This window comes from Clarias gariepinus, chromosome 4, assembly GCF_024256425.1.
Source record: "Clarias gariepinus isolate MV-2021 ecotype Netherlands chromosome 4, CGAR_prim_01v2, whole genome shotgun sequence".
Lineage (NCBI taxonomy): Eukaryota > Metazoa > Chordata > Actinopteri > Siluriformes > Clariidae > Clarias > Clarias gariepinus.
Window position 1 is genome coordinate 27320873 of NC_071103.1, and position 288358 is coordinate 27609230.

The window sequence follows — 288358 nt, forward strand, 5'->3', positions numbered from 1 at the left end:
GTTGAGGATGTCTGTGAGGACATCTGTAAACTAATCAGCACTTTCTCTAAACACCCAGCATGGTATGTTTTCAGGACTAGCAGTGTTCCATGAGTTAACGCTGGACAGATTCTTCTACGGCAGACGGACAAAGTATTTTGGCATGTTGTCCTGTACTTCAAAACCAAGTATAGAAATAAATGAGACATCTTTATCAAAGACAAAGTCAGAAGGAGAAGGCTATTCTGTAAAAAGAAAAAAGGAAAAAAGAAAAAAGAAAAACCACTGGTAAAACAAAACAAGAAAACAAGGTTGTAATTTGTGTGTGGGGGGGAAGTACTGGTACAATAGCAGGTATCTGTAATAATGCGTACCAAATGTGCAAAAGGAAACAGAACAAAAATGGAACTGCTGTTTATCCTTAGCCTGAGGCATTAGAATGTGCACAGTTTGTACTGCACATTAGTAAAAACTAGCTCTTGAGTTTTCCAAGACCAAATAGCAGACTGTTCATGATTGGCGAGTAAATCACCTGATTGGAACATCAATAAACATTTTACTTTTTAAAGAAATGTAAAGACTAAAGACAAAAACAGATAGAGATTCGGAATTTCTTCATTACATGCCTGGCAGAGCCTTATCATATGCAGGTAAATAAGGACTATAGTGTAGCTGATGCCAGATATATGCATTGCTGCCCTGATGCCTATTAATTAGATTTATTTTATCATGTTTTTAACGAAACTGCTTACAGCAGGAACGGGCAACCTCTGTAAGGGGAAAACTATGCCAGCAATCTCAGCAACAGGGTGGGGCTTGTATCTGCTGCCTTAAGGTTCCATATGAACATAACAAGTAGTGTGTGTATTTTCTTAAATTATCTAAGCATATGCTTTAAATCATTTTAAGGTGCGTACCAGGGGTAAACACTTGATAATTTCATACTGAATAAGCTCACAAGATACTTTATTATTTTATTCAAAATACTGAGTGGCTCCAAAACAATGCACACAAAGAGCTATACAAAAAAAATTAAGACCTAATGGAGTAATCAGCTTTAAGTCAAAATCACGACTTAGATGAGCACTGTTTTGAATAGCTCCAGAAAAATAATAAAGTAGGGAATATCTTGGCGTCTTATTTTCAGTGCAAGCATTTATTTCTTTTACTAGGCTTAGGAGAGGATTCTGCAGGAGGGAAAGGAACCACCTTCCACACCAAAACTTAATTGATAAGGAGGTGAACAAAAAATGGACTAAATACACTGAACCAACCATCTGTAAAAAGGAGGTAAATAAATCTGAGGGAACTCAAAAGCAATCTCTTCAGAATCTCACTCACATGGTCTTCTACCATTTCCTTATTAAATAGAAAAATCTAACATTATTCATTTGAAGGTGCCTGGCAGGCATACTGTGATATACACTCTCCAGCCATATTTTTTGGCACACCTGTACACTTGCTCAGTAATTCAATTACTCAATCACCAATCATGTGGCAGCAGCAGCACAATGCATAAAATCATGCAAATACAGGTCAAGAGCTTCAGTTGATAATTACATCAAACAACAAACTAATGTAAAACTGATCTTGTAATTTTGAAAGTGACATGGTTGTTGATGTTGGCAATCTCAAGAGTTTCCATACAATGGTGCAGGAAAAAAAACACTCAGTGTACAGCAGTTCTGCCTGTGGAAACGCCTTGAAGAGATTGGTCATGTAAAAATGGCCTGCCTTGTTTAAACTGATAGAAAGGCTAGAGAAAATTAAGCAGTTATGCTTTACAGCTGTGGTGTACAGGAAGGCATCTGACAACACGTAACACTTTAAAGCACTGCTCTCATCAACAAAGTGAATTCAGCCCAGGTTTTTGTCGTTGTTATTATAATTATTATATTATAATTTTTTTTTTTAGCACTATTCTGTTGTACATGGAATTCCCATGAAATTTCTAAAAATACACATAATAGGCTGATTGGAAAACTGCATGAATTAGCAAGTATACAGATGTTTCTAAAAGAGGCTGTTCAGTACAGTATGTGCCGTTCGACCTAATCAATGGAGGCATTTTTCCACTGATGGATTAAATAAAACATATCAAATGTAGACAGTAATTGGTAATGCTAAAAGACAAAAAGCATCCTCCAGAGCAATGACTCTGGCATTTGATTTACAATAACCTCCTATTCCTCACACTAACTCCCACCACCCTTAATTACTCTATGATCAAAAACCATACAGTGCTGAAATAATCATTGCAGTTTGAAATAACATCTAATGTTGGTATTAAACCCAACAGTTTATCTAAAACAAAAATTATGTTTCTAAATGTTTAGATACAGTAAAGTTCATACAAATCTACAGGGCTTTAAAAATTACTTTTCTGGTTTTCATTACAGAAAGTCACACTAGCCAAGGCTGGAATCAGCTCTAACAGCCAGCAAAGCATGATGTAGTTACACAACTGAAAACTTTATATTTAATTGGTATTCTAATGTAGTATATTCTGAGATTATGTAAAACGCAATTAGATATTTTACCACAAATTAGAGTTACTACATAAAACTCATTAATCTTTGCTCACTGAAGACTAATAAATCTAACATTATTTACTCTCACCATTTTTCTGCTCCATGGTATTTTGAAATTCACTATATGTCCAAAACTCTTTGAACACCTGACCATCACACCTACAATTGCTATCAGAAGTTTACCTAAACTCATCATGAATATGAAATCCATGGGAATATTGGGCTTTCAGTGATTTCTTTAAACTAGTCTTTTTCCCGAGCAGAATGATTCTGTTTGTTGTAATGATCTATTGAGCAACCTAAAAATGTTCAATTTGTTTGGACTTTTCTGATGTCAACACAGCATCAAAACATAGATTTACCCACATAGATAAATAAATCAATAAAACTGAAAGTCCTAAAAAGACCTCTTAACTTCCTATCATGAATGACTACAGCTGGTGGCTTTTCTGTTCCAACTTATAAGGTTTTTTTTATGACAGGACTGCTTGATTGCCCAAGACACAGTACAGTATATCAAAGTCCAAACAAGTTACTCAAAGGTCATGCCACTTTACCCAGGTCTGAAAAAAGACTCAAACTATCAACCTTACCCTTTACTTAACCCTAATCAACCAAATGTTAAACATTGTGGTAATAGCATCCCGCTTTGGTGCATTGCAAAGTGAGTAAAATAACGTAGAAGAAAGACCACCTCAGAATTCTTCAGCACACCCTAAATTCTGCAACAAGATGGCTGAAATCTAGACAAAACTCAATGTTCCACCAACACAGGTACCCCCATACATATATCAAAGTTCGGTATGAAATAGATAAAGCCGGGTAATATTAAGCTTTCGGAGCATCAACCCTTTCTAAAATTCAATTTAAAAAGGCAGAAAACCAACACATTTTATTAAACCTTGAATAAATTCTGCTAAGCAAAGTGATCAAATATACAACCAAAAACAACATTTACATTTACTTTTAGGCATTTGGCAGACGCTCTTATCCACTGCGACTTACAAAAAGTGCTTTAAAGTTTACATCATTGGATACATACTTACACTGGGTTAACTAGGTTAATAACTAAGTGCCATTAGACCAACACAACTGGGAAGCGTTTTGAATTTGATGCGAGCAGCTACAGGAAGCCAGTGCAGGGAGCGGAGGAGTGTTGTGTTGTGAGTGTTGTGGTGTGGGACAACTTCGAAAGGTTAAAAACGAGACGTGCTGCTGCTGCCTGGATCAGTTGCAGAGGACGAATCGTGGGCAGAGGCAGGCCTGCCAGGAGTGAGTTGCAGTAGTCCAGTCTTGAAATAACAAGGGACTGAACAAGCACCTGAGTAGCCTGTGGAGAAAGAAATGGGCGAATTCTTCTGATATTGTAAAGAAGGAATCTACAAGAGCGAATAAGGTTAGCGTGATTAACCATGTATGGTTTATAATCATGTTGTCTGTTGAGTCTGGTTCCTGTCAAGGTTTCATCCTACTACCAATCTCTTGGAGTTTTTCCTTGCCACTGTCGTCATTGTCCTCGGCTTGCTCATTAGGGACAATCTTATCATTTTAAAGGTATGGTGTCGTGTTGGCTTGATAATATAGCCTCCACGAAACCAAAGTTTCCAAATATCTTCCCAGCTGACCACTCAACTTACAATGTCTTCTTATATACTTTAGCATCTTTTCTGCTCCTGTGCCACTGCATCTACCCTGTATTCCTCTAGCTTAATTTTTTGCCACCTCTGTAACTATGAGATCACACAGTATCTCTCCTTCCCCAATGGATGACTAAATGCTAGATGGCTCATCCCATTCAAAGCTAGTCCGGTCCTTCTGGATTTTGTTCACTACTTACTAATTTTCAACAGCGCTGTGAGTGGCTCAGCTCTAGCTTTACCAGCTTTACCTCCTTTTACCTCCTTTTATATGGCAGTGTATATATATATATATATATATATATATATATATAGACTATAAGTAAACACAGTTGATTAAGTAATATGTTTGTACTCAATTAATATATGTATACATACAGAGAGGGAATGACAGGCGTTTACAATAATATTCTAAATGTTTTAAATGTTTTAAATTGCACTTTGCTCAGTTATGGTGGTTCCCGGAGACAGAAAGAAAAATAACACATTCCACCATAGTATTGCACATGACTGGAGATATTGCACATCACTATAAAGTTTAAAATGTTTCGTCATAATCTTGCGCATAGCTACAATGGTGTGTTTGATGTGTGTATAGAATGAAATGATAACACCACTTTTATATTTTTTATCTAGCTGACTGTGGTTGATTCTTTAAGGCCAAGTTCACTATCAGAACTTACAATAAGTGGTCTTCACTGCTCGTCACAAAAGTAAACCTGTAATTCTGTTTGCTTTTCTACATGAAAAAGCTGATTGACTTGTTTCTCAGGAGCCTGGGCATCCAACTTCCTGTTCAAATCCAGCATGTTATGTCATTCATATAGAACCTGAGTCATTGTTGCATTGTGTCATTTACATGTTTTGCACCAATTAGGATGACCTTAAAGGTTGCTACAACTAACATTGAGAAGATCCACTGCAATCTCCATTTTAAGCTGCTGCCAGTCAGTGCTGATGCTCTTGAGAAGAAAGCACATGTGCAAGTAACCAGTGACCATGGTTTTGATGTTGTCTGGTATGTAAATGTTGTCTAACACATAGCCAGTGAGCTGTTGTTACCCTCTCCCGTATGCACTGACAAGAGTTAACATGTTGGTCTGACTTCTTCCTTTTGGCAATTTCCCAAACTGTTGCATGCACCCTGGAATGCTTAGGGAAACTAGGCAACCTTTTGGCAGTTGATGTTGATGTAGCCCTTTGCAATTAGTTAGGTAGTTAGAGTTCCTGCCATCACAGATAAAGAAGTTGTCCCATCAGTGTTCATCACTGCTATGTTTTTGAATTGCATAATGTTATAGGATAGTGTTATTTGGTATATTAATCACTAAAGCTTTTTGCCACTTTAATGGTATGCTTTTCTTGGTCTAGCTCTTGAATGAGCATCTATAGCAGCTCAAATACCCCTGGGTGCTTTTTTTATTGCATGGTATGCCATTTAGCCTTTAGTGTAATGTTGCCCTTTCCTTTATGAACTCTTTAAAGCCAGTTTCAGTTATGCTACAATAACATGAAGATAATAGCAGTATTTACATTGGCAATTTTTTGTTTAGCTAGCATGGATGATAATGTAATTTGTTAGCTTACATTTTAAGAATGTTTTTTTAACCATCTAAACAAACAAAGTTAATGTAAAGAAAATTTAAATTAACTTTTAATAATTTATTAACTTTTATAACTCTTAGGCTACTTTCACATTACAAGCCACATTGCTGAATTCTGGTTAGATCATGTTCGCAGATCATGACAGTTCACATACATAAAAAAAATGGCATGTATACACACAACACCGTGATTTCACACAACCACTAATTCATTTTGCTCTAGAGGATGGCAAGCATTAGTCGGCTCTATTTGTTAGTCTGGAATAAGGAAGAAAGACAGACGTCTTGCTTTTTTAGCAGCTGCCAGTACTGACTGACGGCAGCAAGCGCCCATATGCAGACAACGTCAGATGAATTTTAATCTGCCTGTTCTTATTCAAGTCACATGACCGCATATCCAGTATGTATCCAATCTAGGACCACATACAAAAGTGACTCAGATCTGATCTGAAAAATGTCAGATTTGCATAGACAGTTCTTAAAAATCTAATCTTGTTATATTAAGGTAGAAAAGTGTAATTGAGTCACTTTAGGCTGATAACATGAGCATATATTTCCTATTAGGGCTGGAAGCTCATTCAGATTGGTCACTGTTCCAATTATGGACTTGGGCATCAAAGAATCCTACTCAATGAGGTCAAAGTTATTTCTTTGAATCAGCAAACCCTGGAAGCCAACTCGCACACCTAAAGTACCACTTCAGCATCTAAACAGGTTAGAAATAAGAGCCCTTATGATTTCTTCGATAATTCTGGGTGAATGGGTATCGTACTAATTAACTGTTAAATACCCTATTACATCATATACTGTATGCTGTGTGTGCATCTTCTAATGAGATACCTCCATGATAATTCTTCAATCTCTTCATGGTTTAAGTGAATGTACCCCGTCTTTTTGGGGAGTCATTTTAGAACTCTCTGCTTACTAGCTTGAATTGGGTTTCCTTATTTTCCTGCTAGCTTTCTTACTCGTCACCCAGTGGCAGAGCTAGTGTATTGTTTGTATTGTTTGGCACTCACACACAAAAAAAGCTTATCATACAATTCCATATGTACAGTAGAGTTTAATTGCATGAAATTCTACATCGTAAAAATTGTATGCCAATGCTGTTAGATGTACTTGATGCAGTGTAATCTGAGGACTGTTTCACATCAATGGATGCTTTTCAAAGACAAGTAAGTTAAGGCTTGGGTGTTGTCAAGAGGCAGTGCTACAGGTGTTTTAAAAATGTATGACTCCAAATACCACAGAGATGTCATATTGTTGCCTCTGGTACATAGCATTATCTAATGGTAAATTCAGTGAGAGTGCAGCAACTCAAATTTAATCAAGTTGAGACAAGTTTGCTTGTAAAAAACTAAGCTACGATTCAGTGAAGATGCAAGTGAGGGGATAAAATATGCAGCAGTTTTGGGGCTGCAACTGGAAAATCATGGTCACTCTTAGACCATCAGCAGTATCACAGAAAATTTAGAAGAGCTTGACCAGATGATCGAAGAGAACTTGAGGTAGTGTAAGAGCAGTTTAATTTTAGTATATATATATATATATATATATATACAAGACAGATAACTTACCAAGCCCTAACAATAAAGAAGTACGGTAATCATAATGGTGTAATAAAGGCAGATAAATGACGAAATCTAAGATCTTAGTCTTTAAAGATCAGAATGTTTCATATTTACAGAAGGCTTTTTTACAAATGTGGCAAACTGGCAAGACAAACAGCATAAGGGTGATTTATCTGGATTTACCACTAATTTGTCTTTTAAATTATTATCACTGAGAGCGTTTCACCTACTGGCACTGTCCAATGATACAGCTTCAACCTACAGCATACATCTAGGAGATTGGCGTCTGTCCCAAGAAGTCATGTCACCAATCCGGAAAGTACAGGTAGACCTCTGCATTGTGTCCTATACAAACTCTCAAAATGTTTCGGTTAGAGCATGAACTGGTAACAACAAAAAAGTAAGAATTACCATATGCATCTTAGGAATTTTTTTATTTAGGAAATTTAGGTTATTCAGGAATTTATGTTAGGGCCTAGGGTTTACAATGGTTAAACTGGCTGTTCATTACAGAAATAGAATCACATGGATAATAGTCTAAGATCCATTTCGAGCATGCTTTCAAAAAATTACACAAATATTTATAAATCTGCATAAAATATTTACAGTAGTTGATTTGGCTTTTTACACGTGTGGTATGGTCCACTCTCTTTGGTCATAGCAGATGTCTTTAGGGTTGTGGGAGTGCTGGCAAGGTTGAGCGCAGGTCAGAGGAAAGGATATAGTAGGTTGGTGGTTAACAATCTACACCAGAGGTAAATATCACTACAGTAATTAGTGTTCTGTGTTGCAGTGAGACTCAAAGGAGATAAAAGGAGGCAGAGAGAAACAGAGAAAGAAAAAAATCCACCAAAAAGAATACTTCCTTAGTCCCACTCTTATTTTCTCTAAATTTTAAAGAGTGTAATGCTGGTGCAGATCTGTGATGAACCGAGGTGAAAATAGTATGCTAAGTATATCAAATCCTAGCATGAGAAAGCATATTAAAGTGTGCTTGTAGACAAACTAATGATTAGTATACTTGAAGTTTGCTAGTCTGGAGCAATTAATTTTGTACTTGTCAAGAACTAACCTGAGGTGACCGGAAGACGTAGCTTTAGCAGTTAGCCCTGTGTAGCGTAAATGTTAAACCCAAATGCGGAGTGACACGAATAGGCAGGATAATTACGCTGTTTAGTTTAAGGACTCTCATGATTGGGGAGTAAGGGAAAGACACAATCTAACCCGCGTCCAATAAACACACACTTAGTAAGAAAACAAAACCAAGAAAGTGAGTACTCACTGATTGATGAACGCAACCGAGGCGACATCGGGCAAACTCAATGACTAAGCGTTGTGCTGTGGTTTGTTTACTCCTCTTATACCTTCTCGTTCGCGACCGCATTACTTCCGGGTCCTAGTGCCGGTCGTGTCTTGAGTGTGCATGACAGTACCCCCCTGTCCAGGACCGGCTCCTGACGGTCCTGGGGTGGAGGATACCCGACAACGGTAGTCTCGAATGAGTTTGGGGTCGAGAATGAACCGGGCCGGAATCCAAGACTGTTCCTCGTGAATCGAGGATCCGACGCACGGTGTAGGCAGAACCACCGTCGATGATGTGGGTAGGAGGAGCAGGGGGGGTGGGTGGAACCATTGGAGAGGTGATAAAGGGTTTGAGTTGGGATGTGTGGAATATGGGATGAATCTGGAGTGCCGCAGGCAGCTGGAGCCAGTAGGTGACGGGGCTTATCCTTAGAGTGATGCAGTATGGTCCGATGAAGCGGGTTGAAAGTTTCCTGGATTCCGTGTGCAGATGTAGGTTCTTTGTGGATAACCATACCTTCTCACCTACTTTGTACAAGCGTCCCAGGGGGTGTCGACGGCGGTGTTGAGTGATGTATTGGTTGTTGCCCCTTTGGATCGCGAGGTTGGCTTGGTTTCAGAGCCGTCGACACCTACGGATTAACTGTTGGGCCAATGGTACGTCAACCTCTGGTTCATGATGGGCAAACATCAGGGGTTGGAAACCATAGCATACCTCAAATGGGCTTAGGTTGGTGGCAGATGAGACGTGCAGGTTGTGAGAAAGTTCTGCCCATATGAGGTAGCGGGCCCAGGAGCGCTGGCGATCAGCAACAAAACACCTTAGGTAGCGCTCCAGTTGTTGGTTGGTTCGTTCCGCCTGACCATTAGTCTGGGGATGGTATCCAGATGACAGACTACTAGTGAAATTGATCAGACGGCAGAAGGCCTTCCAGAACCAGGCGGTGAACTGTGGCCCCCTGTCTGAGACGATGTCTTTGGGAAACCCATGCAGGCGGACTACGTGTTCCAGTGTTAGTTCTGCGGTGGTTTTGGCTGATGGGAATCCGGTGAGGGCCACCAGGTGCACTGCCTTGGAGAACCGGTCAACAATGGTGAGTATGGTGTTTTTCACTTCGGAAACCGTCAGGCCCGTGATGAAATCCAGGGCGATGTGCGTCCAGGGCCGTCGAGGAACAGGAAGTGGTTGGAGCTCTCCAGGAGATGGTTGATTTATGTCCTTGGCCCTGGCACACACTGGGCACGCCTGAACGAACTCTGTGACATCCCTTCTCATGGAGGGCCACCAGAACGCCCGTCTGATGAATGATAGGGTTCTCCGGGTCCCTTGGTGTCCGGCGACCGGTGAGGAGTGACCCCATTGAAGGACGTCCGATCTTACGTTCTGGGGTACGTAGAGTCGTCCAGGCAGCACGCCTGCCAGTCCGGCCTCTGCAGCCTGTGCCTGGCGGACCCTTGTCTCCAAGTTCCACTGAAGGGGTGCAATGATCCGGGAGGAGGGAATGACTGGCATGGGATGCGCCTGGGGGAGATCTTCTTCGTACTGCCTTGATAGTGCGTCAGCCTTGGTATTCTTTGACCTTGGGCGGTACGACAGATGGAAGTCATATTGCTCGAAAAAGTGGCCCCACCGTACTGGATTGAGCTGCTTTAAGTTCCTGATGGTGATGAGGTTTTGGTGGTCGGTCCAGACGATGAACGGCTCACTGGCGCCCTGGAGCCAGTGACGCTATTCCTCCAAGGCCCACTTTATGCCCAGCAGTTCGCGGTCCCCTACCCCGTATCGCTGCTAAGTGGGATATTGGCGTCTGGGTGGAGAAGGATAGAAGCGGTGGTGAAACGATGACACAGTTCTTGAAAAGAGGAGATGGTGGTGGGTGTGAGTCAAAACGGGTGAGGCGAGGGCCTGGTTAATGCAGTTAATGGTGCTGCAACTGTACTGTAGCCCCGGATAAAGCGACGATAGAAATTCGCAAACCCAAGAAACCGTTAAAGCTGTTTGAGGGTCCTGGGTAGGGGCCAGTCACGCACAGCTTCGAGCTTCTGTGGGTCCATGGCCACACCCTGGGGCGAGATGACAAAACCCAGGAACGTGGTTGAGTGCTTGTGGAAGGCACATTTTTCCAGCTTACAGTACAGTTGGTGAGCGAGCAATCTCTTGAGAACAGCCCGAACGTGTTGGATGTGTTCCTTGATGTTATGGGAGTAAATGAGGATGTCGTCTAGGTAGTCGAACACCCATCGGCCCAGCATGTCTCTGAGGACATCATTGATAAACTGTTGGAAGGCCGAGGGTGCGTTGCAGAGTCCGAAGGGTATGACCAGGCTCTCGTAGTGTCCAGTGGGTGTGATGAACGTTGTCTTCCACTCATCGCCCTCTCTTCTTTTGCAGAATACTTCAGCCAGGTCTTGATATTCTGATGGAATGGCGTCGGTGTCGACGTCGGGGACCTCGGACTCCTTGGAACACGTCCCAGCCAGTGCTCGGGGGCAAAGTTCGGTGCAGGTCGGCCCCCACTGGAGGATCCGGTTTTGTGCCCACGAGATGAGAGGGTCATGCTGTAGCAACCAGGGATAGCCGAGTATTACGGGAGGCGATGCGATGGATGTGAGGAAAAACTGTAGCTGTTCCTGATGTTGGTCGATAGTGAAGGTGAGAAGTTGGGTCTGGTGAGTGATGGGGCTAGACGAAAGGGGCCGACCATCGACGGATGTGATGTGAAGAGGCTGGAATAATGCCTCAATCTTCACCCCCATTTCTTTGGCATAGGTGGAGTCAATGAAGTTACCCGCTGCACCAGTAGGCACACAAACCCTTTTAAAACCGGCGTCCTCAGGGAGGCGCGTCCTAGTTGCATGGGTTCCCCGGCTCCGGTGTTAACCACGGCAGGAGGTGGAGATCCGACAGGTTCAGTGATTGCAAGAGTGAAGGTGATCGGTGGTCGAGGTGACGTGTGGGCATAGGTAGGAGCAGGCGGCAGGGTCCTCGGGGCTGGCTTTGGACGAAAGAGGAGACTCTGGTCGATGCGGAGGGTGAGCTGGATTAGCCCCTCCAGTGTGGCGGGGAGCTTTCTTCCGGCTAGTTCGTCCTTGATGCGTGAAGCCAGTCCCTCGTAGTAGGATGTCCAGAGCGCGGCGTCTCCCCAGGACGTTTGTACCGCGAGGGTGCGGAATTCGGCGGTGTAGCAGCTCATGGACGATCCTCCCTGCCGCAGGTGGTAAAGCTTGGTGTCGGTCTCCACCTCGCCCGCAGGATGTTCAAAAGTGAGTCTAAGCTGGCGGGTGAACTCATTGAAGGAATGGGCGGTGTCGGTGTCTGATCGAAGGACTGCCGTGGCCCACTCAGCTGCCTGCCCGGACAGCAACGATACGAGAAGAGCAATGCGAAGCCGATCGGTGGAGTACTTGGTCGAACTCGCTGCAGCCGCCGCAAAGGGGGGCCGGCTCGCCGTGTCATCAACAGCCGTGCGGAGATCCGCGTTCTCCTGCTGGAGCTCCGCCACCTCGCGGCGCAAGGCCGCGACGTCTTAGACGCTCCGACGCAGAGTATCAAGCTTTTTGGTTAGCTGATTGATGAGCGCGGCATGCTGATCCACCACATCGCATAGGCGCGCATACTCCGCTGTGTGCACCGCTGAGGGCTCAGTCATTCTGTCAAGAACTAACCTGAGGTGACCAGAAGACGTAGCTTTAGCGGTTAGCCCTGTTTAGCGTAAATGGTAAACCCAAACGTGGAGTGACACGAATAGGCAGGATAATCACGCTGTTTAAATTAAGGACTCTCACGATTGGGGAGTAACACACTTAGTAAGAAAGCAAAACCAAGAAAGTGAGTACTCACGGATTGATGAACGCAACCGAGGCGACATCGGGCAAACTCAATGACTGAGCGTTGTGCTGTGGTTTGTTTACTCCTCTTATACTTCCTGGTTCGCGACTGCATTAGTTCCAGTTCCTAGTGCCGGTCGCGTCTTGAGTGTGCATGACAGTACTAAGTGTACTTAAGTTATAATTACAGTTTACAAAGCACAATTTTTTGTGTACTAAGTGCACTTATATGTGCTGAAGCAGAACAACTTTAGGTATACTTAATACACTTCAAGCAAGTGGTTATGTGCGTATTAATGTAAACAGGGAAGCCTTTCTTACTCTGTTTGAGCGTGTTCACCCGGGACTGGGTGCAATGGGTATCCGACCTGCTAAAGCTCCTATCCAGACCTGGTTGCTGCTAGATGATTTTCAAACAACAGCATGCTGGAATACCACAACCTGAAGAGATGTTTCAACATATTGTTCATCACAGCTCGCCATAATCAAATGGTGGGACATGTTAGACAGGAAAAAACACAATGTGATAACTACAATGTGATAATGCGAATTTGCCACCCCAAAACCTCCAGTAAATAATCGAGGTCTCCTTCAAAAGGATTGGCACAGACCTTGTCAGGCCATTAGATCAGACTTCACAAAACTACACACCGCAATACCTGGAAGAAATGCCTCTACACAACATCTCAGGTTGCAGTGTTGCACAGATCATGATCCCTGACTCTGTCTGAGTACTTCAGTCATGTCATGCACAAAAAAAAAAAAATTTTAGGGATTACATTGATTTGTACCGGCATCTACAATCCATAACTTATTTGAACTGTTAGATGGGTGCAAGCTCCACAGCATCTTTAAATGTCATTAGATAATAATAATTAGATAGGAGAGGAGACCTTCTAACTCACTTACTCATCGTCTATACCGCTTTATCCTGTATACAGAGTTGTGGAAGGCCTGGAGCCTATTCTAGGAGACTTATAGCATGAGCTATCTCATGGCACACATACACACGCTCAATCAAACCTGGCCAATCATGGTGGTGTAACAAGGGACACTCTGCAGTGGAATATTTCACCAGAAAATAAAGTACTTGTTTTACTACCCACATCAAGCTCTAAATTACTTCCAGTGGCAAGGGTCCTTTGAGGTCATCTGGCAAGTTGAGAAAGTTCAAACCGCCAACTCCAAATCCCATCTCCTTAAAACCACAATAAAACGCAGTGTCTGTGTGTGTCTCTGTGTGTCCTAAAAGAGACTGAATTAAATTAACATGGAGGAATTTTTACCATTTAAATTGACAAGAACTCATTGGGTCCATGAACAGTCTTATTGGATTAATAGTCTGACTCGCATCCTGAACATTTTCCTACAAAGGAAGACAAATGATCAACAATATAATTTACATTCAACACATTATTTATTGCTAAGCAAGTAGAGAGAACAGTGCAGAATGTTTCTCACTCACTTTCACTCTATACCGCTTTATTCTTTATTCAGGGTCGCGGGGACCTGGAGCCTTTCTCAGGAGGCTTAGAGCACAAGGCAGGGTACACCCTGGACAGTGTGCCAATCTATCGCAGGGCACACACACAGACTCATTTACACACTACTTTCAATGTGGGAGGAAACCGGAGTACCCAGAGGAAACCCACCAAGCACGAGGAGAACATGCAAACTCCATGCACACAGAAATGGTTATCAAGCCTGGCCAGGAATCAAACCCAGACCCTGGAGATGCAAGGCAACAGTGCTACACCACCATGCTGCCGCAGAATGTTTCAACTGTGAAAAAAGACAGGGATGATCTGCTAAAAGCTGAACATAACTTGTTCTCTATTACTAAAGAGAAAGCTAAACTAAAACTGCCTTAATGAAGTGTGTGTTCCTGTCCTCTAGCCAACAATGTCTGGCATGTCATGTTCTATAAAAGCTCCAAAGCACTATCTGAAAGCTATTTTGCAACATCTGTGAAAAGGGATGGCTGGTAGAAGATATCAGAAAGTGGTAAAAGATGGAACAGAACAACTATCACTGGTTCTTCTGTTTCTAATCACACAGTCATTAGTGAAGGCTGTGCATCAAACAAGGCTTCATACATTTTTGCTAGACCCAAAACTCCTCTGTACTTTGCCACATCACCTTATAAACAAATCCCAAAAAAGGAAGTAGAATGAGGTAGCACAATAAGGCGTTGTACACTGGGACCTCATTGCTGCGGAGTTGGTGAAGGGATAAAGAGTACAGCATGACTGAAAGATGCTGTTGAGCAAGAGCAAACAAAGCATGCACTACAAAATGAAACAGGGACCAGCTGTATTTAGTGACCTGTCAAACATGGTTTTCAAAGATGAAATAGTGCTTTAAGAGCTGGAACCACTTTGGTGCTAGTGGATAAACCGCTGCAGTTCCACAAAGAAATGCAACTATGCCCAGGAATATGGATCACGAAAGAGAGATATTGGGGATGTTTAGAGATGCAGTCTGAGATGGAAGCTGTAAAGGAAAAGTGGAGAAACTAAATACAAACTGCTTTAAAAATGAGACCCTCAAATGAATTGCTGGCCTGAATTCCTTACTGTTGCAGACCAACTCTGGACACTCTCATATAACATCTGCTTCCCTTTTCTTTCTCCTCAAAGCAAGCTCATCCTCATCATTCTCGCTTTCTCCACCCCAACCTTGGCCAGTGCCCTGACATTTTTAATCCTGCATCCTCTCGGAGAACATGTACTAACTGAATCTCCGTGGCTCAGATCTTTCTTACATTAACAGCTGCACACATTCAACACAGCCTTCCTTCTGGAAGCATGGTTATTCTTTAAATAAGTTCTCCAAAGACAAGACATAACCCCATGCCCTGAATGTTTATGAACACAGTCTGTGGTCTGATCTGAATAATATCTCTCAGTGGTTGATGCAAATGCTCAGACTATGCAAAAGGGTTATTCAAGTCAAACCAGGACTTAAAATTTCTAATGAATGAAGGTCTAAAACAGACCTTACAGAAGACTTTAAGCACAGTACAGCATACACTCTTAGCCACATTAAAATATTTGAACGATGCATTGTTTTAAAGAAGGGCATACGTCTGTGAATGACACCTGGCCGAGGTGGCTTGGAGAGCACTGCAGTAAACTTTTCCGATTTTTAAACATCAGTATCCCAGCACAAAATTAAAAGTTAAAGAAACTTTTTTGTATGCCAGAAAAGTAAGCAGTACATTATATTAGCAACCATATTTCAGGCCAAAAAAAAAAAGAAAGATACATGCCAAAATGAACCAAATACTGATTTTATTTCATCAATTAATGTGTCCTAAGCTTTATAGTTTATTTGTTGTTGTTCCTTTCTCATTCTTCCTTTTTTTTAAAGACATCCTTGCTCTACAGAATTTATTTTCATATGCATAAGACATGTATGTATGTATGTATGTATGTATGTATGTATGCGGGAGTGTAAAATGACAGGCCATCAAGACATTTTATTTATCTTTTCTTTTTTTATCTGTATAGATTATAATGAACATTTTTTACATGCAACTTAAACTTCAACTTCAACGAATTGCACAATTGAAAGTATTACACAATGGTCTCCTAAACTAAAATGATACATTATTATCATCTTCATCTTCCGTACCACTTTATCCTTTGTGATCCTTTGAGTTGTGGGAGCCTTGAGCGTATCCCAGGAGACTTTCACTGTTCCATTTCCAGATACTTGATACCTGATACTTCTTGTTTTCCTATTCCTGTTTTATATTCTTACAGGTGATAAGTCGTTCATGAACAATTTGTTCTTTTTAAACGAATCTTTAACGTAACTCAGGAGAACGAGTGGTCTCGGAGAGTGATTCATTTATATTCTAACTGGCGCGCATGCGCAAAACATCACAAAACCTCCGTAGGTTATGTACAGGAAACAGAATTGAGCGATACTTTCCCAATGACTCTTCTACTCTGAGTCGTTCGTTCTTTTGTCACGTGACTCTCATTGATGCTATACAATGTAGCACACAGGAAACAGAATTGAATGGTTCTCATTGTCACGTGATTCCCATAGACGCTATGCAATAGATTCAAAAGAACGAATAACTCAGACTGGAAGATATGAGAGGTGAGCTACTTATTCTGTTTTCATAATATATCCTTAGCTGCAATATACTGTAATATTTTAATTACTGGAACTATAGCCAAAATTTGTGTATGTAGACGTATTAGTGGTCTTTTTATTAAAAATGCAACATTTTATTTTTGATCAAAAGGACAAAATGAATTAAATGACTCAAAAAGATTCGGTCATTTTGATGAATGAGATTCAAAGAACCGAGGAAGCATGAGTTTTGTGTGCGGAAGCTTTTGCATTTGTTACGTCTAGTTATATTTGCTCCATCTTATTACCTGATGAATTTTCTAAACATTACTGTAACCTTATGTGTATACTGACATATGCAATTGAATGATGCACTAATGGATGTTATATGGCGTATCATCAACTGCCAAAGTGAAACTAAAACTGGTAAAAGAGGAGGGTGATGATGGTGTAAACTAAACAGTTGGTACTTAAAAAAAAAAAAAATCTTATGATCTTTAAAAATGGTTTTCTGTGAAATAAAACTCAACATTTTTTTCCTTGTTCCAATTTGCTGCTAGTAACTTACTACAAAAACATAACTGTGACACAAGTTTACCACAGTATATGTTTAAATAACTCTCAACCAACAACGTTTTGATAAACTGCATATTTACCACTAACCACTAACTTTACCACTAACGCAACTAACTGCAAGGTGATTTTTCTATTGTGACAAAACTTTATGAAGTTCTGGTATTTAAAAACATTACAAAGAATCCATGTATAACTAAACATATACAGTAGCTGAAGAATTCTGACAATATTTTGAAATCTGTTTTTATTACCCTTATAATATTATCTAACGAATTTTGAATGATTTATTTGAAAATCAGGAAAGCTCTCAAGCTGTTCTCTTGTTAAATAGGATGGTTTAGTGGAGTTGCCCGAGATATTACGGTAATTTTAATTAAAATGAATAATCCATCCAACTGTAGTGCAGGTGCTGTTTCCTCTCTTTGAAATTTATTTGTGTAACAACATACTGCGAGCAAATCTAAGGTAGTGTTTAGCTTTTAAACAGGCTTAATAAGTGCCAAGGGAAATGTCTGTTGGGACTCACCCATTCTTCCTGTGCAGGCTTGCCTCAACACAAACCCCAAACAGCTATCATCATTTAGATATGGTTTCCAAACATTTCAGCACCAGAGCAGAGCAACACCATCATAATAGAATAAAGGCCTTACTGTATCAGACTTCTGACAACTATGAACTGCTAAAGCAGATATATTACAGATGATTTTTCAGGCCAGTTGTATGTAAACAGACAAGCAAAACGTAACTGCAAAGTTATATTAAGTGACAGTTGTCTTTGACATAACCTTCATTACTTTATAAGGTAACTACAATAAACTTTACTTATTATTTTAAATATAAAATTCTTTAAATTCTGTTAAAATTGTGCATTTTATGTTATGCGCCTCCAGAGTTTTGGTTTGATTCCCGCCTCGGGTCTGTGTGCGTGGAGTTTGCATGTTCTCCCCATGCTTTGTGGGAGTTTGCATGTTCTCCCCATGCTTTGTGGGAGTTTGCATGTTCTCCCCATGCTTTGTGGGAGTTTGCATGTTCTCCCCATGCTTTGTGGGCTTTCAGGTGCTCCTTTTTCCTCCCACAGTCCAAAGATATGCCGATTATTTGACGTCCACAAAATTGCCCATTATGTCTCCTTGTTTATGGATTGGCACCCGGACTTGTTTCCTGTGATAGAGTCATGAGATAGTCTCGAGGCCCCGCACAACCCTGTATACAGTAAGTCCCCAACATACGAACAAGCTGTTAGAATGGAACTTTGTTAGTTCTTTCTTCCAACAAACATTGTCTAGGTTCTAGCATACTAACACAAATGGCTATACACAGTATAAAACCATGTATAGTTCCATGATCTAGTCCTTGTTCTTTACAATCGAGCTGATGATTGAATGATTCATGTTAAAAGAATGCGCAATGTCTGGGATCTTTTCACCTCGCTTCTTTCTCTCAATTATGCTCACTTTTGTCTCCATTATTATTTCTTGGCACTTCTTAGCAATACCAACTTCATCGCTGTTGCTTTTATGAAGTCAGATGATGATAAAGTCATGTAAGATCTTTTTACACCTTTACGTGTATACACAATGAACTAAGAAACGTTTATGTGGAAAGTAAATATAATTTTTACAAGCTTGCATAGGTGTATAATGTGGCATGTGACTGTGTTCAGATTTAACATTCAAATACATTTTCAAAAGTGAATATCACGCACTTATCATTAAAGAAGTGCTTCTGAATAAAACAAATACAACTGTTTCTGTACAGTTTTCATTTTCTTACAGATTTTCATCTGACTGCTGAAGCCATGGTCAGCAAAAAGCTTATAGATGACACCACTGTATTGCTAGTGGCTTCTTTCTCTGTCACGCATTACTTTGACTTCTGAGTCAAAGCTCGGGACGGAAATTACGGATTAGGCGCAGAGCGCCTAGGCCAATTTTTGTGTCCAAATGAGCCAAACAAGCATGGAGTACCTCAACTTAAATCTGCTTTATTTAGGTGTGCTAGTGCAACTTTCACAAGTTTGTCTTCACAATGTACGATTTTAGTTGGACTAACATATTCATGGTTGAACATATTTACATATTCATGTTGTATAAATATTCTGAGTGACATCAGGACAAAAGGAAACCAAAAAAACAAAACCTAATAAAGAAGGTTGCCAAGAGATTAATGGTAACATTAGAGCATCTGCAGGAATATCTGGCAAGTATTGGTCATCCAAGTCCCCCTCAAGGTAGAACTTTCACAACATTATTTATTTTTCTTTTTTTGCTGGAAAAACAAGATGTATAATCCAAAGAACACCCCACCCACAGTGAAGATGGTGGTGGCAGCATCATGCTTTGCAGCCACTTATCTTCAGCTGGAACTGGGACTCTAGTCAAGATAGATGGATAGCTCCAACTACAAATCTATTTTAACACAAGACTACAATGAAGACCTCTATTATACAGCTGAAGCTGTAGAGAAAATATTTTTTCCTTTTAAACAGCAACCCAAAGCACATATGCAACTCGACAAAGGAATGAAGAAGTAGACAATCAACATTTTGCAATAGCCCAGTCAGAATACAGATTTAAAGCCTATCTAAAACCTGTGTAATGACTGGAACTTAAGCTGTGCACAGGAGCTTCCATCACAATTCGAAGATCTAATTTTACGCAGAGGAGTTGAAAAGTTTTTTAAAGCAGGTTTTTTTTGTGTTTTTTTTTTTTTTTAAGTTTCTACATTTTTAAAAAAGCATTAATGCTATATTAAAGCAAAATATGATTTAAGAAAGTATTATGCCGCCATTTTTTTCACAAAACATTTCCATGTCTTTTATTTGAATTTTTCTATATTAAAGGGGGAAATCATTGGTTACCTTTTTTTACATCACAAAAGTAACGGTGGTGTGTAGACTTTTTATATCCACTGTATTTTAAAAGAATTACTTATGCATACTGACCAACTGTAGAATACTCACATGTACTGTAAAAAGAGCTTTCCACAGGCATTGTCTCCTTCACTGCCCCTCTTAGTCTTAACTACAGAGTTTCCCAAAAGCCACACAGAACTCTAAATATGTATTTTTGCTGTTCTAATTAGAGACTGCAGCTTTCTGTTGGGCATCAGAGCTCAACAGCAGGAAGAGCTAAATATAAGAAACAAAACAAATGAAAATTATATTATAAAGCATAGGAGAAGCAAAAACAAAATAAAATCAGTGCTTTGCCATTTGTAGCTTATGTATTTATGGTTGAAACAAGACTTTTTGTTAAAAACTAAAACATATTTCATTCTTTATGCTGTTGTTATATAATCCCTAAGTACTACATCCTAAACAAATTTCTAATTTAGTATCATCATACACATCATCATAAATATATGGAAATAGACAACCTCATTGTCATAGAAGGTCTATTATCTATTTTTTTAAAACAATAACTAGATGATATGTCTATTAACTACATTCTATCATGTAAGTTATAAATCTAAAATGTTTCCGATTAAATTTCTGCACCGAACTAAGATCAAGGTATTTGCAAATGTGAGACAAATGCAAACTCAGTATTGCAGCCAGTCACAACATTTAAAATCTCACACACTACCTACATTAAATGTAGTAAAGTCCAAATAGATCAGAAGATTGTAAAATTGACTGAGAAATTTTTGTCAATCCTCAAATGAATAGTATCTTGATGTGCCTCACAATGCTTTGATGCTTTGTTGTACTTCAATCAAAACAACTTTCTGAATAACTTTTTAAGTTTCACAATATGCCTTGTTACACATGATAGAAACTAATAATCACTCACTCACTTATTTTCTATACCGCTTATCCTGTACAGGATTAAGGGAAGCCTGGAGCCAAAGGACAAAAGGCTTGAGTGCTACAGCCAGGGCGCAGTGCCAATCCATCACAGGGCACACACAAGCACACACACTCATACACTCACTCACAGAGCAGTGGACATTGGTAGTAATAGTATTAGTAGTAGTTTTTAGGCAGCACTGTGGCATTGCACTTCCAGGGTCAACCAATCATTGGTTATGATGTATTTTTATCGAGGCAACCTCTGGTTCTAAAAAAATTGAGCGGACGTGGAAGTGCCAAAATGTGCAGTTCCTTGAATGTCCACTGGGGTCTTTTTGATAAAGGGAGATGTGGAGTTTATGAATGATGGAGTTCAATTAAATGCATTATCAGATAAATTTATGTTAGCCACCGTAGCATTTTAGCTAAGTTAAAGCTAAACTAACTAGAATGAAGGTGGTACTGTAACTGAGTTAGGTAGGCAGATTCCAAATGATACCCAGGCTCAGTTCAATCATGTCCGTGACCAGGATAAGGTAGTTACTGAAAGACTAATGACTAAATTGTGCATGACTAAATTTTTTGCATAAATTACACGATACTCCACCTTGTTGAATAAGCAAGCAAACATTAAAAAAGTTAATTGAACAAATTGAATAATTTTATCTCCCTCCAGGAAATAAACATAATTGATTATCAGAAAGAAGTTGTTTGTTTATAAATATGAATTGTGATGACTTGTGTCTTGTCTCTGGGGGAGTTGATAAATAATGCCCATGCCTCCAGCCTCGGTTAAACATGCACAGCTGTTTAGAGTTTAGAGAACCTCTGTGCCACTGTGAGTATATTAGTGGTTGTTTTCTGCATGTATCAATATGTGTAACAGCTGAGCTGTGTCATAGTAAACATAGACTTAAATCAATATTCTTAAGGGACACCAAGCTTCTGCTGTGCCCATACGCCTGGGCTTGTTCTGATTCCATCTCTTTGGGGGTTGTGGATGTGAGTCAGCAGACAGGGGAAGAAGCAAGCTCTTCACATCATTCCCTCTGTGCCTTTAAATGATTCATCTTTTCACCCAGATTTTTGAATGTTGACTTGTTTAACACAACTGCTGCCAGCTTTCAGTGACTACTCGAACAGAGCCTAAGTATTCAGTACAGAGTTTACACAAGCGTTAACAATGTGAGTGAAATGAAGGTAGGTGGGGGAAAAATGTCAGTATATTGGGCTAATGTAAGCTAAGAAAACACATCTGCCTGAGGGATAAGTGCAAGAAATAGCATGGATTTGATGCAGTGTTAAAACTACAACGGATCAGCAGCAACATACAATCTCCTCCAAAAATATTGTAGGGACAAGGCCAGTTCTTTTACTTTTGCAACATACGAAAAACATCACTTCAGCTTTCATTCACAACTTAGACCATGGCATCATTTGTTGTTTGAATCCACTTCTTTTTCAAGTGATCAAACGTTTTGGAACATGTGACTGGTGCTTATTGTTGCCCAGGTATAGACAGATTTTATAAATGCAAAAAATTGGTACCTTAATCAATGCCTAGGCGAAACAGGAGTGTTTAAATCACAAAAACACACCAGACTTTGGAATCAAGTGTACTTGGCTCCATGTCTCTATCTGTACCCTTAAATTCTCTCCCCCCTGGTTTTGCAGACATATTCCCCAGCCATCAGGGAAAGGGCTGGGGACCATGTTGTCCTAGGAATGTAAGGAGGAGAAACATCCTATGCTGTACACCAGCCACAAGCTCAAAGAGCAAGAAAGCAATTACAGCACAATCAAGGGCGTCTGGCTGATAGGTGGGCGGTGCTTACCCTCTGATACTATTTATTTACCCTCTGTGGACAGATTTGGCAGGATGGATGACTCTACGGCCTAAGTCATGTAATGAAGGTGCATTTATTCATAAAGGGTGATGGGTGGAGCGAGGAGAAAAGGGGATGAGAGGCCTTGAGAGAGAAAGATCTGAGCAGATCTGAGATCTGTGTGTTTACAGTATGTGCATATGTGTGCATATACAGATATAAGAGCTATAAAGTTGCTGAAAAGTAATGAAAACAAAAACGAAAAACAAAGAACCCACTTTTGAGTCAAAGGTTTATATTCTTCTTTGGAGCTCAAAGCTAAATGTCTTCAGTGCATAGCAAAAACCAAAATTGACCTTGCCATTCTAAGACCTTTCCAGGTGATTGTAAAAGGAGTTACATAAATGCCGAGGCTTCTGGATGCACTTTTAACCTTTTATTCTTCAAACTAGCTGACATCAGCTGTTGTCCAAATACCAGGTTTCTTTAATTAATTCCAGGCTTGTCATATGTGATTAATTATAAAAATCTGGCTAAAGAAAGGAAGATAAAATACCATCACACTAGAGTCTAAGTAGAGATGATACTGTATGTTACTGAAATATAATATGTACTTATTGTTACATTTACATTTGTGCATCAATATGCTTTTCAAATGTTTTACGATTTCACTAAAATTCAGTACGTCACATTTGACTGTCATATAATTAATAATGGGAGGATGCTGCTGAATTCTAGAACATTCCTTGTCTGAAAGTCAGTGTCTTAGACACAAATAGTTAACTTACTGTCTTAAGGTATTTTTATTTGAACTGCATTACACATAGTGAGTTTAAACAACTCAGTTTTATTTCCTATTTTATGTTACTGCAGTGTGGTTTATTGTTTTTAAATTGCTTAGGTTATTTATTCATTCATGCTGTCATAACTAAAAAATGCATTCTACAGGCAAACACACTTACGCACTACTGGAAATTTTAAAACACCAGCCATAGGGTGAACATGCCAATTTCATGAACACAAACAATGAGGAGGTAAGATAAGAGGTAAGACCTGGAGTTTTTAGGTGTCAGTGCTAACCAATCAGCTGGGCCACTATTTTTAAAATACATAGTAAAATTACATATATCAAATAATAATAATAATAATAACAACAACAACAACAACACCATTACAGAACTGTAGACTTCTTCTGGTTAGTTAAAAAAATATATATATCTTCAACACCCCAAATTGTTTTCAGATTTGCATATGAACCAGAGATGCATTTACACAAGAACATGTAATTGCTCAACAGTTTCTTTCCTCTTTTATCCAAATTCATTATAATAATCCAAATATTATTCGGCACTGGCTGAGAATCAAATCACGGGCACTTTCCTAAAAGGCAATAAAGCTAACCACTGTATAACATGTATCACTGTGGTATGTGACATACCAGAAAATCTGATTACAGTCAGATATGCAAACTCAATTGTGTGGTTAAAGAAGCAATCTGTACTTTGTGCTGCAGATACATTTACATTTAGGCATTTGGCAGACGCTCTTATCCAGAGCGACTTACAAAAAGTTAAAGTTTAGGCAAATCTCTGATAACCAGTGGTTGAAATAAGAGCTCCTACTTTGCCCCATTATTTGCTACAATCAGCCTACCCACTAAAGAGCTTGAGTCCCAATGGACCAGTGTTCCATATTTTATTTTAGTGGGGTAAATGAAGAATGGGAAAATACATAAAAACAAAAAAACACACAGGCCCAAACCCCAACCACTGGATGCAGTGCTTGTCCCAAGCCTGGATAAAATAGGAGGGTTGCGTCAGGAAGGGTATCCAGCATAAAACCTGGGCCAAGCTCGTACATGTGGACCAGATGTTCCGCTGTGGCGACCCCTTACTGGGAACAGCCAAAAGACCAACAACACAGGCTCTAAGTTGGAGCTGTGTCAATATTTTTAAATACTGATTTACAGGGCTGTCCACCACCTCCATGGTTTATTCATTCCCCTCACCTTTCGACATAGTACCAGTAAGAACTTAAAACTACTTTCTACGCTAAAACCGCTCACACCTATTAATTACACTAACTAGTGAGGCCAAATAACTAATTAAACAAACAAAAAAAATCACGTTCTCTTAATAACAAATGGTAACTGTTATATAAAAGCAAGATTACAATCAAAGGGAGTGCTTTTGTACTGAATATCAGTTTGGCTGTGGAGAAGTTTAAACCAGGGTTAGGTTAAAAAAAATAAATCCCAAGCTTTAAACATCTTACAGACCACTTTTCATTACATCACCTAACAATTAAAAGAGTATGGCACCACAGCAGGACAAGGACCCTAAACATACAGCAAAGGCTACAATGGAATGGTTCAGACCAAAGCATATTCATGTGTTAGAATATGCCAGTCATGTTCCAGATCAAATCCAACTAAGAATCTGTGAGAAGACTTGAAAATTGCTGTTCACAGACGTTCTCTGTCTGTCCGTATTTTTTAATTATGTGCCACATTGTGTTGATCTATCGCAAAAAATCCCAATAAAAAACATTTATGTTTTGGTCGTTGTATGACAAAATGTGGAAAAGTTCAAGGGATATGAATACTTTTGCAAGGCACTCTATGTTAAACATACTGTACTGTCGAATTCTAAGACATTATGCTATCATAAATATTAGCATGAGTTGTGTACTTATGTGTACAGTAAACCAGTAATACTCATTAATGCTGCAAAATAGTACATAAATGTGCAATTTGAGACACAACCTCAGTTTGCGGAGAAGAGATAGATAAACAGGGACATTTATTTTTGTATTTTTTGTTTAATTTCTTTGCTTAATGCAGTGTGTCAATGTGTCATAGTTGAAGTGATTAAATTAGCATGTGTACTATTGAGGTAGTTATGGCTTTAGTCAACGGCTAAAAATTTAATAAGCTCTAGTTAGGGAACTCATATTACAGTAATACCATAATATTAATACAATATTAATATTTTGCAGCAATTTTCCCATTTTAGTGAAGGCTAATATCACACTTTCCTTTCATTAATTATTTTATGGCCCTTTTCTTCTTCTTACATATCTGACTGCAGAACACTCTCAGAAACGCTTGGAAATAATTATCTTAGCCATAATAGCATAACCAATAGCCATACATGCACTTTGCTCATAGGAACTAGAAGCTTGGTACGGCTTGTTTTTTTAATTAGCTTAACTATGCTTCATTAAATAAAAGGGTTCTCAAGTAAAAGGGGAAATTATTTTTTGTTGCATACGCATCATCCTCGTCACTGACGTCAAGTGTGAGAGACGATCCCTCTCCAAGGGACGGCATTTTTAAATAAACAATCAACCTGTCCATCTGTCAAGCCAAATTACCTACACTGAAGTTTTTTTTTTATACCACCACTTAGCAACCATTAGTTAGCATGTTTTGCACAAAGATGTGATTCAGCAACCAGCAGTTATGAGAAGAGAAAGAGCAATTTACATATTCTTTTGATGAACTCTCCCAAATCTTATGTTGTTAAGGTAATGGTACATTTGTAATAATTACTTACTTTAGAGTAGGAAATCTACACCCAAATCTGACTAGTATAAATTTATGTGCTCAATAGTGGTAGGTATGTAGTACATAATTTCTTGCCTTTTCTCAGTACAATATATTTTGTTGGCTTGGGAATCGAATAAAAGAATAGAAATAGAAATTAAAGAGCACATGAATGAGTTTTAGGTAAATGTGTCTTAAGCTAAATTTTGCCATTTAGTCATTGTGGACCAACATTTCAGCATTCAGGAGAGAGAATAATCTAACTGCACAAAAATAAATTGTACATCACTTAAACACCAATTCAAATCATATAGCACTGTCTCCTTGCACCTTCAGGTTCTGGGTTCGACTTCCGTCTTGGGTTTGTGTGCATGGAGTTTGCATGTTGTGCTTCTTCTTGTGCTAGGTGGGTTTTCTCTGGGTATTCCAGGCGGCTACTCACCGTACAAAGACCTGCAGATTAGGCTAATTTGTGTTCCCAAATTGGCCATAGTGTATAAATGAGTGTGTGTGTGTGTGCATGGATTGGCACCCTGTGCAGGGTGTACCCCGACTCATGCCCTAAGTCTCCTCCGATAGGCTCCATGCCCTCGACTCTGCATACAGAATAAAGCGGTATATACGATGAGTAAGTGTTTCATATAGAGCTTTTAACAGTAGACACTTTCACGGCCCACTTTACAGAAAGCTGAATGTAGATTTAGAAGTCAGAAGTAACCAACACAAGAAAACAAGAAACTTTGGGAGGAACGTGACTCAGAAGGGAACTTGTCCTGTTCTGAGTCAGTGTACAGTTGGAATTTCGATTGCTACAGTTTACAGATGCCACCTCACATATTTCCAGGTTTGTGGTCGAAAATTTTTCTTTTTCTGCTGGACCACTGTTGTGTAAGTTCTTGCTGGTATGGCATGTTGATAAAAGGCCTTCGGTACACTTCCTGCGCCTTTTAGAATACGTATCAGATGTTTTCAAATAATGAGGATTGCATGTACAAAAAAAGCCCCAAATCAAAGTCAGGAAATCTAACAAAAAGATGGAAATGTTTTTGATTATTATTCTCTTGCAACCACAGAGATGTAAGGCTCCATTGTGGAAGATCTCTGAAAGGAGGCTCCACCCAGAGGACGTGGTGAGGACTGAGACACTTCAGAGAAGGGAAGCTCCAAACTAAATTGAGATGTGCCAGGAGCCCCAGCAGCTCCTGTGAATCCATCCTATTCCAAATATACTACAAACTCTAAAACAGCACTTCTGTAGACTGCTTTCAGCAAAACATGGAAAATCAACCTTAAATATGACCATTTTTTAAAATAAAGTTTATGAATCAAGCACATCTTTAGACAACAGCTAAGAAAAAAGGCTGTTATTGTTTATTTAACATGGGTGAGAATTAGGGATTTTTCAGTGATGTACACATTTGATGCTTCCACCATGTAGAGCATTGTGTTGTGTATCAACTACAAGGGTGAGTAAAAAATGATCTGCACTCCGGTTACTTTAAAACTTCTGTAGTTCACAGTCTTATCAGCAGTTTCCTTTAAAGCCTACTGTCTCCCCAGTCACTTTTGTGCTGGTGTGAATGTGTTACATTTGTACATACTACGATGTGAGCAAAAATGGATGTCCCACTTGTGATTTGTACTAAAGTATGGCAGTGTGCAGTGAGAAGTTTTTTTGTAGTCTGAGGATGTAGCTGGTGCCAAAACAACTCACAGAAGAGCATGAACAGAAGCAGTTGGATATTTGCAAACAAAATTTGGACCGATACTCTAAGGAATGTGAAAGTTTCTTAAAGAGAATTATTACTGGTGATGAGACATAGACTCATTACTACAAGACTGAGAGTATGAAATCATCGACCAAAAAAAAGTTGAAAAATTCAACCATCTGGAACTTTGATGCTTACAGTTTTATGAGATTTTCAAGACGAGTATTGGAACATTATCAGGTAAAATGTTCAACAATCAACAGGGCTTGTTACAGTGAGATGCTTATTGAAAAGCTAAACTTTTGCCTAAAGCCTAAACTTTGGATAAAACACAGAGGACTGCTATCCAAGGGCGTTGTGACCATGCATGGCGATGCACAATTCTGCCCACACTGTCGACACTCTTTGTTCTGAAGTGTTAAAGCATTCTGCCTGTAGTCCTCATCTTTCTCCATTGGAATTTTTCCCAATTTGGTCCCCTGAAAGCGCTATGAGAACAAAAGATTTCCTTTTGGTGGAGAAGTGAAGACAGCGGTGCATTTGTGGTTTGCAGCTCAGTCTAAAAAATTTTTAATAAGGGACTATGAAAGCTTGTTGACAGATACACAAAGTGTATTGAAAAGCAATGAGATTATTTCAAACAATTACGTTTGTCTTTTCTAAAATTTAAATTAAAAATTTCAATTATACAACCAGAAAGCAGATAATTTTTTACTCACCCTCATATTTCCTTATTATGTAGATGATATATTTATATAATATTTCCTTATTATATAGTGAGGTTTACCAGAATGTTAATGGACATAACACCATCTAACAATAAATGAATTTACAGTTATTATTTTGGTTTATTTAACAAAATTTCCATTATCCAGGAGCCTTCCTGCTAATTTCTCTAGCATTTAATTAACATGGAGTAGCAAAAAAAAAAAAAAAAATCACCACAGTGAAACTAATCAGGGAATGCTTTGTTTGGTAATGTTGCTGAATGTGCCATTTTGAGATGCTAAACAAATTGATAGTGCTGTATTCCCTCTCAAGCATAGCACACCTCTCCTACCTCATCCGGGGGAGGGCCTTGCTTTGCATTGTGGTCAAAGCCTGCTTTCACTCCAACCAAAATGACAGGTACCATTTTATTTTTGCATTCTCCCCATAATTTGCGGTCAGACGCCTCTCTGGTGCTTTGATGAGGTTGCTAGATACTTGGTGATTAGTGGCATTGTCTCAGTATTTAACCTTTTCTGTACTTGTTTCTGATGGTTTGTCTGTTTTTTTTGTGTGTTCGATGTCTAAGCCACAACCTCCCACTGAAGCAAACCAATAGCAGTACATGATGTGCAGGATCATACAAAAAAAGAACCACAGACATGATGCTACAGATGATAGGACACAAGATGGTCCTGTATATAATAACAGCCTTGAGTTGAGATAAAAATTTCCATCAGATCTTCGATGAGATTGAAAAATGGTACACTCTAAAAACTCAGAGGACCTTTTACCACTACTTGATTTAATACATGGATGCAAGTTAAACATTCTAATTAATTGATTTAGGTGAACTTTCTAAGTTGCAAACCTGATTTTTATAAGTTGTGATCAAATAATAATGCTGGTAATTATATTAACTTAATTTTGCATGTAATTTAAACTCGAATTTAATTGTTAATGAGTTGAAAACAAAATTTAAGTTGTCTTAACTTTAAAAAGTTGGCATAAGTAAATTTTTTTATGTTATATCCTACCCCCTATGCCTGGACGTGTTCCAGTGGTAAGATTGTGTGTTAACAGACTTATAGGCTAACCAAACTCAATATAAACAAAATTTCATGGTAAGTAACACTTAAATTTACATCTAATAGTTCTACTAAAGTAATAAATTTGCAATGGTTTCATTGAGATATCTGCTCAGCAAGAGAGCTGTTTGGAAAAACATTATTCAAGTTTTGCTAATTTGACCATTTGACTGACTGTAAGCTACATAATGTTAACTAATTTCAGTCACAGCCACAGTTTTTAAAATTCTTTTGTTCATTCACATAGATGGCTGTGTGCTTCCACACAAATTGTGTGGTAGCAAAAAAGTAAAAGCAGAGTGTTTCTTTTATTTTAGTTTGCTTGTATTTTAGCTACTTCTGTAATACAATTCAAAGTTAATATTTGTCTGGGTTTTGTGGTATTTTTCATAACATTAAAGGGTATGTAAAATGTCGGCATTGTGATTCTGACAGTATCACTGAGGTGTTTGTGTCCACCTGAAATTAATATTTTGCATCAATAGTTATTCAATAGACATTATCAACCTAATGAGAAGAGTGTTTTGTAAGTTTGTCAATATTGTTTTAAAAAATGGTCTGTGAGTGCAAACTGTAAATTTATCTCTCTCATTGGAAATGACTGGTGTCATTCAGAGCTTAGTCTCTTGGAATGTTCTATGACATGCTACTTGGCTTTTGACTGTTATATTTATAGAGATTTGCCTAACTTTTTTGTGATAGCATAATTTATTATGCTTAGTTATTCTTAATAAGGACCAGTTGAATTTTGAGTTTTTTATTTGCATTTTGTGCAAGATTTATATATAATTTGTTCACATACTCAACTGCAGTTGAAAATAAAAGCTAATTGCACAAAAATAATGGTTAAACTAATGTCTTTTTTTTTAATCTACTACATTAACAAAAACCAAAAAACCCTACATAAAAAGAAATCTGAAAAAAAAAAAATTATTTGAAGTCACTTAATTTTTTAAATGGTTGCTATTTAAAATTTTGTATAAATTATTATAGTAATTAAACAACATATAAAATTGCTTTAAAACAATATGGTAAAGCCATTTGGAGCAACATAATTTATACGAGTTATCAACTTAAAAACTTGCCTTTTGTCTAACAGTTAATAAGTAAGGGGTAATTAAAATAATCTTTGACTGAAGAGGAAAAGCTAATTCCCCCAACGCAAAGAAGCTTGTTGGTTCAAAATAATTTCAAATGAAGTTGTCATAACTCAAAAAGACTAATGCAAAACGTTACGTTAATTTTTTTTGTTAAGTCTAAACATTTCTTTTTAGAGTGTATGCTGGTTGGATAACTGACATGACATGGCCCTTTGAGGGTGGGCCAGAAGCAACACCTGTCCACCACATGCAGATCCAAACCTGTACATACTAACCTAGATCTAATGTATTTGAATTAATACCAGTGTTATATAGTGGGGAAGTTTCTGGTAGAGTGCAACCTAGTTTAAGAATTAAATTAAATGGACTAGAGCTAGAAACTAATACTGTGATATAAAATAAATCAATATGCCCATTAATAGAATAAAGAAAATACAACATGATTAGTGTCTTTAATTTGTTCAGAAACCAAAAATCCAATGTGACAAAGAATTTAAACAGAGGTAATCACAATGTAACAGCAAAAAGGAAAACATTAAGCTTCCAAATAAAATACAAAGGGCACACATTTTATCTATATTTTAGTGTTCATGAATATGGTTCTACACTGTTGAACATTGAAGTTCTTGGGTTTAAGTCAAAGTTCATCCATCCCAATGAGTTAGTTGCCTGCTAGGCAATGGTAGCAACATCTGTGATGAGTTTCCAGATTCTAAAAAAAGGCAAAGCATAAAAGAAAGATTTACATTGCTGAATTTGGGAGAAGAAAAGAGGAAAAGAAGGAAAAATGTGTTGATACAAGCAAAAATATAAAAAAAGAAATCAACATTTAAGCAGTTGACAGCAGAACATCAAGAACCAGCAGTGAACACAATAAAATATACTAGGGAGTACAGCCCGTAAGAGATACAAACAATGAAATGAAAATCCTTCTCACACTTAATTTCTACTTAGTCTTCATCAACTGAGATGGGTGGATTACACGAGTTCTTCCCCTATCTTCGCTTTTATGATGGAACTACAAAATAACAATTAAACTGGATTAAAATAGTCTAAGGAAGATGTGAGCAGTTGTCTCATTCCGCTGCATCCAGAAACCGCCCCTCACCAACTTTTGCTGGAGTCAATGAGGGACCGAACCTGAGCCAGAGAACAGTCCACCCCTACACAAGGGCTTTAGGCCAATGATTGCAATGATAAAAACGCAAACCCAGTGCCCATGGAATGAAACAGAATCAGAAAAGTTACATTTCTGGCCCTCATCAACATGGGAAATGCCGTCATCCCAGGGCCACATCATATTTCCTTATCTGCAGATGACTCTTTTACTATTGCATACCATTGGATCTTGTAGTAGTGCCACAAGGCAAAGTGGGCATCGTGATGCACCTGGCTAATTCACTGCTTCTCAGCAGTCATCTTGGAGTACAGTGGAAGAACATGGAGAACATCAATCCATCCCTGTTCCGCTCTGTAGTGTAGTACATGTAAGATATGCAAGCCCAAATCAGCCGCATGCTCCCTATAATGCACAAACAGGGAGAAAGCCCAAGCCTAGCAGCACAAAGCCTATGACCGGTCAGCACAACCCCGGGAGTTCCAGCCAGATGACAGAGTGCTCCTGTTAGTGTCCAGAGCCAACTATAAGTTTCTGGCCTGATGGCATTGTCTCTACACTGTCGTCAAACAAGTTTGGCCATTAACTACAGACTCCAACAGTCAGGTAAGAGAAAAAGTGCTGAGCTGTATCATATTAATCTCATAAAAAAGCAGGACAGAACCACTGCTACTTGTTTCAGCTCTTGCATCTCTCCTCCATTAAAACCCGACCGGGTATGACCATCCATCAGTGTCCTTGTAGATCCACAGAGGCCTGCCATCGAAAAGAGGTGGCCAAAATGCTCCACAATGGCATCATAGAGCTCACTAGCAATTGGTTCAGCCCGATCGTTGTACTGGCCAAGACCAGCAGGACCATAAAGCTCCGTAATAACTTAAGACGGCTAAGCCAGATCTTGGAGCTTGATGCCAATCCATTACCATAAATAGATGACTGGCCACTGAGTGGCTAGGCAAGTCCTGCGTCATCTCAATACTGAGGTGAAGGAAAAGAAGGCCTTTAGCATTGATCATGTCCATTGGCAGTAAAATCCACGCCTTTAGCCTGCAAAAGGCTCTGCCTCATCTAAACAATTCATGCAAATTATGCTCTGCCGTTACTGGATCTTTGACTACTTGGACGATGTGGTCTTCCAGTAATGTGACTTGCAAGATCACCTCCATTAACTTCGTTTGATGCTTGAGGAGCTCCAAAATGCAGGTCTGATTGCGAATGCAAGAGTGTGCCACTCAGGACGAGGTACAGTACCTGGGGAACTGTGTTGGCCACACGGCTGATAAAGCTAATGGGGAAAAAGTTTATAGGAATCTGCACCTACTCACAACCCATGACCAAAAAACAGGCAGAAACAAAGATGGCATACCAACAGCTGAAAACCCACCCTACCAGCTCCATATCCTCCATAACCGCAACTGCAACCGCCCTTTACTGGTGCACACAGATGTCGCACTTAGGCCTGTACACAAGTATAAAGTTCATGCCAGCTTAATTAAGGTATGGTGCCATCAAATGAGATGCCCTTGCCATCAAAAGCCTCTAAAGTAAAGGGCAACCCTTGCATCACCCGTCCCTCTCACTGCAGGACTATTCGTTTTTCCTGCATAGGGCCAGAGCACAGCATGGCAACTTGGATGGCCTCACCTCTCATTGTCCTGAACAAGCTCGAAGGTCAAGGTCTTCTCTCCCATTTTTTTCTCTCTCCATAGAGTCAGACTGTCCCATTCCACAGGGCACACCACTTAGAAAGGGCCACTGCTGAACCTTGATCACTTCTTGGCTTCCTTGCCTTTAGCCACTGAAAGCGGTGCTCATTGGCCTACCACTGCCATTACCAAAAGCCAAGCATTTGCACCTTCTTTGCCAACTTTCATGTTCCCTACTTTTGACCACCTTTTTTTATTTAATAAAAGAGCAATTCCTTCACCTGACCTTTGTCTCCCATGTCTCCTGTTTAAGGTCAAGCCACATCACTCATTAGGTTTTTGAAAACAAATGTAAAAAAACCCATAACTGACACTAATTTTTTTTTTTTTATAATAAAAAAAAAAGAGTTTTACAACTTTACTTATATTTATACCTCACCTAGTAGTTGATCATTCTTTTGACAGCCTCAAAACACTTCCATTTGTCTGGGATATAGAAGGGTTCAAAAATGTGAGCAAAAGGTGTATCATATCCACAAACCCTGGCGATAGGTGCCTCCAGGTTAAGAAAACATTCCTCCTGCAAGTAGAACCATAACATAATTAAGTTACAAGTACATAGATAAAATGCATTTGCTTGGGGGAAGAATCATGCTACATGTCCTGCACACCTTTAATCCAAGTTGAGAACAATGCCACAATTTCTTAATGCAAAAGAAATATCATGAAGAAAAATAATTTTATGCTATCATGTTTTCCCTTTTCCATTTTTCACAGTTTACTTGCAGGAAGTTTAAAAACTTCATCCATTCTTCTGTCACTGTCTTATATTCCATCTCACATTGGGGAAGGATTCAGTGAGCACTCCTCTTTGGGGAAGTCAGTCAAACAGAAATCTAAACACTTCCTTTAATCAAAGTCACTTACTACTGCTATCCCATGCAGTGCACAAAGCTCATGTAAAATAATGTCTTTATTCTCTTTAGGTGTCTGATTTCCCTTTACAGAGGCAGAAATAATTGGTAAGATGAAAGATGAGCAGAACATGGCATACTGTAATGCAAATTCTTTTTGAATACTTATAGTTTTTCCCCAATTTACTCTCTTCATTAGAGTTACCACACTGGTATCGCAAGTTAATCCTTGGATACTCATGAAGCCATTCAATGAATATTTTTAAATGGCTTCTTATTATAATGAATTAAATGTGCTTTTTTAAAAACAATGACAGAGGGGAAAAATAATTTTTAGAAATATTCTCTTTTGATTAATAATGTTATAATAAAATCTTTTTTAAAAAAAAGTGCTCAGTTCCTTTATTTGAAACTGTAAAAGTAGCATTTACATTTTCTAGTCTTCATGTGAAAATTTCGCCCCCTGGATTTGGGTAGTCTGGCCTCCCTCATGCTCAATCTGTTTGGACGTGAACTGTCTAAACTGCCATCTTCAGGTCTCTCCAAAAATATTCTATTGGTTTTAAGTCTAAGGTTTTATTAATGCCAATCAAAGGCCATTTAGACCTGTACCTCTCGTGATTTGGGTCATTGTCCCTGGCAAAAGGTAACCCTTCACCCCAGTTTTCAGCAGGTTCTCTTCAAGCCCATTTTTGTACTTGGCTATGCTTAATCATCATTGCATTGTGACCACTCCTTATGTCCCTGCTGCTGCTAAGTGCCTCCATAACATGCTGCTGCTGCTACCGCCATAGGGATAGTATTAGCCAGGTGATAAGCAGTACCTGGCTTTAACAGAAGTGGAAAATTTACCAAAAAGCGCAAATACTGTCTCTGATACTCTGATGACTATGTAGATTGCTTTTGCTTTGTCCTCAGAGTCCTTTAAGTGGCCGTCATAAGCTTTTAACTCAGGAGTGGTTTCCATCTTACCACAATACCATATAGACCTGATTGATGGAGTAATTCTGAAAAGCCTATTGTTCAGACAAGTTCTGCCATCTTTTATTAAAACCTCTGAAGCTTTGTTAGCATAACCATTAGTTTCTGACCAACCTCTTCCAGCTCAGTTAATGAATTTAGCTCAATACTTAAAATTAGGGTATAATACTGTAACAGAAAAGGTACAGTATTATACCCTTGCTAGATGTATGTCTTGAGATCATTTGAACAGTTCCTTAGATGTCATGGATTAGGTTTTGTTTTAGCATTTACAAATGTGCTTAATTTATGTTAAATCAACTGAATTTGCCACAGATGACAATAATTAAAATCTTGTACATTTCAGAGTGTTTTAGGCAAGGGTCATCTAAATGAGATATTTAACTACATGTTTAATACATTAAAACTGAAGGGCCTGAATACTTTCTGAAACCACTGTAGCTGACCACTGCTCAATCATATTTATTGATTCTTACATGATCTATTTATTTATTCATTCAGTACCCGCTTTATCCTGGTCTGGGCAATGGCTCCAAAGCCAATCCTGGAATTCTGCGCATGAATTGGTAACAGAACCTAGATGGGATGCCAGTCTATCACAAGACACCATCAACACCCTTATTCATATCCAAGGAGAGCATGTGTATTCCATCCAGTGACTCATGGTTCAACCAAGGACCCTATAGTCATTAGGTGGCAACAATATCCACTGCACGACCACAAAAAAAGAATGTCTCTCGGACTGCATGGGGCAGGTCTTTAGGTTTGAATGGATGTCTGCCATTCCAACCCAATCAGCCTGACATAATGATCTCCAGCCTTGTGCTCATCAACATTCTCACCTGAGTTAACAAGACGATTACTGAAATGATCTCAGCAAGTCCTTTAATAACAGCAATGAAATGCAGTGGAAAGGTTTTTTTTGGGATTAAGTTCATTTTCATGGCAAAGAAGGACTATGCAATTCATCTGATCACTCTTCATAACATTCTGGAGTATATGCAAATTGCTATTATAAAAACTTAAGCAGGAACTTTTCCAATATTTATGTAATTCTCAAAACTTTTGGCCACGACTGTACATTCTGAAAAAAGGTGCAGAACACAACTATGCACCCATTGGGAAAGATTCCTTTTATTTACCAATGATGGGGGCTATTGACTGCCATGTAGTGTGGAAGTAGTGTCATTAGTTTCATGAGTTTTCTTCTCTTCTTGTACACTCAATGCTCAATATTGTGTACCTAACTGCAAGTTGTTTGATGAGTACAGGGGATTTTATCTAACATTTTAGTACTTCTTTTAATGATTTATGTTATCCATTTTGTGACTTCTTTTTTTTCTATTAGACCCAACAATGTCAGCCAAAAGGCCCTTTTGTAAAAATAGGGGACATATCACAGATTTAAACATTCTGGGAACTCAAACTGCTATCATTGGCCAAAAATAAAAGAATAAATAAATAAATAAATAAATAAACAAACCAATAATATTATTTTATTTCTGTTGGTCTTTCAGCTGCTCCTGGCAAGGGGTTGCCCCAGCGGACCATCTGGTCTGCACATACAAGCTTGGCAAAGTTTTTACGCCAGATGACCTTCCTGATGCAACCCTCCCATTTTATTCAGGCTTGGTACCGGCACTGCATCCAGTGGCTGCAGTTTGGGCATTATTAGTTATTTAATATTACTATTCATAACAATAAACTAATAATAATAATAGGCGGGGCCTAGCACCTTGCGCTATTGACTCCCATGCACATTTTGCACACATTACACACTATATAGGGCTAATGTCAGTTCGGGCCTTAAATATTTTTTTTGTGTATGTGTATGTGTATGTGTGTGTGTGTGTGTGTGTGTGTGTGTGTGTGTGTATGCGTGTGATGTATGTGTGTTTCTGCATCTGCATGTGAGAAAGAGGTGTGTGTGTGTGTGTGTGTGTGTGTGTGTGTGTGTGTGTGTGTGTGTGTGTGTAAATGTTAACATTTATGATGTGTACTTGTGTAGAATAGGCCACAAATGCTGGGGGGAAAAATCCATCACACAACAATGTTACTTAATGTGATGTCACTCAATATAATTTCACACAAAGTTATTAACCACTTTTCGGCATAAGTTTAAGGCATCGTCACAGCTCACCTGTTTGCGATATCAGGGATTTTTGTTTGGTGTCGATCTTATAAATCCCCTAGAAGAAGTATAACAAAATCGATCGCATGTATTTTGCGAATGACCCAAAACTGACTGCATGTCATGTTGAGCCCATAGCATGCAGTGCGAAAGTTGTTCAGATCAATGAACTTTAACCGTGTACCTGGTTTCACATGCATAGGTGCAAGTGTATATGTGCAATTGTGTATGCAGCGAAATCTTGTCTGAGGGCCCCTGAGGGGACCCAGGCATGGCAGACTCTCAGGCATCCTAACGGCAGCAGATTCCAACCTGTCTGCCAATTTTCATGCGTTTTTGAGCATGTTAAGAGCCCCAAAAAGCCCACACTGGTGGGGGGAGGAATTCTTAGGAAAAACAGGAGGGTCCTGTGCACCCTATAGTTCTTGGGCCATAATAATAATAATGATGATGATGATGATGGACACCATGTGTCACCTCAAAGTGCATTGTATTTGTTATCAAGGTTGTTATAAAAGTTCTCACAATACCTTTAAGCATTTAAAATAACAATATAACCTGAATGACATAATTAGCATTAAAGAATTACTAATAACACCATAATTGTTAATTATATTTAGCCTTTTTTACCTATCTCCATCCTAACGCTGGTGTATCATTCTGACCATGCACCAACAGACTAAACCTCCAATGCAACTGAAAAGTATGGCGTTTAATCAGTGATGTGCTGTTTTGTCAGGGGGTGCTTGACAAGGCAATTCATCTATTACCTTACCGTATTACTGTATGATAGACATGAAAAAGAGATTCTGTTCAGTCTCTCGCACAACAAGTACAGGCTTAAAAGACCACAAGTACATAAATGTACACGAATCAAGCTAAGTGTTGTTTAAATTTGTCAAGTGAATATTGAAATAGCATTGAAAAAAACAATTCAATGTCTTCCTAGGAACCTCATATCACCATTCTCCATCTCTCACCTGGGGGCCTGCATTTCCAAAATACCAGGCCAGTAGCTAGAGGGCTTGTATGAGGCAGATGTAATTTTATGTCATTTAGCCTCAAAGCAGATGAGTCCACCTGCCAAGCCAGTATATGTCTGGAGAACAGCTTCTCGTCACCACTTTCAATGACTAGAGCACTATTTCTATAATAAAAAAAAAATCTTTAAATACACTTACTGGAAAGGCACAAGAAGTGTACAGCCTGGTCACAGGCCACCGCATCTGGACAGTGAACTTCAGCAGAGCTGCAGTTTTACTAAAATCAGTGTTTATTTATGAGAAGTGCATGATTACATGCAATATACTTTAAATGTCAGAGTAAAAATAAAACGACAGCTCCTAGACTGACTCCGGAAAGAGTTTTTCTTTGGGACATTACTTAAAAAAATATTTTACTGCTCAAACACTGCACTCATAAATTTGGTCCATTTTTACCAAACTACTACTACTACTAAAAAAGAATGAATAAAAAAAAAATTAAAAACCTTATGTCAGCAAACGGCCACAGATTAAAGATTATTTAAAGTGTAGAATGATTGAAAATGCTAGTGTCCCTAACCATACATGCCAGAAAAGAGTATTGAAAACTGTCTCCTAGTGGAAGCCAAAGTCAGATGAGGATAGCCACATTCTGGCATCTGGTATTTTCTCGTTCTTGAATTAGATATAGCATTTAGTGACTCCATTCTTGTTGAGTGCAAAACACATTTAATCAGACAGAGTTTGCACTATTTCAGTTGACTTGGAGCTGCAGAATAAATTTTGAAACAAAGACGACTAGTGGTGAGAAACGCATGCACATATCATAAAACCTATAATCATAACTCATCTCAGATGTGCATGCATTTGATCATACCAAATTCAGTGACAGCCAGGAAAGACTGGATGACAACCATGAATAGCGTGGTGACTACTGGAGAGACAGCAACCGGAGCAGAGTGGGCTGGCAACCCGTTCTGTGTCCCCCAAAAGGAAGACACCCAACCAAGCTACTACGAATTCCTTAGAAAGATACCCGCAGGGGTGCCCGAAAGTGGGGATGATAAGCACCCCAGTTTGATGGTCACAATGGTAACAGAGACAGGCAGCGGGCAAATAACAATGAGAAAGCAGTGTACATGTGGTAAAGTCTGCAAGAACATCCATGGCTTAAAAATCCACCAAGCACCAAGTTTGTTGGGAGCAGGAGCAACACAACGCAAAGGTGTTTATTCTGGTGAGACGTAGAAGGAGCCTGGCCCGGAGTCCCCGTAACCTTCAAGTGCTGTCGACTAATCCCTTAAACATCAAGTCAAACCGGAGGCAAATTAAATGGCCTGCAGCCACAATGACGGCACTGTGGAAGCAGTTTAATGATGTTGACCGAATGCTGGAGGCAACAACCAAGAGGCTGACCGGAAACTTCAAGTTATGACTACAGTCATTGTCAGCATTGCAGATGAATGGTTTGGTGAGGAGGAGAAGCAAAGCTCTGGGACTTCTTATACGAAAAATCAGCAGAGAAGATACACGATATCAGGAAGGAAAAGAAAGCTCTAAAGTCCCAGTATAAGGGGGCAGGAGAGGAGGAACGCAGTGGCCTTGCCCAGTTGATGTGCGTCCTCCGGAAGAAGATTAGGGTTCTTAACTGGGCAGAGTGGCACAGAAGGCGCCGGCGCAAGAGGTTATGAAAACAAGCAAGTTTTATTGCTAACCCTTTCAAGTTCACTAAAGAGCTGCTGGGGCAGAAGTGCAGCGAGAAACTTGCCTCCTCTCAAGAAATTAACCATCACCTCACACAGATGTACAGTGACTCCTGTAGAGAGCATCAGTTGGGAGGGTGCAACACTCTCACAGATCCACCAGAACTTGAGGTGCAGTTTGACACATCAAAATTCTGCGGGTCTTCCAGAGGAAGGGGAAGATCCCAGTTCAATGCCGAGTGGCAGAAGGGGTGTGGATTCCAAAGAACTCCACCCACTTAGACCAGTTCCACATCATCTCCTAGCTGTGTGTGGAGGCAAAGATCTTCTTTAGTACCATTTCCAAAAGGCTGTGCACCTACCTTACAAAGAACAATTACATTGACACATTAGTGCAGAACGGCGGCATTTCAGGTATGCCTGGCTGTGTGGAGCATACCGGTGTGGTGACACAGTTAATTCAGGAGGCCAGAGAGAACAAAGGCAACCTTTCAGTGTTATGGCTTGGTCTAAAAAAATGCATTCGGCTCCATACCACATAAGTTAGTCCGCTCACTCTGATAAAGCATCATGTTCCAAACAGGTGCAGAGACCTCATAGCTGACTACTATAACACTCAGGATGAGTGTCTCTGCTGGAACAGGTACATCAGCTTGGCATAAGGTGGAGATAGTGCAACCTGTGATGATACCCATCTCTGTGACACTGTTCTCCCTGGCCATGAATATGCTGACCAAGTCTGCTGAACCAGAGTGCAGAGGACACCGAATGAATTCTGGACAATGGCAGCCATCCATCCGGGCGTTCATGGATGACTTAGCAGTCATGACAGAATCAGCGCCAGGCTGCCGATGGATTCTGAAGGGACTCCATAAGCTAATGGGATGGGCCCGGATGTATTTTAAACCTTCCAAATCAAGATCTATGGTGCTAAAGAAAGGCAAGGTCGATAACATGTTCCGGTTTTACATCACAGGTAAAGCCATACCATCTCAGAGAAGCCAGTCAAGAGCTTGGGCAAGGTTTCTGACAGCTCTTTAAGAGATTCATTATCTATCCAGTTAACTTGTGCTGAGTTAGATCGCTGGCTGAAATCTGTGGATAAGTCTGGTCTACCAGCATGGCATCCTTCCCAGAACCCTGTGGCCCCTTATCTATGCTGTCCCAATCTCTATTGTTAAGATCTTAGAGAGGAAAGTCAGCAACCACCTCCGGAGATGGCTTGGATTAACAGAGAGCCTCACCGCATGAAATTCCTTATTTAGGCAGTGTATGATGTGCTTCCAAGCCCATCTAACCTACACACATGGGGCATAGCAGAAACACCAGCATGCCTATTGTGTTCCAAGAGAGGCACCCTAGAGCACATCCTCAGCTGCTGCAGTACGGCCCTTGAAGGATAATGGTGAAGATATGACCAAGTTCTTAAGAAGATCGCTAAAGTTATCAGCATGGGACTGGTGTGGGCAAAGCAGTTTTATCCCTCCAAGAAAACAATCGCCATTGTTAGAGCCGAGGAGTAGGTACCCTCAGACAAAAGAACTCCGGCAGGGATCCTGACCTCAGCTAGAGATTGCCAGCTTTTGGTGGACCTTAAACAACAGCTAAAGTTCCCCAGCCACACTGCTGTAACCACCCTTTAACCAGACATGGTACAAAGCAAGTTGTGCTATTGGAGCTTACAGTCCCATGGAAAGGCAGCTTGGATAAAGCCTTTGAGAGTAAGCTCTCCAAGTACGCAGTAGTGGTCAGTGACTGTCAGCAGGCTGGGTGGAGAGCGAGGTGCTTTCAGTGGAGTTTGGATGCAGAGGTTTTGCGGCCCGTTCCTTAGCCCGAGCCCTAAGCAGTTTAGGCATCAGAGGAGAGCTATTCACAGTACCACTGAAGCGGAGAGGGCCTTAAGATGGCTGTGGCTTGGAGATGTAGGACTGTTTTTAAATCTGACACGTGTGCTATTAATATTTCTATTTGCACCTGCATTTAATATTTTCCAACAGATTAACCACAAAAATAAAAAATAAAAATATGAAGAAATATTATATATTTTCTATGAAAGTAAACCCCCGGTCTGGCATGACTTTTTGGCAATCCTGATGCACACCTTTTGTTTTAATTATAATGTTAAAAGCTTCCAATCTTTAATTACTAAATATGCCAATCTTGTAATCAATACAATCTACAAATTTAAAACAAAATATGGAGGAAGAAAGGAGAACACATACACATTAAAAAAAATATATACAAAACCATGATCTTAATCACACTTAGAATTAAAGTCAAGGATCATCAACAACTAAAAACATTGAAGACTGCTCACAGAGAAGCTTGTGATTTTTGAAAACACCATTGTGTGTTAATTGCTTCAAGGTGCAGGACCCAAACCATAAATGAGCTGTTGTGTTAGCGTAGAGTCATTGACTCAGTACTTAGTATCATGGATCTCCAACCAAATAATTGAGTACTTTTAAATATTTAATCAGATGATGTCCTTTCATGCAGTTTTAGATAACCCGCTTCTGGCAGTGGTAGATGCTTTATTAAAGCTTCCAGCCAAAAATCCCAACAAAGGAAAATAAACGGGCAACACTAAATTTAATCCTAAATTTGACTGCTGTTTGTACAGAGCACTATTTAATCTATCTAATGCAGACCTTACGACTCCATAACTGCTAGATCTTAATTATGTTCTAAAACACACAAAAAAGAAGTGATCTCTATTAAAGAGATAGTATCCTTCTTGGGAAGGCATTACATTATTTTCAGAATTTAACTCAGTGCTAGCACTGTAAGTAATAAACTACCATCTTATTTAGGTTACACATCTGCCCTGTAAAACACACACATGCAGAGTGTGAGTAGTACTCAGTACTCACTTTGATGAGCCACCCATCACCACAACTCAGCACAGAGAGCTCTTACTGTTTAAGGGTTAATTCCTATTGATTCAAATTACAAGTTACTGACATCAATCGAAGACCACTCGGTCAGGCAACTGGGCTCTTGTAAAACGTGGTAGGTCTTCTCTGATGTCAGTGTGCAGTTTAGTAGCAGCTGGCTATGGCAAGAGCATGAAAAAATACTGCATGTGGTTCAAGTTTAATGTTTAACCCAAAGCTGGTGGAGTCATTCTGGGAAGTGAAGATATCCTGGCAAAAGATTTTAGATAGGCTATTTATGTAATTCAATAATATGAACATCTGAAGAAAGTCAGAGCATCAGTAGTAGATCCTATACTAGATGCCTGAGATGGTCACAACTTTTTGATGTTTGCATTCTTCTGATAGCATACTGTAGCTGCAGCCTCAGGGCCAATACCACCAAATGTGAAAGAGTTTCCACAAGGTGAATGCTTGTATGGGCCCTTTTGACCTCTCTAGAACCATTCCTATTACACACCTTTACTATTAACAAATTCCTATGAAGAAAGCATGTAGTGTGTGCTAAACAACAACGACAAACTTCGTTGAACAAGAAACAGATGAGTGACAAGAAGAGCCAGAATAGAAGTGTTTTAAGGGAACTGTCAGAAGACACTTTTCACCATCCTCCTCTGACTACCCTAAAAGCCCATTCAGACGATCACATGAGCTGAGCCTTTTCTTCTTCCTCATACACATATGCACACACCTCATAATGCCAAACAATGACACATGACACAGCTCTAGTTAGAACAGGATGCTTTCATCCCCTCGTGCAATTCCAACTGCCTTCATGAGCAAAAGAGAGAAACAATAATCCAACAATTCCACCGAGGTGTCCAGGAATGGCTAGATCGACCTAAAATTCCCTTTGTTCCAGCCATGAATCCAGAAATAACAGGACACAGCACTCCTCTCCCATTCTTAGGGAGTCACTGTAAGACTTGCTGGAGGGAGTGGTAAGGGAATGTCAGTCTCATGAAAGACCAGAAAGCCTATTCCATTCTCTTTCACTTTGGTGCAGAGAGGACTTTAGGACATAGTTTAAGGGTATAGCATTAATCCGACTAGAGTATGAAAAATTTATACTGGCAAGTTACTTGCTGTAATAACTGAGAGTAGTCTTGCACATCATTTTTTTTTATAATTCAGCAGACAGTCTTGTACAATTTGTTAGTAAATGTAGCCAAAACCAACCTACTTTTCTAACAAAAAAAAAAAAAAAAAGGAGCTCATGTGACTGACTAGCAGAGTAGTTCACTGGCAGTTTAGCTCATAATGCTTTAATAACTTTTCAAAATAGAACTCCATCAGTCCAGTGTAGGTGTCCTGAAAAAGCAAATTGTGCTCAAGGATTCAAAAGCTGTTTTTCTATTGACAGCACAAAGGAATCAGACTTAAACCTTTAAGATTTTAAATCCTATGGCCTGAAAAAGAGTTTCATAACTCTTTAGACACTCCACAGCTCATTGGCACAGATTCTGAGGCTGAGACTAGGTTGTTTGCATGTGGTGCTCAGGCAGCCAAATCATAATCTCGAGTGCCTCAGACAGGCAGATTATAATTCCAGGGTATCACTTTATTTTTTCATTATTGTCTGGGACACATGACTCGATGGACTGCTGAGTAAACAATTCCTTGCCTTTAGTAGCTCGTGGTCCTGGCTCATCACACACACTGATTCACATTTACCAGTCTGAACATTTTCTACAAGAGGTGGCTAACTTAGTAGCCTGTAGCCCTCCTTAGGGCCAACTGTGCATCTACAGCATGCTGTTGTTCCGTGGGAGTTGGGTTTGTTATATTTTTTCTATGCACTGTTCATTTAACACGAATCTATAACAAAATTGAGCTGTTGTACTAGGTACGTCATTGACTGATTCCTCTGTTGTGAATAGGTCTATGAATTTTTTAATTTTTTTTGGAAACATTACATAAAATTACATTTTAAATGAATAAAAAAAATAGGTTCAAACATTGCACAAACAAAATGTAGTGACGAAGTATATTACATTGTCTTATACCAGCAAAAATATAACAAAAACAATGCTTTCATTTTCAGTGAGAGCGAATGATCAACAAAACACCGACAATAAGCCCTATATTCAAAAGAAATAATGAAGAAAATCATATAAAATCAGTTTAACCTTATAGGTACTACAAGTACTATTAGGAGACAAGGATTGTGTTAGGCATCTTCATCCTCCTTATTATAAAATGGTCTTCAAGTCTAAAGAAGGCAATAGTCCTACCCATGCTTCTGATGTTGTACTGTTGTTTTTTTTATAATTCAGCAGACAGTCTTGTACAATTTGTTAGTAAATGTAGCCAAAAAAACCCTTTTTTCTAAAAAAAAAAAAAAAAAAAAAAGCTCATGTGAGCATTTTTAAATCCTCATCTATTTTACCCTCTACCATTGAAAAGACAGTTCTGCAACATATCCAATTACAAACTGTTAGAATGTGCAACAGACATCTCAACACTGTTGATCACCCTGGGATACACATCACATCACATTGCACAGACAGATTAATCTATAATAATGCACATGCCACTTTATTTACTTACTGGACTGATATATGATTAACAGCACTGAGACGCTTTGATTGCACTTTGTCTCATCATGGTACTGCACTGTCATTGAAGCACAATTACTCTCCTGTTAATATCACAACTCTTGCTGTACAGACACTTTATTATACTAAATTTCCATGCTTATACAGCTATGGCGCCTTTACTTAATTCAATTTTTTTACTGTTATTTTTAAATTTAATTTTTTTTACATTAGAAATATTTATACTCACTCATTTTGCCTCTCTGTATAATCACATTAAATTTCCTATCCTGTACGGTTCCGGTTCCTGTTCCACTTTATTGACTCATTTCAACCTAATTGTCCTGCGGGACTGCGCACCTTACTTTTTGTATATTCTCACAGACCTTTGGTTGAAAACTCAATTTGGGTAAGCAAATTATATAAAGTACAAGATTTTAAAGCAATCACCAATTAATGATTGATAGCAGTATTTAAAAAGATGTATAGGAGTAAATACTGTCTAAAAGTCAATATGATATTAAAAAAAAAAAAAAAAAAAAACTTTGCCCAGTGTCTCATTCGTTGTGTTTCACTTTCTTTTCTGGTCCTCAGCAAGTAACGCCATATGACAGACATCTTTTAATTCATTACTGCTGCTGCATTTAAATTGTTAAGCATTGTTCCTTTTTGTGAAACATTATGAATAAACACCTCCAAAATACACATGATTTTATTACTTCTGGATTTTTCATCAGCTTTTAGTATTACCCAACAACATATTTTTGTTGGTGCTTTAGAAATTTTGATGAAAACTTTTAGCAGAAAATATGGATTACATATTCAATTATAAGAGCTGTGCTTCTCTTCTACTCCGTGGATTTCCAGATATTGCTGATGACACACTGACCATCAGAATAGGGTAATTTGTTAGATTGTGTGCTTAGAAATTCTTCCATCTCGAAACATTCAAGTCAATCCTCATTGATTTCTGAAGGAAATATCATTCCGCCTCTTTTAACCTCATCTCGTGTAATAATGGGCGCAATACAAGCTCCTATTAAAGCCAATAAAATTATTTAAGGTACTAAAAGATAATATATGACCTTTGTGGGTGCATAGGAAACATGAAGGTATGAACATGTCTTTATCCACAGTAGACTAATAAACAATTGAGTCTAATATTAAGCTCACAGCCTCCAGTGACAAAAAAAATAGCACTGGGCAAACAATCTAACGTATAAATTCTGCCCAAGCTTGGTTAGCTAATAAATTCATGACTCAAATTTGTGATGATCTTTGTAATTGTTGTTAAACCCAGAAAGGTTGTGTATTTAATATATCTGTGACACATCATCCAGGCGATCTTTATTTTTCTGCCTCATTCTTTACAATTATTTATATAAGACAACTTCCTCTGGCTAATTCATCGCCTGCCACCATATACAGTCCTAAACTGAGGGAGTACAGACATACTGTTGCACACACATAAGCGCAACCTTAATAAGGCCTTAGAAACGTCAAGCACCATAAGCTTATATAATATACTATTACTAAACTAAATCAGTAAATTCAAAAAAATTACTATTGTCTCTCAACTGCCTAAAAAACAAATCTCATGAAAGAATGAGATTATGGTAGACTTTAAGACTGCACATTGATGAGACTAATGTAAGTGGGACAAATATTAGAAGAATATATTATGGAACAAATATTTGAAGAATATATTATGGAACAAATATTAGAAGAATATGTTCAGAAAGAGGAAAGCTAATTTATAAATCCATTAACCTCCTTACAACCAAACAGTAATGTGTACTGTACCTTCCTAATTCCCTTTATTGTTATCAAACCTCATTAGACTTAAATTTATCAGTGATTTTAAACAAGAGAAAATTTGGCAGTGAAGTAATACCTTATGAGGATGTTACAATGAAGAGTGAAAATGTGGCACTCATATGAGGACAGTGAGGTTTCAGGAGGTTAAAACACTGACCAAGAACCATACTGTATATAGAAGGTAGGGAAAAAAAAGAATAAAAGACTTTGCAAGCTAAACTTATGTTAAGGAATTTAAAAGTTACACATGAGGGAATGGCAGGACTAAGGGGCTTGCAGGTCACATAAATAAAATCTGTGACCCAAAATCATCTTTATTACACAAAAGGATATGCGACAGCAATAAGAAATTTAATTGATTATTCCAATTAAATTATCATGGGCAAGTGGATCATCAAGGCTGTGGTCGCCATCATCGCTCAAAGCAATCACAGCCTTGACGAGAGACTTGCACATGATCATTTACCAGCATATTTTAATGTTCTTCTGTCCTGAGTAGAGAATAACGCAGACAAGATTAATGCATGCCTTAAGCATTAGCTACTTGACTTGCTTTTGTGAAATAATGATGATTTCTAGGTAATTAAATCTAAGCAATCTGATCTAATAGAATTTTCAAAGATGTTTTTTAGCTTCCCAAGGTCTCCGTCTAACTCGTAAGAAATTTAACCTGTCTGTAGTTTTTTTTTTCTTTTCCTTTTACCTGCACTGTTGTGGTGATCTCTGCAGCGAAGCCTCCAGTCACTGGAGCCTCATGACTGATCAGCAGCCGCCCCGTCTTCACCACAGACTATGAGAGAACAAATATAAAAACACAAGACATCAATGAATGATTACACCAATTAATGAATAGGAATAATTAATCAATTAAAAAATCATATTAAAATCAGATCTCAATTTTATTTAAAATGCTTGAATAAAATGAGGCAAAACATGGAACAAACTAAGTCATTTACTTCTGATATCTTGTGGCGTTTTGATTTAATTATATAATGGGTTTCTGATTAAAATTCACTGAATCCTTGGATTGCGAGTAACACAGTTTGCGAGTGTTCTGCAAGACGAGCAAAGATTTTTAATAAATTATGACTTGGAAAACAAACAAGTCTTGGTTTACGAGTACCGAGTATCCGTATCACACATGTGCTTCTTGTTTTGACGCTGAGTGTCACGTGATCACAACTGAGCCAACGGTTTTTCTCTCTCTTGCGCTGCAGAATTGTGCAGGATAATTGGTTTTATTTTTACTTTATATTATTTTTATGTATTTATTTTTTTTGGGGCTGTGGAACAAATAATTTGAGTTTCCATTATTTCTTATGGAAAAATTTTATTACGTTTATGAGTGTTTTGAAATACGAGCCTACTTCTGCAACAAAATATGCTCATAATCCAAGGTTACACTGTATGATCAAAAGACTGCCAACTGCTGAATCCTAATTTCTATTAAATCACAACAAGATTCTGTTAAAATTCACATGCCTCCAGGACTTGATCATATGAACAGCACTTGCTGTTCAAGCTTTAATTTTAATTTTCTACAAACAAAACCCTTCACACGTTGTATCATCCATGTGCTAAGCTTTCTCACTTGATCTAGATGCAGTAAGGACTCACACGCAAACAGTAACAAGCGTAGGTCTAAAGGTTTCTATGACAACCTAAGGCCCTGTGGAGGTTACCCACAATGCCTTATAATGACCATATGCCTCAGTGTTTAAATACAGATTACAAATTCACTCAAACACACTGTACTACTCTTAGGCTGTTAAAAAATAAACATGCAGCCGCAGCTCTGAGCCCTTGACAAAGCAGCCAGAGGATTAGTCAGAGCCGGAGATGTAAAAGGGTCACCCTGCCACCAGTGAAACACAGCATCTGTCAGTTTACACGCAGGAAAACAGGAGGTCAGGCACACCTGTGTAAGCAGGTGCTGACTTCCCAGAAAGCCTTAATTGTCAAAGCAGGTATGGTTTTAGGTGGTATTTTATATTCCATTAATTAAAATCAGAACGCAGTCTTTTCATTAGAAGGCTGCTGTGTGACTCAGACTGCAGACAATCAGTCTGCATACAAACAGGGGTGGGGAAAAACCTAGGAGACACACCTCAAATCTATTTGATAAGAACCTAAGAAACTTCTCCATGATGTGTCCACTATGGTTAATGATGTGATGTGACTTTAAAGTGAGGCCTGCATGCTGGTATAGTCTGATGAACACAGTGATCAAGCAGGGCAGACATTTCATCTCAAACGGCTGAAGCCCCACATTACTGCAGAAGGGAAAGGCCCCACCCGCAACATACCACAAAGCACATAGGATGGTGCTTCACAGGACAGTTGAATAATAACCCAAAGCAATTCAAGAGCTGTTTAGAGAAAAGAAATAAAACTGTTCTTCAATGGGTCAGTTAAAATAAACATCATTGTCGCAAAAGAAATTTAGTTTGCAGCCAGGCATTAAATTCATTATTGACTAAACTTGCAATCCAGTAATAATAAAAATAATAGCAATAATGGTAATACACAAGGGTATAAAAGAAAAAAGAAACAATTCTATGTACAATACACAACTAAATCCTACTGCATTGTTAGATTTAAGCTCAACCACTACAGAAATAAAAGAAAGGCTAAGATGTCTGATTTTTGGTTCTGGAATCCTGTAGCAACAGTCTAAAGGCCAGAGGTCGAAATCCTTGTGTAGTGGGTGATCAGGACAATTAATGATCTTCAAAGCATTCTTAATAACTAAAATAGATGTGCAGAAGCTGAACATGCTCCATTCCAATCACTTTAATGGCCACCTTGACAGGGTTAGCCAGCCTGCTCTTATTAACCAGGCTGAGACAGCTAAACCAAACCACCATTCAATAAGTAAAAACAGATTCAATAAAAGACTGATGAATCAAAGTGATGCAAGCTTTGCACACCTTAAAAGAACTCATCTTTCTTAGAAGGAACAAACACTCCTGGACCTTTTTACAGATTAGATCAGTGTTTCACTCAAAACAGAGCTTGTTAACAATAACATTGCCTGAGTATTTGTTCTTTTTGTACGATTACCTAATCAATATCTGTGTCATAACTGTTTGTCTGAGTAGTGTGTCTGAGTAGTGTGTGCGTGTGTGTGTGTGTGTTCGTGCAATGTGTTCCTCTAAAATCAACAAGCATTTCTTAGGATTTTATTACATTTTATGAATTATTAAACGAATTAAATTTTCACACCATGACCTAATGTAATCCAACACCAGCCCATGGTCACCCACTGACTAACACACTGACCTATCAATCAACAGAAATCTAATATCCAGCCAATATGATTTCCATTTATATTAAAATTTAATAAAAGTTTTTCATCAAGTTAATATGACTGCATAGTGTTTAATGCAGAAGAAAAGTTAATAAACAAGAGCCTGGCATGGTTTATAGCAGACAATGTGATGCAGTAGCAGGTATAGAAGCAAAACAGAAGTGGATCTAGCAGCCTTTTATGTGCCTTAGAATATCTTAATTCTAAAATTCTCACTTACTCACATTCTATACCGAGCTTTATCCTGTATTTAGGGTCGCGAGGACCTGGAACCTATCCCAAAAGACTGAGGACACAAGGCGGGGTACCCAATCCATTGCCGGGCACACACACTTACATTCTCATTCACACACTACAGGCAATTTTTTGGGAACGCCAATTAGCCTAACCTGCATATCTTTGGACTGTGAGAGGAAACTGGACTATCTGAAGGAACTTAGCAAGCACAGGGAGAACATGCAAACTCCATGCACACAGAGACGGGAATCGAACCTGGACCGTGGAGGTGTAAGACGACAGTGCTAACCACTACACCACCGCCTTTTAATACTCCCTGAATATTAAACCCAAGGCCAAAAAACCCACAAACTGAATTCTGCTGCAGTAACGGCATCTCAAGGGAGGTAACTCAGCATTTTGTGATGTTCATGGTTTTACTTGAAAAGTTTTTGCAACCAAGTATTAAAAATAAACTTAAAGTGTATCCCCAAACAATCCACACAATATTTTGATCCAACTCCTTGAATTTCAAAGCCCTATTTCAAAACCATCTTAATTGCTCCCATTTCAAGTTAACGTTAAAGGAATACAGATGCAGAAATATAAAAAATGTATATCACTGTCCAAGTGCACCTGACCTGAATATAAACACACACACACTGTATATACAGTGGTAAATATGTGAAGACAGATAATCACTGCCAGGTTTAGCTGCATGCTGCATTTAAATACCCTCACTGCTCTGATCTCTCGTGTGTGAATTGGACTACAGAATGATGAAGTCAATGAGGATAATAAGCGCGGACATGCCATGTGTCTGCAGTGCTGTTGCTGAGAGAACACACTGAGCAGCTGCGGTATGCAGTGGTTTCTCACGAAGGCTGGTTGTGAGCAGATGTTAAGAGCTGCAGCACTGATCTGGGGCCAATCTTTACCAATGCAACTTTTCCACTGCAGCAGTAAACCCTCTTTGTATCGCTTAAATTTAATTAGCCGTCCTATGTAAACAGGGTTTGGCATTTGCGGTACTAAGTTCTTTGGATGAATTACAGACATGGTGAGAAAATGTAAGGGCTGGAAAATTGGAGTAGACCATATACTCGCAAACTCCTAGTTAAAGCAGCTAGCTACATGGTATGGCGTGTCCATCATCATCACCACCACCACCACCACCACTGACATCTTACTAAGATTAAATCATTAATTCATATTTGTAGCCCCTTTATTTTTAGCGGTCAGTGTCAGTAAATCTACACTCTATCCTACAAATATTGGCAACAAGCCAAATAAATTACCTTGATTTTTAACAATGAGCTTCTGCATCTTGAAAATCCCGAGGCCAAATGAAAAAAGATGTTCTGGTCAGATGAGACCAAAAATGAAATTATTTTAACACCACCAAGCAATAGGTCTGGTGAAAAGTTCTTACAGTAAAGCATGGAGGTAGGTAGGTGTGTGTGTGTGTGTGTGTGTGTGTGTGTGTGTGTGTGTGTGTGTGTATGTATATATATATATATATATATATATATATATATATATATATATATATATATATATATATATATATAAATGAAATCAAACAACTTGTCAGAATAGAAGGAAAGTAGTAGCTCAGGGGTAGCTCAGTGGTTAAGGCATTGGACTACGGTTCGGTAGATCCCAGGTTCAAACCCCAGAACCACCATGTTGCCACTGTTGGGCCACTCAAGGCCCTTAACCCTGAACTGCTCAGATGTGTAATGAGATAAAAAAAAAAAAAAATGTAAGTCGCTCTGGATAAGAGCATCTGCCAAATGCCCAAATGTAAAGTGGAAGAATAGGAGGAAAGTAAGATACCACCAAATTCCTGAGAAAAACCTACAGCTCTCTGCCAGAAAGTTGTCAGTGCGAAGAGGGTTTACCTTCCGACAAATTTATAAAAAATTGAGAAAGCACATGTACATAAGTATTCACAGCCTTTGCCATGAAGCATTTTGAAGGATTTTGAGCTCAGACGCACCCTGTTTTTCCTGATCATTCTTGAGATATTTCTGCAGCTTTATTGGGGTCCACTTGTGGTAAATTCAGTTGATTGGACATGATTTGGAAAGGCACACACCTGTCTATACTGTATAAGGTCCCCTTTATCAGGCCTATATGGTAGAGTGGCCGTAGAGTCTTATCAGACCTGAGAATTACGTTCTCATGGTCTGAGAGTCCTTCAGGTGCCTTTTATTAAGAAGTGGCTTCCGTCTAGCCACTCTACCATATAGGCCTGATTGGTGGATTGCTGCAGAGATGGTTGTCCTTCTGGAAAGTTCTACCGTCTTCACAGAGGACCTCTGGAGCTCTGACAGAGTGACCATCGGGTTTCTCGGTCACCTTCCTGACTAAGGCCCTTCTCCCCCGATCACTCTGTGTGCTTTCTCAAATGTTTATTTTTAAGTAATTTGCTAAAATCTCAAGTAAACATTTTTCATGTTGCCATTATGGGGTGTTGTGTGTAGAATACTGAGGAACAAAATGTATTTAATCCATTTTAGAATAAGGCTGTGACATATACTGTAACAAAATGTGAAAAAAGTGATGCGCTGTGAATACTTCCCGGATGCACTGTATATACATTTATAAACATACAGTATATAAAATAGATTTTTTCCTTATTTAAGGATAGTGGTTACATGAGGTCACAGAGTTGTTTGATTCCTTTTTAAAAACCTAATAACTAAAATCAGCAAAACAACCCCAATAAATTTTTTTTTACTAATCCTTGAATGCTTGGCCACATTATAAACACACCGGATGACACACACAGGTTTAAATGGTCCTTAAAGAGAAGTTTCAACACCCAGGGTTAGGGTTACACAAACATTGTAATTGTAATTAGTGTCTGTGTCCGGGAGTTTCTCGGCTCATGAGTTGATGCATTGACTAGACAGGGTACTGCCAAGTCAGTGCATAATAAGGTAGTAACTTCATGAAGCAGGAAAAGGAAATAAAAAGATCTCTCAACACTTGAAAACGCCAGTCAGTATTGTTCTAACTCTGATAAAGAGGTTAGAGTTGCCAGAAGAAAGCCATCAACGCCCACACCACAAAAAGGGCCGCTTGCAGGACGCCAAACAGCACCTAGACAAGTCTCACAGCTTCTGGAGCAGAATCATTTGGAGTGACGAGACCACAACTGAACTTATTCTTGGAGTGGAGTCAACAAGGCCTACAGTGAAAAAGTACGCCATCCCTGCTGTAAACCATGGTGGTGGTGGTGGATCGCTTATGTTTTGGAGCTGTGTGAGCTCCAGTGGCACAGGGAAGTTAGTCAAAATTAATGGCAAGATAAATGCAGAACGTTATTAGAAAATACTGGGGGAAAATTTTCATCCTACAGCACCAAAGCCGTGCATGGGACGCTCTTGGACGTGGAAATGACAACGATCCAGAGGACAAGGCCAACCTGACTCTGCAATGTCTACAGCAGAATAAGTTGAAGGTTTTGGTGTGGCCATCACAGTCTCCTGACCTCAATATCATTAAGTCACGTTAAGAAGATCTTAAATATGCAGACAACCAAAGAATTTACAGGAACTGGGCAGCTATGGCTCTGATTAGCTGTAGAGCCGCTACAGTCCCTCCCCTCTGAGACAGCTTGGAGGCCTAAATGTTAATGTTTTATACCTTCACTGGTACACGCTTATGGTTGATGGCCACATGCACATGGGGTGCTGAATTCTGACAACTGACTTGTAGGACCCTGTACAGATAAGGGTCCAGGAGAAAAAACCCTGCATTCCACATTCAGTGCAGACATGTATAGGAAAAAACTGACGTAATTGGCAAAGAACAAATATGTAGCAAAACAACTGCCTCTTTCATGTGGTTAATGGCTAAGTAACATTCTCCAATATCTCTCTTTAATAAATTAATATATTTTATATGTTATTGTTATTTTATATATTATTAATATGTTTTCTGTGCGTTTTATTTCGTTTTTTTCTGGACATTTGTTTTCCCACTGTCTGTAATCTCTTAAGTATTTTCTACACATGATTTAATATGGCTCACTCAAGGTAAACAGATGTTTTAGTGAAAAGCAAAGCAAAAATTCCTTTAGAAATTTTATGCAGGCAGCCACTGGTGCAAAGCAATGTCTTCATTGTGATAATGACCTGCACAGATGGAGAAAGTCTAGGTTCTGGAAGCTGGGCCAATCGGTCCCCCACATTGTGCTCTACTATAAAGATGCTCAGCCAAATCCACAGACACATGGAAGATAGGAACACAAAGCACGCGTCAGGTTCCATCATCTGCAATCTGATATCACCTCCTACCACACTTCACTCCCCTTTTCACACACTACTGTGCTAATGTCAAAATAAACCTCTTGAGGTTTAAGAGCTGCCAGGGTTTTGGGAGTGATCCTCAAGACTCAGATGATACATAGTTTTATATTGACATAGCTAAACTGATGACTGGGTGTGTTAGTTAGATTAAGAGGCTATACACTAATTAAAGTACGACATCTCAATGAGAAGGGAAGGAGTGTTTAGGGCACACAAAGTTTTAATGGTGACTAAATGTTAGATCAAACTACAAACAGGATGCTATTAGTTATTATAAGATGATGATGGCATACTAAGCTAACCAAGTGCCAACAAAGAAACAAATAAGTCATTCAGGAATGAAAGAGTTGACACAAAGCTAAATTATTTTCTGTTATTTCTGAGCCATATACTAATTCAATCAATGGGGTAATAAGTAATTGAAAAGATGACTAAAATGCAAAAACCGCCATATTATTCGATGAACCTTTTAACTTTTTCATCAAGAAATGGAAATCAGTTCAACTAAGGACACATCTGGGTGATATTTTTTGGCACTTCTTGCTGCACTTGAATGATATTTTCTTGAGTTTTAAAGCATTTGGCTGAATGTATGCAGTTAAGATTCTTCTGCAGAATGAAGAATTCTTCCAGCTGTTGCAGACAGCAGTGCAATCATAAATAAAGGTAAAGTGAGACAGTTTCAGTGGCAGCTATCTTTGTCCATGCCACCCTGATGATGAGGTGGTAAGCTTCGGATAATGATCAGTTCCTTGTTTTCTCCACACTTTCTTCTTTCCAGCTCTGTGGTACTGGTTTGTCTTCATCTCATCGGTCCATGTGACTTCATAGCAAACTGTAACCTGACCTTGATCTGTGCTTGAGGTTCACCAGAGGCTTCTATCTTGTGGTGAACCATCTTAAGTTATGCTGGTATATTCTTTCTCTTTATAGCCCCGACACATACATGCCTATATTCTGAATATGGTTCTTGCTCCATCTTGCTCTGTTGTTTCTAACACATTGAATGTTTAGGCTACATCTGTATATGCCCTATTCTTATCTAGATCTGCTTTACTTGCCTTGATACATGTGCAGTATGATCCTTATTTTTAGAGACATCTTGGGACACTCAATTGAGATAACCAACGGATCAATTATTAATAAAAAACCTTCACCCCCCCAAATTCTCACCTTAAGAAATATACAATTAACTTTTACTAAATCGAATCTTCATCCATTTTGCCTGTGTGCATAACTGTTCGACTGTGAGCAGTTTTATGGCCCATCTTGACAGACAGCTTGAATTCAATATGTTGTAAGGTCTCCTGGATCGTCTATGCTTAAAGGAACCCAAGCACATTCCATAGAATCCTTTAGACATAAAAAAGGACTGTAATTACAATATTGTGGGACAAGATTAACCCTTAGTAGTCATCAACACTTGACAATCAGGTCAAGATCAAGTTTAAAGAATTAGTTTGCTTTCTATACTACCGCCCTGATGTAGAAAACTGAGTTTAAAAAAATACACCGGATCATGAATTGCATAGTTGGACTTTACACAAGGAATGCTTCGGTCCATCTACCAAACACTTTGCTGCTATTTGTGTCACTAAATGCTACTTAATCTTTTCATCACTGCAATGTTTTACCCTGAAATGTTTAAAAAAAAAAAAAAAAAAAAAAAAAAACAACAACTTAATTTTCATCTAAATCTGGGCAATGTTAGTTTACGTTGGACAGAACCACAAAACCTTTAGCAATGACTCTGTTATACGTGCGTGTGTGTCTGCGTGTGCTTTGAGACATAGGATAGCAATTGCTCTATTAAAGCTTACTTATAAACTAGCTGTAGGATCACATTGCAACCTATTCACACAACTGTCAAATCTATCGCTAAGTTTGTTGAATTATGCCTCATCTTCAATAAGTCTGCCAGAATCAGATAGCTCACAGCCTGAGTTAAACCAGGGAGGGATATATAAATTCTTGAAACTGATGAAAGTTTTATCTCTTTAGAGATCATTTGTCTGAGGCATGTATCCTCCACATGCTGACTGAAATTACACTCAAACTGTATGTTGATTGATCACAGCCACCGCTTCAGACATTTACTTTATAGAAACATATGCTGAGCAGGACTTGTCTTTCCACTGCTCAACACTTTATATTTGCATCTGGTTTGTGCACATGGTCTTATGAAGCGTGCAACGTTTACTGCAAGGGCACCATTAGCAGCCAGCGCTGTAAGTCAATAGCTTATTTACTTCTGGCCTCTATACACCACTGCTGTCCAAGTGATTAACTTCAGTGATGGTCTGGCCCAAGTGATGCTGGATGATGAATACCTTAAGGAAGTTTTTTTCTTCTATTTGACTCTGGCTCACACATTTTTTTCTGTCTCTTTGCTCACATACAAACAATTCTAGTTGCCTGTGGTTTTATTAAGAGAATAGCATAAGTACCCGTCATTAATGGGAAGAGTATATAGGAAATAGTTAATAGGTTAAAGTGAAAAAAAATGTTAATCAGCTTTAATATAATCAGTGATATTATTTCAAGTTACAATATGATATAGAATGTAAATTTAAAGACAACTATTTTTGTGAGACTTGTTTCGGGTTTTCCAATTTATTAAATAAAGATATCATTGAAAGACTGAGTTCTGACCAATGTACAGACCAATAACCAATCTTTTAATTATGTACATGCTAGCAGCAGAGAGTTCAAAACATATGAATTATGGGCAGGACTTGTATACACATACATACGTTAGATGTTTTGGAGATAAAGTCAGAGAGGCCAGATTGAGGTGGTTTGGACATGTTCAGAGGAGAGATTGTGAATATATTGGTAGAAGGATGTGGAGGTTGGAACTGCCAGGCAGGAGGTCTAGAGGAAGACCAAAGAGGAGATTTATGGATGCAGTGAGAGAGGACATGAAGTTAGTTGGTGTGCGAGAAGAGGATGCAGAGGATAGGGTAAGATGGAGGCAAATGATTCGCTGTGGCGACCCCTGAAAGGGAACAGCCGAAAGACAAAGAAGAAGAAGAAGAAGACTTGTATACACATACATACACATATAATTCACAAATAAAATTGTTATATAGGTGTGTGTGTGTGTGTGTGTATATATAAAATATATTAAATATATTTTTTAAAAAATAACCCTGGTGGTGAGGAAGGCGAAGAGGACAAAGGCAGAGCAGAGGACAAAGGCAGAGCAGAGGACAAAGGTGGTGGAAGCTGAGAAAGGAAAAATGTTGTGTAGTCTTCAGGGAGGAGTTGAGACAGGCTATGGGTGGTCAGGAGGTGCTTTCAGATGACTGGACAACTACAGCCAATGTGATCAGAAAGACAGGTAGGAGGGTACTTGCTGTATCATCAGGTAAGGTAAAAGTGGACAAGGAGACTTGGTGGTGGAACAAGGAGGTCCAGGAGTGTATACAGGGAAAGAGGCTAGGGAAGGTAGAGGTGGCAAAGGCCAAACAAAGAGCATATGAGGCCTTGTATGCTAGATTGGATAGTAAGGAGGGTGAGGTGGGTCTGTACAGGTTGGCATGGCAGAGAGATAGAGATGGGAAGGATGTGCCGCAGGTTAGAGTGATTAAAGATAGAGATGGAAATGTACTGACAGATGCCAGGAGGGTAATGAAAAGATGAAACGAAAGAGAACAAAGAGTAGAAGAGGTGACTGTTGTGGAGCAGGAAAGAGCAAATAGTAGTAAAAGTAAGGTGAAAAGGGAGTTGTAGAGAATGAAGAGTGGAAAGGCTGTTGGTCCTGATGACATACCTGTGGAGGTATGAAAGTGCTTAGGAGAGGTGGCAGTAGAGTTTCTATATAGTTTGTTAAACAAGATCTTGAAGAGTGAGAGGATTCCAGGAGAATGGAGGAGAAGTGTATTGGTGCTGATTTTTAAGAACAAGGGAGATGTGCAGAGCTGTGGCAATTACAGAGGCATAAAGCTAATGAGCCATACAATGATGCTATAAATTGTAAAAAAAAAAATAATAATAATAATACAATGTGATTTACGGATTTTCCTTTTTAGATTCTGTCTCTCACAGTGGAAATGCACCTATGCTGAAAATTGTAGACCCCTCCATGATTTCCAAGTAAAAAAACTTGCAAAATCACAGGGTGATCAAATACTTATTGACCTCACGTATGCATGTATGTATGTATAAAGCATGCCTAAAGCTTAACACAACAAACCTTGTTTACCACTTTAGATTAATTGTGGTAAAAATTAATATTTGATCATCAAAGTGATTTACAAAGGCAGCAGCTAAATCTCATTAGTCGACCCTCACTTAAACAGTGAGCAATGGCTAAAACCTTTATCACAAATATAATAACGAAGAGAAAGAATGAGCGGTTCCCAGCTCTGGATAAGGCAGTCTGGGTTTAGCTTATGTGTCCATGCATGTGGGCTGACTGTGAGAAAGAAATAGACTGTCTCTTAAAAATGCAAAGAATATAAAGAAATGCCTGCCCTCGCTGCTTACTAATGAGTCCCCATGATTGGCTTGACAAATATAAAGTGACTGACATCTGTGTTTATTTAAAAATGTTTGGTGCAGAGTTTCGATTTGTTACATTTATGATACTTTCTCATTTCTTAATTATATTTGGCACTGCTGTTTAAAATTGTTTATTTACCTTTTATAGTTGTAAAAACTATCATTAAAAATGTCAGATCCTAATAACCCCAAAACACATGATCAGCGATTTGTATCAGTATAAGACGATTCTGATTCACACTGATCAGCCCCCCCGCCTCCCTCCCTGGCACTTTTATACAGTGCCTGAAATAGCATACAGCATACCTGAAATAAAGGACTTTTTTAATGCAAAATGCATTAACGTTGACATGCCTGCCCTTCTTCAGCAATAAAACACTGCTCCCACTGGTGTACTTAGTCACCTACTATGCAGATGTCTCAGTGTGTCCTATTTAGGAATGTTTCAACAACAAACCAGACTGGCTCAAAATGATTTAAGAAATATATTGAGTGTGAGGGAGGAACAGGTCAGCTAGAGTTAGCTTAAGAAATAGTGGGAGGAAAGGGAACGGCGCACAGCAGAAGGTCATAGGAAATAGTCGGCAGGGTTAATGAGGGGTTAATGTCCTCTTTGCCCTGCTCCACTGTGCCAGAGGCAATGGTGGCTTCCCTTTACTGCTGACTGGGATACAGGGCTGTGATTAGACCAGGCCGCTTGCACAAGGGGAATGTCATGTTTACAGCCATTCCCACACACACCCAACATAATGAGAGTCACTCTCTGCCTACGCTTGCCACAGTACTATGCCAGGAGAGGTGGCAGACGCTCACGGGCTCAGTTCGTACGTGTACATACAAAAACACACACATGTACTTTAACTCGAAAACCACAGCCTGAACAGCCTCAGGTCAGAACAAGGACAATGCTTTGTTCATGGCCTAAGACAAAACATACCTGAACTGCTTATAGTGTTTCTGGTAAAGTTTCAAATGGAGCTCTGATGACTTAAGAAGGTTTGTAATAAGCCTCAAGTTAGGGCTGTGTAGTGCATTAACTCCATCATCCAGATCTTGACCAGAGCTGCAGGGCCTCATTCACAGCACCATTCATCAAAACCATGACAGTAAGCGAATGCTGAAAAATCCTGCCGTCTGAGCCGCATTGGCCACAGAACATTGTCCGTGAGTGGGCTGTGTGTCTTTAATTGAAGAGCCACCGCATGGTCATAACTCACACGGCACTATATGATCTCCATGACAAATACAGTCCTGGTGCAGCCCAAAGTACTAATGCAGCCTTTTCAAGTGGGATGGCTGGCTTAGCGCCGAGAGTGAAAGGATGAGAAGGAAAAAAAATCAAAGCAAAGAATACATAAGCTTGCTCTCACTACCATGCATACATACACAAACACACATTTTCAATTCTGGGCCAAGAGTTAGACCTAGATGCAAAGAAGCCTGCTTAAGAGAGTTGTTTTCTGTCAGAAACTATTCCAAACATCCCATAGCGTCCCACTGATGTCAGTTCAAGGCAATTAAAGTCTGACATGCCCCACCTTTAGCAACAACACCACATCGCAACCCACCATTTTAAAGACAAGAGAAGCAATGGAAGCCTTTAAACATACACTATAAAGCATTTCCTTGTCCATGGAAGGAGCAGCAATGGGCAGTTTCCGTGCTTGCTTTTTTAACTATAGAGTTAGGCCACAATGGTATTCAGATACTATTTCAAGATGTAGTCAGTGATTTTTATGTCTGAACACTTTTTGTAATATTTAGCAAAGTTCTTTTTTTTATATTCTGGAAGCTTAAAGAAAGTTTCTTCTCTGAGGAAACATTCTGGTCTCTCTGGTGCCTCGGGTTGTATCGATCGCAGATTTAAAAAATAACAATAACATAACATGGACAGGAAGGTGCATTCACTAATATTTTGTCATTTCATCCACATCCTACACTGATGTTTAGGCATTCTAGGTAGGGCAGTTGCATAACTTCGAACGGAAGGCAAAGCAGCCAGCTTCACTACAAAATAGTTTAGCACTGAAAATGCCAACATGCACATATGGAATTAACATATACGCTAAAGGTTACTTATGCTAGTCAACTATTTTATTTGTTAGTTGACGTTGTAATGAGCTGCCGGCATGACATCATTATCCAATCCCATCCAGCTGGTCAAAGATAATGCATGCCAGGTTAAAACAGTACAGAATCCTTATTGTGAATGCTACTGAGGCTAAGTTAAATATGGTGGCAGATCCCCTATTCATCATTAAACTGTAAGAAGCTTCTGATCTGTTCAGTCTGCCCTGCATTTAACAATTTGTGTTTTCAGTTGAGCCGCCAGCTTACTCACACAGCAAATTTTATGAATTGCACATCCTTAAATAGTGTAATATTTTTAAGTGTCTTTATACTGCACAGTATTAAACGCATTTATTTATATTTACATTTAGTAGCCTAAATGTAGGCTAAATGTAGGCTATTATTTAGTAGCCTAAATGTAAAGGACTGAAACAAAAAATATAGCTCATATAGTATGGCTGTTAATTAAATTGAGTTTTAAACACATTGACTTCATAGGAAACATGGACAGGTTGACTGTTATTGAATTGCTGATTTAAAATTACTTTGTAACAGTGAATGTGCATTTAACAGGTTATAAGAACATCAACCTAATACTAGCTACCACCAGTGAACTTGGCACAATTACCTACTGCTTCAGATATTGCTTTAGCCAGCTGTATTAGGCTGATTTTCTGTGGCGTCCATCACGATCAGTATCCAGACAGAAGAAAAAAAGAGTGAGGTTTTTTATCTCAAATGAGGGTTTTTTTCTGAAATTTTCTCCAAGTGACTTACGGCATTCTGGGAAAAATCAGCTAACAAGTGGATCTGCGTTGTTTTTCTTAGTGCAAAAAAGGGCAGTATAAGGGAAGTATAGAACACACAAAAAGTCTGAGAAGTCCGCTCCTTGCTTCGCACGCTCCTCAGATGCTACCTCCAGAGGGTTTGGATGGTTGCCATTAAGGTTACTTTTAGCTCTGGGTTCTGATGTATGACCCGAAGCATGGTTCAGTCAACCCATGATTACACCAGTGCACGTCCAAGACAGCAGGAGGAACACCGGACACACTTTATTTACCATAGCTAAAATGGAGCCTGTCTTCAACTGTCGCCTCTCCAAAACGACACAAACATCCCCCCATGCATAAAAGCACATACAGCTTGGGGTTAAACTTGCAATGAATCACTAATAGATCACGTCACCGCAAAAATAATAGACTCCAGGCTTTGCAGAGGGACCCAGCTATCTGCCTCAACGGTGACCTCGATGATCTCAATCTGTCCAGAGCATTGTCCAAAACTCCAACCGCCACGAGTGGAAAAAAACAGCAAAAGAAGCAGTTAATTTACTTAATGGTCACACAATAGTGTCCAGATTATGAATGTCACTCTCAGACATGTGCGCATACACACGAACAAATTTGATATGAAGACTTTCTAATGACATTGATTTATGTTGTTCTGGTCTTACTGGCTCTGGTAACAGCTCATGGCTTAAAAAAAAAGAATGGCTCCCAAGACACGGCTTGATCGGTGAGCGTGTGTGTGCATTTTAAATGTGCACATTTTGGAGTAACTAAAACCAATAAATCTCATAATTGAGTAGCACGCGATAGGTGGGCACAAAAGTCAGTGAAGTCCTGAAAATAAGGAAATCTGCAAAAATAAGTAACCACTTCTCTCTTTTATGAGTCTGTGTGAACCATCTGCTTACTTCCAACTGGTGACACGGAGACACAGAGAAAAATTTTAGAAATCTCACGAGTGCTAAACAGAGGAATGCAAGTGCTGGCTAAAAACTGCGGGAGTGAATGGAAAAGCAGATCTAAAGAGAGGAATGAAGGAGGAGGGGAAAAAGTGCGGGAGAAAGCTCAAAGCATGTGAGATTTGAGAGTAAGTGCACAGAAGCCTGAAGTGACGGATGAGGAACAAAATATGAAGGAAAAGGATGAGAATTAAAACTATTAATAATTATTACTATTTAAAAAATAAACAAATTGATATCAAGCGCTTCAAAAAAAACAACTCGGTACTTCACAAAGCAATAAAAACAGTTTAAAATATAAAAGAAATTAAAATGATTAAAAAAAAGAAAAAATATATATAGAGAGAGAGCCCTTAAATAAGCAAATGCCTATTAATTAAATGCAGTTCTGGAGATGAGAAACAAAGCTAACTACTCAGCAATAGACACTACTGTTTTTTTTATATAAGTGCTTTTAATCGTTTTAATCGATTAAAACTTTTAATCTAGTCATTGTCTGTGATTAATTACAATTATTAAATACTCAAATTTACTTGTATTAAAAACATGCAATGTTGAAATAAAGAATGCATGACAAACTGGTTAGAGGAAACAAACTACGCAATTTCATAATATCCTAAACATTACGATTTAACAATGTTTAAATTAAAATCTTTCAAATGGGACCGGCACTAAAAGCACCCACAGCATGGCTCAAACCTGGATTCTCAGACGCAAAAATCAACAAACTTGAGCTTTAGTCACCTGGGCCACCACTTCCGCATCATACTTTTAATGTATTCTAGTAAAAATAATTTCCCATGAACGTAGCACAAGCACACAACTTTGGTTTTATTCAAAATTCCATGTATAATTTATAACTAATTTATAATTATTTTGTTCAGCAAACCTGATGTTTCCTCAGGTATCATATTATCCGTGTTAAATGTGCCATTACAACACACAGCTGGGTAACCGCACTGAGATTACAGGAAGCCATAGGGTCTAACTTGGTCATATAATTAATTTGTAGTTTATAAAAGATAAAAAAAAAAAGAAAAAAAAAAAAAAAAGGGAAAACATTTAAAAGTAATAACATTTGTCAATATTAATAACCCTAATACTTACGTACCTGCATACATACACACACACACAGACATGTCTTTATACACACAGTGCCTTGCTTAAGTATTCGTACCCCTTGAACTTTTCCACATTTTGTCACGCTAAACACACAAATGTGAATGCAAATTTTACTTGGGATTTTATGTGATAGACCAACAAATTGGCGCACAACTGTGAAGCGAATTTTTTTTTTTAAACCGGAACTTTTAAAAAAAATTCTGAAAAGTTGTGTGACACAATTATATGCTTTAAGAACTGATGTTCACTGATGTGATTTCTTATTTTGCTTCATTAGAGGACCGTGGGAGTGTAAATGGTATAAATTAGTATTACGAGCGCAATTTGTTAAGCCAGAAAAGACCACATGGTGATTGTCATATTGTCACAAAAGGAGGGGGTTCATCATCATCAGCAGTAAGAAGAGTATAAGGTACAGAGAGTACCGAGTACAGGATTTATTCCTGACGGTATTTTTAACCAGATGTCTTCAGATGCGCGCTTAATATATTAAAAAATAGTTGTGTATATATCTATCTTGTACTGCACCAGGATAAATTCCGAAACAAGAACATATTGTCATTAAACAAAAGGACCAGTGAACTATATTTAAAATATTTGTGTACAAACTGTCAAGTTTCCTGACAAAGGCGACCAGGTGGTATAGTCTTCCAGCATTAGTTTATGTGGTACAGAACATTGCTTGTTTGGGAGCTTGTGATTGACCTACTGTAAAGTCACACTGTCTGCTTCTTTTAATGTAGCAAGGAACCTTTTGGAACAGAAAAAAAGAAGCCCACAAGCCTCCTAGGCTTCATTAAGCAGATCTTACTTGGGATATAGAATTTTGTGTGAACCACATTTAACAACATATTAAAAATAAAGAAAAACACATTTATTGTAGTATTTTTAGGCAATGTTTCAGGTTACTTCCCAGACAAGAAGGGAGCTTATGCCTTGATTAACCACAAAAAAAACATAAGTAATTTTCCATTGAGATAACCACCAAAGCAATGCCACAATATGAAAAATGACAGAGTTACAACATTCTGACTAACAGGCATGTACTGTTCAGTGCACAGTCCACATTAATAAACTGATTATATGCATGAGTTTCATTAATAAAGCATGGGAAGAAAATTATTTTAAACCCCTATCCTTTTATTTTTTACATTTTCTTCTGATGTTTCCAACAACTACACAAAGCTACTCATCAAATATTATAAAGACTCATGTCTCTGTTGTACAGTCGTGGCCAAAAGTTTTGAGAATTACATAAATATTATGGGAATTTAGAAAAGTTGCTGCTTAAGTTTTTATAATAACAATTTGCATATACTCCAGAACGTTATAAAGAGTGATCAGATGAATTGCATAGTCCTTCTTTGCCATAAAAATTAACTTAATCCCAAAAAAAACTTTCCACTGCATTTCATTGCTGTCATTAAAGGACCTGCTGAGATCATTTCAGTAATCATCTTGTTAACTCAGGTGAGAATGTTGACGAACACAAGGCTGGAGATCATTATGTCAGGTTGATTGGTTTAGAATGGCAGACTTGACATGTTAAAAGGAGGGTGATGAAATCATTGTTCTTCCATTGTTAACCATGGTGACCTGCAAAGAAACGTGTGCAACCATCATTGCATTGCATAAACATGGCTTCACAGGCAAGGATATTGTGGCTACTAAGATTACACCTAAATCAACATATGGGATCATCAAGAACTTCAAGGAAAGAGGTTTATTTCTTGTTAAGAAGGCTTCAGGGCTTCCAAGAAAGTCCAGCAAGCGCCAGGATCGTCTCCTAAAGAGGATTCAACTGCATGATCGGAGTGCCACCAGTGCAGAGCTTGTTTAGGAATGGCAGCAAACAGGTGTGAGCGCACTGCACGCACAGTGAGGCGAAGACTTTTGGAAGATGGCCTGGTGTCAAGAAGGGCAGCAAAGAAGCCATTTCTCTCCAAAAAAACATCAGGGACAGATTGATCTTCTGCAGAAAGAATGGTAAATGGACTGCTGAGAACTGGGGCAAAGTCATATTCTCCGATGAAGCCTCTTTTCGATTGTTTGTTTCATCTGGAAAAAGGCTTGTGTCCTGTGTCACGTGTCATGCCAACAGTAAAGCATCCTGAGACCATTCATGTGTGGGGTTGCTTCTCATCCAAGGGAGTGGGCTCACTCACAATTTTGCCCAAAAACACAGCCATGAATAAAGAATGGTACCAAAACATCCTCCAACAGCCACTTCTTCCAACATTTCAACAACAGTTTGGTGAAGAACAATGCATTTTCCAGCACGATGGAGCACAGTGCCATAAGGCAAAAGTGTTAACTAAGTGGCTCGGGGACCAAAATATTGAAATTTTGGTTCCATGGGCTGGAAATTCCCAATATCTTAATCCCATTGAGAACTTGTGGTCAATCCTCAAGAGGCGGATTCCCAAACCCACTAATTCTGACAAACTCCAAGAAGTGATTGTAAAAGAATGAGTTCCTATCAGTCAGGATTTGGCCCAAAATGCCCAAAATGCCTTCATTACTTGGTAAAATGAAGTGACGAGTAAAACCGTTTTATTGTATAATTTTAGAAAGATTATACACTTATGTGAAAAGAATTCAGCATATAAATTTTAATGATCACCTATGGAAATTGCTGCCCTTTTTTTCCTCCTAAAGAGTCAACTTAGCATCATTATTACCATGCTGCACTTCGAAGTAGATTAAAATCGTAACACTGAATATATTAAATGGTCTACTTTGTCGCTACCAAAAGTTGATTGAGAGCATGCCCAGTCGAATTGCAGAGGTCCTGAAAAAGAAGGGCCAACACTGCAAATACTGACTCTTTGCATAAATGTCATATAATTGTCGATAAAAGCCTTTGAAACGTATGAAGTGCTTGTAATTATATTTCAGTACATTACAGAAACAACTGAAACATAGATCTAAAAGCAGTTTAGCAGAAAACTTTGTGAAAACTAATATTTGTGTCATTCTTAAAACTTTTGGCCACGACTGTAGATGCAGACTTAACCCTAGTACAATCCTAACTCTGCCGTCTTTTCTACATCTGTTTTAAATGAACATGACAGATAATTATGATAAAGCCTAACATTACAGTTGGAAGACAAAAAAAATCTGAGATTATCTGGATTTCCACACTACCCATATATTGGTTAACTGTTATAATTATCAAATATAAAGGGCAGCTTTGCTGCAAATGTCTACATCCATGATCTAACATCTTTTATAGATATTTTTATAGATTATATAGATAGAGATTTTAGACATTGCAAACAATTCATTATTTGAACTGCAAGATAGCAGACAAATCCAATACTAATTCATCAAAAAAAAAAAAAACTTTATTAGCTGTTATAGGAAAATCAGAGTTATAGGAAAATCAGAACTTGAGGCTTCCTCATAGTTGCTACAGAGTGTTTATGGAGGCAGGCATTCGACCACGCAACAAATCCTGATTCATATAAATAACTGCTCCACACCATACCACTGCCCAGTGCCAAAAATCAACAAAAATAGCATAAGCTTCTATTTAACTATAGTTAGACATACGAGAGTGATAAAAATGGTCTTGCTGTGAAGTTTGAATAGGTTAAAAAAAAAACATGATATAAAACGTGCCATTTATTAATGTCACAAGCATCACCAAATCAGTTCGAACAGAAAGCCATTATTTTGTAGATCAGGAAATCAGTCTGGATATTCCTAATACCTAATCACCATTTGAGCATTTCCTCATGTCGAACAATTCAACAGAATACAACAGGAGTCGGCATAAAAGACCTGCATGGGTGGGCTATAAATAAGGATAAATGGAAAATCCTGAAGCTCCTTAAGTTAAAGCCAGATTTGTTTGCTTTGTTTAGGGTAAAATATATGTATCTAGAATCAGACCAATAAAATGCTTAAATAATCCAAATCGAAAACAGAAAGACAGGCTAATGAATATTAACTGGTAAACAACTTACCAAAAACATCAAAGCTTGTGTTCTACTATGACTTAGTAATTAAAGTAACATTTTTCTCTGTTGATCTGTTTTAGTAGATCAACGCTGATAATCACATGAATATTCGAACAATATCAGATTAGATGTGGTGTATTTTTACATTCAGTGCTGGTGGCTCTTGAGCAGTAAGAGAAAGTGATGTTAAAAAAGACAAATTTATATAAACAAAAGACACAACCTGGTTTAAAGCTGTTTCAATATATTTCTGCATGACCTTCCCTAGACCTGCACTGAATGTGAAATGTGTACTATATGCAGCCGAAAACACTTCGAATAAGAAATATGATCTTTTCTGTCAAGTCTGACGCTGGGAAAACAAACACAGACTGACACACACCAGGGGAGCCGGGGAGCCTGAGCCATCCTCAGGACCTATGAAAATTACGCTGCAGCCTTTTATATAATATGAGTTTATTTGTTTTATAAACTCCTAAAAACAAGATAATATACTCATATGTTATGGATGGCATGCCTTTATTACTTGGTAAAATAAAGTGACGAGTAAAACTGTTTTATTGTATAATTTTAGAAAGATTATACACTTATGTGAAAAGAATTCAGCATATAAATTTTAATGATCACCTATGGAAATTGCTGCCCTTTTTCCCTCCTAAAGAGTCAACTTAGCATCATTATTACCATGCTGCACTTCGAAGTAGATTAAAATCGAAACACTGAATATATTAAATGGTCTACTTTGTCGCTAATCATTAGTTTTTCCGTGATCTTTTTTGGTTTGCCGATAAGTGTACTGCAGATATAAAGATATTACATAAGCAAACAGTTATTACACCAAAAAAATATGCTGTTGCAGTGTGGTGTGGCAAAAGTCTACTGCATAATAGGGAAACCTTGGCGAATAATCAGTTTCCATTCTGTCCAGCCAGAGCTCAGCTTATATAAAGCTTAAGGCACATCTAATATCAAGGGAAAGGATAGAAAGACGCTTCCCTTAAAATTATATAACAGATGGTTTTGTGTGAATTGTCACTACCCACGTGAAAAAAGACTTTTATTTAATTTGGGTTTTTACTCACTCCCCCATGCAGGAACTCCAAGCCTGTCATTAACGCATAACCCTGCCTTTTAATACAGTTTCATATTACTGCCACCTGGCTTCCTGTCAAATAAACAGGTCTGAACTCAGACCTCCTTCAAATAAGATGTGCATCATAGTGCATGGACATTTAGTAAATGAGGCAGAGAAGTTGATAAGGCAAGCTTTGTGTAAACGGTGCAAGGAAGGCTAAGTGGTTCTGGCACTTGATCATCTGTCTCTATTCCTAGAATCACAACTCCGGGGGACATAAACACACATACACATACCATTCATCCCTACTCAGTATTCCACTCTTCTCCTCAATGCATCCATCATATTTGAAGTGTAGAAGCCACAAATGACACATACCAGAGCATGTTCCAAAGTGGGGTTTTAAATGATGTGTCTCTTCATTATCTAACAAACCCACCCAAACGATTTGCATTAATACACACAACAATCAGCTTGAGTTTTCTCCACTTACCCTCTAAAAATTATAGAACCTCAGAAGTATATATATATATAATAAAATAATTTAAAAACTATTTATTGGTTAATTTAATAGAAAACAGTAATGGGCGTGGAGGGGGTTGCTCAACAAAAAGGATGATTTAAGACCATCAATAAGAAAAAATAAAGTGCAGCAATTTTAAAATCACCCTATGCACTGAGGTTTCTGCAACAATTCAGCAACACTTCACAATTTATTGCAAACTTTTTAACAATCAACGAAGAAGCACAACTTTCTTCATCTTGATCAGGTTAGCCAGGCAAAGAGAATACTGGTAGAGCTACTTTACTGTTATGCCTTACAAAAAATAGAGCAGGCTAAGGATGGAAACCAGACTCGTACTGTAGCGAGACCAGAGCTCTTCCAAGTATTTTTGCCAGCTGGCTTTTATACTGTACCTCAAGCATTACTCCCCCCAGCCCCCCACCCCCACACACACACAAAACTAATGGACAAATGGTTACAATGCATCAAAAAAACTGGATTGAAGATTCCACTTGAAAGATATTTACTATCATATACAGTGGAACCTAAGATTATTAGCATAATTCGTTCCGGAAGCGGGCTCATATTCCAAAACACTCGTAAATCAAAGCAATCTTTTCCAGAAGAAATAATGGAAATTCAAATTATTTATTCCACAGCCCAAAAAAATAAAAATATAAAAATAATGAATACAAAATATAAAGTAAAAATAAAACAAATAAATTCAGACAGATAATTCTGGCGCTGTGTGTGTGTGTCTGTGTGTGAATCTAAAGTAAGAGGAGAGGAGGTGTAAACCAAGGCTTGCTCATTTTTCAAGTCAAAATTTATTTAAAAAAATCTCGCTCGCAAACCGCGTTACTCGCAATCCGAGATTTTACTGTATTATATACATACACACATTCATTCACCTTCTATACAAATTATACTGTGTCGCAGGGGCCAGAAGTCTATCCCAGGAGACACAAGGCGGGATTCATCCTGGACAGGGTGCCACTCTATAGCAGGATACACACGCGCACAGACGCAGACACGCAGACACACAAGGTATTTGGGATAAGATTGTCATATGTCAATGGCAAAAAGTCTAATCCGCAGGTCTTTGGAATGTTTGAGGATACCGGAGTACCCGGAGGTACCCCCAAACAAGGACAAGGAGAACAAGCAAACTCCGGGCACACAGACCCATGGTGGGACTCTAACCCTTAAGCCATTAGGCGAGGCCACAGAGCTAACCACTATGCTACCATGCCACCTATTATGACCACTTATTATCTCAGGTGGCATGAATAACATTGATTATCCCGTTACAACAGCAACTCAAAGTCTTTGAAGAGCTCCACAATAGTATAGAAGGTATAGAAGACCTCCACAACAGTAACCTAGTCTTTGGACAATTGAGTCTTAACCAATTGAGGAACCACTACCCCAAAAACCTATGGATGGCTCTGTGCATCAGCTACCTGGGGATGAGATGGCCTCAGGATGCACTATGGGAGAAGCCAAACTGCAAGAGGTAGTGTGATGCTTTAGGTAATGCTCTGTTGCGTACCTTGAATTCCCTGATGGCAGTGACCTCTATCAGCAGAAAAATGCACCCTGGCATTGCAAAAATGGTTCAAGAATCATTTAATGACAACCCATTTAAGGCCTCAACATTCTCTGGAACTCTGCAGTTTAGCATCTGTGGGATGTGTTGAAAAAAATCAAGTCCACTCCATGAAGGCACCACCTTGCAACTTACAGGACTTAAGGATTTAATACTGATGATGTGGTGGTAGACACGGCAGTACACCTAATGACCTAGATCAGTGTCAGAGTCCCAGTGGCATCCATGGCTCAATGGGTCAGGTTGACATTATATAGTGTGTGTAAAAATGTGTGCAATTTAAATTTTTACTAAGGGGCTCAAAGTGTGCCAAGAAAATAACCCCCACACCCTTACACCATCAGCATGAACAATTTATTTAAAGCAGAATAGAGCCATGCATTCTTGAGGTTTCTGCCAATTTCAGACCCCATCATCCAAGCATGCAGCAGAACTCTAATCTTCTGTTGTTCACCTTCACAGACACACACACACACTTTCTCTCTGCTCTTCACAGAAACACTGCTCTGTTGTCGATTCTTTTTAAAGATAAAGTGCAGGTTAATTTGTTTTATTTTTACTTAATATTTTGTGTTAATTATTTTGGGCTGTGGAACGAATAATTTAAGTTTCCATTAATTCCTATGGGAAAATTCTATTTGGTTTGCACCAGCAAACTGCTTCTCACTATTTAGCTAAATGGTAAACACTCTTAGGAATACATTTTTTATTTGCATGTTGTTTAAGACTACACAAACCTATGCAGACATTTATAGACCAAAGGCAAAACAACACCAAGCCAACCACAAAAGACCTCACATCTCCATACTCCATCCTCACATCTCCATACTGCATCCAGAGAAGACAATGTACATTGAAGGAGGTTAACACTTGGTCATATAGGGATATTTCAACAAGATAATAACAACAATTAAACATCCAAATAAGCATGATGGTTGTGGAAACACAAAATCAAGGTTTTGCAATGACAGTCCCTAGATTTGAATTCTAAAAACTTGTGGTCTGAATTGAAGAGAGCAGTCCACATGTGCAAAGCTAAGAATAAAAACAAGCTGGAAATGCTCTGCAGGGAAAGAAGTCCAAATATCCCACTACAACTTTTGTCTAACATTACAGGAAGATGAACAATCCTGTTACTATTTACAATGATGGGAATAAAAAAAAATCCTTCCTGCAGAGCTATAAAATAAAAACTACAATTAAACTGCTATGGGAAATAAATAAATTTATTCATTCATTCATTTATTGATCCCGGCAATTGCTCTGATCCAGTTGGATTCAGAACCAATGTTAATAACACTGGTTCCAAGGCAAGAACATTTATCCAGATGGTGGGGCCTGCACCCTGCACACTTAAATTAGCACCCAAGGGCAATTTAGCATAAGCAAATCTGCACGGTTTTAAACAATGGGAAACTCAGACAACCCAAATGAAACCCATGCAATACTGTGAGCACTACCATGTTGTCTGCAGTCAACAGTGAATAAAATAAATCAGAAAGTAACATTATAAAAGGAAAAACATATTTCAATGTCATGCCACACTCTTCTGCTGGTCTGGCAGGAAAAAAATGGCCATTTTGTTTATCCCTTAAATGAATGACTATTATATTTACAGAGCAGTTCCAGACACCAAAAAAGGAAAAACTTTTTTCTCAACTTTACTGCAATTTCAGCTGATTTCTTTAGTCAATACATGACGCGTATAACAAAGTTGTTAAATACCAGTCCTGTAAATCACCCAGAACATGTTCCAGTGCAGTTATGCCTTAATGAGTGGGATGCTGTTACATGGATGTAACCCACACCTCCATACATGCAGAGGACACCAAACAGAACGTATAACCAGCCTCTGACTCATTCAGAGCTTGCAGTCACTTGGATGCTATTCTGCACTAACATCTGCAACTAGTTCTTAATGCTGCAACTAATGATCTCTAGCCAGGTCTTCAGATTTTTTTTTTTTACCGTCTACACGGAATTCCAAGCTGGTCAGCTAGCATATTCACACGTGACTCGGATTTTAAAGTTCATATTTCTAACAAAAAAATTAATAAAACATTTTAAAAAGGAATCGCAACCGCTCCATTTGGAAACCCCCATATGTGAAGAAACATCTTTAAGCCCAAAATGACCATAACCCAGCTCGGTTTATTGAGAGACCACTGTTTCTATCTGAAAGTCACAATCCTTCATGCCATACTGTTTAAATATAAGGGCTTCAGTTTTAAGAGAGTCAGCACTTCATGCAAGAGACATTATGTTTGTTCTCCAGCGCCCCTCCTACCCCAAAACCACTACCTTAACACACATCTGGCTACTAATTGCATGTGTTAGCTAAGAATAAACAGTTCTGTTACTAACCAATTAATTCATTCTCCAAACAGATTTTAAATTAATTAGATTCTAACTTATTGCCCTTAGTTACTCATAACAAAACATCTGTATAATATAATTAGATGAAAAAACATAGTTACACTTTTTATTCCCTAATCTTTATTTTGTATTATGATCATACGGGCAAAAAAATTAAAACAAAAATACAAAATGAGAAAAATTACAACATTATAAAAAGTTCTATTATTTAGGGGAGAGCTTTGTATAGAGTACAATGAAATCCACTTGTTTTCCTTATTGTCTGTCAGAAAATCTCAAATTTAATCACATTATTTTGCCTAAATCAAGTATGACTGTCCCGTTGAACTGAACTTTTTTAGCGCCACTACGTTCATAAAATTAATAGGGTTTGAAGGCCCCATTACTCTTATAAAAGTAGTGGCATTAAAAAGTCTTCAAATGTTCATGGTAAAACGGACAACATTAAAATATGAACAGTATTTAACAGACATTTTCCATAGTGCTTGAATTGGAACAAAACAATGAGTGAAAGATTTGAGACAACCTCACCCTTCCAGAACTATAAAATGCCAAACACCGTTGGACGTGGCTGAAATTGTGTTATGCTCCTGCATATATAAACAGATATGCAGACCAGGAATTTTTTTTTGCTGTGCAAGAGCACATTATCTGTGTATAATGCAAAAATTATACGAAACAATACTACTAGACAAATATCGTCTTGCTTAGCAGCATCCAAGAAGCAGTAAGCTTTACTTTTAAGCCTAAAACAAACTTCCCTCTTACATTTTCTTTATCTTATTACGACTGAATCTTTACTATAAAAATGTCAAGGTTATATTCAATCTGGAGGCTTTTACTCTTGTGGGTGAGATCACATGGTCAGAAGTAGCATTGAACTAAAGCTCACTTATGATACAGTATGACTGTGTGTGTCCATCCATATGAAATCACCTACCTTACATACTGTCTCTATGTCCCATGGCAAAATTGTCTGCAAGTCAATGACCTCACAAGACACACCAAGCTTGTCCTGTGCCATGTTAGCAACTTCTTTCATTACATGAACCTGTAAAACAAAAATCGTATCGTATCATTTAAGGTTTTAGGTTACCATCAAGTGTGTGCTACCTTTCTTCTCAAGGATTGTGATACCTTTCGGTCATGGCCAGTGTTAACTTTATTAATTTACATAAATCCATCTGATGTAGGTGTTAATGTTATGAGTAAGAATACATATATACATACATACATTATATATATATATATATATATATATATATATATATATATATATATATATATATATATATATACACAAACACACATACATACATTATATATTTGCATTACATTATAACTATTTGCCCCCTTCCTGATTTCTTATTCTTTTGCATGTTTGTCACACTTAAATGTTTCTGCTCATCAAAAACCGTTAACTATTAGTCAAAGATAACATAATTGAACACAAAATGCAGTTTTTAAATGAAGGTTTACGTTATTAAGGGAGAAAAAAAACTCCCTGAGTGAAAAAGTGATTGCCCCCCTTGTTAAAAAATAACTTAACTGTGGTTTATCACACCTGAGTTCAATTTCTGTAGTCACCCCCAGGCCTGATTACTGCTACACAGTAAATAGGAGCTACCTGACAGAGAAGTAGACCAAAAGCACCTCAAAAGCTAGACATCATGCCAAGATCCAAAGAAATTCAGGAACAAATGAGAACAAAATTTTGTAATTTGTATTTGAGATCTATCAGTCTGGTAAAGGTTATTAAGCCATTTCGAAAGCTTTGGGACTCCAGCGAACCACAGTGAGAGCCATTATCCACAAATGGCAAAAACATGGAACAGTGGTGAACCTTCCCAGGAGTGGCTGGCCGACCCAAACTACCCCAAGAGCGCAGAGAGACAACTCATCCGAGAGACCACAAAAGACCCCAGGACAACATCTAAAGAACTGCAGGCCTCACTTGCCTAAATTAAGGTCAGTGTTCACGACTTCACCATAAGAAAGAGACTGGAGATTTCCAAGGCGCAAACCACTTTTAAGCAAATAGAACATTAAGGCTCGTCTCAATTTAGCTAAAAAACATCTCAATGATTGCCAAGACTTTTGGGAAAATACCTTGTGGACCGACGAAAAGTAAAAGTAACACAGCATTTCAGAAAAAGAACATCATACCAACAGTAAAATATGGTGGTGGTAGTGTGATGGTCTGGGGTTGTTTTGCTGCTTCAGAACCTGGAAGGCTTGCTGTAATAGATGGAACCATGAATTCTACTGTCTACCAAAAAATCCTGAAGGAGAGTGTCCGGCCATCTATTCGTCAACTCAAGCTGAAGCGATCTTGGGTGCTGCAGCAGGACAATGACCCAAAACACACCAGCAAATCCACCTCTGAATGGCTGAAGAAAAACAAAATGAAGACTTTGGAGTGGCCTAGTCAAAGTCCTGACCTGAATCCTATTTAGATGTTGTGGCATGACCTTAAAAAGGCGGTTCATGCTAGAAAAACCCTCAAATAAAGCTGAATTACAACAATTCTGCAAAGATGAGTGGGCCAAAATTCCTCCAGAGCGCTGTAAAAGACTCGTTGCAAGTTATCGCAAACGCTTGATTGCAGTTATTGCTGCTAAGGGTGGCCCAACCAGTTATTAGGTTCAGGGGGCAATTACTTTTTCACACAGGGCCATATAGGTTTGGATTTTTTTTCTCTCCAAATAATAAAAAACATCATTTAAAAACTGCATTTTGTGTTTACTTGTGTTATCTTTGACTAATAGTTAAATGTGTTTGATGATCAGAAACATTTTGTGTGACAAACATGCAAAAGAATAAGAAATCAGGAAGGGGGCAAATAGTTTTTCACACCACTGTATATTTGATACTTAAATCGTATCAGTGTCACATATACATATATATATATATATATATATATACATACACACACATACACACACCCAACAAAAGTAACACACTGATACGATTTAAGTGCATTAGTTGGGGATTATACAGAGAATCTGTTTTTCTAACATCTCAAAGCTAACTACACTAAAACAACAAATATTTGTAACTATAGGAACGAGCAATTGGACCACAACAAACCCTGATTTCCAGAGTGTCAGATGATGCTTGTTTAACACACCCTTTTCATTTTTTTAGATAAACTTACTGAACCATGTAATGAACCATGCAGGAATGTAAGTGGCATTAAAAAATTAGTAGAACTTACCAATCAATTCAGTTTTATTTATGTAATGCTTTAACGGTCATTGCTGTAATGTAGCTTTACAGAAAAAGACAAGTCTCAGTGTTTAAGTTTGGGCTGATAACTTATTTAGCCAAGACTTTTGTGAATATATTTGTATTAGATACATATATGAACATTAAGTTTTGTGGTGAACTGGTATGTTTAAATGCTGTCTTTCATTTTCATTGATAGCTCAAATTGTTGACGGTGTAGTGACTGGTTGCTTTACTTCCCAGGGAGCCCTCATGTCCATGTTTCCTTCTGGCCCTCCCTTTAATGCTACCTGCCAGAGCACCTGCTTGCACTCTGCACAAAATATACATTGACTTCATACATTATGTGACTGGTAGCATACCCAACTGTCCACTGATACAGGCAGTTTTTTCTCTCTGGTGGGCTGTGACTGCACGAAAGCGGACTCTATATGCATTTGAACACCTTTCCCATTATAATTAACTTTCAACCTCATAGCACACAGATTTAACAGGGACTGATTTATGGTCATACTATCTGATATTTCCTTTTTTTTTATTCTTTAAAGATGCTTTATAGCAATGACCATTGTTAAAAGTGCTTGACAAATAAAATTGTCTAAAATAAAATTTAGGAATTATAACCTTTTCAATACAAGAAATATATCAAACAGAAACATTCATTATCAAAGCTGCTGCAGTGTGTTCACACAGAAATGGAAGGTCAGTGCACCTTGTAAACCAGCTAAGCTTTTACGGTAGAAATTGTTTTAATCCATGGTTCTGCTTTTTGTTTGCAAATGTCAACTCACTGGATAAATTAGAGCCTATTCAGACCACTGCTCCTCACCACATGTGTCAGCTGTGGCCATTTCCATTAATGTGAACACTTTCCCTTTATGTGACCTACCTGTGTTCCCCAGGCAACCATGGTGAGGTCACTTCCCTCCTGCACAATATCAGCCTGAGAGAGGGGGAGGTAGTATGCGTCGGTCGGTACTTGCTCCACTGCATAAAGAAAAACAAGAAAACCTTAGCATACAAAAAGAAAAGCCATCTCCACTTACATTCCCCAATATTTGAATCGCCTTGATAAAAAAAAAAGTATGTTTTTACTGAAATAAAGTAAAAAAAATTAAATAAATCATTTTAAGATTTCTATTTCTCTTAATGACAGCACAATTTGGAGTGGTCATGCACTGGCCTCACAAAGTCTAGTTGTCCTAACATTTTATAACAGACTGTCTGGAGTTTTCAGTCACTGGGAGACTTGGGGATTCCTCGATCCTGTTAATCAACATTGTGGCAATGTCTGAATTCACGGATAGCAGGAAATAAAACTGAATTTCCTGAAAGAATGAATAAACAAATTAGCTATTAAGTCTTTGGAAACTAATGAAAGCCTTCAGCTTTGTACAAGCTTCAGGTAACACAAAAATCCAACAAAATATTTTATTGCACTGATTTTTGTTTCCTTTTGTTTCCTCTCCAAAGTTTTCTACCTTATAATAAGAAAATGACGCCTAAAATAAGCCACAACTTTTTTTTCAATCCTATTTTAAACGAGGTCTTTAAAAGCCACACTAAGCTAGAATTCACTCAGCGAAATACAAATCCGCAGCAATCAAGTAACATTTCAATAACAGTGGTCGCTGGCTACTGTAGGCCTATGACCTCTAGTCTCCATGTTCTGCCAACAATATGGTTGACAGCCACACTTTCCCTGTTATGGAGCAGGCAATACTGTGCCAAAAGCGAGTTCCAGCATTTCCAGTGACGCATGACAACAGATAGCTTCAGACGCCTTCGAAAGGGGATTAGTCTTTGGTTGCTGTTATATTAAATCAACTTATGAGCCGACAAACCTGGCTTGATGAGTCTGTTTCTCACCCCCAGATGTTTAAATTATGTTGTGTGACATTCAAAGCAACAAACCGAAGTGAGGTCACAAAGATAAGAAGGTTTGGTGTTGTGTACAGAAATGTCAGCTGTTCAAACACTTCTATTAAATAAAAATAAAGAAATAAATTATAATAAAATATGTATTAAAAAACAAACTGGTTAATTATTTAATTGATGTGTACACAGACATTGTTTCAAGACTAAATATATGGCTAAGCACCAGTTTCTAGAAATGTAAGCCCATGCACAGAGTGTGGCAGTTCCATCCATTTGTGTGTAAACCATGTTATTTATTTAATCCGTATTGCCACAACAGCCCGAGAGACAGTGAAGTAGGAAAACAGATCAAATGAGCCAATAAGTTGAAATGACGCCTTAACAAAAAGAATGGAAAACGCTCTGTAATTACATATCATTTAACTGTGAGGATAATTCAACATCAGAGATCAAGAACAAAACCCTTAATGACCCATGATAGCTGTGATTAAGAAAATTGATGGTAGAAAGGTAATGTTGTAGTGTACAGTCGGCTCTGCGCATGACGAGGAGAAGGTCTGCTTTTTGAAGTGTGATTCACTCACACAAAAGAAACAGTGTCTTGCGACCTGAAAAGTCTAACTGGCTAAATGCCCGTTAGTAAAAACAGATCAAAAGGTACACTTTCACTCTCTTGAAATTTTACACGCTGCAGTTATTACATCTCTACAGCACTGCAAGCAAACATATTAGATCATTTATTCGGGAATTACATTTTATGAAATTGAAATGTGTTAATTGGCCGTTTTTGGTCTCTGACCACAAGATGGCAACATAAACACTTAACCCTAAATTCAGGATAGTATTTCTAATTACAATTCATTAATAGCTTTGCACAGGTTTATTCACATGCATTTATGTAGTTTGTCTGTAGAGTTCTCCTTAGTCATGTACAGTTTCATGCATTTATGTGCTGTTTTATGTAGCAACATTGTTTCGTTTCACCATGTACCATAACAGCTGTACATGTATGAAATGACAAACATTTGCATTAAGTTTGTGTGTGCAATGTGAGTTCAAATTTAAAACATTTTATTTTCAATTATAATTTTAAGATGCCATTGCATTTGTCCTCATTTATTTTCAGTGTTATAAATGCATTTTTCCACTTGCTGACAGCTTAAACTCACTTATAGCCATGCTGTGGCATTCTTCCAAGATTTTTGTCGTCATGTTTTTTTTTTTCCTCCCGCTATAACGCTTAACATGCAAACTTCATGCACACAGACCCAAGGCAGGAATTGATCCCTCAAGGCGGGAGGTGCAAGGCCATTGTGCTAACATATATTTTTTTTGTTTAATTATATTTTAAGTTTAAGAAAATCCACTGTAAAACAATTTTTTTAATTTGATAAAAGGCATGATGATTCCAAATTCAAAAAGTAACCGTGATACTAATATTGACCAAAACAGGCATAATTATAATTTTTGCCATCCTTATGCCAGTGGTAAGTGATGTCCAACATTCCCAGGAGTCTGTTTTCATTGACAGGAGGGTTGTGATTAATTTTTAAAAATCAAAATTCAGCTAATTTTTTAATTTTATAGTTCACCTTAAACCCAACATGCTTTGTTGGTTATTTTTTTTTTAAAAACTGAACATTATTTCATTACTCCCAAAATTTTATATTGTAGTTAACCGAGTACTTGGTTGCAAACAGTTGGAAAGCCCCTGCCCTTAGTCATCAGCAGCTCAAGTAAAGTGTTGTATTTCTACACACATGGGATTCGGTTTGTTGTTCTTCAATAGCTAGGATGGCAAGCACATACGTCCTCATCTGAATTACACGTTATATATTTTTTATCCTTGACAAACATATGGCCAGCCTAGATCAGGAAACAAAGAAAGGAGGAGGCAGATCCATTACAGGAGAACAGCCCGAGCTGTTCTTCAGCTAGTAAATCATAAAGATGAATTCACAGAGGGACTTTTTTAAAAACATAATAATAAGCTTTGGATTGTATGGTACAAAGAGCTACTGATAACTAGGAATTTATGAGCCTTCCAAGGAAGACGTGTTCACTGGGCAGGAGACATGTTATTTCTAAAAATAGAGCCAAAGTGTAATGACGCATGACCGACAACGATTACGGAAATGAGATAGGGTATAGTGATTCCTGTGTCGCCTTTGCACAAAAAATAAAAAATAAAAACATTATTTGGTATTACCATGCATTAGTAACTGTTAGAGTAGAGTATATTGGACAGTATTAGGTTTACACACACACCATGTATATATATGGCTGGGCGATAAGACGATAACGATATGTATCGCAATAGACATGAGATCGATATCAATAAAAAATGTGTTCGTTAAAACGTTTGATAATTTTTATTCTTTGTTGGAAGAAAACAGGGGTCGCGAAGCTAGTTTGCACTAGGCACTAGGACCCTGAAGTAGTACGGTCGCGATTCAGGAAGTATAAAAGGAGACAAAATGGCGCTGATGGGAAAGACAAACGAGTCGATGCATGTCCATTCTTTTATTTACTGCGTTGTCAGGCGATATTACAAACTTTGACGTTGGAATCTGTACTTAAATCAAACCAAAAACTACTAAAAGAAAAACGGTTCAGGCTCTATAATCCAGCTCATCTCACATTTCCACGTTCACGCACATTGGACTGCATTACCCACAAAGCACTGCCTGCACTGGACTACACTCCCGTAAACAGCTGCCGTAAAATCATCCTCTCTCCTGCAATAGCGGGTATAATTGTGTAAACTCTTGTTCTCGGCATGAGAGAGTTCTTACAATGACTCGCGTGGTTATCATGCCTGTTCAGTGTTTGGATTTACCGTCCACGCTACATGGGCTAACTGCTAGTCCGCTTCCGATTGCCAGTGACAGTTGCATTAACAAAGGCACCTAGCAACGGGGGGAGTGATACACTAACGTAAATCATGTAACAGTATCACGTATCACCACTGCTGGATTCCTCTTCAAAAACAGAAAATGCACTTATTTTATTACACTTCATTTAGAATTTCTTACATTTTCTTTCATTTTGCACTGTAAATGTTAAGAGATAATTGTTAAGTGTTCATTGTGATTTTAGACTTATGTTTATATTTTAATAAGGGGACTATGATCAGAGGAAGGTTAAGTTTAAAATGAAAATGTTTAAATGTAATATATTTTTCTCCTGGTCCTTATTTTAAATAGATCATAAAAATATAAATAATTATCGATATTGACCGATATGAAACACTGATATCGTGATACAGTTTTTAGCCATATCGCCCAGCCCTATGTGTGCATAAAACATATTTTATTTTGTGTGTGTGCGTATCGTTGTGTGTACAGTGCGCGTGTAAAGCAAAAGCTAGTCTCATTAGAAAAGTTAAAAATCCATTTTCTCTCTTTATCAGCCTGCTTTTCGTCCACATCATTGGACACTGTGCCACACACACCTCCTACTTTCACAGACACACACACACACTCTTTCTCTCTCTCTGCTCTACACAGAAACACCGCTGTCGCAATTCTTTTCAAAGGTAAAGTGCAGGTTAATATACACACATACACACATATACACACACACATACACACACTTAAAGGATTATTAGGAACACCATACTAATACGGTGTTTAATCCGCTTTCGCCTTCAGAACTGCCTTAATTCTACATGGCATTGATTCAACAAGGTGCTGAAAGCATTCTTTAGAAATGTTGGCCCATATTGATAGGATAGTATCTTGCAGTTGATGGAGATTTGTGGGATGCACATTCAGGGCACAAAGCTCCCGTTCCACCACATCCCAAAGATGCTCTATTGGGTTGAGATCTGGTGACTGTGGGGGCCATTTTAGTACAGTGAACTCATTGTCATGTTCAAGAAACCAATTTGAAACGATTCGAGCTTTGTGACATGGTGCATTATCCTGCTGGAAGTAGCCATCAGAGGATAGGTACATGGTTGTCATCAAGGGATGGGCATGGTCAGAAACTGCTCAGGTAGCCCGTGGCATTTAAACGATTCCCAACTGGCACTAAGGGGCCTGCACCAGCCTGCACAGTGGTAACAAGGCATGATGGATCCATGTTCTCATTCTGTTTACGCAATTCTGACTTTACCATTTGTAGCCTCATTTTCCTATTTGTAGTGGAGATGAGTGGTACCCGGTGGGGTCTTCTGCTGTTGTGGCCCATCCGCCTCAAGGTTGTGCATGTTGTGGCTTCGCAAATGCTTTTTTGCATACCTCGGTTGTAACGAGTGGTTATTTCAGTCAAAGTTGCTCTTCTATCAGCTTGAATCATTCAGCCCATTCTCCTCTGACCTCTAGCATCAACAAGGCATTTTCGCCCACACATTTTCGCCCCTTTTCACACCATTCTTTGTAAACCCTAGAAATGGTTGTGCGTGAAAATCCCAGTACCTGGGTTAGCGGTAATGTCCGCAATGAACATTCCTCATACATTGAGGAATGTTCATTGCGTTACAGTTGTGCAAAAAGCAATTATGTGCAGTATGGAGTGCATGAAGTGGCTTAGTGACTATAAAGTGAGTGTGAAAGTGGCAGTGTAGTGTCTATGAAGACCTATTGGTCAGTGTTCAGCAGTCGGATGGCCTGATGATAGAAGCTGTCCCTCAGCCTGCTGGTTCGGGACCAGGTGCTTCCATACCTCCTGCCTGACGGGAGCAGTTTAAATAGGTGGTTACTGGGGTGACTGGAGTCTTTGATGATCCTCCTCACTTTCCTCAGGCACCACTTCCTATAGATGTCCTGGAGGGAGCGCCGTTGATGATGGGGGAATGTGCACCTCTACACCTCCGCAAGTCCACCATCAACTCTTTGGTCTTTCCGACATTGAGGGAGAGATGATTCCCCTGGCACCAATGTGTCAGGGCACTGACCTCCTCCCTGTATGCCGTCTCAACCGTTGATGAGACCCACCGCTGTTGTGTCGTCCGGAAACTTCACACCGATGTTGGAGCTGCTAGTGACCGTGCAGTCGTATGTGTAGAGCGAGTACAGTAGAGGGCTCAGTACACACCCTTGTGGAGCACCAGTGTTCATTGTGATGGAGGATGAGGTGATACTGCCCAGTCCGACCATCTGGCGTCTGTCGGACAGGAAGTTGAGAATCCAGCTGCAAAGAGCTGCTCAATCCTAGATCTTGTAGTTTCCTGTCCAGCTTTGAGGGAACGATGAATGCAGAGCTATAATCTACTAGCAGCATTCTCACATATGTATCTTTCTTTTCCAGGTGGGTGAGGGCAGTATGTAGAGTCAGGGCTACGGCGTCATCAGTGAACCTGTTGTGGCGGTAAGCAAATTGTAGAGGATCCAGTGAGTCCGGCAGCACGGATGAAGTTCCTGACCAGCCTCTCAAAGCATTTGCTCACAATGGGGGTCAGGGCTACTGGTCGCCAGTTGTTTAGGGATGTGATGGTGGCCATCTTGAAGCAGGCTGGGACTACAGACAGAGAGAGGGAGAGGTTGAAGATGTTCATGAACACTCCAGACAGCTGAGTTTAAGGACACGGCCGGGGATTCCATGCATGATTTAAGGACACGGCCGGAGATTCCGTCAGGACCAGCAGCTTTGCGTGCCTTCACCTGTCTGAAGCACTTCCTTACATCCTCTTCAGACACTGTGTGCGCACCGACGTCATCCATGATGCGTTCGCTGTCCAGTCTCGTGTTGTTCGTTGTGTCGAATCTAGCGTAAAATACGTTTAGATCCTCACACAGAGAGGCCGTGGTCTGCAGTGTGCTGGTTTTCTCTCTGAAGTCCGCAATTGTATTCAGTCCCTGCCACATTCTTCTCGGATCATCAAATTGTTGTTCCACTTTGTTCCTGTACTCACGTTTCGCAGACTTACTAGTCTTCCAAAGTTGGTAGGTGGCGTGTTTATATTCCAATGTGTTAGCAGAGGCAAAGGCAGAGTTCCGTGCTGCCAGTGACATGCGAACATCACTGTTTATCCATGGTTTCTGGTTGGATAAATTTTCACTGTTTTGCATGGTACAACATCTACACATTTCCTGATAAATCTGCAGACTGAGTCTGCGTATTCATCAATGCTGTCTGCAGCCATTCGAAACATTTCCCAGTCCATGTGATCAAAACAGTCATGTAACATGGAATCTGATTCCATGATCCATTCGCAACTGACTCCACCGCTTTGGCTTGAATGCCAGACGACCGTTGCAGGTGACTCCACTGACACCAAGACACCGCCGTGAACGTTTGCAGTGGGCACAAGACCATGTGACCTGGACAATGCAGCAGTGGTCTACCGTCCTGTTTGACAAATGATTGTCGTCAGCACTGCATACGCTGAGGTCAACATGGTCCCCAGGTTTTGCTTTGGTGGAGGAGGTGCAAAAGTCTGGGCAGGCATCACCAGTCAGAGCAAAACAGATTTGGTTATTGTACATGCCTCGTCACTGCACATTCTTATCCTAGAGACATTATAGAACCCATCATCGCCCAATTCCACCAGCACACGCCCAACTTTCTGCTCATGGCTGATAATGCTCCACCACATCGTGGCAGAATTGTCACAGCTCGACTTCAGGAAGTTGGAGTGCCCCAAATGGTATGGCCATCAATGTCCCCTGACCTGAACCTCATAAAGCACATCTGGGACCAGTTGAAGCAGAGACTGGATGATCGTACCACACCCCCAAGTGACCTGGCAGAACTGCGTGTAGCACTTGTGGAAGAGTGGAATGCATTGCCTTAGAACAACATCATGAGGCTAGTAAGGAGCATGAGACGTTGCTGTCAAGCGGTCATTGCGGCAAATGGTGGAAACACCCGCTATTGACATTGTTAATTTTTGTTATTTGGGGCCATCCCTGTTATTGTCTACATTTTTGAGGTAATAAATAACAAACTAATAAAAATGGCGTTTCTTTTCATACATTATTACTAATATCAAAGGGAACTTTTACTTATTTCATTCAAATTCAGAGCAAATAGGAAAAGCCATCCTGTAAATAACAATATCCCTAACTTATGAGTAGTGAGTGTATATAACACACACACACACATATATACACCACAGAATATTACATATAGTACATCATTAAATATACAGTACAGTTTTTATATAAAATTAAGCAACTAGTGCACATGTATGCTTTCTAAAAAAGGTGTGCAAATTTGGCCAAACTCCCATAAATGATTTATAAAGATTTGTGAATAGCAGATTTGACCCTCCTCTTACAATTTTATGGTTAATACATTGTAATTTTTAGAAAATAAGTTTTAGAAAAAAAAGAGCTATTGCACATCAACATGTGGTCAAATTCACACAGAAGGAATTTTTGGAATAAAAAAAAAAAAAAAAAAAAAAAGGGCAATAGAAAAGAAATGAGACATCTTCATGCTTAAAATTCCAGTTGATTTCTTCATAGCTGATAATGAGGATTTAAGGGGATAAAACCAAAAGGTTTTATATTCTTAATGTACGAGTGTTTCCACATTTGCTAAACGACTACTGAACACACAAAAGTGTCAAACTTAAACCTCAATAGATTTAACATGTGAGTGAAACAGCAAATATACAAAGATGTCAGTCATTACTTTTATCCCTTTCCTGCCACACAAAGATTATAGTGAGGCACCGTGTTGTACTTTATGTACTGAAAATCATGCCAAGTACTGCCATCGAGTCGACCTGCCAACAGTGGAAAACTAACTGAGAACCACATCGGGGTATGCCACGATCACGGACGTGCCACAACAAATAATGTGTTCTCCAAAAACCAAAACAAATCTGTTCAAACTCTTAATAAATGATATAGGTCTACCAAGCTGCAAGTAATAATCCATATCAAAATTGAAGCCAAGCGTCTTGGTTTTAATAATACAGTACAATTCTGATTAAAAACACACATTTGATCATCATGATTTATTGATAAAAGTAACCTATTTTAACAGACGGAAGCCTAAAAGGCTTTGTGGTGTTCAACATGCATCACATCCGAGGGTGGTTTATTGCATATCCACTTCGCTTCGAAATCCGCTGATATAAATAAATGCTTTATGATGCTCATTAGCAACTTTCCATACTAAATGTAAGATACTGGTTTGCAACAAGGGAATTAAGTTGAGTAGTGAAGTTACTGAAAGTTCATTCAAGGGTTGTGAAAGTGGTGACATTCAGTTTGTTTTCCTTTCCCACTGCATACATTTGCATAGTTTCCATTGTAATTTAAAGGAAGGTCTTCTTTATTTTGGAAAATAAAACACCTTTCTGAGTAGTAGGAAGAACTTTAAACTTGGTTGCCTTCTTGTAATAACTTCTACATGTAAAGCAAGCAGCATAAAGAGCCCCCAATAATGCATTTTTGTAGAACAGCATAGTCAGCACAGGGAGCATTACCACTGACCTGTTGTTCATGGTACTGCTGGAACTAATTCCATGAGCAGTGCTGTATTACAAAATAATGCACACAATCTGGCCAATCAGATTCAAGCACTCAATTACACCGTTATAATGTCTAATAATAAATGTTAGCCTAGTAACATGAAACTGATTTTATTAACATTTCTGAGAAGTGAGATTAATGACATTGCTGAAAACTAACCTGCTGCCCTGTAAAGGATCTTGGGCTCAAAGAAAATGCAGGGATTTTTATCAGCAATGCAGGACATCAGCAGGCCTTTAGCTTGGATTGGACCTCTTGGCACAACCACCTGTTAAAAAGCCAATTTTTTTCCAAAAATAAACAACAAGAAGACATATAAAATAAACATGTGATGCCTCTCCTTGAATTTTAAAGACATTTTAGACCACAGAACAATTCATGTTTACCACACAGTCAGAGGCACATGTATAAGAGACAGGTTGAAACGCTAAGCACTAGATTATGTACAGTAAACAATGGTCTGACATTGTCGTCACTTATGGAGTGTAAAGGACACTCATTCAACTCGCACACTGAACTTTAACTGATTTTCAGTAAACTATATTTTTGGTCCACCTAGCAAAATCCATTGGACGTCACTAGATCTGATTTCTGAAGACAGCTGTTTAAAATATTAAGATAAATGATGTATATATATTTTTTTAAATCAAACTTTGGTAAAATTTTTAAATATCTCCCACAAAAACATTTGTGTATGAATGTACAACAGTGCAACAAATTCAGCATTCACAGTCAGTCTTCCTTAACATCTAAAACCTGGCTAGCTAAGTAGGACTTAATCAAGTATTTAGATCAAACGTTTTACACCATTTCCACTAACTGGTTTCCATTAACAGGAAGAAGTCAATGGCATTGAATTAAAATTCCTATACTTGTATCATGCTTTCTAAATCTAAAGACTAATCTTCCAGTCAGATCAGATGAGTTTAGAAGAAGGGTTAACTGTACAAGCTCACCTTAAGGCCGGAGCAGTGGGCAAAGAAGGCCTCAGGACTCTGAGAGTGGTAGAGGGAGCCATGGCCCACACAACCCCATGGTGCTCGGATGGTCAGGTTCCCACAGTCGAAATGATTCCCTGAACGGTACCGGTACTTAGCAGCTTCGTTTACAATCTTTAAAAGGAAGAAAAATAATATTTATAGACCTATGATTAAAATCTTGGTTAATATTTCAAGTGACTTGAACTTTGCACATATCATTCAGAGACTGAACACTCTTACTCAATCATTCTCTTTAGCCCCGATCTTGTGCATTGTCACGGAAATTTGGAAATACCAGTTAGCTTAATCTGCATGTATTTGGACTGTGGGAGGAAACTGGAGTACCCGGAAGAAATTCAACAAGCATGGGGAGATCAAGCGAAATCCGTGCACACAGAACCGAAGTGGGAGCTGAACCTTCGTCCCTGGAGGTGTAAGGCCACAGTGCTCGAAAAAAAATTTTTTTATCCTAATCCTAAAAGCCATTTCCCTGTAATTTCTTTATTGTCATTAAATGTAAATAAATGCAAAGTATGTTGAAAAAAAAAGCCTCTCAGACTACTTAAAATTATGTATTTGTTCGAAACACAACAATCAATAATTTGCTAGTGCTGAGGCAATGAAAATTATAGTGAAAAAATACATGATGGGAGTGCAGAGATAATTCAGGCACTGGCTTTTCACTGTGGCAGCAGGTCTCACCGTATTCAAATCCCCCCATCTGCCTACTGTTACATTAGATATTCTGTTGCCTTGACAGGGGAGAGAAACACATCCGTCTTTGTTCAGATAAGGACACGCAGCACCCAACATCAGATGAAAAAAATCTGCATGTTTCTCTCAGACAGCTAATGCTTCACTCATCTGTGCAAGGTGAATCACTAATGCTGTGTGCAAGGCTCTACAAAGCCGTCAACACCACCATAACCGAGTTGCATAACGTACATCCAATGTCTCCAAAATTTCTACAGTCTTCCAACTCTACCAGTAGAACACAAAATCTACATATCGTGAGATGTGTTCGAAAGTACAGCGTGTTCACAATACAGTGTACGAGACATGAAAAAAAGATAGGACCTAGATGACATTTTAATGCGTAAAAAAGGATAGGGGAATCTGAGGCTAACAGACAGTTAAAAACATTGGAGATTTATTATTTGGCATAGACTATTTAAAAGTGAAATTGAATCTGGTCTTTGGAAGAACATTCATGGGTTTTGCAAAGATCTCCACTGTAACTTTGTCAGGTTATGTGCTGATAATACAAAGGAAACCAAAGTTACAACATCTGGAACCATGAGGTCCATTTTTGACCGGCCAAAATCCTATCCAAACAGGTAATTTATGTTTATTTCTGTTTTATTGGGCAGAAAGAACTTGGTTATCCGTTCCAAGTCAAGGGTAAAACACAACATTGATTTTCGGTGCTTAACTCTCAGTGCTCTTACCGCACTCCACTGCTTTGGTCTAATGCACGTTTCCCTCCCCAACCGTCTCATTGTCCAGATATGATCCACTTATTGATGGAAAGACATGATTATCTGCTACCTCAAAATCATTGATGATGCTGATCTTTAGACAGTGTTTTAAAAACCTAGAAAAACAATGTAGTGTCTGGTATGGTAAATGTTTCTGACCATATTTTAGTATACAATTTTTTAAAATAAATATTGTTTATTAATGATAATCATAATTAATTATGCGTAATTTATTAATGAGAAAATAATATATAAATTATAATTATACAAGTGTGGCACGGTGGCTTAGTGGTTAGCCCTGTCGCCATGCACCTCAAGGTACCAATTATCCTAGAATTGATTCTGGGAATCAAACCCCGACCCTGGAGGTGCATGTGCTAACCACTAAGCCACCATGTCGCCTTTAAATGATGTTCAAAAAAAATTAACTACAGTAAATCTTTTTATTTCAATGGCAAATAATAATTTTGTTCTTACAATCTGCTTTGTTTGTTCTGCTAGTTAAATTGAACGTAGTTATGTGTAGTCTGAGGAAATTCTGCGTTGTTCCATGTAGCACCACGGTTTGTTTCGTTTCAATGTGTACCAGATGTATACAGTTGAAATAAAAATAAAAAGCTATTTGACTCGATTTGCTGCACTGGAAAGTCCGGATATTCAGACAGTTTTATGCTGTTGCATATGGGTTTTTTTTTTTTAAATGGCTTGTTGGCCCTTGAAAAGTACAGCCATTAAACATTAACCAACAAAATAAAAAGCAGATTAGAGCGCCCACCTGATCAAAAGCAGGAAAGATGTAATCAGCAAACTGAATTTCTGCAATGGCTGTAGCTCCTGCAACAGCCACTCCTATGCCAAATCCCACAATGCCCTGCTCACAGAGCGGAGTGTTAAAAACACGGTCTTGGCCTAACAAGGAGAAAAAAAATATATACAGATACATACATACGCTGATGAGTGTAACTCTGCCTAGATCATTTGAAAACAAGCTGCAAGACAGAGGTCCACAGAACAGACACAAATTAAAAACATCTTGAATAAAACAAGATTCAGTACTGGCCCTGAACATGTTATAAAACAAAACAGGGTCAACGTAATCCTAAATGGGAGACTCATCTATGACCACAAAAACATGGTGTGTTTTCCTCGTCTATCCCATAATCCTGTGATAAACCGCAAGAATTAGAATGGAGATATGGTCAGGGATTTCTATTTTTATTCATTCAAAGTGGTCAGCTGCTCCTCCGTTCTATTCGCCTGTTAGTGTTGGCTCACATACCCACTGATCACACACTGATTTAGGGGGAGCAAGACTCTTACATAATGCTGCCCATATATTACGTGGTCATCTAAAACCACACAGAACAGCAGATTAAAAGGGCCAGTACACAAGGGCATTCATAACAAAGCTGACAAATGAAGAAGGATAAACTTGATTAATGTCTCAGCGATGTGTTTCCATTCACAAATAATTATAAATCTCTGCCATGCATGCATGAAAAATGAGCGAGTACTGAGTAAACTGTGGATTTAGTTTAAAACGGTGGTGCCTGATTTTATACGATGTTTCCTGGCAGGTTCGTACAATCGATTTCGCAGAGAGGAAATTTAAAGTGGAATGGCGGGAGGACAAATCGCAGTTCAAAATGTGGAATTCGGGTTGACAGCGGCAGCACTGAGTAATGCACAGAAGTGTGTGCGTTAGTGTGCGCACGCGGGTGAATGTGTGCATCCCATCTAACAAGCTGACGTGGAAAATAATGATCCCTCAGAATAGGTCAACACCTCTGACGTCAATGAAAACAAAAGAGGGTGAGCGAGAGAGGACGAGAGAAAAGATTGAGCGAGGGTACGCAACCTGTGTTTATTTTAACTACAAGTTGCTAAGCAATCCATGAATCACCTCATGTTTGTCCGGCAACCTGAATAAAATCATGACCATGCAGGAAATATCAAATTGCCATTTATTTCTAAACAGATAAGATTATAAATAGAGGATTTAAAATAAAACATGGGCAAGTCTATGTTATACCAATGTTTTAAAATAAAAATCACAATTTGCTGTTACGTTTAGAAATGCGGTAACAGGTACATACAGGTGGAAACACGTCAAAGCCGTTTCATCCAAATGGATATATTAAAACACAAAAGAACTTCAAAGTCTATTTTAAATAAAATAAAAAAGAATAAACAAAAACATTTCTATACACATCACAAATAAAGTGTGAACTAGGTTTTATGCTTGTTTTTTTATATTACAGATGAGGTTAACATTTCAAATAAAAACATTAAAATATATTCAGCTAATTATACAAAGTAACTCATGCTACTAGTAAAATAATCTGGATTTATGAAACCTAAAACTTGTCATTAATGATTAATACTAATTACAGTGATTAAACTGATGTCCTTACACATGCACAAAATAAAAAGTTAAATTATAAAACTACTAAAGGGATGTTCTCTTATTTAACTGAACTTATGGCTCTACTTTCCCTGTTGGCGACATCACCACTGTGTTCCACAAAGAGTCCTTTTTAAAGTCAGCTTATCTAAATAATGTTATCTGAGACCTTTTCTCCTGGTAACAAAATTTATTACATAACCAACTAATTAAATAATCAACTGTTAGCATTAATAGTAATGCTCAGTACAAGAATTTCTGCAAGTTTCCTCAGGATTAATAAAGATCTATCTAATTTTAAGCAATCTATGATTTTAACATCAAACAATCATAAATGCAATTAATAAAAAGGCCATACGGGGTCATATTTCTTTGTATATATAAATAAAGAGCAATGATTTCACTGCGTCTCAGAAGTAGGAAGGTGCTGCCATCTAGTGTTAAAACATGGTACACCAAAAACATAGGTTTCACACTGTTCAAATAACAATAAGTGAGAAGTACTCACCATATTTGTCCCTTAGACCAACTGTGCATCGAAACACACCACCAAAGGCTACATCCTCCCCGAAAATTACTTTGGAACACACAAATTTTTTTTTTTTAGAAAATAACTTTTTCCACTTACACCACCATTAAACCAAACAAGTATAAATATAAGCACAAATCCTATTACAATGTAATACAGAAGTGCCCTGCTACCTTGACTGATTTTTTGTGATCAGTTCTAAGTTTTAATACTCATAACAAGAGCTGGAAATTTCTTCTGCTCATATTTAAACTTGCTCTCAACATTTTTGCAAAAGTATTTTTAATCTAAAATATAATTTAATTTAATTATAACAATTCCAAAACAGCAGAGCAATTGAAAAGAAATGTAAGAGAGAAAAAGATTGAGTGATGAGTGTTGATACCTGCTGTCGGGTCACTGGACAAGGTGTTGTCCAAGGCGCTGGTTATGGACTGGAACAGGTTCATCTTCGTGGTGGCGCCTGGAGAACACATGTAAACACAATCACAAAAAAAAGCAACATGGAGTCTGTAGTAGAGGGAGTCGTACAGTCCTGAACCACAAGTCAGGGAATTAGAAATTAAAGTGCTACATTGTGAATTTAACGCAAGATCGCACCAATTTGACCTAAAAACCTATAAAGCTTTTATGCTATACTATCAACATGTTATTGTTTTATTTCAACTTATTTTTATTTAAAATTAGTTATTTTTACTTCATACTCAAATTAAATCAATCAGACCAACTTATTAAATGCTTATTAGCTTATACCAGTTATTCCATTTGCTGGCTTTTATATGAAATACACCACACATTGCTTTAGTGGAATTCACTAAAAACAGACTCAATAAAACTGCACAGCTGAAAAGTGGAAAACTTCAGCTTGTCTGTTTCCAGAGGCTGTGCCCACTGTAGCCTCAGACAATAAATGTAATGGGCAGATCAGCCATTATGACTTGTGTATTTTTGACAAGATCATTCATTAATCTTTAGCAGACACTTTGTTATGTGGAGCATCTATCTGGATCCAGAGTCTATCATGGGAAAATAGTGTGCAAGGGCAACAATAAAACCTGAAGAGAAGTCCAACACACACACAGTACGCAATGTACACCTCACTCACACCTGGGGGCAAATTCAGCTTAACCAGTTTACCTACTGAAATGTTTTAGAAGGTGAAACCTGAAAACCCTCATGACACAGGAAGAATATGCAAGAAGCATAAGCCATTTTATGAGGAGTCAAAATAATGATAAAGAAGGTATACATTGAAAAGGAGTGTGCTTGTGAGCCAAAATGTGATATAAAGTCACAATAATTAAAAACAAAGAGTTATTAGGAGGAAAGTGAGAATATAAAGACAATACAGCACATCAACATTTTCCCACAGCTTGCAGCTCAGGGGTCACACAAGAGAACACCACTCTCACTCTACACACCAAACAGTATGGAGAAGTGTGAATACACACAGGCCACCAAACAGTATGGAGAAGTGTGAATACACACAGGCTGGTGGTAAAACAATGCTCACAGACTCGAATGTAAAGCTGCTATACTGTCAAATAAAACAAATGTGCACGAAGAAAAGAAATATTGAAATGTTATAACAGTAAACACAAAGGAGTTAATCAGTCAGCTGTGGGACAAAACATTAAATATTACATCAATGAGCTGCTTTTACTCTGCTTTAACAAAAGCTTGTACTTAAGACACAAGGTGGGTGTACAGACATGTTATTATGCAACTAGTTCTATACAACAACAAAGATGCCAAGCCAGATTTAGTTACATTGTATCTAAACTCAACTATTTAGTTACTGTCATTGAAAACATGCAGTTCTGCTGAGTCATAAACAGGATACTACAGAGAATTAACATCACGAGCGCGTGAAAACTAGTGCACTAATCTCTGGAGCTACTCTTGACTCCTCGACACACACACACACACACACACACACCGTTTAACGTACCGTACGTCGTCGGGACAGGGTCAGGGTGAAAGGTGAAATGTGCCGCATGTCTTTTTTGTGTCTTCAGCCTGAGCGAGCAGCTCGGTGAGAATCTGAGGAGTGAGAGTCCTGCACTACTGCCCTGCACTCCAACGCACACATCAGTAACAGAGGCTTTAAAAGCCGCCGAACTCCGCAGCAATAAACGCGCCGCTGCCGCCATTGTAGAACACCGCGACCAGGAAGGTAAATTATTACGTCACTCAAGAATGAATAGCTGATTGGTTGAAAATGTGGGCCGCTTGCAGAAGGGGCGGTCCCTAAAAAAAGGCTCACTTCTCCGAGACCTATGTCGGGTCCCAGAGTGTCACATGACCAATGATAAAAGGTGAAAAAAAATAACCTTCTCCCACCGGAATCACGTGACTGATTCATACGTAGCTTAAATAAAGGTTCGTTTACATGCGAACTTAAGATTTATGAAATACATTTTTATTGCATTATACAATGTACCATACATGTACGTCCTATCTTTGAAAAACTTAAAAAAGGAAAATGTACACAATAATGCACCCAATGTGTCTCATATATGGTGGTATCAAAAAGTTTCGAGATCAGCCCTGTTTACAAACTGTTTTTTATTTTTATTTTTTTGCTGGACAGTACGGGCTCCCTCAGATGCCTTTAAACCTGACACTAGAATTCCCTATTGATGGTCTGGCCCCTGGAGACAGATTCTCAATGCACAATGCTGCGAATATCAAAAAAGATGATGAGCATTCCCTTGGTTGGGCTGCCAACCTGCCTCACATTTTTTCTGTCATGTTGATGATTGGCTTTTCCACTACGAAGACTTTTGCTTCATTTCAGGGTCATACCCCCAAGCTTCATCACTGGTAATGATCCTCGATCATTCTTGGCAGAGTTGTTTCTTCTGTTCCTGTGTCAGCATGGTGCATGTTCAGACCACATGTGAGGAATACCTGGATGACACACAGACAACGGCACAATGCTGTGGATTGTTCTCAGACGATCATCACGCACAAGTTGCCGAAGAGGTTCGACATTTTCAGGGGGTTAGCTTGTAAAATGTCTTCCTGATTTCTTGTCATTTTCCTGTAATATGTGCCACTCAAAACACCTTGAACGACCCATTGCAGCATTGCGGTAAACTTGCTCTTTGTTCTAACTTGCTGTCCATGATTGAATAGCAGATGTGGAAACACGTATGGTCAGAATAGAACCGTTCACACAGCTCCTGATGTACACGAGACAATGTCTTCTGGCACACTGGCTTATGAAGGTTGGTGTTTCCTGAGCCTGTGATTGAAGCCTTGTAGAGCCATCTATTGACGTGTTACAAAACTAGTCTTGAAACTTTTTGATACCACCTTATAAACTCTAGTGTTGTTATTGTGTGTACAGTATGTTGTTTGTTTGTTTTGTTTATTTGATCAAATTTATTACCCCTTTTCTATTAGTTTTCTTTACTGTGTTTTAATAATTTGATCTGTTTATTGACTCCTTAACACTGAATGTTAAATCATTATATATTCAGTTAAAAAATTTTAAACAGATGCTTGATAGTCATATTCCTGTTCATGTTAAAAATAATTTTAAAAAACAGTCTTCTCTATATGAGACTATTTTTAAATATCTCACAATTAAGTAATTGCTTTAATACATTTCTAGAATGTAATCAGAAGGTTCTGTTCCTTACTTTATTTTTAATAGTTCAGAGAAAGTCATTATGTGGACAAACATTTAATTTGCACAGGGGACTACAACATGCACACACCCACAACTGACAAGTGTCTATGATTAATGCAATAATACTTGGAAATACATGCCCCTATTAATTATACTGCTTGTGATGTTAGAATCCATTTGCTACACCAAAATTGTCCACTAGATGTGCAACAAGCTCAGAAATGACGCTTTATAATCAACTTTTTGGTAAAAATATTGGAAACCTTAACACCAAGAGGAGGCTTTATCTTGTGCAGTCACTACCACTTTTTAACAACATATGATTGGCCCCGGTTGTAAATAATTTCCTCTTCATCCAGTGGCATTGGAAGAAGTTCTACAGGGTTTAGAAAGTTAGATGCAGCTAGAAAAGTTGCTGAACTTCTGGAAATTTATGAACTGCTCACAAAATACAGCAGCCAAGTGGAAACAGGCATTGCCTCAAATAACAATGTAGCATGGCTACTCTGGTTGTGCTAGCTCCCTCTAAATATTACACAAGATCTTGCAGACTATCAAGCAAAGGCATCAATGGTTGGCATGGTGGTGGAGGACCCATTTGTGGCTGACAGCATTTACATTTAGCAGATGTTCTCATCCAAAGTTTCTGTCATTGGATAGATCCTTACACTGGGTTACTAGGTCACTAATTAAGTACCTTTAGTCAAACACTGTTGGACTCCTTGCTGATCAGGGACATACTCAATTCAACATTATGTTTCACCCGGGCTCCCCTTTTGGTAAATATTACAGTAAAGCCTGCTTCATCAACACACCTAATATCATAAGTAGTGCCTTTGGCATCAATTTCATAGATTCTCTATAAAACTGTTACAGCAAGGTACAGTAAATGACTATATGACTGTACACAATTACTTTAATGTGAAAAAAACTTTGCATATATTTCAAGCACTTGTCATTTGAATGAATTATAGTAAAGATTGATTCATAAATTATCAATCCACTTTGCTCTCTCAAGCTTGTGTAAACTAGAATTCCAGAAATCTCATCAAAAAATCTTTGCCCTTTATCTTCCGTCATCTTCCTCTATCATCAACCCTTTATGGATGCATTGTTTCAAACCAAGTAAACTGACCCATGGATCTGTTATCTATTAAACCTGAGGTTCTGATTGGTGAACAATTTGGATTCTGTGTTTCCACCTGTGCATTAATTGTTTTAAGTTGTCATAACTTGAGTCAACTGAACTGAATGCTGGTGTTTTCTGAAACCTGGGTAAAACTAATGAAGGATAGAGTTAATAGTTTCGGGAAGTAGGACTGCTAATTGGTAGACAATGGCATGGTTTGGCAGGATTTAATCGCTAGGCCCATTTATAGTGTGTGAGCGATTAAGAAAAACTGTCAAACATGCTACCAAATATAGTTTAATGCTGAAAGCTATTTTTGTCCGTATTAAAATGTGACCCAGTATTTTGTATAAGTAATCACAGCATAAAGCTCTATACTTGTGTGATGCTAGACTAGGAGAGTTTAATAAAACTATGACAAATCATCAAAACATCACAGATTGTTTAAACTGCCAGTATTTGGGAAAGTAGGAGTAAACTCGAGAACCTAGATGATACCCACACTGACAGCAAACATGAGAAACTTTCACATATACAGTAACCCAGGCTCAGGTTCAAACCAAGACACTTGAGCTGTGGCAAGAATGCAACTCACCATACCACAGTGCCAGAGTAAGCAATGAATAAATTAATACTTTTACAACACTTGGCAAATGTGTTGTTTAGATCAACATTACAAAACTATTTAGTTGCATACTTCAAGAAAATAAAAGACTGCAATATAGATTAGCTCCGTTCTAAATATGCAAATGAGTTGTCAAAAAATAGTGTGCATACTTTTATAAATGCACAGCTCGTTGAAGAGATGGGATCTCACTGATTTAGGCAGATGAATGCAAAGACTGAGGAATTTACAAATCTCCAGCCTTGCTAGCATTGTTTATTTAAACATTAATATTAATGTTGTCTATTAAATCTAAAATATATATAATATTTTTTTGCATTTAAATATAAAATGCAAACAGCACATTGGCTGCAATTTTGAGAAAGAAAAAAAAATTAATCTGAATTTTCTGTAACAGGATCATGATGGGTGACAAAAAGCTAGGTGATAAATCATGGTGATGAGACCTCAGTCCCCCAAATCAGATAAGACCATGAAATTTGAATATTATTTGATTTGCTAGATATTATCTGTTATTCTCTAGAAATTTTTAATCTACTGTGGAATAGTTCAGAAATACCACTGCTGTACTAATCAAACAATCCATTTGTACATTTGTGCTTTTTAAATTTTGATGCCTGAAACCTAGCATAAAGAAATAAATACATATTTTTTAAAGCATTGAATTAGAATTTAAACTTCCAAAACTTCCATGCAGCTTAAAATTACCATAGTAATGAAACCCAGTAAAAAATATGCACTAACATTTTTTGACAAGACAAAATCAAGGGTCAAATCAAACTACATCACCCAAGATTTTCGTACTTACTTACCTTCTCCTACAAGGTATTAATCTTTTTTTTTTCTTGCTTTTTTCTGCTTAACACTTTAATCTAATAAGTGACAGTAACACATCAACTGCCCATGAACTCAAAAAAAAAAATTAATAATAATAATAATAATAATAATAATAAATATATATATATATATATATATATATATATATATATATATATATATATATATATATATATATATGCAAGCTGTTTGTATTTTATGGGGGAAATATAAATGCCAACAAACTGGCCCTGACAATTCGTAGAGGTGAAACAAAGCCATGTTTTTATTTGTTTCCTGACAATTTGATTGCATCTTCTGTTAAACTTTTAAATGACTTTAAAGAAGTCAATGTACTATTGAGAAAATTGGAGTAGGCACAACTTTTGGGTTATGAAAGAATCTATACAAAAAAAAGAAAAAAAAAAGAAAAAAGTAAATCTAAAATCTTTTTAAATCCTGACATACTTCAGTGGCTATCCAGTGTTGTCATCTCATTTCACCTCATTCCTTAGATTAAGGAATTTAAAATTATATTTACAAACATCATCTTTTTAACTTTCTTCGAACATATTAAATACTAATGTATAGTAGCACAGAAATATACCTTAAAGTGTACTAAACTATAAATGTAAGTTTATTTGTAAGTACTTTAAACATAACAGAAATCAGTGGAACAGTGGCAATTTAAAAAGGGAGTTTGACTTTAATATAACTCAAACTCTTTAAAGGATAGACTATTTCAAAAAAGTAATCATGGTGTGTTGTCAAATTATCATTATGAACTTAACATTATGAATTAATACATCAGCATGTTCCCTTCCACGAGGGCTGACTGGAGCTCCTGACACACTCGGAAACATCCAGCTTCTTCCCACTGTTGCACATTTTTGCTAGATTCTGTAAATATTGAACAGAAATAAGCAGTTGTCAATAGAAGATACACGAGAATAACAGTGCAATGGTATTACATGTGATTTTCAATAGGAAACACTCACACTGGCAGCTCTTGCAATGCTGTTTGGAGACTGTAAAGCAGCCAACTCGTTTAGAATTCTTTTTAGGTCATTGTTGCATGGTTCCACTAGACAAGAAAATTTTAATATTCAGAAAAACAACATTTAAAACATTTCAGTGTGTGCTACTGAATGCCTTTTCCAAAAGAACTCCCAGTCACTGCCTTTTCACTATTTTAGAATGCTTGATTCAGGCCAAATTAACCAAACATTAAAATTACTAGGGACTGGTTTAGGGACTGTCCAACACATTATTAAATCTTAAACCATAGAGCTAAACCATCAATAAAAAACATTCATCACCATGATCGCTGATCACGCAGCTATGTTTAAGAGTAAAATACCATTTCCACACATACAATGCAATAGGAACTTCTGTGTGGCCATAAAAAAAAAAAAACGAAGGCCAATAATGAAAAAAGGCTTCAATGATCTAGACAGCAGAAAGACTGGACTTTAGAGCAATGCGAAAAGGTTATGTGGTCTGGTTATGCGTTCCAGAGCGATGGGTACTTCAGGGTAAGAAGGGATAGGGGTACATGAAGCGATGCACCCATCATTCATAGTATCCACTGTACAATCCTCTGGAGACAGCGTTATAATCCAGGGTTTCTAAAGTTGTTCAGGTCTAGGCTCAGCAATGTTATTTGGCAATAAAATGATGTCAGCTGATGACCTGAAGGTACCGAATGATCCAGTTATCCCATTACTGTGTTTTCTTCCCTGATGGCACATGCGTATTCCAGGAGTTCAAAGAGTGGGGAAGAGTGCTTCTGGGAGCAGGAGGAGTCATTTTCACACAAGAATTGGCCACCACATTGCACTGTGTAATCTAAACTAAAGCTTGTTAAACTAAATATTAGTGTGCAATTTTTCTCTGGCCAGGGAGTGTATAACTACTGTGTTACATATACAAAAGGCAGTTTTGTCTATCCGGGTAGAGAATGAGGCAGAACAGATACCTGGCTCAGGAGGTTGCTGAGGCTGCAGCTGCAAGTAAGGATGATCAAGCAGTTCTGCAATTGAGATTCTCTCTTTGGGATTTCGCACCAGGCATTGCTAAATAAAAGAAAAGCATTAATTTTGATTTTTATTTATTTGTTATTTTTATTTATCTATATTTAAAAATAATAATAAAAATCAGACCTTCAGTACATCTAGAAGATCCTTTTCGGGAATGTCAGGAAAGTTAATGTCGTGGGATGGATCTATAATAGCATGAAGCTTGGTGATCTGGTTGGTGATGTTTTGAAAGGGGGTTTTCCCATAGGTCATACAATACAATATACATCCGAGTGACCAGACATCTCCCTTTGGACTAATCTGTGAACAGCAGCAATATGCATTATGCAGCTAAAAATATTTTTTTAAATGTACACGTTCTGTCAACAGAAGAAATATTACTGCTGTATGGTCCTATATTGTGGCTTTGCTACACAAGAGATTGGTTTGGTAATATGTAATCTTACCTTTGACCTTGGTTTTCCACCTTGAGTTGATGTGTCTTTAATAGCCTCTGGTGGCATGTAATTCAGTGTCCCCACCTGCGGTACAACATAAGAATTATCAAGCCACCACACACAGCAAAAATGCAACTGGGTGATTCCATCTCAAATCAACCAGTGGGTGCCACCACATGATCACAGATTTTGCTGATTTTTTCTCCAATTGTTGGTATTGGCATAAAAAAATAAAAAAAAACATTTTTTTTGTCCCAACTCCCGCTCGTTAAAAAATGGCAGCCATCTTAAATTTTTGGCCTCGAAGCGCTTCGAGACATGCCGCGCCCCTTTTTGAAATTTTCTTTTCCTAGATAACTCACTTGCTTTATGTCATATGAAGATAAAACTTCTTTAATAATAAGATTCTGCAATCAGAATTTGTCTGTCTCTTGTGGTTATGGAGATATTTTTTGGGGGTACCCCTTTTTGACACCCCAGAACCCAAGGTCTGCATGTATAAATGTTACTCAAAAAAATACGGGTTACTTTACCTCATCTTGAAAATAAATAAAAACCAGGGGTGTGTTATGCCCTGTATTATAGAAATCATAAAAAAATGAAATGTCCAGGTTTTGCAAATGTTTTACGATTTGATACACATTTTATATACAGAGAATGTACATGGATCTACACAATAGGCCTTATCTACCAGTAAATGTGTCATTTTATGGTGGTACATGTAAGATACATGTATCACTGTCAAACAGTATCCTGTAACTGAACCATTCAGGTTCATACCGATCAAAAAGTTGTATCATCTCCAACCAACTCCATGAGTGAGTGTGTTTCATTTATGTTAATTTGTTCACTGAATCTTTCCAATGTAGTTTTTTGTCTTAATCACAATCTCTATGGAAGTCATGGAAGAAGGACCTGAACCATGTAGTATTGGCTTGATTACAGAATCTGAATCTACATGAAAAATTACATAAATACACCCAGTTTCATCTCCATATGACTTATTGCAAGTGAGTTATCTAGGAAAAGAGGATTTCAAAAAGGGGTGTGGCATGTCTCGGAGCGCTTTGAGGCCAAAAATCAAGATGGCTGCCATTTTTTAACGAGCGGAAGTTGGGACAAAAAAAATTGCCAACAATTGGTAAAAAAAAAAGCAGGAAAATCTGAGAAGTGATGGTGGAAAATTTCTCTTCTACTGGTTGATTTGAGATGGAATCACTCAACTCTATTTAGCATTCAAAATTCTGGACCAACCTGCGAGTCCTTCATTACACTCGTCATGTCTGGCTGAATGTGGTTTGCAATGCCAAAGTCAATTAACTTTAGTGAGGCATTGACGATGACAAAATTAGCTGGCTTTAGATCACTGTGGACAATTCCTGGAAAGGAGCAGTTAAAGAATGGATTTAGTTCAGCTGAAAAATGCACATTGTTTCTCTCCTAATACTGTATGACTTGTGTAGTCACCATGCTTGTGGATAGTCTGCACTGCCTCCAACATGTTCCTCCAGTAGAACTTTCTTTCCAATGGGTTGACTGTCTTGCGGTTGCGAAGCCATGTGTTGAGGTCCAGGTTACCACACTCCATTAACATATAGATGTAGCTGTCTGTAATCTCACTGAAATCAGTTTATCAGAGTTATCAGATGAACGGGACACTTTGCACTACATAATATAAGTGGAGAATAGTTAAACATGTTAGAAGTTTATCCTTCACATTTCTTAGCCTTGTATATAGCTCTATATACAATGTTCAAATAGAGATAAACACTCACTAGTCATAAAGCTTGATAATCTGGTCACTGTACTGCTGGAGGTGGTTCAGGTGCTCAATCTCATTCTTGTAACTTTCAACTGTCTGGGTATCCGCTTCCTCTAGGTTCACATATTTCACAGCATAAAGCTGTTTTTTCTGATCCAGAACCTGGTAGACCTAAAGTGGTATTTTTTACATTTATATCCCAAGGCAAAGGCAAGTATTTCATAACAAATAAACCATCCAAAAGAAATAGAAAAATCATTCTATTCACACATTACCTTACTGGAACCACCTCTGCCAATCATCTTTAAAATGAAGAACTGTCTGCCTTTGATGGTGATGGAATCATTAGAGATGCTACTGACCGAACTCTGTAGGTAAAAAGATCATTTAAGGCAAGCCCCAATACACTATCATCCCCCCTGCAAGCATTTTTCTTCTTATTATCTTCATACTGTTACTTACCAGAACATCTGCAAAAAAAATAATGACTACAAGAACACAAACAAACGGTTTTTCTCTAGGTCTGTTTCTTTAACAAATTATCCCAGCATGGTTAAAACTTCAGGGCATGTGTTGAAAGCTTGTGCTGCTTTACAAATATGATGTCTGTTTTACACTGAAATAAATGAATAAAAACTTGCAGAGAAGAGGGCTTATAAAGACAAAAGTAAACAGTGAATATCTGAATACTAAAAGTATATGAAATCATTATTTAACGATTAGACACAAATAAAGCCTTGCAGGCTAAGTGCGTTTTTAGTTGGCAACTGATAAAAAGCTATTAGCGGTATTGGGGTGAATTACTAAAATGAACACAGCCAAATGTGAACAGTTCTTATTCTTCAATTTATTTATTCACAAATGAGTCTACAAACCTTTAGAAATATTGAAACCAATTAATAAACCTGTGTTTAACCTGTTTTTATGTTGTTCAAAACCAAGTAACCCCAATCATTTCTAAAGATGACTAGATTTTAACTTGTTTACCTTAAAATAATACAAAAAAATAATAATAATAAAAAGGGCACATCTATAGTGTAAAACTGAAATAAAGAAAAAGATATCAGAAGCCTAGTTCTTTACCTGTAATGTCTGCTGGACAAAGGATACCTGACTTTGTGGGGTGCAGGGTAATAGAGCATGGCCAACCCTCTGAGATGGAACAGACACAACAGGTGGTCTCTGTTTCACTACAGGTGTAATAACACTAGAAAGAAAGAACAGTATTAGTCAACTTAGGATTAGTCGGAAAAAAGTCCATCTGTATTCATACGATCCTTTGGTGTCCCAACCTGTATGCATAAGGGTCTTTGTAGTTGGGTGTCTGGCAGCTAAGGATTTGGTTTGTCCTGGATGGAACGGAGACTGATGAAGCAGAGGGAGTTCTAAGTGACTGAAGAGGGCGAGGAGTGGGAACAGGATCTACAGCAAACTTGCGGTCCTATATTCACACAGTAGACATTCAATTTGCAAATAAATGTAAAATAAAGATAGATGTATTAGTGTAAATGCATAGAGTTAATACTGTATATTATTAGGTAAAAATAGCAATAGCAAATAGCAAAGGTAAATAGCAGAAGAATCACACCTCTGGAGAGGTTTGTCTATTGACACTTGCAGGAATCCTCCATTCAGACAAACTCTCCATCGTATACTGTTTAGGCTGTGCTTTATTTGTCGACATCCTCACAAGATTCTCCTCCTCCTTACTTTCTACATCAGTGAAAGCACCAGCTTCATCTGGAACATAAACAAATTAACACTGATCTGTCTGCTAATTTTTAAAACACGTTAGCTGATCTTTGGGAAGCCTTGTGCAATTGTGACCACTGTTAGCTGTGTTGTAATTGTTATAGTGCAGTAGACACTATAAGACCACTGTTGACTTTAGTTAGTCCAGGTGTTCATTTAATTTCTAAAATGTAAAAAAAAATATATATAAAAAAAGTGGAAGTGTATGCATTTCATCTTACATTAATTACAAATAAAAAAAATGAAAAGTATTTTAGATTATGATACGTTGTTGTAGAATCTTTATCCATGTCTATTCATTTAACATGGATACTTCTCACTAATGAAACGAAAACTAAATCAAAAACTGAGTTCTCCTGCTGGAACAACTTAACCTTTTATTTTGTTCAGTATGTTTGGACAGTAAAGTTGGAGTGGAAAAAACATGCTTACATGGTGGATTTTTTTAGATGGTTGGAAACATAGTTCTGCTTTATCCTTACAGCAAAGTTGTCTACATTTACAACCGCTTTGATACGAGAGGAGGCGGGGCTTTGTGTAATAAATAAGGGATAGTAAGCATTCGGGTCTGCTGTAAATTGATATTAGTGCACTTGTTTTAGAACCATTTTATGAGTACGAGTTCATGAGCACAGTACGATACTGGTAATAGTGCATCTCGAATGTGTTTGTATGCTGTAGCACTACAAGCTCCTCACATTAATGGCCCAAACCTGTTCCAGCACGACAGTACCCTTTTTAACAAAGTAAGCTCCATGAAGACATGATTTGCCAGAGTTGGCGGAGTTGATTTGCCATGCACAAAACGGAGACCCCACTTTTGAATGAACTGAAATGCTGACAATTACCCAAAGCCTCCTCCACCATCATCAGTGCATGGCCACACTAATCCCCTCATTCACTGTCCAAGATCTAGTGGAAAGCCTTCCCTCAACAGCGAGGGTTAATATAGCAACTAAGGGGGACAAAATCTGAAATGCTCAAAAGGCACAAAGGGGTGTGATGGTCCCATGTCCACATTCTTTTAACCATATAGTGCATCTATTAGTAATTATGATGACACTTTCCCTTTAATTATTTAAAAGAGGAAAATAACTAACCTGCAACATTCTCTTTATTTTCAGCAGGCAGAAGTTGGGTTTTTCCAGACTGTAAATTCTTCATTGCAATCTGAAGAAGTTCAACTGGTTTTGCATTTGATGTCAGGGCCTTCTGCAGAATGGTAGCACTTTTCTTACTATTGCCTTGAGGAGGAAAATATCAATATAAATTATTAACTGGAGATGTGCATGGCAAATATTTGTATACACATACATATGCAATCTAATGTGCACCAACCTTGTGAGAGCTCAAACTGAGCATGGGCGATATGAACAAAGGCAAAGGCTTTACTGTTGGCTCTGGCAATGATAAAATTATCTTTTGCTTCATCAGGATCTTCAATTCTAAAGAGCGGTAAAAATTACAATGTATTATGACACCCTGAACTGAAAACTATTAGTAATAATAATGTAGCATCAGGAGCCTATACTAGAAACACTGGACACAGAGCAGATTGCATATGTAATGCAACACCAGTCCATTGCAGCAGACCATGCAAACAAACGTAATTACAGCTAGAGGCAATTTAGGAGATAGCTAGTTAAATCGTACAAGCCTTTCTTTCTCTGACATCTGCAAATTTATTTACTGAGCCATATTTATTTATGGCAACAGTAAAACAAACAAGTAAATAAAGAAAAATCAAATCAAGTAAGTCTGCGAAACCCTGTAGACGCCAACTACCACCTTTTAGCATTAACCACTTACTCACCCTTTTAACTCAGCGTATCTGACAAGGATCCGTGCATAGCATTCAAGTTTGCTGTACTGTGCCAAGGGAAATCTTGTAAACACATTAGTATAACAGCCCAACAGCCTAGAGAGAAAAGCAGTATCTGTGCGAGGGTCACTGGTCCTCTCAAGGTCTGTGAGATATGTGTAGCAGGCCTCAGGAGAGTTTAAAAGCATCATCTGGCTAATAAAGTCAGTGGTGTCTGAAAAGGAAAACATTAGAATCTTTCAGTGACAGGGAAGAGTGCCATGGCAATAACAGCACATGAATAAATGAAACAATAATATCTCCTGCCCCTACACCTCCAAATAAGGCGTTACTACTGTACCTTTCCTTTCTGGTCTGTGAAGGAGTGCTGTGGTGGAGTCCACAACCATGTCCTCCCCAGTCTGTTGCTCTGGACTAATACCAAGTGGCTGTATAACAGTTTAGACTATATTATTTAATTGTGTACAAAAACTTTTACAGATATGCTTAATAGATCAAAAGTAGTTTAGACATAATAATTTGCTTAAAATAAAAAAAAACTTAATAATTAATTGCAAATTGTATTCCTAGAATATATACTATATACTAAAGTGGGAAAGTTTAGCACACCTTCAAATTTAACAGATTGTAGTTATAACCATCTGCATCTCCAGAATTCTTCTTTGAAGAGGAAAGTGCGAAGACACCTGGACGGCATGTTGGCCTACAGGTAAAACCAGCGTGTGCGCACACACAAACACATATCTCAACATTGTACATTAATACTGAAGATATCCAAACAATAAAAGAGCATGTATAAAATTATGCTTTAAAAAAAGTGCTAAAAAACTCAGAATATGTTTTATGTTTTGAATTGTCCAAAGTTGCTATATTTAGTTTTGATGACAGCTTGGGTATCCATAGCATTCTTTCATGATATTTACAAGTAATCACCTCAAAAGGTTTCAGTTCACTGGTCTGTCTTGCCAAAAGTTAAATTGAGACATTCCTTGTCTGCTTAATGTGCTTTAGACCAACAGTCGTGTAAAGGAAGAATAAGTACAGAGTCAGTCATATTAGTGCTACTACAACTACTGTACAAATCCATACTATGGTAAAGAGAAAATACAGTCCATCATTAAGAAATGAAGGTCAGTCAATCCAAAAAATCTGAACTTTTGAACGCATCCTCAAGTGAAGACGTCAAAATCAAACACTGTGATGAAAGTGGCTCTCATGAGGACGGTCCCAGGAAAGAAAGACCAGGAGCCACCTCTGCTACATTATTTTTTTTGGCTCATCCTGCAAAACTTTCACAGACCAAGTTACTCGCAATCCATGGTTCCACGGTAATTATTTATTTGTTCTGTCACAATTCCAGTGTCTCAAGTATGAATTTACAAATGTTGAAACAATTCAACAAAAAAAATATAAATAAGGAGGCGTGTCCAAACTTTTGACTGGTACTACACACATTTTATATACACACACAGTGCTCAGCATAAATGAGTACACACCCTTTAAAAAGTACAAATTTAATCAGTAGCTCAATCAACAAAAGATCGAAACGAAAGGTTTTATAGAACACTGTTTTATCTCCATAACATGAAATCTTCAGTTTTACTCAAATTGATTGAAGCAAAAATGAATACACCCCGCAACAAAAACTACATCTAGTATTTTGTATGACCACTGTGATTTTTAAGGACAGCACCAAGTCTTCTAGGCATGGAATAAACAAGTTAGCGACATATTACAATATGTATCTTTTTCCATTCTTCAAGAATAACCTTTTTTAGAGCCTGGATGCCAGATGGAGAGTGATGCTCAACTTGTCGCTTCAGAATTCCTCACAGGTGTTCGATTGGGTTCAGATCAGGAGACATACTTGGCCATACTTGTTCTTCTTCAGAAATGCAACAGTAGCTTTAGATGTGTGTTTTGGATCATTGTCATGTTGGAAAAGTGCACGACGACCAAGTGCACTGAGTGATGGCAGCATCTTCTCCTTCAGTATAAAATGCAGTACACTGTTGAGTTTATAATACCAGTAATGAAATGCAGCTCCTCAACACCAGCAGCACTCATGCAGGTGCCACCACCATTTATCACTGTAGGCACCATGCATTTTTCTTTAAATCCTTTGATTCCAAACACAGTGATCTTTGTCTCATCATTCAAGTATAGAGTATAGAATCCCAGTAGTCTTCATCTTTTTGAGCATGGGCCCTAGGCAAATTCTACGCATCCTTTTTTTTGTGCATGGGCTTTAGGAGAGGCTTCCTTTGTGGCTGATACCCATGCATGCCATTCTTCTGCAGTGTGCGCTGTATGGTGTCATGGGAATTGATCACTCCAGTTTGGCTTTCTACTGCTTTAGCTACTTTAGCAGTAAACTTGCAATGGCAATTTTCTTTAACCCTTCTCATAAGACGCTCCTGTCAAGATGTTTTGGATCACTTTTGCTACAGTATTTTGACTGATATGTAAAGCTTTGCTGATCTACTTGTAGCCATCACCTTTTTTGTGTAAAGAAATTATTTCCTTTCTCAGATTTTATGACATTTCTCTTCCATGTGGAGCCATTGCTGACAGCATAGAATAGGAAGGGCTTTTCTTTGTTAAGTAATGCCCTTTTGTAGTCACCTGTCTGCTGGACACATCTCAAATAAATCATTAGACTCACCAGTGGTTAAATGCCTGTTAATTAGAATTTTTGTAGTCTTAAGTGTGGCTTTTCTCCTAAGACTATAAATGGGGTGTACTCATTTTTGCAACATGGGCTTAAATGAATCTGTTAGGAAAATAAATTTTTTGTTTGTGCAAATTAACAAATCTTGTTTGCAATCAATGCCCCACATTTGTGGGAGTATTTTGTAGTATAATATCTCATAGAAAATGTTGATTCTGAAAGAAAACTAAAGGTTTTCTGTCAAATGAAGTGGGGGTACTCATTTATGCTAAGCACTGTACATACATATTTTCAAAAGATTCTCACCGAGATGAACTACTGCTGTAGCTGGGAGCCTCAGGTTTAAAAACACGATCCATGTTTTCATTTTCCGGAATAGACAGAGGTACCATAGGCGTTCTCCCAGGCTACAAGGAAGAGTAAAGTTAGCCTCATCATCTATATTCCCAGCTCTATCTTAATGACAAACAGCAGTTTAAACCTTACAATGGCAATTGTTCTTTTGCGTTGTGAGCCGGACGTCCAGATTGGAAAGTGCTCATCCGGTGGGCTGCTCTTCTGATCAGATCTGTAAAAGCAACAGTAACATTATGTGACATTTACATACCACATTCTATTATATCATATATCCAGGTTGGTCTCCTACCCCAGAGAAAAACCACTGGAGAGCTGAAAATCATCTAGTCCATCAGACTTCCTGGAGTCACATCTGGACTGTAAGTTACTCTTCATGGGTTCTTGTAGATCATCAGTCACTAAAAATGAGCATGTTTTTCTTATTATTCAACAATACTTTAAGGCAACGAATAAAACATTGTGCTCATATGCACAAATACAATGGTTTAAACAAAAATATACATATTGAATAAGGGGTTAAAACAGAATAATACACAGAAAACACTGATTTTTAAAAAATATATATATAAAAAAAACAACCTGCAAGATTCTCTTTATCCTCTTGTGAAAGAAGTTGCCCTTTACCCAGTTTAAGATTCTGCACTGCAGTTTCCAGAGTTTCCCACGGCCTGGCACCCACTTCAATAGCCTGCTGAAGAATCGAGGCACTTTTCTTTCCATCGCCTGTTGGTTATGAGAATTTAAGTCATATACATAAACATGTTAAAGACATGCAACCAAAGCTGTTTAGACATTAAAAATAAATGAATAAATAACTAGCTGCCCTAATTTTTTGTTTTATTTTCACAGACAACAGCTAACATCGGTTATATCTCAGACAGAGAGTGGGTTACATTAAAACTGCTTTTAAAATCTCCAACTCTACTTTTTAATAGTCCATAAAAAGGATGGTAATGTAAAAAGTATTAAATAAGTATATACACACATTATGGGCTAGATATTAGATATATAAAGATATTATAAAACATTTATGAATGTCTTATCTAGAAGCTTAGAGACATAACTAAGCAACACAGCTTCAAGCTCTGCATCAAAAAAACAGTACAAATCTCCTTACCTTGCAAGAGCTCAAACTGAGCATACGCTATATGAACAAAGGCAAAATCTTTGCAGTGTGACCTTGCTATGTCGAAACTGTCTCGTGCATCATTGACATCCTGTATGCTGTAAAAAAATAAATAAATAAAAAAAATTTAAAAAATTATCTAAAGTGTAGCTGCTAAAAAGAGAATAATGCATTAAAAATGTCAGAGACTTACGCTTTAAGCTCTGCAAATCTGACCAGCATTCTTGCATAACTTAAATTCTGGCTGTGTTTTCCTAGAGGCATGCTTGAAAAAACTCGAGTGTAGCAATCAATTAATTTGGAGAAGAGAGAAGGATCCGAATGAGGATTGCCCTTTTTCTCTAGATTGGTCAAAAAGGTACGGCATGTGTCTGGTGAATTGGAACTGATGATCCGATTAATGTTGTCCGTGTCATCTGCAGGAAAAAAAAACAAGTAATTTTTCCACACCAGAAAAGTGGGTAAGTAGGTAGGTAGAACTTTATTGTCATTGAATAGTACAGGTACTCAGCAGTGAATTGCATTTTAGCATCCACCAGATGTGCACATATACACAGTGGAACCTCGGATTGCAAGTAAGACAGTTTGCGAGTATTGAACAAGACAAGCAAAGATTTTAAATAAATTTTGCCTTGGAAAACAAGCAAGTCTTGATTTACGAGTATTATGTATCACGCATGCGCTTCTTGTTTTGACACCGAGCGTCACATGATCACAACTAAGGCAACGTTCCTTTTTTTTCCTCTCTTGCGCTGTTCAATTGTGGGTAATCGTCTCCCCTGCTGGGTCTTTGTGCGCGTCACTTACTGGTATAATCAACATTCATGTACGCGTGTACTGTTTACTATAACACTGTGACCACGTGTGTGCGTAAAACACATTTTATTTTGTGTCTGTATGCGTGTGTGTATGGTGCGCGTGTAAAGCGATTTTCTCTCTCTGTATCAGCCTGCTCGTTGTAACGGACCCCTCCTACTTTCGCCTTCACAGACACACCTTCTCTCTGCTCTACACAGAAACACTGCTCTGTCGCGATTCTTTTCAAAGGTAAAATGCAGGTTAATTTGTTTTATTTTTACTTTACAGCAGTGATTCCATTAGTGAGTTGCTCAATCGAGTGTCATTAGAGAGATTTCTTGTTTATTTTTCCGATAAAACAGTGTTTCCGTTGTGCGCATGTGTGTGTGAGAAAAGAGTGGAGGAAGGATAACTGTTTAAGACGAGAAGGGGGAAAGTCTCCTTACTTTAACTTCACACACACACACAGACACAAAGCGCGTGCGCACACAAACAGAAACACTTAACCGTCTGGATTTATTTTTAACTTTTTTTTTAAGGTAAATGCAGGTTAATTTGTAAACTTTTTGTATTAATTATTTTTATATATTTATTTCTTTGGGCTGTGGAACAAATAATATAAGTTTCCATTATTTCTTATGGGAAAATGCGATTTGGTTCTCGAGTTTTAAAAGATGAGCTCACTTCCGAATTATGCCTGTAATCCAAGGTTCCACTGTAACACTGTATATACTCTATATGGACAAAAGAATTCAGCCAAACCTGCAATGATATTGTATCCAAATACATATACTTCAGTATGAAATTGGTCTCCCTTTAGCAGCAATAACAGCTTTAACTCTTCTTGGAAGGATGTTCACAAGATTTTGGAGTGTTTCCGTGAGAATTCTTGTCCATTCATCCTGTAGAGCATTTATGATGTCAGGCACTGACGTTGGACGAAAAGGCCTGGTTCATAATCTCCTTTCCAGTTCATCCCAAAGGTCCATTTTTTTGTTATGAGGGCTCTGTTTGGGTCAGTCAAGTATTTATAGTCCTTGCTTTGTTCACTGGGGCACAGTCATGGTGAAACAGGAAAGGGCATTCCCCAAATTGCCCCCGCCCCCCAAAAGAAAATCTAAAGCAAAGAACTATCCAATATATCTTTGTATGCTGAAGCATTATTGCCCTTCACTGGAAATAAGGGGCCTGATTGAAACACCTGAATTTAATAATGAACAGGTTTGACCAAATACTTTTGTCCATATAGTGTACATCATTAGTGCAAACGTAGGCATTATGCAAATTATAAGGTGCAGGTTAAATAAGTGAAGTTTTATATGTACAGTAAATATTGTGCAACATGGCTATGCAGTTAAAGGGAAGATACAGTTTTAACAGTTCTATATAGTATTACAAGAAAAATAACCATCGTGGTAGTATCTCTTGATTTTCTCCAGCTTCTGACATAGCATGGCAATCTGTAGCTTCCTCTCAGTGTTCTCCTCCTCATGCATCCCTAAACACACACACACATATATATACAAAAAGAAAGTGGGGAGGGGATGGAGGGAGAGAGAAAGACCTTGCTTTCACTACAGCAAAATACAGTCCAGCGTTGTCATTGAAGATAACATTATTAAGCTTTTTGTTAAGGTGTTACTGCTTTAAATGCAGGCATCTGTTATCATTTAGCTATAAATCAGTTATGCACTGTACAAAGGTCAGTATGAAGCTAGTCAAGCAGGCTACCCTGAACTCCACTTCACTTCTATAATACTGCCTCTTACAACAAAGCTAAAGATAAAACAGTCGTTTAAAGTCACAAAAACAACAATTTTTAAATAAAGCCTAAAGGTGTATCAACGGTGTAATAATAAAATAAACCGACAACAAAGAGCGAGCGAGCTAAACACCACGGCGACACGACAGGTTTCGCTAACTCGGAAGCTAAGTAAGCTAGCATAAAGTAACGTTAGAAACTAGCATTACCGAACATGGACAAAAAAGCGGTAACAGTAGTCCTTAAAAACACTTATACTAACGTTCATACTGCTCATACAAATTACTAGAGAAATGTCTTACCGCTGCTTGTAGTGGACAACCTTACCAAAAACTGTATTTATGTTATACACACGATAGAAGAAAAAAAATCAACAAGACAGCCAGGAGTGTATTACGTCCCGCTTTCAAAATCGCCACCTCATTCAGCAGCGCGCTCTGATTGGTCAGTTTGTACTGAAAACGCCCCGCCCCCTAGCAGATTCTCTACAAGGAACCCCATCTTGTGGCCAAGAATAGAAGTCGGTTGTTTGACCAGTTTACATCGCAGTCTCGGAGACATTTAACTAGAAATCCAACAAACAGTTTTGTATATGGAATTCAATTGCTTGGGAACAAATGTGATATATCTGTGAGTGCCAGGACATATTTGGATAAAGGTAAATGAAATAACTAGGAGACAAATTAGTAAATGAAACCAAAAATAAGGGAACACTGATTGTAAAAGTTCAGTATAACAGAATACAACAGTACTGCAAAATTAAGCAGAGACTGAAGGAAATATGGTGGAACAGAAATAAAAAAAATATTTAAATAATTGAATAAGATATAGAAAAAAGATGAATAAGGAAGAAACAGGCAGATAGTTTGATAAAATACAAAAGCAAATACAAAGACGGGAAAGTATAGGTAAAGTAACAGAAATGAGGAAACCATTACAGCACGGCTAAGAATAGGGCACAGTGGACTACACCAGAGTCTTCGCATAATAAGCAGTAGAAGCAAAGGGAGACTCAACAGTATGCTATACAGTACAAGCTAAGTAAAATGAATTACTCGCCGGTTGGTGGCGGTAAAGCACCATTTTGTTGTTTGCAAACCGCCAATAAAAACACAAATAAGTAGACTGTATTTTTAACAGTGTGTTGGAATGTTAATTTACAAACGGTCTGTTCAGATGCACCGTAAATTACTGAATAAAGTTGCATTGAGAAAAATGCATGTAGTAAACCTTCTGGGTATTTCGAGTGCTGAGTGTGAGATAGCACAGAACCACACCCTGGGATTCACCACACTGGCTACTCTTTTTTTCTGTACATCATGTGCTCAGCTCAGTGGTTAAGGCATTGGACTACGGTTCGGAAGATCCCAGGTTCAAACCCCACAACCACCAAGTTGCCACTGTTGGGCCCTTGAGCAAGGCCCTTAACCCTCAACTGGCTAATGAGATAAAAATGTAAGTCGCTCTGAAATGTAAGAGCCTCTGCTAAATGTCAACTAGATAATTGTGTCAGACATGATATCATGGTGTAACATAGAATAATCTGACCAGACACTTTCAGAAATAAAGGTGGTGTGATTAAAAAGGAAGTGGAAGTGCCCTCATACAAGAACATCTGATTGTCCATATAAAGAAATCTTTAACACAATTTGGAACACAAACTTTAAGCATATGTACACACATATTAGCCATTAATTGTTATTTATTAATATACACAAGCAGTATATAATAAATATGAAACTACACAACACATAATGGTGTAATGTTTATACTTTATTATTCAGGCTAATACTCTAAAGTACATCAATGACTTCATGCTTTGAGTTTAATTCATCTCTGAAAACCATATTAAACAGTTGCAAAATCATTAGCTATTAAGGAACATATGTACAACAAAAAAAATGACATTAAATTAGTGTCATAAATTAAGCATCATTTCGCTAATCGGTTAGCGGGACTTGTTTGGGTGCTTCCAGTTTCCTCAGGGTTTCATCCCAATGGGTAAACTGTTTAGACAACAGAAACATCTGGCGAAGTGTTAAGGGAGTTTGTTTTAACTTTATACCATCAGAAATAATAAGCAATTTGTAACTCAGGCACTCTGATCACAAGTACTGTATGAAAACAGCTTGAATCATGCACAATGAACACTACTTTTAACATGTGACATCAACCGCGGGAGCATTAACACAAAGATCCTGGTGTAATAAAGGATACCATTTTGTTATATTCTTCAAACAGCCTTTTCACATCTGCGGATAACTCTTCATTTTTGTCCTAAAATTTAGAATCAGAATAAAAAAAAAAACGTCATATTAACAATGAAATATATATATATATATATATAATTATTTAAATATAAATAATTATTAGTGCAGAGAGCCAATCAGATTGCAACATTCAAGATTTTGCAGCTTATGTCCAGAAAAATTTATAAATGACCTGTGTTTTACCTGCTGACTGATGTGAATTTGAGACAAACGTTGCACTTTGGTAGAAAGTTCTGGAACAGCTGTGTTAGTCAAGAAGCAAGACAAATTTAAAACATAAATTAGTGAAAGACGATTATATGTAAAGATATTGTTTCACTAATATATACTTTAAACTGTAATAATTAAAATGTGGCAATAACAAACAAAACAGCTTGTATGTTTATTATTTATCAATATATAGATTTAAGCACCACAAACCATGTGCATTGTGAAAAATGATTAAAAAATGATTGTGAAGTGACACTTTAAAACGCCCATAAAAAATTACTACTACAATGTTAAAACTCCTCTTACCTTTAATATGTGGGCTATCGAGCAGAGGCTGCAGGTTATTTACCTGCTCCAGCAAGGCAGCCTGGGAGCGCAGGAAGTCCTCCTCTATAACAGGAGCAAACAAAGGCATGACTATGCATTTGTGATAGTTTAATATATAAAAGTATATAAAAACAGATATTAAAATATGCAGAAATATGTACATCCTTTTAAAGATGCACTTCTGCATAGTCAATTGTCTCTATAACTTTTTATGAGACAATAAATAGAATAGCAGAAACATGGACAGCATGTAATAATGTAAATATCGATGGCAGCAAAAATATCTGCTTTCTGGACCTTATTTATCAACTTTAATTATTTATTCAGTAAGAATTTATTGATGAGTTTGATACAAATGGCAGCACTAGATTGAGCACAATACCAGGTTTAACTTGAGTTCTACCGCCACTAAAAACAACAGCACCACACAGAAACAAGATTTGACAAAACAAAAGAAATCACACTGACCTGCCAGGATAAATTCCAGTTTCATCGCATCTGGTACAGCAATGTGGTCTGTGAACTGTGGATCTATAAACTTCAGCAAATCTTCAACTGGAAAAACAGTGAAGGTAAACAGAATCATGTAGTGCAGCAAGTTTACGAGATCTATATCTGTCAAAAATCTGTTTCTCACTTTTCTTGTGAAGAATCTTGACTCGTTCTCTCTTGTTTGCAGTGTTGGCAAGGGCAGAATTTATCCTAGCCAAAGATTCAACACACTAAAAAAAAAACAGGAAATGGACATGATTACAGCCAATAACCAACACCATGAAAACCTCCCCTGGACTGTTAACACTATACACATCTGGAAGATTAGGCTATGGGGCATCTAGGCCATGTCAGACAGATATATAAGCACCATCACTGTTAAGTGGACTCCTAAACAAATCTCTTTGCTACCTTACCTTTCTGCAACCAACCATATGAGAAAACATATTTAACAAATTCTCATACATAATATAATGTACATGCTCACAATGATGCTCAAAACTATTAGTGTTTTACAGTATAAAAACTAGGCGTCATGGTGGTTTAGTGGTTAACACTGTCGCCTTGCACCTTTGGAGTGCAGGTTTGATTTCCGCCCTGGGATCTGTATGAATGAAGTTTGCATTTTCCTCCTGTGCTTGGTGTTTCCTCCGGGTGCTCTCGTTTCCTCCCACTGTCCAATGTGTGTGTATGTACGTGTGTGCCCTCCAATGGATTGGCACTCTATCAAGGGTGCACCCAAGTCTCCTGGGATAAGCTCCAGCCCCCCTTGTGATCTTGTACACAGGATAAAGCAGTATAAAAGATGTAAGACTGAGTATAAAAACTGCTTTATTATATGTCTTATTTATTGTCTTTTGTGACATCTGCAATATCTGTCCCTGTGGTACTTATGAATCTTGTGTTATTACCTTGATGCTGAAGGATCTATATAGTTTGTGATTAGAGGAACAACAGGAGTGACTTCTTGACTTCTATACAATAGCTGCTGGCTAAAGTAGATAGCCAAGTGTATGCAATCTACTAAACACCTGAGCAATTGCTATATAGTTATAATGATATGTACTACAGAACATGACAAGCATTGTAACATCAGCCACACAGGGAGGCCACGCCCGCACCAACAACACGCCCAGTGAGTTAATCCAATATATTTACACCACTGTAATCAATGATTAAAGAGTATGACACCACATGCTGAAGAAACTACAGTGTTATCCTAACTACACATTTTTTCCTTCTAACGCTACACTCAGACTGGATATTTATTGCTAGCTACGGAAATGCAGCTAGCCAACGACTACTATACCCAAAAAAACACAAATAATCGCTTAAATATTTGCATTTTCACCATTCCCAGTAGCACGTTACCTTAACCGGTTTATTACTTTGCCCACGTTCGCCGTACACACGCTTTTCCAGAGCTTGAAGGCGAGTATCCAACTCATCAGCGCTGTTTCCTTCCATTTTGCCTTCTGAGTATCTCCAAACCGGAAATGACGATGACGTCATTAACAATCACGCTCACGAGCCGGGTTGCCAGATCGGTTATTCCATAGACAGTTCAATTTCACAATAAGTTATATGGTTACAAAGTGCGTTTAATTTCCAAGTAAAGTGCAAAAATTCAATGCATTGAGAAACAACGATCTCTACACTCAATACGGTATAGTATAGATATTCCTGGAATGGGAAATATGGATGCTGGATAAGCGGATCTGTAGATCCACCTTTATCAGAAATAACTTAAAGCAATCTTTTCCTGTATGACTTTATCAGTCTCTCACATCATTTTGGACCATTCTTCTTCTTCATAATGTTGTTACAATTGATTTATGTGTGTGGGCATTTGCTTATGCTCAGCTCTGTTAAGGTCTGGAATTGGTGTGACTAAGCCATTCCAAAACCTTGGTTCTTTAATTTTTCATGCATTCTGATGTAGATTTCCTAATGTGCTTCAAATCACTGTCCTCTTGCCTGACTGAATTTAGACCAAGCTTTAGCTGTTGGACCATTTAGCCCACACTTGCTTTTAAAATATTCCGATCTACAGAGGAGTTTATGATCTACTGAATGACTGCAAACCAATCATATCTCCCCACTACCAAACCCCCTCCCCTGCACCGCTTTGCTTGACAGTGTGTATAAGGACAAATTTCAGAAGACTTTAGGTTAGTTCGGATCTAGTTTTGCGAACCTGAGATGGTCAGGGTCTGAGATGTAGCTTTTAGGTATTTTGGATTTTTTTGAGCATTGGGGTGGCGCTTTGGTCTTGGGGTGAATGTTCTGGGATATCCACTTCTGGGAAGCCTGGAAACTGTCTTGAATGCTTTCCACCTGTGAATAATCTTCTACCATGAACTTCAAATTGTTTGGAAATGGTTTATTAACTCTTTCCTGTTCATGTGTTGTAACAATTGCTTCTCTAAAACGATGGCTTATGATTTTCCCTCTTTGCATTGTGCAGATACAGTCGATCTGTTCTGTTTTTGCACACAAAAAAATAATAAAAAGGTAAAAAAAAAATGTATATATATATATATATATATATATATATATATATATATATATATATATATATATATATATATATGATTATGTTGTAAGAGGCCACTGGCATCATGGAATAACCTAGCTGTGAAAGAGTGTACTTGGTCTGCAATAAGGTCTTGACACTTGTCTATGTCAAAGTAAAATCCACATAAATACCAAAAATTTCATGGTTTTCAGACAGAATATTGCCCAAAGTATCAAAATCCCTTCAAAAGCTTGCTTTCTTTCCATAGTGCGTCCTTATGCTATCTTTTCTTCAGATAAGTGATACATACAGTACATACATACATACATACATACAGTACACAGCCATCCACATGTTGTAAAAGAAAGCATGATTTATCAGACCAAGGAATCTTCTTCAAATGCTTCAGTTGTGTATTAACACCTTTTTATCATTCAGTAATTTGTGCCACAATAGCTCATCTATCTCTTATAGAAGAGCAGAAAAACATTCTGCTTAAACATTCCCCGCACATCAGTGGGCCTTGGGCACAATAACCCCTATCACCAGCTAACCGGTTGTCCTTCCTTGAAACTCTTTGGTATATACTAACCACTGCATCCTGAAAATAGTCGTATTTGGCATTCGAGGTGCTCTGACCCTGTAGTCCCACTATCACTATTTTGCCAATGTCAGATTCAAACAGTTCTAAACACCTTTTTCCTGCTTACAACAGAAAAGCTTGTTTACATGCTGCCTAATGTATCCCACCCTAGACATGTAGCAAGGAGATATTAGTTATTCAAATCAGTTGTCAGTGGTTTTAATGATATGGCTGACAGGTGTACATAAAAAACCGTTTGGCATCTGTCCTCCCTGACAGTGCCTCGAATTTGTAAGTCCCCATGGAATCTGTTAGGCTTTTCTAATGTGTAATGGTGTGACTTTGGTGTTTCAATGGTGTATTGTTGTATGCCAATGGGGCTACTGATTTGCAGGGTGCGGATAAGATTCTGACAATAACCAGGCTTTGGAGTGGGTGTGGGTGGTGGGGGGTGGGGGGTTTGTGTCGCTGAAGCGGATCTCAGATCAGATAAGGGTAAACGCAAGCTCTTCGTACGGGCCGCGGCGCATGCGCATTTTACCTCAGCCTGTTTCCACTGGAGCGCCGGGAGAGCAGCAGCCACAAACGCACTGATGCAAATGTCCGTGTAGGATGCTCTGTACATACACCCAGGTTTGTTGCTGATTTATTTATTTCTTAAGTATCTTGAATTTTACTATTTATGTCACATTTGAATTCTTGACATCAAACGGAACATTTGTGTCGCATGACCTTGTGCTGAATGTCATTAGAAAGGGATTTTATGCGCAGTACGGTAAGGATAAAACAACGCGAATCACAATGATAGATAGATAGATAGATAGATAGATAGATAGATAACAGCAGTTCATTCTAAGCTATGGTTTACACTAGGTTATATCGGGTGCACTAGATAACCGGTTAATTTGTATTAAAATAATAATACTTTCTGACTCTGTATATAGGACGGTGTGTTAATATAAATTAAATTGATCGTGCGTGCATGTGTGTGTATGTGTGTGTGTAGGGAGGGGAGGTAATATTCAGTACAAACCCTGTACTTGAGCTGATCCTGGGCAGGTGCTTCATCGCCATTTGGTGCTGCTGCTCTTGTCTCATGGCCCTAGTGAGGATAAGCCTGGAAAAGGAGAGGCCTCTATTTAATAGGAAAGTCACAGACAGCCTGTCGATGTATTTTATTCATAAATAACGTCCATGCTTATTGCATGAAGAAATGCATAAGGTTTAGCCTCAGGCTGCTGTTCACTGAGGATGGCACAATGCGGTTTCGGATGTAGTAAAAGCGAATAGGATTTTAGCAAGCTCACGTGTTCCTGAATTACAAAATGGCTTTTTTTTTTCGCCCTCTCAGCTTTGCCCTCATTTCCCGACATCCGAAAAAGCAGTCTGTCCTTTTAGTGAATAAAAATGCCACGACGTTAGTAGACGTCTGTTTGTGCTATTTCGCCTACAGACCATTTATTTTGATGTATTTACCTGGCCAAGAGCGATTTCTGACATAACTGCTGTTTATTTGCGGTTAACAAGAGACACGTGTCACTGGGGCTTTTGTACAAAAAATCCAATCAGTACTTGTGATAAATTCTGACAAAATTGAGAAAACGAATTATAATTATAGATCCTGTAATTAATGTGTTTAAAAAAATAAAATAAAATAAACAAGATGAATGGATCATTAAATAAACATGCAAATAAATGCACCTGAAAATCTGACATAAGTAGCCTATAGTATTTCTATATGACATTGTTTATGCCCATTTACTTTCTGTAATCATTTGTTTCCTTGTTCGTGTTTTTCTTGTGCAATCAAATATATATCTTAGTATTTAGTTGCTGATATATATCAGACTCTGTAGATTGATTGTAAATAAATGCTTTTGGTTTTTAATGGCTCGGAAAATACTATATTGGATTATTTAGTCTCTAATGTATAGGGCCTGGCTAACATTTGTTCCAGTTTCCTGTAAACATAAACACCAGTTTCACTTATATATTTAACAGAAGATTTAAACAAACAGTTAATATTCATGTAACACTTCAACACAGAATTTATTTTAAATTTCACAATTCAGTGTTGCCCACAAGAGGGTGGGTTCGGTGTTGCATCTGTTTTTTCTTAAGGTTTCTTTCTTGTCAGGGATGTTGCCATCGCATCTGACTTGGGATCTGAATCAGCATCTGAAACTCTGTTGCCCTGTTTTAGGAGGGTATCTTTTGTTTAAAATGATATACAAGATATAAGTGAAATTTACTGTAATGATATACTCCTTTAGGCAGCACTTCATATTGACTAGCCTTTATGGTTTCACTGCGAAAAAGAAACACTGAAACTAATTTATGGCTGGAGGAAAAAAGACCTTGTTAACAAACTTGTTCAAAATTCAAATTTTATTTGTCACATACACAGTCATACACAGTACGATATGTAGTGAAATGCTTAAATCTGGTCAGATCGGAGATTTACAGATCAGGGCCTCAACAGGAGCTATACAGATCAGGGCCTAAGCATTACACATGTTGTAGTCATATTTATTTTTGTAATGTGCGTCATGTTGTATGCAGCTGCACAACAGTCATTATACATGAAATAGTTTAGACTAGCTATGTCATTGTTATATTTGGATTCACTTTAATTTTTACAATGTTGTATTTTATATACTGAAGGACAATTAGGACGTATTTTGCAGAGATGGATATTGTAACACATTTAGTCAACGACACTATCGAATTCTACAAATGGAGTCTTACCATTGCAGGTAAGTACAATTTCCTTGATTTTCTTTCTAATTTCATATGATGCAACAATTGCGAGACATTATATCCTTGGGAACATGGATATCAGATTAAACTGCAACCGAGAGAACTATATATGCACTATAATTGAATTTTCTCTGAGAATGATAAATACCAAAAAAAAGAAACGTTAAAAGCTGTCAATCTATATCAAGCATTAATATCAGGTAATTGTCAGTAAAAGTCAGTAGCATTTTAAAATCTACTGATGTTAAATGATGTTTAGTGGTTGAATGTATTTGACGTTATTAACCAATGTGAAGCTGCTCAAAGTCTTCCTCTACATTGCAGTCTTCTCTATGACAGTAAAGCCTTTGTCTGAACCGCACAGAATATATTTTCACCTCTGAAGGAACTGAAAATGGATGCACAGCTGCCTTGGTAGAGCATCAGTGCATTCAGTTATGTTTGTGTGTATAGATAAGAAGTGACTACATTGATTTGCTTTCAAATACTACTAACAGTTTCACATACTTCCTCCAAGATATCTGAAGCCAGTCAGCTTAATTTTTTAACTGCTATTCATGCTGCATGAGGTGGTGCAGCACACTGGTGAAAATGTGCTCTTCACCCCCTTTTGAATGCACAAGCTTGAAGAAGCTCACAATTACATAGGCATTTTCTCTTTTAAATATGAATATGGTTGCTAATGGAGCTAAAGCAGTAATCATAATTGATGGCACTTTAAGTGATAAGGGTAGCTGCTATTGTTTGAGTCATGGATCAGCTTTTACATACTTGCTGGTTCTTTTGTTGTTCCAGACAAACGTGTGGAAAAATGGCCTCTTATGGGCTCTCCTCTCCCCACACTGGCCATCAGCTCCTCATACCTGCTCTTCCTCTGGCTGGGGCCAAAGTTCATGCGGAACAGGGAGGCTTTTCAGCTCAGGAAGACCCTAATTGTGTACAATTTCAGCATGGTTATTCTTAACTTTTTCATCTTCAAAGAGGTGAGTCCAGTTAGGATGCAATAAGTCAAAGTAAGTTCAATATTGTAATAATAAATCCAAAATTTGATCTAACTTTAAACGTGTCATTTCTGAGACTTTTACATGACTCGTTATTGATTGTCTTTTTAATGCATTTAATTGAATAGATTTGTCTAATAGCTGTGTTTGTTGATCTATTACAGCTCTTCCTTGCAGCAAGGGCAGCAAACTACAGCTACCTCTGCCAGCCAGTGGACTATTCTGATGACCCTAATGAAGTCAGGGTGAGTTGGGGTCCTTCAAGAGAGGCTCTGATATGATTAACTGCAGTGTTCTTATGCCTGTCGCCATGACTGTACCAGCCCATGGAAAATGAAAGAGCAACCTGATCCCTTCCTTTTATCTAGCCAAGGAGTGTACTCAAAGAGGGTGTGTGAAGAGTGAGCTCAGTTTCAATGCCAGCCCCATCAAGGCTAAAAAATAACCCAGCTTGCATAAGCCAAAGGTCATGATATTGTATAATGAATATTTTTATTAACCTATTTCAATCATTAAGAGGATGTCAAGACATAAGTTATACTATAAATTAATCGAAGGTACTGCAGGTAATAAATTTTTGTGTTTTACATCAAAGCTCAAATTACTTAAATAATAGTTATGAAATTCATGAAAGAAGTAAAAGATAAAAATAGACAAAAATAACACAATTCACTAAAACAGTTATAAAATGATAACTATATTATATAATACTCTTTTATTTTCTAATAAACGTTTAATGTTGCATGTCTTTCTAAACAGGTTGCAGCTGCTCTCTGGTGGTACTTTGTGTCAAAGGGGGTTGAATATCTGGACACAGTGTTTTTCATCCTTCGTAAAAAGTTCAACCATGTCAGCTTTTTGCACGTGTATCACCACTGCACCATGTTTACACTGTGGTGGATTGGCATCAAATGGGTTGCAGGTGGACAGTGTAAGTATTTGGTATAGTCATGACAGTTAAATGTTTAGGAGGGAAATAGGTCAATATATTTACCTGCTGCATGTAACCTAAATACATTATTCACCAAAAATTATGTAAGGAAAAAAACATGACAGGATGTGCTCTATGTGATGGATTGGACACCCTGTCCAGGGTGTATCCCCGTCTTGTGCTGTTATATGAAAATAGTGAATGATACTGTATCACTTTAAATAATATTTCGCACTACTACATGTCCTGAAGCAGGTTATTCCTCATGGCAATTTCTCAGTAATTGAAAGAACAAGACATTTTGCTCTATATACATTCATAGCACATTTAATGTTGTAAACCGTCCATTAGTTTTTAATGACGACTTTCACTGTAACAACTATAAATAGTCCTTTCCTCACCAGCCTTTTTTCACCTTCCTCGAATAAAAATGATGAACTGCAGCTTATTATGTGTGACTGAGAAACTGGAAAGCACTCTGCCACAAAGACGTTCCAGTGGAGAAAAATTAATGACAGTTACAATTACTGATATTGGCGACTCCTTCTATAAATAGTAAATAAACATATACTAACAGAAAACATACTCATTTTAATGCATTTAGGTTAAGATTATGCTCCCCTTTGCCATTAAAATCCATGTGAATAAATGAAAACCTTTTTTACCGCATAATGTGATTTCTTTTAGACTTTCACTCATTTTGGAGAATTATTTTCCTCTGGTGTAGATTGTTATCCATAACAAAACACTTTTGATGAAAAGTGCAATATATTCTTCTTTTAAAGACTTTCACCCCTCACTGGCAGTGGTGATGCTGTTAAGAGCCACGGTGCACTTAATGGCAATATTTTAGAGATTTCTAAAAAATATTGATTTGTAATTTAAAAGGTTTAGTGTGCACGAAAACTCTGTCTTTTGTCTTTGTTCCAATTTTCAGCCAGAGGCTAAGTAACAAAAAAACAATTAAAGCATGAGTTTAATTAAAGTCAGCCAACAGATGGATACACTGATTTGATACTTGCATGTTTATACTTAAATGTATATTTTAATTTAATTACATAAGCTGATTTATCTTATGTGAAAAGAATGTGGGAGCTGAATGAATAGAATTTGGAAAAATCATATAGATAAAACTAATTTGACCTAATCTTTTGCTATTTGTGCTTTTTCTTGCTTCTTTCGGTGGGGTCCTCAAAACTTTGAAATAATAGTACATAAAACTTACATTCATATACATACATAAAGACATTGATATAAACCTGTAATTGGAATCACAGTTGGGCCTACTGTCAAAGCTTTTATTAAAAAATACACCCTGGGGGATTAGTAGTTTTCATTTTAAAATGTATCTAGAGAAAATCTGTACCGCATATGATGATATTTTGCTAAATGGCAGCATGAATAAAAAATGTGTTTGTTTTTCCCTCTACAGCATTTTTTGGTGCTCATATGAATGCTGCAATCCATGTTCTTATGTATCTATATTATGGACTGGCTGCGTGTGGTCCCAAGATCCAGAAATACTTGTGGTGGAAGAAGTACCTGACAATTATCCAAATGGTATTTTGAATTTCATTTATTGTGCTGTGATGTTTTTACTGTCTCATTTATGAATCTCTTCATTTATTTGTTTTTGAAGGCAGCTGTACTTGACTTAGAATAATAAAAAACACAACTAAAGCCAGTGGCGAGGAAATACTACTGTAATTGTAAAATTGCTTAAAATTTAGGGAAGTCGTGTGTAATATTTAAAAATAATTTCTCCCAGAATGTCTTTTTACCCTCACTTTACATCTGTTTTCCACCTCTGCAGATCCAGTTCCATGTCACTATTGGTCATACTGCTCTATCGCTCTACACTGACTGCCCCTTCCCTAAATGGATGCACTGGTGTCTGATTGGTTATGCCCTCACCTTCATTGTCCTCTTTGGGAACTTTTACTACCAGACATATCGTCGCCAGCCACGCCGTGAAGGTCTGTCCAAGGCTGGCAAGGCACTGTCTAATGGAGCTTCTAATGGAATGGCAATCAGTAATGGAGTGAGTGGCAAGATGGTGGAGAAGCCTGTGGTAGTGGAAAATGGGAGGAGGAAGAGGAAGGGCAGGGCAAAGCGGGACTAGAGCAGATGAAGGATTGAGATGCAGAAGCAGGCATATTTGAGAAAGGATATAAGAGATGGGACATTTGTTAAGGAGCAGTACATTTGTAGGATGCCAGGGATGAGGATATGACTGTTTGGAGGAGGCTCAAAGGTCACTGTGTGGGCTTTGCTACCACCAGTTAGGGTGGATAAGATTAGAAATATTTGTTAAGAACAAACTTTTGGTCCTTCTGTTTACAGCTGTGTTTTTGCTGATTTTATGCATAAGCAACCCTGTAATAAGAATGAAATAGTCATGATTAAGGGAGCCTGAATTCTCTATCAAAGCATACAATTATTTAAACAATTCTTAAAAAAAATCATCATCTTCCTCTGTGTGTCTGCATTCAATGTCCTTATATTTCTGATTGTCATGTGTTAGATTTCCGGTCAGAATTCCAGCATGTTTACATGCCATTCACTACATACTTAAGACAAGTAAAAAAGCCATCTCTGCATTTTATTTTGTACCGTACATGCCTTTATTATCCAAATTGAACTCATTCTAAAGCAGTTTTGCCCAATTCAGCATTTTATGTCTTTTAACACTGCTGTTGCTTCGTTCTATGCATTATAAGTTGACTCTATCATGAAAAAATGATGACGGCGTGTACCCTGCTTCATACAGTATATCATGTAGTATAAACATCAACCAATGTTATTTATGTTTCAATATTTTATATTATTTTCAAAAAAAAGTATTACGTCACTTACAAGAGTGTCCTCATTTTAATTTCTTCAAAAGGGCCTTAACAGCAGCTAAAGTATGTGATGCCTAGCTCCTGAACCATTGGCTTTTCCATGAGATTGTGACAAAAGGAAATTGTTTTGATGTTAAACTATTAGCAGACTGTGCTCATAAAGATTTTAGAGGCATAATGTTCAAGTTCAAAGACAACACATGGTAATAAAAATACTCTCTTAAGCCTGCCATTGCCGTCTGAAAATTCAGTTGTTCCTCAACACAGTCTTAAAGCAGCATCTCATACTTTTGAATATTTATCCAAAAAATGCAATGCTGTTGTGGTTCGTCTTCTTAAATAATTGTTTTTATGTTGTATATGCTGCGCAATTTTGTACATTGTGCTTTTAAAATAAAATGGCTATCATGAAGGGATCTTTCTTTGTTTCATTGTCATGTCCTTTTCTGTTTTTTTAAGTATATATAAATGCTATATATGAAAAATATAATTGCAAAAATAGAGGCAAGACGATAGTTTTCAATTATTTTTCATCCTTTGTCACTGATTGCTTCTCTGGCCTTTGAGCAGATTTAATTGGATAAATATGAATATTTAACATATATAATGTAGTATATAACACTAGGCCATACTGAAACAGTCTTAGTTACATCAGGTCATTTTCATTTATCACCATAAAATTTATAGTACTTGTTTATTGCCTGTAAAAAGTTCTCAGTGTTCTCCATACTATTTCTTAATATAACATTCAATCTTGTTCCTTTATGAACTGCCAGAAGGTAACTACACAATAACACACCAGCTGCTTCTTGGGGTCCCACCCACCCCAGCTGCTACAGGGGTCCAATTTGCCTCTTTATCTCCATCAATCACAGACGATGAGGATCCCTAAGGACCAATCGGAGCCCAGCATCTCTCCTCCTCCTGGTCAAACGCAGCAATACAGACAAAAGTTCCTATGGCAACAGTACATGGTTCTGCTCTCCCCCTTTTTACACAAATGAGATAATATTTTATGGGTATACATGCTGTACTGCTGCTTACTTTTTTAAAAAGATATATCCAGACAAATAGCTACAAGAAACATGTTGGTGGCTTGTTCTGTTGATGTCAACCACAGTATTTGTACGATTAGACTTTTAATTTAAATGCATCCAATCAACAGAAAAAAAAACATGTTTCAGTTAATGGTACAGGATACAGGATAATTAAAGGTATGAAAAATGTAACTTACAACACTACATTATGGTAAGAATGATGATGATGATGATGATGATTTATAGTTTTAAATGTAGAATTTATTTACTTTATACAGAAATTAACACCCAGTTCCTGAGTCCATTATGGACATAGCACATTGAGTGTCATACTGAGAAAAAGCCAAAACCTCAAGTGCCAGTGCACAGTTCCCTGCTGCCAGTTCTTTACAGGAAAATGGGAAAGAAAAGACAAATTTTCTTCTATGTGGTGAACCTGCCTTCTGAAAACATTAGAAGAAGAAGAAGAAGACTGTGTGTCTTTAATTCTTCATAAACATACCATCATCATTTCTATTAAAGTGACAGTGGTTAAAAGTGTATAGGGAGCATGTGTTCCACCAGAGAAATTAATTAGCAACACACAATTAACTGGCGCTACAGAAACTGTTGGAAATTCACTATATGGCCATAGGTTTTTAAACATCTTACAATCTCACATACACGCAAGCCCTTCACCATGCTGTTGCCACACAAGGCTATACAATTATATAGGATGTTTCTGATGGGTATAACATTTTAATTTCTAGCATGGCAGCATCCCTGTGCACATCATGCCCCACAAAGACATTGTGGTTTGCACAGAGCCCTGACATCAACCCCAATGAAAACTTTCTAAATATGAAGGCTGACAGCACATTTAAAAAATGATCTGGAATAGCATGTTCAAAACGCACATAAGGGTGCGATGATCAGATGTCAACAAATTGTGCATATCTTTTTATAGGCTGTTTATTTAACACAGGGATGTGTAAGCTATACAGGGGGAAACAAACCAATTTGAAGTGCAGGCATCACTGTTGCTAGGCAGAATTCTCTCTGTTTGAATGATTCAAGTGTTCGATTCTCCACCATTAATTATTTGTTGCTCGTTCCTTGTTATATACTTGTTATATACCCTCAACTGCAACACAGATCCCTTTACATTATTCTATTTCATCTTACGATTTTAGATATTATATTACCAATATCTAATAAATCTCGCAGTATTCACACCAGTGAATAAAGACAGTGAGTGAACCCGGGAAAATGTAATGAAGACCCCGCCCGACTGTGACGTCACTGCGCACCCGTCTCTTTCCGGTGGATGTCCTAGTGGTCCTGCATCGCCGGATGGTGTATATCTTTCCCCCACACCGCTCATTAGTACTGGACAATACAGGATGCTGAAACGGTAAGGGCTATATCTTCTAAACTAGGAATAAATATGGAAGGGAAAAGTGGCAGTTCTATTTGCAAAATCTGCACCTGATAAAGTTGATCCTATTTATTATTCTTGTTCTACAGTCACCTTGTAGAGGTTATAAATAATGCGACTCAGTTTACACAGGCCTAAATGTCTTGAAGGATAGCATAAATTATTTGAATGCAAAGACAGCTCGACTATTTATCAACACTACTCGACAATAGGCTCTTTTACTTCAGAAATAGCATATAATATCACAAATAACGCCTGTGTCGGGACGCTTTTCATTTTTTTTTTGAAAGATAAAACCAGTGTGTGTTATGTCAGGCTATTTCTAATCCATTACCTAATTTGAGTAGTCCTATGGGAGGGATGATTCGAAGCTGATCCAGAGGCCCCACATGGCTGCTGAATAGAGAGAGCATTGTTTACAGGGCATAATAACGCTTGTTTATAGGCTACAGTTTTTTTTTTGAATGTTTTTAGAAAAAGCCATGCGTAAACACCTGGTCTGTGATTCTATAATAACCAGTTCACTCAAATGATCAGTGATCAGCCGATTAAATATGATTGTAAAATGCTAAATTCTTCATTGAGAGTCATTGGAGCGTTTTTATACAGGGGATATATTAGTAAGATCCTTACAAGCGACACAAATGTGATTTTTGGCAGCAGTCAGTGATGATAATTTTAGATCATTTCTCCACTCTTTGGACAGCTAAGGGTAATGGACGATGGGCGACGTCTAATCACTAGCATACGACGCCATGAATTCCGCCAGTGGCGGCGCTGCCGATCCGCGCCAGGCAGACAATAGCACCGTGAAGCAGCAGCAACGGGCGCCCTCACCGGCCAGATTTAAAGACGCGACATCGAAAACGCCCTCGAAAAGCGCTTCGACAAAACCTGCTTCAACTAAACAAGGCGGTAAGAGCAGCCGGAGCAGTTCTCCTGTGGCCGCCAGCGCGGGAAAAGACAGACAGGCGGCGAAAGGAGCGGCCGCTGTCCACCCGAGCGGTGCTGAAAGTCCCACCCTCAGACGCGCGGAGAAGGCCAAGAAGATCGAGGAGCGCCATAGTTCTACGGAAGACGCGGACGATCCTCCTCTAAAGGGCGATCGCGTGGTGTCCGATCAGCCGAGCTCCTCGAAATCCTCCCAGAGCAAAACGAAGACTCAGAGAGGAAAAGACGGGGCTGCGAGCTGCGCTAAACAAGCTGCTAACAGCACCGTGGGATGCGGGCCTGGCTTCTGGAGGGAAGGGTGCTTACAGTCTGAGTTAATACAGTTTCACATGAATAAGAGCTTGAAGAAAGAAGGGGCCATGCACGCGAAGGCGGCCAGCCCGCCCGGAAACGGCATGGAGCTCTCACCCGAGACACCCCTCAGGTCTAGCCAAGCCCATGTCGAGCGAGATTTACGAGATGATATCGAGAGACTGAACGATGAGAACGATAATCTTAAGGTAGGTCTGTTTGTCGCACAAAAACAAATCACCAGAAATTACAGCATCGCTTGTGATAGCGGAGGTGCTGATTGATCGTGCTTGCTTGTGTGTGCTAGCATGAAATCGAAGAAATGCGGGCGGAGATGGAGGAGATGAGAGACACCTTTTACGAGGAAGACGCGTGCCAGTTGCTGGATATGCGGCGCGAGCTGGTCAGAGCCAATAAAAACTGCCGGATCCTGCAGTACCGCGTGCGCAAGGCGGAACGGAAGCGACTGCGATACGCAGAGACCGGGGAGATCGACGGGGAGTTAGTGCGGAGTCTGGAGCAAGATTTAAAGGTACAGTGAAAATTCGACTAGAGAATCCAGGTTATGAAAAGTGCATGCACCAAATTACACGTTCCCTTCTGGGGTAGTGATAACCATTAAGAGTGTATCTTTGTAGCTTTAGAATATTTTGGCTTCAAAGTACATCATTGATGTACCTTTAATGCTTTAACCTAAAAGTCAATTGAAGAGATGATCTCTTGATGGTACCACCAAATTCAGTAAGTATTTAAATGAAAATTGACTAAATTAAATGACAAAAATCAAAAGATATATAAGCAAATGAAAAGAAAGAGAAAAGTTTTATAAGGGGGATGATGATGTTACACAATGGAGAAATATAGTTCCCTTATATTCATGAAAAGAAGAAAAAGGTTTGGATAGAATCATCATGCCATCTTTTTTAGGTCTTGAATTAAGTCCAATGTATTTAAGTCCATATATTTTGAATTAGGTACTAATGTGGTAATTAGGATGTATAGAGTTCAATGTTTATGAGTTTTACTTGATGGTGGCATGTTGGTCTAGTGGTTAGCACAGCTGCCTTTACTTCTAGGGTTGGGGGTCTGTGAGCATGGAGTTTCCCACACATTACCCCGCACTTCCTCCCACAGTCCAAAGACATGGGTTGTAGGCTGATTTACATTTGAAATTGGTCCATAGGGTAAGTTTATGTTTGTACCATGCAATGGATGGCACCCTGCCTTGTGCCACGTGTGCAACCCCCTGCAACCCCACATAGAATAAGTGATATGGAAAATGGATGGAATATGAAATACTGTCCATCTCAGTAGTAAAGTGGAATAATGCTAGTAAAAAAAATGTTAAAGTACAACAAGATATCATTTAGATGTACTCCAAGTCATCTACATAACGTCATTCATTAAGAAACTTGACCCTCACCCTCTTTTTATATCCAGGTGGCAAAGGATGTGTCTGTGAGATTGCATAATGAGTTGGAAAATGTGGAAGAGAAAAGGGCAAAAACAGAGGAGGAGAATGAAAGACTGCGGCAGCAGCTGATTGAAGTGGAAGTGACTAAGCAAGCTTTACAGATTGAGTTGGAGAAAGCTAAAGAGGTGAGGATGTTAGCAAACTAAACTTAGTTATTTAATAATGTATTATTAAGTAATAATAATAATTTAATGCTAAGCCACTGCACTTACAGCAATATTATTTTTATTTATTATAAAAAATACAAATGTTTTATAAAAATGTTCATCAGGCATCTCTTAAACGAAGAGGCAAGGATGCACAGAAAACAGACAAGAGGGCTCCACAGACACCAACGGAGGTAAAACAAGGAAGCAGCATTATTGCACTTTGTGTACACTGAAGCTTACTGTATAAGGATGCATTTGCCTGCTTTTAAACCATGCTCTAATTTAATAAAGTAGAAACAATATTAATACTATAATAAATATTATTAATGTGGCATCTTGGTTTAGACAAAGATTTGTTCCTTGCTGTGGTTTAGAACTCTGGCCAAAAGACTGAGTACATGTGAACATTAAAACCATTTGTGCTGTTTGAACATCTAGTTTCAGATTTAATGCATTTCCCGGTACAATATCCTCCACTCTTCTGAGAAGTTTTTCCTATAGATTTTGAAATGGTGCTGTAGGAATTTGCCATTTGGCCAAAAGAGCATTAGTGAGAAACTGTCAGGCATTGGTGTTGAGTGAGGAGGTCTGGTGCACAGTCAGCATTCCATTTCCAAGTGCTTTGCGCTTGGTACATGAGTTCTTCCAAACCAACCTGACCAAATCATATCTTTATGGACCTTTCTCTGTGACACTGTCATATTAAAACAGGTTTGGGCAGCATCAAAAGAAATTTTTGTACAATCGTGAGCTTCCAAATTTGTGACAAAGTTGGGGGAAGGTCCATATATAGGCATGATGCTTAGGTGTCCACAAACATTTGGCACCTAATGTAGGAGGAGCTGAGCTCCAAACAGTTTTGTTTTATGAATTTGCTCAGATCTTTCTGCCTCCTGTTGTATTCTACTTAAAATGCAGTTAATAATTTGCAATATTCAGAAAATATGGCCAAATAAACAGAACTATTATTTATTTAAAATGGTCTTTGTAGGAAGAAAACGATGACCTGAAATGCCAGTTGGCCCTAATCAAAGAAGAAGCTGTACTAATGAGAAAGAAGATGGCAAAAATTGACAAAGAGAAAGACCGTCTGGAGCAGGAACTACAAAAGTACCGTTCCTTCTATGGTGATGTTGACAGTCCCCTCCCTAAGGGTGAGGCTGGTGGTCCCCCTACCACACGTGAGTCAGAGCTGAAGCTGCGTCTCCGCCTGGTAGAGGAGGAGGCCAACATATTGGGCCGCAAGATTGTAGAGTTAGAGGTTGAGAACCGTGGTTTAAAGGCAGAGCTTGATGATCTCAGAGGAGAGGAGCTGGGTGGGGGCTCAGCAGACCCGTCAACACGGGAACAAAGTGAGGTGTTATCTGAGATGCGGCAGCAACTGCAGCTGGTGGAGGATGAAGCAGAGCTGTTGCGTCGCAATCTGGCTGACATGGAGGAGCAAAACAAAAGGGTGACAACAGAGCTTAACAAGCTCAAGTATAAGGCTGGGTCACATGATGGTTCCCGTCATGGTGGTGGAGGGGTGGATGGGTCCAAGGCTGAGGCTCTGCAGGAAGAGCTAAAAGCTGCTAGGCTACAGATCAACGAGCTGAGCGGCAAAGTGATGCAGCTGCAGTATGAAAATCGCATACTGCTATCAAACATGCAGCGCTATGACCTTGCCTCACATCTAGGCATCAGACCCAGCCCTCGAGACAGTGATGCTGAAAGTGACGGAGGCCGGAGGGAGAGTGACGATGACTCTTCACGCCTCCCACCGCATCGCAAACGTGAGGGCCCCATCGGCGGAGAAAGCGACTCTGAGGAAGTACGCAATATACGATGCCTTACCCCTACTCGCTCTCTGTACTCTCCAGAGAGCCGTTTTTTATCCCGAAGTCTCAAGGACCGGCAGCAGATGATAGATATCCGCATGGAGGCCGAACGTCTGAGCCGGACCATTGACAGACTGATTGCTGATACGAGCACTATAATTGCAGAAGCAAGAGTCTATGTGACGAACGGTGAGCTGTTTGGCCGATTGGATGAGGATGATGATGGAAGCCGAATACGTGAGCATGAGCTTCTGTACCGCATTAATGCACAAATGAAAACCTTTAGGAAGGATCTCCAAAGTTTTATTGACCGATTAGATGTTCCCAAACCAGAAGATCGTGAAACTGAAGAGCCTCTCTCTGTAAGTCTACACTAACACATTGTTTCAAAATAGTGCATGGCTATTATCATATTATTATAATAGTGCATGTCATATATCATACTATATAATAGCAATCACTATTCATCAGAATTTAGCTTTTTTCCTCACACAGCAAACAAATTTCATGCAGCAAATATGAAATAATGATGATGTGCTGTTTTCTTTTATTATAAGCTGATTTACAGAAGTACTTTAGGCTGATGCATAAGTTTTGTGTTTTTGTGTCAGAATTTCTCACAATTACTCTGTTTTTGCCTTGTTTCATTGACCTCTTTTTATTTTCTATTCCTTTTCCTCATCCACTCATCCAGATGTTTCAGCCTATCATTTTGCTCATCCTCATTCTTGTTTTATTCTCATCACTGTCGTATGCCACTATATTCAAATTGGTCTTTCTGTTCACCCTTTTCTTTGTTTTATAACCCCGTTTCCTTTTTTTTGCAGCCATATTGTTTTTGTTCATTTGTTTGTTTAGTTGCCGTTTTTCAATTGATTTTGGCCATGTCATTAAGGTTATACAAAGTACAGGAGGTTTTCCAGAATTTTACGCATGGACTACAGTTACTCAGCCAAATACTACACACTTCCAACCTACATTGACCCCACCTTTGCATCTTTACTTCAGTCTATTCATGTGGTAAGTGAAAGTATGTTTTATGAATTATCAATGTCAGCAATTGGCATCAAGACACTAAATAATGTTAATATTTTTATTATTGCTGTTGTCAACATGCTGAAGATATGTTTATGGAGGAAATCGTCTAGGAAAAAAAGTTTCTTATTAAATGTATATGAAAAAACATATTAATTGTTTCTTGCTGGTGTTACTGCTTGTCCAGCTAATGTTTTGAGTTAGTAACAATGACTGTGATCTAAAAAATAAATTTTATAGGCCTCTAAACTTTACTTTATCATTCTGATTGTACATCAGTCATTAAGACTCACAAGATTATAGTGTTGAAAATCTACACCTAGGGGAAACATTTTCCATTTTAGGTTCAGTTCTCTCACCTAAATGCTATGTAATGTTTACTGTCGATCTGATCAGTCATTGCCAAGCACTATTTGGCAGGCATGTTATGTTCAGGTTTTAACCCAGTGTTTTGTCTCTTTGTGTGCTGTATTCTGTCCTAGTCTTGTTTACGTGATTTGCAGATCTCTGAACCTTTGCCTCTTTATTTACTTTGAGCTAGTTTACCCCTTGGATATTGTTTGCTTTGCTTATCTGTTATTAAAGTGGAATCAACTTGCATTTGCATCCATCTGTATATTCCTAACACAATATCACTAGTCATGGCAGACTGTATATTGTGATCAACGCCAGAAATATTGGTATCCTTTAAACACTTTTCATTCATTGACATGCAATAAATCAAAGACAAAACAAATGCTTTTTGACTTGCAGATGTCAGCTAAATAGACAACTAGTCTAAAATGGTACATTAAGGGCCAAAAGAAAGACTTTTCAAAGTTTATAACAGATGAACCTTGAAAACGTAAAAAAAAAAAAATAAAAGGACAAACAAATTTGCCTGGTTTTGTTGATACTTGAATAAAGTTGTCCAGAATGAAATTCAAAAGCAACCACATCCACAACTACAAGCTGCTTGGAATGGTTGCAAAAAAAATGCCCAAGCATGGTTCCTGAAAGCAACCCACAAACTACAACAGTCAAAACTACAATTAGAGATGTATGTTGTGGTCAGATAAGATGACAGACTTACATTTTGTGCCTTGCTCACCCTCTGTAGGATTGGCAAAGGAAACTGGATTGCAAATAAAGGCATCCAAAACCACAGTAAAAGATGGTGGTATTATATTATTGATGTTGTGTGTCTGTTTTGTGGTTGGTGGTCCAGAAACGTTTATGGAGATTGATGGCATCAGGAGCTGTTAGGTTTTAGATCATTTAAACAGAGGACTGGATGGCTCTGGCGGGCAAATTATGACTATCCAAATAACATCCGGGTGAAAACATAAAATAAAAAAGAGTCCAGATGTGCAAAAAGAGTCCAGATGTGCCAACATAAAAATATAAAGGACCATAAAAATGTTCTGCATGAAAACCAGATGAGGCTTCACCAAATAAATATTATTTACAGGTTTTGTTTTGCTTCTGTCGAGGGGTCACCACATCAGATCAGCCCACAACTTGGCACAGGTTTTATGCCGGATGCCCTTCCTGATGCTTAGGACTGGCACTGCATCCAGTGGAGTTTGGGCATTGGGTGGGAATTGAACGCGGACCAAGTTTTTTTTTTAAGCCTTCTTAGAGAGAGAGAGAGAGAGAGAGAGAGAGAGAGATTGTTCAATACTACAGTATCCTCAGTTGCTCATTTTCCTGAAGGGCGCCAATCCTTCTGGAAGTGGCTGCATAAACAGTATTGTGTAAAGGATCCAGGGAAAATGGTAGTGTTTGTAAAAGGTTAGAATGGCAAAGTGTTGTGTAAAGGAGGAGTGTGTGCTTCGAGACTCCCTCTGGAAACTGGCGTCACATGGGCCGTTATTAGCAGCTGTGTGGGAAAGAGATGCGCACAAACTCGCCAACTATTCACAGCGGAAAATAAGCTTTCCACGGATGCATCTGTCATAATCATTCACCGGCGATTTTTACACTTTTTTTCAAGGGAGTAGAGAATGCTCCAAGGTAAGACTCGCTTTTGATCTGATCGCTGGGACTTGACTGAGAAAGAAACGGAGCGGTTGAATAGCTAGAGGGACGACTTGTGTTTCTTTAAAACGGGCTGCAGGTTAGTAAGGAAACAAAACAGCATGCATGGAATTCCAGTATTCCAATCTTTATTGGTGTTTAAGTGTAATGCAACGGAGATGAGCAGAATAGCTACAGGGAGTAAATATATATATATACTATAGACTCTTACATTGTGCTTCTTCTAATCGGCATGTGTGAAGGAGCCGGTTGAAAGCTAACACCAGAATGTTTGTGGGCTAAGTAAAGACAGTGGGGAAATGCGCGCTGGCTGAGTATTTGGAGTAGTAAAGAGCTGTATGTGGGTGTGTCGGTGGAGTGTGACAGGGTGACTGTCGCTCTTACGCTGACATGGAGAGAGCGAATGCGCGCACAAAGAGACATGGCCGGGTTCGGCTGATCTCTCAGCGCCCAGTGAGGACTGAAGCGGCATCCCCTTCAAAACACTTCTGTACTGTCGTGTGCCGATCTGGAAGTGCTCGAGAGAGATGTGGAATGCGCTCGGAAACGGCTCGGGTTATTCCGGTGGCCATGTGTGTAAGGCGCACGGCTGGGAGTTTGTGCCTTGCCCCCTGCAGGAGAGGGAAGCGGACAGGAAGCGCGGCCGGAGTCCAGTCCCAGGATTAGGGCAGCTTTCCGAGCGATCTGGCCTCGGAGGTGCAGCGTCGCCAACCGCAGACCTGCAGAGCCAACATTCCCGCCTCAGAAAGAGGTTCGAGGAGCTCAGGAGGCGTCACGGTCAGGAAAAAGACGCCTGGATGAAAGAGAAAGAAATGCTTTTGAGAGAAGTGGCAGACGTCCAAGTAATGCAAGGATCAATCCATCGCATGGCTCGGAATCCCTGATCCCTTCCCGGATTTTAATGGTTAGCTTTGTTGTTTTTGTCTGGCTTGTCGCAGGGCGGAGAAAACAGGCGGATATTGTTGGATCTGAAGACGTTACTGGAGGAGGTGCAGTCGGAGGTGAAAAGCGAAGAGAGTAAACGCACCGAACTGCAGCTGCAGTACACCAAGGACCAGGGCACATGGGAGCTGGAAAGGGCAGAGCTGAAATGCAGGATCGCACAGGTGCGTGCAGATCGAGGAGGTTGTGGTGTAGATTAACATCTCTAACAAGTTGCTTTCAAAGCCGAGCAGACAGAATTAGCTGATTGCAGGTGGCAGTGGTAGCCTGCACATTAAAAGCCCCAATCATGCATTTGGCCTGGACTGAACTCAGCCACAAATATCTGAATACATTCCATCAAGATTTCTTTCTTCTTCTTCTTCTTCTTCTTTTATATGGGGATTTATGCACAATTAGTGCACACAGTGGGCATGTTTGCAGACCACACAGCCAGGAGTTATTATATGGCACACACTACAGGAAGAAAGATTTTTTTCATTATGGTTAAACATTAGGATCACAAATCACCACAAACGAATGATGAGGAATATGTTTCAAAAGAAAATCTGACAATTTATCACATTGTAATAAATAAATAAATAAATAAATAAATAAAAAGCCAGATTGTTTAGCCAATAGCTTATTGTCTACGGGGTTGAATACATTCTAATAATATTACTTTTGAATGCAAGAAACATCATCCCTGATTGACTGGTCTCTTTTTCACAGTACTCCCCCTTTTGTTCCTGACACCCTTATAAAGACACAGTCCAGACTGTCTAGTGTATTTATCATTTGGAGTCAAAGCAGTTATAATCCCCTCTGGTGGTTTATGCATTATCCTTACAGTGACTCATTGCTATGCTCTCCTAATACAGTAGTGCAGTGTACTCTTCAGGGCAGAGAAGATGCAGAGGAGTAGTGCTGTGGAATTCTGGAGGGGTGAATGCACCTCAGCTAGGATGTCCTGGCATATTAAATACATATTAGTTTGGATAGTCATACATGGCTTTAATCTTGATTTTGAAACACTTTCCCAAACGTGCAGCCAATATTTTTTAAAAGCCTATCTAAACGGTTAGCTTTATCATTTGTGGGAGTAAAATATACCAAATGTTGATGTGACACCAGATGTGAGTGTCAGTGCAACAAGTGTGATGGAAGAGGAGAAAGAAAATATGAGTAAACGCTACTTACAATACTCTGAATTTACTAAGGCAAAAAAACTAACCCTGCAATTCCATAGCCTGACTGAAATACAACATTTGGGAAAGTGAGTAGAATTGGCAATTTTTTCTTATGTATGAACGCCTCAAAAAAAAAGCTATATATATATATATATATATATATATATATATATATATATATATATATATAAGCTCTGCCTTATTTACTACAGTTTACCAAATTACAAGCAAATCTTTTAATTTACAATACCACTTGCCTTCCATAAAAATATGAAAAAACAGCAATTTGGATTCACATACCATACTAAAGTATTACCTGGCATTGAAAATAGATTTCAGGGAGGAGTCAAATGAAAATATAAACACTGTTTTCACCAATTCCCACATCCTACCACAGCTTAGACTGCGGCCACTGAGGACGCCCCAGGTTTACCAGGCATTCATGGTTATGTTTTTGCCAGTGCATTTCCTTGCATATTTTTAAAATGGAGATGGTAAACTCTATGTGTCCCTGTCGCCCCACCCTTAGGAATGTGAGATGCTAAGGCATTGGTCTTGCTGCCTATTTATAGAGGACAGCCTCTGTGACACTCTTACCCAGAGACAGAGCCTCAGCCACACAGCCACAGCAATAATCACATTTTAAGCTGAACTTTAAAGCAGCTGTCTGTTTCCTTCGAGGCTGATCACATGTAAGAAAATGACCAGTGTGTCGTTTCACATGCCCTTGATTTGTAAATACTCAGAGCCAATCCACCTAAGGCAATCTATGCAGTTACAAGCTAGGTCCATATTTTTTAACTGATCCAGTGGTTCGTTGTTTACAAAGGCCATGTTTGAATCTGGTTTTGTTGTTATGAAACACTGTCCTATTTTAGGTGTTGTTTGTGTTTTGGGGCACATGGTAGAGCGGTGAACTGTTTACCAGGCAAAGGCAAGACATTAAGAAGTCCTTAAAAAAAGAAGTGTATATAAAAAAACGAGTAGCAGTACTGTGTACCAATGTACCACAGTACTTTAAACAGAATAGTCAAATTACCATTTATTTAAGGTCATTTGTCTAATGGTGCTGAGAAAATTCTCTACAACAATATGTTAAAAATACTTTTTTTCAAGACACAAGTGTTGTGTAATTTACAGGATTTCTTGGTGAAAGAAGTTTCGGGAACAGAGGTTAAACAGATATATAAACCATGCCAAATAACAAGGCCCTGTAAACATTTGCCATGGTTACAGACACATGCTTAAGAGGTGCATGTGGGGTACACCAAGAGGTACACACCATTATATTGCCATGGTATTGTGAAGCAGTAAATCAGTTTGGTTTGTTTTTCTGTGACATGCTCAATTGCTTTGATTGTTTAATCCTGGAAAGTTAAAATTGCCAGTTTTACTAAAATATTTTAGGTTTTGGAATATGGTTTCAGCCTTTATGCCGTGTCATATAAAATGTAATAAATATGCATTTGTTACAGTTTAGCTAAGCCAGGATTCTTGTATCTGGAGAGGCTATACAGCTACACCTTTTGGATCTGTCCCCCCTACTTTTACAGTATAATGAAAAGCTGTTGATTAAAAAAAATAATAACATTTTAAATGTAGATCTGTGTGCGTGCAGAAAAATTTACTCAAAATATATATTGTCTTTCAGAGATTTATTGTTAGCCTATGTCTGTTTTATAGAATTCTATTGTATGTTATAATTATAACCAAAAGGGCAATTGCTGAATGCAAGTCTTTTTGAATATGCACTGAGCAGAGTTTATTGTTACTTCCTAACAAACAACCGAAAAGTTCATGATGGACTTAAAAATACATCAAGGACAGACCATAATTCTTCCATGTCACCCTGGTGCTGTGCCACTATTTATTTCCTTTGCCAGCTCAAGGACAGAGAATTGGGTGTACATTTAAGCCTGTCCTTCTTCATAGCTTGTAGAATATGTTCTAGTATTTACAAAGGTGTTGCACTGAAATGGATATGGCTGTGTGGGTTTGAAACAGCTAACTGCTGACTTTTCACTGGTCAAGAAAGTAAAAAAAGTATGGGTTGTCTCAGTTTGTAATAAATTACAACACTAGAAGAAAATCACACTTATACAGTGTCCAAGTCACAATAGAGTCGTAATCACAGTTATTCAATCCAAAGTGAACAGAACTGCCCCACATGCTGTCTAAATCATGCTTTAAAGTACCTAACAGCTATTCACCAGTAACAGTAACAGTAACAGTTTTTTTAATGTTACATTTAAATTTCAATTGTAAGCATCGGTTTTTACAGATTATGAGGTGAAAAGTACATGTTGTGTCAGTACTAGAGGGCCATGGATGCCATGATAAACTAGATGGCTTGTCATGGCATATGCATTCTTTTAGCAACTACCCACACTTGCATATGGAAAAGGTTAAGAATACATATCCTACTGTATGTGATGAGTGTAAGGAGACATTTACAGTATTATATCCTACGGACACATCAGCCACCCACCCAGAAATGTCCTGTCCTCTTGACCTCCTTTATTTCCACATTCCCTCAAAACTTTGCTTTCTATTTCCTGTGAAAATATACACTGCAGTCCATCGTTTTCCTGTGGCACTCATTAAATGCCTCACTCTCTCTCTTGTTTCAGTTGGAGGCCAAAAGAATAGTGAATAGTGAGTCTGGAGACACAGTAAGGAGGGAAAGAGAGGAAGAGCGGAGGCTGCTGGCAGACACCCATACTGCAGCAATGGACCTGCGCTGCCGGCTGGAGCACAGTGTGAGGGACTGGGTGAGGGAGAAATCCGAGCTTTTGGAGCGTTTTGACTTGGAGAGGAAGGAGTGGGAGAGTCAGCTCAGGGACATGCAGCACAAGATTGAGGAGGTGAGTCTGCAGATGGAAACCAAGCCCAGGAAACAAGCTGCCAAAAGAACACACTGTGCGGTGCACCTATTGATTTTGAACACATTCCTAGATTGCTAATTACAGTGCCCGTTAGAACAGAATACTTAAGGTAAAAGTGATTAAAGATTTTAAAGGATTTGGTGCATTAGTGCTTTCAAATCCTAATCACATCAACAGTCTTAGAGAGATCATGCCATTGTGCATTGTAGCAAGCAATGTTTAGATACATAAAACATGAGAAACTTAAGATTTTACCAGTTGACTCTTTTGTTATTAGGAATCTATTTTTACCTCTTTATTTTCTCATACTTATACCTAGCAAAAGCTTTGTTACAGTCAGGAGCTTTTATTGGGTGGTAATAACAATAATAACAATAAGGAGAAATTAAATTAAGGCGGCAATTAGTGGTTAGCGGTGGTGTAGTGGTTGCACCTCCAGGGTCCGGGTTCGATTCCCGGCCAGGCTCGATTCTCGTCTCGGTGTGCATGGAGTTTGCATGTTTTCCCCGTGCTTAGTGGGTTTCCTCCGGGTACTCTGGTTTTCTCCCACAGTCCAAAGACATGATGGTCAGGTTAATTGGTGTTTTCAAATTGTCTGTAGTGTGTATGTCTGTAGTGTGTATGTCTGTGTGAACTGCGATGGATTTGCACCCTGTCTAGGGTGTACCTCGCCTCGTGGGATAGGCTCCAGGCCCCCCGCGACACTGAATACAGAATTAGTGAGTGAGAAAAATTTTTTTTATTACAGAACCGCAGGAGGGATTATGAAGAATGCATTTAAATTAAATACACTTTGAGGAAACGATTATTCATTTTTAAAAAAATAAAAGAGCTGGATTGGAAGCTATACCAGTAGAACAATCTGCTTTGAATAAAAACGTGAGCCTTTTGGCCTCTTAAATACAAAATTAAAGCCAACAAAGGAACAAATGAATAGTAAAACAGTGTAATTTAATATTGTTTATGGAAGTATTGCTAAACATTCTTGTGAATTTACTGCTTGTCATTTCAGCTGTACAATGAAGTGAAGACTCATCGACAGAAAGGTGCTTTTGGACCAAACAGCAGTGCAAAAACTACTGCCATAAGGCTCAGTACACATTCTGGCAGCACTGGATCCAGCCCTCTGACAGACTCCTCAGAGGCCCACAGCAGCAGTTACTCTGAGCCTCTCTCCCAGCACAGGCACGGCAGCACTGACTCCAGTCATAACAGCAATGAACCCAATGGCCAGCACTTTAGTATTCAAAGTGAGCGATCAAAGCAGTGCAGCTCCGGGAAGTATGAGCATAATAAACTCGAAGACATTAACACTGCAGAGCTTGAAAATATTCTTCATGGATACCTTGTGAACAAGCCCATCTGCAGTGGACAAACGGATCTGCTCAACCCCTACAGAGGGTATCAGAACATGGACATCAACTGTGCAAGTGATAAAAGGAACACAATGGCTCTTAATGCGGTGAGTCTTTGAAAATAAAGAAAAGGGAGATACTTACATTATTTGGTGGAAATTGTGCACGGGATTAATTGATTTGTTGTTGCACCTTCTCATCAAGTCTAAAACATATTATATTTATGATAGGCTCTTAAAGAAATAGCTAGGGTGAGTGAGGAGCTGTGCAGCTACCAGGATGAGATCAGAAAGAAGTCTGATGTCAAGAGGTAATTGATAATCATCCTTATCATTATAACCAGTAATTCTACACACTTCAGGAGTGTTCAAGACACATGGCTTGATGGGTTAATGTTTAGTGTTATCTGTTTTTATTACCACAGAAGCCAGACTGACTCGATGTTCTTTCCAGGAGAAGCTGAGATGGTTAAGAAAGATATAATGGAACCAGGTGTCACAGATTTCAACTTAAAAGAGTGGTGCAAAGATGTTCATTCTCTGGACAAGCAGAAAGGGATTGACTGGGATGATGTTAAAAAGAATTCAACCAAGACTAAAAATGACACTGAACTGCCTGTGAAGAAGAGGGATGTCCCCCCTATTCCATTCAGGAGCACATCTTGGTACATTACCAGCCCCTTGGCTACAGATATACCATCCAGTCCCCCAGAGCCACTGATGCGCAAAACGTGTCAAAGCCCTTGTTTTGACAGAAAGTGCAACAGCCCCTCTATCGTGCGAAAATTTGAGGCAATGCTACAAGAGAACGAAGGAAAGATCCTGACAGACTCTGGGATTGTGCCCGGCCCAGTGCCTCGTGATTCCAAGTGCAATATCAGCTGCTGTCAGAGCCGGTGGTCCTGTGATGGAAGCAGGTTTGGCAGCAGCAAGTCATCCACATATGTGCCTATCCAAAAATGTCTTTCAGAAGTTAATATAATAAGTGCAGAGGCTGAGTGCAGTCAGAACCAGATAGATGCAGACAGTAAACCAAACCTGAAGGCAGGGCTTTATCTCATAGACTCAGCACACAAGGGTGTGGCTGCAGACTTCCTAACGCCTCCAGACATATCCTCACCCTCCATCAACACCAGCGTTCCACGGAGAAATGAGATGCTAGAACGCAAAACGGCCGAGTTCAACCGTATCCTCTTCCAGGCAGGCAAAGGTTTTCAGTGTAATGAGGACTGTAACTCTACTAATGTGCATCATACGTTTGATAGAACCACTGAGGACAATCGGACAAATGTGCCACCAGATCTTACTACACAGTATTCCCCAAGCAAGCATGAACAGTTTGCTTCTCAGTTATATCCACAATTAAAGAACCAAACAAAAGATTTTAGTTCTGGCCCTTCAACTCTGCAACACGATGTAAAAGCAAAGAGGGTCACGCCGGGTTTATTACAGCATCTAGCTGTAAAACACGAGGATGCAAAATCTTCTTGCCTATTATCACATAAAGAAGGCAGACAACCTTCCATCAAGAAGTTTGATAAAACCTTGAGATCAATTAAATCGGATTTAGATTTAAGTCCATCTCAGCTTAAACAGACAGAGAAGTTCAGTAAAGTAAAGTCTGTCACTTCAGATCAGCATCCAGCTGAAACAAAACCTAAAAAGCCTGAACGTACTAAACAGGACAAGCCTAACACAAGGTCAAGAGTTCTAGATGAAAATCCTTGGAAACCTTCAACCCTGGCTGCCTACCCTCGACCCCTGGAGACCCGGTCCAACTATGGGGCAATAGAAAGGATTTTGAAAAGTTATGAAAATTTGGGACGTTCTCAACAAGACGAGCAATTGCAGTCTCACCCAGGAAGGGAGGAAGACCTCACTGACCTTTTAAATTTGCTGCATCTGTCCAAATCCAATGAGAGATCCACACACACATCTCACCACCAAACTACAGATCACCAAGATGCACATGTAACAATGAAGGTCAGTGTCCAAACTTGAAGAGAAAAAACTGTGTCAGACTATTAAAAGACATACTGGAATCTTTGCAATTAGGTACAGTGATAAAAGGGGTACATATGAGTGACAAATTAAAGGAAAAAAACAGTACGTGTCTTAGTAAGGCGTAATGTATCTTGATATAGATTCAGCAAGCCTTTGAACCTGTTCTGGCGAAATTAATGCCATTCTTCCAAAAGGCATCCTTCCAGGTAGTGTTTTGACGATGGTGTTGGGAAGTGTTCCAATATCTTCCATAGGTTTGCAACTGGATTGAGTTTTGGTGAAGATGAAGCATATGATATGATATGATAATTGTTATATTTATTAAACCATTCAGAGAGCCAGTGTACATAGATAGAAAAGTCCTATTTTGACCCTGATTGTCATCCACAAGGATATATGTACAGTATTGGACACATCTCTTAGTGAAAACAAGTGGATCCACACCACACCACATTTCTCATTTAAATTGTCACTCATTTGTATAAAGCTCAGACATAATGTAGTTGCTGTGGAGATCCATGGTTTTTTAATTGTTGTTTATTTTTATCACTGCTAAAAGGATTGTTTTATCCATCTGGAAAAAATTCTAACATACCAGAAAAAACATACTCTGTCTTCCCAAAACGTTTAAAAGAGCACAATTAAAATTCCTGCTGCTAAATTCTTAGAAAATATTAGAAAATATTTCCAGATTGCACAATGCTAAGTACACCACTATTCATTTCTAGTCTGTGTGGAAAATAGTTATGCGCCACTTTATGCAGAGATGAGACATTTTTATGCCTTTAAAATTTGAAGACTAGTAGCATGAAGTTTTGGCGCTTGTGCCAAGTTTTTAAATCCAAACCCTTCATCTTTGGCCCACTTGGAAACTGCCTTTAGACAGAAGGAAAGACTTGTGGTGCAATTACTAAACTATCTACACATGGCCAGCAGAGCTCTCTCCATAGATGTCTGTTAAAGATTACTTTACAAACTATTGGAAAATCAACCATTATAAAGAGCACACAAGACAATAAGACTAGGATTAAAAATCGTTTGTCTTATCTTGGATACGGATGAAGGCTTTCACAGCAAACAAGGTTATATCTATGTAATAGGGTTGTTTTTTATAAAGGTCAAAAATGCTTGAACATCAGTTTACTCTAGGCTGATATAGACAAAAGACTTTGACATGCTTGCCATTTTAAGATTAAAATACCTTTTAAAAAACAAAGTGATCATTTAAAATGTTTGCCTTTACAGCAGAGCAAAGAATCCACGGTAACCTTCAAGAAGAGTTTTTCTCGACCAGCTTGTCCTGCTAAAAGACGTCTACCCTCACGCTGGGCTAATCGCTCTTCCTCCACCTCGTCCACATCCTCCCCATCTCCCTCACCAACAATACAGCCCAGCATCTCCAGCTCACAGCAAACATTCACCTACTCTGCATTTCACACGGAGACAGTCATTATGTAAGCACATACAACAAAATGGAACTAATCAGAATAACACATGTGCTGAGAACATTGTCTTCAAACCTGAATCCTGTCACTTCCTGATTACCTTTGTATATACCAATAATGACTGTTACTCAAACATTTTTTTTTTAAAACACAGCCTCACTTATGGTTGCTTTGTATAAATTATGTTCTGTATTTGCTACATGCGAAGTGTACACTGCATAGCCAAATTTTTTTCACTTGACCATCACATCCATATGTGGGACTTCCCCAAACTGTTGCCACAAAGTTAAAGTAACAAAATTGTATAGGATGTATTTGTATGCTGCATTTGTATGTAATTGGGAAACTAAGAGGTTCCAACCTAACAGCATTCCTGTGCACAAAACCAAGCACCATGAAGATCATGGTTTGGCAAGGTTGGTGTGAAAAAACTCAAGTGGTCCGCACAGACTTGACCTCAATCCCACTGCACCATAGGCCCCATTGCCATACAGCAGTCTCTGTCCTTATTAATGTGATCATGAGTAAATGTGCAGTTACTTTCATAGCCACACTCCGAAATCTAGTTGAAAGCCCCCACAGAAGAGTTGAGGTTATTTTTAAGAGCAAAGGGGAACTAAATCTGGAATGGGATGTTTTGCAAAGCACATATGGCAGTGGTGGTCAGGTGGCCACAAACCTTTGGCTATATAGTGTATCCATGTATATTTTTCTCTCCAGCCTTCTTCATGATTCATACCAATGGCTGTGTAAAGAATACAACAGATTCATTTCTGTGTAACTGCCGTGATATTTCTCCCTCTGCTTTTAGGTGCCTCCAATTTTTGACCTTATTTAAAGGCCTTTGTGCTGATTATTTGAAATAAATCATTTGTTATACATTCATTGACTCATCAAAATGATTGACTTGTATTATGAATACATGTATTATAAACTCACCCTGTCTATTTACCTGATGTGAAACATATCATTAAAGTATAACCTTTACAACCTCAATGTCCTAGTAGTTATTCCAGATGAAATTATCTTTTTTAAGATTTTTTTTATCAACAAAAAAAATCCAATACAATCTTATGAATTTTCTTTTCCTGATTGGTGGTGGTAAATTCTATTAAACTAATGAATATATAGCCTTCAAACCACAGATCTCACTGAATGTATGAGATATTTTAAAAAAATATCTCTAGAAATTCCTGTTTTATTAGTGTTATAATCTAAGTGGTTGATAGACCCATGTTGACATCTATTACTCTGAACTGTGACCTGTATTTAGCATCCAGGAGACAACTTTAGTACATCGTCAGTCTGTCTGGAGATTAATGGTCAAGAGTGCACGAGTTCCAAGCACAAGTGAAGGAGACACCTAACCCTGGGGAGTAATGTGGTCCCCTCTGACAAAAATAGCAGGTGTGACAGTGTTTTGGCGCCCGAAATCCTACCCAAATGAAGATAAAAATACTTTGTCCCTTTCTTATAGTGGCAACATGCACAATTTCCTCTTTTCTGCTTGACATGTCTGGAGGAATGGATATCATACCAGCTCAGATGAATACCGACAGACGGAAGAGTATTGTAAATATATTGGTATCTTCTACAAGGGGTGTTCTCGAAGGGGATTCTATGAAGCATTATTTAAATTCAGCATTTTACATTGTTGAAAAATCATGATTTAACATTAACAATGTGGTAAGATTTATTATTATTATCATTGTTATTAGCTGGTTTGTCTGGTCACTGTACTGAATGAGGTTAATGCAAAACTCAACAACGTAAGAACAAGCAGACCTATCAGCAATGTTACTTGGCCCTGATGTGTGCAGATGATGGATCGTTCTGCAATAAAAGATCTCTATGGCTCCAATAAACAAATATGGTTATTTTTTACATTTTAAGCAATCCACACTTAAGCATTCCGAACTCTGATTATTCAGCAAAATACAACTATAAATTCATCTAAATTTCTGTGGCCTGCATTAAGTAAGCTTCAGGTAGGAGGTTGAAACAATAATTCTCCTAAAGTGAACCTCATGATCCTGAACTATAATAATTTATATTTATTCAGCATATGTAAATTATGCAGAATAAAGCCAACTTTAAATAATTCCTGAACTACCAACTAAACTGATATTCTGGACCAGTCATAATATCATAACTGGAGGAAAAATGCTACAAAAAACTAAGCCAAAACTGAAAAATCCATCTTCCCTGATAGCACAGGAGTGTGTAAGGTGTTAATGCCCTTTGTTGTGAATTTACTCATTTGCCCTTTAATTTTTGTTTGTACCACATTTCCCACAATCCCTAGTAAATTACATATGGTGCACTACATTACCCATATCCCCTCGGTCAAGGTCTATAAATAGACCTCATTTCCTCTGTTTGCCCCCTTTTGTATTGGTGATGTGTGGGTGGTTGAGTGGACACCCAACCAGGTCCTTTGAGTCCAGTTTATAGGATGCATTAATGACTAAAGACCATCATCCTGCACAACTTGTTTATCCTGTTTATTTCATCCTGTTATTCCTGTCCATCTTAACATCTGCCTGTTTACACCTTGTGACTTGCATTATGTGATTCCATAAGCTTTATGTGAACTGTTTAAAATCTAAGTATTCAGGAACTTAAAGTAATAAAGGAAAGCAAAGGACTGGTAGTTTTCCAGTGTTTTAATCAGACACACCGCAACAATTCCCACAAACTCTGGATATTTAACATCTAAGATCCAACACCCTTTGTTTACTAACACGGTCTTATACTGCAGCACAGTGGTGTGGTGGTTAGCACTGTCGCCTTGCACCTCCAGGGTTCAATTCCTGCCTTAGAGTTTGTGTGAATAGAGTTTGCATGTTCAGCTTATATTCTGGTTTTATCCTACAGTCAAAAGACTGGCATCATTATGTCAATGTTGTCCGGAGGTCCTACCACGGTTGTGAAAATGGGAATAACTACAATTGCCACCATTTCCCTCATAGTACCTAGTTGGACTACAGAGGTCCCTGGCCAACCAAAAAAAAAAGTATTCACTTTTTCTGATTACCGCAATGGCATCATTTTGATAAGCATATGCAATGTCAACATTTACGGCCATCCAGAGTTGCATTACTTTCTCACCTAGACCTTGTATTTTGGATGGGAGAATCAGACTGCTGTGTAAAGCCTTCTCCAGCACATCCGGAAGATTCTAAATGGGGAAAAGGTCTTGACTCTTTGGTGGTCATTTCACTTATCGTCTTTACCACTTTATCCTTTATTTAGGGTCACGGGGACCTGGAGACTATCCCAGGAGACTTAGGGCATGAGGCAGGGTACACCCTGGACAGGGTGCCAATTCATCAAAGGGCACACACATGCTCATTCACAAACTACGGGCAATTGGGGAACCCCAATTCACCTAATCTGAGGGTCTTTAGACTGTGGGAGGAAACCCACCAAGCACGGGGAGAACATGCAAACTCCATGAACACAGAGACAGGAATCGAGTCTGGCTGGGAATCAAGCTCGGACCCTGGAGGTGCAAGGCAACAGTGCTAACCACTACACCACCGTGCCGCCCGTGGTCATTTCATGTATGAAAATTATGTCTCATGCTCCCTAAAACTACCTTTCACAATTTGTGCCTGATGAATCCTGGCATTGTCATCTTGAAGTCCATGTCTTCTGGAAAGACAAAAATCGAAACATGGAAAAACCTGGTCATTTATTACATTGAGCTAGTCAGCTGACCTCACACATACTGTTGCTGAACCAAGACTTGACCAACAGAAGCACGAACACAGGCTTGTAAAGTACAAACCCTGTACAAATTGTAAATAAAAACAGAATGCGATGAAGTGGAAGTTCATCGGACGGGATTAAAACCACAAGGTACATCTGTGAAACAGAAATTTCGCTAACTACGCCCTGTAAAACTAGTCCCGTCCGAATAGGGCTTTTGTTGAATCCAGGAGGTAAGATTTATTTTTTCCCGGGAAGTGTATTTTATAGAAAAAAATAACCCGACATACTAATTAAAACATATATAATTTCGAATAATAATAATAATAATAAATACATAATATAACAGCAGATAGGAACTACTGTTTGCGATAGGAACCACTATTCAGCACCCAGGTTCCAGGCGGACTGTTGCAGAAGTGACACCTTAACTGAAGTCCCACTGCAGGTTAGTAAATCGATAGTAACGTCTTCAACTCCGTTAGCGAGCAGGTGTTACAGTAATAATAAATAATTAATTTAATTCAATAGAATGAAAAGTTTCACCGTAATTTGATTCCTCGTAATAATCAGACAAATTATTGACTTTATTTTTTTGTTATCGTAAAATGTAACCTTACACACAGCTCGACCTTGCACCTTACCTGCTTAAAGACTTATGGACTTCATATTGTATAATTTCTCTTTACACCAGGATTATTCTTACCAAATCTTTTTTAATTCCTGGTTTTATGTTGGGGTTATAAATAATGTTCGACGGATTATTTCTCATGTAAAAGTTCTCTATTTGCTCATATGCAGTTTTGTCCACTCACTGCCTTATACCCAACACACACATGTCCTTATTTACCACCTTATTATTGAACATTTCACGAGCTGGTAGTTTTGTGTCAGGCTCAGGGAATGCTGAAAACTTGCATTATGCTTTGGTGTCCATCACTGGAGAGGAGAACAATCCATGTCTACGTTTTGTCCACAGTTATTATCTTGTCTTGTTGGTTAAAGCTGGTGTTTGTGAAATTAATGTCAGAACATTTTTTGTAAAATGTGCCTTTTAGTGAAATATATGCACAGATGAAGAGAAAGAGTGCTTTATTAATCTCAAAGGGAAATTGTAATGTTACAGTAGCATGTTCACAGATTATACAACAACATACAAGCAACAAGGGATAAAAGAATATTAAATCTTGGTTAAAATAGAAAAGGCACAATCTGCAGTTAGGTGGGAATTTAAAAACTGCACATTAAGGTGATTCAGCATTAATGAGGTAAAAGCAAAAAGGTATGTTGCTCCATAATAAGAATATATGTAGTTTATATGTACATGTACAGGATGATTGTTTATACAAGTCACTTAAATTAATAAAACAAGGAAATGAAAGTACATGATCATAGTGCAATGCAATCAGATGATCAACAGAATGTATATGAGCCTATTTTTAGTGAATCGGAATGAGATCCCTCTCCTGACACAGAGAAGAGTTATTGTAAAGTCTGACTGCAGTGTTATTTGTCACAGTGACGCTCAAGTATTCTCTTACTGAAAGTGACCAATATTAAGCTAGCCTTGTTAAGCTTTTTTATTTAATAATGATGTTGGTTGATCAGTTTAATAATTTGTTGACAATAATTTGTTACATTGAGCTAGTCAGCTGACCTCACACATACTGTTGCTGAACCAAGACTTGACCAACAGAAGCACGAACACAGGCTTGTAAAGTACAAACCCTGTACAAATTGTAAATAAAAACAGAATGCGATGAAGTGGAAGTTAATCGGACGGGATTAAAACCACAAGGTACATCTGTGAAACAGAAATTTCGCTAACTACGCCCTGTAAAACTAGTCCCGTCCGAATAGGGCTTTTGTTGAATCCAGGAGGTAAGATTTATTTTTTCGCGGGAAGTGTATTTTATAGAAAAAAATAACCCGACATACTAATTAAAACATATATAATTTCGAATAATAATAATAATAAATACATAATATAACAGCAGATAGGAACTACTGTTTGCGATAGGAACCACTATTCAGCACAGTTTAATAATTTGTTGACAGAAAAAGAGAGAAACTATGGTCCCTTTGACAGCTCAGGGTCTGTAAGCAAGATAAATAAACAAATGATGTGAACCACTGTTGAATTGCACATTGTCACTTATAAATAATTATGTATTTCAATTTAGAACGCTCCTCCCCTTGCACTAGCAAGTAGGAATTGCAGTAGGTTAAGCATAAGGTTGTATGCATATTTTTTTTATGCCTTTGTTGTACAACCAGTGTGTATTCATTCAAATTGTGTGAGTGTTTTTTCTATCTATCTTTTCTACAGAGAAAGTAAAATGGCTTTGTGCAGCATTTGTCGTCCTTTACGCCAGAACACGCATTGTGCTTTGGGATGGTTTTTTATGCAGAAGCAGACATTTTGCTGTAAAGCCAATGATTTCCAGGAGGATGAGATTAGGAAAAAGCTTTCAGTGTTTTCGGGAGGATCCATAGATCTTCAGAAACAAGAGTCAGGCATGGCAGTGATGACGATCAATAACCCGGCTCGAATGAACGCCTTCTCAGGTGAATAATGTGGCGTGACTTCGGCTTCCTACTCTCTAAGATTAAGTTTAATGTTTTGACATGCTGTGTGTTTTCCAGGTAGCATGATGATTCAACTGGAAGAACGGATCAGTGACCTAGAGACCTGGACAGAAGGAAAAGGTCTCATTGTACGAGGGAGTGCTGGGACATTCTGCTCTGGATCTGATCTGAATGCAGTCAGAGCGATATCAAACCCAGAGGTCCTCACTATTCAATATCTAATAGCAATAGTATTAGTAAATCATGGTGGAGTCATAGGTAATATGTGATTAAACAGAATATTTAAATGCAGCTTATGAGCGATGGACTTAGCCTTAAGTAGTTTATAAAATAAGTCTGCAACATTATTGTAAATTATTGTATTAATCTATGGACATTTTTATCTTGGCTTTGTCGTGATATGTTTCTTTTTCCACTAGGATGGCATGAAAATGTGTATGTTCATGCAGAAGACTCTTACACGACTCCTCAGGTTGGCTTGTGTGATTTTTATATTCCTATAAATTGTAATATGTCTAAGCTTGCAAGTAATATATCTAAGCTTTTGTATGTATATCTCTTAGTATAGGTTGCCCCTGATCTCTGTGGCTCTGGTTGAAGGAAAAGCGCTCGGTGGTGGTGCAGAACTCACTACTGCCTGTGACTTCAGGTAAAATGCTTTCAGTGCATCAGTATAAGATGTTGTGCCTTGCGATAAGAGATAACAGGCGTATTTGTTTAAAAACCCATGCTTTTGAAATCAGGCTGATGACATCCGATGCTGTGATCCAGTTTGTCCATAAACACATGGGCTTAGTGCCTGGATGGGGTGGAGCTGCAAGGCTGGTCCGAATCGTCGGCAGCCAGAACACCCTACAATTGCTCGCTGGTGCGAAAAAAGTGGATCCAGATTTTGGAAAGCACATTGGACTAGTCGATGGCGTGTTGCCTACTGTTGCTGGGAACTTTCTGGTTGACACGGAGCAATGGCTGAGCCAGTTTACAAAGGGCTCCGCTCCTGTTATCAGAGCTATGAAGAAGGTGGTGTTATGTGGCAGGGAGCTCTCTCTGGACGACGCCCTTACAACTGAAAGACGTGTATTTGGGACAGTATGGGGAGGACCAGCCAATCTTGAGGCTCTAGCATTTAAAACAAAACACAAGTGAGAGAATGTGGTTAAAAAAGCAACTTCTTACACTTAAACACTAAAGTTTGCATTTTGGGAAAAGAAAGGAACAACTAGAAAAAAAAAAGTTTGGAACCAAAATTATAGAGGTATGGAAATGTATCAGTACAGTATAAAGGATGTACATCAGCTGGTCTGAAATCGATTTAGACATGAACTAGCTGTCTGACATGGTTTTTAATTTTTTTTTAATCTGATTTCTAGTATGGTTATTCCTGTTAATAGAGTTTTCCAACGGTTTTCCTGATATGGAAATCTGACATTTCCTAAAACAGCATATAATTTCATTGTTATAATGTCTGCAATGGATGCATCATTACATGTCTGAAATGCTTTTCATGTTTTTTCATCTCTTATTCTTTCTATTGCACACTTAGCAATTGAAATGAATAATGTGTTGCAACAAGGTAAATAAACTTTAGAAGCTCTAAAATGTCCAATTTAACCCCACTTGACCCCAAACCCTGCATGGATCCCTGTTGTGAAAATAATGAACGAGTGCCCTCTACAGGCGAGACTGCTACTCTGCAGGATACATTAAGAAAACATTTCCGTGAATCTTGATTTTACAAAACACATACATTTGAATAGCTGTAAGATAGCAAGGAATCTGTGATTAATTAATGTCGAATTATAAATACTAAATAAAGGCTTTAGACAACTGTATTATCATTTCATATATTTGCGATGATTTCAGCGTCAACGCAGAAGAAAGTTGTTGCGCGTTTCTTTCTTTCATGGGTGTCTTTTGGCTGCTCCCGTTAAGGGGTCTCCACAGCGGATCAACCACACAATAGCACAATAACTTGGCAAAGGCAACGAAAACTAATTTCATACACATAAATCTACACAATCTCATACGTAAGTGTACAATAACTGCAGCGCGGTAATAGCTTAAGGTTCATATAGGATATTGTACAGTATTGAAACCATGCGGGCCAGTGGCGCAATGGATAACGCGTCTGACTACGGATCAGAAGATTCTAGGTTCGACTCCTGGCTGGCTCGGAAACACTTTTTTTCACATAAAAAATGTCAGTAAATAAACACTTTCCCCAGCGTTGTCATATTACCTATTAAATACTAAAACGTAAACTTTATAATATGTGACTGGAACGTAAAACATTGTGTTTGGCACATTTTCACTATATCGCGCTAGATGTATACACACTTAGTAAACATCCCAGACAACATTTAGCCTTTACTTGCTGTTGTAGTATCCTCGCTTTTTTTCCGGAAAACTTTAAACTTGGAGAATAACTTGGTCATTCAGTCATAAAAAGCATAAGTTAGGTGCATAAATAAATGACAATACGCCGCCTACCGAGCACATAAGGTACTGCATGCTGAAATCTTCACAGAAAAGCATACAGTACTGACTGCATACTGAGTACTCTCACTGCATCCATAAATCTCCTCTTTGGTCTTCCTCTAGACCTCCTGCCTGGCAATTCCAACCTCAGCATCCTTCGACCGATATATTCACCATCTCTCCTCTGAACATGTCCAAACCACCTCAGTCTGGCCTCTCTGACTTTATCTCCAAAACATCTAACATGGGTTGTCCCTCTGATGAACTCATTCTTGATCCTATCCATCCTTGTCACTCCAAAAGAGAACCTCAACATCTTCAGCTCTGCTACTTCCAACTCTTCCTGCTGTCTTTTCTTCAGTGCCACTGTCTCTAAGCCGTAGAGCATCGCTGGTCTCACCACTGTCCTGTACACTTTTCCTTTCATTCTCGCTGGTACTCTTCTCTTCACCCATTCCAAACTGCCTGTACTCTCTTGCTCTGGACCGTTGGCCCTAAGTACTTAAAGTCCTGCACCTTCTTTACCTCTGCTCCCTGTATCCTCACCGTTCCTCTTGAGTTCCTCTTTCTCATACACATGTATTCCGTCTTACTGTGGCTAACCTTCATTCCTCTGCTTTCCAGAGCATACCTCCACCTCTCCAAATTTTCTTCCACCTGTTTCCTGCTCTCGCTACAAAGCACAATGTCATCTTCAAACATCATAGTCCATGGAGACTCCTGTCTAACCTAATCTGTCATCCTGTCCAAAACCAGAGCAAATAAAAAGGGGCTTTTCCTGCATTCAATACAACTATTTATTAAAAAGAATTTCATTTCTTGAGACAAAAACAAACTTGCAAACAAACTATGATATTATAAATTATTAAGTCAGCAATTTGAAAATTAATTGTTCACTCACTCTAAACACTATTATGTGTGAAAACCTCAGGGAAGTCTCTATACTAAAACCTTCCAAAGCTGAATCATATCATATAATCATTCAGGGTTTTACGTTCGCTAGACCTGAAAGTAAGTAAGTTAGTTAGTATAAGTTATGGTCTAGCTAGCGTGTTTATCACCGTCTACAGCCAGGCTTCTCTCACTCTGCTGTCTCCCTGCTTACTGTTTCAAAACTTGTCCAAAGTAAATGTCAAATATTCTACAGCAGTTTTCGAGTCATAAATGAGATCATCAGTATTATTTATAAAAACTTACTTAAGTCGTCTTGTGTTATCACAAAGTAATCCTTGTTTTGTGCGCTGCATTTCATCAGCAACGATGCACACTGCTCGCCATCGACGCACGCATGCGCAGTGGAGTACAGACCCGGCCCGCTAGGGGCGCCCCGCGTGTATGTTGGGTTAAACTATGTTGCTTTGACATTGTGGGTCAGAAAATTATTTCCCTTTATTATCAATTGTCACAGAGCAGATCAATACTCGTAGAAGGGGTCTAGTGATTGCCATAGCCTAGACCTAACCAAGTGAAGCAACCCAGATCATAACACTACCTACAGAGACATTTACTTTAACCTGTCACACACACACTCCTACAATTTGCTTACCGTCACAACAGAAGCACGGATGATGCAATCTCCTTTGTTTTTTTTTTTTTTTGCAAAATTGCATTTCAATTGCATTTCATTTGCATTTACTTGTACAACCATGTATGTGACAAATAAAATTATTGAAGCTTGAAAGGTACCACATCCAGGTTTTAATAATGAGTTGGACAGTTCTTAAAACCAATTTGCAGGTAATCTCCTTAGTTGTTTTGTTGGTTGGATACAAGCCAGTAATTTGCCCCTTATTCAACACAGTAACATCTTTTTAATATTAAAAGATGTAAAAAAAAAAAATGTTGCCAGCTAAAACATATTAATCACTGCAGTAATTATCCAATCAACGGCTCTTAAGTATTTAAAGTCATAGAATTATTTATTAAAATCCAAATGGCATTGTTTTTGTCCAGGCAGTGTATAAAACTTTTATACGCTTTGTACTTTCAGTAACTAGAATAAAATATTAATGAAATATTTAGAATCATTTATTTATAAAATGGCACAAAACCTAATTGCAGGAAAGAGAGACTTTTTAATTATGTATTTGAATAAGAGATAACATATTTTGCGATTCTCTTAGACATAAACAAATTACCATCATATGATAACTTTGTGTAACAAGCTTGTTAAGATAAATAACAGATGTAAATGACTAAGTCACTACACAATAATTCATGATTAATTTAATTACTATGGAGGACTGAACCTATCACACAGAGTGCTACAATTTGATGGTCTATGCCAGTTTAGTTTTTATCTTGGTCATCATGACTAACCAGCCTGCATAATTCTGGTCATAAACACAACATAGGCTCAATTAGAGTGAAAATATAAATAAGTATATTGCAAAGACAATTTAGGCGCAGCTCTTAAAATAGTAAAATATAATAATTAGGTTATAACAATACGGACATAAAAGGAGCTGTGGTCAGGAGGTAATGTGAGGTTCATTCTTTAATTCTACAACTGCAACGTTGAAATCAAAAGTGGGCGCTTGGTGTCACTGTCTCCTGCCAGCCACAAGGGGCAGCAGATATCCAGCTCTGACTCCTCTCATTCGACAGACAGGCAGCTTGACTCGATGTGCTTGAGGTGGCATGTGTGGCACAGCAGACGACCATCTAAGGGGTAACAGCGATGTCCTTCTTCATCATTTAACTCCATCTGACATTCCTGCAGAGAAAAGTGCAGTTGGTTTACTTGCAGCATTATACAAAAACCTGTAATCATTTTTCTAAATGTAAACATTTCTAGTATTTCTGGTTATATTCTATAAATTCAAAAACTACATTAATTAAATGTGGTCATCTCTTTAGAAAGCACCTCAAACAGATACCAGAATTTCAACCAGACATTCCACCTCCTAGCTTGAAACATCAGCAGAAATGGCAAATAAAAATTCTGACTTAACATATGAAAGCTCATCACATAAAGATTAAAAAGAAGAAAGGTTTCCAGTTGTACCACAAGCACCTTAAACAGAAATGTACAAATGAGTGTGAGCTAGCTGACAGACTGTAAAGTGAGCATGGCTTCTCATAGATCTAGTCAAACTAGTGTCCAACTTACCTGATACTAATTTCTTGTTGACCAAATTGTTGTACAACAGGAACACTCCGTATTGTGCAACACTGTTTACATCCACTTACAGAAAACCAATAATAGCACAATTAAAACTATGGGAAATGAGATATCGTTCCGATTATTAGCATTATTTAGATCACTCTGTTTCTCATCCACAGACAGAAAATTCTTCATGGCTTAAAAACATGTGCTTACTCAACTGATACCTCACTCACTCACTCACTCATCGTCTATACCGCTTTATCCTGTATTCAGGGTTGCGGGGACCTGAAGCCTATCACAGGAGGCTTAGGGCACAAGGTAGAATAAACCTTGGACAGGGTGCCAATCCATCGCAGGGCACACACACTCTCATTCACACACTATGGGTAATTTGGGAATAATTTGCACGTCCAGTCTGGCTCATGGGAGGAAACCAGAGTACCCGGAGGAGCCAGAGGAGCACCAAGCACGGGGAGAACATGCAAACTTTATGCACAGAGACGGGAATCAAGCCTGGCCGGAAATAGAACCCGGACCGTGGAGGTGCAAGGCGACAGTGCTAACCACTACACCACCGTGCCACCCAATTGATACCTGTTTTTTTTGTTAATACTTTCACTAAAATAATAATAGCTTGTTATTATTCAACTGGGTTAAGTAATGATATAAGTAGCATAATTTAAAAAGAAAAAAATCCAAAAGGTGTTGGTAAAATACATTTATTTTTGATTAAAAAAAATTGATTTCTTTTTTAGTATTTAGCCATTGTGACATCTGACATGTCCCATACCACCAACACACATGATTTAAACAGAAATAATGAGTATATTACTGAAAAAGTAGATATGATTTTACAAATAAAAGAAAGTTAAATAATCATTTTACTTAACACAGATGCTTAAATTAGTAGTACCTAAAAACCTATCCTTGGCTGGCTGGAGTTTGTTGGTTTTTAAGTTATTACTGCACTGTTGCTGGCAGCTGCAGCAGTATAATTAGAGATTTCTAAAAGAGGCCCACTTTGTGTTAAATCTACAAATCAACAGCAAAAAAAAAGGACTGATTGATGAATAACTGAGAACTCTCAGATCGTGTTTAATTCTGCCACAGCAGTGAAGGGACTTGATGAGTACACTTCACGGCAAGCTCACTTTGATTGCACGAGTTCCTTTGCTCATTAGCCGTCTATCAGTATTAAGCACAGCTGGAGAGCGCTTCAGCAGAGCCAATCGTGGCTGAATGTGACAGATAAAAAGCTTTTCAAATGCACTGCCTGCATCAGTGCCATAATGAGCTAATCACTCGACTTAGTGTGAGGATTAGACATAAATATTTATTATTCTGACCTAAAAGATCTGTCAATAAACTAACACAGTTGCAAAAAATTGTAGATGTTAAAATAGGTAATTCAGTGCTGTTTTCCCAGATGGGAAAGGTTTAACTCACCTCACAGTGGTAGCACTCTACATGATAGTCTTTATCCATGGACACCACACGAATAGTTTCATCAGACCCCTGAAAAGACAGACAGTTGGTCAAATGGATGGGATAAAACTCTTTTTGGATAAACAATTACCAAAATCAGCTAAACTTAATTGCTTATACCATCTGGAGTACCTCCCTAAAACCATGAATTATAGCAAACCTAAAGATACTCTTTTTTTTTGTCATAGAATTTTTTTTATTTAGATATCACCTTAATTTATAACCCTGTATCGGTCCTTACACATGCACAGGTAAAAAGTTTCTTATTTACCTAGACAAAAAGTCCCAAAGAGAGTTTGTGTAAAATCCCATTGAGGTTGGCTCAGTACAGATACACTGCCCCTGTCCTCAATTCTTACCCCTGGGCAACATTCCTCAAAGGCTATTACTAAATATGTCCTGAGTGGAGACTGGTGGGGGAGGCAGCAGACGGAAATGGCATCATGTCTCTAAGCATAAGCGTAACTAAAGACGTTACATTTTAGGTGCACCAACATAAACTAACCTCAGTCCAAATTCAAGCTATTTATGGGTAATTTAGGAAACTGCATTAACGGTACATTTGATTTGAACTGATAAATATTACGGCACATAGTTGCAAGTATACGGCTTTTGGTTGGTGCCTTGCCAGCATTCCACTGACTGAAGTGTGAATAGCAGACATGTTCACAGTCACATTTTCTAAGCCCAAGTCAAGGCTTAAATCATTGGTCATGCATTTTAGTTAACGCATGAATAGGAGAAGGTATTCAAAATTAAAATTTTAGTCATTTTTTAGACATTCAGATAAATGCCCCCCCTCTTGTTTTTTGTCCCTGTTTGTACTGGCCAAGGTTTATATAATCCAATTATACTTTTTCCTATTGTGACTTCATATACATGAGGTCATATACTGAAGTGGCACATTCTAAATTCCAAATTCCTGTGTTCCAGAAATACAGGAATTTGAAGGTATTAAAAAGGCATTATCTGAGGGGCATTAAAAGACACATTTTGGGTGACCTTTGAGATCTATGATAACTTGTTATAGAAATTGTGAGATATTGGTCATTATTAAATTAAATTGGTACTTAGAACAATGCAGTATTATTTTGAAGGAAAGACCTGTAGTATACATTATACAAAGTATACCCATAGTGTCTGGTTAATTTAAAGTTTAATTTTCTAAAAATAGAAATTACCTCAGACCTCTTGTGTTTTTATCCAACATATATTTAATCAAACATCATAAGATTCTCTGGGCCTGCACACAAACCTGGGTACCAGGCAACGTCTCTGTGTCTTAACCTAACAATGTTTGCTACCTGGCCTACAGATCTACTGTAGGTTATCCGATTGTGGAAATCACACCAAATTCACTATACTTTTCCCTATCTTTATACTACTGGTGTATTAAACCTACCTTTCATTCATAATTGACACAAAAAAATTAACTCAGGATTCATGCAGCAGCTATCTTGCATACAAGTATTTATAACAAGCATAAACCTCAGTTTGATTCCAGAACATCTCTAGAACGTAGACAAATTATACTGCTCCATTTTAACTAAGGTATAAATAAGGTAAGGTATAAAATCACGAAGGCACTTTAACCATTCTGATGCTCTGGTGCTATGAAGCACACCTACAGAAGTTCTAATGAAACACAATTTTTCTGAATCAGTAATAGTATGTTGGTTGTAAAGGAAAGCCAATGAAACACACAGGTTAATGATTAAACATACCAAAGTCCATTTTCCCTAAAGACAAACATTTACACCGTCTTAGAGCAGTGAGAGCCCACACTGGAACCACAGATTCCACACTGTGCTGTGGAAAATTTTGTGCTTACAGCTAAGGATAACCAGTCCACTGTAGCGCTGAAAAAAAGGAAAAATATTGACTGTGTTCAATGGCGTGAAGTCAGGAGGCTTACCTCAGGGGGAAGGATTGGCTGACCGCATGCTGCACATTTAGGAGCAAGAACCCTAAAAATTAGAATAAAGTATTTTAGGAACAAAAAAAGTTCAAATAAAATAATATTTTTTTATGTGATAAAACCTCTTGGATTTTTATCAATTTTTTTAATGAAACTATTCAGAGGGAAAAAGGGATATAGTAGTCCAGGCCTGAGGACAGAGATGGAAAGTAAGACAAAGAGGAGGAGGAAAGTAAGAAGTTGCGCCAAGCTGCACACGTGTTTTTGTCTCTGCTGCATTATAAATTGCTTATAAAAAAAAGAGTTGAGAATAAATCCAGGTTTGTTCCATTTCTAGATTTTTCCTGTGTGTAGGCACCATCTGATTGTCTACTTTTTTTTAATCATGACTAAAAGACATTTAACTCACACCATTTCAGTAATTTCCATAAAAATGCACACATGGAAACTATTTTTTTTAGACATAATGACTGACAGTTGACTTCTTTCCTCAGATCAAAGACAACTCTTTTTCCAAATCTTCTTCAGGTCTTAGGTAGCATGCTAAACATCTTTCTTTTATTATCTCTCTCTTTCTTTCTCCCCTCTCTCTACATACATACATACATACATACATACATACATGCATACATTCATACATACATACATACATACAAACATACATACATACATACATACATACATACATACTGTACATACATACAGTTGAACCGGCTGCAAATGCCTAAACATACATATTTTTATCCCAGACATGCTCATCTGTCATCTTCTGCATCTGTTTCTCACTGGTTCATGCCTTATGTTATACGTTTTATGCTTCAGTGATTCATAGGTCACTGTGTGGCTTTACAAACAGAAAGTTTCCTCTGAAACTAGTTAGGTACAGGGTTTAGACTGAAAATGAGAGCCTTGAAAATCTTTAAAGAAGCCTGGAGAAAATGTTTTCATAACTGCATTAAAATACAAGACAGTCTGGCTCTTGGGAAGCAAAATATAAAAAAATTACATGCCTATATGAGGGAGTATTTATGAATATGACATGTTTATGAAGGCAAATTGGGCCGTATAATATGCATGACATGTAAACTTGGGACTACTGGATGGTAGCTTGTGTTCCAACACTTCAACTGTTTATAGTGATTTGATGGATTTTGTTGTCATTTCATGAAACAGGTGTTAGTTTGTACTTTATTCACACACTTTAACACTTAAGCAAATGTTCAGATGATAAGTCACACAAAAGAGTTACATGACTAACATGTTAAGAACGTGAGACAGGCAAACAGACCCCAATTCAACCCTCATTCTGTACACTGCACAGCCCTACTGCAGTAAATGAATGCCCCCAACAAAAATGAGTTGGTCAAACACCTCTTGCTGTTAAAAGTCATATAAGAGAACTCATAAACTGATATGTTTTATTTTTTACTGAGAACACTGTGGCTGTTGAGCACAAACATGTCATTGTAGTCAAAACTGAAATATACAATGGCTTCTTGCACTTCATGCATCTTTGATCTTTAGCCACACACACACACACACACACACACACACACACACACACACACACACCTGTGGTAGTCTTTGACACAGTAGATCTTGTTCTCTGTGTCCACAGTAAAAGGGACTCCATCCAGGCTCTCGTTACAGATGACACAGCGGAAGCAGCCTGGATGGTACGACTTGCCCAGTGCCTGCAGAATCTGTGGAAGAGATCAGTGTTATTGGTCTGTAAACACACACTAAAGAAAACTCAATCATCCACAAAGTTATACAGTAACATCACTATATATAGCTGAGTCAGCCTACAGTTCACTGAGTGTAACTTCATTTTTATCCATAATTGAATGCTGTTTATACACATTAAAACACTGTATGTAAATATTAGGCTTTACTGAACATGACAGTAAATTAATGACAGTAGGAAATGTTCCCTAAAGGCAAAAAACTGCCCGAAAACTGCTAACAGAGAAACATTTACTATTTATCAAAATATGTATTTGGGAAATGTGTGTACCCAAACGTGGACGTAATGCAAATTTTAGTTGCAAATAGGCAAAATTTGTAATATCTTATCATCTTTTTATGCAAAATGTGAGCTCCAAACCACAAAATGGCTATCATATCATATCATCATATTTTATATCAGATCATGTCATATCAAATGAGCTAAATATTGATGTAAACTGACTGCTTTAGTATCATTCATTCTTATTTGATCTTTTATGCAGATTTTATACCCTAAAAAAAGCCTTAAAAAAAAAAATCTAAATCATTGATCAGCAGTCTTGTACTCACCATGTCCATGATCAAGTGACCACATACACTGCATTTGTCAGCTGACTGCTGAAAGCCTGAGTACTGTGTTTTCAGAGAGGACAATACAGATTTAGAAGAAAAACATCCTCGTATTAGAAAATAAATTATGATTCAGTGAAAAAGAACATAACGATGTTAAATGTTGCCAGGACTAATAATATATATGGTGATGTTAAATCTGTGTATTTTATTTCTGAGACAGGTCATTGTTTTTTGTTTGTTATTGTGGTGACACAGTAGTTAGCACTGTCGCCTTGCACCTCAAGGTTCCGGGTTCGATTCCCACTGTGGGTCTGTGTGCGTGAAGTTTGCATGCTCTCCCTATAGGGTTTCCACCAAAAACATGCAGATTAGACTAATGGTGGTCCCAATTTGCAGATAGTGTGAATGAGAGGGTGTATCTAAGTCTCCAGCGACAGGCTCTAGCCCTCCCCGTGACTGTATATACATGTAGAATAAAGCGTTTTAGATGATGAGTGACTATTTTCAATAGTTTTCAATATCTTTGACAACAGAGCTAAATGTGTATACTCTTTATATTTACTTACTTTTTTAATTACTATATTAATATTTTTTTCATCTGTTCCTATTAATTCCTTCTGAGTTATTTCTAAGTTTTAGCAATATGAATTTCCATATTCGTCATGACAGTAAAGCACAATTGAATCTTGAATCTATAACCAAATCTAACATTTACAGACATTTACTTTATTTACATACACTATATTTCTAAAAGTTTGTGGACACCTGACAATCAAACCCATGGTGTGCTGTTGTGATTTGTGCTTAATCAGCCACAAGAGGATTAGTGAGGTTGGGAAAGGAGGCCTGGGGTGCAGCCAGTGTTCCAGTGTTGGGACTCTCGATTCCAGGGAAGGAAACTTGTAATTGTACAGCATATAAAGACATTATATACCACTGTGTGCTTCCATGTTTGTGGAACCACACTGAGAAAGAACCTCATATGGGTGTGATTGTCAAGTTGCCACAAATCTTTGCCCATAAAGTGTATTTAATCCAGCATTTCCATGCACCAGCAATAGTCATAGGGCTACCATTATACAGCTGTTGTTTAGCGTATTATGTCGTGCTGTTCTTGACTGTTAAATGTGGTATAGTTTAATGTGATAAATCCTGTAAATCATCTCTTTTAAAAATAAACCTCACGTCAAAAGTCTGTCTTACTTCCATTTTGAAGCACATCATCAAAGGCAGAAGCAGATTTTAAATGTAAGCTGTGCATAAACCATATGTTTGCTGTCATGGTTACATTAAAACATTGTCACATAGCAACAGGAGTGAAATTGCAAAACTAAATATATATTAAATATTTTGCCTGCAGTACCAATAAAAGAAAATATCGTGTAGACTAAACAAAATTGAACTATAAACTTAAAGATTATACTGGAGATAATCATTTAATTTCCTAGACAGAATTCAAAGTGTGTATCCCACTATTTAAACAAAAAGACAGCTACCACTGAACGAACACGCAGGAAGGAATTTTGTTTTCATTCATTTTGACACCTACAAGAACCCATTTAATTAAGATTAAGTATGAAGACATAAACATGACAAGCTGAGTTTATGCTAGTGTAAATAAGTGACACTATTGTAAATCACATGTTTCTCTTTTCAAATCACTTAGTCATTTCCCCTCTTTGACTTCTAAAATTATTCAAAGCTCCCCTTTCCAGAACTAACAAAATACGTACTTGATGATGCTAAAAATTCATTTACAGTAAGCGCAAAATCAGTAAGGTCTTTTTGTTAAATGTCTGAATGCTTATAAATGTTGATTCAAACCAAATTATTATATATCTCTACAATGATGTTTTCACCTTATGGCTTACCAGAAAATCCTCTTCACAAAACACCTTCCCAGAGACATAGTAAAACGCCTTTCCTCTGAGCTTCCGACCTGCAGAAGGCACACAGAATATAACATATTACATCACATGCATCTCTCGTATTACAACTACACCTGTCCTTGAGAACTGACATGGAACAATTGATTGTTCATGTCAATGCACAGCTTACCTTTATATTTAATTGAATTTATAAAGCCATAAAACAATTCACTTATTTAATCAATTTAATAAAGTATTATTATATTTAGGTTCTGAGCATTGAATTGAATTCTTGATTGTTTAGTTTATCCTCTGAAATCTCCAAAGTCGCTTATACAGCATCTTACACATACATGCAAGAAGTAGAAAGACATGCATAGTTTTATAATAAAATTTATGGACCAAAAATGATGTATTTTAGCAAGTAAGGTTTATCTATTAAATCATTATTAATACTATGTTGACTTTCCTTTAGCGCCTTTAAGAGGCTATCCCCAACAGACCTTCAAACATCAGGTCAAAACTCTATATAAAAATTTACTCTAATTTGTTTACAGAACAAAGGATTATTTAAATAATTCTTGGTATTTGTCTCCAAGACAGTTTACCCTCAGACTGAATAACAATCTAGTCTGTTTAAAAATCTAACTTAAAAAAGTAAAAAAAAGAAAGTAAAATTTCCACTTCTAAGCATGCTTCAGATAATTCCGCTCCAATCTGAGCAGAAGAATATGGCAACATAATAATAATGATGCATACTTTTTATCTGCAAAAATATAGGTGTATATTCTACTTCTTGCATGTCTCTGTAAAGAAGGGTATATCTTAACTTATGATATGAATATACTGATATTAGACACAGCATGAGTATGTCAGGGTAGAAAGAGAGGTCCTCATGGATCTTAGGAATTCACTGTACTTTTCCATTGGTCCATAGGCTGGAGCTAACTGGGTGGACTTCCTGTCTGAATTGGCTGTTTCTTTGGTTTTCCTTCTTCCATAACCATAAGCATGCATTCATGCACGTGCATGCGCACACGCACACACAACTACACATACACCCTTCCCATTCACAAACCCCATGTTCCACAGGAAAGGGGAACATTCCACACATTTTGTAGGGGGGGTAATGGTAATGTAGTTAACCCTTACAGGCCTGCAACACATCATCAATAGAAGCCTTCATTCATTTGCCTCCAATATACAGGCAGTACATATTGGCAGTATATAAACTGAGCAGTTTTTCTGGGATGAATCAGTTCATTGTGGGTCTAAAATTTGACAGAGCCACTATAGAATGGCAACAAATACAGAAAAGTTGCAGTCAACTGCAACCAGATCTTCAAAATGTAATGTAAAAACACGTTTTTAACACACTAAAAAAAAAATAATTGAACAACACACTACAGCAGATATGTCTTATTTCTAAAATCAACCAGGAAGTATTTAAATATCTAACAGTTAGTTTCAGAGGTTGAAAGTATGCAGCTTTACACATTAGGGAAAAAGGAAATGAACGCGAGTTTGTCAGTAAAGTCGGGTGTGGTGACTAAATCGTATGGTCTCCTGGGAAATGATGGTTAAACGACTAATTCAGCAATTGCATGGGGTTTGTTTAACGTCACATAGTTCACCCTCTCTTCTTTATCCATTCTTTTCCTCGCTCCTGACTAACAAATTCAACTTGCAATGAACAATTTGCTCATCTTAATAGTAATCTTATTACTAGTATAAAATATCTGACACGTCTGTACAATAGTGCTATTTAAAATGAAGCTAAATTTATAACGAACAAGCTCATAATTTTACAGCAGCTTTACTCTTCAAGTAAATTTTTTTTTTTTTGTGTGTGTTTTTTTTATCTACCTGATCATTATTCTTGTTCTTTAACACAGGTGAAGAGCAGTTAAGAATGAGTTTTAATACAAAATAAATAAAAGGATAAAGGTGAGTTTGTACCGATACAGAATTTAGAGCACATGAATAATTCATGTCATTTTCTTATAAGATAAATATCTTATACTGTATGATATTCTGGTTATGTTGTCTTTGGGGTTGCCATGGCTTAAATAATCATAACAGTCTGACACTGTAAGGAAACTATCTGTTATACAACTTACTGGCCTTGACAAATTAGAGATTCATGCATTGATTCATTACACACGCATTTTTTCGTTTGTCTGATGTCTGAAAAGACAGGGCTTACTTCATCATAACACAAGTCATATCTCATCCTCAATTCACTGATTCATTCTCTAATCCATTGATAATTCTCTGCAGAAACTTTTACAACAGATGGAAAAAATTAAGCCCAATCTGCAGTCCACACATACACAGCAGATGATATATAATGTTATTATTACTATTATTATTATTTTTTTATTATTTGTCATCCATCTACAAATGTACATCATTGACATTTGTACATGTGTAACATTTAAATATATACCATCTATATTAATATAATCATTTACTGGTTTTGAGAAGAAGCTCAAAGAGAATCTACAGGTTCTGTGCTATTTGGTGTTCAGGCCTAACTAACAAAGTGAGATATACATTGTCGGGTTGAGCTTTAACCAGGATCAGAGTGTTCAACTCACTCAGACCTCTGAGTGTTCAAACAATCGCCACCCTGTTCTCTCTAAAAAACTGCTGGTGAAACAGCTGCCAAGCTTAAAGGCTAACAATCAAACCCATAAAAATATGTAATAAAGCAAATGAACATCAAATAAAGGAAATGGAAAACTGAGATGTGACATGGCACCACAGGTGGAAGAACAGATACCCCAGACAAAGACAATCCCACGACCAAGTGCTCAGACCTGTAGCCTCTACACAAAGCATCTCTGTAGAGGAGATAATCCAGAGCTTGAAGTAAAAATAGACATTAAAAGCATGCCTAGCTAACCCATGGCTAGCATCTTGCACACATCCTGTACCAGTCCCTTACGTCAGGTCTGTTTAGAAAAGGGAAGCCATACTCTGTCAGAAAGCCATCTCAGTTCACTGGTATTTATAGCTGTGTAAGGGATTTTCAATTGATTATCTTTCTGCTTTCCTCTTTTAAGAGCCATGGTGTTGCCAATATACTTTTTCCAGATCCTATATACGGCCATAAAATTAATCTCGATGCTTCAAAAGTGGCCCTAATACAATTTTTGCTACAGCACTAATTGTGCGTTTGTGGTGCTGTAGAAAATTGCTGAAAGGAATATCAGGCCACTAGACATCTCATGAAATAAGATATGCCAAGACTAACATAATCCATCTATCACTATCCCACATTAGAAAAACCTTCACAGGATAAATCTTTGACACTTTTTTTACAGTTCCATAAAACACTTGTGATGCTAATGCTGTAAACCACAAGACTCTCTGTATTACAGCTTGTGTTCACTCTAATTTGTATCTCTGGGTGGCCTGGATACTTAACAATGCACCGAATGTGACACTAAGTGTTATTCATCTTTAAACTTACCATTAGACTGTATATTACTGATGTAGTGTAAACTACTAATCTATTATATTTATAAATGCGCATACTTAAATCTTGAAATATTTTAAATATAAGGTTTTTTAAGACTATCATGTAATACTAACAATATGAATAGTGAACAATAAGAGACACAATAGGTCTAATGATTATTTATTTTTAAACCTGCCGACAGGTATAATGTGTGTTCATATATTGTACATTCAGATAATAATCACAGACATTCACCTAATCTTCATTTTAATAATTATAATGTTTTTTTCATTAAACTGCATACATTTTCCATAGTAAAAAAAGTTTTAGATTTATTGAAAATAAATGTGTATCAGTATATTGTTAAAACATATACTATATGATGAAGAGAATGAACTAATTTCACTCATCTCTTCTTCAAATTCATCAACCTGTATATTAGATCCTGTACCGACACATTTTCTTAAACAGATAGTACCAGCAATAATAGAACCCCTGTTGAGAATAATTAATTCTTCACTCAGCATTGGATATGTTCCAAAATCTTTTAAATTAGCAGTTATCAAACCAATAATTAAGAAACCTGACCTCGACCCCTGTCAGCTGTCCAGTTACAGACCAATATCAAACCTCCCCTTTATCTCTAAGATCCTGGAAAAGATAGTAGCGGAGCAGCTATGCTCATATATACATAGGAATGGCATACATGAACTGTATCAGTCAGGATTTAGGCCTCATCACAGTACAGAGACGGCGCTCGTTAAAGTAGTAAATGACATTCTATTGGCCTCTGATCAGGGTTGTGTAACTATGCTTGTATTACTTGACCTCAGTGCAGCTTTTGACACTGTTGATCACGCTATTCTTCTTCACAGATTAGAAAATGTAGTGGGAATTAAGGGTACAGCCCTCTCCTGGCTCAGATCCTATCTGACCCATCGTTATCAGTATGTAGACTTAAATGGTGATTATTCTGCATGTTCTCTAGTGGAGTTTGGCGTTCCGCAGGGTTCAGTTTTAGGTCCACTGCTTTTTTCCCTTTACATGCTTCCTCTGGGCAACATAATCCGTAAGCATGGTATTAGTTTTCATTGTTATGCTGATGATACACAGTTATATGTCTCAGCAAAACCTGATGAGAAAAAACAGCTTACTAAAATTGAGCAATGTGTGCAGGACATAAGAAATTGGATGCTAACTAACTTCCTTCTGCTAAATCCGGATAAGACAGAAGTTCTAGTCATAGGACCGCATACAGCTAGGAGTAAAATTTTAGATCATACCGTAACTTTAGATGGCCTTTCTGTTCCATCAAATGCAACAGTGAAAGACCTTGGTGTGATTATTGATTCCAGCCTTTCATTTGAAGCACATGTAGATAATATTACCAGGATAGCATTCTTTCACCTCAGAAATATTGCCAGAATAAGAAATTTATTGTCGCTAAACGACGCAGAAAAACTAGTTCATGCTTTTATCACCTCTAGGTTGGACTATTGTAATGCCTTACTGTCTGGTTGTTCAGCTAGATGCATAAATAAGCTTCAGCTAGTCCAAAATGCAGCAGCGAGAGTCCTCACCAGAACCAGAAGATATGAGCACATCACCCCTATCTTATCTTCACTCCATTGGCTCCCTGTGAAATTTCGCATTGATTTTAAAATACTACTCTTGACATATAAAGCATTAAATGGTCTCGCGCCGCAGTACCTGAGCGAACTGCTAGTGTCTTACGATCCGCCACGCCTACTTCGATCAAAGGATGCAGGCTGCTTGTCAGTACCGCGTATTATGAAAAATACAGCTGGGGGCAGAGCTTTTTCTTACAAAGCCCCAAAGTTATGGAATAGTCTTCCAAATAGTGTTCGGGACTCAGACACAGTCTCAGTGTTTAAGTCCAGGCTAAAAACCTATTTATTTAGCCGAGCATTTTTATAAATAGATTTGCCATAGGTAAAGGAGCAGATCTGGGGGACTCATGGACGTAGAGTATTATGGTAAACTGGTATGTTTGGATGCTGTCTTCCTCACTCTCATTGATCACTCAGGTTTGCTGACGGTGAGGTGATTGTTTGCTTTACATGTCAGGAAGCCCTCATGTTTGTGTTTCCTTCTGGCTCCTCCCTTTTAGTTATGCTGTCATAGTTAGTCCTGCCGGAGTCTCTGCTTGCACGCTACAGTTAATATACATTCACATTATACATTGTGTGACTGTGACCATACCTAACTGCCATCTCTCCTCTTCTTCTCTTTCCCCCCCTCTTTCTTTTTCCTCTCTCCTCCTGTCCCCCCCTTTCACTCTTCTCTCTCTCTCTGTCGAGCTACACATGTCGTTCCTGAGCTGCCAGTGATCCAGACTCCCTCTGCCCTCCGGACCTGTCTGACCCATCCTGGTGCCCCGCTTCTGGCTGAAGATCTCGTCACATGGATGCCCCGTGTGTCTCTCTGGGATGCGTCTGGTGTCTGGGAATGATTCTCTCTACCTAGAAAATGGTTCTGGCCTTGACTGGTGTTGGCAACTGTTTCTCTGGGGACTTGACAGTTCGATAGTTCATGACTCTAACTTCTTACAAGTCTACCTGGGTCTTCAATAACTACCTGGACTCCATATTAACATCAATTAACATCAGCTATTATAGCTGAACTGCCTTCCACCCTACACACTGTATAAATGCAGATCATTTACTGCTTTTTGTTTCACCCAAATGAGGATGGGTTCCCTGTTGAGTCTGGTTCCTCTCAAGGTTTCTTCCTCTTACCATCTCAGGGAGTTTTTCCTTGCCACTGTCGCCCTCGGCTTGCTCACCAGGGACAAACTGACCATTTTGATTCATACAAATTCACATTTCATACAAACCTAAATAATTCTTTTGACTATGTAAAGCTGCTTTGCGGCAATGAAAATTGCTAAAAGCGCTATACAAATAAAATTGAATTGAATTATATGATGAGACTTGATTAGTAGGTATTCCTGAGAATTAGGCTACAAGCTTGCCATACCTAAACAAGCCATTATGTGCCTTTTATTGAAGAATGGCTTTCATCTGGTCAGGGCTGTCCTTCTGGGAAGTTCTCCCATCTCTATGCAGGATCTCTGACCAAAGCCAATACAGATTATCTGATCTGAGGTCTACATTTTTGCCATAGTTTTTATTTTATTTTTTTTTGCTTTGAAATATATTTGTAAAAACAAAGCAAAAGGGGTGTACCTTTCGAAATACCTAATCAACTGTAGATCTTTTTGAATTAATTATAATGCCTTTATTTTTTTGCACAAATTCCACACACTTCACAAGTCTGCTGAAAAAAATAAAGTGGTCTGAATATTTTCTAAATGCATAATCCAATAGGTGCATACAAAACACTCCCAGGGGACTGGACACACCTTCTTTCCTCTTCCATCATTAACCAGGTTTTACTCTCAGCATCCAGCTGACATAACACACCACACTGATATCCATCTGCTCGTCCCACTCAAGGATCAGAGACCCTGCTTTCAGGCTGCATTCCTGTTCATGGCTCCTTTCTTAATGGGATAATACACAGCAGCCCTAAAAAGTGTCTAAACAAAAACTCATAAACAATGGTAGACCTCAGTTTGACTCATAAACACAGGTAGACCTTTAGAAGCACAAACAGCTGATTCTCAATTTTAGTGAGTAACAGATGTGATAGAATTAACGTCCCAAGAACCCAAACTAAAGGGTGTTTGCAAGGAGTCAGGACAAAAATGTTTGCATTTTTAAAAGAGACGACATTTGCCCAGAAATGTGTGGAATGTCTTTGCGTATGGCATATGGTAATAGCTACCAGCACACATAAACATGCCCTCCCCTTGTTTGCCCGAGTAATTAGGGAAGAAATTGTAAGTAAAGGATTCAGCTGTACCAGCGCGCCAGTCATGCAGATGAGAGGTTTAGGAATGCCTCAGTAATTTTTCCTTTCAGGAACTGATGTGTATGTGTGAATGCTGTGCCTAAATAGGAGGTGGGGGTTGATGAAACTGGTTTAGAGTTGCGCATGTTTTCTGAACACAAACATATGGCTCCTGTTTGGAATCATCAGTTCCAGCAGCACCTGGCCACACGCCACCTCACAGCATGAACTCTGAGCCCACACACAATACAGCCACCTCAGCATTTAAGCCTCTCACCCCCTCAGTGCCTGCCAGTGGTGGAACCAGCAATTCATTTTAAGCGTTTGGCGGGGGTTAGATACACTAAATAAGATCGCACCATGATATTTACCACACTGTTGGGACAGCATTATGATCATTGATCATTTGGGACATTATCTACTCGATTAAATGTCATTTATATACCACTTATAACATATAGCAGGACATTGCCAAAAAGCACTTTTACAGAAATCTGTATATAAAATTCAAATGTAATTTTAATCTATTGTAAATGAGTCTTGAAATATTAATAGCTTTGCACTGAAATACTTAAATAATGGTTCCGATTAAAATGACACGTTAGTAATGCATGTTCAAGTACATTTAGTTTTTATAAATCCAGATCTACTCTTCCTTATTTCCTCCTGTAGTAATACATTTATAACAGCTGCATCTGGCACACCCTCCTAGGTTATATGATCTGTCTGTTGTACAGAGGTACTCCATTCAAATTTTCTTTACATCTTCTTACCATTACTTAAAAGGAAACACACCCTGAAACCAAATAAGCAAGCACAACCAGTTTACTATGCTCACACAAGGCCAAGGTCAGCAGTACTGCAAGACACCTGGTGAAAAGGACAGATGCTTTTTACAGAAAACAAAGGATAAATATTACCTGGTTCTCATGGATATGCATCAAAATAGGAATATTTTAACCGAATAAATGCAAAACACATTCAACAAATGTGCAAATTCAGAAAAACATTCATTGCTGGTACATGTTTAATGATCATCTTCACATTCAATTGGCACTTCTTACCTATCCAGCTCTGTGAAAAACTGATGACTGTTGTTCCAGTGCTTACATTCTGAAATGCTGCTTATAAAACAAGTGTTTCCAAACCTGTGTTTTAGTGCACTTTATTCTGTCTCTATCAATAGCACTTCACTATTTATTGTACTGTAGTGAAGGGGATCAATAAATATCTGTTCCAGTAGCCCTACTCTTAGTGTGATAAAGAAAAAAAATTCAATATACATAAATAAATAAACATTTCCAAAACTAGGCATACACAACGATGCCCCTGCCTTTAATTCCAGGCATCAGTTACACCTTGGAAAATACACCTTGTACTGTTTATATTTATTATCCAAATTGTAATTCAAACTCAACAATAATCTCAGGGATAGTGTCAGTGTTTTAAATCCATGAAATATACTTTCAGGATTTGAAGTAATTCTTGTAGATTTAAAGTTAATGCATTTGTTCTTTTATAGTATGGAAAGCATATTGAGATTTTGGAAATATATAGAGACCATTATTACTATAAACATGAGAAAGATTTTGAGAGATGAGTATGACATGAGGTACGTACTGCAGGCACTGCAGGTGAAGCAGCTGTCATGGTAGAGGCTGCCCATGGCCTGGCATGCTTGACTGGCTCCATACACAGCCTTATTGCATTTCACACAACTGCCTGCAAAAAAAAAACACACACACACACAATCACAGCACAAGTATATTAATAACGCTCTTATTATTACATGCATTTACGAACACAGTTGTACCTTTGTGGGTATGGTTTTGATCCCACACTGGCAGCACAGCAGACCAAAAACACTCGACTGCTGCCAGTTCTCTTTATACTGATGGTGTGTCATTGTGTGCATTTCCTACCATTAAAGAAAGGATTTTTTTCCCCCACTATTATTTGGAATATATTTGCTCTTACTAATTCTAGAACTGATGTGGTTTTATCAGTTTTAACCTGAATTATGACATTGGGCATGAAGCTGCGTGTTGAATAAACAAATAAGATGTGAAAAAGTGCAGCAGGCTGGTAGGACATTGTGTCATTATGATGGAAATATACTCCACTTTAATTGTTTGAGTTGGCACATACACACACTGAGAATTCTGCCACATGATCAGTGAAATCAGATGCTTAAGATTTCCCACGGAACACTGCCAAACATGATGCACACTCATATCCACACATGCTCTTTATATCAACAGGATGTGGGAAGAGTTATTACAAAGAGTATAAGAGACAAAAAAGGAAAAAAATCACTAAAGTAGGGTAATGAGAGTGAGGTGAAATAGTTTCTAGTCACTTTGACAGATCATACAGTAAATTTAATGAAAGTAGTGTTACAGACTTGTGTCATGTTTCTATTATGTTGATTATTGCAAAAAGCTGGCAAACTTCAACACGGCCCTGATCACAGTTATTTCCCTGTCATTACACTATTGCCCCTCTTTACCCAGTTCAGTCTTCAATGTGGAGCAATTATGGCCCTGTCACAATAAGCACTTTCACTTAGTGTGCAGTAAAACTATGCTAAAGAACAAAGGCAGTGAAACAGTGAAAACTTTTCAGTTCACAGCCAACAGTGAAACTTTTCAGTTCACAGCCAACTACAGAACGACAAAGTGCATGATGCAAACTGCATAAATATGACAATCATCTTGGTTACAACCCATCAGACAATAAGAAAATTGATGCCGAACATTCTACTCCATGCAATTTGGCATTTAACAGCGTTAATAAAATGTGTTTTTCAAAACAAAGAAAGTTCAGCTATATTACATGATCACAAGATCTACAACACTGCCTGGGAAAAAAAAAACTCTACACAACAGTAGTCTTTGTTGAATACTTAGACATAAGTTAGGCCTTTCAGTATGTACGAACAAATGAGGAATGGCATGATGTTCAGGATCACGCTGAGCTAACAGCATTACCCAGAGCAAGTTCTCCACCAAGGTTGATAGAAACGTCAGGGATACACTGGAACATACACCCACAAAGAAGTTTCTGTTCTCTCATGCATTTTAAGCTCTGCCTACACCCTCTCACCCCACTCCAAATAAACCACTCCTGAAGTGTTACGATTTACTAGAGGACAATACCACACCCATATAACTTGCCTTACACACATTTTCCATACAAAAAAATACCACAAAGGCAAAACTAACTACCGGTACAATGCTTTCTAATATGACAAAGAAACACAAATTTATTATGAAACAGTGTGCAGCCATGACACTTTTAGTGATGCTAAGCTTTTTTATTGTGGCAAGCAATTTTACTGTGTATTTAGCGTGTTAATGACATTTATTTCTAACTAAACAGATGAGTCTTATAGACTTACTAAGAGTTTAATTTTTTTTTTGTTTATGAGAAAAAAAAGGCATTTAAAAAAGATCTTGAATTCTTCATGCTTGAACTCAATAAATCAATATAAATTAAATAATGTATTATTATTTATTACAAACTGAGGTTCAGGTTAATGTGAGCATGATTCCACTACATAGATTTTCATGCCATGCCAAGTCATGTCAAAATACACATTTTTGAGAAGAGCATAGTGAGTCGTATCTCCCACCAAGAGGGAGGGTTCAGTCCGTGTCCTGTCCTATAGCACATTCTCCTTTTCCAGAACACACGTTCAGAAAGCACATACACCATTTTCTCTGTATGTATAATCAAGTATAACCCTTGTGCATAAAAGAGATTTGACAAATCATGATAATATGCATGAAATAAACCAATTAAATTAGAGTGCTTAGGTCTATACAGACTGTGCAAATGAATGGGCTTGATGATATTTGTAGGAAATGACAAAAAAAAGAAAGAGAATGAGTTTAAAGACTCATGATGACTAAGTTACTGTATATGCCTCCCCTCTTGGATTTCTTTGAGAGCCATCCTCTTCAAATTTCTATTTTTGAGAACCACCCTCAGAGTGGTGAACTGGAACCAGCACTAAAGAGATCACAGCAATGAAATCACATGGGCCTACACAACACACAGTCAGTTTCGTATAATATTCCAGGCATGTTAAGAACCATTTATGACTCTTTATTGGTGGAGTCAGGGTGGGACATAAGGCTCATGTCTGTGCACATGATGCTACAGCAATTGACAACTATTAAATGAATTTTGCACTGTATACTGTTTTTTCTTCTGTTTAGGCATATGAATGGGAAAGCTATAGGATTTTCTACACGGAAGCTGGACACTGGGTTAAAGGAACAAAAAGATTCAGGCATAAAATATTATTGTAAAGCGACATGTCCCTGAACATCTCCAGGCCTCTGTACTGAAATTGTAATGTTTTAGGAATTAATAGTATATTAGTAAGAAAGACTGTAAGATAATAGAGTAAGAGGGAACATTTAAAAAAATTAGGAGAATTAAGATAGTCTGCTAGCAAGTTTCCTTGTTTCTCTTCCTGCTCCATCTAGCATCATATCTTATCTGTCTCTCCTGAAGCAAAAAGTCTGATACACACAGGTTCTATTTAAAAGTCTAGACAGAGGAGGTCACAATTTTGTCTTCATTTTTATCTCAATTACTAATGCATCGACTCTTGGACATTGTAGGGATTCACTATATATCATAATCTCCTGGCTCTGTCCCAAAACTCTCTTTTAAAAAAATCTACAACTGTTTTCCAGACATTCCTCCATATCCCCCTGTGCAGCAGCTTGGCTGCATGTTCATTTTCCCAGAACCTTTGCTCAATGACTTGCCAGTGAACTCAGTTGCATGTGTGCTGCAAAAATAATCCATGAGTGAGATCTCATAAATAGTCTAGAAAGCTTTGTTAAAAAAAAGCAGAAATTATGTTTTTGGAGGCACCCTTTTTTATAAGGCATCACATAAAGCCCGAAGTCTCCCACCTTTTGCCCAGTGTTACCAGTGCTGGTATGGATCCACCATGACCCTGTCCAATATAAAGCAGTTACTGAAAATAAATGAACAAGTAACTGTTTGTTCTTTTCGTTCTTACTATCTTGTAAGATTCAGATCATTTTCCTGTGGGTGTTTTGATAAACTGCTGCACTGGCGTCATCCAGAGGGAAAAAACCAAAATCAAATTAAAGCAGGTCAATCTTTAACTATCGCACAGCAGAACCTCTAATTATTATTAATTCTGTATTAATAATATATGGACATGTATGCCGTTTTGTCCAATGTCTTGCTTGTGTTGGACAGGAAAATAGATGGTTTCATATGTTTCGTCACTGATATACAAACCAATAGGCGGTTGTCACTGACCACAGGAACAAAGACTGAAAATAGACACAGTGATGTCAACACTCACCCACTCTTCAGTGGAAAAAGACAGAGCCATGAAAAGCAAGTCCCAGTTTTAAAATATGCTTAGGCACCAGCAATGCCAAGCTCTCCATTCGTCACTCAGTCCATTTTGTGGCCTGACAGAGTGAGTCAGAGAATGAGACACAGTGTGGGGTGTAAGGACGAGGTTCAGGAAGACCTGAATGAGGACAAACAGTTAGTTCCACGCAACACATCATCTCGAATGTCCAGTTTTTTTACTTAGTCATAACAAAATCTGTTATCACTTAGTGGTTACATGTATATCTGTAAACAATAGGATATGCTGGTAGACAGTGCTTGCTGTTCCGCTGTGATACTGACTCATCCCAAGAAATACTCATATGTCTCTATACATACACACATGTCTCTGTAACTCTTGTACTTGACAACTCCGGGGAATCAGCATTTAGAACTAAAGGCACTTAGCAGCCTTTAAATCTGAATATCTACTTAAGAATTCTCTAAACAATTATGTGTAATGATCCTGTAAACTTCACGTTATCACATTAAGATTGTTCAAATAAACTTTGCTTAAAAATGATACAAAGTTAAAGCCCCCCAAAAAATTGCTGTGCTAAGCAGCTAAATGCAGAAACGGTCAATGTCAGAATTTCTGAAATACAGGAAAGATATCATAACAGGAAGCACACTCATCAGGGGTGCATATAAGAGGAAACAGTGGTATTCACAAACCAGGACATTTCCCAAGCAGTTTTTGTTAACCCTGATATGCACAATCTGTCATCTTCTGGCCAGATCAGCGAAGTCCTTCAATACGTTAAGCAATTCTGTGTTGAATCTGTGTAATAGTGGGGTTATAGCTGAGTAAAATATAGTATTGAGATTTTTTTTGAGATTGAGAATTATTTAAAGCTGAGGCATTTTCTCCAGACAAAGTTTACTTTAAAGGCTTAAGGACAAGTTAAGTAGGTTAAAGGCTGATAAAATGGGAAAGGAACAATGATTAACACTTGAACGTAAATGAAATCTCTTAGACTGGAGACATACAAGCAACAGGGAGCAACAATGCATCATTTAGACACATACTTAACTACATCACTCAACTTGGCCTCGCTCCACCCCGCTTCACTCACACTCACTCTTTCTCACACTCCCTGTTAAAGTCAAGTGGAGCAGACAGCTTGTTTTTCAATCAGTGGGCTGTTAAATACTGTTCTGCAAAATTACAGACAAGAAAAAAAAATGTAGGGGGAAAAATATGACGCTGGGAGTGATCACATCTGCCTTACCGAAGTAGTCAGGCTTAGGCTGGGTATCCATCTCCTTTTCCAGACGTTCAGTTAGAGCTTCTAATTTTATTTCAGCTGCAGATGGTCCAGGCTCGGGCTGTATATGGAGAGTATGGCAGGGCAGTTTGTGCGCCTGAGGGGGGCTGTGGGCATCACTCCGAGCCGGCTCTGCAGGATAGTTCGCCAAGTTGTCAGAAACAGTCGGAATGCTATGGCCTCGGGTTTCACCCTGCACATGACCTTTAGGCTGGTGTGCTTCTGGTTGGCTTTGGGTTAACGGGGACAGCTGAATGGCAGGGCACATCCCAATGCTTTGAGGAACCCCATTATGGTTTGGGTCTCCATAGGGTTTCTGAGGCACGTTGAGTTCAGAGTGATGAGTAGGGCTCACATAAGGAGAAGACTTGTGATGCGAGTCTGGTTCTCCTTGAGCACCAGTGGTGGGTGATGGTGGGAACCAGTCAGACTTTCCAGTGGGTGTTTGGCATGGTGAGCTCTGACGAGGTGCTCCATGGTTCAACATGTTAGATCCAGGTATCATGTCAAGGGTGGATAAAGATGATGATGCCTGATAATGAGGATTGTTCTTAGATGCCAAAGTGCCAGAAGGACTGGTAGGAAGTGGCATAGTTTGAGGATACGAGTTTTTAGGTTCCACAGAAGGATTATGGTATAAGCGTGACAGAGAATCTTTGTCATGATTGCTTCCATAGCTAAACACCCTGGCATCATGTGGACTGGGTGGATGATGTTTGTGTCCTTCATAGCATGTGCTCGGTCCTGAGAGAATGGGTGGTTTAGAAGCAGCTTCATGTCTACTGATAGGTGGTCTGTCTTTGGTGTAAAACGTGCCATCTGCTACTTTGACGTGTCCACCGTTCAGCCTTTCTGCCAGGTTGTTCCTCGCCATCTCTTCTTGTTGCTTTTGCATGTGGATTTTGGTCATTTTGGACGCGAACACTCTCCTGGTTTCCTCGAAGTCCGGGTTATTTCCTGCGTCCCTCTTCATGCGGAACAGTCCGTCCCTGGACGCCTCGTACATGTTCAGGTCTTCGATGAATTTGCTCGCTTCGAGCCCTAAATCTTCGTATTTATCCATGTTCACTGATTTAACCAAAGTTGACCAAAGTCAGAAAAAAGTTTCTAAAATGGATTTAAGCGCTCTGAGTGAAGAAATCACTTTAAAACTCGCATTGTGTCCATCATGGTGAAAAGGGGAAAAAAACGCTAACTCACCAAAGTCGGAGAACAAACTGTAGTTTTTAAAAGCAGCGCAGTGAACTAGTGGGTAAGATTTAGATCCACTCACTGCACTGAAACGGAAAATCCGCGTGGGGGAGAAAATGGGCGAAAAAGTTTAAAGATAATCCTCGTGAGAAACGTTTAGATTAACGAAGAGAGTTCAGTGTGAAGGGTATACTGCCGGAGTGTGTGTGTGTGTATGTGTGTGTGAGAGAGAGAGAGTATGTGTGTCGTTCAGTCCTCCTCCTGTTCATCTGAACTACAGCACAGACAGGATGCTGTCCGCTTTTAACCACAGTCCACTGCGAGAAATCAGCTCGAACCGCTTTCACATTCCGTCTTTAGACTCCTATCAGATTTAAACCCGAGTATAATCTCAGCTATTTATAATACAGGACATCATAAACTACACTACACACTGACACACCGGCACTAAACGCCAACACGCGGCTTATAACTTTATATACTGAATGTAGCCCACAACTCGCGCGCGCGTTGTTTCATTTAAAGGCGCAGTACACCAAAAATCATCAAGCGGTTAGCACTACAGCATACACTCACTCACACACACTCACACACCTTTACTTGTATATAATGCAGCTCTGTAATATTCCACTAAATCTAAACTAACCCTTAAAGCTGCAGTCAAAATTAAAAAACAAACAAGTAAATAAATAAAACCACCACCACAAGGTCAGTATCTATCTATCTATCTATCTATCAAAACAAAAATTCTGTTTGGCCAGTGGTTGTTTGCACAGGTCGTTCCATTACAGAGACATGTCATAGGTGTAGGCGTTCCTCACTGACTGTAACAGTAGGCAGTGTCATCAATGATGAAAACGGGTACGTCAGGCCGAGCTCATGGCTACTAAAACAACTGATCAGCCTGCAGAGCCCTACAGCAACGGCGCATCTGACAGGTAGAGTAAGGACTGTCGGAACATAGGAGCAGGGTGAGAAGCGGCAGCGAGTTGACTGCACACTCCTTCTGCAAGTAATAGTAGCACGCAGGTGTCAGAATTGGCAAGTGTACCTCTAGTACACTATAATCCTCTTGAGACATGAATGTCCTCATATGAGGACGTGACATTTTTTCCCCAAGTACTGTATGTGTTCATTGTTTATATCCTGTACAGTATATTCTTGTACCATCATCATAGGAGGAATGTTAGGTATAATTCTTTTGCCAAACTTCTCCCTGGTTGATGACATTAATTAAAATGTATAGTTATCAGCGATGAATAAAGAGAAGCAGTCAGTAGAAATTGCAATGTACACAAGTAGAGTCTAGGTCTCAGGAGGATATGACTAGAAGTTTTTGGGCACCTGGCAACATTCTTCAAACAGTTTAGATTAAGTTTGAAGCACATGATTCTCTAGAATGTCTTTTTGTTTGCTGTACAATAACAATTTACCTTCACTGGATCTAAGGGGCATCTACATCTTCCAGCATGTTAACACCCCTCTGAACAAAGCAAGCTCCACAAAGATTTGCCAAGGTTGGAAAGGAATTACATATGTGACCTGCATGGAACCCTGATCTCGACTACAGTGAACACCTTATGAACAAAGACTGAGTCTCATGTCTCCCCAACATCAGTGCCTGACCTTACTAATAGTCTTGTGGCTGAATGAATATGAATCTGATTCTGCATGATCTAAATAAAATGCTAATTTAAAAGCCTGGTTTTAACATAATACATTTTTATAATATATTAAACACCAATCACATGATTTGTTTATTTATTTGTTTATTGAATCAAGGATTAGTTATTTACAGTTTAAACTTGCTTTAAAATTTACTAGCTTTAACCTTGAAATTATTTGATCAGTATGTGGTTATGTTCTTCACTGTGTGTCCATTGTTACTCTACTATACATCTTTCGTATTTAAAATGGACACTGCTGATGCACATTATAATAGCTACAGGCCTGCATTAAGAATACAACACACAGGCATTTCAAGCTTTTTTTCTATGATCATATTATTGATCTGGTTCTAAACACACTACTGACATTATAAAGCAAAGTTAAAAGGTAAAGGAACTTGGCTGTAAAGAACTTCTCTTTTTTTGTAAAGAAAGCTCACATTCTTTATTAAAAACAGATCCATTCTAAAGTTGTAAATATGTTATAATGCAAAACTAAGATGTATACTTAAGACATGTTAACATATTTTATTTGTTCAGTGCACACATTTAATTTGAATTAGTGAGCCAGGAGTTTGTTTTCTTCTAATGTCTTCTCACAACAAAGGATAATTTCTGGGTGCCTGCAACAGCTAAAATACCCAACATAGATATAACTCCATCATAATAATATTTGCATTTTTCCCAACCAGCTGTTTCTAATAGCCTGAAAACATTTATAGATGTCTGTTATTAAGATATATAGCCCACTGCAGCCAACACCAGATCATTGAAAATCGATTTATAACATTGCAAACGTGGAAGATGTGGAAGAGACACATCTGTCTCTGGAAGCTGTACACACAATCATTAATGACACCACTTGCACATTAAAGGAACTTGGCTGGGAGTTATTGCCACATCTTTCATACAGTCCTGACCTCACTTCATGTGATTTCCACATGTTTGGGCCATTAAAGAAATTCCGTGGAGAACAGCATTTCAGTTGTGAAGCATGCAGTCCAATCATGGTTCTGGGAGCACTGACAAATCTTTTAACCTTGATGGAATCCAAATACTAATGAAACACTGGGATAAATGCATTAGAGTAGCAGGAGATTACTATATATAGAGAAGTAAAGGTATTGTTTTTTACTCAAATAATTGTTCTGTTATTCTGCACAATCAAAAGTCCCTGTTTGACTTGAACACTCCTTGTAAGTATCTCACTTCAAATCCACCACTTGAGAAAAAGTAGAGGAAAAGGCAGCATTTATGCTCTCCAAATGAAAAGAATAGACAGAAATACCAACAAAACAGTGAAGGACTACATGAGTAGAAGAGGCAGGTGGCAAATAATAGTTTCCGTCCATGTGTCCCTGGTTTCACCCCAGTCCTGTGTGCTGTGTGTGAGAAAAAACACACCGCTCCAGCTGCGAGCCACACATTCCACTACAGCTACACTATCTGCTGAGTGAAGGAGTGGAATGCTTGTCTGTGATAAAAACCACACTCTTGAGTGGCCCAGCACACTAGCTGATAACCAGAGCAAGTTATTACAAACTGGAGAGACTATGTTCTTCTCAACCAAACCAAATACAGCTGAGTCAAACTGATTTTTTTTTTTTACGGAAGTAAAAATGACAGTGTATGACAGTGCTAAAGTGATTTTAAATTTGCTACCCACAAACAAATACCACTATAATAGTGCTATAAAATCAGATTAGTGCATGTACTAACAAACCATGCCATCTGCAGAAACAGTTTGACCTGTACTGTCAGTGACATTATTGGTTCTTGTCAAAATTTTACCTAAAGCTAAAATTTTTGAAATCCATGCAATTTCACGGCTTTGCGCAGATTTAATAATTCTCTGTTGCAATGTGCCTACGCAAAACAACAATTGAATTAATTAGTCGATACAAAACATCTGTACACACATTTGTCATATGGGTGGAGAATAACTTAATAAAAAAGTAAATGAGAGCATGGCATAATAGTGATCATAATGACTCAATAGGTTTAAAGAGAAATGAAAACAATAAATTAAAATACATATGAAATGCATGTATTTAAGGTAATTATGAAGTGGTGCGTCTAATAAAGCAGAAGGAAAAACTAGTGAACAACAGGCCATGTGACAACGGTGTTCAATTTCTGGAGCCATGTACTGGGTCATAACTAGCCCTAAACCCAATAGAAAAACTGTTAGACAATGGTGAAGAAGGAAGTAGGGGCGAAGAACCTTCTGTAAAATCTTTAGTGAGCAATCAGGCAGGCATGCATTGTGTGAGTGACACTAGAGTACTGCAGATGTCTTTTTGACTTTATGCCCAGCCAAATCCAACAGCTTTTTAAGAACAAAGGCATTATAAAATAATAAAATTATTCTTATCGACTAGATTGTATACATTTTTTTTTTTTTTAGATTGTATACATTTACATTTTTAAAAAAGTGAGAATGTCATTAAACATTAAATTTCACTTTTGGCCATATTTTACTACCATTTCCATGACAAGATGTCAAAGAAGCAATTTAAAAGATGTGCCCAACTAATAGTCATATAAATTAAAGCTTTATCACAGAAAAAGATCTAACACTTATTATGAACACCTGACTGCCTACTCCCTCTCGTAACTATCTGATTATCCAATCATATGGTAGCAGCGTAATGAATAAACCCATGCAGATATGGATCAGCAGCTTTGGTAATGTTCATAACCATATCTACTCTATCATATCTATCAACCATAAAATGGAAATAAAACCCTATTCTGTCATTCTGAGATACATAACTGACAGTAACAGACAGACATCTGTGTCATACCAGACAGGCTGATTTGAGTGTTTCTATAACTGCTGATCTCTTGGACCTTTTCATGCACAACAGTCCTTAAAGTTTACAGAACATAAAGTTGAGACTGCAATGGGCACAAATTACCATTCCCAACTGGACAGCTAAAGAGAGGAGAAAATGTAGGCTGTCTAATAGCTTTGAGTATAAGGGACGGACCTAACAATTATTAGTATAGTGTTAAATATGTACAGGTGTTAATTGTACAGGTTTCTATAACTGGAAACCTGTACAATATTGGTATTCTAACAGCCTCAAAAGGAAAACTGATCTAGTCACTAATGAAAACAAGACAAACAGAATCTAAAATAGGACTTGTGAAAAGGGGAATAAAATGCTTCCTTTGAAATGTAAATTAAAGTGATAACATTTAGCAAAAGAATGTGTGTATTAATATCTTGGAGGATATATTAAGTTATTTTGTGGGAAGTGTTAGCTATTGTCTTTTCATATTTCTTGTCTTGTCAGCATATTCAAAAACAAGAATCAGCAGATATGAGAAATGCAAAAGCCCCTGTTTATTTAATTTTATTTATGGTATTCAGTCTTAAATCAGAGAATCACGGTGATGTTCTTATGTTCCTCTGGCACACAGCAAAAGGAACAGTTTTCACAGTATGTAGATCTGATTGTCAGAATAAGTAATGTGTGGTTTAAGAAGGACATCCAGTTTTAAAGAATAAACCAAACAATAGCTCTACTGTCAGACACCGAAACACCCCTGCACTACAATTCCCAGGAGGCCTAGCTCTTCTTGCAATATAAAAGACAAACTGCATGTCTTTTTGTTCTTCTTTTGTTGCTAAAAGGCCAAGTAAATCACTCTCCGATTCTCCGACTAAAGTTCAAGAGGAAAGTCAAGGGACGCAGCGGTTTCCCATTCAGCTTGGTTGTAATGCCCATTGGAACCAAAAGGAAGGGGAAAACAGGGACACACAGTTAAACTGCTGCTGTAATGTGATGACAGTGCTATTTCTAAAAAGAACTTGACCTGCAAGCCAGCATCATCAGTTTTCTCAAATATCTGTCGTGCAAACACAGCTCATGTGGTCTAAGATATTTTTGAAAAAAAACCCATCATTTTGGGTCTCAAGCAATTTGTCATAAATTTAGATACAAATTGTGTAATGAAGATGTCAAAGATAACAAGGCAGCACAAAACAACCGCTGCACCAAAGTGGAAAATTATCTCTGCATGTATTGGTTCTAATACATTAGAAAGTGTTCACTGTTCTTTTATTCAGCATATACAGTACATGAGTCAGAGGCCATAAATAATTTTTAAAAATGCGGTATTATGGTAATAGTAATAATAATATAATTACTATTATTATTACTACTACTTACGGATCAAGACTTTTTTCATCACCCTATACTGAATATAACAAACCATTAAAAAAATATTTACCTGATTTAAATATCACAGACATTTTATGCCTGATGGGTAAAATTGTTTATATGCTAATAATCAGGCAGTTTATATAAAATGAAAGATTTTGATTACTTCAAGCTGACTCCATAACACATGCTTGTAGACCACAGTACAAAAACAACTGAATCAGCAGCTTTTCCTGTCTGTCTGCTGGGTTTTCTCAACCGGATCAGTATCCATCTCTTTGAAAGAACATAATGAAAAAGAATAAGTCTAGACCAACCACATATAACCTACTGTTCCAAAGAGGACAGTATGAGTCACCTAAAGCTCAGCTGTCACTGCCTCTAGTCACAAGCTTTAGTAGGAGTCTAAAAACTCTCAGTCACTCTCTCTCTTTACTCTTGGGAAAGGTTGAGGTGGTGGGAAAGTTGGGTATGTGTTAGGGATTAGGAGTTCTAGTAGACATCCTTCATCATCAGGCAGCATGTGTAACTATATCCTGGAAAACGGCAGCCGAAAAATATCCTGGGTTACAGTTAAAGGTAAAAATAGAGCAGAACAAAGTGGGTGGAACAATGTATGGAAATGTAATGTCTACCATTCACTCATTATTATTAAGGAGAAAACTGTCAGGCCAAGACAATCATTTATTAAAAAAAGTTTTATTTGTTGTCTTTAATTTAAAAACAGACAGCTGAATTATTCTCTATCCATTGTTCTGTCAGAGTGCAAAAGCCTGATCTTCTCACTGTATCTAGAGATCTTAAATCAAAACTCCTTTGACAATTTACATGCCAAATAGCATAATGGTCACTTTTCCCCTAACACACAGTTCATTCTTCTACCAGAAAGTTGATGAGAGCAGTCCTGGGAGAGAGGATGGATTTCTTAATCACACGGTCAGCAAGGAGCTTCATGCCCAATGGGCTGTCCAGTACCAGCTCTCGCATCTTCTCAGCATCCTGAGCCATCTGTCGAGGCACAGTAATACTGCCACATGCCTTATTGTTAATCTGAAAAGGAAAGAAAAGAGTGTCTTGAGATTAAGTATTAAAAAAACCCACAAATATTTATTGGTTATGAAGCTGAGCACAGTGGAATTAGTGAAAATAAACAAATCCCATCAAAACAATTATGCTAATATGAAGGGAAATGCAGAATCATTTTATGGCTCGTAGGAGTGTATAATAATTTCTTGCATTACAATCGTGATGATTATTTGCAATTTATCCAAAAGACTTGAACTTATAGTTGAGCTTATAAATTTCATAATTTCCTGTTCATAGTTTGATCTATGATTCTTTTCATAATTTTGCCCCTGTACCCCAACAATTGATTTTATATGAATCAATCGGTTTATGATTGAAGCATAGTAGCCGATTCATGAACTTTAATATTGCATTAACTGTTTTGGTAATTACAGCCATTTAAAGTCCCTCAATTTTTACAGGCACAAACAAGCAATTATAAATACAAGGATTGTTTTCAACATTTGGCTGCAAATGCTTTGCAATTAATGACTTCCTCAAATCTAACATCACCAAATGCTAAGGGTCCTCCCTTGAGATTCTTTGACAGCCAGGCCTTTAGTGTGTGTGTGTGTGTGTGTGTGTGTGTGTGTGTGTGTATATATATATATATATATATATATATATATATATATATATATATATATATACACTGTGTGTGTGTGTGTGTGTGTGTGTGTGTGTGTGTGTGTGTGTATATATATATATATATATATATATATATATATACACACACACACACACACACACACACACATATATATATATATATATATACACACACACACACACACACACACACACACACACACACACACACTGTATATATAGTTTACTATATTGTCTATGATTATTTCATAAGTAAGCCCATTAACCCTTTAAGAACATTAAATTTCTTTGCCTTAAAAAGCTCTTGGGTTCCATTTTAGGATATTTTCCATCTGTATTATAAAAGCTAACCTACAGTACTAGTTTTGCAGCATTAGACATGATCTGAGAAGAAAGTAAACTAAGATTCATTTCAGAATTTTTTCTGCCACTTCTTTTAGCAGTCGCATCATTAATAAACAACAATGACTGAGTTCAATTAGAAGCTATAATATTTTGCTGTCATAATGCCATAACAGTACCAGCTGCATTTTTAGTAGACAATGTGAAATGTTTGGGATCATATATTCCATTTACTTCTCTATATTCTTCTCTTACCATTATTCTGGTAAAAGTAACTATTGGTTTAATCTCTTTAAAGAATCCTGTTTCAAAACTGAACCATAGTTTATAGTCTGGCTAGTAAATGATAATCTGGCCTTTTTGTCCTTAAGTGTTACCAGTAGTTTGCATCTTGAGGTAAATCTTCTGTATTTGCGTTCATGAAGGCGTCTCTTGAATGTGGGCTTTGATGATTCTCCATGATATTTTGTGTAAGGGTTTCTTGTCACCAAGGAAGTGTGACCATTCAGTGACTTAATGATTTATTAATCATTTAGTGTCTTTTTGGTGTTGCTGAGCTCAAGCTTCTTTTTAAGAATGTTCCAAATATTTGATTTTGTTACTCCTAAATGTTCTGCCCTCTCTGACAAGTCTGTTCTGATTTTCATCCTATTGATGGCCATCTTCACTTGCACTGGCATATTTACTTTCAATTTTATTTGATTCAGATATATTTATATAGCACTTTCAACAAGGTAATTTGTGAGATTTTGTGAGAGTTTGTGGGAATTCTGAGTATTTCCTCACACATTTCAAACAATTACCAAGTACAAATACGCCCCAATTAGCCAATTAGCCTAATCTACATGCCCTGGGATTGTGGGAGAAAAACGGAGTAGCCTGGAGGAAATCCACCAAGCACAGGGAGAACATGCAAAATCTCCGAGTCCTGAGGTGGAAAATCAAACCATTGACCTTGGAGGTGCAAGGCGACAGTGTTAACCACTATACCACCGTGCCCCTTTAAACTCCACATCTTTTCTAACTTTTTATCTGTCCAATTACATTTGATCTTGTGAAAATGGGGAGGCTAATTTCTAAACAGTTAATTAAAAAAAAATGTTTATTATTACTATTTTATTGTGAAGCTTCTTCAATCAAAACTGAAAGTCTACACAACAACCACATCTTGATTTCTTAAATTTTGTTTCCATTCTGCTCAAGTACAGAGGAAAAATGTGGGAAAGTGTGTCACTGCCCAAATATTTATAAATCCATTTGTAGACTTAAATATTCAAATTAAATAAAAGAAACATTTTCAGTAAAGTCCTCTGAAGCTAAATATGAAAGAGCAAACAATCAGCAATCTGTTCCTCATATGGTCACTTTTGATAAAATCTTCTGTGTGTGTGGGTCCTATTCAGCCACAGAAGCCGCCCAGTCTCTTTGGGAGAAACCCAGTCCTGTCATTACAGGGCATGAACTACTTTAAATCCTGCAACTAGTAAGGGGATTCCCAAAATAATACAGCACACCCATCAGCCCACAATGCCAGCTCACCTCACCAGTAAGTTTAAACAGGGCAGAGCTGGGGGTGGAGGACACCTCCACATGCTCTTACACACAGGATTAGGAAACAGTGTGAGAAACTACATTAGGCTTTCAATAAACTATACTACTGGAGATACAACTTTTATTTAAAGCAGGTTCTGCTTATATAAATATGAAGAGTGAGTGGAAAAGAGAAAGCATGAGAGAGAGATACAAGAAATGAGAAATTGCATGTGTGTGTGCGCGCTTTGTAAGAGAATGGGAATGAGTCTGATGAAACATTGATCTATGACATGGTTTGTAAAGTTGAAAGACAAGTATTCTCTTAATAATTAATATCCTAGCTGTTTGCTAAGAGCTGCTTGCTAAATTAAAGAGGTTCCTGGAACGCCAGCCTTTCAAACATGGAGCAGGCAGGTCTGATCATGGCTCTGGTGTACTGAGATAAGGGTCTAGCTTCATGTATCCAAGCACTAGTTAAATTCTAGGATAAGTGCATTACCGTAACAGGGGACTGTTTAGGGAAATAAAGGTATTTTTTACTCAACTGCATACAGTTATTCTGAACAATCAAATGTGCTGGTCTGACTTAACCAGCCCTCATATTTGCTGGTTTTTGTATGTGCAAAAGTGAATCCTAACATCACCTAACATCTAACACAGGTTCACTGTAAACAGCTGACTGACCCTAATCACACATATCTGTGGCATGAGATGCATCTGTGGCCCAAAATTCTGGATGCATAGACATTTTTCCTTATGAAATGTAATACTTTTTCTTTTTATTCAAACTTAAGACGCCTTCAAAACTAACAATACAAGATCCAACTGAAAAACATTCTCGTGTGAGCAAAATTTGATTCTTCAAATAGATTAGCTGCTAGGAAAGTTTAGAGAACTTGCTTGTTTGCTTACGGACGCAGACCTTTGGAACAGGCCTATAAACGCTCTATGTATAGTAAAGTTCTTTTCACTTGCTGGCAGCTTTAATATTATATCTACTCGATAAAAAAAAAAAAACTAGTCTCTGTGGAAAATGTGGCATACGAACATTCAATGAGGCATCTTTATTCACCTGTTAATCACAGACAAATGAAACAATTTTACAGATGATTAAAATCACTTAAAAATGCGAGTTAGTGAATTGACTAAAATCTGTATTAGTCTGAGAAGGTCCCCACTGGCTGATAATCTTACTGAGCATTTATATGGGACATCTGATCTCTGACTGCACAGTCCAATTTGATGTATGTGCACAATCATGAGACTTTTGAGTTTAAATTGCAGAAGAGAAGTTTAACTGACTGTGCAGTATTTAAAAAAAGCTTTTGCTACTGTTCAACCATCAAAGTAAATCAAAGGCCAGGCCCTTTTACCCATCCTCCCACCCAGATTAATTACAGACATTCTATAAGAAGACACACTGGTCTCGTTAGGAAGAGACAGTTTCACTTCCTGCATTCCAGCAGAATCTCTAGAGGATCAAACACACTTATGTTCCTAAGTTAACGAAGCGAGCATGAGAAGGCTTTTGAAGACAGCAGATCAGTCCTACTAAGCAGCCTGGGTGTTGTTCCTGTCAATTCTGTTCAACATATATTACAGTACAATAGAGGAGACATTGACATTCCCTTTAGAGGAGAAATTCCCTTTATAACAAGGTCCATTACTATAAACTAGCACATTATAGTTATTGATTGACCTGATACGATATTTTCACGGTACCAAGGTGTCTATTCAAATAAAATTGCGATTCTAAATGTATCACAATTTTATAAATATCCCTATTTGAATTTGACATTTTATGATTTTCTTACAATTTTAAACCTTAAAAATAGTATAATAATTGATGAAATGTAGCCCGTTCCTTATGACATTAGTTTTATCACTTAAAAAACAAGTGCAACATGTAAACAATACAAACCATCTTTAAATACAAGAGTTTGACATTTAACTTTTAATTTAATTGGAAAAAAGCCAATATTATTATTTCTAAACAAATCAATTAGCAAATAATTCACTCCCACCACATGGGATGAAAATGTGTAAATAGATCACAGCGACGTTTTACCGCCTCTAATTCTAATGCATGTGATAAATTTTTAAAGACAAATTTACACTCACAGTGTTTTAAGATTTGTATAATTGTGTGAGTGGGTTTAACACTAATTTGCTTAAAGAGTTGGGAGAAGAAAAAAAAGGTAGGAAGGTCCGAGGTTTTTAGCGCTATCAAAATGTTTTTCTGTTGCGCCACTTGTTACAGAATCGTTTATATCCAAGGCTGATCGGCTAATTATGGCTCAAACTGAAAACCAGTCAATTCTGGTCATTGCCTGATCGACCAGTTTATCTCTATTATAAATGTGAAAGGAGTTTTTAAAGAATTGATTTTGGATGTAAATAGGCACAGAAAAGAATGGCAATACATAACTCAATCAATTTTTCCCCTAACAGTTATGATAGTTAAGCATTCTGCAGTGTAGAAACATTATACACACTAAGTGAGTGATGCAAACTGGTTTGTGTGTCTTACCCGTACAGACACCTCGACTGTGTCAGGAGTCTGCAGGTACTCTGGGTCCACAGTGGGCCAGTGCTGCTGCAGCACATCTCCACTACCAAATAGTGTAGGATTGAGAGGGTTTCTAACCTGAGACAACCCTGAAAGGGAGAGAAAGAATTATATGATAATGAAGAGGCAGTAATAATAATAATAACTATTATTATAACTACTATTATTATATCCTTTCCTTAGTTTTCACAAAACTTATAGTTTAGTTTTAAATAACTTTTTATTTTATGTATATTATATTGACAGACTATCTAACCCAAGCTTTGTCCAAAAAATACAAATTGTACTAAAGATTATCAAATATCTGGGAGTTGAGTCATATCAGCTGGACATTCTTGATGGGTAGAAACATTTCACTTCTCATACATGCAGCTATTTCTATCTTAGGGTAGCTAAGGTTATTGTTGCTGTTCAAGGTAAGAAATTAATTTCTATGAAATGGGTTTAAAAAGTGTTTGAGAGTACTCAGTTTTCATGTACATAGTCTGTGTTTGAATTTACACAGGGGTCAGTTGGCAATCCCCTCTCTCTTGGGACATGGTAAAATTAGCAGTCTCTCTATGACCCAACCATAACTCCAGGAAGGATGCATGTTTCCGCTAAACTTTGTCCTAGTGTGTTTATGAAGAACCATGTGTTTGGAGAAAATGGTGGTCATATATAACTTTATACAAACTGAATAAAGAAAAATGATGCTCTTACTACACAAATTGTCTTTCTGAGTTTTCAACACAATAACATTCTTAAGTATTGAGATGCACACACATCATCTCCTCCCACAAACTTCCTGTCTCTCCATAGGCATTCCTTGCAGTTATCAGTTAGAGGAATGGGGATGTGTCCACACAGCGGTTAACAAGCTCAGGCCTTCTATCCAACTTACACGTGTGACAATAGCTGGATGTGCTGGACAGTCGTTTCCCCTCTTTCTTCCGGTGTTTTCCACAGCTCATAACTCTTGAGCAATGTATCTTTCACAAACTTTATACCAATTTTGCTTTTTGTGTAATAGTTTATTTGGGCTGACTCCATAATTCTAATAGTGGACAGTGTAACAAAGGATGTTTACAGAATTGGGGTCTTTACATAAATTCAGGACATACATTTAAAATAATAATAATAATAATAATAATAATAATAAAAAGTTTATCCATAACAAGCAAGCCAAAAGCAAATGTTACTAAAAAAACAATCGAACAGAAAACTTTCTTACAGGGAAACCTTAACTACCATACTTCCCAACTATAACCATCTGCTGTAAAGTCTAAAAGTGCAACTGTGTAACCGGAATTTCATTAAAGTTTTAACATGAAGCAAATATTGCTGCGATTATCAGCTTTTCACTAATGCAGACATGAATAAAAAATAATTGGCAGTTGCAGTTCTAAAGCTAACATGGCGACTAGTCCTACTATATAGCTAATTCAAACTAATGCGCACACACAGACACACACAATCACACACAGACACACACAGACACACACACCTTTGCCTAAGTATAAACTGATTTTCCACAGGTTATGTTCTAACTTATAACCGTTATAACCAGTTTCAATGAGAAATTGAGTTCACCTGCGTGCAGCTAAAGTACCACGTGTTCTCAATATAAACACACCTGCTCCTGAAATAGGTTTATTAGAGAACATACCAAAGCAAATAGCATCATGAAGATCAAAGAGCTATCAAAACAAGTCCATAACAATGTTCTGGAAAAGTATCAATCAGGGTTTGGTTATAACAAAACTCCCAAACCTTAAGCATCCCTTGGAGCACCGTTAAATCTGTCACTAAATATAGAAAGAAAATGATATGCTTAAAACATCCCTGAAGACTTTTACCAAAAGCCACTTACTATGTGAGGAGAACATTAGTTAAAGAAGCAACCAAGGAATTTTATATACCGGTGCAGGGAAATACTTATGCAATCAAAACTTTTAAGCTTGTTAATATTTGTCAAACAATATAAATTCTTTCCATTTCAGTAGTATTTGCAGTTTTGTATACATACAGGTCCTGTTTAGAACGGCAATGAAAATTCTTTTGCATTTGATCAAAAAGGCACTTTGATTTGAGCTTGAAAGATAAAAATAAGACAATACCTCACAGTTTAAATTCCTGGTAATTACAGCTACACTCCAAAAAGGAGTCGTTTGGATTTAAATAAGCAAATAATTAAGAGCCTTTGATTGGATTATTACTGCAATGATTGATATGTTTCAGCTGGCAACAATTCCTTTAACCCTTACTGATACAGTGAGTGGCTTCTCATTTTCTGGCTGTACAACAGTAATATGATTGGACAAGAGGCCTTCTATGAGTGCTGATATAGAGTATAACAGCACTGGGATGTTTAACTACTGTATATGTACCACTCTGCTGCGAAGACATTCTAAAAATCGTTAATTCCACTAGCTGTAACAGTACATTACAAAAAGGCTTATTGTTTGTGTTGCGAAACTATTTGTGTTTTCAAAGCCAAATAACTGTTAAATAAACAAATAAACCATAATAATAAATGGTGTTTAATATCACACCTAAGATCTGCTATTGTACTGAACATAAGCAAGGCTGTGCCTACTTACTGACTGAAATGACTAAAAAATGGGTTATGTTCTGTCCAGTAATAACATGTCAGAAACACACTCATATATTTCTGACATAGCTGAGGGTGTTGGAATGTTTTGGAATTACATCAGATGTTACAACAGCACACGCCCAAGAGGATTAAATCTACCCGCACTTCATTTTACTGTGTATTTTAATGGAAATCTGTTATTATTTGAACCACTGACCCATGTGGAATTAGGAATATTAAGGGCGTCATGCACGTTCTTTGGAAATTATACTCGTTATTAAAATGCATTTATATTTCTTAAAGAAAGGTAATTATTATTATTATTTTTTTATAACTGGGGATTAAAATATTGGACAGCTCCCACATACCTGTCCAAAGCTCAGAGGTGAGATGAGGGGCCATTGGTGCAGCCATTACACACAGTGAGACTAGAGCCTGTTCAAATTCCACACTGTGCAGAACAACACGAGGAGACACTTGCTGTAAGAGAGAATAGAAAGTAATTAAAATTAAATAAAGACTTGCAGGTGCAAGCAGGGAGAATGAAACATCATCATTATAGTCCTTTGTGTCTGCAGATTATCAATATTCCTAAGCATTTTAAACTCAACTAAGATACATTTGAACATATATGTATGAATTCATAAAAACCTAACGTGCCAAACATGCAAACGTAAGAAACATGCATCTTATAATGCAATGAAAAATCCTTGGCAAACAGTTGTGCAATATGTGCACAGCCCTTGCTTAAAAAAAAACAGATCTTTGTTAAGCTGGATCAGACATGCCAAATTAAAGGGTAGATTTTGACTTACATATCACATAACAAGTAAGAACAACTATTAGAATTTTGATGTGACCATTTAGATCAGTAATACAGTGCAAGGTTCCTGGACCCTTTTAAATTTGCCACACTTTGTTATGCTTCACACAGATATAGATTAAGATTTTGGATTCTTTTTTTCTTCATCATTCTACACACAATACTGAATGCACAATACATAATGACAGAAAGAAAAAAAAACATTTAGAGTGTTTTGTTAATTTTTTTCAAAAACTTAAGAAAATCTCATTTATATACTGTAAATATTTAGACCCTTTGTTTTGGCATTTGCAGTTGAGCTTGGTTTATCCTCCGCCTACTAATGGTACAGTAGGTGCCTGAGATGCTTCAATTACTTGATTTGAGTCTGTGCCTCAGTGAATTCATTTAACATAATTAAAAAAAGCACACACCTGTCTAGGTCATATGGTAGATGTTGTCAGTGAAAACAAGGCCATGAGGTCAGGAGAATTATCTGTAGATTTGCGAGAAAGAATTGAAGGAGGACACGTGAAAATTTCTGTAGCATTAAAAGCACTCAAGAGCAGGGTAGCCTCCATTATTCTTGGTCAAAGACGTAACCAAACCCCCAGAGGTCACTAAAAATGACGTCCTGAGTTCCCTTATGGAGATGGGTAGGACTTAAGGAAGCATAGCCATGACTGCAGCATTCCACCAATCAGGCATCTGCGGTAGAGTCGCCAGCCAGAAGCCCAACCTCGCTAAAAGGCACATGACAGTCTGCTGGGAGTTTGCCAAAAAGCACATGAAGACTTGCAGACCATAAGAAACCAAATGATGATACACCTCCTTATGCCATGTGTTGGGGAAATCAGCATCTCTGCAGAAACCTGAAAATGGCTGTTACCATACAACCTGGTTCAGCTTAAATGATTTTGCCAAGATTAAATGAAAGAAAGAAGAATGGAAGAAACATCCAAAAGAAATGTGTGTCAAGCTTGTAGCATCATTCACTAGAGGACAAGGCTGCCACTGCTGCAGAAGGCGCTTTTATCAAAGAAGGTGACAGGTCTGAATACGTATGTATTCAGGATTTTATTTTTGAGGAACAAAATGTGAAAAACTTGAAAGGGTCTGAAAATGTTCTTTGGGCACTGTATATGTTGTGCAATTTATCACAATGATTTATCACAAATGCTCAAGTTAATTAAATATTTTTTTGGTTAGTTTTTTTTAAAGATAGTACTTCAATGTAAAATAACTGAAAATGGCAACAGATTTCAAAAATATTAATAAAAGACAAGTAGCTTTTTATATTGTCTGCCTTTGCATTTTAAACATGCGTTCACTTGTATTTTAAATTCAATTGACAACTTAAGGCTTCAAGAGAGTTTTTTGCACTCTCAAAGTTAATCAGCCAAAAAAAAAAAAAAAACTTGTCATTTTAAATAGAAAATGTAAAGTGCTTTGTGCTGTTACAGAAAATACTGCAACAGCACAGATGACTTTCTATTCTATTAACTAATTAATCGTAGATAGCACAACCTGATGTCAACATGCTGGTCTGTGGATGTTCATAAACATCTGTCATATGTATAAAGCTATTACGTCCCACTTTATTCTGCTTAAAACTGTAAAGAAAGGATGTATGTGCGTGGAAGACTCACTGAGAGTGTGTTGGTCAGTCCCATCAACCGTGAGATTGCTGCATTCAACAGGAAGTCTTCGGTCAAGTGAGTGGTGACCTGACAACCAAAAACTATTCATAAGTATACAAAACATTATAAACCGTATAGCTTGTGTTCTCTTGTTCTTCTGTTGCATTTTATATATGTTAGGATTCATAATACAGATAATTTCTATCTTTTTAAGTACATTTGTTAAGATTTATTGTTTAACGCAACAAAGCTGAGCACGTTTAAAGACTTTTTTGTTTAAAAACTAATACAAATTTGAATGTGCAGAAAATGAAAACAAGAATAGAAAAATAACCCAATTCCTGTGTAATGTTCCTCTGCAAGAGATATTTTAGCTAATGAAAGGGCACAGAGAATGTAAACATTATTTCCTCTAATCCAGCTGAAAGAAAGGGGCCCTGAGGGTAAAAGTTTTTTTTTTTTTTTTTTTTTACCCCAGCAGAAGTTAGGAATTTTATGATCATCTTGGAGCAGTGTGGAGTCTTCTCTCATGCTAATTAGGGTTAAGTTTTAGTTTAGAAAACTGCAGGTGCTAACAGACATCCTTCATGCTAGAAAGTGTATGATTGATGGCAGAGACTTTCCAAAAAAAAAAGTAAATCAAAGGCAGACAGTGTGGCTTAGAGACTCTGGCTGGACTGAGCACAAGCCAGGCCTCTTAACCAACCAGGGACTCTGGAGGAAACAGTCCCAGACTGGGCTATCAGAAGCTATTTATATTGCACTAAAGCATCATGTGCTCAACTTAACACCCTTTTCATACACCCTGTCTATTAGTTTCTATTGGCCTAGGATGCATCAGGCAGTTTTTGTTCATTGATGATCAAGGATAATAATGGTTACAGGCTGCCTCTTGTGCTAAACTATTATCTTAATCAATGAACACACAAACACCTCAGCCCTCACACTGGTGACACCAAGTGGTCAAAGTGTGCAAGAGTTGTATTAGAACTAAACTATGATGTACCGTAGTGGCATGTAGGATATTCAGTCATAATAATCATGTAGTCATGATGAATGTAAGTGCTGCCTCTAACCTGCAAAATAGCCTGATTTTTGTTTTCCCAGATCTTCCGAGCCTCTAAACGCTCTTTTTTGTTAAGGATTGAGGGGTTGGGGGTGTCGCTGCCCTCACGAGCCTCTCTCAGCTTAGAGACAAGCCCCCAGAGACGAGACTGCCAACGTAGCACACCTGGAAGAGCGTCAGCTACAGTACACACACACACACACACACACACACACACACAGTATCAAGTACCATGATGAAACTGGGTCTCATGAAGACCAACCTAGGAAAGACCAAGACCTCTGCTACAGAGTAGAAGGTCATTTAGTGTTACCAGCCTCAGAAATTTATCAGTCTCAGACTATTATGAAGGGTTAACAGATCATAAGTAGCAGACACATCTGCAAACACCAACTGTTCAAAAAACGATTATTGCATATTTTGGATGTCTTCAGAAATAAAAATCAGAAAAGACCATGGTTTTACATATAAAATGTATGCCTGATCCAAAACTCATTTATAGATTTCAGTATCTGACTGTCTATGAAGGTTTTTCTTGACCCATAATTAGCAAACTATTTAAAATAATGATAATAACTTTTCTTGTTCTAGAGTAGAGCCTATACATAGAGAAATTTAAATAATCTGTCGCTTCTCCTTCGAAGGCAGCTCACAGGTAGGCATATATAGTTGTCTGTGAGACTACTTTGGGGAAGTTGGAGCTTGTAAACAATTTGACTGCAAATTATATTTACCTTTTCCTGCTGAGGACTCCAAAAAATGAAATAAAAAATGCTCTAGTAGAAGTTTAAAGATTAGTTACTTAATATAGATTTAAAGCTTTTATACATGAATAACAAGAATGTGGACCCACTAGAAATCTGAGACTAGATGAATCTGTAGTTTAGATTTTCACCCTTTAATAAATAAACCAACTAAACTGATATGGAATGAGCTGGGTCCACCCTTATCAAAACAGTGCATTAGGATTTAGCAAAATCTCACTTTTTACGTCCCACAGGATGTCCTGCTCAGGTGGTGCTGCATAAAGAATGTAGAGGCGCACAGTGTCGATGCCATACTGCTGCACCACTTCCTCAGGGTCTATACCATTGTGCTTGGACTTGCTCATCTTATCCCAAGTCACCTGCAGCGTCTTTCCGCTTTCTCGATGGGCAGGTTCAGAAGCTGAAAAAGGCCAAGACAACATGTATAAACCAGTCTAAAGTGGACTAGAGGCTGATATGAGGCAAACTATATATTGTAAGATTTGAAAAGTAAAGGCGCATGTGTTAACCATTACCTCTATTAAACAAAAAGTGTTAACCAATCATCATCTCTGTCCTCACTGACAAAGGAAGCTATTTCTCAAAATCCCTTAGATACCAATAATACGCAGTCCAGACAGAAATTCCCTGTTTACCTGGTTGCCTGGCAACAGTTCAGCCAACTATAGCCCAATACTCACCAGAGACAGACACAGATAGAGAAATACAGAAAGATGGACAGGTGAAAAGATGGAGATTTATACAGCATTTGTCTCGAGTGGGTTCTATGACTAAGCTGACTGCTGTTGAGTTGAGTCGCAGTGAAGCATAATCTATTTTTGACCACAGCAACGAGGAAATCATAAGTGGCTCAGATAACAGCAGTTTGAGATATAATGATCAGTGAGCACCAGATTAAATCCTCTAAACACACACACACCTGTGAAATCAATATCCTCCTTCTTCAGATACTGCCCGCTCTCAGCTACTCGAAAGGTCTGACCCTTAATAAGGCCCTGCACCAGCAGCTTCTTAAATGGTTCCCTTTAGAAGAAAAGAATTTATTATAAGTGTCGCCAGTACACCTCAACTTGTATTATGCTCATCCTTACTGGGATCCTAAAAAACAGTCTAGGCCTCATTTATCCATCTATGAGAAACATTGTGTGCAAATGTTGCGATGTTATATACAAAACAAATTAGAAATCCCCGTCACTTTCACACATATTGATAAACGGCATTCAGCGGCAAATGACCAAGCGCGTTTCTAGCAGAGATGATTTGCATTTCGTTGTGCCCACCATCAAAGTCCATAATAGACAAATCTCACTGAGCTGAAAATGAGAAAAAGACAACTAAATGGCGTGCACTAAATCTTCTAGTAATGAAGCTCAGACACTTCAGAGCCTCAACCACAACAGGCACAAATAAATTACTCCTTACTCCTGTCACAGGGCAGCATTTCATTTGTCCTAATGGATTTCTATTCAGATAATTAACATGAAACAACTAGTTTTTTTTACAAAATGTTCATTAAACTTGCGTGTGCAATTCAAACAATTATACAATTGAAAGTATAATTTATATAAAACTAAACTAACACAAGGCAATTAAATGACTTGAAGCCTTCACTTGAATCAATTGAGTTTGACATTTGTGGGTCTCATTATATGGATATTTATTCAAATTCAGGAGCTCTAGAAGGATAAGAACATCCTTTTTAATAGACTAGCTCTTTCGAACGATTTTTTAATTTTGGTGCAAATTCTTCTGCGAGTGATTTATAAATAAATCTGTTGCTGTCCAGTATGAAAAATAAGGTCCAGTACTGTCATATCTAACATTCTAGGCATTAACCATTAAGGCATGCTCGACTCTTCTCTCATGCCAACTTAAGTGAGCTTTTCTCTTGCCACTGTCAGATTGTGTTGCTCATTAGACGTCAAGATGAAGCTGTTGTTAAAGCTGGGGATACACTACACAACATTCACTACACGACATTCAAAATTCTGGGAGTATACACTGACTGACTGACTGACTGGCTGGCTTCCACAGATTTTTTTTAGGATGACTCGAAAATTGTGGATCAAACACTTAATGACTGCACCAGATGGGGGATCATAGACTACATGACATGTCACTGCAACTGAGGAAAACTGAATATAATAAACTCTAATGGAAAGTCTCATGAGAAATAGAGCAATCTTAACAGACGAAGGAGAAAAATCAACAAATAAATATGGAGACGAGACCGGCGGCAACAGATTTAATATGCGTTACCATCTAATTTAATTTAATATGGGTCATCTTTTTAGTATGCTGATCACTATTCCCTGGTCGGGTCAGTGACCACTGTACACCAGGGTTGGCTCTGAAAGTTTAAACATGGTTCAATTTACCAACTCACATTGGGGAAGTCTGCTCTCAGTCTGTTCTCTTCACACGCTAGGCCAATTTAAGTCTGTACTCCTCATACACTTACAGATTGTGCTACAATTTGTGTTGATTGGAGCAGACTAGGATGGAGTTTTTAAATGTTAAACAAAATCCTGTCTAAGCTCTTGTAGTGCATCCCCAGCCTAAAAGTCCTTTACATAATGTTAACTCTTGAAGTGCTATAATTGTAATCTTTAATTCATGTTATGTACTTGTGTGAGACCAAGCCCTGATCCTTGCAGAAGTGACTGAGGAAACGGGCGTAGTACAGATGCATGACTGCATGCTCTTTTCCTCCTATATACACATCCACAGGCATCCACTGGTCAGCCAGAGAGCGATCGAAAGGCCTGCAGACAGGACACAGGGAAATTGCGCAATCAGGAAAAGAACAAACTGTCTACAGATACTTTCCACACATAACACTGTAAACTAGAGTGCATATATGCACTAGAGGGCATCCTTGCATAGCCACCCATGCACAGGACTCAGAAGAGCATATTAATGGATGAGGAGTTGCGATTCGCATGTGCAGTCTAGATTTGCATCTAAACACTTGTCAGAGCTCACGTTAAGGTAGGATGATGCTATCAAAATGATACTGATTTTTGTTTTTGTCTTTGCAAAGCAATACTTTTTGCACAAATAAATATTTTATTAGGAACATCTACTGTATGTGACTGATCATTTTGGAGTTATCCAATTAGCACATCATGTGACAGAAGGGTAATGCATAAAATTATGCAGGCACAAGTCAAAAGCTTCAATTAACATTCACTAGGAACATCCTGTCCCCTCTGGTTTGAGTATTACAAAAACTGTTGATCTCCTGGGAATTTTTACACAACAAGTCTCTAGAGTTTACTGAGAATGGTTTGAAAAACAACTAGTATAAAACACAGAGTGAGTGATGGTTCTGTGGGTGGAAAAGCCTGGATGATGTGAGAAATGAAGAGGAAAATGTTAAGAAAAAAATGGCAGTAATTTCTAAACGAAAGGCAATATTTTCGTTAACCCACTTAAAGTGAAGCAAAACGTCTACATTTCAATGACTTCCAAGTCATTGTGGATGGATTGAAATTTAAAATCGAATTATATTAGGCACATACACAGTCATACACAGTATGATGTGAAGTGACATATTTCAACCACCCTTACCTAAACATTTTTATAAAAAAAAAAAATATTCTAAACAAATAATGTGAATTAATAATATAATAACAAAAAAGAAAGATAGAGTATAAAAAGAAAATATGTAAATAATTAATATGAAATAAGAATATAATTAAAAAAATGTACAGTATAGAAAATATAGAAAACTTTTTTTCCCAGTTGCAGTCCAAATACTTATGAGCATGAGTATTTGACACACATACATACATACAGTACTGAGCAAAAGTCTTAGGCACTTTATTATCTTTAGTATATATTTACTGAATGTTGTTATACATGTATATACATTTTTCATGTATGTGCTATTATGTTTAAAACCATTTACTATTTCCAAAAAAAAAAAAAACATAAAAATTTTATATTTTAGAAGAATATATGCATGCCTCTAAAAAAAAATATATATATATATATATATTATATATGGCTCAGTTCAAACCAAAAAAAAAAATAAATAAATAAATAATATATGCTTCTGGGTTTGGCATGAAAATATAAATAAGACAAAGTAACCAGAACAATTCATATTCGCCAGCATGCTCAGTAAAACCTAACAGTGGCTTTACTTACAGTACTGAGCAAACATTTTGGAAACATACAAAAAACCTCTATAAAGAGTAATAAAAAAAAAATATTACAATGAATATTAGGTGTAAAAACTTTTCTTTGCTTGGAAAAATAATCTGTAGTACTAAATACAGAGTTGTGCAGTTTTCTAAATTAAAAGCTGGAGAATGTTCTTCTGGTAACCTTGTCACACTTGCTTTCCTACAAAACCCATGAGTCTACATTAGGTATATAACATACATACACAGTACCAGTGATGTGATTTTCTCTGATCAGTAACCTTCCACCCCTTTCTTGTAAAAGTTTAGATTTTTTTTCTACATTCAAGAACAATACTGGATTTTTCCAAAACTATAAAATAACACACATCACATTAGGTAATTAAGAAAGAACTACAACAACTTACATAATAAACACATTTTAAATATTTTGACTCGGTTTAGTTCAGTGGGACTGCAGAAGCTTCATATGAGTCTCAGTTAAACTTTGGATTGCATTTTTGCCCAGAACAAGGGTTGTGGAATTTGTTCCTGATTACTTACTTTATACTCGTGTTCCACTAGACAAACCTCACAGTTGGTGTGCAGAGCAGAAATTTTTTTCAATGACCTAGACCTATTGTAATGTACTTACATGCACCTTAATTTTGATTAAAGCAGACTGAAAAAAACAAACTATCAATTTAACACTGAGGTTAGATAACCACATGCTGTATGTTTGCTGTAAGTGGTATAGATTGCTAAACTTACAATATCCTTGTGTTACTTAAATGTTTTGAAATGTCCAAATGGGTCATAAACATCAGCACACACAATCTAAAAACATTCCAGACAGACAGAGAAGTGAGACAAAGTAAGAGAAAAATGTGGATGAAAAGAACCCTCATGAACCTTCGTTCTTACCTCTGCGAGTTGTGTGGGTCTGTGTATCTGAAATAGTACCAGGCAGAATCGACAAAAGTGTCCATAGTGTCGGTCTCTCTCTGAGCAGGACCTTTACACCTGACATAAAAAAGAAGAAAAAGCCACGTTGCAATACAGACAATCACAAAAGCATGACTTGACTAAATAGAGCCTAAATACCAACACATCAGTACCCATCAAATACAGCAACATTTTTACATGCAGATATCTGAATTCAAGATAGTATTATAGATGCCAGTAAAGAGTCTGAAACTGTTATTTTAAAAATGTAGAAAAAAATAAAAAATAAATGGTCATTTGGAACCCAAGCATCTACAAAAAAGTGTCACATTACTTTTACAAAAGATTTTTATAATAAAAGTTTGCTGCTCACTGAGTCCATGCTACAAAATGTGAAATCAGTAATAAAATAAAAAAAGAATACTACAATAATTCTACATTACAATAAATAACAATTAAACCTACATAACTGAACTTTTACAGAAGGAAACATTTGCATCATGAATAGCATCAAATACTCTGCAGGTCTCAAACAAATTCGTCCAAAAGATTAAATTAAATCGAGGCACTTTCTAAGCACAGCATGACACTATAACTGAAATCACAGAAAATGCAAAATACTGATAATGTATAATAATGTTTCTAATTAGTAGCAGTCCAAACATGCTCGAAAGATGTCAGCTACTAGGCCACTTTATCCCTGTCACTCAGCCCTGTTACTGGACACAGAACTGGGAATTTCAAGCCAACCCCAGAGCAGTGCCAGTGCATATGTGGCTGTGTTTGTGTTGGAATGCCACCTCCCATCTTCTCTCTCTAAAGCAAACAGAATATCACCCAAAACTGTTTCAACCATAAAATGAAGCCTTTCCACCAGATGAGATGCAAAACAGGAGTGCAGGACAAAAAGTACGTATACAAATTTCAGATAACCTCTATTTGTCTAGTGGGATATCAGTTCACCCTTGGACAACAAATTGACATTGATGTGGTGATAAATTTTACTAATTTTTTGCAGATATTAGAAAAAGCAAATGTTTTGATATACACTTTCTGTCCACTTTATTAGAAATGCTTGACCCCAAATCATTCATGGATATGCAGATATCAAATCAGCCAATCTTGTGGAAGCCGGGCAAAGCAGACATGCATGCAAATACAGGTGAAGCAATCAGCACCAGCAAAATTGGGAAAATAATTCTCAGTGACTTCGACAATGCGATAGTTTTTTAGGCCATATGGGCTTTTTATCAAAAGATTCAAGAGTTTTTACCAAAATGGTCTGATGAAAGAGCCAGACTGATTTGAGTCAAATAACCACTCTTCTTATCTGTGGTGAGCAGAAATCATTCCAGAATATGCAACATTAAATTCACTTTTTTATCATTTTGGACAGTCTATTGGGTCTGTAGTGCGTGTGTACTGTACATGCAAAACCCATGAGGAAAAACACATCTTTTCCTTTTCTTTTCTTTAAATTAGCATGTAATTTCTTTGTAAACCAAATATATTCAAAATATTCTTAAGGAAGAGAAAAACGGTAAGACTCCTCTTTGACTCAGATTTGCTCCAAAAAGTCATGTCAGAACTATGTTTTGAACTGGACCTTTGACAGAGTTAAAACAATATTGTACTGCTCTCTCAACAGTGGAAAACTGCAAGCTGGTTTTGTGTAAATACTAAAGCTCAATTGTGGATCTATTTCTGTTGACTGTGACTCAACTCCAGATCCTGAAACTATAAGCGTGACTAGGGATGGGAATCATAAGGGACCACCCGATACGATATCACGATACCCAGATGCCAATTTAATTTGTATTGCAATTCTAAGTACATGATTTTTGGAAATATCCCATTTGAAAAAAAATCAGTTTTCATTATAACTCTAAACAAATAACTTGCTCTTACCACACAGGAAACTGTGCGTCAATGTGTGAATACTTCAGAGAGCACCACCTGAAGAATTTGAGAGGAACTGCAACATACAGTATTACCATCTCAAAATCAAACATATATAAATAAAAATGTATTTAAAAAAACATTTATTTTGGCATCAGTGTGGCAATACATGAATTACCACCCAATAGCATTGCAATATATTACTCATAATTTTTCCCCCCGTCTCTGAGTGTGACCTTAATTTTGCAGTACAGGTAAGTGTTTGCTGAGCTTCTTTGTTCTTTGTTCTTTTAAACTTAGGCACACAGTAAGGCTAATAAATCTTTGGGATAGTAATTTTGAGGAGTAGTGATATGTAGAAGATTATTGATGTGAAATGCTTTAAACCAATTCTATGCTCTTTAAATAGCAACAAATCCATTGTGTGTGTGGAAATATGAACTCTATTGCACAATGAGGCTTCAATGTAAAACAAAAAAAATAAAACAGGGATCAGAGAGAGCTACTGTACCATACATCTCTGACCATCTGTTTCTTACAAGCTGAAAGTAGGTAGGTTAGCAGCTAACCGCAAACAGTAAACCTAGCCTTCTTCAGCCCTAAGGACAATTTTAGGTTGAGAATATAACTGTGAACCAAAAAAAATAATAAAGGTAAAATATGCTCATAGTAAACCAGTTTCTACCTTATTAAAATGCTCCCCCCAGCTCTCGCTTGTTTTCCACAAAACAAGTAGGAAATGCCTTATAATGTCCTTGCGAGGGTTAAAGGGGCATTTAAGCCTCTGAAAAAACATTGCGCATCATGATTGTGGCTAAGTAAAGGCACTTCCACAAAGGATGTTCAAACACAGTACATTTAAAGCTACAGGCACAGACACAACATGTTTGAAAAGTAGGTGCAACAAAATAAAATCAAGCATGCCAGAATACATGATAAGAACTGTATTTCAGGTAGGCACTGTACGACTTGTTTAAAAAGGAATACAAGATAGGCCTTTTAAATACAATAATAATAATCATTATACTGTACTTTACACAATACAGTGGTACCTCGGCATACGAATTAAATGCGTTCTGGAGGCAAGTTCTTAAGGCGAAAATTCCAACTGAGAAACGAATTTTCCCATAGGAAATAAGTAAATGCAGTTAATTTGTTCCAGCCACCAACAAATATTTCCAATTTCCAACACTATAATACACTAGAAACATATTTTTTGCATATAACACCAACCAAAATATTTAGAAAAAGACATGCTAATGAAGTGAAATATGAAATAAATAGACATTAAGCCAAACCTTAATTTATGATTCCTTTTGGCACGCCTCCTTTAAAAAACAAAACTGTCTTCCTTTTTTTCTTGCTACTGTCCTAGCTATCTTTCTTGGGACCCAGTATGTCTTTACTGAATCAATGTCTTTACTTGCACAAACGCAAAAATCCCACAAATAAACTAGCTTAGTTTGGCTTTTCACTAACGCAAACCAGTTTTAAACAGTTCCTGGACATACAGACAACGGAGGCAGCGTCAGTACGTTGAAAATGCTTTGTATGCTTAAGGCAAAAATTCGTGAGGCGGGGCTTTGATATGCCAAGGTACCTCTGTACGTAAATTTTAAGTTTTAATATTTTAAACATCACATTACAAATTGTAACAGTCAAGTATGATATAATGTTGCTACTTTATATACCTCACAGTATCTCTGAGCTGATGCTTACAGTTTGAGCCTTGCATTGCCACCACATTGCTAAGCAACTACCCCAAGGTATAGCAGGTTAATTATTTAAAAGTCAGGTGTCATTTTAAAGAACGAAAATATTAATGCAACCCATAATGGAGTGTCCTGTGGAGATTGAAGCTTATGTGAGATAGAGAATCCATAAAGGCAAAAGAGATGCGTCATTTTCTGCATATAAAAAATGTGCATTTTCTCATGCCTAAGCCATTTTATCTCTTGCTAAGTGAGTCTGAATGTGTAAATATGTAATTCAAGCCTCTGTCTCACAAAGATTCATGGCACAAAGGGGTCTACGGTGGAATATTATATCTCTGTACCTGACTGAGATAATGGCAGCTATTTGTCCTCAAAAGAGATGAGAGACCCCATTAGAGAGTCAGCAACAGCTGAGGTTTGTTGAAGAGGAGACTTACTGTGGGCGTGTGTGTTATGTGTCTGCCCACACTACTGGCTCTTGGATAGAGTGGTGCTTTGCTCAAGTGAGCCAGACTCAGCTACTCCGGGTTTGCTTGAATCATTTTCAAACTCATTATGCCAGTCTGCTGTAAGATGATGCTTTTAGAGTGTCTTAACCTTGCAAGTACAAGAAAGCGTTAAATTGGCTTTACAATAATTTGGAAGGAAAAAGTTTACTTAATTGTTGAAATCTTGATCGCTACAGCTCAACACGAGTGGGCAGAGAATTTTGGCATCAGGCTGTGTCTTCTCTGCTCGAAAAATGTAATGATTGTCATGAGCCACCTCAGCAGCAGTTTGGCTGCAGCACAACAGTTTGGGTTTTTTACGAATGTTGGCCTGTAGCAGGCTTTCAATTAGTCCTTTGGCTGCTAACAGTAAGACCAGACAGGGACAATATCACTGCTCAGGAAATGACTTGCAGCTTTTTTTAGCTCTTTGAGGAGACTAGTCTGATAAGCCTTATCGTGCACTCGATCTTCACTTCGTAGTCTGTCTGATTGGTTGTTGAAGGACCAGTTAAAAACTGAAGTCATGCTCTTCAAACTGTCAAAGCCATCTTCTCAACAGATAAAGGGATCTGATATTCTCTCCACAATTACAAGCATCAATCAAACTTAACAACTAAAGTTTTCATTGTGACAAATTTGTATGAATTTAAGAAGTGTCTGTTGTAGTGTCTTATCAAAAAACAAAGTTCTTGAACAATACACATGCAACTAAAACAGGGGTAGCTCAGGGGTAGCTCAGTGGTTAAGGCATTGGACTATGGTTCGGAAGATCCCAGGTTCGAATCCCACAACCACCAAGTTGCCACTGTTGGGCCCTTGAGCAAGGCCCTTAACCCTCAACTGCTCAGATGTATAATAAGATAAAAATGTAAGTCGCTCTGGATAAGGGCGTCTGCCAAATGCCTAAATGTAAATGTAAATGTAAAACAGGAAAGCAGCTGAAAAATGGTACATTAATAGTCTTAGGAAAGATAATTACTATGAATTTAATTAAACAACTTAATTTAAATAATTACGGTTGTTAAGTGATATCAAACAGACTTATGGTTTCTGACACCATATGGCATACAGTATTTCCATGTATAAGTCAACAAAAGTATCTTTACATAACTTAAAACAGAAGTAGGAGCCACGTTAAATATTTTTTATTAACTCAGCTTATGGAGTGGTAGCTGAAAATATTAAGACAATGTATTATGTATTAAAGTTCTCCCTGTGCACAAAATAGGTCATTTCACTTATAACGAAGGGCGTTATAAAATTAGTATTATCATATAAAAAAACAGAAAATATTTGCCCAAATTATGTCTCCAGAAATTAGCATGTTCATGAGCATTTCTTCTTGTTTAAAAAATGTGCGGTATAGTTCCCTGTGATGTGGCTAGAGGGTCAAAATCAAAATGGCTCCCGCAATTAAAAAAATTAAAGTGCGCATTTATTATGACAATGCACCAGCCCATTCAGCTCGCAAAATGGTGAAACTTGCAGGTGACTTTGGGTATGAAATTCTGCCTCATTCCCACCAAGACACCAAGTCCATGCAGGGCACCATGCACAAATTCATTCACCCCTTGAAACAAATTAGTGTTGCCAACTCAAATATTTGCATGATTTTGTGTGGTAAAAAAGAAAACTAAAGAACTGAAGATAACCCATATGTACATGGATCATGTTTTCAGCACAGACAGTAACCTGCAAACATTGGTACTGTAGATCAAGCTGTGAACCTTTGAAGCTGTAACCCATAGTGTTTAGGTAAGAATTCTTAAAATATTTAGCCAAAGCTATGTATTTCAAAGAGACATGAATAAAAATCTGTCAGTACTAAGGTGGAGGCTGTAAGGATTCCTTGCATGTCAGCTAAACCATATGAGAGACATGTCACACACCAAGCATGTTTTGACCTATTAGCATTTGTTTTAAGAGGAAATTTGTGCAAGTTTTGCCATTTCTTTAATCTCTCAAAACATTGCGGAGGCATGAAATGTGTTTCAGGTGAGTCACAAAACACGCTCTGTACAGACTGGGCATGTTTAACGATTCTAGCATCACAAATGTTCTGGAATTTATTGCATAACCATGCTTTACAGTCTGAGACTAAAACTACCTAACCTGGGGAATCATATTTCCAGTCACCTACAGTATATGGACTTTGTAACTCAACTCTGACAGAACCTACAGTGCCGTGAAAAAGTATTTATTTATTTACTTTTACATATTTGTTACACTTGAATGATTCAGATCTCTCCCACTTACTCATTGTCTATACCGCTTTATCCTGTATTCAGGGTCGCGGGGGCCTGGAGCCTTTCCCAGGGGACTTGAGGCAGGGTAAACCCTGGACAGGGTGGTAATCCATGGAAGGGCACACACTTACACAATATGGGCAATTTGGGAATGCCAGGTAGTCTAATCTGCAGGTTTTTGGACTGCGGGGGGTGGAGACCAGAGTACCCGGAGGGAACCCACCAAGCACGGGAAAACATGCAAACTCCATGCACAAAGAGACGGGAATCGAGTCTGGCCATAAATTGAACCCGGTTCCGGGGGATGCAAGGAGTCAGTTAACCACTACACCATCGTGCCTCATTTGATTCAGATCATCAAACAATAAAAGAAAAGAAAAAATTTGAAAGGTGCAAATACTTTCTCACAGCACTGTACAGTCTTAAGGAGGAGAACAGTGATGAAAAGGGAATCCAGAAATTATTTAAGTTTTTATCAAATATTTGACCCACACACCTTATTGAAGGGCCAGCAATTATCTCTAACTACAGGACTATTAAACAAACAAAGACTATGCATTTGAGTCAAGTGTCACTTCCTGGCACTCATGAAGCTGAGAGTTAAATTAAGTCTTACACAGGAAGTACAGAGACATTAAGGTTTACCTGGGACATGAGCAGTTGATCCATTCCTGAGCAGACTGCAGGGGCGATGCCCCTCTCCCAGTAAGTGAAGCAACTTTAGGCAGCATGACTGGCAGGTTTTCCTCAGGAACTGGCACAGGACCACATGAGCTGCAATGCACTATGGGAATGGGAGTACCCCAGTACCGCTGCCTTGAGATCAACCAGTCCCTCAGCTTTGAACTTGTCAAGTAACCACCCACATTTCTTTCCCGGGCTTTCTCCGTAATTGATTTGAAGGCCTCTTCTCGGGTCTGACCTGTGAACTACAAAAATTCTGTTAACCATAATTAACCAACAATCAAAATTATATCATGTCAGGTCAAGGAACAAAAAGTCTGTCTTTTACATCGTTTTTGTAAGAAAATACATCAGATTATCTGGATTATCTAAGTGGATCTTTAAATGCTAAATATTATATAATCTAATACAAGGGGAAACAGCATTGTGAAGCTTCAAACTGCTTAAAAATATGAGTCATTTATTTTTAACTAATCAATGACTCCATGAGTGGGATTAGTTGTGTTGCTTTAATTAATACTCTTATATTCTCAGAAATTTTGGCATAAATCTGGTGTTAAAAAGTGTTAAAAAGAAGTTCTTGGCTTATTCTGGAATATTTCAGACAGGCAAGTGAGGGGAGCATGAAGTGAAGGAGTGTGTCTGTAGTTTGTTGTCTGGGACTTGATGCACTTGAGGAGTGTGTACCTCAGCAGAGTTGATTACAGTGTGATTTCCATCTTCTTCACTCTTCACTACTGATTCCCAGCTCACACCCAGCTCTTGGGCCACACATGCATCCTCATCGCTGCTGTCAGGAATGCCTGCACCCACACACACACATACACACACACACACACACACATACATACACACATACACACGCACATACATACACACACATACACATACACACACACAGATAGAGAGAGAGAGTCAGGTTTAAATGGTGTTATTTTAAATCTGCATATTACTAAAGAGGACTATGGCACATATTACAAACTCTCTGTCTTTCTTACACACATAGACACACACTCTTCCCCCACACTCACACTCCCTCTCTTTCTCACACACACATTGACAAATTCGCTCTAACACACACATTGACTCACTCCTTCACTCTCACACACTCTCACCCATCCACTCACTTACCCACTCGCACATTCCATCATTTTTTTCACTCACTCAAAAGCTCACACCGTAAGTCGCTTCATTATATCTGTCATCACCCCTTGAGTCATCCATTCCCTCATACCTTTAACCCCTCAGTGCTTTACTTATGGGCGCACTCCTTTCTTCACAAGCTCACTCTGTCCTTCTCAGACACCTTCATTCAAACCCCTTCTCCTTCACACACAGGTTCATATCCTCATGCACAGGCTCAATTTTTCCAATTTAATCACTTCCAAACACAGAGGTCACCCATATATTCACTCTTTCATTTTTTTTAATGCTCACACACTCAGGAAATGTCTTGTACACAAAGAGCTTTGTGCAAGAAGCTCCTGAGTAAGACGAGCAGAAGTGGTGAAAATTTCACAGACCATGCTCGGAAATGGTGGGATGTTTACCAATGTATAGTTGATCACAAACAGCCATAGCATTTTTTTTTTTTTCTCCAATTTTCTCTATAATTTATCCAATCCCCCCTGGTCACTAGGGGGCTCCCACACTAAGGCTACTACTACTACCAGTCAGTCAGGAAGGGCCAAAGACTATCATATGTTACCTCCGCACCACGTGACTGCTTGGTCACGCAGCATTGGGGGCAGAGTAACACACTAGGAGGACAGCGCTATCTGCTCCTTCCACATGCGCACGCTCACAGAAGCCAATGACTGGCTGTTAAGCCGTCAATACCGTGAGAGCACTGAGTGCCCTCCATCCTACAGGCACTTTTTAAGAGGGAAATTCTAATATAAATTCACTTACCTATCACAGTGTCGAGATGTCCCAGAAACTCGTTCTTAGAAGAGACGACGACTGGAACCTCACGTCCAGTGAATAAATTAAGTGCAGTGACTTCACTGAGTGAGTCTGTGGGTCAAAAGTCAGCATATAAAAAAATGATGGTGAAGTTGTTTTCTTAAGTATAGATTAGATTAGATTAGATTAGATTAGGTTCATTGTCTTTATTGTCACTGCACATGTAAGTAAAGGCAACGAAATACAGTTAGCATTTAAACAGAAGTGCATTTTCACAGTGAGTTGTTATACTAGGTTAGAGTAGGCCAGACACTGGGTTTTGTAAAATGCTTTGAAATTCAGTACATGCTGTCCACTGTGAGATTATAGCTGAGCAACAAATTTTTCTTCAACTACACTGCCTGGCAGAAAAGATTTCTTTCAATCACCTTTAGCTTTGATTACAACACACATGTGGTGGCCAGTTCATGTGTGAAAATGATTCATCATGCTGCCAGAACCACTCTTTCACAGTTTGAGTCTGGGAATATGTCTGTGCCATCAGTGAAGAAAAACTCCATTGATGAGATATCCTGGTCATTCAGTTTATTGAGGTCATCAGCTGACTTCATTGTATTTCCACACGAGCGCAAGTAGCCATCGTTGCCGGGAAAAAAGTTTGTAGGAATAAATAAATCAGCTTTAATGTAATCAATGATATTATTATAGGTTGAAGCTCATGTACATGCCTGCATGTCTTTCTGTACGGCAGAACTCTCTGCTTAATCTATTAATACAAAGAAATAACATTTTATCTTATGCCTTGTTTACGCCAAGTTGTACTTCTTTCGTTGTCAGCCAGATAAACTCCCTGATCAATAATCTGAGTGAATCCTAGAATAGAAATTGAAAAAGTAGATGGTTTATTGCTTTAAAACGACTCCAGAGTGTTAAAATTCACTTACTCCACTTCAGCACTGTTATTCCAGCTGTGAAAATATTCTCAGCATTCTCAGTAAAAATATTCAGTTTAGCTTTTTAAATTAATATCTATTGTTGTAGGTGTTTGTTCGCACCTTATTAATATCTTATTTTAAAGTAGATTAAAAAGCACCTAAAAAATCAAGACAGGAAAAAATGTCTGAGAATGGTTCCAGGGTCCTCCAATGTATGAAAGCGTAAATATATCATTAAAAGAGCAAGTTCTAATCAATGTAAAGACCTAACATGTCTTTTATATAGATGATTTTGTTGCTAAGCCTGACCAACTCAAACAACCCTGGATCATAACGCTCCCTCCAGAGGCTTGTACAGTGTGCACTGTGCATGAGATGCGCATTGCTTCATGTGCTTACTTTCTTACCCTGATGTGCTCATTGCTCTGAAAAAGTGTCAGTCTGGACTTATCAGAGCATGTGACCTTTTTGAATTGCTCCCAAGTTAAATTTTATGCTCCCTAGTTAATTAAAGCCTTTTTCTTTTATTTTTTTTTCTTTGCTTGACGCAGCCCAATAAGTTGACCCTTCTGAAATAGTAATTTCTTTGGCCAGGCGGTGAATATACTACCGTTTTAAATAGTATGCCTCTAAACCAGTGGTGTTATTAATATTCAGGCTTACTACTTAGCATGCATTCGGTGGCTTGGGACACAGCATTGAATTCTATCATATTGTAGTTATTCGCAGCAGCGAGATTAATCTGCATAGTTAAGGGAAACATGTCCTGCATTAGTATTTATCAAAATAATATTTATCTACAGAATACATTTACAGACAGTAAAATGCATTTTAAAAATGTCAGAATATAGTATGTAGTTTTAATAGCAAAGGAAGTTATGATACAGCCGTTTTTATGGTTTTAATACATGTGCACAAGTGACTATTATTTTGTTTAAATAGTGTCTTTGATTCCTGACATTTAACTCAAAGAAAGTTGTGCTCTTTACAATGTTTATAGGGAAACTTCCATTTGAAATAATGTCAGGGTTTTAATTACACACAATAAAAAGACCTAGGGCTAAACATTTCAACTGATAAAGTACACAAATAAACTACAGACAAATTATATACTTGAGTGATTTGAAACAACCTGTTACTATGTGCCCTTCGACACTGCTAATGCAGCATAACCCCTAAAATATTAAGCATGATTTATTTGCAGTCATGCTTATTTATCACATTTATTACGAATGCTATTGCTCTACTGATTTCATCAGGATGTTCCTTTACATTATTCATTATACAGTACACTTCTATAATTGTATATCGATAAATATTGACTGTAATGTTGCCTGCTTGTTAGAAATGAATGTTATTGAGGAATGAATCATATTCATGTCATCATAATCATATCATGATGTGCTGGGATATTTTCAAACCAGCAGCAACAGGGTAACATTGTGCTGTGTCTAGTGCTGGTATAATACAAATACATAACACGATTTTCTATGCAGAAACATTTTTTCTTATGTAAGGTACAGCTGCCCTAGCATAGCAAAACTGTAAATGTACCTATTTAATTGGCAGCACAATATATTATGTTATGTGTGTGAGTATGCTTGGCATCCCTTACTTCTTCCAGGCTGATGTGCTTTGTGCAGGGCAGGTCCCACAGGACTGGAACCATGCAATAGCCGATGAGAAGGAAGGATGGAGACGAACGCTGCTCCGAACACAGCTTCAGGAGAAGATGTGTAAGCAGCCAGTACCTCACCTGTGTCCTTGCCATTCAGCTAACAGAAAAAAGAAAAATAGAGACAGAGAAGGAGATTATAGTCTGAAATGAATTTTTGACTGGATTATGAAAAAAATTATTCATAAGTAACATCAGTACTGTTTTCAGGAAATCAGTTTCTCTTGTAAAATGCATTACTTTTACATTAAACCTATTTGTGAGATGCTACAATAAATGCTGGCCAGATCATGCGTTTCAGCCCACCTACTCATTTTACTTGCACAACCCTTAGGAAATTAAATTATGGATTTAATAATCAAGGACACTGCTAACTGAACATATTTCCTCTCATAATGTGATTGAGGAAAAACAGCACATACAGCCTTGAGCTGAAGCTGACATAGAGTAATAAAATGCACAAAATGCAATAAAACGTTCAGACATCATAATGAAAATGCATGGGCACAAAAACTCTAAATGATTAAATACAGTATAAAAAAAAGTAATAAAAAGATGACTACGAGGAAATAATGGAAAAATGAAAAGCTTTTCAAATCTGGAGAAAGAGCAGGCTTACCATCAGTACATGGTCGAAATAGCAGCCTGAGCATTCCCCAATCCAGTTGGCCTGCATCGCTTTCACACCATACCACTCCGGGAGATCCGCCAAGGCATCCAGGAGAGGCTGCAAGATAAGCCGTGGCAATATACATATAGCTTTAGACAAAATAAATAAATAAATAAATAAAGGAAAGTGCTTAAATGGAATTTGTGGAGGTCATTGTCAGAAGGCAGCCCCAGCCCCCCATCCACTCGCCTTTTAAATACCCTCTCAATATCATTACTCATACGTTATAACATTGTATCATAGTAACTATTATATGATACAGTAGCAAAGAATGAGAAATAAATGTCTTAAACCTCATGTTCAGGCCACAAAAGAACAGACACAGCCTAAAGACAAGCACACACACACAAAGAGGCATGCATCCCCCCTCCAAACACCTCAGACCCAGACAAGAGAAAAGACTCCCAGAAGAAGCAGAAAGGACAGTTGGTTGGAAGGAAGTGAACTCTGGCACATGTGAATAACAAAAAGGGAGCTATCCATAATAACGATAATGGGGGCCAAGTAGCTCAGCTGGGCTGAAAGGCAGTGAAAGAGAGGATATGAGCAGTCACTCCTGCCTGTTGTGATATCTCTCTCCTCTCTGTCACTCCTCATTAGCACGATGGGCCCTGAGGAGCTCGGTTCCCCAGAGGAAAGGCAAATACAAAATAATCTTTCGGACCCTGCGGCTGCTCCTGGCTTCGCGTTTCACTCATTAATGTGAGACTGTGTGCGATCTCAAAGGCGGAAGAAGAGGGTCAGGTGTCTGGTCTTGGTGGGAAAGTTGCTGTAGATTTGCTTTTCATTTTAGCCATTTACCTCAAGAAGATTGTACTTCAAAGCTCTTGTAGGGAACTCGAGACACACTTGTCTCTGCTGTGAGCATTTTCTACCCTTAATGCTCAAGTCTCAACTACTCAGTATAATTAGCGATCATGATTGGGGTGGGCGGTAACACAAAATTTATAACACTTTGGCGATATCTGCACTATACACTAAATAAATGGAAGGGGTGGCTCAGTGGTTAATGCATTGGATTACTGACCTGAAGGTCCCCTGAGCAAAGCTTTTCACCCTCACCTATTTAGATGTGTAATGAGAATTTTTTTTTTTTTGCTTTGAATGAGGGCGCCTGCCAAAGGACGTAATGTACATATATCATTCATTCATCTTCATGAATTTTAGGGACATCATGATTTTGGAGACTATCCTGAAAATAAGGAGAATGAGGCAGGAATGAACAGAAAAAGACATGTTCTTGACCATCACTGATGATGGGCTATTATACTTATACTGTACTAGAGGTTCAAATACTTTTGCTCAGGAAAAAAAAGTTAATAATACGTTTCACAATGCTCCAAAGTGACAAATTTGAAGTAAGCAAAAAACAAGCCATGAAACCTGACAATAAGCACAACATTATGTAGTACTATTCTGCCACCACCATGCTTCACCATGGTTAGTGTTGTTCTTAAGGTGATAAGATGTCTTGTTTTCGTGACAAAGATATTTTTCGGAATTCTGACCAAAATTTCTACCTTAGTCTTATCAGAGTATAACATGTATTGGATAATTTATAATTTATTTAGAGCTTCTGTCTAGCCATCCTGTCTAGCCATCCATTCGAAAATTACTCCTGTATTAGTTACTATTTGCTTCCATGAAAGTCAATGAAAGTCATTTAAATAAAAGCAAGAGATCTGTAACTCAGTAGAACTTTCATATCTTTTTCAGTCAGAGATAATTCTGTCCATGTGGTCACACAAGCACCTAAGCTGCACATCAGGTGTCAAAAACAAATGAAGCTAACCTCAGAAGCATTGAACCTGAAACACATTTCTAATCTATGTGCTTCTCCAAATGAAAGGCATTCACACTTTTGCAGAAAGCGGTTTCAATTGGGATTATAAACACACCCAAAAGCACTAACTGTCTCTATGGAAACGCAAGGCTAGTAAGCACCATAGGGATAAAGTCAAACAAACCAGAGGGCAACAGGGCAAAAGAGGTTATCTAGGGATGTCAGATGTAGAAGTGCTTGTCCGTAGTGGATTACTTTCATAAATTCGTCAGTCAAAGGAAATAAACCTTTACGGGAAAAAAATTATGTTTGTCTCATTCTAAAACTTTTATGGTTGTAGTGTAATAAACTAGCCTTGAGTTAATGTTTCACCAATTTCAAACCATTATTCAGCGAATTCTCTACCCTTACTGAGTATTGTGCATATTGTCTAAAGTCACTTTAAAAGTTCTTACAGCTGTTTCAACAGATTACACAGCAGCACCCAGTCTGTTGTTTGTATTTATTGAAAATGCTCAATAATACAAATTGGCCTGTCTGTTACACATATTGTCTGACTGAAGACATATTTCATTCCTCATTTGATTTGTAATGATGACAAAACAGATTTCTCATGACTTTAACAGATTTTAAAGATATTTAAAAAGTAAGTGGTGTATATTGTATTGTTGGGTTTATGGCTCACAGAGAGCTGGGTAATCCACTGATTCTGTAAAGTATAAAACTAACAATAAAATAGAATGATATCAAATTCAGTTAGTAACATCCTTATCAGTGTCTTTTACAACATCAGAGGCCACTGCTTTTTGCATGCATCTGTGAGCGTCTCTTTAATAGCATACACACTTACGCGCACACACCAACACTAATTAATGTGGTTCAATAATGAGTGCTCGTTATGTGAGTAATGATACTTCGCTGATTTCCCCCTACAAACTATACTTACTCTGTCACTCTTTCTCTCTCACACACGCATGCAAACACATGAAGAGCTGCACTGCTTTGCAAATGAGAGGATCTGTGAAGTCACAGGAACAAACTGGTCCACCCTAACATGCCAAACATCAGACAACAGTGAAAAACATCCACACCCACACAAAAAAACAGATACACACAGTTCTAGTGTTCGGAAAGTAAAAGCAAACACAGAAAACAGCATATGTCTCCCAAAAAAATGACATCTACTGTATCTACTCTATTAAAATGGACTCTACCCGTCTCTCTCACTTATCCTCTGTATTCTGTGTACAGAGTCTTGGGGGCTTGGAGCCTATGCCAGGGCACTTAGGGCACAAAGTGGGGCACAGACACATAAACACTCACGCGTTCATTCACACACTACATGCAATTTGGGAACGCAAATTAATCTAATCTGCATGTCTTTGGACTGTGGGAGTAAACATGGAAAACCCGGAGAAAACCCACCAAGCGAGGAGAAGCCTCTCAACACCATTAGAAAAAGGACCTCTAGAGCATCAAGTTACAGTTGTATTGACTTTAGCATCCTTTTTTTTTTTTTTAAGATAATAAAGACCATCTAACGATAATATACTGACTATGATAAACCGATTACAGGGGACTATTTAAAAAGCAGGTGCATGCAGATGACTCTTTTGTTGTTATTGTCTTTGATATAATAATTAGCATAAAATTAAAATAATGAGTGACCTGACTTTGCATTAAAAAAGAAAAAAACAAAAATTATCTAAATTTGAAAAGACACCCATTTTCAGCAAAAAAAAAAAAAAAAAAAAAAAAAAAGTCAATAGATCAGCCTGGAAAATACATCAAATTCATTTTAAAAGTGATTTGATTTTTTCAGGTTAATACCGGACACAAATGATACTCTGTGTGCAGGCTGGGACATTAATGTAATTCAGACCCTTTTATTGTGAAGGAGCTGGCGCCACTCATCGGAAAAAGAATCCTAGCTAAGATCCATGGAATCCTGCATCATATCCACACATTGAGGACATCCTGGTATACTTGCAATCAAGAAGCAAGACTCAGTCGAACTTCTCAGTCGAACCAGTGCCTTTTTTTTTTTTTAGATAAAAGAGCTGGAACTAAGAGAAACAGCGTTGATTTAACAGTGCACTAAAAAGGGGGGGGGATGGATAGACCTCATAATCAGGACAACTGGAACAGTGTCACTCAAAAGAGATATGTCCTCCATGAGTTCTGTATGTGACTGCATGAACAAGAACTGATTGGCAGAATAAAATCCACACTAGTCCATTAGTCTATACCTCTCCATTACAGAGCTAGAGAAAAGCCATTTCAGCTCAATGAAGAAGCCTAGTCTGAACAAACACTGTTATTCATGAATCAGGAATGGATTTTACACATCCGTTAAACTAGAAAGCAGCATGTGCCAAGGTATACAGGTTATAAAAGGTTTATATTTTGCAAGTTTAAAACAGATTTAGATGCATGCACCAAAAATAAGAGCCATCACATGTAGAAGAAAGATGAAAAATCTCCATAATTTAAATCTCAACAATAATAACTTGGGTTTGGACAATATGACATGACTTTTATTTAAAAATGAATGCTAATTAATATAATTGATCTTAATCTATGAAGGAAAAACTGCATCGTAAAAACTATCTAGTAGTTACTGCATTAGATTGTATTTTATTAGATAACGTTATCGCACATACCTACATGCCAAGCCAGGAATAATTCTGTTAAATCCTCCCTCAATCAATAAGGGTCTTTTTGTCAGGAAGTTACCTAGAATTTTATTAAAGATAAGATTTAGACTTCTGAACCCTTTTCATATCTTGAGAAAGCCCCACACCTGGTGCTCAAATAGCAACTCAGAAAAGGTAAATCTCTAGAGACAGCTCACCCAGACATGACTGAGGATGAATAGGAACATTACTGCAACAATCATTGCAAAGATCCAAAAAAAAGGACATGTCAGATAACAAGTTTATATTCTACTCTTAAAGGAAGCCAGACAGCGCACCTTTTTATGCCATGGAGAAAGCTTTAATGTTACTGAGAGGACCCACTTCATAAAAAGGTGACATAAAACCATTTCCTCCTTTCAAATTGGCAAGGGTTGGACATGGTCAATTAAGACATGTGAAACTGGCAGCTTGACCACAGAGACAAAATCACACCAAAAATGTGTTCCAATTTGGCGCTGCAAATACTTAAAAGCCATAGCAGGAACAGAGAGCAATAACACAACAGATCTCTCTAACAGCCAGATTGATCTCAGGCCAACAGGATGCTTCACTATCTTTCAGCAGTTGTGTGAATCCTTAAGTGCCCAGTCTTCTTTTTTTATGCGAAGCACACAACACTGCATAAAAACAATCTGTTCTAAACTACAGTCTTATGGAGCTGAAATTGCAATAAAAGCAGAACAAATTTCAGACAAGAATCAAACATGACCCTGTTATATGACTAAGAACAGTTGTGAATATAGTTGCGCAGTAAAAGTTAAAGGAATACTTTAAGATTTTTTGCCACCAAATCACTATCCATTGCATCTGTAATAACAACAGTATATCTGCAATTTACATTACCATTAACAGCAAGTAAAAAAAGTACAAAACTATTTGTACTTGAAATTTATAATAGAAGTTAAACAAAGTAGACTTGTGTTCCTGAATGTTTACCCGAAATATGCAGATATGTGGAGAATGTCTATGGAGAAAGTATAGAACACCATCATGAATTCTTTCATTAAATGTACTGGTAAATTAAGCTGTATCTTTCCTCCTCTCAGAGGTGGAATTACTTTTTCAGAGGCCAAAAATTGAGATATGCATTGCCAACATACCGAATTAGATCAAATGAATAAGGCACAAACCCTAATTTAAAGTGTGAACAACCTGATTTATTTTCTTTTTTTAAGATTTAGCACTGGGCTACAATTAGCTTAAGCTTTATCACAATTTTTTGCAAATCATACAGATAAGTGTTTACACAAGAAATTTGGTACTTAAAACATCCTCTCATGCTAATTAAGGTAAACCTTGACTTCTGCTCTTCAACTTTTAGCCCTTTAACTTTATCCTCATTCACATTGTCTGCAGCAATCTGTGCACTTGAACTTTTATGGGGTTATGTTGGCTTCACGTGATAGACATGAGCTTTGTAGGGAAAATGAGTCGCACTTCATGAGTGTGATCAACAAACACATGCTAGTATGAAGAAAATGTAAGGATTTGTCTTGATGTCCAGGATGTTTGACTTGACACGTTTTGGCTCACAAACATTAACAATACTAAAACATTATAAATTGTACAGGTCTATTTTAACAAAATGATAAAGATTGATAAAACTTTCTAGACAGTAATTAAATTATGGCACAAACAAACTTACCAAATGATTGTGTTTTTGTTTGTCACCACCTCGATTTAACTAAGTTAATAGTTAAGTTCTGTTGGATAATTATTGTAGTGATTTCACTGCAGTTGGATAACTACCACAGTAATGATGATACTGCATATGGCAATATGAAAACAATAGTAAAAAAACAAAAAAAAAACAACAACAGTAGAACTCACGGCTATGCTCAATAGTGAAAGATCATTTCCATACTTATACTGTAAAGAGAACTCAAGGGATTGGGACTAAACTGCTGGATAGCCTTAAGAAAACCTTTTATCAGTGAGGCTAATGAAAAAAAAAAAAGATTCGTTGTTATATAGCATAAAAAATTAAATTGAAAAAAGGGCATGTGGTCTGAAAAGTCCAAATTCACCCCTGTCCATGGTCCCCATGATGGTGCAAATAATCAGGTTAAGAAGAGAGGCAGATGAAGTGATGTGCCTCTCAATTCTAGTGTCTATTGTTAGAGCAATCAATTATGGCAAAAATTATAATCATAATTATTTGAGTCAATATTGAGATCACAATTATTAAAAAAGATTATTCATTGATTGTGGACCATGCATTTATTATTGTATAAGTTGAAATATAACAGCTAAAAAGCATTTTTTTTCAGCCATAACATATAGCAAATCCTTTAAGTATCATGTAAATGTGTTATTTCTTTATGCATCCGAGACCTGGATGGGAAGGTGATTGCATAAACAAGAGATCCATCTATCGATGACTGTGCAGCTGTGTGGTTCTTTTTTTACCTGAATTTAATTCACTTTTCTTGTTGACCAGAGTCTAGCTTCCCATTTTTTCTCAACCTGAACCAACGATTGCATAAAATCATGACCGATTTGAACTTTTTGCTCTTCTCTGTGGTAATCAAACTGCCTGATTGTATTAAAGGATGTTATACAATTATAAATTTTTTGCTCACAAGTAACCAATCTTGCAAAGTATAATCTTTGACTGAATCAAACATATGCGAGTAAGCTCGGGCTTTGAGGGAGGGGTGATTTCTAACACAAAACAAAAAACATTATTGTGGGATGGAATGTGTAACAATCATTTAACCTTGTTTATCTTGTTATCATAGTCATTGGAAGCCAATAATGATTGAATTTAATTAATTGCATAGCACTGACTACCGTACAAGCCTATGGGGGCAGTGTTATGATTTAAAGTTGTTTCAGTTGTCCAGATGTAAAATCAGCAACATTATGTGCCCAAAAAATGTGGTCAGCTGATGACTTGAATATACTACATGACCATAATTTTCACATGAAACATTTTTTTCTTCCCTGATGCCACAGGCATATTCCAAGATGATGATGCCAGGATTAATCAGGCACAAATCGTGAAAGGGAGCATGAGACATCATTTTCACATGTGTATTAGACACCACAGAGTCCAGCTCTTAGACCCATTAGAATCTGCTGCAGAAGACTTTACGACCTAAGATCTAAGACAGAAATTAGTGTTAATGTTAAAGTTAATAATTAAATCTGGAATAGAATAACTGTTGTGGCATTGCATATGTTTATCAAAACAATGCCACAGCCATAATCAAGGCAAAAGGTCCAATGAAATAATAGAGGGTTTGACTTACAACTTACAATACAGAGAAGTTAATATTGAGAACAGAAAAATGCTTTATGATCAAGCATTACAAATAACCCCTTAAATGAAAAACCAGTGACATGGTGGTGAATAGAAATGAAATTTAAAAAATCTAATTCTTTTCATCATCTTTTAAGTGTCACCAGGTAGCAGATTTAGAAATCAATACTCAACATACAGTATATGTTTTATGTTTGTATTATGTAATTACATTTTAATATTTAATGATAATATATGCTAATAACATTTACCCATAGTAAAACAGTTTGTCATTACAGAAAAAAAGTAAATAGTATGTAGTAATACTTACTACTAATACAATACTTGCATTAAATTCATTGTGTTAAATAAGTGTTAAATATGGCTAAACAGACTGTAGGCCTCCAGAAGAACTAGAGGCGTTCTATCCCCAGGCAGTGCTTTGAGTTGATGTTTCTTTTAGAGCTGAAAGTTGCCAGGTTGTGTATTAACTCACCTTGGCATAATTGGTGGTTTTGATGAACCATTGCCTAAGGAGTTTCTGCTCCACACGCGCACCAGACCGCCACGAACAGCCGTTTTCATCCACCTGCTCATCAGCCAAGACTGTCTGATCCACTGGGTCCCAGTTTACCAGTGCCTGAAGAGAGAGACACTTTGGTATTAATTATATTTAAGTTCTGTTTGAGCAAAGATCTGTGAGCTAACTAAAGACACACTAGATGTGTGTCTTTGCATTGATTTCTTGGGGGAGTTAAAGTCATGGTGCTCAGGGGAAAGATGCTAGAAACACAGCACACAAGGTTGGATGCAAACGTTGCCTGGTAGGAGAGAACAGCTTCCCACTCTTTCTTTGAGGTGGAAGAAGCTAGATGAGTTCATGTTTCATGTTTCTTGGCTCTGGCTTCAGGTGCCAATCACATAGCACACATCTACATTTAATAAATGCAATGTTATATGTAAAGCCAACCTGAATAATGCAAAGCCATACAACACATGCACACTCACACACAGTACTGTGTGAACCTCATACAAACAGAATCACAAGAGAAACTTGCTGGACAGGAAACAAAAACTCAGTGTTTATTATTTTTTTTCAGACAATAGTCCCTTATGTTTTAGAAAGAAGGTTCTGTCCAACGTTCTCAACACATTCTCTTAATTTGCAAACAACACACTATGTCTCAAAGGATAGAAAGTCTCAATTTCACAGTGTGTATGTGTCTTCCTCTCTCTCTCTCTCTCTCTCTCTCTGTCAGCAATGTACACACTACAGTTAGACATACTAAACTGACCTAAACTGAATGTGTAATATATTCAAATCAAAAAGCATATGTAAATATATTTCAGAATTAATCTGCAACATTTAGCTTCAATCCTACAAACTTTGTTTGGTTAAAAATTATACTATAATAAAAATTATATATGATCAATATGTAATCCATAAACAAGTACTTTTAAAAGCTTCAAACATGTATAAAAACTGTTTTAAAAAATCCTCTATAAGTCATGTGACCACATTTTAACTGGTAGTGTATACACTTCACCTACATATGTGTTGGGAGTACAGTTTTTTTTCCTCTAAACTATACTTAAAGGGATAGTTCAGAAGTCTGTCCTAAATCAGAATTGAGGTGTATTACCATAGATTTCGTTCCAGCCCTAGGGCTAGCCATATGGTAAGTTCCAAGAGAGAGAGAGAAAAAAAAAAAAAGTTAAATATTTAGTTTATACAAAACACACTAACTTTGAAAGATAAAACATGATTTAGCTCAGTGGGACTGCAGGAGCTTCATATGAAGCTTCATATGTTTTGGGTGGCAAACTTCACAGAGAGGAAAATTTATAAAGAAGACGACTTGCCCAAGAATAGTAATGCACTTATGCACATGAACCTCAATTTTGATTTAAGACAGACTTGAAAAACTATTCCTTCAAAGCTTTGAGGCAAACATATTTAATACACGTATGTGGGTAACACCTCATGTTCAAACAAACATGCATATTATATATCTTACCTCCTTCTGATATGCCAGTCCCGCTTTAAAAAGCTTCACAAACATATATTGCGTCCACTTGTAATAATCAGGCAAGCAAGTGGTGACTTCCTGTCAACAGATTGGAATGAAAAATTGATTTCTGAGCAACTTCAATCATGTTTTCATTTAAATAATGAATGCACGTAATAATTTATGCTACAGCATCTAGCAGGTTAGCGGATTACTTATATGGCCATCTTGCTTTAAAATCTTATACCAGACTAAAGGTGTTTAAAGTTCTTCAGAAGTCTGATTTTTAAAGAGTAGAGTGTTTGAAAACCACTTGAATGGCATTAATACACTGCCTGGCCAAAAAAATAAAGTTGCACACCCTAATCGTCCGACTAAATTTGGCTTTGATTACAAAGTGCAATGTGGAGGCCTATTCATGTGTAAAAATGGATCCACATGCTGCCAGAACCACTCTTTCACAGTTTGAGTCCTGAAATATGCCTATGCCATCAGGAAAAACTGCATTGATGGAATAACTTTGTCTTTTTAATCAATTCTTTGTTATTAAGTCAACAGAAAGAATTAATGACTCTCAAGATACTCAATAGCAGTGATAAAATTATCTCACTAATGGGAAATGTAGTAAAGGTAACAGCTTTTCTTACATGTAGTGATCTAACAAAATCTGATAATCGACTGACTCACACAGGCATACTGTAGATTGTTCCATTATCAGGTTACCAGATGATTTATGTAAAAACTTGTTGATCAAATCAAATCAATCACAATTAATTTAAACAAATTATGTCACTTTTTTGTAGTTATCTGAGTATTTCACGCATTTTAAACACTAATGCAAATCGATGCAGTCAGTACACAGTGCTGGCATGAATTTCACTAAAATAAACAAATTTCTCTACATCTGCCAAGTGAGGTGTCAGCTCTGGAAGAATGGGACATTATTTCTGCTAGTACTGGAAATATCATCCATCTATTCACATGGTAACCAGTCACTTTTACAAACATGTGCCTCGGGAAGCATCATGGCAACACTAACTCAGAGCTTCAGAGTCAACAGCTGTGATGATGAAATGATGCAAGGTTAGCAAACTGTACTGAAAGCAATGTGGTTCCTCACCTGCGGAGAAACACACACGTGTCAGATTTCCTCCCTACTCACCCTGTCCCAATTAAAGCACAGCCCCAGGCTGTTCAGCTGCTCCCGCATGGACTGGATGTTACTGTAGGGAGAGTGAGAATGTAAAGTAAAGGTCAAGGACTGGCAAAGACCTGATGGCTTGATGTGTGTGGGTGGATGTGTCCTGATGGTGACTGTTATGTTATTGTCAGCATTTGCTTACACATAGATCATTCCTAGGACTGTAAAACTCATTACATTTGCATAAATGACATCTCCAAGCATGCTATATACACAGCTCTTAAAGAGTGTATGAGAGATAGAGAGACTAGGTCAGAAAACAGTGAACAGTTTTATTATTACAGATTAGCAAACAGTTGTCTTACTGGGCTTAGTATCATATTCTCATAATTCCATCTATGTACACGATACATGCTACAAATATTACCAAAGCAAAGGACGCTGCACAAGCATCCATGGTATGGCTAAAATAAAAAACAAAGCAGATGAGAAGGGAGAGTATATAGTACACAGCTACCTCTTAGTCCAGTGTTCAGGGTCGAGGCCACGCTCGATGGCAGCATTCTCAGCAGGAAGACCGAAAGCATCCCAGCCCATCGGGTTCAGAACCTGCCATAAGAACACAAGCTCGTTTGCAAAAAAAAAAAAAAAGGCAAATCCAGTCTCATTTCCTTTCCATGACTCTAACCTGAAGCAATATCTTTATTTGATGCTAGAGGTAAGGATTTGTCCAAAGGCAGAGGGGGTTCATAATGCCTACAGTATATCCTGCTAATAAATCTGCAGCCTCAAGGCTTATTATTGTGTTACAGAGCTTCATGGGTTATGGGGCTGTATAATGAAATAAAGCCCTTATGAAAGGCATCTGTCACTCACACATGCAATATAGGAATTAACTATTAGGCAGAAAATGTCATGTCACAAAGTATTAAGCATTATACAGTTTACAGTAGTGTTTCCGGTTAAAAACTATGATGCGATGTCAAGATTACAAAAGGTGTGCATGTGCATTGGGAATTGACAGCGATTATTGAACAAGCCAAATAATAAACATTATTTTTACATGAATAATAGAGCATTGATATTTTAAATTTATACGACACTATGTCTATTTGACTTCTGTAATGATCAAATCTTATTAATCCTTCGCCTCCTCCTATCTCACTCTATACACTCTCTATACACTATATTGTTATAATTAAACATAGACAATGAGAGTAAAGAACTCTATTTTTAGTCATGATCCTGAGAGACGGCGAGAAACTGAAGAAGAGTGAAAGAGGAAAGAAAAGAAAAAAATAGAAAGCTTGCAAAAGGTAAGGACGAAAGCATAGAGGGATAAAGAGAGAGAGACAGAGAGAGAGAGAGAGAGAGAGAGAAGACTTCGCCTCAGAAAGGTTTGCCACTCGTGCTGAAGCGGAGGAGAATCAGTATCCTTGGTAACTGCCTGCACCTCATTTGTTAAGCAAAGCTGTTCGCTATAAAGCCAAGAGGGTGCTAAAACTCCACTGTACCGAGAAGTATGAACAACAGGCAAACATGACAAATATCACACGGTCTGAGTCTGCTAATTAGATTAGGGTGGAGATGGTAGAACCACCATAAGACAAAGTCCTTAGGACAAGCAAATTAACAACCAGTGGAAAGCGTGCAGTCCCGCACAATCTTGTCTCGCTTACTGTTATTACTACAAACGTCTTGCTACTGCACGAATGTAATGATGAGGTACAAAAAAAAAGAGTTAAAATTAGAACAAAAGATTGGAAGGGGCATGTAGCTTAACATTAAAAACTGTTATTGCTGAAAATCATCAATGTTCAGTCTCACACACACACACAGCTAATTCAATATGTGATGCAGTGATGTGACCGAACCATCTGTATTTTTCCCTTGCTTTTCTGCAGCTACTGTGATCTTTTTGTTTTGTCTGTTGATTGGCTTTAGTTTCCTTCACAGGGTGTGAAAGTGAAGTGCGAGCTGAAGGAAATCAAGCAGCTGAGTCAGATCAATCTAAGATTCTTTACTCTTAACCTGTATTGAACATGACTTCTGTTGTCTTGGTGGTGTGGTGCAGGTCATAGCACATCACCTGCACCTCATCTCTGACATAAGGAAGACCTGGGTGCTGTTCATCCATCTGAACTATTCACTGTCCCTTTAAAACAGTTTGTTATTGAGAAGGTACGCTTCCATCATGTCCATGTTTTCTACTGGCTCTGATAGCTGACTCACTCCAACATCAGGACTGTTATGGGCCATGTGCCAAATGACCATGTTAAGAGAAAGCAGCAGGAGTGGGTTTATTAAGCCAGATAAAAAACGATCAGTGAAGTAGCCTTCTAATTATATTCTTTTGTATGTATCCAACTCGCATTTTATATAAAACTTAGTAAAAAAACTGTTGCATATGGAAATATAAAGGGCCATCTTTGTTTCTCATGTGTGAAATTACACAAAAAAGTCAGTGGTGTAAATGCATTTCTTTATGTTAAAGTTATTTGCATCAGCTGAGGAAATTTAATAAGAATATTTATCCATTAGTATTGGTCACTTGGGCTAAGTGGTATGCTTCTCGTCTGGAATGTGGAAAGTGCCTAGGATGGGCATAAAAGGCATAAAATCTGTGCCAAAGTCAAAATGACCCCGTAATGGAAGCAGTTAAAAGTACTACAGTATTTGTCATTTCATTATTATAGCCTGACGATACTAAATTATTTAATTAGCACTGAAGCTCTTGAAGAAATGTGTAATATTCCCTTGCGGCCCATGTAGTTAGGTTTTACTCACTACTCCAGAATGTGCTTTTTCATACTTGCATACTTTTATTCTAATGTTAAAATTTCTTAAAGATGTAACACCTAATTCATTTTATGGAATTCAGTCTCAACTTTTATTTGTAGTAAAGCATCCTAAGCAAACACTGTATACTATCTCTCTTTTACCTTGTGAGATGGCATTACTTTCCACTATTTTATTTTGACAGACCTGACTCAGCTAGTTAGTGATCTATGAGATAAGTACGGTGGTGTAAGTAGTGGTAGCAGTGAAAATGGTGAAGCTTTGGAGATTGTTCTGTTTGAGCAGAGATGAGGAGATGAGAGTAAAACAGAGTAAAGGCTTAAAGTGCTGCAGCATCATTCTTCAACACTATTAGGAATATAGAGAATATTCAGAGAATATGGGTAATGGAGGAAACTGTTAAGTCAATTAGATCAACCTGTGAATAGACTGATTTTCATTTGCTATTAAGATCATATAGTGTAATACAGGGAGGATTTTTCAATTGACAATTTACACTTTTCACTTAATAACCTTGCTATTGGTAGCCAACGCTTAGCATTACAGCAACAATACAATATTCCTGTTTTGCAAATCATGGACCAATCATTGGACATTACAGCACAGCACAAACATGTGTCTCAAAACAACCATGCTTGTGCTCCATCATAATCACACATTTAATTTCATAGAGCCCTTCAGCCATTCTCTTGCTCCCCCTTCTAAACTTCCGTAATAAGGAAATCTGACTGAGCAATGTCAGGGTCCAATTCAATCAGTGGCTCTGGGGCTGCTGCTGTCACTGTGACCGTGCTGACACCCAGCCCAAGACCATTAAGTCATCACCGATACAAAGCTCAGAGTTTACAAAACCCAGCAGCTGCCGCATGTTCCTGACATCAGCATGGAGAGGACAGCACAGGCAAACGGAATCGTTTAAAGGCCACACAGAGGCTGTGATAGTAAAACAAACTCAGACAGAAAAGAAAATAGAAAAGCAAATATTTAGAAATTACACTAATAGATTGTGTACTAAATACAGCTCCATCTGAAGGTATTGGAATAGTGAGTCCAATTGTTTTGTTGTGTTGGGTTAATGCCACATAACAGGGGTTCTCAAATTGGTCCTGGACGACTGCACATCTTTAGGTTTTCTTTGCTTGGTTACACCCGCTTCAACCTAAGAAAAGGTTGGTAATTAGCTGTACAGTTAAATCAGGTGTGCTCAGAGGTGAGAAAACAATACATTGTTGTGGGTCCTCCAGAACCAGGGTTGAGAATCATCACTATGCAGTAAAAACATGTTGTAAGATGAATATAAGATGATGGAACAGAATTTCAGCTTTCGTTTTCTGATATATTCTGCTAGATGTGTTAAAAATAGGTACTACCACTAAGTGTGGCATGTTCCAAGTTGCTCAAGAGACCAAAAGTACTAACCGATAGTCTTACAGTAAATAAAAGCAAATAACGTGCCATATTTGGTCGCAGATTCCTTGCTTGCAATAACTGCATCCAACAGTTACTCACCGATATCAGCACACATTAGCATCCTTTTTTTTTTCAGATGATTTCTTTACATTTTATTTTCAGGCTTGTAGTATATCATGTTTTAGCTGATTTAAAAATTCTCCACTTTTTCCCCCCTGATGTCTCTTGTTGTGCTGGCAGTATTTTGCATCATTGTCTTGTCAAGCTCTTTCCAATTAGATTGGATGCACCTCTCTCTTAATTGGGTACAAAATGTTTCTGAATTCATTTTGCTGCTAACATCACGACTTACATCATTAATAAAGATTAGTGAGCCCGTTCCAGATGCAGCCATGCAAGTCCAAGCCATGACACTACCTTCACCATGCTTGATCATTCACCGTGTATGTTTTGGATTATGAGCAGATAATTTCTTTCTCAGCACTTTGGCCTTTCCCTTACCATGTTAGAGGTTGATCTTTGTTCCAGAATTATTTTTTTTGACTCTAGTGTATCTTGCAGTCAAGTATGGGCTTGACCGCATTACAGTACCTTCACCACTGCCCTGTGGATGCTGTTTATATCGCTGTATTGGGGTTTTTCTTCACAGCTTGTAATGTTTATGTAATCAACTGCTGCTGCTTTCTTTGGTTAACCTGTTTCATGTCTGCTTGTTAGTACACCAGTGCTTTTTTTTCAAGACATTACAAATTGATGTACTGGCCATGCATATGCTTGTGCAATGTCTCATTGATTTTTCCTCTTTTCCTAACTTGGTTTACTTTTCTTCCAAAGACAGATCTCTGTTGTTCACGTTTTTACAATTTATCCTTTTAAAGACCAGATGCAGTCTTTGCAGCACACATATATACTTACGCACACACATACATGCGTACATACACATATTGTACACACACACACATACACACGTACATACACATACACACGTACACACACATACACCTACACACACATACTGTATGCACACACATATGGTATACACAAATATACACACATATAATATGCACACACATATACACATATATATCCACACAAACTGTATGCACACACATGCGCATATACACACGTCATATACACACATATATATATATATATATATATATATATATATATATATATACACACACTGTACACACATACAGGCAATTTGGAAATGCCAATTAGTCCTCTCTGCATGTCTTTGGACAGTGGAGTGAAACCCACAGAGCGCAGGGAGAACATGCAAATGCCACGCACACAGACCCAAGGCAGAAATCGAACCCTCGACCCTAGATGTATAAGGCGACAATGCTAACCACTACACCACCATTGTGTCTCAAGGCTCTCAATTATTTTTAAAATATTACACAACGTACCTGGTGAACAAGAAACTCTTGTAAGGTAAAAAATATATTTAAAGATCAGGAAATAAATCTAAAATGCTGTTGCAATCCTTTTGAAGGAGCTGTATATTAAACTAGTCACATACTGCTGCAGATTTTAGAGCCTAGTCTTTTACCCTTTTCATCGGTTTCGGCTGTCTATTAATTAGAAATGTGAGTTGACATTTTCATTCTTTTCAAATTCCTCTATCTTGAAATCACATTGATGATATAAAGTGGAGACCTTGACCAAGGAGACGTGTAGCACAAAAAACATGGGCCATCAATTTCAAGCAGAGTTGAAGGAAAAATAAATCAGGAGAGAACAGCTTCCCACTCTTTTTTTTTTTTGACACACACAGGGGCTGACAGGAGTGGAACCTAACATGGTCTTCTGCTCCTATGGCCCATTCACCTCAAGGTTTGATGTGGCGTGCATTCTGAGATGCTTATCATGAAACCACGGCTGCTTATTTGAGTTTCTACAGACTTCCTGTCAGGTCAGACCAGCCTGGTCATTCTCCTCTGATCTCTCTCATCAAGGTGTTTCAGCTTGCAGACCCTATGCTCAAAGAACATTTTTTGTACCATTCTGTATAAACTCTCGAGAATGTTGTGTGCGAACGTACAGTATACAAACACAAACACACCATCCACTTTTGTTTGGAAGACATGTGTCCATTCACAACAACATGTAGGGTTGAGTGTAATTCCTTTATGTTATCTATCGAGAAGAGTCTTCAGGAAACATGGGTTCGCCATTTTTGGTTTCTTTGTCACATAACAAGCTACGTGTTTCTGTATTATTAACTTTTTACATAGTATGAGACAAAGAACACTTTCCAATGACATCATGCCCAGTTGTGTTTTATTCCTAGCATATTTCTTTTAAAAAATTGAAAAAAAGAATGTTAAAACATGAACATGCGCCAAAGTAGACAGTACTGAAATGAAAAGAAGAACAATATTACCTTGTTGTCGTTTCTAAGTTAATTTTCCCTAAAAAAAACTAACATGGACACAATTAGCGTGTTGATTTACTATGGTATGCATAATGCAAGTGTTCGAAGTGTGTGTGTGCACCGCCTCGCTGTAGACAGTGTTCACCTCGTTCACGCAGATTCTCAAACATATCCCGAAACAAAGGTTGCTGCAGTTTTGGGAGACACAATTCTTAGCTGATCTTTACAGTTGAACACACTCTCCTTTAACATTCCCATCAAGTAGCTTCAGGTGGTGTAAGATCGGGGGCACAGGACGGGTATGAGAAAGATTTGTTCTGCCACCTTTTTTAAAACTCGATCCCCAACCACTCACTCACTCATCTTCTATACCGCTTTATCCTGTATTTAGGGTCGTGGGGACCTGGAGCCTATCCCAGGAGGCTTAGGGCACGAGGCAGGGTACACCCTGGACAGGGTGTCAATCTATCGCAGAGCGCACACACACATATACACACACTCACACATCCATTTACACACTACGGGCAATTTGGGAAAGCCAATTAGTCTAACCTGCATATCTTTGGACTGTGGGAGGAAACCGGAGTACCCGAAGAAAACCCACAAAGCACGGGGAAAACATGCAAACTCTATGCACACAGAGACAGGAATCGAGCCTGGCCGGGACTCGAACCCGGACCCTGAAGGTGCAAGGTAACCACTACACCACCGTGCCGTCATCCCCAATCACAACGAGTGAAAATAATACTCAGTTATAAGTACTTTTCCCTCCATCGAGAGACTCATTTCCAACAAAAACGGCACAACACAACCTCCTTTCAAACTACTAACATGCGTGACTTCAGTACTGTACATTGTTGGCGCACACTCTATTTTATATTTTCAATGTGGTCACTCTGCACAGGCCATTTATTAAGTGTCATTGACAAGCATGGGAAATGATGTTTATCTACCTTTTAACATGTGAGAAAACGTACCAATAGAGTTTAAATAACCTGTGAAATTAAGTTAGGACTACAGAAAAGAGGGACAAGTACTTCAAGTTTAGTGATAGAGTTTAGTGATTCTTATGCTCAAACACAACCGATTTAACTAATCTGTTAATTACTAGATTCACTGATCCTCCATAACTGGAGTCAAAGAGGCCTGGTTTAGAGAGTATTCAAAGCATAAAGAATGAACAACAGATAGGAATATGTAAAAAGTCTCTAAATAGCACCAACCTTATGACCTCTCATGCGCTGAAAGTGAGCGATGGTGTCACTGATAGTGTAGACCCTCACATGGCCCATGTGGAGACGTCCAGATGGGTAAGGAAACATGGAGAGGACATAAAATTTCTTCTTCTGGGTGCACTGAATAAAAAGAAGAGAAGAAATATTAAAGCTTAACTATGTTTTCATTATTCAGGCAAGCAGATTTAAAACCCATAGATTATGTGGGTCACAGCCATATGATGCTTTGGCATTCATGTTATGTTGTAGTCCAAGAGGAAGGCATAAAGTGGAAAGCTAAATGTCTGCCTACTTGGGGCTCAAACAGCAAGCATATGTATTATTATTATTGTTGTTGTTATCATAAGTTGTTAATGTGTAACTGAGATACAGGATAAAGCTAAAATTAAGGCTGACTTCATTTAAACAAAAGGAAATTTTAACATCAAACATAAAACCAATCACTGTGACCTGCATTTTCCTTTTACATATACCTTGTGTATTTAAATATGTTATGTTAGAACTTATCTAAAAATTAACAAGTTTAGATCATGTAAATCTGCAAACTGTTGTCCTGCACAAGATCCAGTCATCGCTGTCTAGCACACATGCATGCACATGTACACAAGCACACGCGCACACTTTAAGAACGTTTAATGATTCATAAAGGCTTGACGAAGACTGCTGGTTCAGGAAGCATTCATCAACGCAGGTCATGAGACGCCTGAATTATTCACAGACTGCAAAAACGCACAGTAAAACTGCTCCAGCACAGCCTTGCACTCAATTCCCAGCAAGAAAATGCTACATTTGATGGGAAAAACACTTCAATTTAGGATTAAATGTGGGTTGAAAAGATGACTAAAGCATCTGAGAGGGGTTCATTCTGAATTTTGGAGATAACGGCTCCCTATTCTGTAGTACAGTACCACATTTTAGATTAATCTCCATCCTGCACGTGCAGTGAGAAAAGCACAAGGCACTACCCAAAATAAATGAAATTGCACATGAAACCAGAGAACATTTATAAATGTCAAAGGTCTTTAATGATCTGGACAAGGCTTTAAGAGACAAAGTATTTTTAGAAAAAGGAGGGTTCATAAACATTAATTATAGACTTACACCACAGAAAAACTATTCATCTTTTACAGACAGACAGAGACTCAGTATCCGTTTTCTTTTTTAAAACGTCTGAAGTATTAAAAATGAACAATGAATTTATAGGAAAATAAGGAAGTGACATCATCAAGGCAGAAATTTAAATTACATTTGTTGTCCATTCCTCTAATCCTGTTTAGATTTTCTTGTAAAGGTATGGTTTTATAAGAGCAATCATGCCTTTCATTTTCAGAGAGATGAATGTAAATGCAAGCCTTCATCTGCCCAAAATCAATCAGGAACATAATCTACAACAGTGTTGTGATTACGCAGCCTGTAATTGCAGAGCAAAGTGTGTTTACGGTAATGATACTCATTACACCGGCATAGAGAATCAGAATAAACACAAATATGCTGTTTGTCTTATGTGATATTTTTAAATAAAATGCGTTATATTACCAATAGACATTCTCTACCAATGAACTTTTCCTTAACCTTTACATGCTATAAACTACAGACATGCACTGTACACTTTACTATGTACTATACCCTATAAGTCAAAACTGCAGAACGGCAGCGGAGTAGATTACATAAAAAATTAGTAAGCTACTTGGACTTGGTGTTTGCTACCTAGTTTAGGAAAAAAATCAAAAAGAAAGAAATGGGGAAAAGATAAAGGTATGCAGCTATGTTATCTCCATATAGTATGTACGTAATAATATAAGCTAGTAAAACAATTATGATTTTAACCTTACGTTGCTAGCTTGCGTGACATAATGCTAGGAATAATTGTTTGTGTTCAAATGTCTGATTAAACCTTATTTGAGGCAATTATTGGGAAATCATGGTCAAGGGGAGCTCGCCCAGGCCCCCATACACACAAGAACCACCACTGTAATAACCTAGTGATTCGATAATTATATACGTTTCCAGCGGTCTGTGGAGCACAGCCAAGTACCAATTTTTTTTCCAGTTTTTTTATTATTATTGATCTCATTTCATCTGTGAAAATCACAACACACACCATTATAATTTTTTTCTGTTATTTACCTCTCCGTCATTAGCCTTTTGCCTGGAAAAAACAACCAGGCGAATAAATGAGGTCAAATTGAATGTCAGTGGAAAGTTTAGGAATAATAAGCTCTATGGCTTAAATAACTTGTCAAAATATTATTGCCCATACAGTATTTGAAAACTGTCCATGAAATTCACTGAGTTCGGGAGGTTTAACGGATACTTTGATTTTTGCATTTTTATTGGGTTAAAGATTGCATACAAAAAAAATTGCTTTTGCCATCGTAGTGGCTCAGGCAGCAGGGGCTGTGAGTTGCTGATGAGAGGGTCAAACTCCGCACTCTTGGGCAAGAGCCTAAACCAATGCCATGTGCAATCCAGCCACAGTGCCAGCCAAGTTTTTATTTTTAATTATTCAATTTAAATTTACAATTCCTTACATACAAGTAAGGGCCTCTAGGGTAAAAAGTATGGGAATCACTGTGTTAGACATCTTCATGTCTTTTTACAGATATTCCATATGGTTCTGATCCTTACCTTTTACGTTACCTCTAAAAAGCATTCAAAAGACTTGTCCCATAGGGACGCCAGCCTTTTCTTGGGTCTTCTGTCTGTTTTTTTTTTTTCTTTCTTTTAAGTACCTCCTTATTTGGCTGCATTTATCCTACCCTAAAACCTAAAACCAGTTGTCCTATACTAACACGGATGCTGCCACTATCATGCGTTACCATAGGGACACTATTTAGCCAACTGATAAATAGAACCAGGCTTTTTGCCAAAAATAGTGCTGAATTCATCTCAAAATGTACTGAAAATACAAGAGTAAGGAGAATGGTGCAAGGCTGTGAGATTGAAATGTAAATGAAATGTAAATGAAATGCAAATTCAAAAACAGTACTATACCTTTGAGTGTCTGTACAATTTCATGCATGCAAAAATCCATGAGCAAGCAAAAAAGATTATGGAAACCCGTTGCCGAATTTTTTAAATAGATTTGCCTTGGGTAAAGAACCAGATCTGCAAGACTCATGGACGTAGAGTATTATGGTAAACTGGTATGTTTAGATGCTGTCTTCCCCACTCTCATTGATCACTCAGGTTTGTTGACAGTGATGTGATTGGTTGCTTTACATCTCAGGGAGCCCTCATGTCTGTGTTTCCTTCTGGCTCTCCCTTTAAGTTATGATGTTATAGTTAGTCCCTAGTCGCACTCCACACTAAATATACATTCACCTAATACAATATGTGACTGTGACCATATCTAACTGTTATCTCTCCTTCTCTTCTGTTCTCCCCTCTCCTGTTCTCTCTCTCCCTCTCTTTGTCGAGCTACACATGTTGTTCCTGAGCTGCCATTGATCCAGACTCCCTCTGCCCTCTGGACCTGTCTGACTCACCCTGGTGCCCCGCTTCTGGTTGGAGATCTCGTCACATGGATGCAGCATGTGTCTCTTTGGGATGCGTCTGGTGTCTGGGGACGGTTCCACTCTACCATGAAGACGGCTCTGGCCTCAACTAGTGTTGACAGCTGTTTCTCTGAGAACTTGACTTGGCTGCAGTTGCTCGATAGTTCAGGACTGGAATTTCCTACGAGTCTACCTGAGCCTCCAATAACTACCTGGACTCCATATTAACATCAATTAACATCAACTGATATATATATTATAGCTGAACTGCCTGCCACCTAACACACAGTATGAATGAAGATTAATTCCTGCTCTCTGTTTCAGCTAAATGAGGATGGGTTCCAGTTGAGTCCGGTTCCTCTCAAGGTTTCCTCCTATTACCATCTCAGAGAGTTTTTCTTCGCCATTGTCACCCTCAACTTGCTTATCAGGGACTATCTGACCATTTTGATTCATACACATTCACATTCCATACAAACTTAAATAATTCTTTTGATTGTATAAAGCTGCTTTGCGACAATGACAATTGTTAAAAGCGCTATACAAATAAAATTGAATTTAATTTAATTAAGCTACTTCCACCTGATTACTTATGGCCTTTATTTTAAATTAAATATTCTTAATCCAATTCAGTGACTCACCTGCTCCCTCATGTCCTTGTTCCACTGCTCCTGGATGCGTGGATGCCACCATGTTTCCACCCTACGTCTGGTGTCGGCCCTGTAATCTTTCTCCCACACTCCACTTTCGCTGAACACGCTCCTAAAGCCAGACCTGATGGCAGGAGTGGACCGGACAAAAGAAGGGCGGAGGCATCCCGCCCGCTTCAGAAGTCTTACAGAATACGCTGCAAATTGACAAGTTTCATGCATCCTGCACCTGCAAATGGGAAAACAAATGTCATTAGTATATACAGTACAAAGGATATTAAGGATAATTTCCCGAAAGACCATTTGGCTTACATATAAAGAAAGTATGATTATAAATGGTTATATGTGCTCCTTTTTAACAAAAGACATTTATTATTATGGATCAGGGGACGATTCCTATAAGGAGATGCTTGTTTAACTTTTACAGAAGAAGTCTCTAGTGTCTGCACTTTGTAATGGTCAGTAAGATGTCTGAGTAAAGTTTTCTGGACAGAAGACTCATTTCCGGTTACATAATTTTGTCATATTACCATTCCACAACATTAAACAGAATTACAAACATATGCAGTATGACATGTCGTCTTCTATTTTTAATAATAAACTTGTAAATTGTTACAAGTGTCTGAACATTGGAGATATTTACAAAAAAATAATTTGGGGGCACGTAAGATGAGTAAGAGTAATATAACACATCAAGATGTTTTTGTTTTTTTTTTGTCTATTTTTGACAAAAAACTACTTTTTTGGTCACTATTTTAATGGGCTTGAGGTGACAAATGGGCTTTGTTTCATCACAATATGCAGGAAGAGAAGATATGCTAATTTGAATTTTAAATGAAATACGACCTTGAAAAAAATCGACCTTGAAAAAGATAATTATTTCATTTAAAAATTCAACAGACGGCGCAGTACATTTTTTAATACGTGCTTATGAGTGTGCAATTGAAATCTACTTAATAAACGTAATCTCAACTTTATTCCGTGCACTTGACGGAAACACATTAAAATTTAAGTTCTTTCCAAAATTTAACAGATCAATCATCAGATCAAATCGCGTCAATCATTTTTTAAAACGCACGTATGAGCATACAATTAAATTCTATGCGAACAAAGTCGTGGGCACATCTACCATATGAAAAAAGTTTACTTGAGATGTTGAAAAAGCACATGTACAGAAGTATTCACAGCTTTGCCATGAAAGTTAAAATTGAGCTCAGACGCATCTTGTTTCACCTGATCATCCTTGAGATGTTAATGCAGCTTAATTGGAGTTCACCTGTGGTAAAATCAGTTGATTAGACAATTAAGTTGAAAGACAACCATCTCTGCAGCAATCCACCAATCAGGACTATATGGTAGAGGTGCCAGAGTCTCTCATTAGACCTGAAAATTATGTTTCTCATGGTCTGAGAGTCTTTCAGGTGCCTTTTGACAAACTCCAGACGGGCTGCCATGTGCCTTTTACTAAGGAGTGGCTTCCGTCTGGCCACTCTACCATATAGGCCTGATTGGTGGATTACTGCAAGGTGGTTGTCCTTCTGGAAAGTTCTCCTCTCTCCACAGAGGACCTCTGGAGCTCTGACAGAGTGACCATTAGGTTCTTGGTCACCTCCCTGACTAAGGCCCTTCTCCCCCGATCGCTCAGTTTAAATGGCCGGCCAGCTTTAGGAAGAGTCCTGGTGGTTTCGAACTTCTCCCACTTATGGATGATGGAGGCCACTGTGCTCATTGGGACATTCAAAGCAGCAGAAATTTTTCTGTAACCTTCCCCAGATTTGACTTCGTGCTTGGTTTGTGCTCTGACATGAACTGTCAACTGTGGGACCTTATATAGACAAGTGTGTGCCTTTCCAAATCAAGTCCAATCAACTGAATTTACCACAGGTGAACTCCAATTAAACTGAAGAAACATCTCAAGATTTTTTATTTTTTTTTTAATAAATTAGCAAAAATCTTAAGCAAACCTTTTTCATGTTGTCATTATGGGTTGTTGTGTGTAGAATTCTGAGGAAAAAAAAATAATTTAATCTGTTTTAGAATAAGGCTGTGACTTAAAATGTGGAAAAAGTGATGCGCTGTGAATACTTTCCGGACGCACTGTAGTTCATTAATTAATAAGAAGAATAGAATGACATTGGTATGACATGCCTATCTTCTGTGGGATAAGAAAAATAAAAATATTTTACATTTAAATTTACACCACCCCATTGTTGATTATTTTCCTACAACTGCACATTGTCATATTTTATACCATACATACAGTCGTGGCCAAAGGTTTTGAGAATTACATAAATATTGAAAATTGGAAAAGTTGCTGCTTAAGTTTTTATAATAGCAATTTGCATATACTCCAGAATGTTATGAAGAGTGATCAGATAAATTGCATAGTCCATCTTTGCCATAAGAGTTAACGTAATCCCCCAAAAAAACTTTCCACTGCATTTTATTGCTGTCATTAAAGGACCTGCTGAGATCATTTCAGTAATCATCTTGTTAACTCAGGTGAGAATGTTGACGAGCACAAGGCTGGAGATCATTATGTCAGGCTGATTGGGTTAGAATGGCAGACTTGACATGTTAAAAGGAGGGTGATGCTTGAAATCATTGTTCTTCCATTGTTAACCATGGTGACCTGCAAAGAAACGCGCGCAGCCATCATTGCATTGCATAAAAATGGCTTCACAGGCAAGGATATTGTGGCTACTAAGATTGCACCTAAATCAACAATTTATAGGATCATCAAGAACTTCAAGGAAAGAGGTTTAATTCTTGTTAAAAAGGCTTCAGGGCATCCAAGAAAGTCCAGCAAGCGCCAGGATCGTCTCCTAAAGAGGATTCAGCTGCAGGATCGGAGTGGCACTAGTGCAGAGCTTGTTTAGGAATGGCAGCAAACAGGTGTGAGCGCATCTGCACGCACAGTGAGGCGAAGACTTTTGGAAGATGGCCTGGTGTCAGGAAGGGCAGCAAAGAATTCACTTCTCTCCAAAAAAAACATCAGGGACAGAATGATCTTCTGCACAAAGTATGGTGAATGGACTGCTGAGAACTGGGGCAAGGTCATATTCTCAGATGAAGCCTCTTTCCGATTGTTTGGGGCATCTGGAAAAAGGCTTGTCCGGAGAAAAAAAGGTACGCGCTACCATCAGTCTTGTGTCATGCCAACAGTAAAGCATCCTGAGACCATTCATGTGTGGGGTTGCTTCTCATCCAAGGGAGTGGGCTCACTCACAATTTTGTCCAAAAACACAGCCATGAATAAAGAATGGTACCAAAACACCCTCCAACAGCAACTTCTTCAAACAATCCAACAACAGTTTGGTGAAGAACAATGCATTTACCAGCACGATGGAGCACCGTGCCATAAGGCAAAAGTGATAACTTAGTGGCTCGGGGACCAAAACGTTGAAATTTTGGGTCCATGGCCTGAAAACTCCCCAGATCTTAATCCCATTGAGGACTTGTGGTCAATCCTCAAGAGGCGGGTGGACAAACAAAAACCCACTAATTCTGACATACTCCAAGAAGTGATTATGAAAGAATGGGTTGCTATCAGTCAGGATTTGGCCCAGAAGTTGATTGAGAGCATGCCCAGTCGAATTGCAGAGGTCCTGAAAAAGAAGGGCCAACACTGCAAATACTGAGTCTTTGCATAAATGTCATGTAATTGTCAATAAAAGCCTTTGAAAGGTATGAAGTGCTTGTAATTATATTTCAGTACATCACAGAAACAACTGAAACAAAGATCTAAAAGCAGTTTAGCAGCAAACTTTGTGAAAACTAATATTCTAGTAGTAACTAATATTCTCAAAACTTTTGGCCACGACTGTACATAAATAAACATTGTCTTAAGGAATAATCACATTTACACTCCAGTGTTTCCCCACACATAAAGTATACTTGAGCAGGCCACCAAAGCACATCGACAGTCACCCAACTATTTTTGTCTACACTTTTTAAAAATGTAGGAGAACAATCCAGGCATCCAGGAGAACAATGCCATCCACGATCAATTATCTACAGTAGCAAAGGACAGTTGCCTCTTGTGCTAACGATCCCGCACCTGTTTATTCTGCTACCGCAAGAGTGCTGTACTAAAAGACAGTAAATGCAACAGATGCCATCTGCCGTAAAAACACTAGGGCATACTGACAGCCGCACATGCTCTGCAGAGAAACACTGTTGCACATGAAGAAAAAAAACTCAAGCAATGTATGGCTCCGTCAATTACCAATTTAAAAACAAAAAATGTTTAGGGGAGGCTTCAGACATCAACCTGTGCATTTGGGTTTTCTAATATGTCATGGTAAAACAAAGTTATCATTAATTTTATTTTATTGTCACTTGTAATTAAAAAATGCAGAACTCAATGTGTACATTGCGCATATAGTTATTATTATATGGTTACATTATGGACATTACCATTCTTTTATTACCATTTATTCAGCTGCTCTTATTGTTTTACATTTTTTCATATATTCTCCATATATTTTCTATATTGTGTATTTTGTGTACAGTTATTTTATTTTTAACTTTTATTTGTATATTTTTCTTTTATTCTTCCCTAGTTAAACTTACCCTTTATTTTAATGTTCATTTTTATTACCTATACCTATTCTTTTATTCTTAGATCACAAGCAGTTGTCTAAGCATTTCACTGCATATTGTACTGTGTATGTGACAAATAAAATTTGAATTTGAAATAAACAACCTAAAAACATGTGATCATATGAATCTGTCACATTTAAAAATGCTGAAAGTCACTCTATATTGCACAATCCTAAACCCTAGTAGTACATATAATATATAGTATAGTATACTAGTAGTTAGTAGGTTTGATTTCTGAAAGGCAAAATTAATAAAAATAACAAATAAATTAAAATATTGCATTGAAGTATGCACTTTTTGTGCTGACTGGCCCATTCCGCAAGCTACAACCGCAAGTATTTTTTACACTTTCACACAATTGATTAAAGAGCATGCAAATTGTTGTTGGTCTTTCGCCTGTTCCCGGCAAGGGGTCGCCACAGCAGACCATCCAGTCCGCACAGGTTTTACGCCGGAGGCCCTTCCTGACGGAACTTTTACATTTTATCAGGGTTTGAGACCGGCACTGTATCCCGTGGCTGGGGTTTGGGCACTGGCTGGGAATCAAACTCAGGCCTTTCTCATGGCAGGCGACAAACACCTACCACTGAGCCACCACACACACAGATTAATAATTGAATATAAAATACCATGAAGAAACAGCTACTCTGAGAAGAGACATTAGAAAGCTGTTTTAAGTGTAGCATGCAAATGTTATTATTAATTAACTAATAGTTATGACTGGCTAGCTGGCACTTTCTTAAATGTAAAAGGTGCTCTCATAATGATTAAATGGTGCTTGTTTTAAAAAACACACAGAGTAGCTGGACATTCCATTACTGTAATTTTGCATGCCACAGAACTAGAAAACATTCTCATCAATTCCAAATTAAAGATAATGAGTAATTTTCATAAATGAAACCTCTTCAAGTCTTACTGTAAGTAAGTGAGATCATTTTAATTTTAGACTGTATTGCAGTTTATTAAAGTGTGTTTGCATTCATTTGAGTCAAACATTTTGAAAACTTGACCAAGACTGAACCAGGGCTCCAATGTTCTGTGCATCTCGATTATAAGTAGGACTTCTATAAGCCCATATTTCGGCCTGATCTGTACCGAGAAAGACATTCTTTTAGAATGGAGACATTCACCTGTATATGAAACAGCCTCTAACGGTCTCATCGGTCTGTCATTCTGTCACTCAAATAGCCAAAATGTTTTACAAAAATCATGGCCAGACTCTACAACCAAGAAAAAGAACAATGGGTTTATATACTGTAAAGCCTCCAGTATGACAAAACTGTCAACACACTAAACCATCAAGCACCGAACCTCATCACTGTGTGTCACCATGGCAACATGGGATACTGTAAGGAGATTAATAAGCAATCACCTTGGAAACTAGAAATTAAATAATAAAGCAATAACAATAGCTTTTCAAACCTTCTAATGAAAGTCAATTGACTAATTTTCTTTTTAATTGGACGTTGCACATAGTTTTGTTTCTGCAATTGAGAACCAAATGGGGAACAAACTGCCTAAAATATTGTAGTGTCTTACTGTGACTGTAACCCACAGATCCTCTACAGGTGGCTCAATTTATAGACGCAAATATTCTCTGCTTCCCTTGTATATGCCAATGATCTTGACTGGGTTTGAGGATAAAGGTGTTTTTGCAACAACGATTTTCAACCAAACGCCCACAAGCTTAGAGTCCCAGCTCTGCATCACAGCTGAGTGGTCCAGCTGGTTTTTGTAACATGAAGAGGGAGGGAGGGAGGGAGGGAGTGAAATAAGGACCAAAATAAAGAAAATGTGTGTCGCTAAGCGTGTATAAGAAAGAGAGGAAGAAAAGAAAAAGATAAACAGAGAGAGAGAGAGAGAGAGAGAGAGAGAGAGTGTTGCTATGGTTACGGATCTTTAAAAAGATAATAAAATAAACTGATGATGTGCCACAACAGCTTATGATCCTCTTCTTCAATAACACACAAAATAACTATAATTGGCACAGTGCCTCATCTAAGCACGAAGCTGTAACCTTAAGGCTTGTCATGTTCTCTATGAAATGCCTTCCTGACTTCTTAGTTTCATTTGTGGTATGACAGCTAACACTGAACACAGAAACCACCCAAATACACAAAAACAGGGTTAAGTTTTCTTATTCTGACATTATATTACACATATTATTATTTCACTGCTTTTTAAAACATCCATTTCTTTCTTAAATGTTTGCCATTTACGTGCAGGAAAAATAGTTCTTGACTTCAGTGCACGGAGACACCAGGATGAGTGAGAGGGAAACACTGCAGCTAGATAGATGCCCACAAAACAATCCTCGCAATAACGTTACTTACAATAACGTCCAACACGAAGAATATCTTGAGTCATGTAGGCAATATTAATTCATGTACAGTCCATGTCACGCTCGGTTCATACTGCTCAGTGGCCCATGGGACACGACTCTCACTGACAACAGGGCGCCGCCATCTTGTTCAAATAGAACTTTATTAGTTTCGTTACAAAGACAACTTCCGTAAAGCGCACCAAAATATTTAAGCGGCACATTCCTATTAAAAAAAAAAAAAAAAGGTTTTGTCTGTACATTGGTCAGAAATCGCTTTTTCAATGATATCTTAACGTTTCATACATTAGAGGACCCGAAACCAGTCTAAAAAAAAAAAATCTGTCTGTACGTCTGTCTAACTATATGTATGTAGCCTATGTCAGTATGTTTGTCAGTCTGTATGTCTGTCTGTCTGTCACAGAATCACACAACACTGACTAGACAGAATTCAATAAAACTTTGGTAGTATGTAGCTACTGTATTTTTATTAAAAGTAAATGTAATGTTATGAACAGTTATGTGCCAGACTTAATAATCTACCTTAAAATAAGATACTCATAAGCTACTTGGTCATTTTAAACAAACACCTGTACCAATAGATATTAATTAGAGAATCTAAAATAAATACTTTTAATTAAGATTAGTTAATATTTTTACCACTGAAATAACAGCGCTACAGTGGTATAAGTGAATTTTAACGTTCTGGAGTCGTTTTAGGACAAAACTTAATCTTTATCCAATCTACTTTTTTAAAGACAGGCAGACATGTGCAGTATGTTGGCTTTAACCTAAAATAATAATGTTACTCATTACATTAAAGCTAATCAGCTTATTTTTAGCTTCAACTTTTTACCTTTTCTTAAAAATTTATCCACCAACAACAGGTATGTATGGTAGTTTTCTTTCATTCTAAAAACAATTGTCCAAGAAAAATAAGTATGTGTAAATAATCTAGAGTCTATTATTGTTATTACTTTTAAATGTCTCCTCTAGCTAAACATACACTATATAGACAAAAGTAAGTGGTCAAACCTGTTAATTATTTAAATAAAAAGTTTCAGTCATGCTTCCAATTATGTGGCAACAGTTTGGGAAAGGCCCTTTTCTATTCCAACATGTCTGTGGACCAGTGCACAAGCAAGAACTACAAAGATGGTTTGATGAGTTCGATTTAAAAAGAACTTGACCAGCTTACACTGAGCCCTGTCCTCAATCCCATCAAGCACTTTTGGGATGAACTGGAAAGGCGATTGCGAGCAAGGCATTCTCGTTCAACATCAGTGCCTCATAAATGCTCTCTAGAATGTATGGTCACGAATTCCCACAGAAACATTCCAAAATCTTGTGGTCAGCCTTTCAAGTTGAGTGAAAGCCTGGTATAGCTTCAAAAGGTGGAGCTTACCAACTCCATATTAAAGTCCATGTACTGTATTTGGATACAAAGTCATTGCCGGTTTGGACAAATACTTTTGTCCATATAGTGTAGTTTCTTTTCAGCCGATGACCAGGATATAATATACAGTATATGATCATACGTTTTTCTTAATAGGGTTTAAAATGTCTTCCTCACCAAAGTTAATAACATTAGTAAAATAATTAGTAAGCCTAAGGGTTTGCTTTTAAGTAACAGCCAGAACCTTCAAAACAGCATTTGATCTAACAAAATTAAAAGGTTCTATCTGACTTTAATCACTGTTCAAAATGTATTTTTAAATGTCTCCAAGTTTTGATCAGTTAAAGCTAAGATATCTCTAAACTGCTTGTTGTTTTTAAATTGTTGACCTGATCTGTAAATTTAAATTGCAATAAAGCTTGGGTGGGTGTTTTGGAGGTTCAATTTGATTGGTGGCAAAAGAACATCATTATATTATATCTCTATTCTGCACACAATTCCATCCTAAGGTGCAGCTTGATCCTGAATACCACAAACATAAGTGTAGACAACCTTTTTTTATTTCCCTGCCTAAATCTTAATATTATTTAATTATTAAATAAAATTAAGTACTACAATACTACAAATTAACTATACTAAATGCTTAATATTTTACTATATAATAACTCAATAGAAACCCTTCTAAAATGCCAACAAGTCATGCTAAATCATGTTATATTGTGCCTCAGGATGGAGAGATAAGCTAGTGGTAAGGAGTTGACCTCGACTTTGAATGTTGCTGAGAGATAGAAGGATCATTTTGAGGAACTCATCAACCTCGTGGGCAGAAGGAAGAGTTAAAATCTCATGAGTGCATCACCATCGTAAGTTGATAGCAGCTGAGGTTATGGTTTATGTAATGAAATGCCTCTGGACTGGCAAAAAGGAAAACAGGTGAGTATATTGTGGTTATAGCAGAATCATACTCCTCAGAACCTGGTGGAGAGATTATATATCACAGTTGGCTTAGGAACTACCATGGGTAGTCCTCTCCCTCAGGAAGAGCTGAAATCTGTTGCTTGGTATTCAAGATCAACAAAAGCACTTAAATTCCTTGGTGTTTACCTAAAGGAGAATTTTAGCTGGTACCTCAACACCAGCTCCATAGGAAAGCCCAGCTTCCACCTCTTATACTTCACTACATTTTGCAGCAGGACTATAAGGAGCACCCTGAGCAGTTGCCTTACTGCTTGGAAACTGCACTGTTTTAGACTACAAGATCCCACAGCTTTTTGAAGACAACTGATACAGCATCAGCCAAAAAATACACATTTCAATCTATGCCCTTTTTAAAAATTGAGTTATGGCAGTAGTGTGTAGTATTATGTTTCCTCTAAAGATGACAGTAGTTGTTGATGCTATTAAGTGATCTTTAAAACAGAGGCATTTAAAAAAATATTTTTCATGTTGAAGTGTATACATTTTTTTGTATTGTTAAAATAATAATTATTTTATGAGTAATTATATGTGCTTTCTTTCCACGATACAATATCAAATCTTTTTGTGCTTGTACCTGGAGAATGTATTTTTATACCCAAAAAACAAGAAAATCCTTGCTGTAAAAATGTCATAATGTGTTTAATGATAATGAGTTTGCAACTATGTTGCCTGCTTACTACATTGATGGTGGTATCTCTGTTTGATAGTTTTTTTGTGAATGATAACACAATCTAACATTTTCATTTAAAAGCACAAACAGAACCAGAGCTTCCTGACATTAGCTTATACTGAACCTGAGGCACAGCTCAAATATCATACAGTATATAAGATAAAAAGCAGAGAGAGAGAGAGGGAGGGGGGAGGGGGGTTACATTATTGGTTATTATTAAGGAAAAGCAGCAATTTTGCAGGACTTGGAGTAATGCTGATCCTATGAACTGCTAGTCACTTTTGTTAAAAGGCCAGCAGTGTTTTAGTGCTAATGGGAAAGTACATACTCTTAACCTTTTACAGGAAGGTTACAAAAAGTAAGTGCAATAAAGTATAAGCAGATTGAAGCTTTGGTTTCCTGGCCTGGTCTCATCTGTGGCCATTTACACAAACAATTACATGGTTAAGAAAGATATGAAATGATATTACAGTTCTGACAGAGAGGGTGTTTTGCTAATTTCTTTAAATTATATAAATATCATATTTATATAATTATTTAGACCCTTTGTAATGACATTTGGAATTGAGCTGCATCCTACTTCTATTGTCCTTGAGATACTTCTACAATGAAATTAATTGGAGTAAATTGAGAAAGGCACCCTCCTGTCTATATTAGGTCTCGTAGTAGATGGTGCGTGTCAGACTGAAAACAAATCCAAGACATCCAGAGAATTATCTGTAGACTTATGTTTGGACACAGAACTAGAGAAGGACACATAAATCTTTCTGCATCAACCGATGTCCCAAAGACCACAGTAGCCTCAATCATTCTCAAATGGAAGAGATTTGGAACAATCAACAGTCTTTGCACATCTGACTGACCAGCCAAACTAAGTAATTAGGGGAGAAGGGCCTTGGTTAGAAAGGTAACCAAGAACCTAAGTGTGATATAAATAAGATTTAAAGTTTCCTTATGGAGATGGGAGAAACATCCAGAAGGACATCCACCATTGCAGCATTCCACCAATCAGGCCTCTATGGTAGATCAGCCAGACAGGTGCCGTTCCTCGCTAAAAGGCAAATGACAGCCTGCTGGAAGTTTGCCAAAAAACACCTTAAGATTTAGACAATGAAGAACCAAATCCTTTGGTCTGATGATGCAATTCCACACAGCATGTGTAGAAGAAATCAGGCACTGTTCATCACCTCATTAAAACCATCCCTACAGTCAAACACGGTGGTGGCAGCATCGTTTTGCGCAACGTTAATAAATTTCAGAATAAGCGGTAAGAGTAAGAGGAGGTTGAGGTACAAATCTACTTTCACTTCACCACTACTGTAAAACTACACTGTATATACTACTATTCACTACTACTGTAAAACCATGTGTGTTTTAAATAAATTCTTTTGAATCTTGAAACAACTGGATCTGGAAGACTAATAAATATAGAGGAAAAATAGGTGTACTATCCTGAGGAAAATCCTTCTCCATAGTGCTCAGGATCTAAGTCTGGGCTTCAACAAGCATACCACTAAGAAAAGCACATCACTAAGAAACAGCTCCATGAAAGAGTCTGGACACAATAGATCATCTCTGGTGAAACCTGAAATTGACTGTACCCATCCATCCTGGTTGAGCTTGAACAATTCTGCCAAGAAGAATGGAAGAAATTTCTAAAAAGAAGGTGTGCCAAGCTGGTAGCATCATTCACAAGCAGACATGAGGCTGTCATTTCTGCCAAAGGTGATTTAACCAAGTGTTAGATGATGGGTCCAAAATAATTATGTAAATAGGATAACTCACTGGGTTTTTAAACTGGTTTTTACTTTGTTATTGTGGACTATTATGCGTAGAACGATAGGAAAAAAAGATTTCAATCCATTTTTAGGAAGAGTGTGAAACAAGGTCTGTAAATGATCTATATGCACTGTAAGATGACAAAATGACACAATTTAACATGGTTATATGAGATAAATTCTGTATATTTTATAGATTTTTTTTATTAAAACTATTTTCATTTGCTTCATGCCATATAGTTGGCATATAAGAATTTTTTTTTTAGAGAAAAAAAATTGAACCAAATTTAAAAGTGCCAGATTATTGTGTCAGAGGTTGTTGCTTAATAATGTTTTTTAATTTTATTTACTTTGTTCTTACTGACATAAACATTTGGTTGTACACTATCTTATTATTAAAATTAGCTTTATTCAAGAAGATGTATTGGTCACAAAATTTAAGAGACTAGAGATGTATACAACACTCAAACTGATTTTCTGATGTTTTATATCATACATCATAGTGTCACAATTAAGTCTGTTTTTTATAATATCTAAAATAATATATATTTATATATTTATATATATATATATTTTTATATATTTATCATATATATATTTATATATATAAATATATATATATATATTTATTTATTTATTTATTTATTTTATTTTATTTTATTTTATTTTATTTTATTTATTTATTTATTTTTATTTTTTTATTTTGGTCAAACATTTTTTGTCACTGTATTTCTTACCAAATTTAGCCCCAGGAATAAATTAGGCACTAGGGTGCCATTATGTGCAGAGAATTTTGAAAATGATAGCATAGATAACACTGATAATCATCAGAAGCCTTGCAACAGCTGAATCCAAATAATCACGATTATTGTACTAAGGCATGTGATTGACAACTCACAAAATACTTCAACACAAAGTTTGTCAGTTTAAATTCATGTTCAGTTCAGGGTGATATCCAACAGCCATGAAAATCCAACACTGGACAATTTGGCCTGTTACCTTAGCAACCCTTTTATCTGTACAATACCAGACTGTGTTCAGTTGAAGGGTTTAGATTTGTGAAACTGAAAAGAAACAAACACATAAGAGCAAAAGCTATGGACATTAAAGACATACATACTGTAGCAATATGACAATCATTCTCACATAAACCTAAAGTTCTTGTTAGAGCTATGCCATTATTCTGTGTGATCTATGATTCATTTAGCTAAGTCTACACTGTAAGATCTTGAGTAAGCTACTGTATAGCCTTGAACACAGTTTGTCTTTTTCTATTTCTGCATTTTCTTGCAGTTATGATTATGTGTCTGCTACACTGTTGGTTACTTAGTGTATTCGGTGGGGGGGAAAAATCTCTGTTTGCCTGTTTTCATGTGATTTAAAGCCCAACTCTTTCATCTTCATCTAACGACAACACAAAAAATGTGCATAAGAGATGAGGTGGAAATGAAGGCACAAATACAGTCACAGCTTTTAAATCAGCCACACTAAACCCGAGGCATAGCTCACACATCATACTTCAGAGTAAAGCATACAGATCGCTGCAGCTCAATATGCAATAGCACTAAAGAGAGCTGGAGGAAGGAATTAGATCCCTGACATAATTATAACAAATAGGCCCCACTGCTGGTACAACAGCCTTTTATTATTACAGGATTTACAGTACTAACAGTCACAACCACAAGGTAACATTAAGGCTTATGATACTGTAACAGCATGAATGAAATATATAATATGAAATATATTAACTTATGAATATGAATAATACAATGTCAAAGGCACCATATCTGGAAATGATGTTATAATATAGTAATTTACAAACCTGCTGTCTCAGCAGACCTTAGAATATTTTACATTATATTTATTTCAGCAATTATCCAAATTAACCTCTTTAATATAAATAAATACTATAAAAAATGAAAAGTGAATATATACAGTACTTTAGAGTAATAAATTGGCAGTACAAATTTACTGCCCTCTAACAATAACTTAACATGCACACTTTGTTGTCTAAATAATTGGAAACGAAAACAAGTACATCCTAAATTGTCAAAACTATGTCCAGTTTTAAGCATGGTCCAATTTTAAGCATGGGCTCAATTTTTGGTGTGAGCACTATTGTTGTCTAACACATGTTGTTGCTGGGATCCTCTTCCACTCCCCATAATGATATCACAGACCTGCTGGATGTTAGACACGTGGCATTTCACCACCTTTCGCTTGAGTATGCCCCACAGATGTTTAAGGGTTCAGGTCTGGAGACATACTGTATGTGGCCACTGACAAACACATGAACATGAATAGGACATGTGACTTGGTTAAGCATGGTTAAGCTGTTGTCACTTAGGGTGTACTTACTTTTGTTGCCAGCTATTTTGACTATAATGTCAATGTTACTACTCTAAAATATATCCAAGTTTCATTTAGTAGAAGATATACAGTACTAAAGTGAGTGGGTATATATACAGTATATATATACAGTAGGCTGTATATATAAGCATATATCAAGCATTCAAATGATTTAGGCCACTAAACAAAGTCTGATTCAGGTATCAATGTTTATTGTCTTTTCACCTTTGGATTATAAATAGAAAAATGTTCAATGGTACAGGACAGTGGTCAGTCAATACTAGATGCGAGATCAATATGTGCCTGAATGAAGTGTAAGAAAACTGCATCCAGCGGTGCTGTTCTCTATTATCAGGTTGTGGTACAAGAACATGAAAAATAATAATGATGTAAGCTGTTATGAACTCTTGTATCTTACATTGTCACCATGATAACTGCCTTCTTCAGATCAGTCATAAAACACATCTATACACAAAATCAGGCTTGATTTGCTATGTCCAGATTATGCCAATCAATAAAAAATAGGAGTACAAAAATGATACCTAATTTCTAAAAAAAGAAAATAAGGAATACCATCATAAAATTTTGTTGCATTGGAGGCATATTATCAGCTTAGACTGGAGGTGTGACACGCCCTTTTTTGACCTGGCTAAGCTTCTTCAAAAGAGTATTTACAGTAATAACATTTTACATTACTCATCCTAATGACTACACTCCATCTGATGAGCTCGCATCCTCTGCAAATGATCATATCTTTTTCTTCGTAATAATGACTACTTAATGAGCTGCAGCCTGTTATCTCTTTATCTGATAAAACACTATGCTCCCAATATCTGTTCCATGACAGCACTCACTCACACATCGTCTATATTGCTTATCCTGTGTATAGGGTCGCGGGTGTGTGAAGACTTTCCCAGGAGATTTAGGGGATGAGGCAGGGTACACCCGTGAGTGGGCACCAATTCATCACAGGACACACACATACACTACTGGGAATTTGGGAACACCAATTAGCCTAATGTCTAAAGCATGTAGTTGGACTATGGGAGGAAACCGGAGAAAACGCACTCATGAGGAAAACATGCAAGCTCCATGCACACAGACCTGAGGTAAGAATTGAACCCAGAACCCTGGAGGTGTAAGGCGACAGTACTAACCACTATGCCACTGTGCTAAATACATACGACATGATCTGACCTTTCATGTCCAGTATTTACATTTTCCTCTGCTGTACAGACAAAACAATACACGATGGTAGGCAATCTCTGGATTAAAGCCCAACAATAATCAATTTTGAAGACATCTTATTTATTAATTAATTCAGCATAATTGTTTTATTCATTTATCCTAAACAAGGTTGCAGGAAAACCAGACCCCTTTCTAAGGTACACTGGGTAGTACGATCATTTATAGGCCATCATGCACACACACTCACACTTATTATTTACTAAAAACAGGTGAAGTGTTTGCAAGTGGTCAGATTACTCATTAACTAAAGCCCAGAAATGCTAGCATTTTGCTTTTCAGCTTTAACAATTAACATAAAGCTTATTTCACTCACTGGTTTTTAATGTATAATCCTAGGTTTTCCCTATCTAAGTGATGCCAACATGACTAAAGCATACAGCATTTGTCAGTATAGATGGTTTGTAATCAGTGTTTTTGATGCCACTTGTCACTTGTGTTGTCATGCACACTCGGAACGCGACCAGCACTAGGACCCGGAAGTTAAGCGGTCGCGAACCAGGAAGTATAAAAGAGGTAAACAAACCATAGCACCTCGCTCAGTCATTGAGTCGCCGATGCTACGTCGGATTTCTTCAAACCGTGAGTACTCACCTTCTTGGTTTAAAATCCTGATCGAGTGTGTATTTATAGGACGCGGGTTAGATTGTGTCTTTCCCTTGCTCCCCATTCGTGAGAGTCCTTAGATCAAATAGCGTGATTATCCTGCTCACTCGTGTTCGTCCGCGTTTGGGTTTACCATTCACGCAACAAAGGGCTAACCGCTAAAGCTACGTCTTCTGGTCACTCCAGGTTAGTTCTTGACAGAATGACTGAGCCTTCTGCGGTGAACCCAGCGGACTACGCGCACCTCTGCGACGTGGTAGATCAGCACGCCAAGCTTATCAACACGCTAACCGGGGAGATCGCTAATCTGCGCCGGGACCTCCAAGACGTCGCGGCCTTGCGCCGCGAGGTCGCGGAGCTCCGGCAGGAGAACGCGGATCTCCGGGCGGCTGTGGATAGCGCGGCTAGCCGTTCTCCCGTCGCGGCGGCCGCGGCGCCGCCCCCCCCTCCTTCGGATGTATTTCTGGCACTTCCTGATAAATGGGATGGCACGGACGGAAAGTGTAATGTGTTTTTAACCATCAAGAACCGACACCCATTGCCGCTCACCAACTCAGCCCTGGACGCCCTCTCTGGTGCCACCGTGTTCACTAAGTTGGACCTCCGGAGCGCCTACAACTTGGTGCGCATCAGAGAGGGCGATGAGTGGAAGACGGCCTTCATCACCCCCACGGGGCATTATGAAAGCCTGGTCATCCCATTTGGATTATGTAACGCACCCTCGGCCTTCCAGCAATTCATCAACGATGTCCTGAGAGACATGTTGGGCCGATGGGTGTTCGTTTACCTGGACGACATTCTCATCTACTCCCGCACGATCACCGAACACACCCAACAGGTCCGGGCTGTTCTAAAGAGATTGCTCGCTCACCAACTGTACTGTAAGTTGGAAAAATGTGCTTTTCACCAGCACTCCACCACGTTCCTGGGTTTTGTCATCTCGCCCCAGGGTGTGGCCATGGACCCGCAGAAGCTAGAGGCTGTGCGTCATTGGCCCCTACCCAGGACGCTCAAACAGCTTCAACGGTTTCTCGGGTTTGCGAACTTCTATCGTCGCTTCATCCGGGGCTACAGTACAGTTGCAGCACCACTGACCAATCTGACCAGGCCCGCGACTCACCCCTTCCAACTCACTCCGGCCGCCATCTCAGCATTCAGGGAACTCTGCCATCGCTTCATCACCGCACCTATCCTTCTTCACCCAGATGCCAACCAACCGTTCGTTGTAGAGGTGGACGCGTCGGATGTGGGCGCCGGCGCTGTTCTCTCGCAGCGAGGTCCAGACCAGAAGCTACACCCATGTGGCTTCTTCTCCAAGAAATTTAATCCCACTCAGCAGCGATACGGGGTAGGGGACCGCGAGCTGTTGGGCATAAAGTGGGCCTTGGAGGAGTGGCGTCACTGGCTCCAGGGCGCCAGTGAGCCATTCGTCGTCTGGACGGATCACCAGAACCTCCTCACCATCCGAAACCTCAAGCAACTCAATCCCCGACAGGCACGGTGGGCACTATTCTTCAAACAGTTCGACTTCCATCTATCATACCGCCCGGGATCGAAGAACACCAAGGCGGACGCCCTATCGCGACAACAGGAGGAAGACGCCCCCCGGGCGGACCCCGTGCCTGTCCTACCCACTTCACGCATCGTGGCACCTCTCCAGTGGGATCTCGAGACAAGGGTTCGCCAGGCTCAAGCTGCGGAGGCCGGGCCGGCAGAGGGCACCGCCTGGACGACTCTTCGTGCCCCAACCACTAAGAGCGGAGGTCCTCCAGTGGGGTCACTCATCGCCCGTGGCCGGACACCCGGGAAATCGAAGAACCTTACAGTTCGTGAAACGGGCGTTCTGGTGGCCCTCCATGAAGAAGGACATCGAGGAGTTCGTTCAGGCGTGCCCGGTGTGCGCCAGGGCTAAGGATACCAACCGACCAACCCCCGGAGAGCTCCAACCTCTTCCCGTTCCTCGACGACCCTGGACGCACATCGCTTTGGATTTCATCACAGGCCTGCCGGTTTCCGAAGGGAAAAACACCATCCTCACGGGCAGCTCACCTGGTGGCCCTCACCGGACTCCCATCAGCTAAGGTCACCGCAGAGCTGATATTGGAACACGTAGTCCGTCTGCATGGGTTCCCCAAAGACATCGTCTCGGACAGAGGGCCCCAGTTCACCGCCCGGTTCTGGAAGGCCTTCTGCCGTCTGATCAACTCCACCACTAGTCTGTCCTCCGGATACCACCCCCAGACTAATGGTCAGACGGAACGGACCAACCAACAACTGGAGCGCTACCTGAGATGCTTCGTGTCCGACCACCAGCGCTCCTGGGCCCGCTACCTCACATGGGCTGAGCTGTCTCACAACCTTCACGTCTCCTCTGCCACCAACTTGAGCCCATTTGAGGTATGCTATGGTTTCCAACCTCCGATGTTCACCCATCAGGAACCGGAGGTTGACGTACCCTCGGCCCAACAGTTGGTCCGTAGGTGTCGACGGCTATGGAGGCAAGCCAACCGTGCCATCCAACAGACCAACGCCAGCTACATCACCCAACATCGCCGTCGGCACCCTCCGGGACGGTTGTTCAAAGTAGGTGACAAGGTCTGGCTCTCAACCAAGAACCTCCATCTCCACACAGAATCCCGGAAACTTTCACCAAGGTTCATCGGCCCATACCGCATCAATCTACAGATCAACCCTGTCACCTACCGGCTCCAGCTGCCTGCGGCGCTCCGGATCCATCCAGTATTCCACATTTCACAACTGAAACCCTTCACCACTTCACCCATGGTTCCACCCACCCGCCCTGCTCCTCCTCCCCGAATCATTGACGGCGGTCCCGCCTACACCGTGCGACGGATCCTTGATTCGCGGCCTCGGGGCAGAGGCACCCAATACTTGGTCGATTGGGAAGGCTACGGCCCCGAGGAGCGGTCTTGGGTTCCAGCACGCTTCATCCTCGACCCCGAGCTCATCCGGGACTACCGTCACAGGGTATCCTCCACCGCAGGACCGTCCGGAGCCGGTCCTGGACAGGGGGGTACTGTCATGCACACTCGGAACGCGACCAGCACTAGGACCCGGAAGTTAAGCGGTCGCGAACCAGGAAGTATAAAAGAGGTAAACAAACCATAGCACCTCGCTCAGTCATTGAGTCGCCGATGCTACGTCGGATTTCTTCAAACCGTGAGTACTCACCTTCTTGGTTTAAAATCCTGATCGAGTGTGTATTTATAGGACGCGGGTTAGATTGTGTCTTTCCCTTGCTCCCCATTCGTGAGAGTCCTTAGATCAAATAGCGTGATTATCCTGCTCACTCGTGTTCGTCCGCGTTTGGGTTTACCATTCACGCAACAAAGGGCTAACCGCTAAAGCTACGTCTTCTGGTCACTCCAGGTTAGTTCTTGACATGTGTGTTCTCTGATGACTCATCTGCCTGACAGCTCTGCAGGACTCCTAAGAGAGATAAACTTCCCCAATGCTCTGAATTCTTCCTGTTCTCTTCCTGCCCCATCCATTCCGACAGTCTGCATCAACAGGACCTCTTTGCTAATTAATGTAGCTAATTAGTGTTCTGATCCTTTGATCCTTTGAGAGGGTGTTGGAAGAGTGGATGTACAGAGATTCTGCTCCAGAGGCCGTGCCCCAGCTGACCATGTCTGTCTCATGCTTGTTGTCTCTATTGTAGCATTGAATAGATATCTTAATATCTATTCAATTTAGAGTAAGTTTAAAACAAAACTTCTTATAAATGTACACTGCATGACCATAAAGCTGTAGAAACCTTAAAGAATAACAAAAAGTTAAATTGAAACATAAATGCATATGTGCATTTAACGTATGATCATTTATGACAGAGTGGTCAAAGTAAAAGGATTTCGAAAATGAAGTTGTCACTGCAAAACAAATTCTGGAAAAAATCAATAAACTTCTAAAGCCTATTTTACTTTGGAGTAAAAAGCTTTTAGTCATTCTTTTTCCTGAATCTAATAAAAACAGGCGTCTATGTGTATGTGAGTGCTGTGCTGAGAATAAGGTGGCCTTACCTTAAAAGTCACTAGGAACCAAAGAAGCCATGAGGTCTTTCTTCTTGAGAGCAGAACTACATTTAGGAAAATGAATCTTTTATATTCTCTTGGCACAAGAGACTTTTTATCTCTGTTCCATTAGCATTTTTGGCACTGAACCAATTTACATTTTTATAGCATAATTAATGAACAAGAAAGTCATTTACATTTTTCTTCTGCTGGCTGGCTGGGTGTCTGAACCTATCAGAAACGGAAAGTTTGAACAATGCGTGTGAGTTTTTCGTGGAGAGGTTAAGATGGCAGGGAGTAAAGAGCTAAGATAAGGAATAATGAATAGTAATATGATAAACAACAGAGATACACCGGGAAGAGTTTCTTTCAGGTGTAAATAGAGGGCTAATGTGACCCATGTCTTTCACAGCAGTTGGCCTAAACATCAAACGATGGGAGGCAGGACTCCAGCACAAATTAAGCCGTTTAAGCAGTACTGAGAAAAACAATTCATTCAGGTGTCATACATATTCCTCAGGCAACATGAAAGCTAGGGCTTACTGTTCTCACTTTTGCATAAAGTGGTTCTATCCTGTCTATTTATTTTATATTTTATTATATCGTTTTCATCAATCTGCACTTTATGTAGTCTTATGTACTGTGTTACTGGGCTATCTGTAATAAAATGGCCCTAAAGAAACAACACTTTATTCTAAAATACTGTATACATGCCACAAACAAAAAATTATATTTTTCTTTGTGTGCCATTCATAAGCCTTTCAGTTCATATTAGAGTTCTCCACAAATGGTGGTTAAATGTTGTTAAGGGATGAGTTTTAGATATAGTGCCAGACATTTCAATCCCAGGAGGCATTTCACCTTGGGACTAAAAGAACATTCATGAAATAATGAGATCTGTCCAGTCAGAAATAGCTCCTTTTTGGTTTAATAACCTCCACCTTAAACATAAAGTGTTTCTTCCAGGTGCTGCGATTTAAATTAAGTCTTAAATCTAGTCTCATTTTGCCTTAAGATAGAGATTATTGACATGCTCCAGATCATGCTATCTGATCTGGATTTTTCAAAGGCAGTTGATATGAAAGTGTTTCTAAGTGGCCACCTGCTCCAGTCTCATTGAGTTTTGGCATACAGAGCCTGCTTATGGCAATGTAGAGAACACTTAAACCAAATACAAAAAAACAAATACTTAAACACATACAAATTGAGGTCATCTGAACTGACATCTGCACAGTCAAATTCATCTTAGCACCTGCTTTGAAGTGACACTGGCCTGCTGTGTGAGACTTCACGAACTGTTGGAGCAGTAATTGCAGCAAATTTGCCTGCACACATAGACTATTAAATGTGGTGGTTTTCAGGGTAGATGTTGGGTGTTCTATGAGGTAATACCAGATATTGTTCTGATGATCCTCCTAATCATTATCAGTAATTCAAAGACATTTCTTTATATAATGAAACAAGTTAAACACATTTTCTGCAATAAATGGTCAACAATATTGGAAACAAGTGCTTTCCTAAGATCTTTGAAAGAATGAGTGTTATTGCTTACCCCCGGGTATCTGAAATTAATCCATAACATTCTAACAAAAAAGGCTATTAATGATAATAAAATAAAAAGTAGCATGTATCACAGGTATACTGAACCTAAATGCAAATAAACTTTGTACTTTTAACTTAAACAACAAAACTACATTCTATTATTCCCATGTTGCTGAGAAGAAATCTGTGGAGAAATCAGTGTACATATTTACTGCATACATTCTAAATCAAATTGACCTTGCTGTAGTGTTTGTATGACAAATAAAGGATTATTGTTATTTGTGACAGACCTGTAATATATAAGGGTTTAATAAAAAATATATTTGTAAATAATTTTCTTTAATAATTCAATAAACGGAATTAGTAGCAGCTCTATTGGGAAATAAATTCCATTGCAGTAGGGTTCTCTGTGTTGAGTGCACTATATGCCCACTTCACCTGAAACATCTGAACTGTGTTAGGCAATTCAACTTAAATTGACGTGAGGAACAGGACTTGTGGATATAAGACTAGTGGCTTTGATTGCATCATGGGATAACGGAGAACTTGTATATAAGGGAGAACTCGTATGAGGAAACTGGAGTAAAATTAAGGAGAACTCGTGTGAGAAATCGTATAGAATAAAAGAACAATCAGAATAAGAGAGAACTTGTGCAGTAGGAGACAAACCGTGCAGAATAAGAGAAGTATATTCGCAGAATATAGTATATGAGAGAAACTCGACAGGAGGTGAATTGTGATGTGTGTGACAGAGCACTTCTTTATATTCCTCCGCCTCCCTCCACCCTTCATAGGCGGTGTTCTCTGATTCGCACGCCTCACACTCCCTCTCTCTGTCTTGCACACACTGTGTGTCCACCCCGCTGGAGTTGCCATTGGAGGATGGAGGATACTGGAGGCGCGTTTAAATGGGGCTGATCCAGATGATCTTGCTGGTTTTGCACACACCACACCCGCAAAACCAACCGCACAACTAACTCGTTTGAGATGTGGCTCAAATGTGACGTCTCCGCACCAGACGTCTCCCAAACTGTACAAGTTTGATACTGCGCCTTGGCACCCGGTCCGGAGCGCCATGCCCTCGGATTCACAGCGCGCTCCATCATGTTGAGCCGCTCGGCCGCTCTCGTGCTCACTCTGAGCGCCGTGGCGGGACTCGCACCGCGCTCGGGTGCCTGGAGCGATGAGAAGCTCGTGGCAGCGCCCATCAACTCCACCAGCGGCTTTCTGGCCAGCTTGGAGGTGGGCTACTCGAAGAGATCGGTGGCCGCGAGCGAGGATGACGATGCGTCGTCCAGGTGCAACGTGAGCGTGGAGAGGCTGCCGGCCAAGCTGGTGGCACGGTGGGACGGGGACCTGGGCTTGCGCTGCGACGTGCTCGTCTACACCACCAACAGTCACGGAAAAGCGTTTTTCTCAGCCGCCTTCAACCGTGCAGCGTCCCCTGTTTTTATTGAACACGTGGGCGTCGCGGGCGCACAGCAAGAGTTCAGGCTGTGCATCGGATGCGGTCTCTCCCGGTTCAGGCGCTTCGGCCGATCCAGACCGGACATGGCAGACAGTGTGCACTTCTGCTGTCTTGATTTTGCTTTGGACGAACTCAAAGGGGATCGTAGCTGGAGGCTGAATCGGAAACCCATAGAGTCTACGCTCGTCGCCTGCTTCATGACTCTGGTCATAATCATATGGAGCGTGGCTGCCCTCATATGGCCGGTGCCCATCATCGCGGGCTTCCTGCCCAACGGAATGGAGCAACGGAGACCCAGATAAAGCATTTATAACCAAACCGACTTACTTTCTTCACCGTGCGCCAATTTACTTAATTGGCAAATAGGATATTTGATCAGATAGTAACATTACAATGTCTTTATAAAATCTGTAAAATGTGCAAATTAGACTGAATGTTGTTTTATAATATATTAATATTGACTAGGCCTTAGCCTATGTATTATTTAGCTGTCTTTTGGATTACTATGTTACTAAATACTATGTTTGTATTGTTTTTATCTTAAACGTTCTTCATATGATTAAGACTGTAGAAACGTTTCCGGAATTTGTTATGGGGGATTTTTAACAACAAAAACAACAAGAAAAAACGCCTAGTCCTCATTGGCTTAACTGTATTTATATTTGTAAGAGTTAATAAAATGTGGAAGTCCGTTTGTGGAAAACACGAATAATATTTATTGTATAAAACACTCTTATGCATTTGACATAAATCCACTCTTTACCGTTCACCTCAGTTTATCCGTCTCACACAGGCTGCGTCCAAAACACCTCACTAAAATACTTGACTTGACCTACAGTATAGCTAGAGTACTACTCCGGCATGCTAGCCTGTTTAGTACGGTAGTATGTGGTTTAGGACGTTACCACAGTCCACATGCAAATGAGCCCAAAGGGCGGATCCCTCTGTCCACCTGGAGAGAAACACGCTGAAGTAACGGCGGTGTTACAGGAAGTCCGCCTTATTTTCAAGGAAGACGGATTTGGCGTCCATGGCGAGAAAGGTTTTTGTTAAATTAGCCTAACCCACGTGGAAGAGAGACGTCATGGGGCTTTTGGGCGACATGCTGATGCTTTTTGGAGTGTTTTACTCGTCGGTGAGGATAATCTCAGTCTCAGGTACACGAACCTACATTCGGGTTGTACGTGTTGACGTCATCAACCCTCCTTCTTATTCATACTGTATAAAACCTAACAGCAGCGCTATATTTTATAAAAGTTATTTTAATAACAAGAACAAAGCGATTTATAATTGCTTGATGCATGTTGTTAACGGGGATTTGACCAACCAGAAGATATTAATTATTAGGCTTATAAGGCTATAACTTACTAGACTAATGTTTAATCTGCTGTTGTTCTAGTGTACTTTATATACAGTGTCTCTCTCTCTCTCTCTCTCTCTCTCTCTCTCTATATATATATATATATATATATATATATATATATACACACACTGTATATAAAGTACACAATATAAATAATTTTTAAAAAATTAAATCATTAATCTCCTGATTTTTATTAGGAGTTATTTTCCTTAAAATACTACTATTACTACTAATGAAGGTTAGTTGGATTCATAAAATTAAATTGATATCTTTCCCACCTCAAAAAAATCTTAAACTTTTCACTTATATTTAAGCCTGTAGAAGTATTTTACTCATCATTTTATGAGTATTAAGACAATTTTATGTGTATTGTTTCAGTTGTGTATGGTCTCTGAGTTTTCCAAATTTGTAAACTTGTTTCATAAAACACTAAATCTAATTGTAAAAAATATCAAAATAAGTATAAATGTAATATTAAATGCAATGTTATGAGGTTTTGCCCTTTTGGCATAAAATGTACTTGCTATTTTAGAAATATAAATGGCCTTTCTGTTAAATTCAAGACTGTCTTCCTACAGCATCCTTTGTATTCATAAACTACTCCTGATAATAGTACAAAAGTAAAAAAAAAAAAAAACTTTTATTTTTTTAGAAAAGTGGATATATTTATATAGTGTTATGGTGTAGTTTAGCACTGTATTGAAATTATGTAGTAATTAATTTATGTATATATGCGCATTACTGTTATTACTGTAGCATAAAACTTAGGCATAATATAATCTGTCCCAGTCAGATAGAGACTTCAGGATGGGACTGTTTCTTCATCTTTAAATTTGTTTAGACACACCATTGTTTAATAAAAACGCTTTATAAAAACAAAAAAAGTAAAAATCAAGTCATCCTCATATGAGCACATGACTTTCTACCAACTACACATTCTATATATGATCCTTGGGTGATCCTCATGTGAGGCCCATTAGGTATACTTCCTGTTTGAAGACAATGAATAAGTTAACAGGTGTGAATAAAGAGAAACAATGACGAGACATTGCAATGTACCCAACAGTAGAGTCCGGGTCTCAGGAGGTGAAAATAATATATAGAACTTAAAATTATTTTGAGTTCTGGGTGGCACCTTAATGCAACCTGATTGCTGAAACCCTGTTGTTAATTTAAGGAAAAGGAGAAGAGCTGTGACCATGAAAGCTGTGACTAATGATTTGAATTAGATAATTCAGGTGGATTGGATGATTTAAATGAATGACATGCATTGTATATTAGTTGCAGATACCTTTACAAGCTACCCATAAAACATCTAAAGGGCTGTTTTTTTAAATAAAATCTCTGCTGTTTATTGTGATTTAAATGAGCTCATAGAGTAGTGTTCAGGTTCTGATTGACAATTACATCTTTATTTTTTTTATTTTCAGGGGGTCCATCACTTATCATCAATGTTTATAGTCATTCCACCATACATATAAATAGGAATACACCATCGCAGTTAAAATGTGACATTTGCAGTCAGAATGTATGCCAGTCCTCTCTGACACTCAGTAGAAGCATGAATGTAAGCTTCAGCTGTCCACAACCAGAAGAGGTCTTCAGGGTGGAGATTGTTAAAAACATTGGTAAATGATTCTTTACTTCCTTTACTTTGGTTTGATATTTAGACATACTATTTAAGACATACAAATAAACAAAAGAAAACAAGAATGAGTGAAATACTTAATTCAGTTATTTAACATACAATACTATTATACTTTTAAAAATACTAGTTCATATTTTGGACCCAGAAGATACCAATTACTCTGATTAAGTATTATACCTTATCTTTTCTTACAGTATGCACTAGTACATGTAATGGTACTATCACTCCAGAGGCCTACTCTTCTCTTCAAAACTTTACTCGCACATTTACCTGGAACGTAAAAGTCCAAACCCGCAATGCTTTCTGCTTGAACTTTACCAGAGCTGGATTAAAGCAGATCCAACCTACAGAGCAATGTCAAGACAAACACATTTACTCAGTGTCTACAGCCACAGCAAGAATTGGGACATTTTGCCGCCAGGGAACCATCAAAAGCATGCAGGTGCTCCGGGAAGGCCGTGTGTCTTTGCAAGTGCCTGGAAAACAACAACTGAATGCAACGAGCTTTGGTGTATTACTCGGACCAGAAATAACATGTAAATAAGTTTTTGGATGACACACGGTGAACTGTGTTAAAAAACTTGTCTGAATGAATCAGTAGTACCTTTCATATGATGGTTATGTGTAATCGTTAAGTTAATGTTTCACCTGGCCTGTACTGCTGCAGTATAATCATTTTGGTTACTATTCAACAGCACCTGCGATTATCAGCGTCACCCTGCCAGAGAAGCCATCATCCCAAGAATTTTTTTCTCCAAACTATCCAGAAAGCTTTCCTGATGATGACTTAGTCACATGGACTTTCCAAGTTCCACACAAGTACTACTCAACAGTGAATATACTGAACTGCACCAAGCCTAGGTGCGAAAAGAAGGATACACGAGTGGAATACCAGCTACATAGCACAACCTTGGTGAAACAACTGAGTGAGCCACAGCTATCTGAGCACCAGGGCTCCTTCAATCTTTCTCTGCAGAACTGTCATGTAGACACACAATCCTCCTTCCCCGGTCTCACCCTGCATTTTAAAATCTCTGCTCTCCAGAGAGGCCGTGAAGGTAAGTGAAATTTAATGCCACACACACACACACACACACACACATATATATATATATATATATATATATATATATATATATATATATATATTCAACTGTTAAATTACAGTTAAATCTTTTCGGGATTTTAGATATACTACAGACTTGCGTGGGATCATATGGTTAAAAAAGATTTATGAATCAGTAAAGATTTTTAAGGTTATAAATCTTATTTTATTTCATTAGCCCTCCTCTTGTTTTGTGTGTTTTTTCATCATGACTTATTTTATTTAGTCTTATCCCTGTATAATTATTCGAGTTTTCAATGCTATTGTACAGCACTTTCACAGCCCTTGAGTAATTTGCTTTATAAATAAAGTTACCTTGCCTTAATGCACATAACTCAGGCATGTCTCGACATCGAAAAATATTTAGATGATTATCATTTAGATAAACACTTGAAGCAGTACTGTAATACTGGGAGACTGTATTTTGGGAAACATCTAGGTGAATTTTTATATTTATTTTTTTAATTACGGGAAAATGTGTTGTTACATGTTTTCATGATTGCTTTCACCAGATGGTCCCTATTTGTTTAACTTAAGGCTTTTATGGTTTGCCGTGCTTACCCTCCCGTTTATGCCGCTAGGCTTGTTTCTTGCTGCCAAGGCAAAGAGAAAAAATCTATTCACAATTAAAATGAATTGAAGGTTAACAGAATAGATTTTTAAAAATAACTGATCTAACAAGTTCACCATCATTTTATAAAGCCTATCGTGTTTTGCTAGGTGCACAGATTATGATCAAGTTAAATAAAGCCCAGTGAATTATGTAATTTTATAGTTTTAGCATTATTGTGTAATAATGGCCTATTTGAATGACTCCAGTCAGACAGAATGACTTCTTGTCAGCTCTACTTTTGCACAAGTTCTGGAAAGTCCCTATTTCAGTGCTTTTGAGAGGTGTCATAAACCACACCCAACTTTTCAAGGAATTAAATTTCATGCCTGCAATCATTATTTTTCAGTTTATGCACATTAATGTTTTATGCTTTTCAAACTATAACAATTGCTTTCGTGCTTGTCACTGTTTCAGTGCGCTGTACTGTGGATCTAAAGAAGGAAAAGAGGCTACTGATACACATGACGAAAAAGAAACCCAAATCAGACTGCATTTTAAAACTGAACTCACAGGCCCAGGAGACAGTCACAGTCCCTCCATTACTGGTCTCCCATATATCCTTTATTGATTGCCAAGAGGAAGACCTGCTGATCACTATAGGCAAAAATATTTGTAAGAACTCTGAATAATTCACTTACAATAAAACCTTGGATTGCGAGTACCTTGTTCTGTGAGTGTTTTGCATGATGAGCAAAAAGTTTAAATTTATTTAAACAATCTAGGTCTTAAAATAGACAGTATTGTGGGTAATCGTCTTCTATGCTCGGTCTCGGTCATGCGTCACTCATATAGTCAACATCTGTGCAAATATACTGTTTACTATAACATTGTGACTAAATGTCTGTGCGTTTTTTTTTTTATTTGTGTTTGTATGTGCACTTGCATAAGTCTCTGTCTTAAACTGGTGTCTGTGCGTATTGTGTGTCCGTGCGTGTGTGTGTGTGTGCTTGTGTGTCTGTGTGTGTGAAAGTTGTCGTACACAGTAGGCCTTCTCTTGTCCTCTATCAAAGGTATCAAAGGTAAAGTGCAGGTTGATTTGTTTTATTTTTACCTTGTATGATCAGAGTTTCCAATTCGAAATACGCTTCGAAATACGCTTTGTTATACGAGTGCTTTAATATACAAGCATGCTTCCGGAACAAATTATGCTTGCAATCCATGGTTTAACTGTGTGTGTGTGTGTGTGTGTGTGTGTGTATATGTATACATATATAAAATATATTTTTATATATATTTATATACATAAATATATAAAAATATATAAAAGACAACCGTGGCCATATATATGACTCTTGCCATATATAATGTTTGTGTGTGTATGTCTGTATTTTACACAGGATATTAATTCCCTGTTTCTCTTTATATTACCAGCATGTTATCGCTCAAAAGAATGCTCATCCCCTGAACCTCTAGAGGTGCCTGCACTGGAGAAATGTATCATGGGAATCGTGCAAGAGGTCCGATGGCACCTGTATGGCCCACAAAATGGGACAGTAGAGCTGCTGGCTTCAGAGGGAAACCTCCAGCAATCTCTGCCTGGCCACACATGCAACAACACTGTTCTTCTCACTGTGTCAGAAAATGAGCCCAAAGGCATCACTGTCGGGCAGTTTTGTCCCCAGGGAACTATTAAAAAAATACAAATTAATGTTCCAAACATTACAGTGAGCGCTTCTCCCACAGGTGGCAAGAATTTAAGGCAGATCACCAGCTCCTTCTTACATGTTTCATTTACTAAACCTATAAAAGGTAAACAGTCACACAAAAGAAATTGTCAGGCTGTTTAAAGTGCATTTAGCTAAAACATCCTCATACAAGTACATAGTATAAGAACCAGCAATGTCAAGTAAAGTGCAGATTTAAATGAGTCTGTTTTATGTCCTTAGCACAATGTTGAAATAAATACAGCTGTAAAAACATTTAAATTAAAATATACACATTTTTCTATGACATTTTGATGAATTATGTTTTCCATTAATACCTTGAACAACAAAAAATTCCAGAATAATTGATTGCTTTTGGGATTAATTGTTTTTCTTGAAATCAGTCTCCTTTTGAAACACAGATGTTGCATATTTGTTAAACTGATTGTGTGTTTCTTTCTCCTGTTTCAGAGAACTACATTTTCACTGTATTGCCAAAGAAGGATAAACCAGTGCTTTTAGCAACTCCAGCATGGCCGTTGGGAATGAAGGCATATGGTACTGTCTCCTGGTTCGTCTCATTTCCTGGACAGCTTGAGGCTCATGTGAGCTTTCCCAATGTTAGCCAGCTCACATGTAAGAATCGACCAGCATACATTAAATTGCACAGGCAGCAGTCTCAACACAAGATGTACATCTGGCAAGATCAAAATCCTAAGGATGTGATGGTATCAGAAAATTTCTACCTCAACATGTCAAACTGCTTACCAGTAAAAGGAGCCTTCAGTGTGGTCAGCCAGGTCACCTTGCACACAGGCAAAAGTACGAAAGTCGTTTTTGTTCTTGTCTGTTTTTTCAATTTTTCTTCCATTCTTTGAATTGGTCATTCATGCCAAGTGGAGTACAGATATAAGCTTGTATTTACAGAAGTGTAGTACGTACAGTAGTATTGTTGTAATGGCATAATAAAAACATGTTCCTGGTATGTTTTCAGGCATGGTTTTAACCATTGTCCTAAGTGTTGTGGGTGTTGTTTTGCTGCTGACAGCAATCATTTTAGCTGTGTTCTGTATTATGAGGTGAGTCGCTGTCCAAAATTGCATCGTCATTTCAAATCCACATCACAATCTGTCATAAATGTATTGTATTTTTGCCATCAAATAGGAAAAAGAAGAGGAAACAGAGTGCTCCTAAGGTCTCAGTTTACAATCCCAATAACCATCCCTTCCTGCCAGGCCTTCATGGGATTCCCCAGGAAACAGAGGAAGATTTTCATCTTTATCAAAGTATAGATGACCACATGGTATATGGACATCTTCTTAAAGATTGTGTAGAAATGAATGACTTTGGACAGCCAGCTGTCAGTGTGTACCGGGAGTTTACTGGACCAACAGAACAGCAGCCATTAACAGAGGATGCAGAAGTAGGGGTTTACAGGCCTTTCACTGGGTCTCAGAGTGCACCAGATGTGCCTGATATACTTGTACGGTCAGGAAAAAATCTGGTATGTAATGAAAAACAAAAATCTAATGAGGAAATCAGTGGAGGGGACTCTGTTCAGGATCCAGAAACTCTGGAAAACGTACAGAGAACCTGGAAAGCAGGGCCACAAGAGAATGAATAAGAATTTACAAAGAGTTTATACTTAAAACTTGCACTGGAAGCTAACAGAAAGCAAACCATGTGATTCTGTTGCTGGATCTTCAATATGACTTTTAGTCTGTTTACCTAAGAAATCTGTTTAACTAAGTTTTTACATTTTGAAATTGTTCCTAGATAATGCCATAAGACATTGTTAATATCACAAAATATTTAATTTCTTTAAAATACATGAAATGACTGATGAAAAATGTAAATTGTGAGCAACCACACTTGTTTTTTTTTCTTAAATCATAACATTTTAAAACGTATTTTTGTGCACCATAAAAGGAGCCAGTTTGACTGTGGTAGTGGGACTATCACCAAGGTTTGTCACATAAAAAAAGCATAACCACTGTTTTCTATGTGCTATTTCACCTTGTATTTGGGAAGGTTTGTTGTTTTTACACTAGACTCATGCAAGTTACATAAATAAAAATATTTATTTAGAAGTTCACAAGTTGTATTAAACCAGACAGTGATGACACGCTCAGCCAGATGTGTGAAAGGCCTTTGAAACCAGAAAGAACCATATTATCTAATACTTGGTAGTAAAGTAATTTGTTTTACTAGAAAACATCTTACAATAAGTATTGTTCTTACTTATGTCCCCTAAATAAAGTACACGAAGAGTGCAGTTCCAAAATAAAAACCTTTTATTAATATTATTTCATGTAGCATAAGAGTATAAGAGCTGAAGTATTTGGTATACACATTATAAATCCTGCATGAACCTCCACATAGGAGCACTCCTTTTTTAAATATAATTATCTCTAACACATTTTAATATAAACATTGTATGCATACACAACTTGTTTTTATAGTCACAAAATTTAGGACTATATGGAAATAAACAAAATTGACAGTTATTTAAAACCAGATTCTGTTCTCTCTTTTGACACATAAATCATGCTGTTTTTCAACTCAACTTGTTTACACCTCTAAAATCAACTGGAGGAGGCAGTATATTTTGGGTTATCTGTCCATCCAGTTGTCTTTGCTTCTGTCCATCTTTTTCGTTATCTCAGTTCCACTAGACTGAAGTTTAAGGCAGCAGAAGAACTGATTAGATTTTAGATCTGATCCAAGCAAGGTCAACTGTCTGAAATGGTCTCTCATCAATAGTCATTTTCCTGTTTGAAGTATATTTTATAAGTGTTTATGGCATACAAATTAGAAGCAAGAATGACTGGCTTGTTAAAGGAGGCATCCTCATTGCTGCTGTTGGTCTGTAATTCTTGTTTCTTACTTGTCAGGTTTTCACCTTAGGAGCTTTGAATACACATGTGATATACAAAGTTATCTGTATTTAAGATGCATAATTTCTGATGAGCGGATAATGAGGAGCAACAGGAACTCAGACAATATTGAACTCGCAGACAAAAGCCTTCACTGCACGACAGTTCTCATCGAACCACTTCCCGCTGTCTATGACAGACATAAAGGCGCAATTCTGGTTGGGGCCTCCAACAGGCTGACGAGTGACCTCTGTCTCCCAGTTTTGAAAACGTATCCTGGACCCAGTTTTATCAACCCACTCCCCCTCTTTCACCATGTCATTGATGCCCAGCCAGATTTGTTCGCTGGGTCCAATTGTTTCATGCACATAAACATAGAGCTGGTAGTTTTCATTGCCTGTAACAGGAGTGCTCAGAGTGCCACCCTTTAAGATGCAATCATCGGTAGCAGCATAGAAGTTCTTCTTTACAGAGCTGGCCAGGAAACACTTGCCTGGAACCTTGATGCCTTTCAGGCAAACTGGAATAGGATGTATTACAAAGAATTATGTTAAGGTTTCAAAAGACAATTGAAATCCCAAAGTAGAACAGAAATTCCAGTTCATCACCTTGTGCAAAGCAGAAAACGTGATCTAACATATGATCCACACATCATGAATGAATCCTATATGTTTTTTAAATGTGTTCTAAAGACAAACATCCGTAAGCCTCGGCTTTTAAACAGCTTGTGGAGTGTTAGTTTACACTAGACAAATGTGATGTCTGTTCATCTGGAAACATAGTAGTGTGGGTTCATGTATTAAACCATCAATTGTGATTATCACCACAGGTGCAGGTGACACTGAAGGCAAAATTTACCACCATTTAAAATTAATATCCCTTAAAATTTATTCCATTAAGAAGCGCTAATGTATTAGTATAATGTAATAAGTATATTATTGCATCATATCATATAATATATAGTTAGAAATTGATCTACAGTAATGTGCAAAAGTCTTGGACATTGCCAATACCTGCTGTACTGCAAGGTTGTCTGTAAAAAGCAGTAAATTTATTAATGAAACAAGGTCAATAATTTGTGAGTATCCTATATAGTTTTCAGGTATAATTTGTGGAATTTTATAAGAACATTGGTTGCTTACTGTTAGTTGCTGAACATCCTGCAGAACCAGCCATAGTTCTTCTGAGGACTTTGTCAGACCTGCTTCTTTTTCATTTATTCATGCAAAACCCAGACTTTCTTTTCTTTTCTTTTTTTTTCTTTTCTGTCTGAAAAGTGGGCTTTTACCTAATATGCTGCTTTCTTCTCTTGCACAAATATTTTCCTGTGAGATTAAATGTTTTTGCTGGAATATCAATATTTAGAGATCAGATTTTTTTTGTACTGACTTAATGAAGTCATAAAATAAACTTGTATAACAAAGTTTGTACAAAAAAAACAACAAAAAACAGAGTGTCTAAGACTTTTGCATTGTACTGCATATTGTTATAATAGTACTGCAAGTTGTTCAATTCAACAAAAAATGGGAGAAAATGTATTTTTATATTGATATATTTGTTTTATATTAAAAGAAACACCTAAAATTCCTGCACAAACTCATATCTAGAACAAGCGGCCAACTCAGGCTCTTCAGTTTTTTTTGCTATCTCTACATTTAGATGTATACAGTGGGGTGAAATAGTGTGGCTCTAGAAACAGAGTGCGACATACAACAGTAAGGTTACAATTATAGTCAGTGAGGTGCGAAATGATGGTGCTGCCATAGCACCCTGCCCATTTGGTATGAGTTACCTTTAACAATAATGAGAAGTTAAGTACATAAACCTGCTTTGCATATGTATTCATCACTTTTTCACATTTAAGCCTGGAAGCATAATTGGGTCTCACCATTTGAGTTACAAAAAATGTCTAACAGATAAAGCAACCATATTTCCTATAAAACCTTCATGATGCAGTTTGCATATATACTGTACTGTATGTTCTCTTACAGACTCTGTGGCCTTTCAGGAACAGCAGATTTTATCATGTCAGACTTTTATTGTATAGAGGTGCTTTCCATTTAACCATTTATGTGATTTTTGATGACAACTGGGTTTTAATTTAAAAATAGCTTGTATTTTGTGAAAAGTGTTTTAATGGCTTTTCTGAGTTAGGACTTGCGGCAATATTGTTGTTGGTTTCACCTTATTTTATTAACATGATGAAACCATTGTGTAAGATCATTTTGAAACAATTGCAACTTTTACATCTTTCATTTTTAATCAACTTCTCCTACACAGCTTAATTGCATGGGCTCGCATGATTCATAAAATATAATTCCAATGGTCCAATTTCAGTTCTGGGTTGTGGACTACAATATGGCTAAAGATTGAAGGGTTGGAGAAAACCTTCTTGTTTATATTTTTAATACAGACCATATTCTTCTCAGATTTTTATAAGAACCCTAAGCCCTAAGCCCACTGTATTCTATATGAGAAAGGTAAAAACTATTATTATTAATATATATATATATATATATATATATATATATATATATATATATATATATATATATATATTTTTTTTTTTTTTTTTTTTTTTTTTTACAACATTTGTGCAGTGTTTGTTTGAATTTCTACAGGCTGTTGGTCTGTCTTGAAGGTATGTGGGTGGTGTACATAGTTCTAGTTTATTTTAAAAACAAAGGCCCAGTGTTTTTCATCTTTTGGGATCACTGAATTTAGTGCTGTAATTATTTAAAAAAAGTATACATATACAATATATATATAACCACAGTATATGTGTTAATATATATATATATATATATATATATATATATATATCCAAAACTCAAAATATTCTCATGCCCTTAAAGTCAACTAAATAACAAGTACATAAGAAGCAATTGGCCATAACAACTGTACTACTACACTATAATATTAATAATAATAATAATAATAATAATACTTTCAAAATACATTGTAGATAAATGTTTTGAATGTCACCTATTATATTTAGATAAATTGTAAATATTGCAATAGTTTTATTCAGTACCTAATTGCAGAGCATGGACTTCTTTCAGGGCATTCAGATCCTTCACAATCTCATCGATCTTTTTTCTTAGCTCTTCAATTGCAGCGCTGTGAACAGCTTCTGGTGCCAGCAGGACATCTATCGAACATTCAGGCAACATAAAAATTTGCTAATATGCATTACAGCATATAATTATATTGTCAAACTAATAATGTTCGACAATTATTTATCTAAGCCTTAATGACTAAAATACACGAATTAAGAAAAAAAGTATAAAGTACATATAACAAACTTGCCTTTTGTTTCGTTCTTTGTCTGTGTGGTCTGCTCAAGCAGGCAGTATGCAGGACATATGAAGCACAGAAACAATGCAATACCTCTGAACAACATATTTATCTCCAAAACCTTATCCAGACTGAAAGTTCTAAGAGCTTGTGCAACCCTGCTGTGTGTGTTGGCGTCTGAGGCTTTAAACACGCCAACAATGTCAGAGCTGTGTGAGACACAAATGGAACGCCTATAGGAGGGGAAACTACTGCTGTAGCTCAAACATATTTACCACAACACCACACCCCTACCTAGCCAGCTGCATGTATTTTATTCAATAATCATGCTTTTCTCCACTTTTTTGTATTACTTGATAAAAAAAAAACAAATTCTTGGTGGGTTTCCTCCATGTTATCCGGTTTCCTCCCACATTTCAAAGAGATGCAGATTTGGCATTCTTTATTTGCCCGTAGTATGTGAATGAGCATGTGAGTGTGTGTGCCCTGTGATGGATTGGCACCCTGTCTGGTGTACCCTGCCTCATGCCCTAAGTCTCCTTGGATTGACTCCAGGCCCCTGTGACCCTGTATGTAGGATAAAGCGGTATAGACAGAGTGAGGATTTGGACAAGTAAGAACTGTATTGGAGCAGTTGAATAGAGGTATGTCTCCAGAGGCTTGAAATGAGTTATAAAGCTTTATTTCCAACTTTAAGGCATTACTTAACTCATTTTTAGGGTTAGTTTCTATGTTCATCACTTTAGCTGCTCACCCCCCCCCCAAAAAAAAAAAAAAAAAAGAATATGTGAGGAGGTAAAGTGATGAATGTAGAAATGAGTTAAGTAATCCCTAGGGAATATTAATCCATGCACACAGACCCGAGACAGGACTCGCCTTATCAATGCTTTTATTTTGCCTACATAATTACAGATACATTAAGATTAAACCATCTGCATAATAATAACTTACAAATATTTGCATAAAGGCAAACTAAATAAAAATAAAAATGAATATCAAGTAAAATTTCATGTTACACAGGCAGACAAATAGCTAGGGAGACAGCCCTTCTACGTTCAACTGTAGAGCTAAACTTTTTGTTACTTAACACTCAGCATTTTAATTGTTTACCCAAGACTGGCAGCCCTAAAGCATAACAACGCTGTGTTATGCATAGTTAAACAAGCAGACAGTAAGACACTCAGATGGATATGCAGCCTGACAAACAAACAGGCAGACAGGTAGATAGAAAGTCAGACAGACAGATGGACAGACAGACAGACCATTTTCTATTATGTAAGTAGAAAAAGCAGTGAACTGACAACAGGGTCATGGGTGCTGCTGGTATGCGGTAATCATGTTCTTATTGTCCAGCTTAAATTTCTCCTCATGGTGCATTCACTTAGATGTATGGCCTCTACCTGTGAAACATTTTTCTCATCTCTTATCAAGCCATCCCACTATCTCTACAGACTTCTGTGCCAAGGAAGCTAGTAGATGAATAACATTCTGGAAGTATGCAGTCTTCCTCTCCTCTATGTACACCTTGGACATTTTCTTTTCTCATTTATTTTGCTAAAAAAAAGCATGTTTACTCTTTGTAGCTCTGTGAAGGACTTCTGTTGTCCTTCCCATCATGTCAAAAAGTCCTGGAACTCAGTCATGTTTTGGAGGTGTGCAATGTATCTCTCCGACATATCCAGCATGGGCTTCTTTATTTCCTGCTCCTGTTTTTTCCTAGAAGTTCCTCTAATTTTCAGAAGTCAGAGGGTTTTTAATGATCTGCAGGTGTCCTTCGTTTTTTCTCAATGTCCAGCTTGGACTTCTGTCCCTTATTTAAATTAAATTCTATTTATACAGTGCTTTTAACAAGTCACAAAGCAACTTCACAGAATAAAAAATATGCAAATTATTTTTAAAAGTGTGAGGAAATATGTATAAATTATAATTATAAGTTTATCCCTGACGAGCAAGCTGAGGGTGACAGTGGCAAGAAAAATACTTTGAGATGGCAAAAAGTAACCTGAGAGGAATCAGACTCAACGGGGAACCCATTCTTATTTGGAAGATATCAGGTAGCAGGGTTGATTTGCAGTCATCACTTGCAGTGTTAGGAGGCTTAAATTTCAATATAACAGTAGACAATGTTTAAGTAAATATGGAGTCCAACTTTCATTGCTGGAGGCTCAGGTACAGTATGAAAATGCTCAGGTTGAAAACTATCGATAAAACAAAGTCCCAAGCCATCAGATAACCACTGCCCACATGAGCTGAGTCCAAGACTGTCTTCTTAGTCAAGTAGTTTTCAGTCATGTTACTCATTCCAAGCAGACTATATGTGGCCATATAGCAGAGGGCCAGATGCCTCCATGCGACAAGAACAGAAGCAGGGCACCAGGATGTGTCAGACAGGTCTGGAGGTAAAATGAGTGTGTAGCGTGGCAGAGAGAGAGAGAGAGAGAGAGAGAGAGAGAGAAAACAGTAAGGTCAGATAACAGTCAGTAACAGTCACAAAAAATGTGTGCAAAATGCTGCAAAAAAATGTAAATGATGTACAAAGTGTATGTATATTTTGACAGCATAACTAAAAGAGAAAGCCAGAAGAAAACACAGACAGGAAGGCTCCCTAGGATGTACTGTAAAGCAACCCAGTCACTTCACCATCAACAACCCTGAGTGACCAATGAGAGTGACCAAGACAGCATCCAAACATACCAGTTAACCATAACATGTTGAAGTTCTGCAGATCTGCACCTTTATGAAAGTCAAATTTATTTACAGAAGGCTTGGCTAAATAAATACGTTTTTAGCCTAGACTTAAACACTTTGACTGGGTCTGATTCCTGAACATTAATTTAAAGGCTATTCCATAAATCTGGGACTTTTTAAGAAATAGCTCTGCCCCCTGCTGTAGTTTAATTTGATCTTTGACTGAAGTAGCCATGGCAGATCATGAAACGGTAAGGGTTCACTCAAGCACTGTGGTGAGAGACCATTTAGTGCTTTATAAGTTAATAGTAATATTTTTAAATCAATGTGAAATTTCACTGGGAGCCAGTGCAGTGTGAATAAGACAAAGGAGATGTCTTATCTTCTGTTTCTGAGTACTCTGACTGCGGCCCTTTTGGAATAACTGGACCTTGTTTATAGCTGGATGTTCTACCTTTTAGGAGAACATCCAGACAAAAAGGCTTTACAATAATACAAACCAGAGGTGGTAAAAGCATAAACTAGTTTTTCTGGATCAAGCAGTGACAATACATTTTTTATTTTGGCAATCTTTTTCCTGCTTCTTTTGTTATTTTGCAAAACAGAAACTAGCCTAAACTTGTACAAACAAGGTTTTTTCAGGGTTTTGATTTTTAAACCTTTTCCAAGTGCCTCTGATTAACCCCAAGTATGGTTCAGCTGTTCTAGTAAGTTTTTCCTGTTATTCACTTACAGTAGTTGCATCTTACAGCAAAAGCCATTGTCCCCAAAGAGCTTCCAAAGCACCAAAGGGATCTCATTGTTAAAAGGTATCAGTCAGGAAAAGGCTACAAAAGTGCAACAGTGACATTACTAAGAATAGATAAAAAGACAAGATGAAAACCTGGTCAGGGAGGCTGCCAAGAGGCCTACGGCAACATTAAAGAAACAGCAGGAATTTCTGGCAAGTGCTGGCTATGTAGTTGAAGGTTAACTTTTTTGGCCATAGATTTGGTGTAAAAGCATCACTGCACATCACCAAAAGAACACCTTTTCACCGTGAAGCATAGTGGTGGCAGCATCATGCTTTGGGTCAATGTTGTCACCAGTCAATGTTGGCACAAAGCCTTCAGTCTTCAGCTAAAAAGCTGAAGTTGAACTTTATCTTTTAGCATCACACTGACCCAAAGCATACATCCACATCAACAAAAGACATCACTAGAAGAATATTTAAGTCTTGGAATGGCCCAGGCAGAGCCCAGTGCTGAATCTGATCAGTGCTGTGTGTTGATTAGGTACTTTTTTCAGTAATGTTCTCTACCTCTGAGTGCTTCACAGAACAGCTGTATTATACTGAGATTAAATTACACACAGCAAAAACAAAAGCAAATAGAATTTAATCATTACGCATTGTTTTTATAACATATATCGGTTGACATGTTCTATGCTAGAAAGTACCTGCCTTTTATGTAATGATGTCTACAGTCTGACACAAGGGCTCAAAACCCTCAGAAATATTTTGATTATAACTTTCCTTTCTGCTGATGTTCTCTGATCTTAAGCATTCAAAGTTAAAAGGATAAAGAAAAAGACAGTGTAACTTCAATGTAACACAGCCTACGGTTAAAAACACAACAAAGCCAGGCGACACAAATTAAGAAACTTCATTCATTATTATTCCTGACCCGTGTTTACAAACACACAAGACAAAGAATAAATGTAACGGGTTAAAATGTGTCTTTTTTACAGTTGTATTTAACCCTTCACTGTCTGTAAATGAACTTTATAATGGTATTTCACACAGCACGGCTATCGACCAGGACCGTTTATTTTCAACGTAACACAAGAATACATGTTTAAACGTAACACACACACACGCGCGCGCGCGCACACAGTCAACGAATGAAGGCGAACGAAGGATAAACTCAATAACAACGACTAAATTCGTTAACAAAATTATTTATTAGAAAACGTTTAGATAATTTATCATATTCCGTTTGTGGCTTGTTTTGGTTTAAATTCATTAAACACGCCGTACCAGGTGCTGAAAGATGACGAGAGATCACCCTGCGCCCACTAGTGGTCAAAAAAATTACATCCGTACTCCATATATTACGAGTACTACCACAGAAAATGAACGAGAAACAGATTAGAGAAATAAAAAAAGAAACAAATTAATCCGTGCGCAGTATAACTTTCTCCAGCTGTTTCAGCAGTTATGTTAAAAAAGAAATAGGCTGAAATCCGCTGACTCATGGCTAGAGATTCCTCTCAAGAGAGAGAGAGAGGTAGGGAGAGAGAGACTATAAAAATAAACTTTGATTATTGTGACTTATTTCTAAGCTTTGGCAATACGAATAAAAAAATGTCATCCCAATAAAGAACCTTTGAATTTTTGAATCTTAAAAGACAGAGAGAGAGAGAGAGAGGTTGTGGCGTCACAGATGGAACTACGATGGCTTACCGCTGACGTCACAATCTGAAAAGAGACGGGGGAGATCAAGACCAGAAGGTGGCGGTAATGCAACATAGTTGATGTCAACACCAAGAAAGCACAAAAAAGGACAAGTCACTTATAACTCTTAACTTATGTATTTGCTGTGTGTGGAAAGATAAGTACAATATGTTTAGAAAACTGTTTCGATGTAGGTCACATGAGGACTCTGAGAATGATCCTCAAGTGCTGGAACTACAGACCGAAGTGGAGGAGTCACAGGAGAAGTTGAAGAAATTAGTAGAAGAATTGAAGGAATGTAAGATGAATGAGATGAGGGTGGCAAGAGAGAGAGACAAATTGTTCAGGAGGGTCACAGAGCTGGAGGTTATTTTGGATTCTGACACGAAGGAGAATGCTGCACTCCTGGGAAACATCATTGATCTAAACGAATCTGTAAAACACTGCAAGGAACAAAACAAGTTTGCAGAGCTGGACAATAAGAGCCTGATGAGAGATCAAGAGCAACTACAGAAAACTGTTGCTAAGCTGGAGGCCACTTTGGCTACTGAGCGAGAGCAACATTGGCAAGAAAAAGAGAAGATCATGTTGGACCTGGAGCACATGACCACCATACTCTTACAGAACACCACTGAGATTCAGTCTTCCCTGAATCTTTATGAGCAACTGACAAAAACTACAGAGCTGGACAGGGGGGCTTTGATGAGAAATAAAGAGAGACTGAAGGAAAACGTTGCTCAGCTGGAATACACTTTGGATGTTGAGATAAGAAAATTGGAGCAGGAAAGAGAGAAAGCCAAACAGGATATTGATAAGCGAAATTCAGAACGCCTACAGAACATCACACAGCTCGAGGCTTATTTGACACTGTGTAAGGAAGAGCAGAGTTCTGTAAACATGGAAATAAATCCCTTAACGGGAGAGGTTATGCAAAAAAGAGTGGAAGCATTGCAGGTGGAGTTAGAGAAAATAATAGGAGATCTGTAGGAATCTGAAATAAAGGAGAGGCAGAGAATGAAAGACAGACACATTGGTAAAAGAGTCTTGCAGAGCTGGAGGATATTTAGAATTCTGACACAAATTAGAATACCAAACTCCTAAGGTGGAGTCTTGAACTAATCTTCAAAAAAATTGCCTCTCTGAAAGAGCAAAAGAATCCTGCAGAGCTGAAAATTAAGATTTTTAACAAGAAACAATAAGAGACTGCAGAAATATGTTGCTCAGATAGAGGCCACTTTGACTTCTGAACAAGAGAAGGAAAGAGATAAAACCAAGCATGATGGAGTTGAGGAACACTGCACTCTTAAAGATGTCACCCAGCTTCAGGATTCATCGATGACCTGTGGAGAACATTAAAAGTCTGCAGAGCTGAATAAGGAGAGCTTAATGAGATGCAGAAAATAACTGGAGAAGGGTACTTTGGCTTCTGAGGTAGAGCAACATGAGGGGGAAAAAAAAGAATTGATTAGACTGGACACGGATAAGAGGACCTTCACAATGCTACAGAAAACCTCAACTTTAAAAGAAGTGGACAATAAGAGTAGGTTCACCACACTCCTGCAGAACATGTTCAAGCCCCAGGCCGTTCTGAACCTCTGAGAAACATCTGAATGCACAGCAGGAGACAGAAAGGAGGATAAGACCCAGGGAGCAATTAGCAAAAGCTGCACAGCTGGAGGGCACTTTGTCTCTTGAGCAAGATGAACAAGATCAGGTAGAACAGAAGGTGAAGGTTGACATTGATGTAAGAAAATCTGCACTCAGAATATCACTGAGCTTCAGGCTTCCCTGAATATCAGAAAGGAGAAGTAGAAAACTGCAAAGCTGAGACAGCTTGATAAGAGTACATAAGTGACTGGAGAAAAATGTTGTACAACTGGAGGCCAGTGTCAACTTCCCTGAAACTTCGAGAAAAAGGAGCAGGAGCAGTATAAATATGACTGGACTTTTTCTTAAACTGTTTTTTGTCTTTGTTTTATGCTAAATAAATGATTTTATCAAAATAATAAAGTATAGAAATAAAGTAATTTCTACTGTATAACTGTGTGCTATAAATGTGTTTGTTAATTAAAATCATGTCCACTTCATTGAGGTTACCTACTGTTCACTGATGTAGATAAAACTGCTCATGGCATTTTCAATACAAAACTTATTTGACCTGTTGCATTCACAAGCCAAATGTTCAAATGTTTGCATTCCAAAATTTTGTCTCATTAGTGCACCGAATATTTGCCCAAAAAGTCATGGTCATAATTAGCAGAGGTGGAAAGTAACGAATTACATTTACTTGCGTTACTGTAATTGCTGCTTTGGGACAATGCCAATTGTTAAAAGCGCTATACAAATAAAATTGAATTGAATTAATTAAGTAGTTCTACTTCTACTTCTTACAGTAGTCTTTAAAATCTGTAATTTTACTTTAAAGGGGTCATACAGGCCTACATGCACTTTTTTAAGCTGTTTGGACTGAACTGTGTGTTAGGAGAGTGCGTACACAACCACTCAACGATGATACAGAGCCGCCCAGTGGTTTTCTTTTCATTTATTACAATAACATGCCCCTTCTGAAATCAGGCCAATCACAAATGCCTGTCGATGTGACGCCACACCACAAGAGGCTGCTCCTACACTAGTTAATTGACACTGGTTTTTTAGCAAAGACCCCCCCCCCCCCCCCCCGAGTGAGAAGAAGCTGTCGGCCATTGTTTTTCGCCGCTGGAGCAAAATGGCGCCTAAGCGAGTGTTGTGTACAGTTGTTGGGTGTAATAGCGAACACAGCAGTCGTCATTCACTAACTAGGGTTAGTGACCTAGGGTACCTACCTATGGTTAGGTATCTGAGCCACTGAGGACGCAGTGGCTGAATTTAGTTTTTGAAGCTAACGTCCCCGCCGATTTACCTAAATGCGTTCATGTTTGCGATAATCATTTTTCACACTGACATTTTTCACATTTCACATTTTTCAGACTGCTTAATAAACGCGGGTCAATATAAAGCAGGTTTTACTAGGAAGCTGCTCCTAAAAAATGGATCTGTACTAACGCTTTGTGTTCCTGCTTCATCTTCATCTTCATCCATATTCTTGGCTCTGAGCTCTTTTTTCCCTCTAACCGGCTATCTGGCGCAAAGCGTCACACCGTATTTAAGCGACCACTTTGATTTTAGGCCTTGTTTACACGGGCGTTAAGTTCTAGACGTTTATGTTGCGTTTTGTAGTGCCGCTTGATTGACTTCTACACCGGCGTTCGTTTGTCTCTGTCTAACGTCACCCTGCAGCCCAAATTGTAGTTTGTGTGTTAACCTGTGGGGGGCAGTGTGTCGGGAACTGGATATGAAAGCCCGTCGCTACCCAAGTAGGGATAACTGCAGGCTGGAGCAAAAAGGTCGGGGCGTGCCGAAGGGTAGAGGGCATGTCAAAAGAAACTGGTGGGTGAATGGAGCTTTTGCATTGGCCAATCAGCGTGCCGAAAGATAAGTAAAGAAAGGCGGTAAGGCTTGGTGTGGTTAGTCAATATAAATAGTTTTTTTCTTTATTTTTCGTTATTTATTTGTTCGTTTAATTGTTGTCGACAGACACATGTTACTGTGAGATGAAACACAGACAGGTTTTCCCTCGAAGTGAGGGGTTGGCAGTTTGTATCGGTGTCCGTTTTGCGATGTTTTTAGGCCTCGTGAAATGTTTTAGGCCTCGTCATTTTATTCTGACCGAGAGTTTGAAGGATTCTGTTCCATGGACTGCTAGTACAGCATAAATAAATGAGCAGATTGAGTGTACAGGTTGGGTGGAGTACACTCTTAAACGGAGCAGCTCTGCCTCTAAATAAAATGTTTTATTGGCCAAAATTGTGTTTCTTCCTATCACCATCTCAGGGAGTTTTTCCTTGCCACTGTTGCCGTCTTCCTCGGCTTGCTCATCAGGGACAGTCTTATCATTTTGATTTATACAGATTTACATTTCATACAAACTTAAATAATTCTTTCGATTGTGTAAAGCTGCTTTGCGACAATGTCAAATGTTAAAAGCACTATAAAAAATAAAATTAAAGTGAATTAAATTAAATTTAAAACTTAAATATTGTGGCGTGGGCGGGGCGGCGGCTGACGACCAGCATGCCTTGCGGGAATGTCGGTGTGTTCACCATGATGGGGAAAGGTGTTTGGGTTAGTGGCTTCGGCCCTGTTGTGTGTGAGGGGTGTGTGACGTGTGGAATGTGCTCCAGTTCAAGCTAGTGCTGAATTGGATGTAGGCTCCTGAGTGAAGGTGCTGCTCATGCCTTACATGCTGTGTGCTTAATAAAGTACTCCCAGCCATTCGAGCATAACGGGTTCGAGCGCACAAAGGAGGACCTTCTAAAAATCCAAGCGGGCCGCCGAGTAGTGGAGCGACTACTCGCGCAGAAGAAGCGCTTTCCTGGCGGAGCTAGCGCGAGCACACCACGTCAACCAACGCGGAGCTGGAAGCAGAAAATCCCGGCGCTGGATCTCGGGGCGGAGGCTGGCGCTGCGCAAGCGCCGGAGCAAGATACAGCTCCGTGCGACGTTAGCCGGCAAAGCGACCTGCCGCTGCGCGAGGCTGAGCGCGCTGAGCCCATATCGGCGGCACGAAAGAGCCGAGCGACCGCCCGCAGCTCAGTGGCGCTCGGTTCGTGAACCTAGCCGGGGACAGGGCTACCCGTCGCGGCTAGGCAACGAGCAGCTCTCTGACGTTGCGAGGCGACGGCGCGGGTGACCGTAAGGAGGCGCTGCGCGAGGTCGAGCGCGCTGAGCCCATAATGGCGGCACATCACGGCGAAAGAGCCGAGCGACCGCCCGCAGCTCAGTGGCGCTTGGTAGGTGAACCTAGCCGGGGACAGGGCTACCCGTCGCGGCTAGGCCTCGACACCGCTTCCGAGATTCCGCGACGACGCCGAGGCCAGGGACCGCCGGACTACCACTGCAACGTTCTCAGGCCTGATGGACAGCCGGACTACCGCTTTAACGTTCTCAGGCCTGAGGGACAGCGTACACCAGCAGCCGCTAACCTAGCGCCGGGTGGGCGGTTGGGGAGCCCCGCGGGGCTTTACATCGACTGTGTGCCGGACGGCGTCTTACTGCGGGCGCTCGTGGACACCGGCTCTACTGTTTCCCACGGGTTGTGGAACTGTGAACCGCTCATCGCCAGGCAGAAGGGCCCCACCCAGCGCTCGCGGGCACCGCTGCAAGACTTTTGGGTGGGGGCACCTATGGGGCGAATGGGCGTGGACACTCACAGCCAGCTCGGCTCTCCGATGTCATCTACCGGGTGCGATTGGCAGGGCGGGCACGAGTTTTGCCCCACCGGGACCGTCTTGCGCCTCACCAGCCGCACGCCGGGGAACCATCGAACTCTGGAGGCCGGACCGCCTCAGGACTACATTCGCGTTCATCCCTCATCTGCCAAAGGACGCCGGCGTTCCCACCACCAGCGCCGACCGCCTCCATGCCTCCAAGGCAAAGTTCGTCATGGTGACCAGGGACGGTCACAGCTCGGGTGGGGGCAGTGTGGCGTGGGCGGGGCGGCGGCTGACGACCAGCATGCCTTGCGGGAATGTCGGTGTGTTCACCATGATGGGGAAAGGTGTTTGGGTTAGTGGCTTCGGCCCTGTTGTGTGTGAGGGGTGTGTGACGTGTGAAATGTGCTCCAGTTCAAGCTAGTGCTGAATTGGATGTAGGCTCCTGAGTGAAGGTGCTGCTCATGCCTTACATGCTGTGTGCTTAATAAAGTACTCCCAGCCATTGCATTGGGTAGCAAATAAGCTCACTCGTCTCTCCAGCATTCTTCCCGGCGTAAAAACGCTACAATATGTATGGAAAGAATTTGTCAAGTTTACAAAATCAAGTTTTTATGAGTTATCTATTTAATACATGTACCCTACTGAATATTTTGATATGTGTGTAAATTAAATGTTCACTAATTTGTTAATTAAATGTTTAATTCCTTAATTTAAATGTAACTGTAATAAATGCTTGCGTGCACAGATATAGCAGCAAGTTTCAGATAACAGACTTC

The 288358-nt window shown here is 38.2% G+C and overlaps 12 protein-coding genes and 1 non-coding gene across 20 annotated transcripts; 7 read left to right on the forward strand and 6 right to left on the reverse strand.

Annotated features, from left to right (window-relative positions):
• Window positions 1–31334: 31334 nt before the first annotated feature.
• bckdhb (branched chain keto acid dehydrogenase E1 subunit beta) lies at window positions 31335–95587 on the reverse strand. The gene is made up of 11 exons (XM_053495439.1): window positions 95358–95587; window positions 93792–93869; window positions 93386–93454; window positions 91249–91382; window positions 88972–89127; window positions 88175–88283; window positions 78595–78692; window positions 75418–75528; window positions 48358–48444; window positions 34091–34231; window positions 31335–31600 (listed from the first exon to the last, which is right to left on the reverse strand). The coding sequence occupies exons 1-10, from the start codon at window positions 95557–95559 to the stop codon at window positions 34091–34093; spliced, it is 1185 nt and encodes a 394-aa protein (XP_053351414.1). The 5' UTR covers window positions 95560–95587; the 3' UTR covers window positions 31335–31600.
• A 4291-nt stretch (window positions 95588–99878) lies between these two features.
• Window positions 99879–114569, reverse strand: ttk (ttk protein kinase). The gene is made up of 25 exons (XM_053493607.1): window positions 114445–114569; window positions 113789–113878; window positions 111776–111998; window positions 111574–111680; window positions 111036–111179; window positions 110746–110854; window positions 110586–110667; window positions 110406–110506; window positions 108038–108131; window positions 107769–107856; window positions 107420–107642; window positions 106945–107051; window positions 106707–106850; window positions 105443–105594; window positions 105147–105295; window positions 104938–105061; window positions 104130–104222; window positions 103868–104025; window positions 103560–103711; window positions 103347–103471; window positions 102102–102176; window positions 101779–101955; window positions 101595–101691; window positions 100615–100700; window positions 99879–100516 (listed from the first exon to the last, which is right to left on the reverse strand). Exons 2-25 carry the CDS (start codon window positions 113874–113876, stop codon window positions 100424–100426), a joined length of 2991 nt encoding a protein of 996 aa, XP_053349582.1. The 5' UTR covers window positions 113877–113878; window positions 114445–114569; the 3' UTR covers window positions 99879–100423.
• Window positions 114570–115897: 1328 nt separating this feature from the next.
• Window positions 115898–118951, reverse strand: dctn3 (dynactin 3 (p22)). The gene is made up of 7 exons (XM_053494690.1): window positions 118813–118951; window positions 117587–117671; window positions 117418–117504; window positions 116929–117012; window positions 116596–116654; window positions 116360–116419; window positions 115898–116169 (listed from the first exon to the last, which is right to left on the reverse strand). Exons 1-7 carry the CDS (start codon window positions 118906–118908, stop codon window positions 116083–116085), a joined length of 558 nt encoding a protein of 185 aa, XP_053350665.1. The 5' UTR covers window positions 118909–118951; the 3' UTR covers window positions 115898–116082.
• Window positions 118952–121088: 2137 nt separating this feature from the next.
• Window positions 121089–127686, forward strand: elovl4a (ELOVL fatty acid elongase 4a). Of its 2 annotated transcripts, none has more exons than XM_053495151.1 (7): window positions 121089–121175; window positions 123207–123298; window positions 124098–124285; window positions 124468–124548; window positions 125063–125234; window positions 126667–126794; window positions 127048–127686. In XM_053495151.1, the coding sequence occupies exons 2-7, from the start codon at window positions 123232–123234 to the stop codon at window positions 127354–127356; spliced, it is 945 nt and encodes a 314-aa protein (XP_053351126.1). In that variant the 5' UTR covers window positions 121089–121175; window positions 123207–123231; the 3' UTR covers window positions 127357–127686. The 2 variants fall into 2 exon arrangements, with proteins under 2 accessions (XP_053351126.1, XP_053351125.1); XM_053495150.1 differs by having other exon boundaries at window positions 121131–121175; window positions 123230–123298.
• A 2752-nt stretch (window positions 127687–130438) lies between these two features.
• Window positions 130439–136018, forward strand: LOC128520304 (protein SOGA3). The gene is made up of 7 exons (XM_053494491.1): window positions 130439–130507; window positions 131238–131982; window positions 132081–132305; window positions 133214–133372; window positions 133519–133587; window positions 134388–135575; window positions 135908–136018. The coding sequence occupies exons 2-7, from the start codon at window positions 131287–131289 to the stop codon at window positions 136016–136018; spliced, it is 2448 nt and encodes an 815-aa protein (XP_053350466.1). The 5' UTR covers window positions 130439–130507; window positions 131238–131286.
• Window positions 135534–149056, forward strand: soga3a (SOGA family member 3a). Of its 5 annotated transcripts, XM_053494488.1 has the most exons (8): window positions 135534–135575; window positions 136109–136233; window positions 139206–139373; window positions 143009–143242; window positions 144276–144725; window positions 144849–144928; window positions 145043–146600; window positions 147867–149056. In XM_053494488.1, the coding sequence occupies exons 2-8, from the start codon at window positions 136147–136149 to the stop codon at window positions 148077–148079; spliced, it is 2790 nt and encodes a 929-aa protein (XP_053350463.1). In that variant the 5' UTR covers window positions 135534–135575; window positions 136109–136146; the 3' UTR covers window positions 148080–149056. The 5 variants fall into 5 exon arrangements, with proteins under 5 accessions (XP_053350463.1, XP_053350464.1, XP_053350465.1 ...); XM_053494490.1 differs by lacking the exons at window positions 135534–135575; window positions 136109–136233 and adding an exon at window positions 137932–138243; XM_053494487.1 differs by lacking the exons at window positions 135534–135575; window positions 136109–136233 and adding an exon at window positions 138258–139109 and having other exon boundaries at window positions 147870–149056.
• Window positions 149057–152184: 3128 nt separating this feature from the next.
• On the forward strand, window positions 152185–156181 carry echdc1 (enoyl CoA hydratase domain containing 1). Of its 2 annotated transcripts, XM_053494692.1 has the most exons (6): window positions 152194–152228; window positions 154110–154348; window positions 154427–154569; window positions 154789–154841; window positions 154938–155018; window positions 155113–156181. In XM_053494692.1, exons 2-6 carry the CDS (start codon window positions 154120–154122, stop codon window positions 155513–155515), a joined length of 909 nt encoding a protein of 302 aa, XP_053350667.1. In that variant the 5' UTR covers window positions 152194–152228; window positions 154110–154119; the 3' UTR covers window positions 155516–156181. The 2 variants fall into 2 exon arrangements, with proteins under 2 accessions (XP_053350668.1, XP_053350667.1); XM_053494693.1 differs by lacking the exon at window positions 154110–154348 and having other exon boundaries at window positions 152185–152228.
• Window positions 156182–156470: 289 nt separating this feature from the next.
• Window positions 156471–156543, forward strand: trnar-acg (transfer RNA arginine (anticodon ACG)). The gene has a single exon. It is a non-coding gene; the product is annotated as a tRNA-Arg (tRNA).
• Window positions 156544–158522: 1979 nt separating this feature from the next.
• Window positions 158523–183181, reverse strand: LOC128520440 (LIM domain-containing protein 1-like). 2 transcript variants are annotated; one of them, XM_053494684.1, is made up of 8 exons: window positions 181497–183181; window positions 176491–176592; window positions 167532–167599; window positions 165658–165720; window positions 164932–165062; window positions 163357–163408; window positions 161403–161471; window positions 158523–159563 (listed from the first exon to the last, which is right to left on the reverse strand). In XM_053494684.1, exons 1-8 carry the CDS (start codon window positions 182593–182595, stop codon window positions 159444–159446), a joined length of 1704 nt encoding a protein of 567 aa, XP_053350659.1. In that variant the 5' UTR covers window positions 182596–183181; the 3' UTR covers window positions 158523–159443. The 2 variants fall into 2 exon arrangements, with proteins under 2 accessions (XP_053350659.1, XP_053350658.1); XM_053494683.1 differs by having other exon boundaries at window positions 167520–167599.
• Window positions 183182–189230: 6049 nt separating this feature from the next.
• Window positions 189231–248751, reverse strand: lars2 (leucyl-tRNA synthetase 2, mitochondrial). The gene is made up of 21 exons (XM_053495149.1): window positions 248614–248751; window positions 241667–241904; window positions 237517–237648; window positions 230219–230310; window positions 229723–229783; window positions 228570–228659; window positions 227048–227191; window positions 218775–218882; window positions 218096–218255; window positions 215552–215656; window positions 214328–214443; window positions 213602–213885; window positions 206585–206683; window positions 204158–204295; window positions 202450–202553; window positions 201748–201930; window positions 200774–200943; window positions 199707–199784; window positions 197624–197735; window positions 194642–194769; window positions 189231–189612 (listed from the first exon to the last, which is right to left on the reverse strand). Exons 2-21 carry the CDS (start codon window positions 241895–241897, stop codon window positions 189433–189435), a joined length of 2715 nt encoding a protein of 904 aa, XP_053351124.1. The 5' UTR covers window positions 241898–241904; window positions 248614–248751; the 3' UTR covers window positions 189231–189432.
• Window positions 248752–264019: 15268 nt separating this feature from the next.
• On the forward strand, window positions 264020–265355 carry LOC128520924 (transmembrane protein 158). Its single transcript, XM_053495375.1, has one exon. It carries the CDS (start codon window positions 264300–264302, stop codon window positions 264963–264965), a length of 666 nt encoding a protein of 221 aa, XP_053351350.1. The 5' UTR covers window positions 264020–264299; the 3' UTR covers window positions 264966–265355.
• Window positions 265356–265567: 212 nt separating this feature from the next.
• On the forward strand, window positions 265568–273009 carry cdcp1a (CUB domain containing protein 1a). The gene is made up of 9 exons (XM_053495374.1): window positions 265568–265820; window positions 267457–267654; window positions 267869–268210; window positions 268370–268732; window positions 269807–270004; window positions 270764–271141; window positions 271507–271857; window positions 272030–272114; window positions 272200–273009. The coding sequence occupies exons 1-9, from the start codon at window positions 265748–265750 to the stop codon at window positions 272657–272659; spliced, it is 2448 nt and encodes an 815-aa protein (XP_053351349.1). The 5' UTR covers window positions 265568–265747; the 3' UTR covers window positions 272660–273009.
• A 302-nt stretch (window positions 273010–273311) lies between these two features.
• clec3ba (C-type lectin domain family 3, member Ba) lies at window positions 273312–277434 on the reverse strand. The gene is made up of 3 exons (XM_053495376.1): window positions 277221–277434; window positions 276946–277062; window positions 273312–274431 (listed from the first exon to the last, which is right to left on the reverse strand). The coding sequence occupies exons 1-3, from the start codon at window positions 277312–277314 to the stop codon at window positions 274031–274033; spliced, it is 612 nt and encodes a 203-aa protein (XP_053351351.1). The 5' UTR covers window positions 277315–277434; the 3' UTR covers window positions 273312–274030.
• Between the last annotated feature and the right edge of the window lie 10924 nt (window positions 277435–288358).

Bases quoted from the DNA above. Each gene is read 5' to 3' on its own strand.
- bckdhb (XM_053495439.1), bottom strand. From the start codon at position 95,559: ATGGCGGCAGCGGCGCGTTTATTGCTGCGGAGTTCGGCGGCTTTTAAA. The intron at 89,128-91,248 runs GTGGGCGCTCTA...TTCCTTTTAAAG, and splicing joins TCTTTCCTGCTTTTGATCAG to ATTGTAAACGAAGCTGCTAA. The intron at 48,445-75,417 runs GTAGGTGATTTC...GTTCTCTCATAG, and splicing joins ACATAGAGACAGTATGTAAG to TCTGTGGTGAAGACGGGGCG.
- LOC128520440 (XM_053494683.1), bottom strand. From the start codon at position 182,595: ATGGATAAATACGAAGATTTAGGGCTCGAAGCGAGCAAATTCATCGAA. The intron at 167,600-176,490 runs GTACGTACCTCA...TGCCTTCTGCAG, and splicing joins CTTCACCTGCAGTGCCTGCA to GTCGGAAGCTCAGAGGAAAG. The intron at 161,472-163,356 runs GTAAGCCTCCTG...CTGTCTTTTCAG, and splicing joins AGCCAATCCTTCCCCCTGAG to GGGTCTGATGAAACTATTCG.
- dctn3 (XM_053494690.1), bottom strand. From the start codon at position 118,908: ATGGAAGGAAACAGCGCTGATGAGTTGGATACTCGCCTTCAAGCTCTG. The intron at 117,672-118,812 runs GTAACGTGCTAC...TTTTTTTTTTAG, and splicing joins AAAGTAATAAACCGGTTAAG to TGTGTTGAATCTTTGGCTAG. The intron at 116,170-116,359 runs GTATCCTTTATT...ACACTTCGCCAG, and splicing joins TTGAAGAATATAACAAAATG to ATGTTTCTGTTGTCTAAACA.
- elovl4a (XM_053495151.1), top strand. From the start codon at position 123,232: ATGGATATTGTAACACATTTAGTCAACGACACTATCGAATTCTACAAA. The intron at 123,299-124,097 runs GTAAGTACAATT...TTGTTGTTCCAG, and splicing joins ATGGAGTCTTACCATTGCAG to ACAAACGTGTGGAAAAATGG. The intron at 125,235-126,666 runs GTAAGTATTTGG...TTCCCTCTACAG, and splicing joins ATGGGTTGCAGGTGGACAGT to CATTTTTTGGTGCTCATATG.
- echdc1 (XM_053494692.1), top strand. From the start codon at position 154,120: ATGGCTTTGTGCAGCATTTGTCGTCCTTTACGCCAGAACACGCATTGT. The intron at 154,349-154,426 runs GTGAATAATGTG...TGTGTTTTCCAG, and splicing joins TCGAATGAACGCCTTCTCAG to GTAGCATGATGATTCAACTG. The intron at 154,842-154,937 runs GTTGGCTTGTGT...CTCTTAGTATAG, and splicing joins ACTCTTACACGACTCCTCAG to GTTGCCCCTGATCTCTGTGG.
- LOC128520924 (XM_053495375.1), top strand. From the start codon at position 264,300: ATGTTGAGCCGCTCGGCCGCTCTCGTGCTCACTCTGAGCGCCGTGGCG.
- cdcp1a (XM_053495374.1), top strand. From the start codon at position 265,748: ATGGGGCTTTTGGGCGACATGCTGATGCTTTTTGGAGTGTTTTACTCG. The intron at 268,211-268,369 runs GTAAATAAGTTT...ACTATTCAACAG, and splicing joins ACTCGGACCAGAAATAACAT to CACCTGCGATTATCAGCGTC. The intron at 272,115-272,199 runs GTGAGTCGCTGT...GCCATCAAATAG, and splicing joins GCTGTGTTCTGTATTATGAG to GAAAAAGAAGAGGAAACAGA.
- clec3ba (XM_053495376.1), bottom strand. From the start codon at position 277,314: ATGTTGTTCAGAGGTATTGCATTGTTTCTGTGCTTCATATGTCCTGCA. The intron at 277,063-277,220 runs GCAAGTTTGTTA...AATGTTCGATAG, and splicing joins GACAAAGAACGAAACAAAAG to ATGTCCTGCTGGCACCAGAA. The intron at 274,432-276,945 runs GTACTGAATAAA...ATCCTATTCCAG, and splicing joins AGTCCATGCTCTGCAATTAG to TTTGCCTGAAAGGCATCAAG.
- soga3a (XM_053494486.1), top strand. From the start codon at position 138,795: ATGTGGAATGCGCTCGGAAACGGCTCGGGTTATTCCGGTGGCCATGTG. The intron at 139,110-139,205 runs GTAATGCAAGGA...GGCTTGTCGCAG, and splicing joins GAGAAGTGGCAGACGTCCAA to GGCGGAGAAAACAGGCGGAT. The intron at 144,726-144,848 runs GTGAGTCTTTGA...TATTTATGATAG, and splicing joins ACACAATGGCTCTTAATGCG to GCTCTTAAAGAAATAGCTAG.
- LOC128520304 (XM_053494491.1), top strand. From the start codon at position 131,287: ATGAATTCCGCCAGTGGCGGCGCTGCCGATCCGCGCCAGGCAGACAAT. The intron at 132,306-133,213 runs GTACAGTGAAAA...TTTTATATCCAG, and splicing joins GTCTGGAGCAAGATTTAAAG to GTGGCAAAGGATGTGTCTGT. The intron at 135,576-135,907 runs GTAAGTCTACAC...CCACTCATCCAG, and splicing joins AAACTGAAGAGCCTCTCTCT to ATGTTTCAGCCTATCATTTT.
- ttk (XM_053493607.1), bottom strand. From the start codon at position 113,876: ATGCATGAGGAGGAGAACACTGAGAGGAAGCTACAGATTGCCATGCTA. The intron at 111,999-113,788 runs GTTATTTTTCTT...TTTTTCCTGCAG, and splicing joins CAAGAGATACTACCACGATG to ATGACACGGACAACATTAAT. The intron at 101,692-101,778 runs GTCTGATTTTTA...TCTTTTATTTAG, and splicing joins ATCTTCTAGATGTACTGAAG to CAATGCCTGGTGCGAAATCC.
- lars2 (XM_053495149.1), bottom strand. From the start codon at position 241,897: ATGCATGAAACTTGTCAATTTGCAGCGTATTCTGTAAGACTTCTGAAG. The intron at 202,554-204,157 runs GTACATAACATG...TTTCTTCTAAAG, and splicing joins CAGGGCTTGGTCTCACACAA to GGAACCATTTAAGAAGCTGC. The intron at 197,736-199,706 runs GTGAGTCTTCCA...TCTCTCTTACAG, and splicing joins GACTGACCAACACACTCTCA to CAAGTGTCTCCTCGTGTTGT.